At 39.5% G+C, this 288358-nt stretch overlaps 2 protein-coding genes and 2 pseudogenes across 3 annotated transcripts; 3 read left to right on the top strand and 1 right to left on the bottom strand.

Annotated features, from left to right (window-relative positions):
- The first annotated feature begins 25791 nt into the window (after nucleotides 1-25791).
- On the top strand, nucleotides 25792-26644 carry LOC129517467 (60S ribosomal protein L6-like; annotated as a pseudogene).
- A 7163-nt stretch (nucleotides 26645-33807) lies between these two features.
- Nucleotides 33808-34994, top strand: LOC129517985 (interferon-stimulated 20 kDa exonuclease-like 2; annotated as a pseudogene).
- A 9007-nt stretch (nucleotides 34995-44001) lies between these two features.
- Nucleotides 44002-82167, bottom strand: LOC129517984 (tyrosine-protein kinase ABL1-like). The gene is given in 7 exon segments (XM_055338060.1): nucleotides 44002-44996; nucleotides 44999-45053; nucleotides 45055-45305; nucleotides 45308-45795; nucleotides 81073-81175; nucleotides 81548-81687; nucleotides 82157-82167. Coding segments are annotated over 7 exon segments (2043 nt in total).
- Nucleotides 82168-136003: 53836 nt separating this feature from the next.
- PCDH19 (protocadherin 19) lies at nucleotides 136004-265691 on the top strand. 2 transcript variants are annotated; one of them, XM_055338880.1, is made up of 5 exons: nucleotides 136004-139121; nucleotides 143030-143357; nucleotides 209900-209958; nucleotides 219902-220074; nucleotides 263284-265691. In XM_055338880.1, the coding sequence occupies exons 1-5, from the start codon at nucleotides 136975-136977 to the stop codon at nucleotides 263871-263873; spliced, it is 3297 nt and encodes a 1098-aa protein (XP_055194855.1). In that variant the 5' UTR covers nucleotides 136004-136974; the 3' UTR covers nucleotides 263874-265691. The 2 variants fall into 2 exon arrangements, with proteins under 2 accessions (XP_055194855.1, XP_055194854.1); XM_055338879.1 differs by having other exon boundaries at nucleotides 136201-139121; nucleotides 219905-220074.
- The last annotated feature ends 22667 nt before the right edge of the window (nucleotides 265692-288358 follow it).

Genomic DNA, 288358 nt, shown 5'->3' with positions numbered 1-288358 from the left:
AATGACAGAGAAACTGAAAAGAATATAGAACAGATTGATGAAACTAGGAGCTGCTTCTTTGAAAAAAATGAATACAATTGATAAACCTCTAGTCAGACATATCAAGAAAAAAAGAAAAAGAACTCAAAATCACAAATGAGAGAGGATAAATAACAATCAACACCTCAGAAATACAAATAATTTTAAGACACTATTATGAAAAGCTATATGCTAACAAATTGGACAACCTAGAAATGGATAAATTCCTAGGAACATATAAACGACCAAAACTAAAACAGGAAGAAATAGAAAATTGATAACTAGTAAGGAAATTGAATCAGTAATCAAAAACTCCCAACAAACAAAAGTCCAGAACCAGATGGCTTCACAGCAAATTCTACCAAATATTTTAAGAGTTGATATCTATTCTTCTTAAACTATTCCAAAAAATAGAAAAGGAAGGAAAACTTCTAAATTCATTCTAGGAGGGCAGCCAGCATCACTGATAGCAAAACTGGACGAAGACACCACTAAAACACAGAACCTCAAGCCAATATCCCTGATGAACACAGATGCAAAAATCCTCAACAAAATACTAGCAAATCAAATGCAACAATACATTAAAAAATCATTCATCATGATCAAGTGGGATTTATTTCTGGGATGCAAGTTGGTTCAGTATTCACAAATCAATCCATGTGATAGATCTCATCAATCAGAGAAAAGATAAGAACCAAATGATCATTTCAATAGATGAAGAAAAAGCACTTGACAAAATACAACATCTCTTCATGATAAAAAACCTCAACAAAGAAGGTTTAGAGGGAACATACCTCAACATAATAAAGGCCACCTATGAAAACTCTCCAGCTAACATCATCCTCAATGGGGAATAACTGAGAGCTTTTCCCTTACAGTCAGGAACAAGACAGAGTTGTCCACTCTCATCACTTTTATTCAGCACAGTACTAGAAGTCCTAGCCACAGCAGTCAGATCACAGAAAGAAATAAAAGGCATCTAAATCAGTAAGGAAGAAGTAAAACATCCACTATTTGCAGATAACATGATACATCTATAGAAAATCCTAGAGACTTCACAAAAAAATTGCTGGAACTGATAAAAGAATTCAGTAAAGTTGCAGGATACAAAATCAATGTAAAGAAATCTATTGCATTTTTGTACACCAATCATGAAGCAGCAGAGAAATAAAAAAAAAAACCCATCCCATTTACAATTCCACCCAAAATAATAAGGTACCTAAGCATAAATCTCATCGAAGAGGTAAAAGACTTGTACTCTGAAAACTATGAAACATTGATGAAAGAAATCAAAGATGATACAAAGAAATGGAAAGATATTCCGTGTTCATGAATTGGAAGAATAAATATTGTTAAAATGTCTACACCACCCAAAGCACTCTACACAGTTATGGAATCCCTACCAAAAATACCAACATTTTTTTTTCAGAACTAGAATAATTCTTGTTTCCGTACAAATTCTAAAAATACAAATTTTAAAATTCTAAAATCTCAAATAGCCAAAGCAATTGTGAAAAGGAAAAGCATAGCTGGAGGCATCACAATTCCAGAGTCCTAGTTATATTACAAAGCTGTAGTAATCAAAACAGTATGATATCGGCACAAAAATAGACACACAGATCAACATTACAGAATAGAAAACCGAGAAATAAACCTACGATTGTATGGTCAATTAATCTTCTACAATGCAGGACAGACTATCCGATGGGAAAAAAACAGTCTCTTCAACTAATGGTGGTTGGAAAAACTGGACACCAAAATGCAGAAGAATGAAACTGGACTGCTTTATTACACTATACACAAAAATAAATTAAAAATTGATTAAAGACCTAAATATGAGACCTAAAACTATAAATCCTAGAAGGGAACACAGGCAGTAACATCTTTGACATCAGCCTTAGCAACTTTTTTTTAGATATGTCTCCTGAGGCAAGGGAGGCAAAGGCAAAAAAACTGTTGGGACTACATCAAAATAAAAAACTTCTTTTTTTAAAAAAAATGAAAAACTTCTGCATATACAGGTAACAATAAAAAACTGAAAGGTAACCTACAGAATGGGAGAAGATATTTGCAAATGACATATCTGATAAAGTGTTAATATCCAAAATATATAAAGAAATTACAAAACTCAAGACCCAAAAAACAAATCCAATTAAAAAATGGGCAGAAGGCATAATTAGACATTTCTCCAAGAAGCCGTACAGATGGCCAACAGACACATGAAAAGATGCTCAACATCACTTATCATCAGGGAAATGTAAATCAAGACTACAGTGAAATAATCACCTCATACCTGTCAAAATGGTTAAAATAAAAAATACAATAAACAACAGGCATTGGTAAGGATGTAGAGAAAAAGGTACTCTCTTGCCCTGTTGGTGGGAATGCAAACTGGTGCAGCTGCTATGGAAAACAGTATGGAGGTTCTTCAAAAGGTTAAAAATAGAACTATCTTATGAACCAGTAATTACACTACTGGGTATTTACCAAAAGAATACAAAACACGAATTCAAAGGGATACATGCACCTCTGTGTTTATATCAGCATTATTTACAATAGCCAGATTATGGAAGCAGCCCAAGTGTGTATCAACTGATGAATGGATAAAGATATATATTAGATATATATATATGTATCAGAATATCATTCAGCAATACAAAAGAATGAAATTCTGCTGTTTGCAGTGATATGGATGGAGCTGGAAAGTATAATCCGAAGTGAAATAAGTCAGTCAGAGGAAGCCAAATGCCATATGATTTCACGCATACGTGGACTTTAAGAAACAAAACAAATCAGCAAAGGGAAAAAAAGAGAGAGAAAAACCAAGAAACAGACTCTAAATTATAGAGAACAAGTAATGGTTGCCAGAGAGGAGGTGGGTGGGGGAATGTGTGAAATAGGTGATAAGCACTGGCTGATGTATGGTATTGTTGAATAATTTTATTTTACACCTGAAACTAATATAACACTGTATGTTAACTAACTGGAATTAAAACGTTAAAAATAAGAAGTATATCATAGATATCCTTCTCTGTCAGTGCAAGAATTCATTCTTAATAGCTGAATGACATACCACATACATTGGAATGTACTGTAATTTATTTACAGATTATGTATTGACAGACATTTAAGTTACCTCTATTTTTTGAGATTATACAGAATGTTGCAATGAGCTCACTACTACGTTATAAGTTATCTTTGCCCACTTTCAGAAGCATTTCCATAGGATAGATTCTTAGTAGAGTATATTAGTTTCCTGGGACTGCCATAAATAACCAACAAACTTGGTAGTTTAAAAACAAGAAATTATTCTCTCACATGTCTTTTTTTTTTTTTTGGCCTGTTCCCAGGTTCTCATGGCTTTGGGCAATCCTTGGGTTATAGATGCATCACTGAAATCTTTGCTTCTGCCTTCAAATGGACTTCTTCCCTCTGTGTGGGGATCTGTATATCTCCAAATCTCCCTTTCCTCATGAAGGTGGCAGCCACTGTATTTAGGCTGAAAAATTACATATTTTAACTGTAGTACCATTAGTATTTCTTCTGTGAATTGTTAATGCCCATAAAAAATGCACCATTTATAGTTGTACAATTCAGTGGTTTTTAATATATTCAAGAGTTGTGGAACCATCATCACTATCTAATTCCAGAACATCTTCATCACTCCCAAAAGAAGCCCTGTACCCATTACTATCACTTACCATGTCTCCCTTCCTCCAGCATCTGACAACCACTAATCAACTTTTTGTCTCTATGGATTTGCCTATTCTGGACATTTCATATAAATGGGATTGCATGTTATATGAACTTTTGTATTTGATTTCTTTCATTTAGAATAATCTTTTCAAGGTTCATTCATATTGTAGCATGTACAAGCATTTCATTCTTCTTTATTGCCTAACAATATTCCATTGTGTCAATATACTATATTTTATTTATTCATTCATTAGTAGATGGACATTTGGTTTGTTTCCACTTTTTGGTTATTATGAATAATATTGTTATGTACATTTATGTACAAATTTTGGTGTGATCATATGTTTTTAAATTCTCCTGGGTAATACCTAGGAGTAGAATTGCTGAGTCATCTAGTATCTCTCAATATAGATATTTAACTTTTTGAGGAATGCCAAACTGCTTTCCACAATGGCTGCACCATTTGCATTCCCACCAGCAATGTATGAGTGGTCCCATTTATCCACATCCTTGCCAGAAATTGTTATTGTCCTTTTTAAAAGTGATAGCCATCCAAATAGATGTGAAATGGTATTTCACTGTGGTTTTGATTTACATTTTCCTAATCATTACTGATGTTGAGCGCTTTTTAATGTGCTTATTAGCCATTGTGTCTATTCAAATTCTTCATTCATTTTTAAATTTAGGTCATTTGTATTGTATTGTATCTTCTTTAATGTCTTTCAATTATGTTTTCTAATTTCTAGTGTATAATTCTTACACTACTTTGGTTAAATGTATTCCTATCCTAAACTTCTTTCTTTTTGATATTCTTATATGTTGAAACATAAGGAATTGTTTTCTTAATTTTATCTTTGGATTGTTAATTGCCAGTGTATAGAAATACATATAGTTTTTGTATATTTATTTGTATCCTAAAACCTTGCTGAACTTGCTTATTAGCTCCAATAGTTTTTTAGTGGATTCTTTAGGTTTTTCCCATTATAGGATCATGTTAGCTGCAAATAAAGATAGTTTTAATTATTCTTTCCCATATCTGATGGTTTTTATTTATTTATTTATTTAGCCTAATTTTCCTGGCTAGATTTTCCAATAGATCTGTTGAGTTTTGCAAATTCAGTTTTAGACATTCTGAGGTAGAGATGCTCAGGTACCATTTAAGAGGCAAAGTCAAGTAGATAGTTAGCTATTTATATTAAGAGAAAAATCTGCTCTGGAGATTCAGACTTAGTAGATGTCAACAAAAAGATATTTATTGAATCCCTTGAGAAGATAACCTTGCCCAAGAAGAGTGTTTAGAATGAGGAGAGGGCCTAGAACAAGGTCAGTATCCCATAAATAATGGGGATTGGAAGGCAATCACAAAGGAATTGAGTAGTCCATGTCAGAAAGTTAAGTTAAATCTTGAGAGCATGTTGTTACAAAAGTCAAGGGAAGAAAGAGTTCCAAAAGAGTGAGAGCAGTCATTAGTCTGGGGGACATGAAATGTTCTAAATGCTGCTGAAAAGTTTAGTAAAATAATGTCTGGGGATAGATTAGGCCATGCTAAAATGCTTAAGGAATAAAACCAGTAAAGGTGACAGTGAAGATGCTAAAGACAGGGATCCCTGGGTGGCGCAGCGGTTTGGCGCTTGCCTTTGGCCCAGGGCGTGATCCTGGAGACCCGGAATCGAATCCCACGTCAGGCTCCCGGTGCATGGAACCTGCTTCTCCCTCTGCCTATGTCTCTGCCTCTCTCTATCTCTCTGTGACTATCATAAATAAAAAAAAAAGATGCTAAAGACAGAGAAGATAATAAGCAACCTATATTTATTTCAGTCAGTAAATCCTATCTTTGGATATGAATTTTTCCTGAATTTTCTGTGTATTGCTTATGCTTTCTGAGATAGTAGAAAACTCACTATAGGAAACTCTTTGCTTGGAAGACCTTGTTTTAATGGATCATCTATAAATAGGTTCCAGGTAGAAGAAGTCTGATCTATTCTTTTATGCCAGAGTTTCTCAAAATATGCTTTGACTTGCATTAGAGTCACCAGGAATATTTCTAAAGATATACATTGGTTGGTTTCATTACAGAACTACTGAATCACAATCTCAGGAGTGGTACCCTGGAATCAGCATCTTAACAACTTCCCTGAGATAATTTTTATGCACACCTAAATTTGAGAATCATGGTCCTGGAAGAAGAGCTTTCTAAAAGTTAGTTAAGCTGACTCATTTATTACAACGCAAAACAGAAGAGACATACTTAAAAGAGATACTGATTATAGCAACATGAGTTTAGTTGGCTATCTTTGGGTCCAAGGGTACAGAGCTTCATAAAATGTTTGCCAAATGTCAAACATTCTGTTATATTTCCAATGATGTCATTAGTGTTTGGTTAAAATAATGATGCCCATCTTGTGCGGGTTAATAAGTAGTGCTAAGATCTTTTATTGGTCAGGTTCCATCTTTCTATATTCTTTGTCTCTTAAGGTCAAGACTCCTTGCTTTTGGCCTATCCCTTTTGATCGATAACTATATCAACCTACAAAAAATTAACAATTTTGGGAGGATTGACCATCTAATCCAAGTCTTCAAGTTTTCTATAAAAGGACTGATTTATATCAAACAATATCTAAATCTATTCCTAGGTTGCTAATAGCATCTCATACTTTGCTTCATGCCTCTTTGAGTTTTTCTTTATGCATTATCTTCTGTTCTATTCTCTTTTCTTAATTTTCTATTTACTTCATGTGCTTATTCAAAGAGTGTTTTTTTTTAATTGATCATAGCATCAAGGAAATTTGGGACTAAAATGAACTTAGAGATTTTCTGCTGCAACTATTATTCTTACAGAGGAAAACTGAAGGCGAGAGTCATGAGACAGCTTGCCTACAGTAACACAACTTGTTTAGTGACCCAGCTAGTACCAGCACCTGGGTCTTCTGATTCTTTTTCCATCGTTTGTACCACTAGAGCAGGGATAGTTATCCCCAGAGAAGACAAACTAATGATTTTTCATATGTTCTTCAAGTAGGACCAAGTCTGGTGTGCAAAAGGAAGAACTGAAGGAAAATAGTGAATTTCTTTTTGAGTCTGTTAAAAAGATTTAACTTTCAACCACTATATTAGTTTTCATTTTCCTCCCTCTTCTCTGCCAGAAACAATAAAATGACTGCTATGGCACTGAGACCAAGGCAAGGTATTATACTTAAATCTGAGTTTAAATGATTTACATTTGAGTGGGAAGACTGTCTGGAGTCCTGGGTTTACCAGGCTACTTCTGAATGCCACAGACCAGCCATGTGGCCCTCATCAAATCATGATGAGACTGTCTCTCAGTTTCTTCATTTTACAGGGAGGATTCTACTCAGAGTGCTTAGACAGAGACCAATGAGAAAGCAGTTGCTTAAAAAAAAGAAGTTACTTATATTAAAGTGGCATTCCCTCTGGGCAACTTAGTGACTGCCTTTTACAAATGATAAGAAAGGTTAATGGACTCTTCACTGTCTCATACTGTGGCTTGTTTAATATTCACTTTTGAAAACTTAAAAACATCTCCAAGGTAAATAAAATATCACATTTTAAAATGGAAGAAAAATCTGGAGTAAAAGAAGATGTTTTTATTCCTATTGATTTTTCCCTGTAAAAAGCCTATTGGATTTTACTGAAAGATTCATTAGAAAGTGAACATGAAAGAGAGAGACAGGAAAACAAAGAGATCATTCAAAGAGAATTTGACCAAAAAGCAACAACTGTAGGGAGGAAGAAAAACCCAGAGAGCCATGGTAAAGTCCAGCAATTTGGGTGAAAAGAACATGTGGTGCTGTGTAGTAGCAGTTGCCAAAGAGGATGGGTGGGAAATAGCTTGTGCCTGACCAAAAAGTTCAAAAAAAATTTTTTTCTGAGAACAGTAGGAGATAAACGGGCAGTCTCCAAGGTGCTTTGGAAAATCAATCACAAACATCATTTAGAAGCAGCTGACTTAATTAATTCTATTCCTATTACAATAAATCTGACTGGCATATAAAATTCATGTGCCTGGAAATGCTAGCCTGAAAAATTACTTTTGGGCTTTTGCTTGAATTTTTATGTTAACAAAGAAAACTAGGAATCCACCAAAAAAACACACAGAATCCAACAATTTCCTTCTCCAGAGAATATTTCAAAGTCCAGATCTAGCCTACTCTGTAGATAGTAATTAACTACAAAAATAATTTATAAATTTTGGTTTTCCAAAATGAGGAGGCTGCCTTTTTTATACAAAGATACAGAACTTCCACTAGGACAGATATTTGGAGTATTTTTTCTCATACTGGGGTTGGTTTTGCACCCACCCATCTGTACTTTCTAAATCTGCCTTCCTCATGTTCAGTGCTTAAAGGCCGGCCAAGGAACAGAATAGATTGAATGGCCCACCCAGGGGTTGGGCCTGTGACTGGGGCCTTATTAGTACCTTGGCTCAGACAATTGATTCTAATGAAAACCCCACTGAAGTGGCTATAATGGATTCCCAAGGCTTAAATTAGAGCTACTGAAAAAGAGCAGTATCTTTCATGACATAAGCTTACTACAGACCAGTTCCCATTGATAATAAGCAAATTGAGCGGTTAGTCTCTTTTTATTCATTTTACTGGGCATTTCGTGGACTCACTAAGTACGCTAGAGACTTGTATCCCTCAGTTCTGGAAAATTTTCTTGCACTATATATTTGATAATTTCATCCTTATGTTTTGTTCTGAACTCTGATTAGGTGGATATTAGACCCCCCAGATCAATGCTCAAATTTTATTATCTTTTCTCTCTCATTTTTTAGATCTTTACTTTTTGGCTTAGCTTTTTTAAAAAAGAAAAACTTTATTTTTTAGAACAGTTATAAATTTACAGCAAAAGAGAGGGAAGGTACAATGATTCCCTGTCCTCATATATCCATAACCACCTCTACTCTCAAAATCCTACACCAAAGCAGTACATTTATTACAATTGACGAGCCTACGTGGACAAAAATAATCATCCAAAGTCCATAGTTTACATTAAGATTCATGCTTGATGTTGTACATACCATGGGTTTTTACAAATATACAGTGACATGTATGCACTGTTATAGTATCATACAGAATACTTTCACTGCCCTAAAAATCCTCCCTGCTGCACCTATTCATCCCTCCCTCTCTGTTAACTGTGGACAATCACTGATCCTTTTACTATCTTCATAGTTTTGCCTTTCCCAGAATGTCATAGAGTTGGAATCATATAATATGTAGCATTTTCAGATCGGCTTCTTTCACTTAATAATATGCATTTAAAATTCCTCCATGTCTTTTTATGAATAAAGCTGCTATAAACATCTGTGTACAGAGATCTCTGGGTGGCGCAGTGGTTTAGCGCCTGCTTTTGGCCCAGGGCGCGATCCTGAAGACTCGGGATCGAATCCCACGTCGGGCTCCCGGTGCATGGAGCCTACTTCTCCCTCTGCCTATGTCTCTGCCTCTCTCTGCCTCTCTCTCTCTCTCTGTGACTATCATAAATAAATAAAAATTTTAAAAAATCTGTGTATAGATTTTTGTGTGGACATAAGTTTTCAATTCTGCTGGGTAAGTATCTAAAAGTGCAATTGTCAGATTATATGTAAGAGCATATTTAGTTTTGCAAAACAAACAAACAAACAAAAAAAAACCACAAACTGCCAAACTGTCATCAAAAGTTGCTGTACCATTTTGCATCCCCACCAGTAATGAATAAGTGTTCCTGTTGCTCCATATCCTGGTCAGAATTTCCTGTTATTTGTGTTCTGGATTTTCATCATTCTATTAGGTGTGTAGTTATATCTCATTATTGTTTCTAATTTGTATTACTTAAGTGACATGTGATGTGGAACATCTTTTCATATGCTTATTTGCCATTTGTATATCTTCTTTGGTGAGGTCTGTTAAGGTCTTTGGCCCATTTTTAGGTTGAGTTGTTTTCTTATCATTGAATTTTAGAAGTTCTTTGTGTATTTTGGATAATCGTCTTTTATCAGATATATATTTTGCAAATATTTTGTCCCAGTTTGTGGTTTGTCTCTTTGTTTTTCTGACAATGTCTTTCACATAGCAGATTTCCATTTTAATAAAATCCAGATTTTCAATTATTTCTTTCATGGATCATGCTTCAGAGTTGTATCTAAAAAGGCATTACCATATCCGAGGTCATCTAAGTTTCTTCCTATGTTATCTTTCAGGATTTTTATAGTTTTTCATTTTACATTTAGGTCTATGATCTATTTTAAGTTAAATTTTGTGAAGTTTGTGAGGTCTGTATCTAGATTCTTCTTATTTCTTCTCCTCCTCCTCCTTCTTTTTGGTATATGGATGCCCAGTTATTCCAGTGCCATCTATTGAAGACATTATCTTTGCTCCATTGCATTTTGCTCCTTTGTCAAAGATCAGTTGACTATATTTATCTGAGTCCATTCATGTCCACTCTGTTCCACAGATCTATTTGTCTATTCTTTCACCAAACCACATTGTCTTAATTACTGTAGCTTTATTAGTAAGTCTTGAAGTTGGAGAGTGTTAGTCCTTCAACTTTGTTCTCCTTCAATAGTGTGTTAGCCATTCTGAGTCTTTTGTTTCTCTGTATAAACTTTAGAATCAGTTTTTTAATATCCACAAAACAGTGTCCTAGGATTTTTATTGGAATTACACTGTATCTATAGATAAAGGTGGGAAAAACGTATATCTTGATACTATTGAGTCTTCTTATACATACACATGGATTATCCCTCCATTTATTTAGTTCTTTACTGATTTCTTTCATCAGAGTTTTGTAGTTTTCCTCATGGAGATCTTTTGCATATTTTATTAGATTTATACTATTTCATTTTTGTATGCTTGTGTAAATGGTATTATGTTTTTAATTTCAAATCCACTTGTTCATCGATGATATATAGGAAAGTGATTGACATTTGTATATTAACCTTATATCTTGCATCCTTGCAATCATTGCTTATTAATTCTAGGAATTTTTGGGTCAATTTTTTTGGATTTCTTACATAGTCATGTCATCTGTAAACAATGGCAGTTTTATTTCTTCCTTCCCAATCAATATACCTTTTATATCCCCTTCTTGTCTTATTGGTAAATAGACCTTCCAGTACAATGTTGAAAAGGAGTCGTAAGGATAATATCCTTGTCTTGTTCCTGATCTTAGTGGAAAAGCTTCTAGTTTCTCACCATTAAATATGATGTTAGCTATGGGCCTTTTATAGATATTTTCATTGAATTGCCCTCTATTCCTAGTTTCCATCATGAATGGCTGTTGGATATGGTCAAATGTTCTTCTGCATTTATTGATATAATTTGATTTTTCTTTTTTAGCCTGTTGATGTGATGGATTACATGAATTGCTTTTGGATGTTGAACTAGCCTTGTATACCTGGGATAAATCCCACTTGGCCACTGTGTAAAAATCCTATGTATACATTGTTTGGATTTAACTTGCTAATATTTTGCTGAGGGGTTGTACATTTGTGTTCATGAGAGATATTGGTCTCTATTTTTCTTTTCTTGGAATGTCTTTGGTTTTTGCAGTAGGGTGTTGCAGACCTCTAGAATGGGTTAAGACATATTCCTTCTGTTTCTATCTTCTGGAATACATCATAGAGAATTAGTATGATTTCTTCCTTTAAGGTTTGATGGAATTCATCTGGGCCTGGTGCCCTCTAATTTGGAATGTTATGAATTATTAATTCGGTTCAATAGATATATGGTGATTCAAATTGGCCATTTTTTCTTGTGTAGCTTTTGGCTATTTTGCTTTTTAAGAAGATTCTACTTTATCTCCCAGTATTTTGATTAAATTGCCTATTTTTTAAAGCAATTTAAAAGTATATTTTTTTATTTGTTATTTTTCCATATAATCCCACTCTTACTCTATGGATTCAATAATTTCTTAATTCTCTGAGGATATTAATTTTTGCTTAAAAAACTTTTTTCTAAAGGGAAAGAATCACTTGGTAAACCTCTCTCCCTCCCTCCCTTCTTCTCTCCTCCCTCTCTCCCTCCTCCTCTTTTCTCTCTCTCTGTTTCTCTGCAGTCACACACACACACACACACACACACACACAGAATGAGAGAGACATAAAGAGACAGAGTGAGAATTCAATAGAATGGTAGAATATAAAGTTAATTTACAGGAATCAATCAATCAATATCTTTACTACATACAAGCAATTCATTAGAAGATACATTGGAATAGATCCTTTTTGCAATAGAAACAAAAAAGACAAAATGCTTAGCAAAAAATGTACAAAACATATGAGGAAAACACAAATGAAGGACAAAAGTATATATCTGAACAAGTGGGAAGATATACTCTGTGAGTAGGGAAAATTCACATTGTAAAGATATTCTGTTTAAGTTAATTTATAAATGCAATGCAATCCTAACAAAATGTCAATAATATTTTTTGAAGGGAATTTTAGAGTTCATATGGAAAATAAGCAGGTCAAAATAACTGGAAATTTTTGAAAATAAAAATAAAAAATTGAAACATATTATAAAGCCTCAGAAGTTAAAAAAAGTGTAGTATTGGTACAGAAATAGCCCAGAAATAGACTAAAATAGACACAGGAATTTAGTATATAGTATATAGTATATAGTATCTCAAATCAATGTGCTATAGATGGAATTTTTTATAAATGATGCTGGAAAAAGATAAAGTTGGATTCATATACCATGCTACATAGTAGACTAAACTCCAAATGTATCAATGATTTAAATTTAAAGAGAAATGAAACCACAGAAGTACCAAAAGAAAACATGGGCAAATTCCTTTATAATCTTGAAGTGGAAGAAGGCCTTTAAGCTATGACTCAAAATTCAGAAGACATTTTTTAAAAAGATTGAGAAATTTAACTACATTAAAAATACTTTTTTATTGGAAAAAACATAAGCAAATTAAAAAGATAAGAAAAACTAAGAAAATATTTGCAACTCATATCACAGAAAAAGAACCACTCTTTCATAAAATTGAAAAGGAAAAGACAGACAACTATAAAAAATCAGCATAGGACCTGAATAGACATTTCAAAGAAATGCATATATCCCTTAAAAATATAAAAATATGCCCAAGCAGAGAAATTAAAATAAAATCTCTTCTGAAATACCAATCCTTGACTATTTTGGGGGTCTCTTGAAATACCATATAAATTTTTAAATGCATATTTCTAGTTCTAAAAAAATTTTCATTGATATTTTTATAGGGATTGCATAGAATCTATAGATCAGTTGGAGTAATCTTGCCATGTTAACAATATTAAGTCTTCCAAATCATGAACACAGATATCTGTCAATTAATTTGTATTTCTTTAATTTCTTTCTGCATCATTTTGTAATTGTCAGTTGTAGAAGTCTTTCACTTCTTTGGTTAAGTTTATTCTTAGATATTTTATTCTTTTCCATGCCATTGTAAAGGAGATTGATTTCATATATTCCTTTTCAGATTATTGTTAGTCTTTAGAAAAACAACTGATTTTTTGTGTGTTGATTTTATATCCTACAACTTTGCTGAATTTTTTCATCCTTAAAGATTTCTAGCTATGTGGCTTTTAGCATGTTAATCTTCTGTGTCTCAGTTTCCTCCTCTGTAAAATGAGAATAGGGTAGTATTTAATTCATAGGCTTAATGTGAGTCTTATATGAGGTAATCCATATAAGCACTTAGCACAGCATCTGGTTCACATAGTACTTATTCAGTAAATGTTGCATATTACACATTTTAAGTTGTATAGAAAAAATGTAACTAGGACATAAAACCATAATTTGACAAGTGTCATTGCTTAAGATAAGGCAAGGTAAAGAAAATTAATTGACTTAAAGAAAAATCTTAAGTAAACTAGAGTATAGGTTGTAATAGGACATGGCAAAAACTGGGAATGTGGTAGATGACTGAAGTTTGGAAAACCATAGTCCATTCCAAAGATCCCTACCTCTTGAAAGCAGTAAATTGTGAAGCTTTAAAGTTGGGTTTCCTCTCTTCCTTACTAATGTTTCAACTACCTTAATGCTAAATTTTTAACAGAGTTTCCTTCTACTCCATCATTTAATATAAGAGCTAGCTTACTAGAAAATGTGTTTGAAATGGGAATAAAGATAGAAACCCATGAGTATAACTGCCTAACTGCCTCCACTACCTCCCACAATGCAAAAGTCACAACTGCAGCTCATGAATGACTCAGTTTAGAAGCATTACACACATACACGCACACAGAGAAGTTGAGAGAGAGAGAGATGTCTACACTGAGAGGAAGAAGCATTTTGCTTCCCTGATGTTTGATGTGGTCAATGTTGAGGCTTTTAAAGAAATCCAAGACTCCAGACTGGATTAGTATAAGTAGGAATAGGGCCAAAGCTTCAGGTAAAAATGGTAAGAATGATGCAGGGGTAAGGAGTATGATGTTCAGAAAGTAGATAGAGATGAGTAACATACAGAAAAGGGAGGTGGGGGATTAAAGAAATAAAACACCCTATCCTTTATTACTTTTAACTATTTGTTCTTGGAGAGTTTTAAGTGTGTCTGAATAGTTAGGACCTGTTCTACAATTGTGATGTGAAAAGGTCTATCTCATCATTTCTGTGAGGCTTTGCTATCCAGCTCAGCATACTCTTAACTGCTGGATGTCATCATTTGAAAGTGCCTGAGTTTTATGCCTGGTAACTTTATGCTAGTGTAATGCTTCTAAAAAGAAGAGAGAGAAGACTCAAATTAATAAAATCATGAATGAGAAAGGAGAGATCACTACCAACACCAAGGAAATACAAACGATTTTAAAAACATATTATGAACAGCTCTACGCCAATAAATTAGGCAATCTAGAAGAAATGGACGCATTCCTGGAAAGCCAAAAACTACCAAAACTGGAACAGGAAGAAATAGAAAACCTGACCAGGCCAATAACCAGGGAGGAAATTGAAGAAGTCATCAAAAACCTCCCAAGACACAAGAGTCCAGGGCCAGATGGCTTCCCAGGGGAATTCTATCAAACGTTTAAAGAAAATCATACCTATTCTACTAAAGCTGTTTGGAAAGATAGAAAGAGATGGAGTACTTCCAAATTCATTCTATGAGGCCAGCATCACCTTAATTCCAAAATCAGACAAAGACCCCACCAAAAAGGAGAATTACAGACCAATATCCCTGATGAACATGGATGCAAAAATTCTCAACAAGATACTAGCCAATTGGATCCAACAACACATTAAGAAAATTATTCACCATGACCAAGTAGGATTTATCCCCGGGACACAAGGCTGGTTCAACACTCGTAAAACAATCAATGTGATTCATCATATCAGCAAGAGAAAAACCAAGAACCATATGATCCTCCCATTACATGCAGAGAAAGCATTTGACAGAATACAGCATCCATTCCTGATCAAAACTCTTCAGAGGGTAGGGATAGAGGGAACTTTCCTTGACATCTTAAAAGCCATCTACGAAAAGCTCACAGCAAATATCATTCTCAATGGGGAAACACTGGGAGCCTTTCCCCTAAGATCTAGTGTAATGCTTCTTTTTTTTTTTTTTTTTTTTTTTTTTTACTTTTCAGGATTCTTTTTTTTTTTTTTTTTTTTTTTTTTATAAATTAATTTTTATTGGTGTTCAATTTACCAACATACAGAATAACACCCAGTGCTCCTCCCGTCAAGTGTCCCCCTCCGTGCCCGTCACCCATTCACCCCCACCCCCCGCCCTCCTCCCCTTCCACCACCCCTAGTTCATTTCCCAGAGTTAGAAGTCTTTATGTTCTGTCTCCCTTTCTGATATCTCCCACACATTTCTTCTTCTCCCTTCCCTTATATTCCCCTTCACTATTATTCATATTCCCCAAATAAGTGAGAACATACACTGTTTGTCCTTCTCCGATTGACTATGTATACAATGGAATATTACTCAGCCATTAGAAACAACAAATACCCACCATTTGCTTCAACGTGGATGGAACTGGAGGGTATTATGCTGAGTGAAGTAAGTCAATAGTGTAATGCTTCTAAACTGAGTCATTCATGAGCTGCAGTTGGAACTTTTGCCATATATGCCTACCATCTACACAAAAATAACATTTCCTTTAACTTACTTTTAAATCAATTCACCTTTAAAAATTTAGCTTTGAGGGCACCTGGGCAGCTCAGTGGTTGAGCCTCTGCCTTTGGCTCAGGTCAGAATCCCGGGTTCCTGGGATGGAATCTGAGTCCCGCATTGGGCTCCCCACAGGGAGCCTGCTTCTCCCTCTGCCTATGTCTCTGCCTCTCTCTCTCTCTCTCTGTGTGTGTCTCTCATGAATTAATAAATAAAATCTTAAAAATAAAAGTTTAGTTTTGTCTTAAGCCACAATAGTCTATGAAAACTTGGGCTTAATCAATTGGTTATATAGTTTTTTCTAATGAATATTAAAATAAATGAGTAAGCATCATTCACAAATCATCTATTACCATCTAGTATACTATCAGTGGTGTGAATGGCAGCTTAGGAAATACTGTGCTAGTGGAATATATACTAGGGAATCAAAGGAAGTCTGATTTATGGTTTGCTAACTAATCACAGGGAGTTCTGATTATCTAGGAGAAACTGATATCAGAAAAGGCACTTTAAGTAAATGTACATGAAATAAGGGACATTTCATGATGAATAGTGGAAAAATAAAAGGTTTTATTGGGATTTTAATTCAAAAGTGAAACAAATGATTATGAAAGAAGGTTTATCTTACATTTAACTTAATTCAGATTCAAGTTCAACTATTTTCTAATTCTTTTTTTTTTATATATTTTTTTAATTTTTATTTATTTATGATAGTCACACAGAATGAGAGAGAGAGAGAGGCAGAGACACAGGCAGAAGGAGAAGCAGGCTCCATGCACCGGGAGCCCGACGTGGGATTCGATCCCGGGTCTCCAGGATCGCGCCCTGGGCCAAAGACAGGCGCTAAACCGCTGCGCCACCCAGGGATCCCCTATTTTCTAATTCTTAAAATGAAGAACAAATGTTTACTTTCTGGGGTATAATTTTCTGAAAAACTTATGTGATAGCATTATCATAATAACCTTCACTTCACATTTGACTTTCGTAAAAGGGTCATTTTTGCAAAAACTGCGGTTTGAGAACTGTGTCCTTTTTTCCAGGGAACTCTCTTAAGCTTTTATTATTCAAATAATTCTTTTTTGAAATGTCAGTGCTTTCATCATCCTTGTCCATTTTCTCCTCTTCAATTGTTAACTGATTTAACTTTACCACATCATCATTTGCCAGTGACTTTGTGAGTTATTTTGTGACTTATTTGAGTAGCTCACCAGCGTCTTTTATCTATTTCATATTTCTACGTCTTTTGCAAATTTTTCAATTTCACTTTGAAATTTGCACTGTGCATTGTTGGATGTTTACAGTAAATAAGCACCATTGCTACAATGGTCAGGGATAGACACTAAAACTAGTCAAGAAGGACGTTTAAATGGAGCCTAATTTTAATACAGTTAGTTCACTCGTGAATTTTTTTGTGTTATGGGAACTTTAGTCCCTACTGTGTAGATCTGATAATGAATACTTGGATAACAATAAGATCTCTGTATGTCCCAATAATTTCCATCTTTAATCAGGACTCTTTTACTGTGGGCAACAGTCAATGATTTCAGTGCCTCAGTGGTATCAATGACATTTTTCAACCAGTAGAAATCAATATTGTGGTTTTAATAATATATAAGAAAGAAAACTTGTAATATCAATGAACCAGATTGACCAAAGTTTTTAACTGGAACTGAACCAGACTATGTGCCACTTAGAACCATTGCAAACTGGGCTTGCACTGATTGATTAATAAAGAAAAGACACTCAGGAAAACAGTGTAAGGTAGCTGTATTGAGCTGTACAATGTGTCAAGAACTATGAATTATCTGAGACTTTGCTTGCATGCTATTTTCATGGATACTTGCAGAAGATAGGAAATTCCTGGGTCAGACACAGAGAACACCACTACTCATTGCACAGCTGGCAATATGAGCTTCATGTTCATATCAGATCCCTCTTGCCATGCCTCCCCCTCTCTTCCAACTGAGTGATGTAGAGGCGACTGGATTGAAGCTGTGTACACAGTGGGTTTGCATCATAACTGAGGAATCCTGCACTTAGGGAGCTTGAAACTTTTATATTGCGCTATACATTAACCTGTTCAACTTTTGCTTTAGATGGAAACATTATTTTTATTATACTAGAGGTTTTAATCACCTTTTCTTCACCCCTATTGATGAGTAAAGGAGTCCTACTCTAGGGATATGGGATGGCCAAACACATGACACATGACACTAGATAGATGTGATCCATAGCAGTTTATTAGTCACATATACTCACAACCCAGAGAAAGAGGATACCACATGCTTTGCAGGGCACACAGAGTTGCACACAGGAACTAAGTTAACAACCAGGGCTGTGGAAGGCAAGTTTTGTAGTATCTGCACGGTGAAGTGCCCCTTGGTTCCTGTGGGAAGATGTGATTGGTTTGTTTGAATAATTCTTTGGGATGACAGGGCACTAAAACCCACTATTCAAGGATAAGCAGGAACTCCGTTTTTTCCCCTTGATAAGGAAGGTTGTATGCCTACAGGAGCTTATCTATGAGAGCAGAGTGGGAGAAAAACTTACACTATACCAGGCAATAAACAAATCCATCCTTTACTTCAGAAGAAGACACTATTTCTATCTTTCATGAATGTGTGCTTCATGAACATTCTTGAAAATATAGTCAGAGCCTCTGCTTGCAAGACATGCAGAAATGAATAATTGTCTACCAATACAATGTTGATAGGACTGAATTACAGGTATATTTTGATTATGATAGTAATAAGACTAGGGTCAAAAAAATTAAAAACATCTGATCAAAGTCAATAATTTTGACGGCTCCTGATATGGTGGACGAAGTCAAACTATACAAATAAACGTTTTCCATTGTATAAAAAGCTATAGTTGAATTGCTGTGGAAGGCATATCAAAGTCTCTTTATTCTCACTATTTGACAGTCAACAGGTGTCTTTAACCATTCCAGATCTGATACAGTAGCCCTAACTTTATAGTTAGTTGAATAAAATTTTAACTCTGGGGAAAAATAATAAGAAAAACAAATCAGAAGCAGACTCAGAAATAGAAAAGACATAAGAAACATCTCTACAAAATTGTTATCTTCTCAGTTAAGAATGAGAATACAACATGATAACCCCTATCAATTTTTTATTCCTACTCAAATACTACATCTTTTGAGAAGTCTTCCTTGTTTCCCCATGTAAAATTAATCTCATCATCTTGTGGGAATAAAAGGATTTTGTTTATAACATCTATTGTAACAGCTACTATCATTCCCTTGTACTATAAGTTTTCTTATTTTCTTTACCAGATATGGTTTCTGCTCCAGTCTGGTTAATAAATTTCCATTTCCAAAATGGATTTTTTTTCATTTTTGTGTCTCTCATAGTTCTCTATAGGAAGTAGGTGTTCAATAAATGCTTGTTGAATATATTTGGACAAAATAAACGAAAATATCAGTACCCTATGTGTCTGTAGCATTTCTAAAACTTGTTAAAGCCCTGTTGTACTGAAGATTTCATTTGATTCTCACAGCATCTTTGTTAACAAAGGAGAGCTAGCTTTGCTAACCTTGTTTGACAGATGAGAAACCTGATGCACAGAGAAGATAATTGAGTTGCTCTAAGTAACAAGATATGTTATCTTGTTGGGAGTATAAATCAGTGCAGCCTTTTTGTAATTTCAGCATGTTTATTTCCTTTCTTTCTTCCTTCTTTTTTTCCTTCCTTCCTTCTTGGCTATTTAGAACCTTAAAAATATTCTTACATTTGACTGAGTCCATTGATAGGAATCTACCTTAAGGAAGTAATCTGAAATAGAGTAGTGTTTGTGGAGGGATACTCATCACAATGCTACTTATAATAGTGAAAATGTGGAAACAGCTTAAAATACCCAACAAGAAAAGAGTAGTTAAGTACATATCATACATTTATACAATAGAATATTTCATTTTTAATAATTTGAAATATTTATTTTTAGATTGTTTCTCTCTTTATATGTATATATGGTTAAAAATAGAAACTCAGTGTTTTGCTGGCATAGGATGGAGATATAAATCAATGGAATAGAATTGAGAGTCCATAAAAGTACCCTAATATTTATGATGAACTGATGTTTGACAAGGGAGCCATGACATTTTTCTGGGTAAAGAACACACTTTTCAACCAATAGTGCTAAGCAACTGGATATCCACCTACAAAAGAATGAACTTGGATCTCCTACATTACACCATTCATAAAAACTAACTCATAATGAATCATAGACCTACATATAAGAGCTTAAAGTTTAAAACTCTTAGAGGAAGACATAGGGGTAAATGTTTGTGACCTTTGGTTAGGCATTGTTTTTTTAGATATGACACCAAAAGCACTGGTCATAAAAGGAAAAGACAATCCACAGACTGGAAGAAAATACTTGTGGAGTCATATATATTACAAGGAACTTATATGTAGAACATATAAAGAACTCTTAAAATTCAGTGATAAAAAAACAACACATATACAAATGGCAAATAAACACATGAAAAGATGTTCAACATCTTTAGTAAAAAAAAAAAGAAATGCAAATCAAAGCTGCAAAGTGGCTTCATACACAGTAGAATGGCTATAATAAAAAATATAGATAACAAGTATTGGTGAAGATGTGAAAATTGGACCCTTATACATTGCTGTTATGTATGTAGAATGGTGCAGCCTTTATGGAAAACACTTTGACAGTTTTTCAAAATGTTACACACAGTTTAACCACAGGATTGAGCAATTTTCCTTCTAGTTATCTACTCAAGAGAGATAAAAACATATGTCCACACAAAATCTTGCACATAACAGTGTTATTTACAAGTGATAAGAATTGGAAAGAAGTCAAATGTCTGTCAACTGATGAAAGGATAAAACAAATGTGGTATATCCATGCAATGGAATATTATTCAGTCATAAAAGGAATAAACTACTGATGATGAAAGTGTTCTAAAATTAGAATATGGTGATAGTGGCGCAACTCTGAAAATATCCCAAAACCTATGGAATTATAATTTATTTTAAAAAAGATTTAATTAATTAATTAATTAATTTGAAAGAGAGAGAGAGAAAGAATAGGCATAAGTGAGCGGAAGGGCAGAGGGAGAGGAAGAAGTAGACTCCTCACTGAGCAGGGAGCCTGATGCCACTCAATGTGGGGCTCGATCCCAGACCCTGATATGACCTGGGCTGAAGGCAGACACTTATCTGACTGAGCCATCTAAGCACCCCATGGATTTATACTTTAAATGGGTGAATTTTATGGTATGTAAATTTCATCTTATCAAAGCTATTAATGATAGCATCATATATGTTTTCTATAAATGACTATTAAATTATCAGTTCATTGTTAATATACTTCATGCTAATACATAAATTTCTACAACATTTAAAAAATCTTTGTTCCTTACTTATTACAGAAGTAATGCATATTCTTTGGGAAAAAATCTCAAAGAATACAGAGATGTCAAACACAGAAAATGAAATTTTTCACATAGTCTTATTATTTCCTCAGAATTCTATTAATATTTATTACAACAATATACTTAATGGCTGCTTAGTATTCTGCCATATGACTGTACCATAATTTACTGAGTTAATTCCATGTTATATTTATTTAGCAATAAATTGGAAACAATCTCTAATAAATCATCCTGCTATGAACATATTTGTGCATATATGGTGGTGCAATTGCCAAATTATCTTGTTAGAATAAGTTCCTACAAGTGTATTTGCTGGTTAAAGTGTATATGTAAAGTTTACCCCCCAAAATTATACTAATCTGTACTTTAACCAGTAATGTTTGTGGAGTATCTGTTTTCTCTTATCTTTTTCCAGCCTTGGTTATTATTATTTTTCTTAAAACATTTGTGTTAGTTTGGTAGGTGAAAATGGTGTGTTATTTAATTTGAAACTATTTTTGGGGCAGCCCCGGTGGCGCAGCGGTTTAGTGCCGCCTGCAGCCCGGGGTGTGATCCTGGAGACCCTGGATCGAGTCCCACATCAGGCTCCCTGCATGGAGCCTGCTTCTCCCTCTGCCTGTGTCTCTCTCTGCCTCTCTGTCTCTCTCTCTCTGAATAAATAAATAAAAAAATCTTTAAAAACAACAACAAACCTTTAAAAAAAAGAAACTATTTTTGATTACTAGTTAATTTGAACACTTTTTAAATTGAAACTTCGGCTATTTGTATCCTTTTATGAATTGTCTGTTTAACCCTTTGCTCACTTAAGAAATGGAAGCATTACCTTTTCTTTAAGATTATACTGGAGGGTATAATCCTGAGTGAAATAAGTCAATCGGAGAAGGACAAACATTATATGGTCTCATTCATTTGGGGAATATAAATAATAGTGAAACAGAGTAGAAGGGAAGGGAGAAGAAATGGGTGGGAAATATCAGAGAGGGAGACAGAACATCGAAGACTCCTAACTGGGAAATGAACTAGGGGTTTGTGGAAGGGGAGGAGGGCGCGGGTGGGGGTGACTGGGTGGCGGGCACTGAGGGGGGCACTTGACGGGATGAGCACTGGGTGTTATTCTGTATGTTGGCAAATTGAACACCAATAAAAAATAAATTTATTATTAAAAAAAGATTATATCCAATAAAATAATATACATCCAATAAAAATGATTTATGAAGAATTTTAATCCTTCTTTTCAAAGTTAAATCAAAAACAGGATAAAGTGTTGTATCTATTTCATCAGCTCAATTATATAAAATATATTATGCATTGGGACATACTAAAAAAATGAAATCTCTAGATGGTAGGTTTAGATGCTTTTTATTTTCTTTAAACCTTGTATTTTCCCTATTTTCTACAATGAGCATATATTACTTTGATAATTAAAGGAAATGTTTCCTTTTTCTTTAAAAGCACAGAGCAGGTTTGTAGCAGAACCAGGACCAGACTCTTTATGTCCTCCTGCCCTCTGCTTTGTGCTTCTAGAAAAGTGTGGTCAGAGGTTAGAAGGAGAACCAAGGGAGGGCAAAGAGAGCTAAGAGTTTCATGGAGAGTGTCAAAGAAAGATCATTTTATTTTAGAACAGGCAGGTTGAAAAACCTAGGGTTCAAGTGTAATGATATCTGCAACTTGGAAAATGTATGCTGAAGTATTTAGAGTGTCATGATGTCTGGAGAGAAACATAGGAGTGGGGAGAAGGTGATAAGGTGAGAAAGAAGGAGGGAGAGGGAAAGAGGGATGGTGAAAATGTAGTGAAATGTTAATCTGTGAAACTAAACAAAAGCTACGTGGCTGCTTTCAACTTAATATATTTTATATTTTGAAATTTTTCAAAATAAAGGATTTGGGAAAATTGTGAGGAGAAAAAAGAGGTAATCACCTTGTAAATGTTTCAGGGAAATAAATTAGGATGAACCCTGAGAAGAGGCATTTGAATCTAGGGACCAGGAGACTGCAGGAGATCTTAAAGAAATAATGATTTCAGGAGGTTTAATTGGGGGAGGAGGTAAAGTCAGATTGCTAAGTTTGGCATATTGAGTGAGAGGTAGAGTCTATGGTTGGGACTGCAATTCTGAAATTTGGGCAATGGAGAAAAGAGAGATGTGAAACTGGCTTGAGAAACACTAGAATTTTGGAAACGTTTAACATTGTTATTAATTTTCACCTGTATGGATACCTATTAATATATGACCTTAAACTCCCCTTCACACATAGGCCTTTCCTGATGAATAAAATTAGGGAACCAGGGATCCCTGGGTGGCGCAGCGGTTTGGCGCCTGCCTTTGGCCCAGGGCGCGATCCTGGAGACCCCGGATCGAATCCCACGTCGGGCTCCCGGTGCATGGGGCCTGCTTCTCCCTCTGCCTGTGTCTCTGCCTCTCTCTCTCTCTCTCTCTCTGTGACTATCGTAAATAAATAAAAAACCTTTAAAAAAAAAAAAATTTAAAAAAAAAAAAAAATTAGGGAACCAATAAAAAGAAGTGAAAGAATAATATGCACAATGCTACCATCTAGAGTATACACTGAAAATTACACCCAGTTTGCTATTAATTCAGGTGACCTGCTCAAGAAACTAGTTTAGGGGTCTGGGTTCATGCATGTGTTTGTGTATTGCTCTGTGTAAGACATGTAGGAGGGTGAGAAGTATTCTCAGTGCAGTCCACTGTTTGTGGACTTATAGTTTGATCCATGAGTGAAACATTAAAATTCTACAATCTTAAAATTTGATTTCAAACTAGGAGAGACATTTTGGCACTGGTTTACCTCAACAGTGTTTTGGAAATGAAATAAAAACATTTAGAGGGAGAAAAGGAGGGCAAAGGCAACTCTAAGTACAAGAATTAAGGGGGTTATTGTGTTTAGCTGGGAGAAAGATGAAATCATGCTTGAAGTTTCTTTTATGCTTCAGAAAACTTCATTAATCTTTACAGCTAGTCTGAAGCCAAGTGTTACTGGATAATGGTGAAGGTGCGCATATGGGAATGCACACTTGGGGAATGTTAGACAGAGTAATTTAGGGTAGACAGGCACTGACTTTTGATGGGCGTGTAGGATTTCAACAGCCAAAGTTGTGGGTGGACAGCAAAAGTTCCAGGCAGAAAAAGCATTGACAATGAAGGCACAAAAGCCCAGGGCACTTTTAGAAAAGAGGGATCAGTCCTAAAATAGAACTATACTCTAGCCTGGAGTAAAGATCAAGCTAGAGTATGAAATGCATTAGGGAAAAGAGTGGAAGAGAAAGTGGGAAAGAAGTGAATTGGCATTTATGTGCCTCTATTCTCTTCCTCCAACCAGAGGATTCACTCCTAAGAATATGGGCTGGGGGGTGTCATTGTCTTTTGTTCCTCTCTAAGGGCCTGGTACTTGGCTGGGTACACAGTAGGGGTGCACTTATATCTCCTAGGAGTTTGGCTGTCAGAAGTAGGAATGAGGGTGGATGCTGAGATTTAGATACTAGAAATATGATTCTGGTGTTTGAAATCAGCAACTCAGACTCCCAGCTAACAACCAGAGCAGTACTTCTCAGGCTTTAATATGAATTACCTAAGAATTGTGTACGTGCAGATCCTGGCAGATTCCACTCAGCTGGCTGAGGTGGGGCCTGTGACCTTGCTTTTCTGATTATACCCCAGTGATGTCTATGTCGCTAGTCTGAGGACCCAACATTAATAGCAAGGATTTGAAGTCTCCCTACCACAATTCCTTGACCTTTGAGACTCCAGACTCCTAAATGGAACTAAGCGTTCTTCATTTAATTTAGTTGATGGAAAAGCTACAATTTAAAGTACCTTGTGAAGATTTTCTGCCACTAGAATTGTTGAAGTATATTTATACTGATGGTATCTACTCCATGCCATTTAAAACATTTTTTTTAGATGATTATGGTTCTGGGGTGCCTGGGTGGCTCAGTTCAGTTAAGCATCTGACTCTTGGTTTTGGCTCAGGTTATGATACTGCAGGGTCATGAGATTGAGCACTGTGTCAGGCTCCATACTTATTGGGGAGTCTGCTGGAGATTCTCTCTCTTCTCCCTCTACCCCTCCCCTCTGCTTGCATGTGTAGGTGCTCTATCTATCATCTATCTATCAAATCTATCTATCTATCTATCTATCTATCTATCATCTACCTTTTAAAAATCGATGAGTATGGTTCTACCTTGTTGGACTCAAGACGTAATCTAGTCAATTTTTGAAAAGGGTAAGTCTTTCCTCTTCAAATACAAACTTATCTATTGATTGATCATCCCTTCTGTCTATATTCCATGCCTGTTTCCTTCTTAATAATTACAAGCCTATGTTTCTCAGGCTAATAGCTCACATGGGGAGAGTCAAACTCTAGTCACTGTTATTTTGAAAATGATTATTTTATATAAGGAAATATGGCTGCAACGACATAAGTTGTGCTTTTTCTGGGTGCTTATTATTTTTATTTTATTTCTCTCATTCTTTGAGCAGGCTCAGCTGTATGAGCTTAATATTGACTCCTGTCAAGTTTTCTTTCCCATTTTGCACATGGAGGGTGAAAAAGCTGAGAAGCTGGGTACTAAAGAGAAGAAACCTGAAGCCAAGAAGGCTGATGCTGGTGGCAAAGTTAAGGAAGGTAATCTGAAGGCCAAACGCTAAAGAAGGAGAAGCCCCATTGCAGCAGAAACTCTGTTTAGTCAGAGGAATTGGCAGATAATCCTTATCAGCTATGTATTTCAGAAAGATCATGTATAAGAGGAAGTGTTCAACAGCTAAATCCAGGGTTGAAAATAAGGAGAAGGTTCTTACTACTGTCACAAAACCAGCTGGTTGTGGCAAGAATGGCCATATTGGAGTAGTTAAACTTCGCAAAATACCTGTGTATCACCCTACTAAAAATGTGCCTTGAAAACTGTTGAGCCACGGCAAAAAAACTTTCAGTCTGCATGTGAAAAAACTGTGGATTAGACTCACTCCTGGCCATCTGGATCATCCTCACTGGGTGCCACAAAGGCAACCTGGTGGTTTTCCTGAAGCAACTGAGCAGTGTCTTGCTACTTGTGACTGGATGTCTGGCTGGCCCTCAGTCGAGTTCCTCTATATAGAACACACAAAAAATTTGTCATTGCCTCCTCCACTAAAATTGATACCAGCAGTGTTAAAAATCCCAAAATATCTTACTGATGCTTACTTCAAGAGGAAGAAGCTGCATTAATCCAGGAAAGTGAGATCTTCAACACTGAGAAGTAGAAATATGAAATTACAGAGCAACACAAAGTTGGTCAGAAATCTGTGGACTCACACATTCTGTCAAAAATCAAAGGTGTTCCTCAGCTTCAGGGCTACTTTCACTCTATTTTATCTCATAAATGGAGTTCATTCTCACAAATTGATGTTCTAAATTTCTTACAAGGAACCAAAATTTGTATGGAACCATGAAAGGTCCCAAATAGCCAAAGCAATACTGAAAAAGAAACAGAACTGAAGGAATCACAATTCTGGATTTCAAACTATATGATAAAGCTGTAGTCGTCAAGACAGTATGGTACTGGCACAAAAACAGACACATAGATCAATGGAACAGAATAAAGAACCTAGAAATGGTCCCACAACTATATGCAAACTAATATTCAACAATGCAGGAAAGAATATCCAATGGTAAAAAAAGTCTCTTCAACAAATGGTGTTGGGAAAATTGGAGAACAACATGCAGAAGAATGAAACTGGACCACTTTTCTACACCATACATAAAAAGAAATTCAAAGTGGGTGAAAGATGTAAATATGAGACAGGAAACCATCAAAATCCTGGAGAACACAGGCAGAAACCTTTTTGACCTCGGCCTTAGCAACTTCTTACTAGAACATCTTCAGAGGCAAGGGAAACAAAAACAAAAATGAACTATTGGGACTTCATCAAGATAAAAAGCTTCTGCACAGTGAAGAAACAATCGACAAAAGTAAAGGCAGCCTATGGAATAAAAGAAGATTTTTGTAAATGACATGTCTAACAAAGGGTTGTATCCAAAATCTATATAGAATTTATCAAATTCAACACCCAAGAAACAAATAATCCTGTTAAGAAATGGGCAGAAGACATAGACACTTTTCTAAAGAAGATATCCAATGTCTAACAGACACGTGAAAAATGCTCAACATCACTCGTCATCAGGGAAGTACAAATCAAAACCATGGTGAGGGACACTTGGGTGGCTCAGTGGTTGAGCATCTGCCTTTGGCTCAGGGTGTGATCCTGGGGACCCGGGATTGGGTCCCACATCGGGGTCCCTGCATGGAGCCTGCTTCTCCCTCTGCCTATGTCTCTGCCTCTCTTCCTCTGTGTCTCTCATGCATAAAATAAAAATCTTTTTAAAAATCATGGTGAGATACCACCTCACATCTGTCAGAGTGGTTAAAAATAACAATACAAGAAACAACAGGTGTTGGTGAAGATGTGGAGAACGGGGAACCCTCTTGCATATTTGGTAGGAATGAAAACTGTTGTAGCCACTCTGGAGAACAGTATGGAGGTTCCTTAAAAATTTAAAAACAGAACTACTGTATGACCCACCAATTGTACTACTAGGAATTTACCCAAAGGATACAAAAATACAGATTCAATAGGTACATGCATCCTAATGTTTATAGCAGCATTATCAACAATAGCCTAACTGGAGAGAGACCAAATGTCCATAAACTGATGAATGGTTAATGAAGATGTGGTATATTTATACAATGGAATATTACTCACCTAACAAAAAATTAACATTGCAATGACATGGATGGAGCTAGAGTGTATTATGTTGAGTGAAATACATCATTTAGAGAAAGACAAATACCATATGATCTCACTCATATGTGGAATTTAAGAAATAAAATAGATGAACATATGGGAAGAGGGAAAAGAAAAAAATAAGAAAGGGAAACAAACCATAAGAGACCCTGAATAATGGAGAACAAACAGGATTGATGGAGGGAGGTAGGTAGAGAATGGGAGATGGGTGTTACTGAGGGCACTTGTTGAGAAGAGCATTGGGTCTTGTATGTAAGTGATGAATCACTGAATTTTACTCCAGAAACTATTGCACTGTATGTTAACTAACTAAAATTTAAATTAAAATAAATAATTTTTTCATAGAACCTAATTAAATAACTGATCCATTGAAAGTATTGATTCCTAAATAAAATAAAATAAAATAAAATAAAATAAAAAATATTGATTCCTATCATTATGAATGTCAGGATTGGTAGGAACGTTCTCCATGATGAAAATGAAAGTGATAGTAAATTGTTGCATATATTAATTGACTTCCAGTTAATTACACAATACCACCTAGCCATATTTCAGCTGCACTGCAGGGATAAAGGCCTGAGTACATGGTTACAATCTTGTCGGAAAAGATGCCAGTCTTTAGGGTAATATTAGAATTTTTCTCTCCAAAAAAATGTATTTATAGGAAACTTAGGCCTAACAGTGAGATATTTACACAGGCTGGATACTGGAAGCAAAGAAAGGCCATCTATTTGACCCCTCACCTGAACCCTTGCCTTTTCTCTTCTCTCAGTGTTTGAGACAGATGGATATCTGTTGAGATATTCAGTATGACTTTATAAGGTCCTCATCCACCTAAATTTAATCTCTGAGAATAGCAAGATCTGTTCAGCAACCTTTGACCATCTGGGAGTTCATTTTCATGTGTAGTTGAGGGAAGAGGTTTTCTGTTGATATATACATATATGTAGATGTATATATTAAAATAAAAACCATAGGAGGAATTGAGAAAATTTTGCTTTTGTATTTATTTATTTTTTTTATTTATTTATTTTTTTTTATTTACGATAGTCATACAGAGAGAGAGAGAGAGAGGCAGAGACACAGGCAGAGGGAGAAGCAGGCTCCATGCACCGGGAGCCCGACGTGGGATTCGATCCTGGGTCTCCAGGATCGTGCCCTGGGCCAAAGGCAGGCGCCAAACCGCTGCGCCACCCAGGGATCCCTGCTTTTGTATTTAAATAAATTTTTCATTCAAGGGGTAGAGCAACTCTCACACTTTCTATTCTACCTAAAGTGTGTAGACTGCCCTAATCTTTTAGGTTGCACAGCAACCTAAAAATACACCAGTTTTCTGTGAGGAGGGACTGAGTTCTTCACAAGAAGCTTCCGAGAGTGTCCTAGTGTGCTTTCCCTATAAGCTCAAGCCTAGAGGAAGTCAAATAAAACAAGGGCCTTCTTATTCCTGGCTATTTTTCAAATACAATCCCATTTCATTTGAGTGAGGATTTCAAGTAAATGTTAACCCTCTTTCCTTCCTCTTGGTCTTCCTTCCATTTTTCCTTTTTTGATTCCACATGTACATATTTTAAAATTATGAAAGAGCTTCTATGTTGAAAAAATTCAAATATTCCAGAAGTAAAGGTTCACCATCCCCCCTGTTTCTGACTACCACAATAAGTTTAGTTAATATCCATTGCCTCACAAAGTTACATTTTTTTCTTGTGATGAGAACTTTTAAGATGTACTCTCTTAGCAACTTTCAAATACAGTGTTAACTATAGTTGCCATGTTATACATGACATTCCTAAAACTTATTTATCTTATATTTGGAAGTATGTACCCTTTGACCCTCTTCATACATTTCCCCCACCCGTTGCCTCTGGCAACCACCAATATGTTCTCTGTTTAATCCCACTCTTCAGAGGTAACAATTGTTAGCAGATTGGTATAAATTTAGGATCTTAATATGCATATATAAACATATATAACCAGATATATGTTATTTTGGTTTATAAAAATTGGATGATATTTTATATACTTTTCTATATTTTCTCATTTATCAATATATCTTGAATACTTTCCCACATAAATACATATAGATTTCTCTCATTGCATAATTCTAGAGTATCCCATTGTCAATCTATTTAACCATCAGAAATTTCATTTATCCCAGTTTTTTTCTATATGAATTATGCTACAACGGATATGATTGTACAACACAAGGTTTAGTTGGTAACATAAATTATTAGAAATGGAAATCTGGGGTCAAAATGTCTACATATTTAAATGTTGATAGATTTTTGCTAAATTTTCCTTTAGAAGCGCTAGTTCAATTTAAACTTTCACTACCAATATATAAGAGGGCTTGTTTCCTAGAACTCTTACCAATACTGTGTATTTTAATGCTTTAATTTTTTGCAGGTTTGCAAAAATTTTTTGCCAGTTCAGTGTTGTTTTAATGTGTATTTCATTCATAGTTGGTGAGGCAGAGCATCTTCCCATGTTTCATGGCCATTTATATTCTTTCTTTTGCAAGACCTATTTTCACCAGAAATTACAGAGGGAAAACAAGACAGCTTTTGTGACAGAGCTCTGGTAACAAGAAAGGTACATCACCTATACTTATGCAGAAAAATAAGAAGATAAGTGTTTCTCTTTATTAGAAATATAAATATGCTTTTTTAAATAATAAAGGCTAAAAGGAAAGTAGACTGCATCACTCTGTAAAAGACACACAGATAGGCTTCATAGTCTATTTCAGAAACACTAAAACAATCGAACAGAGGAAAACAGAGGAAATAAGACTGCTGAGGAAGCTGGCAGTATACTTCTAACCATCCATTCCATTTGTTTATTATTTTAAAAACATTCAATAAATATTTTCAAGCACCTACAATATGCTAATCACTGGGTATCTGAGGGTAAACAAAGATCCTAGTCTCTGAAGTAAGATTGACTGGGTTTGAATTTTGGTTCTATCTCTTACACTGTGATCATGTAGGGAGTTTCTTAATGTACTTGTGCTGCAGTTTCCTCATCTGTAAAATGGGTATAATAATAGTATGTACCACATAGGGATGTTGAGAGGATTAAATGAGATTAATGCAAGTAAAGCTCTGTGCACAGAATAAGCACCTAACAAGAGTTATATTTACAGTTTTCGACAAATGAATCTTTGCTTCTTACCCAAAATCAACCCTGGAGATAGAGGCCAAAGAAAAGCATAGATTCCCAGAAAAATAGAAACCACTACAACAATACCACTGTGAGAAGTCCTGGAGATATTGAAAGTTGCCTTCAACTGATGTGTGTAAAAGGTAAATGGTTGTAGCTTGGTGCAAGGGATGGCCAGAGGCACTGGTGATGATATAGATCAGAATAAAACTTCTAGAGCTCTATTTCTTCCACTCCCCTTTGTAACCTTAGTATAATTACTACTTACCTTGTTTATTGCAGAAATCAGGGGCAATAGCCCAAACTGCCGGTGTCAACAGGCTATGAGTAGATGGGCAATGCAAGTCTTACTGGAGTGAGTTGATGAGCATAGGGATGGACTAACCAGTTGTCCTCTGACATTCTCTCCAATTCTGCCCCTCCAAACTCTTAGATCTGATAGTTTGCAACTCAAGGTAACTGACCAGAAGAGTTGCCTCATAAGGTGGCAAGATATAGGAATAACAGTAGTTCTATGGTATCTGGGACTCTTCGTGAGGACTAGATTAGGGCCTGGCTTTTGGCCCTTTTTCAATATACATTTATTAGATGAAGTAGCTAATACCCCCAGGAAATAGGAATAAGTATACCTAGACTTCTGAGAAGGATGAATGACTACCATAGAAAAGAACAACAAATTGAAAATATATACCATTCAAAAAAAATAAAACATATACCATTCAATGCAGAATAATTGGAACAGATGAGCTAATAATTTAAAATATGTAAGGTAAATTTAAAGATTTTAGGTAATAAATTAGTGATATGAAATAAAATAATTTTAAATGATCAAATGAAAAATATTAGCCATTAAAATGTATATTTATCTATATAGTTACCATTTTTTTATAGTTACCGTTTTTGACACTCGTTCATTCCTTTGTGCAGATCTCAGTTTCCACTTAATAACATTTTACTTCAGCCTGAAAATATTCCCTTATCACTTCTTTTTAAATATATTTTTATTTTAGAATAGATTTGGATTTATGAAAAGTTGCAAAGATAGAATGGAGAGTTTAAACATATCCTGTATTCTGTTTCCCCTGCTGTTAACGTCTTACATTAGTATGGTGCATTTGTCACAACTAATGAACCAATATTGATACATTATTGTTAACTAAAGTCCATACTTCTTTTTATTTCCTTAGTTTTTAATCTAATGTCTTTTTTCATTCCCAGAAACACATTGAAGACACCACATTACACTTAGTTATCATGTCTCTTTAGGCCCCCTTTGGCTGTGATGGTTTCTCAGACTTTGTTTTTGATGACTTTGACAGTTTTGAGGAAGACTGGTCAGGTATTTTGTGGATTGTCCTTCATTTGGATTTGTATGATGTTTTTCTCATGATTAGACTGGGTTATGTTTTTGAGAGGAAGTCACAAAGTGCCCTTTTCATCACATCATATCATGGGTACATGCTATCAGCATGATTTATCGCCGATGATATTAAATTGATCATCTGTCTGAGGCAGTGTTTGTCAGGTTTCTCCACTATAAAGTTACTCTTTCTCCTCTTTTTCTATTTTGTTCTCTTTGGAAGGGAGTTATTTTGTGCAGCCCACATTTGAGGAGTGGGAAATTATGCTCCACCTCCTTGGTGGTAGACTATCATCTACATAAATTATTTGGAATTCTTTTATATGGGAAGTTTATTATGGGTATATTATCCTCTATTTATTTGTTTACTAAATCATTTATTTATACCAATATGAACTTATGGATATTTATTTTATACTTTGGGTTATAATCAAATACTACTTTATTTCTTTTTCACATCACTCCAACTTTGGCCACTGGGAGCTCTTTCAATTGATTGCTGTATCTCTTTGACATGACCCCATCATGCTTTTTAACACTTCCTTACTTTTTGGTATTACAAGATGATCCAGGCTCATCCCGTCTATTTTCATCTTCAGCCTTAGAGTTTGCCATTTCTCCAAGGAGCCCTGGTTCCTTTTGTTACAGAATGATATTAGAAACCAAGATTTGTGCACTGGGTGTAGTGCTTCTTTTTTGCAGGTTTGTGGTGACAAATTCTCAGCTTCTGTTTGCTTGACAAAGTATTTACTTGGTCTTTATTTTTGAAGTATCCCCCCCCCTTGGATATAGAATTGTTTTCCAGCTTATATTATTTCTGACATGAAGTCAGTACTTATTCTTATTTTTATTCCTGTATATATAAGGTATTCTTTTTGTTCCTTTGGCTGCATTTGGAACAGAAAGCTCAAGTGTTATTGTGTACAAGTAGCACTGTTTGACTTATTGTATAGACCATAAAGTTGAAACCCATTAAAGTCATTCCATGGGGGACACCTGGGTGGCTCACAGGCTGAGTGTCTACTTTGGCTCAGGTCATGGTCCTGGGGTCCTGGGATCAAGTTCCGCATTGGGCTCCCTGCAGGAGCCTATTTCTCCCTCTGCCTATGTTTCTGCCTTTCTCTCTGTGTCTCTTATGAATAAATAAATAAAATCCTAAAAAAAAGGCATGCCATGGTTTGCTCACAGAGCCAAACATAGACCCCTACATCTCTAAGTCCTACATTTCTGCTATTTCTTCAGGATAGTGAAGGAGCATGAAATCTCAGGTGAGTTGGGTGGATTGTGAACTGATTTGTCAAATGGACCTTGCTTGGAAAGGCCTTTTGGGAAGGATTGGGCATTCTCAAATGAATTAATTCTACAGCCTCAACACCTCTTAATTAGGAGGGGAATGGAATCATGAATGCAGCAGTGTGTCAACCCTATAGCTAGTCTCCTCTTTGGTAGGGTGATGAGCTTCAGAGTGCCTCCCGCATCAATGTAGAATGTGGTCTCCTGCTTTGTAACTATGTTTATGTACATTGAAAGATGTATTCAGTGAGAATTTGGAAACCCCTGTCTCCACTAGACACACATACACATACTCCCTCTCTAGCTGAACCTTCATGCTATGAAAGCACAACCCTTGCATAAACCATTGAAAATTAAAATAGAAATACAGACAGATGGGGCCTGATCTGTATGTTAGGAAATTTCAGAGTCCTATGTATCAAAATTGTAAACCCAACAAATACAAAATCTGATCTAATAGTGAAGTCCAAAATGGGAGTTCCAGAATGCCCTTCCAAAGATTAGGAGCCGACTTCCCCCTAGAAGAAGGGCCCCCTAGAAGAACCCTACTAAGAAGAATGACCCCACAGAACTCCACCCAATCTTATTTGGTGAATAAATCCTCCAGAGCATCCCAGAAGATGCCAAAAAAGATGGTGGCAATTGTGAGATGGTGGGTACAGGACCCAAGGGGCATGTCAGTTTCTTGGCTGGATGTAGCACTGTCAACTACCACGGAGATGTACTTTATGATGAGTACATCCTTCCACCCTGCTACATAGTTGACTACTGGACCAGATGGAGTAGTATCTGGAAGCATCACATGTTGAATGCTACACCCTTCAAGATCGCTCAGAGCCAGATTTTGAAGATACAGGAAAGACAGAGGGGGCATACCATCCACAACTTCAAAGCTCTTCAGTACTTTCATTCTAAGTCCCTCACTCACGACACCTCCCATACCCCTTTCTTCCCCAACCAGAAGTCCAACTGCCTGAAGAATGCCACCATGTCTCTGAAGTGTCTCAACAAGAAGCTTCTGAACCAGGGCATCTAGATTGGGCAAAGTGGACATTCCTCTGTGGAACATGCTCAGGCCACTATGGAGCTGTACAAGTTGGTTGAAGTCGAGTGGGAACAGCACCTGGCCCACAATCCCCCAAAAGACTAGCAGCAGTGGGGACACTGGTAATGTGGGGAGGCAGAGGGAGCACTGCACCCAGAAGAAACAGGGCTGTGGACCAGTTGGACAGCTTTACTAGCTCCACCTCTTTGCAAGCTTGAGGTGTGAGGGAGAGAGAGGCTCCACCCTAGACTTAATATCTATTAAAATTTCACCTCACTATTGTGTTCTGTGTCTGGTTAAGTTTCTTGTGGAAGGAGGCAAGCCTCTATGTCAAACTCAGCCCTATACTGTTTGCCTCTTAATTGGTGCTAAACACATATCCCAGCATGCTTTGCTCTAGTTCAGCCTTTTGCTTTCAAGGGTCAGGGCATACAGGAAAATGTAGTCTCTCGGACTGCCTTATCACTGATGTGACCCCATGTCTCATTTTATGCGTTTTGTTCTGAAGTAATTAGCAGCACCCTTTCACTCCCAAAAGTACCCTGGTTGGTTGATCACACTCTGTATCACAGACTCTGCTTTTGGCTTGGAGTCTCCACCTAGTCTGTTTTGGGATATTACTTATTTTTCTCACTTTGACTTACAGAGAAACCATCCTGGTGAGGTTCAGTTCTCTTTCAGTTTACAAGGCAGTAGAGGTAGAGAGCATGACTTGGAAATCAACTTTTCTGACTTAGAAAAGCAGTCTTTTCCTAAAGTAATAGAGGATTTATTTAATTTACATCCTACTTGGTAGGTTAAAAAAGAATTTAAAGTGTTTTCATGGTTTTTAGTCTTTTACTTTGCTAAACCAAACCTCTAAAAACTCGAATTATTCCCCTGATAAAGTTTTATAATGGAAAATAAAATAAAATAATAAAATAAAATGGAGCTCCAAATGTAAAAAGGTAATTCAAGTGTCCCCCCCCCCAAAAAAATGAGCCATATGCACAGGTGAGTCTGAAAATCTTTTAGGAATAGCTAATTTATATGTTAATACCCTTTGCCATGTTAAGATTTCAATTTTATCCTGCTTTCCACTTGAAGCAGCATTTTTTATTTCAATCAGGACCCTTTAGGTATATAATTTATTACTGGGTTTAGAAGAAAATGTAAAACTCTTGCAGAGTCTGGCTAACACCACCTGAATTTTGTATTTTCCCTTTTAAGCTTTTTTTTTTTAAAAAAAAGATTTGTAGTTTATTTATTCATGAGAGACACACAGAGAGGCAGAGACATAGGCAGAGGGAGAAGCAGGCTCCATGCAGGGAGCCTGATGTGGAACTCGATTCCCGGGATCACACCGTGAGCCAAAGGCAGGCATTCATCTGGTGAGCCACCCAGGTGCCCCTTGCATCTTCCCTTTTAAACCTCAGAATTGCTTACTTGAGTTATAGTCTGGATTGCCTTTGGTAAGACAGTTTTTGGACGAACCCCTCCTCCAGCTTCCTTACTGTCTCCAACTTTCTCTTTGTGTTATCTGCCCTCCTCCACCCCTCCTATGCATCTAGTACTGCCTGCTCTCTATCTTCCTTCCTTCCTATTGCAATTTGACCTGAGGTATCACTCTAATATCAATCATTTATGACTTAGTAATCAACTTTCTTCCATCTTATATGGAGCATTCGTCTACGCTTATCTCTAATTATGGAATTAAAGACTTTGTCTCTTATTAAGGAGAATTCAGGCCTGATTCGGCTTATGGGGAAGGTAGATTTTGGCACCAGACCATAGGCATTTCAGAAATTGATGGATGATTGTGCCATTCCGAATACTTAAGAATGGCTAGTATACCTAATAGCAGTTCAAGGAGAATTTGCTAATTTGATGAATGGTTATCTACCCCTCCTACCAATAATGCTTTGGCTATTAGGCCTTTTCTTTGGCTTTTCAATGTGCCCAGATTGATATTGTGGAGTTTGGGCAAATTTTGGATCCTGATATTATACTTGAGTTAGATAATGAAGAAGGTTGTAATATTTGAGAAGATTGAATCTTGAAGGATAATTCAATGAGCAGTCACAGGACAGAATTGGGAAGTTAAACAGACATATGTGAATCTTCCAGAATTGAAAACTGTTGAAATTGCTGGAAGATTAGAACATATTAGTTATTTGTTGTAAACCTGCTCCGGCTGTACCTTCAAAGAACGGTTTATTTCCTGACTGTCAGTCAACGGGTGGCCTGATTAGAGGGAGCAGGATCTGAGGAGGTCAGAATCTGGGCTCTGGAGTCATTTCTGACGAATTTTCTTTTGCCTAAAACACAGCAGGAAAAGCAAATGCAAGGTGGAGAAGAGATTTACATGTTTTTTCCTTATTGCTCACATGAAGCTTATATTTCCATCTAAAATCTTTTCATGGAAAGCTCTGGGAAAAATTGACCCCTGAAGCAAGCATTATTTAGAGTTTGGGATGTGGCTTTCTGGCAAGGTGTAGGTTTGAATATGATTAGCAGACAAGCCCTGCGCTGGGCCCCTCGGCTTCTGCTGGCTGGCATTCATCCATACACCAGCCAGGCTTCTCTGTTTCTGCTACTGCTAGAAATGTCCCTGTTACTGTTCAGACATTCTCTAGTACATTCTCAAACCTTCCTTAATTGTCATCTGAGAGTGGCCACCTCCTATGCATACAAATCAATCATTATAATTTTCCTCAAGAAATTTTGGGAAGAGGAAGTGGTGGTTGGGCTGGATGAGAATATTTCTGCTCTAATCAGCAAGCCTCTCTTATTGATGATGTAAGGACAATTTCTACCAGCTTTGGGGGAGGCAATAAGAAGAAAAAAAGGGATACTTTGCTCTCCCCTTGACAGAGGTAATTGCCTTAACTGCTACACAATGTTTCACTCTCAACCTCTTACACTCTCATTCCTAAGAAACCCTTGAGTTGCTCTCTTTTTTGGGCTCATATTGTTTTTCAATAGGTTAAGGTTACAACTGTTAATAAGCTAGGGCTCCGAGGCTGTCAAACTAGCCCTTTTCAAGTCTGTAAAATTTGTTTAGCAATTAAGAGATTTGAAATCTCATATATTCATGTAAGTAGCTCTTCATGTTTTTGCCTGGCTATAACTGGAGATGCTTTTAAACTACAAGCTTTTTATTAAGTAGAAAATATGCTTATTGAGAGGAAGGGCAAGATGCTCCTAGTGACCTGTCTAAAGAACCCCTTTAACTAATGACAGCTTCTATTAAATGAGAGCAAGAATTGTACTGATTCTGAACAATATAGGGGCAGGACCATAAAATTAGGACATTTTTATAAATTGCCTTTTTTTAAGGATCTTATTTATTCATGAGAGACAGAGAGAGAGAGAGAGAGAGAGAGAGAGAGAGAGAGACGCAGAGACATAGGTAGAGGGAGAAGCAGGCTCCCTGCAGGGAGCCTGAGGTGGGACTCGATCCCAGGATTCCAGGATCATGACTTGAGCCAAAGGCAGATGCTCAACCACTGAGCCACCCAGGTGCCCCCAAATCAGGAAAAATTTAAGAATAACATCACTGCCCTAATAAATAGTTCTCTGCTGTGAAACTTGTAAGTACTTTATATAAAGCTTATTTGGAAATATAAAAGCCATTGCATTCTAGACTCAGTAAGGCAAAATGATAATGGTGAACAATCTTAAAGATCCTTCAGTAAGAAGAAGGCTTACTGGAATGTCTAAGAATTTTACAGCATCATTTGAAATAAAATTTCATTTGATGTAGTTAAAAATCTCATTTCAGTGAGCCTCAAATAAGTATCCAAGTGACTAATACAACTTTCTTTTTTTAAAAAAAAGACTTTATTTCTTTATTCACGAGAGACACACACAGAGAGAGAGAGGCAGAGACACAGGCAGAAGGAGAAGCAGGCTCCATGCTGGGAGCCCAATGTGGGACACAATCCCAGGACTCTAGGATCGTACCCTGAGCTGAAGGCAGGCGCTTAACCACTGAGCCATCCAGGCGTCCTACAGCTTTCTTTAACCAGCACCATTAACCAAATCTTTTTCTAAAGTATATTTTCACAGAATGAGGTGTAACAAAATATAAGCATGTTCTAGTCTTTTAAAAAAAATAGCATTTCTAGTATATTGTGGGTCCACTATGGGTTAAACACAATCTCTTAAGTCTTTTACAGCTCCTCACTAGTCTGGGCTAATGCCATTGATGACTGGGAAGATGACTCCGAGACCCAGCAATATCTTCAATCTTCAAATATTAAATTTTGTTCATTAATGTAACTTACTATACTGCACTCATTAAGGCAGGAAATTGGATTCACGGGGATCCCTCGGTGGCTCCGCGGTTTAGCTCCGCCGTCGGCCCAGGGCCTGATCCTGGAGTCCCAGGATTGAGTCCCATATCCGGCTCCCTGTGTGGAGCCTGCTTCTCCCTCTGCCTGTGTCTCTGCCCCTCTCTGTATCTACCATGAATAAATAAATAAAATCTTTTTTTAAAAAAAAGGAAATTGGACTCATAGGATTTCCAGCCATAAATTTTGAAAAATAATACGGTTTTTATTTTTCAGGTACCCAGACAAAAAACAGTCACAATACACTATACTCAAACCCAGTGAAAAAAGGATTGGGCATGATGATGTGTTATTGCATTGAAAGTAGCCAAAAATGATTGCCCATGGTTTGGAAATGGTTTTGTTTTATAGTAAATTTGTGATACTAGAAACTGATGTAGAGTGTTTGTTGTTATTCAGTATATTCAGCCACCCAGACCAGTGGGTGACCTTAACATGGTAAGTGCTTAAAAATTTTTTTTTGTCTAAATACAAGAATGAATGTATATCCTATATATTTTAAATATATTAAACCTATTTTATTACCAATTGCTCCTGATAATCTGTTTCCTTTTTGTCTTGTGCTCCTACTCATTGAATCATTTGAACTTATTGCTTCAGGGGAAGACAGATATGGCCTAGAACAAACGTATCATTGGTCATCCCTGAATTTCAAACTGTAATTTTTTTAGTGTATTGTGAGAGGATAGTTTCCAAAGCTGGGTTTTGATGAAGGTAAAGGTTCCCTTTACATACCAAGATAAAAATGTGTTGGTGTGAAAATAGAAGTTTACCATCAGCCATTGTGTAGAGAGGATGGGAGATCCTAACATAAGGGGGATTTCTGCCACTCAAGAAACCAAAACCGTTGTGGTGCTTGGAGGAGATTGGAAATATATTTGGGGAGGATGTACTTATGCTTGAGATGATGATCCCACATCTGGGCCACAGAAGGGGCTGGTATTGCTTTTCCTGTTTATAATTCTTGGAGGGGATTACATGGTGCCCTGTATCAACACAAAGTAGCCACAGTTGAGTAGAGATGGCACCATGGCATGATAAAGCAGAGGTCTGGGGATAGTGTACCTGGTCCTGAAGGGCTGTAAAGAAGATCTTAAGTTCTCATGTGCCCTGATCAGGGATGAAAGAGTAAAGAAAGTATAAGTGGCTCAAAAGAGGCCTGGATTTAGAAGAAATGGATGCTGAGTGCAGGAATCTTACCATCAGAGTAATGCAAGTTTTATGGTCATGAGCAGTAGCTTCCAACATGATTCCTCAAAAGCCAGGTGGCTCTGAGACATTATGTAGTGGTCACTTATACAAAACTCACAATGATCAGGTATGGTTAGAGGCAAACTCAGCAGAAGTCACAAAGGAACCAGAGACCAACATGCAATACAGAGATTCCTTCTCCAGTGCAGTGAGGTTTATATAAACTTTCCTCTGTACCCCAATGCCATCTTGAGGAAGGAGAGGAGAAGCTATTTTGAGAAAATAGAGGCAGCCTTATTAGGAAGTTTGAACTTTAAATTGATTAAATATTAACCTGACAGATACTGGGAGAATTAGGGCTTCCAAACAAGATGAAGTCAGATATAGAACATTAGGTTGATTTTTTTGGTTACTGAGTCAATTTGTAAGTTTGTACTTCCTCTAACAAATGCACTCTCTGATTCTTTCTAAACTAAGGCAAGACTCATCTGCCTTTCCAACTCAGTACTAAGTTTTACTTTTTATTTATTTTCCAAGTCTTCCTTTATATTTATTTTTCCAGTTATATTGAGGTATACATGGCAAATAAAAATATGTACATTTAAGGAATTCAGTGTAATGATTTTATATATATATATATATAGTGAAATGATTACCACAATCAAACTAACACATCCATCACTTCACATAATTACTTTTTTGTGTTAAAACACTTAAGATATACTTTCTTAGCAAATTTGAGGTATACAATATTGTTAACCATGCTGTGTATATACAGTCATCATCCTGTATATTAGATGTCCAGAACTTATTAATCTTATAACTGAAATTTTTACCCTTTAACCGACATCTCCTATTTACCACACTCTCCCTAGTCCTTGGAAACACCATTCCTCTGTGCTTCTCTGAGCTCAAAAGTCTTCCTTTTTATATAATTACTCTGGGAAAAGTATGAAGGGTAATGAAATGACAAGAGACAGGTTCTTTATTAAAATGCAGATTCCTTTGGAAGTAGTCACACCTTAAAATTGTATCAATTAATACTAAATTATGAGTTAACAAAATAGTTGTCCACTAACATCTCAGTAGAGGTTTGGGAGGATAATAAAGACTAGGCAGTTTGAAGAAGGTGGTTAAGAAGGAATTAAGAAATGGACCATCTGGGTGGCTCAGTTGGTTAAGCATCTGCCTTTGCTCAGGCTGTGATCCCAGAGTTCTGGGATATATCCTGCCTCAGGCTCCCTGCTCAGCGTGGACCCTACTTCTCCCTCTGCCCCTCTCCCTACTCATGCTCTCTCTTGTGCTCTCTCTCTCTCTCAAATAAATAAACAAAATGTTTAAAAATGAAGGAATTGTGAAGTGGGTATAGTTTTCATTATGTATCTGAGGTTGCTTAGATAATATTTATCACTCAGTTCTTCATTCACAGGAGAGGACTTGTTATCAAGGCAATACTATGAAGTAGGTAAGAACACAGACTTTGGAGTCAGACAAGCCTGGATTCAAATACTAGCTATATCACTTTGAACTAGTGACCTAGCCCATTTTAGCTTCAATTTTCTTATCTGTAAAATGGGGGAAATACTATGTATGGCAAAGTATTGGTGTAGGGAATAAGTGCAATCTGAAAACTTCTAAGAATAATATTTGAAATACACAGAGGAACACATAGACATGGCCAACAAACACATAAGAAAATGCTCTGCATCATTTGCCATCAGGGAAATACAAATCAAAACCACCATGAGATACCACCTCACACCAGTGAGAATGGGGAAAATTAACAAGGCAGGAAACCACAGATGTTGGAGAAGATGTGGAGAAAGGGGAACCCTCCTGCACTGTTGGTGGGAATGCGAACTGGTACAGCCACTCTGGAAAACTGCGTGGAGGTTCCTCCAAGAGTTAAAAATAGATCTGCCCTACGACCCAGCAATTGCATTGCTGGGGATTCACACCAGAGATACAGATGCAGTGAAACGCTGGGACACCTAAACCCCGATGTTTCTAGCAGCAATGTCCACAATAGCCAAACTGTGGAAGGAGCCTCAGTGTCCATCGAAAGATGAATGGATAAAGAAGATGTGGTTTATGTATACAATGGAATATTACTCAGCCATTAGAAATAACAAATACCCACCATTTGCTTCGAGGTGGATGTAACTGGAGGGTATTATGCTGAATGAAATAAGTCAATCGGAGAAGGACAAACATTATATGGTCTCATTCATTTGGGGAATATAAAAAGTAGTGAAAGGGAATAAAGGGCAAAGGGGAGAAAGTGAGTGGGAATTATCAGTGAGGGTGACTGAACATGAGAGACTCCCAACTCTGGGAAACAAACAAGGGGTGGTGGAAAGGGAGGTGGGCGGGAGAATGGGGTGACTGGGTGACGGGCACTGAGGGGGGCACTTGACAGGATGAGCACTGGGTGTTATGCTATATGTTGGCAAATTGAACTCCAACAAAAAATTTTTTTTAAAGACCGAGGGTGGCTGGGCTGAGGGCAGAGCCATGAAATGCTTCAAGAACTCCAGAAAACTAAGGACTGGCTTGTCACACAGGAAAGAGTTTTGCATCAATCTACTCTGTCTCAGAGGAATGCAAGGGAGGAGGAGGAGGTCGGTCAGAAATCAAGACCAAGTGGCTTTTCTGAGTACCTGGAAATCTGAAAGGAAGGTGACCTGGGCCTGTGGCAGACCTGCCCTAGGCCCAGCCCTAGGCCACCAGCTGTTCACCCAATGAGCACCCCCCCTCCAACTCCCCTGTTCCTTGACTACAACCCCTTCTACCCTTAAGACTCAAGCTTTCTATCCAGGATGAGCAGTGCATGTCACAAGACAGCAAGGAGCAGAAAGAACAGATAACAAGGACAATCTCCCACCCCAAAGGCCTCTTCAGCTCCCTCACCTGTCCTAGGACCCAAAGGCTGGTTGGTTTTAGCACCCTGTTTTAACCCCCAAATCAAGAGCTGTCCTTCATATGAGGAAGTGTGAGGGCACCAGCCCCCGGCAGCAGTGGAAGGCAGAGTGACAGCATTTCCCAGGATATAGTTCTGGAAACATGTCTTCAGTGCAGGAGGCACCAGAAGAGGAGTGCAGGCTGCCTCCATGCGGTAAGTGGAAGGGATAGTTCCCAGGCCTTGATGACAAGGCTCCTGTGCAGGGCACTCGCTCTTGGGGGGAAGTGGAGGAGATGGCATGGCCAGAAGAAGGTGTCTGGAAACAAGAGAGAAAAGGAAATGCTCATCCGCTTTCCCACCTGGCCTGAAGAGCTCAGTTCTGGAGCACGGCATGGGGAAGAGGCTGGCGGACCAACTGGAGTCCACAGAGCAGGAACCCCACAGGTAGAACTCAGGACAGAGGTGGTTCAGGGAGCCTGGGCTGAGGACAGGAAAAGTGCAGGAAAACAGCTGGCGCAAAATGTTAGGTAGTAGGGCTGTGCTCCACAGTGACCCTCTCAGCTCCGTTCACATGGAGCTCCCCGGCCAACGTCCCAGCTCTCTGGTCTGTGTCAGCCACTGTGGCAGGCATGGGGCAGCCTCACACACTGTAGGCGGCTCCAGCTGGCCTGATGCCTGGCTTCTGCTACCTCTGCATGATGTCACTGATCTCCTTCACGGAGCTGAGGAGTTTGCTGAAGTCCTGAGTGGCCGCTGGGCCACTCCCTGCTGTCGCCGGGCAGATCTGAAGTTCCCGGAGATTATTCTCCAGTTTGTTGATGGCCTCACGGAAGGCGAACTTGTTCCTCATTTGCTGGATAGAATCCACGTAGCTCACACAGAATGTGTAGAGATTCTTGCCGGCTTCAGGTACAGCGCTGTGGCTGGCCATCTGCTCGGAGTTCTTAGAGATGGCGAGGCACAGAGCCTCTGTGCCATCCAGGACCACACCTTTGGTGATGGTGCCACTGGCGATCCGCTCAGGAGGCTGCCGGGTTTTCCGAAGAGACACACGGGTTGATATGAGAGGGATGAAGGCAGTGGAGGCTGGCTGGTCCACAGCCAGGGCAGAGGATGCGGATGACAGCGTGGAAGGGGCGGAAGCCGGGCTGGCTGGGGTCCCCGCCGGCTTGCCGGACGACTGCGGCTTTGGCATGGATGGGAGCACGGGCTTTTTGACGCCTTCTCCCAGCAGACCGGGCTTGACGGTGTCACTGTTCACAGCATCCACAACCACTGCTGCGGCTTTGGCTTTCCCGGCAGTGCTGGCCTCCCCAGCTGCTTCCTGGCTCAGGCTCTGAGAAGGCTTCCCGGCTTTCCCAATGGAAGCTGGTAGTGGAGGCGGTGGGACAGGTTTGAGCTTGGACAGTTTCCCCTTGTCTCTCCCTGGGGACTCGGAGGAGGGTTTGTGCCTCCTGGCTCTGGGCTCCTCTGCGGGGGCTTTGCTGGCCCCTCCGGACATGTCTGGCCCTCCTCTGGTGGCAGGGGTCCCCAGCTCAGCTGTGGTAGGGGCCCCCAAGGCACTGGACTTCCCGGCCTCGTCTTTGTGGGGAACGCTGGAGGAAGGAGCCCCCGACACCTGCTTGCGGAGGAGTTTTGGAGTCAGACTGGGAGGGCTGGAGCCTGGACTGGACTCCCCATGTCTCGAAAGACCTCATCTGCTGCGTCCTCAGTCTTTTTCACCAGCTGGGGTGGGGGGGGTCACTGTGCCTCTGGTCACCTGGTCAGACCTATTCTCACTCGCCCGTTTCCGAGGCAGAGCTGGCTTCTCGCTCTTGTGCTCTCCAAATGTGGACGAGTCGAACTGCCTCCCTGTGGACTGCAAATCCCGAGGCAGCGTGACAGACCTCCACTCTGTGTCCTTGGCCCCGTGGGGCACACATGAGGCCGAGCAGGACCTCAGGAAGCGCTTGCTGGAGCTGCCGCCACTCTCCTCCTCATTGGCGGCAGCGTACTGGTCAGTGTACTGGACTTTTTCCACAGGTGGGGAGACCGGAAGCCTGGTCCCCCCGACTCCCGGAAGGCTCCATTCGGGACACCCGCCCCGCTGCTGGGCTTTGGGGACTTGGCTGGCTCGGCTGCGTCCAGGGTGGTGAGGGCTGGCACCCCATTGCTGGTTTCTCGGCCCTCCTCCTCAACGGCTGCCTTGCGCTCGGGCTGGCCGTCCATCTCCCGGAAGGAGCTGCTGCGTTTTGGGGCTGTTGGGACCATTTTCTTCTTCTTTTTGATCAAGGCACTGAACAAGTTGGTTTTTTTGTCTTTGGGGAGAAGGCGCTCATCTTCATTTAGGCTGCTGTCTTGGGGACCCTGTTCTTTTCGAGGGAGCAGTGGAGACACAGGAGGCTCGTGATCCAGATGATCGGTCTCTCCTGGGCCCTTGGTGTGGGGCGTCTCAGGCACATCAGTGGGGTCTTTATGTTTTGCAGCTCTCCTGGATGACCTACAGAGGAGCCATATCACTTGCCTAAGCTCAAAGAGTTATGGCAGAAGCAGAGCAAAACTCTGTCTTCTGACCCATTTGTTTTATGTTCTTTTCACTAGATGAAACTTTCCCCTCATTAGAGCTCAACATCTCAAAGGAAGGACTGGGGCAGCTAATTCAGGCGTTTATAGACAGATTGAGTACATTTGTCTTCCTTCTATTTGTCATGGATATTTAGAAATTGTAAGAGAATGTACCAATCAGGGTCTCAGCAAGAAATAGGAAGGCATGCTCAAACTAAATAATATGAGGAGAATTTATAAAGGGGCTATTTACAAAGGTGTGGTAAACCACAGAAAGAGATAACAAAGTATTATCATCTCAGCCTGAAAGAACAACGAAGAAAAGAGAGTGTTCCAATGAGTGGTCTTCCTAACTGTAATTGTGACCCTTCCTTGAGGAATTTAATCAGTCTATGGGCCTATGGCATCCTGCAGGATAGAATAAAGGAATAGATATCCCAACTTCACTTTCTTCCCTCTGACCTCCTACTATGCTCTCCATTGTTCTAACTCAACAGGAAGCCAGAGAACAAGGAAACCCAGTGATGGAATCTATAAAAGTCAGTCTTCCAGAACACAGAGTAGGATAGAAAAGGATAGAGAGGCAAAGGGAAGATGTCCAACACAATTTGACAGGGGATAGGGAACAAACACTTATGGAGCAACTGTTACATTGTTACATTTCAGATATTATTCTTTAAAAAAATTTTTTTTGTTGGAGTTCAATTTGCCAACATACAGAATAACACCTAGTGCTCATCCCATCAAGTGCCCGCCTCAGTGCCCGTCATCCAGTCACCCCCACCCCCCGCCTTCCTCCCCTTTCACTACCCCTAGTTCGTTTCCCAGAGTTAGGAGTCTTCCATGTTCTGTCTCCCTTTCTGATATTTCCTATCCATTTCTTCTCCCTTCCCCTCTATTCCCTTTCACTACTATTTATATTCCCCAAATGAATTAGACCATATAATGCTTGCTTTTAAGGAATTTTTTATTTATTAGAGAGAGAAAGTGAGCAAGCAGGAGTGGGAGGAAGTGTAGAGGGAGAGGGAATAGCAGGCTCCCCACTGAGCAGGGAGCCCAACAGGGCTCTATCTCAGGACCCTGGAAAGGAGACTGATGCATCTCCAATCTTCCTTAAGAAAGAAAATAAGAAAAACAAAATAAACAAAACTAAACTAAAATTAAAAAGAAGGAGAAGGAGGAGGAGGGATGAGTGGAGGAAGGAGAAAGAACAAACTTTTACAAATGATAAGTGAAGCTTTTAAGCCTTCTAATCAATCTTTCTACCCTCAGATTGGCAGATTAGGACTCTTGACATCTGAATGATTTATTATGACTTAAAGTCCATACTTATAGCAATTCAGCTTGATTTCTTTACAACAGGAGGCAGTGGAAGGAGACAGATAATAGGCAGGAAACAAGACCAGTCACTGTAGAAATGAGAACTTAAATGGTGATTCTTCTATATGGTCTTGGCAGACATCAGAATTTTTTGTTGTTTCTATAGTTGTTTGCTTTGGAGAGTTTGTGAGACTGGGAAGAATAAAGAAGGAGCAGAATACACACTTAGACAAAAAGAATAATCAAGGCATATGAAGAGGCATATAATAGCAAGGCATGGTTTGGGATAAAGCAGTGAGACTGTGCATTGAGATCTATCATGTTCTAGGCCACTGTGTTGTGGACTTTATATATGTTACAAAACTTGGTCGTCGCAACAGCTATGTGAGGTAGAGATTATGATAATTTTATTTTTTTATTTTTTAAAGATTTTATTTATTTATTCATGAGAGACACACACACACACACACACAGACACAGACACAGGCAGAGGGAGAAGCAGGCCCCATGCAGGGAGCCTGACGTGGGACTCAATCCCAGGGCCCCAGGATCACGCCCTGGGCTGAAGGTGGCGCTAAACCGCTGAGCCACCTGGGCTGCCAGAGATTATAATTTTAAAGAAGAGGAAACAGGCTCAGAGGGGCTAAGAAACTTTGTCCAAGTTCACTCAGGTTTATCAGTAAAGGGAAAAAAACAGCATGCGAATCTAGGTTTAGTTAGTTTCAAAGTCTATACTTTCCAGAGACTGCTAAAGAATAATGTCATGAATTACCTCTGGTGATTTCATGGCATACAGATAGTTTAAAACAATTCATTCATGTACTCACTCAAGAAATATTATCTACCATGTTCCAAGCAATGTTCTATATACTGGGATACAGTTGTGAACAAGTCAGAAGAAATATCTACTTTTACATCCTAGAAACCTGCCTCCTAGTGAGGGGGTCAGATAATTAAAAAGTATGCAAATATAATTTTCTGGTAGCCATAAGTGTTTTGAAGAAAATTAAATAGGGAGAAATTGGGAGGTGGTCATAGGTGGTTTCTCTGAGAAAGTGCTGTTGAAGCTGACTCTAGAAAAACTCAGGAACTTGCCTGCAAAGATAGGAAAAAAGGAAATTTCTGACAGGAGTACAGCAAGAAATAGGAGGGGAGCCAGCTTAACTGGAGAGGAGAGAAAGAGAGAAGGTGATATAGATAACTGTAGATCATAATGAAGGATTTAGCTTTTATTCTAAGAATGATGGTGAGTCACTAGTATCCTCAACTACTTTTTCCACCCAGGTCTTCTTTTAAAAAGGATTTTATTTATTTGAGAGAGAGAGAGAGAGAGAGAGAGAGAGAGAGAGAGAGAGAAGCACAGGAAGCAGCAGAAGGAGAGGGAGAAGCAGGCTCTCTGCTGAGCAGGGAGCCCTATGTGGGGCTCAATCCCAGGACCCTGGTATCATGACCTTAGCTGAAGGCAGACACGTAACAGACTGTCACCCAGGTACCCCCACCCAGGTTTTAATGGAAGGATTTTCTGAGAATAAACTTGGTGATTACAGATTCTGAATGTAAATCTTAGCTACCTCTCAGAATTAATCAATATCCTTCATGACAAAAAAAACTTATTAAATGCCAATTTGTATATAGCACAAGGTTTCAGTTCAGTAGTTGCTACCCTATCTGTGTGTGTGTGTGTGTGTGTGTGTGTGTGTGTGTAGAATGTAGAGATAAGTGTGGTATGCATGACTACAAGACCTGGAAGGTCAGGAGGTGGGTGGGAATACCCACAGACCTCAGCAGTCCTCAGCCTGTCTCATCTCCAGCTTAAGGAACCATAAGCACTTTTCCTTGGTGCCTGTGGTTATTTCTTGGTCTACCTCCCTGCGTCCCTCCTGAGTGAAATGATGTCTTCCAGTGAAAAAGAAGGGAAGATGTTTGCATGGCTTTGAATCTTGCATTGGCAATTTCAGTGAATGCACAGGATATATTTACATGATGCTGGAAGCATTTACATGGTGCTCGAATTACATAGCTTGTGGAGAGGAGATTGTTTATTCAAACAAAGATTGAGAGGACTGATTTGATTTCTTAAATCAACCCAAGACTATGCGATTGTAGGGATATGTAAATTTTTTGCTCAATGGTGGAAGACTTCATCTTCCTATTAGAAAAATAGAAGGAAATAAGGTGCTTATACCTAGAAAGTGCAGTGAGAGGCTATGGTAGTTATTGATCTGCATGCTGGTTACACGAATATGCTCAATTTGTGAAAATTCAGTGAGCTGTCCAATTATGATTTGTGTTCTTTTATGTATATATTATACCTCAATAAAATTTTACAAAATGTGAACTAAACGAGATGGAACCTTGAAGGCATTTTCAATATAATAAATCCAGGATAGTTAATAGGCACTGCAGTAGGAGTTTAGAGACTTCGGTCCAGTATAAGCTCTTCCACTAACTCACATGAATGAATAATAATAATGCAGGGGTTTGAAGTAGCCCAACAAATTACATCTTTTCTTTTCTTCCTTCAGTTCTGAGGTGATAGAGACAAAGAAGTAAAGCAGGCGATCAAAATAGCTTTATTTCTGGTGGAAGTGCTAGAGAAAGTGATTTAGATATGTTTACCAAGTAGGCTTCTTAATTCTGAACTTCAGAATTAGGCAGAGATACCCACCCAGAATAAAGAAATTCAAGAAAGCTGTAGGTCTTGCCCAGAAAGGGGATTTTATGGCAGCAAATAGAACTGTGCTCATTCCCTCTAAAAACAGATACATCCCTACTGGCTACACTGTTCCTGCTCCCAAATCTACCAATCAGAATTCCTTCCTCCTGAGAGAGAAAAAATGAGAGGGTGTTGAGAGGTCAACAGTGTTATGCTAATTGATATTTCTCCACTTGGGAACATGGAAGTCAAGAGAAAGGGTGTCCCCAGCCTTCTTTAACTAACAACAAACAAATTCAGCCATGATGATAGCAACTGCCATTTATTAAGCACTTACTATGGTGAGGCACGGAGCAAAGTGTCTACACGTGTATTTTTACATATATTCTCTAATTGCATTCTCACAATAATCTCAGGAAATAAGCATCATTATTATCTCCATTTTATGTATGGAGTAACCTACCCAAGGTCATATAGCTAGGAAATGGTGGAGCTAGGACTTGAACATTGACTCCAAAAGCCATACCCTTAGAGATAGCATTTTTTATAATAAATTTATTTTTCATTGGTGTTCAATTTACCAACATACAGAATAATACCCAGTGCTCATCCCGTCAAGTGCCCCTCTCAGTGCCCGTCACCCATTCACCCCCACTCCCCGCCCTCCTTCCCTTCCACCACCCCTAGTTCGTTTCCCAGAGTTAGGAGTCTTTATGTTCTGTCTCCCTTTCTGATAGATATAGCATTAGCATAGTGAAAGGTTGGGACTAGCATTGGGCTGCCAGATTTTTTTAAAGATTTTATTCATTCATTCATTCATTCATTCATTCATGACACACACACACACACACAGAGAGAGAGAGAGAGAGAGAGAGAGAGAGGCAGAGACACAGGCAGAGGGAGAGGCAGGCTCCATGCAGGGAGCCCAAAGTGGGACTCGAGCCCAGGACTCCAGGATCACGCCCTGGGCCGAAGGCAGGCACTAAACCGCTGAGCTACCCAGGCATCCCAGACTGCCACATTTTAAGTCAGTACTACTTACTAGTTGTGTATCCTTGGGCAAGTAACTAAATTGCTCATTAGTTTTCACATCATCAAAGTGAAGATGTTATTTCTCTCTGGGACTCAATGTCCTTATCTAAAATGTATAGAGAAGATTAACACAGTACTCAAAGTGTTATTTCTGGACTAGAAGCATCAACATCATTAGGAAACTTGTTTAAAATAATTATGCTGAATCTGAAACTCTAGGATGGGGTTCCAGAAATTTGTGTTTTAGTGAGTCTTCCAGATGATTCTGATACATGCCAAAGTTTAAGATCTGCTGATCTAGGTGATCTCAAAATTTTCTTCTAGCTCTGCCATTCTGATCTCTAACATCAATTTTACTTGTTACCCTTTTTCTTGTTATGTGTCTACCCACTAGAGGAGACACTGCTTTACCCTCAAGAAGCTTCCACTATCAGACTGGTGTTGGTGGTGTTGAGGAAGGGGCATAGAAATGTCTTGAGGAATGTACTTTATGATGTGGCAAACACACTATTTTAGTGTCTTGGGAAAGCCTGGAGGTAGGGCTTTAGTTAGGTCTACCTCTTTAGACCAGACTCTGTAGTGGCAGTCGAAGGGATAGAGATTAAAGCCAAGCCCCTAGCCTGAGGTGGTAGTTGGTTTGGGCTGCAGCATCTGCCAGGAGTGGCTGGGCTAGAGATATGGTCTGAGGTTAGATCCCTATAGAATTAAACTGTAGGACATGATTAGGAGACCATGTTTTTAGCATTTCTCCTGACTTTCCTGGCCTTCTTACTGCATTTGCTCTCCCCATCAGCCCCTAGGTGGCCTGGGCATTCTGACTTCCTGAGTCAGTGAGGCAAGGTTTGTCAGAACAGGGCCAGGACCTCAGAAGAAACAGCAGGTCATTCAGAATAGTTAAAAGGTACCTTAAAACATATGGAAGTGGATAAAGTCCTCATTAACACCTTAACACAGACTAAGGGATAATATTTGGTAATTATGTGAAAGGGCTTTTACAAGCTGTAGAAATAGAAGATATTATTATTATGAAGAGTACTGAATTGGACTCTTGGGCAAGTCAGTGTTTTCCAATAAGGCCAATACAGTGGTTTAGAGATGTCTACATAGTGTGCTTTGAGGGGTGTCATTTAACGTCTTAGCACAGATTTATTTGTCAGATAAGTATCTGTTACCTTGGCAATTCAAGCAATGCCCTGACAGCATGGGACATGGGATAGGAAAATCTTGCCTGGATGCTGAGGGTGAAGGCAGGAGTCCTAGAGGGAATTTCAGGGTTTAAGTGATGCACCATGTACAAAGTACCTGGCATGGAAAAAGTACTTAATAAAAAAAATTAAGGTAGGAATGTTTGGAAAAGTTGGGAACATGAGGTACTGGTTAGGGAGAGCAGTTTGGAGGTTTGGAGGAAGGTGGGGGCACTCAGCAAGTGGTGGCCTGGGGAATGTTGGAAAGGAGGGGAAATTAAAAGGGGGTCCAAAGTGGTGGAGGATACAAGTCAATTAGGCTGACTTGTTGAGGAGTGTAAGGGCTATTCAAAAGCCCTTGGCATCCTCAGGCTGAAAGTCCTAGGAAGCAACTTTTAAAAGGGATGGGTCCCCCCCCTGCAGTTGAGAGGGTTATTTTAAATCTTTTGAATTTTACTCTAAGCCACCTTTGAAATGTCTATGCCACACAGAAGTCATGTAAGTCAGTAACCTGTTGGCATGAAAAGCTACATTCTTTTTTCTGGTGCCTCCTGACAGAGCAATAATATATTGCAGCAAAATCAAGAGGATTTACATGAATCATGCAGCTTCCTTTATAAAGTTGTGCTTAGCTGTATTAATGAAACAACATTTAGGCTAATGCTTCCCTCAGGTTGAAAGAAACACTGGTTGAAACCGGATCAGGGTTCTGTCACCAACTGTGTAACTGGGAAATCACATGCCCATTCTATATGTGTCTTCCTTCCACAAAGAGTAAATAGCTTCTAAGATACTGTTTTGGATTTTCAAGTCTGGTTCTCAGTAAGCTTGCATGCTTCCTCCTTCCTCCCTACCATGGCTTACAGCAACTGCAGCTGCTTTCAGAAGGTGAGGGAAATGCTATAAAGTTTGCATACAGACTGTAATCATGAATGCATAAAAAGCAAAGCAGACCCCAAACACCAGTTATCATCATCATCAAACCCTTCCACGTCCCAGGGAAATAGAGCAAGGACTCCAGAAAGGAATTATGTCCTGATTCTAGATACCAGAATGTCACATTGTGTTGGCCAATTCCTGCAGATGTTGTCAAGCAAGAGGCATCATGAGACATTAAAAATTCTCTTTGTGAGCTTAGACTGCCAAACATCAGACTTGCCTCACTTCAGTTACAAACTGGGTTGTAGGCTGGTCCCTTCCTTTTCCCCCTCAACTCTAATGTGGACTGAGGCCAAGGGCAGGGATCTTTGGCCTGACTGGTAGTCTTTCATCTGGCCCATTCACAAGACTCTTCCAGAAATGTCTCTACAGAAGTTACAACCACAACACAGTGACTTATTCTCAGCAGGCTGCCTGCATGGCAAATGTGATTTAAAGGCACTCTTTAAGTGATTCCTAGGACTTTGTCTGGGAAACTGCATAAAGCTGGTATAATTGGGAGTCTATACTTTGAAGAGTTTTAAATTCACTTTATATTTGTTCTGCTTCTACTTCTTTTCATCTTTTTTCCATCAGCTCCAACTGTCTTAACTTAGTAGTAGTTCCCTCCCTTGAGACCCTGGTTTCCTCTCTGGCTCTCTCCCTGTCCTCCTCAGCCACCTTCCCAGCTGCAAGGCACTTGGATATAGACAAATGTGTATGGGATATACTTCTTTATGTCCTGTCTTTTTTCCATGCCCACCTGCCTGTCCAGAGCTCCCACAACTTCTGCCTCTCTCTTCAGTCTCATTTTATATATCTTTGGGTTTCTGGGAACATCACTGGAACCATGTGATTTACATGAAAGCCATTTTAGCTTAAAGAAAGAACAGAGTTAACAGTGTCAAGTTTTTGAATAAATTGTGATTGAGCTGATAAACCTGACATAGGATGGCAGGAAAAGAGCCTTTGAATGTGTTTTCCTCTACCAGGAGTGAGGAAACCTCAGCCTTTTAAACCTAGCTGACCACTATATCTAGTATTTCTGCAAAGCTTAGACCAGACATCTTTACCTTTTCTGGGAAGCTTTCAGTGAACACTGCTTTAATGGTCTTCTCCCTCCTCCTATACACCTCTAACAACAGCTAACATTTGTTGAGTACTTCTTATGTGCCAGGCATATACATGTATTAACTCATCTGATCCTCACAATTACTTTTTAAGATAGGTACTCTATTATTATTCCCATCTTACTGATAAACTGAGGCATTGGTTTAAGGCACAGGTTAAACAACTTGTCAAAAGTAACAAAAAAGTGGCAGAACTGGAAATCAAATCCAGGCATTTGGACTCCAGAGCCTATACTTTACTCTCACTTCCCTAGTATAGCTAATGTAGCATTTATTGCCACTAGTATAACTACCTGGTTACTTGTCTGTATCCACAACTAGACTGAAAATTCTGTGCAAGGCAGGGGTGGTGTTTTATTTACTTCTGTATCCCCAGAACCTGGCACACTGTTTGGTGCAAATTAGATGTTCAGTAACTATTGAACCAATGAACGAATGAATGAATGAATAAATAAATAAATGTATTTTTGCTTAAATTGAAAGCACATAGTTTTTAGAATTAGGAAACTAGGATTTGTATCCTGACAAAGTTATATGATTTTTTTTGAGTCTCAGTTTCTTCTTTTGTGCAGTAAGAATAAAAGATATTTCAGTCTTATCCTGATCATTAAGTAAGATCATGCTTTTAAAGCACCTAGAACAGTAAAGGTGCTCAGTACACGGTTTCATTCATTCATTCATTCATCTATCCATCCATTCATTCACTCAGTGAATAATCGTTGTACAACTGATATGTGGCAGGTCCTACAATATTTGTTGGATATGCACAGTGAACAAAATGGAGTTCTCACCTTGGAAGTTATATTCTAGTGTGGAAGAGCAATGAAATAAGTGAATAAACAATTTAAAAATAAATAAATAACATTTATACAGTAAATAGAGTAACTAGAGGGTTGTTCGATATAGAAATAGTCAAGAAAGGCATCTGAGGATTGCTGCTGACGTTGAGGCTTGAAGGATGAGGAGGAACTAGCCCTGTGAAGAGCAAGGATGACTATTCCAGGAAGAAGGAAAAGTCAATATAAGTGCCTTGAGTTTGGAAAGAGATGAAATTGTCCCAAGAAGAGAAAGGTGGGCAAGATGATTGGCATCTAGAGAGAGAGGAGCAGAGAGGTAGAAAATGAGGTTGGACAGGGCAGCCCCAGTGGCTCAGCGGTTTAGTGCCACCTTCAGCCCAGGGCCTGATCCTAGAGACCCGGGATCGAGTCCCACGTCGGGCTCCCTGCATGGGGCCTACTTCTCCCTCTGCCTGTGTCTCTGCCTCTCTCTCTCTGTCATGAATGAATGAATAAAATCTTAAAAAAAAGAAAATGAGGTTGGACAGACAGGCACAGACAGATCATTAAAGGTCTTGCAGTCCCTGATTTTGGAGGATTTTGGATTAATGCAAATGCAATGGGAAGCTATAACTATATTGTAAGTGATGGAGTGGCATTGTGTTATTTATATTTTTAGCAGCCCACTTTGTCTGTTGTTTGGTGTGTGGATTTTAAGGGGGCAAGAATGGAATAAGAGAGACTAGTTAGCAGCCTATTGAAGTAGTCTAGGCTAAAAGTTACAGTACTGGAATTAGGTTGGTAGTAGTGGAAATGGAGAGGAGTGGTCATATTTGAGATATCTTCTAGAGGTAGGACCATTGTAACTGGATAATGGATTAGGTATTGGGGACAATGAAAATGGAGGAATCAAGGATGATTCCTAGCTTTGGATTTGAACAACTGGGTGGATGGTGAAACAAGAATGTCTGGGAAAGGAGCACGTTTGGGAGGTAAAACAAGAGTTATACTTATGACATGTTATGAACTGACTGAATGTTTGTGTCCCCTCAAATTCATATGTTGAAATACTAACCCCAAAATGGTGGTATTTGGAGGTAGGGTCTTTGGGAGGTGACTAAGTTTAGCTGAGGGCAGGGCCTGAGAAGAGAAAGGGAGACCAGAGCTCTCCTGTGTGTTCTCTTTCTCTGCCATGTGAGAACACAGTGAGGCGGCAGCCATCTGCAAGCTAGGAAGAAGGCCTTTGCCAGGAGCAGAATCTGCTGGCATCTTGATCTTAAACTTTCCAGCTTGTGGATTTCTCCAAAACTGTGAGAAATAAATGTTGTTTAAACCATCAGTCTATAGTATTTTGTTATAGCAGCCTGAACCAAGACATGTTAAGTTTGTAATGCCTATTAGATATCAGAAGAAATGTCAAATACGTAGTTAGACTTATGAATTTGGATGTCATAGGAGAACTCAAAGTTGGGTGATATGAATTTGTCATTTCACTATGGGTACTTTTTAAGATTATGAGAGTGGATGAGATTACCAAAGGAAGAGTATAGATAGAGAAGAGAGTAATAATAGTAATGGTGATTATGATAATAACAAACATGTATATAGTGTATAATATATGTTAGACAGTGTTCTAAGTGTTTTATATATATTAACTTATTTGATCTTTACAATAATACCATGAGATATATGCTATTATTATCCCTACTTTACAGATGAAGATGGATTAGGCAAACTACAATTTCACACTAAGTAATAACAAAAAGAATTCAAAACCAGAAAGTTAGCATCCAAGTCCATTGTCTTAACTATTATGTTATGCTATTATTGCCTCTCAAGAGAAAAGAACCAGAATTCAGCCCCAGGGCTCTATCACATTTAGAGAGTAGGGAAAGGAGTACTCAGGGAAGGAGACTGATGAGGAGTTACTGGAAGAGTGTGGTGTCATGGGAGCGAAGAGAAAGAAGATGATCAATAGGGAGGAAGTGTTAAGACATGTTGAATATTTTTGAACAGTTCAGGAGAGAATAGAAGTTTTCCACTGGATTTGTCAATATGGAGGTCACTGGTGACCTGAAAAGAGCAGGCCCTTCCTTATTTTATTTTCCATTTTCTGAAAGAGTCTCTTTTTCAGTTACTACTTTCTTTTGTCAACCTTGATGATACTCTTTAATACAGTTAGTGACCACTTCAGCCATGAATTTTATCTGTCAATGTGCAATCAGAACACTTCATTTCCTATGAGATGTTTCTCTGTCTCTTTTTTAAAAGATTTTATTTATTTATTCATGAGAGACAGAGAGAGAGAGAGAGAGAGAGAGAGAGAGAGAGAGAGAGAGAGAGGCAGAGACACAGGCAGAGGGAGAAGCAGCTCCATGCAGGGAATCCGATGTAGGACTCCATCCCAGGACCCTAGGATCATGCCCTGGGCCAAAGGCAGGCATTAAACTGCTGAGCCATGTAGGGATCCCCTGAGATGATTCTAAGTAGTGTTTTACATTCAGATTTTTATCCCACTGTCTTCTTTGGGGTGAAATGGTCTAATTTCCTTGATTTTTTTGTTTAATTGTTTTCTGGAGATATTTTCCTATGTCATCAAAAGAATTACAGAAGAAGCTCTCTCCTAAGTCCCAGTGTTCTCACTTGCTCAGCTGGTTCACTCAGAGTGAAAAAGGGGACAACATTCCTAGCTGTTTCTGAATGGCAAACTCAAGAGCTGTGTCACTAGGCAATTCTGATGTACAGCACTCCCTCCCTACTGTTCCTAGGCTTGAGTAATCAAGGGATAGTATCTAAAGGCTAAATCTCCCTCCAGCAAGGATAATGATTCCTGCTAGGCAGTTTAGAGTGAGGACAGGTCACATGGCCAGTGCCTCTAATTAGCCTCTTGGCAAGCTCTAGTCTGGATTTCTTATTTAGGGCACAGTGGTACTTACATAGGGTGTGATTCATTTCTGCCAGTGTGTCTGAACACATCTCAATACATCAAAAGGAAACATTTCCAGATGGAGTCCTCTTGAACATTGCTGCCTGGGGAGGGTGAGCAATGCCACACCTCAGCCTCAACAGGACAAAGCACTTGGAGAGGGAGCTTCCCCTTGCTCTCTGATGAGAAAAAGCAATGCTCTAAATAGGATGTCATAAACCCATGATTTCTCCCTCAAGCTCAGGAGAGCAGATGGCAGGAGCACAGCAGGGGATTGACAAATGCTTATCACTACTTTGCACTAACTTTCTCAAAACATGTCAACATTGGCCTTCCCTGGAGATCTCAGTCAAGGCATTGCTTTAAAAGGAAACATTCATGGAGCTGAGCTCCTCAGTGAGCAAGTACCCCACTTCCATTTGTCCCTTCACACAGATTTGGAGCTCTTAGGGGTCAAGTCAGGCCCTTACTTTTCCCTCACAAAAGTATCTTTTTTTTGTAGAAATGATTCATACTAAATAGATACCTCCAAAACATTGAGGTAATTTTCTTTGTACTTTAATTTTCTTTGTACTTCTTTGATCCTTCAGAATCACAGAAACCCCAGGCATAGATAGAGGAAGGGTTATCATTGGTGTTAAAGACAGCAGAAAAAAAGAATAAGTTCTAGGAAAGCCTATAATCCTAAAAGAGTAGAATTGACCTGCAGACTGGTGGAGGGGGATGTCAAGAGAATTCGAAAGGACAGATTATAAGGGTAACTAAAAAAAGGGAAATTGAAATGGTGAGAGGAGATATGGGGCAAAAGTACTTTCTAGGAATAGAGATGAGGCAGGGGAAGATGGCCTACAGATGACAAAGGCCCACATAATTAAGAACAAGTAAGATTGTTCTTGCTCTCTCTGCCACCATCCCTCCTATGGATCTAGATGGATGAGGAGAGATTCTCTGTAATTTTATTCCATCCACAACTAAAAGCAAAAGAGTGCATGAAGGGAACAGAAAGGAAGGCGGAGGAGCCTTGCCATTATTTCAGAAATAGGAACATCTGAAACTTTCCACTGGAAAAACTTGGCAGGTCAGCCCCTCGGGGGACCTTAAAGGAATCTCAGTTTAACTCTTATTGGCCTGCATAGTGCAAGGGTGTTGCGTGCTTGGAAGATCTTGCAGTCCCAGGAGAGAAACGTGACCATGAAAAGTTTCCTATGTGGGAGTTGAGGATGGAATATTCCTCTTTTTGTAAACTACTTCAGAGTGGCTGGAAACTTATGATCACAATGAAACCTGTCTCGAGGTCTGTTCTTCACGTCTACCAAGTCCCACCCTGTCAATGATGACTTTACCTTCTTTTGAATTTCCAGGGAGAATATCTTTTTAATGCCAAGCAATCAATTTTTATGGGTATCTGCCTGGAATTTAAGTTTAGAGTTAGATTCTTTACAATAAGGACAGTTTATTGGCCGTTAGACCCAACTCATAACCAACAGATTAGTCAATGTAACAGTTTCAGACTGATAAACACCAGGAGTAATCGACCATGATTTTCCAGATCTCCATCAGTGGGTCTGAGCCTTACCCAAAAAGAAGTAGGATATGAAATACTCTGGAAAATTTTGTCTGGGCCCTGGAGGCCTTGTGCCTGCAAAATTAGCTAATGCCTCAAAATTTTCCCTAGGCAGAAAAGTAGAAACCCAAGGAGTAGGATTTCAGGAGTCACATTCCTAAAAATATATCACTTCTCCCACCTACTGGCAGATGAGTAAAATTATTTTAGAAGGTGACAGGCCTTTCATTCCATAATCCATTTTTGACTCTCCCAATCTTCGTAACAGGGGCCATGGCCACAGTTACACAGAAGTGTTAGATCCTTTTTCGGAGCAGATTTTCTTAGCAGAAAGGACAGAGTCCAAGAGTATTGTCTGCTTGAAAGTGGGAGTGGTGGGCACTGGGAGGGTGAGAAAGGAAAGATTGGAAAGGTGGAAGCCAAATTACAGACTTTACAGTTTTGCTAAGGTGACTAGCCCTTTTCAAGTAGGAATTTTAGGAAAATTCACCCCCAAGGAAATGGCAAGATTCTTCTTCAAGTAGCTATTGCTCTCAGTTATTTGGCATGTCAGCACTGTGCCTTTGGAAAGTACTAGAAGGACCTCAGATATTTTGCATGCAACTTATAATCTTTCTGGCTTACCAGTTCTTTTGACCTTCCCTGCAAGCTTGATGACCCCTAGAATATTCTTCTTCTTTCAATAATGCCAATTTCTGAGCAGCCTGTTTTAATCAGATGCTCCTTTTCCCAAATTATTGGATTATGTCAAATAATTCATAGTTAATTCCCCAAAACCCAGTCTAAGTTATTTTGTGCCTCATGGAGACATTGCTAGGGCTGTACATAAAAACACTTTCTAATTAAAGAGACACCTTTGCCTTTTCTTTGAAGGGGGGAAGGATTATAGCAAAGGACAGCTGATCTTCAGCTCCAGGGTCTAGCACATGCTAGATCTCTTGGGCTGCCATCCATCTGAGCTACTCCCTAGCCTCAACAGAGAGGATTTAATGCTGCAGCTAGGCAGTGTCCTTACTTTGCAGCAGAGCAGTAGTCACACAATGAAAATGCAAGCAAGAAAGATGTCTGAATTTCCTCTTTCTTGTTCAAGTAGACACCACAGACACCTCTGTCATTATCTTTCCAGCTTGTTTCACATAAGAAGGTTTTGTCAATTTTCATTTCAGCCGAGCTGGGATGTAACAATACCAGAGGTAGAGGAATAGCAGATGGCTAGTCAGAGTTCAAATGGGTGCAGGGAAAGTTAGGGTGTGTTTGCAGCATTTTACATTGTATGGAGTACTTGTGTGGAGGAACATATGCTGAAAGGAGTAAGACTTATATATTCCTTTCCAAGTAAAATACTCTCAGTCTATTGCACATCCTGCTAATAGGCTTTAAGTGGCCAGCATTGCAGAAGAATGTGTCAATGACAAAAACCCATCACCAGCTCCCTGAGAACACCCAACAATCCTGCATCATCTCTTTTATTAACTTGTAAACAGCCCTGAACTATTATCTGAACTGGAGTAACAAGAAGAAAAGGAGATGGAGGCAAATAGCCAGGAGAATATTAGATTAAATACTGTAAAACATCACCAGCAATGTTTCTTCCTGTTCTTTGAATAACCATTCCTTTAACCTGGTAGATATATTGGTTCAAGAATAAACTGAGTTAAGGAATAAGCTCAAAACATTTTATATTGTAGCCCGTGAAGTATCTGATCCAGAAAAATCTCAAACACAGCTGAGGCTCATATTGCTGTTTAATAAACACTAAAAAGTATAAATATTTGAGGATAAGGAACTAGGTTAAAAACTTCATGTTTTTATTGGAATAAAACAGTATTATGATTACATTGAAGAAAAGTTTTAAAATAAACAAATCATCCACAAGCCCTCTAACACGCAGCTGTTTTCATCTTTGCATTTCCCTTCCTAGTCCGCATCCAATTTAATTATTTTTTAAATTTATATTTTAAATAAAATTACACATATTTAAGGTGCACATTATGATTTGATATGCATAGTAAAGTGATTACTACAGTCAAACTTATCTATATTATCCCTTCACATAGTTACCATATTTTTGTGATGAGAACACCTGAAATCTGCTCTCTTAGCAAATGTCCGGTATTCAATTTGGTATTATTAACAATAGTCATCATACTGTATATTAGATCTTTAGACTTATTTTTCCTACATACTGAAACTTGCATACACATTTTTTAAGTAGTTGCAATCCAAATGAACATAATTTTGTATTCTACTCTTTTTTTCATTAACATCATATCCTAAACATTTTAAATGTCTCCACCTAATCTTCACAGTCTTTTTTCAAGTTTTCACTCAAATTTTTATGATTATAAGAGTAATGCATGATGATTATAGAAAATCTGGAAAGTATAACAAAGAATAAATTGGGAAAAAAAGCACAATTTCAGTATGAAAAGCTGGAACTGCTAAAAACATATTAGCCTATTTTCTTCTAGTTTTTTTATAATTGATATATTTTCTTTATGTAATTGAAATTATAATATACATATTACTTTCTTTTATTAATATTTTGTAACAAGTATTTCCCTATGCCCTTATGAGTTATTATATACATACTTTATGAGGAACGTATGATTTTCGATTGTTTGGAAGTTCCCTAATTTTATATCATTTTTGATATTTCCCTAATATCAGTGATACTGCAATGAGCATTGTATTAAGATAATTCCAACTGCTATAATAAATAGACTGCCTAGCATGTAATGGCTTATATCAGAGAGAAATTTATTTCTTTATGTTGCTTACATAATTAATTCTGAGTCAGGTCATGGTTCTACTTAATGCAATCATTCAAGAATTCAGAGTTCTTCTGTTTTGTTTTTTTTTTCATTCTACCTGTCCTGTTGAAAACTGTGTCACTTGAATACCTATGCTCAGATTCACAGGAAAAGGAAAAAGAGCAGGGCAGAGGTATGCCTACTTTTTAAGAGCTCTGATCCAGAAGTAGCACACAGTTTTGCTTATTTCTTAGTCATACAGCCACACACAACCAAATGAAGCTAGAATATGTAGCATAGCTGGGCTATCACATGCTTGGCATATCTATTACTACCGAGGAAAGAGAAAAGAGATTTTGGGAGACAGCACTCTCTGCTATAGACATATTTGTGCACAAATATTTATTTGCATTTCAGAATTTTTTTCTTAGGATATATTCTTAGAAATAAAGATGAAATATTCCTTTAAAGTCACAACTACTTTAGTCTTGCTCTCTTATTTTTAACTCATTTTTTGACCAACCCAAATGTCATCATTTCTTTTAAGAAGGATCTATGACCGATGTATCTCCTGAACCCCTGCATATATCAATTTTTTTATGTTTTCAAATATGAAAGACAGCTTTCCCAAATACAAAATTCCTGGGTTACAAACTTTTCCCCATAATATTTCATAGTTATGGTTCCAATGTCTTTCAGCATTCATTCATTCAAAATATTAAAAATTTCCCCCAGTTTTATTGAGATATAATTGACATATAACATTGTCTATGTTTAGGATGATTCGATATATGTATATATTGTGAAATAATGATTCAACGTATGCATATATTGTAAAATAATTACAAGTTTAGTTAGCATTCATCACCTCACAGTTACAAAGATTTTTTTTCCCGTGATGAGAAATTTTAAGTTCTAATCTCTTAGCAATTTGCAAATATACGATAGAGTATTATTAACTATAGTCACTGTGGTGTACATTACATCTCTATTACTCATTTATTTTATAACTGAAAGTTCATACTTTTTTAACACCTTCACTCATTTCTTCCACCCCTGCCCCATCCTTGTCCCACAAACCCTGCTTCTGACAATCACAAACCTGGTCTCTTGTTCTATGAGTTTTTTTAGACTCCACATATGGCAGGAGATTGGAGGGTAGAAGGACAGAGAAGCTGAGGCATTTATTATCTGGTTCTTTCCTGCCTCTGCATCTTATTTTTGTCAACAGCCTCATCCCTTTAAAAAGACAGTTCTTTTCAGGAGACCTCTCTTTCACAGTTTACTTTTCTCATTGAAATAATCTCAACCTATTTCTGATCTTTTCCATGATCCTTCCATTGATGTGATGATCAGAGTCACAGCAGGAAAGAGATGGAATCCTCAAATGGTTCAACTAGGGATAGTTTAATGAGACTATTTACATAATTGTAGGTGGAGATAAGGAACCCACAAAGGGTAGTGAGACACCCAAGTGTAGCAACAGCAAGAAGCTGTTACTATTGGTAGGCCTGAAAGCACAGTTTAGAAAGAGTGGTTACTACACCAAGCTAAGACCAGTAACTATGAGAGAGTACTTCCAGATAAGATCATCACAGGTAGAGAAACAAACATTATTAAATCTATAGAATGGCTGGGTTGAAGAGAGAGTTGGAGGGAGTAAGTACCTTGACTTCACTCTTCTACTCTCAGATGTCCTGCCATTTTCTCTCATTTTCCAAATCCAACTGTAAACTGGAAATCGAAGAAGCTCAGGTGATACAATCTATATAGGTTATCCTCCCACAATACTGCTGGGAAGGCAGGAGATACATCTGGGGGGACAAATGGAGATTATCAAGCCAAATGGGTTAATATATACATTTATTCCTTTCAAATTAACTCATTTTTCTGCTTTGATGCTTACGGGATTTCTTTTTCTTGAAATTAAAAACTTTGTTAAGGCTTTGCTAAGTTTAGAAGTGAGGATTCCTCAAATGCAGCAAACTTTTTACAGTACCTGACTTTATTTGTTTTTAGTTCAGCCTAATGGGCTGTTAGATAGGCATATCAACACAGTTTCAGAGTATTTTTTAGAATTTGAGCATAAACCGGAGGTGGTGGCCAGAGATCCAGGAGCTGGATTGTCTGTAGCAGCAAAATGTCTTTCTACTATCTGGTATTGATGATAGCAATTGTGAACATATTTGAACTCTTAAGGGCCAAGGATTTGAGTAACTGTTTTTATATGTATTGGCTTTAATGCTCATAAAACCTTCAAGAACTAGACTATTATTTTTCTTACTTCACAGATTGAACAACTGGTTTTCAGGGAATTTAAGTAATTTATTCAAGGCCCAACAGTTAGGAAGTGATTATCATCAAGTTGCTGATCTCAGAGTAGTACTTCTACTACTCAAAGGTGGCCTCAATCTACAGCAATTACTATTCCCAAGCAAAATAATTTAATTTGGCTGGATTCAGCTTTGAGAAGAAGTTGTAAGCATGGAAATAAACTATGTTGTGTGTGTCTCTGTTTCAGGATAGCCCTCATTGTGTTATTGGAGGGCAATATAGTGGTTAATAGCATAGGCTTTTAAAATCAGACTGTACTAATTCAGAAATTTGGCTTGGCTACTTACTAGTTCTATAATCTTGTGAAATTTACTTAATCTCTTTGCCCCTGAATTTTCTTATCTATAAAATTGTGTTTTTACATAGAGTTGCTTGAAGATTAAAGGAGTGCCTCATATGTAGTAAGTATTCAAAAATTTTTGTTGTTAGTTCCGTACGGCTATGATGAGCTAGGAAAAGTTACTGTGGGAGTAGAATAGAAATATTTAATGTTTGGAATGTTGCTGCAATACCAAGGAACCAGATACATTTTTTTTCCCTAAGGAGGATGACTACTAGAATAGTTCAGAAGGAAAAACTAGATGTAATTTACTGGGATCCTTCTGGTTCAGAACAACTGTTGAGTTTTTTAATGTCATGAGAATCCATTAGATGGACAAAATATGACTCAGACATTTCAGCTCTGGGTTCAGAAAACACATTTCTCAAGGTTGGCCCAATAAACTACTTGGAATACGTATTTATTTAAAGAATTTTTTATATGGTATGATTTTTATTTGATATGCAGAACTTACCCAAGTGAAGAGTGATGACATAGAGGTCAATCTTACTTATTACCATAGATACAAAAATCCCAAATGAAGTATTAGCAAACCAAATGCAGTACTAAAATAAGAAAGTATTGTTATTAGTGGATTTCACTCTGGGAAGGGAAGAATGGTTCAACATTGCAACAGCTATAAATGTAATTCACAATGTTAATTGTTAAAGGAGAGAAAACATGTTAATTGAAATAGGTGTTAAAACAAAGCCTTATATAGAATTCAATACTCATTCTAGATTTAAAAAAATAACAGATGATGGAAAGAAGGAAATTTCCTTAACTTTCAAATAGGGTTTCTACTAGAAATATATAGTACATATGATACTTAATCATAAATATTAAACATGTTCTCATTAAAGTCAGGAAGAGGGACGCCTGAGTGGCTCAGCTGGGATGACTGGGTGGCTCAGTGGTTGAGCGTCTGCCTTTGGCTCAGGGCGTGATCCCAGAGTTCTGGGATCCAGTCCCACATCTGGCCCCCTGCAGGGAGCCTGCTTCTCCCTCTCCCTATGTCACTGCCTTCTCTCTATGTCTGTCATGAATAAATAAATAAAATCTTTTTTAAAAAAGTCAGGACAAGCCATAGATGCTTGCTTTCACTTCTATTCAATGTTACTCTGGAGTACCTAGCCAATACAATTTGGAGAAGAAAGAGAAGGAGAAAGTGGAGGAGAGGAGAACAAAAGATAATTAGGAAGTACTAATATTAGAAAGGATAAAACAGTCATTAATTGCTGATAATAAGATTACATATTTAGAAAAATCCATGAAAATCCACTGGCAAACCCTAAGAATTAATAGAGTTTAGCAGAGTGGCTAGATATAATATCAACATACAAATGTCATTATCTTTCCAGTAAAAAACAATTAGAAAATGTCATGAATAAAAGGTGTAATGCACATTAGTAACAAGACTAAAATAAGACAGAATAAACATAATAAAACATGCAATAATTTTACATAGTGATATTTATTAAAGGCTATTGAATGACATAATAGCATATAAATAAATGCGGAAGAATGCCATTGGATTGGATGGCACAGAGTTTTAAAGATGTAAATATTCTCCAAATTAATACAATTCAAACAAAATTTCAAGAGGATACCATAAGAAATTTAAATGAAATTCTTTTGTAAAAGAAAATGTCAAGGATATTTGAAAAAGAAAAAAAATGAGTAATGACTCTACCCTCCTACTTGATATCAAAATATCATGCAAACTTATAATAAAACAGTGTGGATATAATTTAGGAATACAATAACAGAGTAATAGAATTCCAAAATAGACCATTTTATTCTAAGATTGGAATTTAGCATGTGATAAATATAACATTTAAATTAAGTGGAACATGATAGACTCTTTAGTAAAAGATTTTTAGGATAAAAATAATGATTTAATACAGTTATTTCTTTACCATAATCTAAATTCCAGTTGGATTAAAGAAATGAACATAAAAATATCTATAATAGTCTTAGAATAAAATACAAGAAAATAAGGCCTTCATAAGGAAGATACTAAAGTTAACCTAGAAGCCACAATGGAAAACACTGACAAATTCAACAATATAAAATAAATTAAAAAGAAAAAAGTAAAAAGAAAAAACAAAAACCTCTGAACATCACAGCAACAACAATAACAAAAACTCACTGAAATCTAGGTCTCAACCTCATGGCCCATGCATGCAAGGTATTTTCCTGCACAGAACTTTAAATGTTTTTTTTTAATGTTGCTTTAAATATTTTTTTGTAGAATGTCGATACCACGAAGTGGTCATTATTTGCTTTATCCCTCGATGTCTTACACCTGGTAAGCATCATACACCCACACTACCTTCCTGGCTTTGTAATTGTTTGAATTTGTGACCTGCGAAACAGAATGAAAAGAGAAAAAAAAAACACACTGGAAAACATATTGACAACACATGTAAAAGACAATTGATTAATATCTATAATACCAACTGCTCTACAAATCAATAAGAAAACAACTCATTAAAAAAATTAGCAAAGCTATGAATAGGCAAATCATTGAAGATATACTAATGACCAATAAGCATATGAAAAGATGCTCTTTCTCACTAGTAATCAGGAGAATGAGAAATGAAACAAAAATCAGATTATCTTTGTCCAAGGGAAAAAGAAAGATTTTCTTTGTCCATTGTTTTGGCAAAAAATTAAAAAGATTGATAATATATAGTGTTGATTAGGGTGTGGGAAACTGATATTCTCACTAGTGGTGGGATCCATATGGTCATTCTGTTAAATAATTTGGTACTATCATATCAAATTTTAAAATGCAAATATACTTTGATGCAGCAAATTCATTTATAAAAATACTTGCAAAAAAGAGAAAATAAAAAATAAAAAAAATACTTGCACATCTGTAAGAGGAGACTTATATAAGGATGTTTATAGTTTTAAAAGACTGTAAACTACCTAATGGTCCATCTGTAGTAGAAAGATTAAATAAATTACTGTACCTCCTTGCTATAAAATACTACTGTGCAGCTATAAACAAAATGGAACAGACCTATTTGTATTGACATAGAGAAATCTCCAAGGCATATTTTTAGATGAAAGGAGTAGGTAGCATAAAAGTGTTTACAGAATGATCCAATTTTCTGAAGAAGAAAACCCGAATTCTATGCATGTATTTGCACATACATAGGAAATATTCTGGGAGGATATACACAAAACTGCTAGCATTGAGGTTATCTCCAGGGAGTGATATAGAATGGAGAATGATAGTAAAGAGAAGGTTTTATTTTTACTTTATATATTTCTATATGTTTAACATTTTGAAAATTATTTAGACATAACTTGTAGACATTTTATGATGAGAATACATTCTATTTTTGTATTACCTGAGTAATTAAAAAACTTTTACAAAAAGAGTAAAGGTAAAGGAATGGATTTAAAAGCTTTTCATATTCTTCCCCATTGGGAGATGAGAAAATGCAGATGGAAGATTCAGGAAGGATAGGAAGTGAAAATAAGGCAAGGTAAGATCATTCTAATTTTACCTTGGCACCATATAGTTTTTAAAAGCCAATGATACTTCAATTCAGTGGTTTGTTTAGGATCTTGTATCAGTCAGAGTTCAATCAGGAAGGCAGTTCTGTAGTAGAGTAAATTTATGATAAGAATTACACATCTTACAGAAAAAAAAGAATTAGACTGCTTATAGTGTGAGGAACACATTGCAGAAGAGAAATAAAGATGTGAAAAAAAATAGTTCAAAAATCACCATAAAGGCTACGAATCAACTCCAGAGTGGTTGCAAGATTTGGTCTTCAGAGGGAAATTTAAAAGGTAGACCTGTTAGGCTGTGAGGGTTGGCTGTGAAAGGGGATGATGCAAAAGACTATGGAAGGTTGTTGGTTTTGTTTAGTTATATTGTCTCTGTAAGGTTGCAGTGAAGCATCTGCTGGTGAGCCTTAGGAAGGGAAGAAAAGCTGGAGATGGAGCAGAAAAACATGGGAGCAAATTGGAATCTATCCACACCTCTGTCTCTTACTGCTTCTAACCAAAGATGACATTTTTAGTGTAATGGCTATTGCTTTACTTCTGTTTCTGAAATCTCTCACAATCGCACTTTTTGCCAACTCTAAGCAAATACTATCCAAGAAAAGGATTTGAGGAAATATAGTTCCCAGTGTACTCAGGTTGACAAGAGAAAAAACTAGCATGGATCCTATTCAATAATCATTAAAAGAGGGCAGCCCCAGTGGCGCAGCGGTTTAGCGCCGCCTGCAGCCTGGGGTGTGATCCTGGAGACCAGGGACGAGTCCTACATCACGCTCCCTGCATGGAGCCTGCTTCTCCCTCTGCCTGTGTCTCTGCCTCTCTCTCTGTGTGTGTCTCTATGAATAAATAAATAACATATTTTTAAAAGTTTGTTAGAAAATAATAATAATCATTAAAAGATGATGGGGCATTACATAAACTGAAAGAAGGACTGTGTATTCATACTGAGGTTGAATTGAAAAGAAGTCTGAATTGAAAAGAAGTCACTATTTTGTAGCCCTCTTTGAATTGGGCCATGCTATAAACCCTTTTGGTTTTGCTTTGTGAGTTTTTGGGCTGCAGAATTGTTTCCAGAGGTCAAAGATTAACAGGAAGTGATCCATACTAATAATTCATTCATGTCATTCAACCAGTGATTATTGGTGCTGTGCTGGTGCTGGGGATATAGAGTGAACAAAACTAGATATGATCTGCCCTTGTAAGTTCCCATTCATGTGGTTGAATCACAAACATGTGGATGTACAAGTCCAAGAATATAAAAATTGTAAATTCAGTAATTGTTATGAATAATTGTATTATGATGGGGTATAGAGGAGACTTAAGTGATCAAGGAAGATTTGATTGAAGGACAAGTAAGAATTAACTAGGTGATAGACAATGCCAGTGGTCATAGTGGGAAATAAAGTACAGAGTGTATGTAATTTTCTATTGAAGAGTGAAGGCGTGAATCTTCACTAGACAGAAGCTGAAAATGAGGAGAAACTGGCAGATTTTATTCTTTTTTCTTTCTTCTTTTTTAAGTAAGTGCCATGCTCAACACGGAGCCCAATGCAGGGCTTGAACTCATGACCCTGAGATCAAGACCTGAGATCAAGAGTTGAGGCACTTAACTGACTGAGCCACCCAGGCACCTCATGAGGGGAAACTAGAAGATTTTGATGGCCAATGACTATAGTTCTGTGGGAGCTGGTACTCAATGGGTTTCTAGGCTTCCCATTCACAAGTCAGCTAGTTTTGATTGGATTGGCAACTGACATTTTTGGAACAGGAATAAACTGGAGGTTAGAGCCATCCTCCCTACAGTTCCATGAGAACTTGGAAGGTCTCCCTCTCCTGTAATTGAGGTTGAGATGTAGGACATATCCCAATCATTTCTACAATTTCGAGCAGACCAAGCAAATTCAGTGGGTATGCTATGTAGCTGCCTCCCTGGTGGGACACATTCAAAGTGTATGCTAACAAAGTTTCTCCTTTAATATTAATTTGAGGAGGTGTCAGGATGTAAGTAGAGAAGGATTCCCACCTGCATCCTTAACTTGACACAAAAATCTGCAGGCCCTTGATTCTGTGAGAATGTGGTCACAGAAACCATGGGCTCAGTGCCCATCACCCAGTAACTCCATCCCTCCACACACCTCCCCTTCCACTACCCCTTGTTCATTTCTCAGAGTTAGGAGCTTCTCATGTTCTGTCACCCTCTCTGATATTTCCCACTCATTTTCTCTCCTTTCCCCTATTATCCCTTTCACTATTTTTTATATTCCCCATATGAATGAAACCATATAGTATTTGTCCTTCTCCGATTGACTTACTTCACTCACCATAATACCCTTCAGTACCATCCACATCAAAGCAAATGGTGGGTATTTGTCGTTTCTAATGGCTGAGTAATATTCCATTGTATACATATACCACATCTTCTTTATCCATTCATCTTTCGATGGACACCGAGGCTCCTTCCACAGTTTGGCTATTGTGGACATTGCTGCTATAAACATTGGGGTGCAAGTGTCGTGGCTTTTCACTTCATCTGTATCTTTGGGATATATCTTCAGCAGTGCAATTGCTGGGTCGTAGGGTAGCTCTATTTTTAACATTTTGAGTAACCTCCACACAGTTTTCCAGAGTGGCTGTACCAGTTTGCATTCCCACCAACAGTGCAAGAGGGTTCCCCTTTCTCCACATCCTCTCCAACGTTTGTTGTTTCCTGCCTTGTTAATTTTCCCCATTCTCACTGGTGTGAGGTGGTATCTCATTGTGGTTTTGATTTGTATTTCCCTGATGGTAAGAGATGCAGATCATTTTCTTATGTGCTTGTTGGCCATGTGTATGTCTTCTTTGGTGACATTTCTGTCTGTTCATGTCTCTTGCCCATTTCAAGATTGGATTGCATGTTTCTTTGATGTTGAGTTTCATAAGTTCCTTATAGACTTGGATACTAGCCCTTTATCTGATAGGTCATTTGCACATATCTTCTCCCATTCTGTAGGTTGTCTTTTAGTTTTCTTGACAGTTTCCTTTGCTGTGCAAAAGCTTCTTATCTTGATGAAGTCCTAATAGTTCATTTTTGCTTTTGTTTCCCTTGCCTTCATAGATGTATCTTGCAAGAGGTTGCTGTGGCCAAGTTCCAAAAGGGGTGTTGCCTGTGTTCTCCTCTAGGATTTTGATGAATTCTTGTCTCACATTTAGATCTTTCATCCATTTTGAGTTTCTCTTCGTGTATGGTGTAAGAGAATGGTCCAGTTTCATTCTTCTATGTGTGGCTGTCCAATAGTCCCAGCACCATTTATTGAAGAGACTATCCTTTTTCCAGTGGATAGTCTTTCCTGCTTTGTCAAATAATAGTCGACCATAGAGTTGAGGGCCCATTTCTGAATTCTCTATTCTGTTCCATTTATCTATGTGTCTGTTTTTGTGCCAGTACCGCACTGTCTTAATGATCACAGCTTTGTAGTACAACTTGAAATCTGGCCTAGTGATGCCCTTGGCTCTGGTTTTCTTTTTCAATATTCCCCTGGCTATTCTGGGAATTTTCTGATTCCACACAAATCTTATTTGTTCCAACTCTCTGAAGAAAGTCCATGGTATTTTAATAGGGATTACATTGAATATGTAAATTGCCCTGAGTAACATTGACATTGTCACGATATTAATTCTTCCAATCCATGAGTATGGAATATTTTTTCAACTCTTTGTATCTTCCTCAATTTCTTTCAAAAGTGTTCTGTAGTTCTTAGGGTATTGATCCTTTACCTCTTTGGTTAGGTTTATTCCTAGGTATCTTATGCTTTTGGGTACAATTGTAAATGGGACTGACTCCTTAATTTCTCTTTCTTCAGTCTCATTGTGAGTGTATAGAAATGCCACTGACTTCTGGGCATTGATTTTGTATCCTGCCACACTGTCGAATTGCTGTATGAGTTCTAGCAATCTTGGGTTGGAGTCTTTTGGGTTTTCTAGGTACAGTATCATGTCCTCTGTGAAGAGGGAGAGTTTGACTTCTTCTTTGCCCATTTGAATGCCCTTTATTTCTTTTTGTTGCCTGTTTGCTGAGGCTAGGACTTCTAATACTATGTTGAATCGCAGTGGTGAGAGTGGACATACCTGTCGTGTTCCTGATCTTAGGGGAAAGGCTCTCAGTGTGCCCCCATTGAGAATGATATTTGTTGCGGGCCTTTCGTAGATGGCTTTTAAGATGCTGAGGAATGTTGCCTCTATCCCTACACTTTGAAGAGTTTTGATCAGGAATGGATGCTGTATTTTGTCCAATGTTTTCTCTGCACCTATTGAGAGGATCATATGGTTCTTGTTTTTTCTCTTGTTGATGTGACCTATCATGTTGATTGTTTTACAAGTATTGAACCAACCTTGCATCCCAGGGATAAATCCCACGTGGTCATGGTGAATGATCTTCTTAATGTACTCTAGGATCCTACTGGCTTGTATCTTGTTGAGAATTTTTGCAAATGTGTTCATCAGGAATATTGGTCTATAATTTTCTTTTTGGTGGGGTCTTTGTCTTGTTTTGGAAATAAGGTGATGTTGGCCTCATAAAACGAGTTTGGAAGTATGTCATCCCTTTCTATCCTTTAGAACAGCTTTAGTAGAATAGATATTATTTCTTCTTTAAACATTTGATAGAATTTTACTGGAAAGCCCTCTGGCCCTGGACTTTTGTGTCTTTGGAGGTTTTTGATGACTGCTTCAATTTCCTTACTGGTTATTGGTCTTTTCATGTTTTCTATTTCTTCCTGTTCCAGTTTTGGTAATTTGTGGTTTTACAGAAATTCATACATTTCTTCTAGATTGCCTAATTTATTGGCGTGTAGCTGCTCATAATACGTTTTTAAAATAATTTGTATTTCCTTGGTATTGGTTGTGATCTCTCCTCTTTCATTCATAATTTTATTAATTAGAGTATTTTCTCTTTTGTTTTTAATAAGGCTGGCTAATGGTTTATCTCTCTTATTAATTCTTTCGAAGGACCAACTCCTGGTTTTGTCGATCTGTTCTACAGTTCTTCTGGTCTCTATTTCATTGAGTTCTGCTCAAATCTTTATTATCTCTCTTCTTCTGCTTGGTGTAGGTTTTATTTGCTGTTTGTTATCCAGTTCCTTTAGGTGCGAGGTTAGCTTGTGTATTTAAGTTTTTCCCAAGTTTTTGAGGGATCTTTGTATTGTGACATATTTCCCTCTTAGGACTGCTTTTGCTGTATTCCAAAGTTTTTGAAAGCTTGTATCTCCTTTTTCTTTAGTTTCCATGAATCTTTTTAAATTCTTCTTGAATTTCCTGGTTGACCCATTCATATTTTAGCAGGATGCTCTTTAACCTCCACATGTTTGAGTTTCTTCCAAATTTCTTCTTGTGATTGAGTTCTAGTTTCAAAGCATTGTCATCTGAATATATGCAGGGGACAATTCCAATCTTTTGGCATCAGTTGAGACCTGATTTGTGACGCAGTTTGTGGTCTATTCTGGAGAAAGTTCCATGTGCACTTGAGAAGAATGTGTATTCAGTTGTGTTAGATGCAAAGTTCTGTATATATATGTGAAATCCATCTGGTCCAGTGTATCATTTAAAACCCTTGTTTCTTTGGTGATGTGCTTAGAAGATCTGTCATTTGCAGAAAATGCCATGTTGATGTCACCTACTATCAGTATGGTATTATTTAAGTATGTCTTTACTTTGGTTATTAATTGATTGATGTACTTGGCAGCTCCCACATTAGGGGAATAAATTTCATGATTGTTAGGTGTTCTTGTTGGATAGACCCTTTAAGTATGATATAATGTCCCTCTCCATCTCTTATTACAGTCTTTGGTATAATCTCTAATTTATCTGATATGAGGATTGCTACGCCGGCTTTCTTTTGAGGATCATTGGAGTGGTCAATGGTTCTCCAACCTTTCATTTTCAGGCTGGAGGTGTCCTTAGGTCTAAAATGAGTCTCTTGTAGACAGCAAATAGATGGGTCTTGCTTTTTTATCCAGTCTGAAACCCTGCATCTTTTGATGGGATCATTAAGGCCATTCACGTTCAGAGTTACTATTAAAAGATATGAATTTAGTGTCTTCGTAACACCTATTCAGTCCCTGTTTTTGTGGATTATTTCTTTGGGCTTCCTCTTTCTTTTACAGGGTCCCCCTTAATATTTCTTGCAGAGCCGGCTTGGTGGTCACATATTCTTTCAGTCTCTGTCTATATTGGAAGCTCTTTATCTCTCCTTCTATTCTGAATGAGAGCCTTTTTGGATAGAGTATTCTTGGCTGCATTTCTTTTCATTTATTATCCTGAATATATCATGCCAGCCCTTTCTGGCCTGACAGGTCTCTGTGGAGATGTCTGCTGTTAATCTAATATTTCTCCCTGTATAAGTTAAGGATCTCTTGTCTCTTGTTGCTTTAAGGATTTTCTTTTTATCTTTGGAATTTGCAAGTAGCACTATTAAATGTCAAGGTGTTGAATGTTTTTTATTGATTTTTTTGGGGGGGACCTCTCAATCTCCTGTTTCTGAATGTCTGTTTCCCTCCCCAAATTAGGGAAGTTCTCAGCTATAATTTGTTTAAATATGCTTTCTGTCCTTCTGTCCCTTTCAGTGCTTTCTGGAATCCTAATTATACATAGAGTCTTTCTTCTGAGGCTATCATTTATTTACCTTAACCTTTCCTCATGGTCTTTTAATTGCTTTTCTCTTTTTGCCTCAGCTTCCTTCCTTGCCATCAACTTGTCTTCTATGTCGCTCACTCTTTCTTCCACCTCATTAACCCTCATCGTTAGGACTCCCAGTTTGGATTGCATCTCATTTAATTGATTTTTTAAAAAGATTTTTATTTATTTATTCATGAGAGATACAGAGAGAGAATGAGAGAGAGAGAGAGAGAGAGAGAGAGAGAGAGGCAGGCACAGACACAGGCAGAGTGAAAAGCAGGCTCCATCCAGGGAGCCTGATATGGGATTTGATCCTGGGTCTCCGGGATCATGCCCTGGGCTGAAGGTGATGCTAAACCGCTGAGCCACCCTGGCTACCTCATTTAATTGACTTTAATTTTGGCCTGATTAGATCTAAATTCTGCAGTCATGAAGTCTCTTGAATCCTTTATGCTTTTTTCCAGAGCCACCAGTAGATTTATAATTGTGCTTCTGAATTGGCTTTCTGACTTCGAATTGTAATCCATATTCTGTAACTGTGGCAGACAGTACTGCTTCTGCTTCTTTCTATTGTGGTGAATTAGTCCTTCTCGTCATTTTGATCAGTGCAAAGTGGCTGTATGAGTGGGCTGAGTCAAGAATATCAGCCACAACCTAAGTAAATTTCACCCTAGATGATTCTGACGAGGTTACAGACCAGAAAATGAAAACGAAGATAAGAACAAAATAAAACAAAAGGAATGCTAAAGTGAAAAACAAATTTTAAAACAAAGTAGTAAAAAATGAAAGGACAAGAGTCCCAAAGAAGAAGAAATAAAAGAAAAAAGAAAGATGAGAAAAAAAAAACAAAAACAAAAGTCAAGTGGAAAAAAAGGAAAAGGAAAAGAAAAAAGAAGAAAAAAGAAAAAATGGAGGCAGACTTGGGGGTGGTGGTGGTGAAGAAGTTGTGAAGGGAGAATATAGTCTATGTTAGTGGTCCTAGAGTGTGATCCTCTTGGTTCTGAGTGTATTACATTCTGTATGTTAGAAAATGCTCAGTCCCAAATTTATATAAACCAGCAATACTTGTAGAAACCCCCACCATTGACAATCAAAACATAAATGATATAAAAAAGGGGGGGCAGAATGGGAATGAAGAGAGAATATAATCACAGAATGAACCAACACGGTAAAACACTTGGTTCTGGGTGCATGCTGGTCATGTTTTAGAAGGTTTTAACTTCCGCCATCATACAAGAAAATGAGGCAGAGAAAACAAAAAACACAAAACAAAAAAACATATATTGTATATTTCCCAAAATTAAATTGAGTATGTTGAAGGGAATCCAGAAGTGGAAAATATATCTAAGACATGTAATTGTAGAAATATGAAAGTCAAAAAGGAAGAAACTTAAAAATGAAGAGGTGGTAAAATACTGTAATTAAGGTGGGAAAAGAGAAAAAATATTGGAAATCTTTATAAAAAATTGGATATAAAAACAAGTTGTACTGGAAAGAGGGGGAAAGGGGGGTACCCCCTAGTTCTTTATACTATAAATCCCTCGACTTCCCCTGGAGCTTTCCACCACTGCTTGGTCAAGAACTCCCTCTTTCGGGGATCCCTGGGTGGCACAGCGGTTTAGCGCCTGCCTTTGGCCCAGGGCGCGATCCTGGCAACCCGGGATCGAATCCCACGTCGGGCTCCCGATGCATGGAGCCTGCTTCTCCCTCTGCCTGTGTCTCTGCCTCTCTCTCTCTCTCTCTCTGTGACTATCATAAAAAAAAAAGAACTCCCTTTTTCCGTGTCCTTCCAGCTGGTTTTCTGGGGGAGGGGCGTGCTGTGCTCTCAGGTGTCTGTGCCTGGACGGAGCTGCCCAACTCTCCGCTGGGTGCACTGCTCAGTGGGAGCTGTTTACCCCGTGAGGCCTTTGTCCCATGGCGGCCCGGCCACTTCCAGGCACAGGGCAACACTAGGAGGAACAACCACACTGATGGCGGCCAGCTCTCCAGCTCTGGAGTGCGCTCCCGCAGTAACTACCACAGTCTCCCAGTCTGCAGGGGCCTGGATGCTCCAGGGTTGGGGAGCGCTGATCTGCACAGCTGGGGGCGCCCAGTGGCAGGAGCGTCCTTGCTGTCTTGTGTCCTCCCGGCCTCCGCCTGTCCCGGGGGTGGGGGAAGCACAGGGCTGTGTCCCCGGCGCCCTGGGCTCCGGGGCCTGTGCTACTGGAATCGCGCTCCCACCCGGCAGCCCCCTCCGCGTGGAGCCGCTGCCTGAGCTTTTCCCGAGGCCCCGCCAGCATGCGCTCCAGCCCTTGACTGAGATGAGCCCACGGTGTTTGGCGCGCTCTCCCCCGGGGCAGCACTTCCTCTATTAGTGACTCCGGGAGACTGGAGACTCCCCTGCCCCTCCTGCAATTCTGCCCGGTTTCCCTGCTAAGCGCCTTTCCATCAGAGAAGAATCTGGTGCGGATTTTTAAAATTCCTGCTTCTCCGGGACTGGGCTTTTCCGACCCGGAGGCTTTCGCGGTGGGGCCTTAGCCCGGCTCATAGCGGGGCCCCTCCCCCACTGGATTCTTTTTTATTTTATTTTTTCCACCTTCCTACCTTGCTAGAAGCGGAAACCCTTCTCTTTGTAGTGTTCAGGCTGTTGTCTCTTTAAATCTCAGGTCAAATTTTAGGTGTTTAGGATGATTTGAAAGTTATCTAGGTAAGTTGGTGGGACCAGGTGACTTGGGGACACTTCTCTTTGTTGTGCCCAAGATTGCGAATCCGAGAAACCACCAAGGAGCCGACACCGATGCAAACACACGAGGGTTTATTAACAAGCTCGAGCTTGGGTCCAAGTATACCCGACACAGCAGAGCAGGGACTTGGACCTCAAAGTGGGTTCCAGCTTAGTTTTATGGGCTGTTCTAGGGGACTTCTAGAAGGGGTGGAGGAATTTCTCAAGTTCTGTTTACATTCTGATATGGGGCTTTCCCTGCCGAGGACATTCTGCAGTTTTTCCTGTAAAGTTCAGCTCTTATTCACAGGGGCCTAAGATGGCTGTACTTGTGCTAATGCTAAATTTGAGGTGGAATGGTCTTAATTTTTCTCGGCCTCCACATTATCCCCCTCTCAGAGGAACCTAAGGAAGGACCCAATCATGGGTCCAGGTTGGTCTCAGAGTGAGCCACTGGGAATGATTAAACCAGGATTCAAACCAACCCTGTTGCTGTTCTCGCTCCCGTTTACGTCTAGCCAAACCTTTTCAGACTTCTGCCATAGATTCCCGGACTATTCCTGAGTGGTCAGTAAAGAAGCAACACTCCTTCTTTGGGGCAGCACACAACCCCCCCTTGCTTGCAAAAGCCTCTCTACAGTTAAGATGGTCCCATCTTTTTAAACCATAAATTGATGGGATGAGCACTGGGTGTTATTATATATGTTGGCAAATTGAACACCAATAAAAAATAAATTAAAAAAAAGCAAGGCTGAATTGGGTGCACATTTTTAAATGGCTAATGGGGATTGGTTCTGGCACGAAGAGGACAGAGCATAAGCAACACTAGTGGGGTAAGTGAGAACGGCGCAGTCTTAGCTTTAGGGAATTGTCCTTGTCTGGTTGGCCTTTCCATTCTGGAACAAAGTCCTTGAGAATGGCGTGTGGGTCAACTGGCTGGACGTGGGTGTAGTGGACCCAGGGAGTAATCCCATCGACCTTGAGAGCGGTGGGAGTGGTCAGGATCACGATGTAGGGTCCCTTCCAGCGAGGTTGAAGTGTCTGGTGTTGGTATCTCCGCATGTACACCCAGTCACCTGGCCGATATCGATGGGGGCCCGGGGGTGACCCAGTCTCGTAGAGGGCCCTCAGCTTAGGCCACACCTGCTCATGGGTTCGTTGTGACATTTGGAGGAAGAAAAGGAGTTGGTGATCATCAACTTCAGCCAGCACCTCAGGTTTTAAATTGGGGATAATAGGTGGAGGAAGACCGATCATGATCTAGTAGGGAGTCAGTCCCATCTTATATGGGAAGTTCCTCACCCTATATAAGGTGAAGGGGAGGAGAGTCACCCAGTCCCCGCCAGTCTCCAGGGCTAATTTAGTTAAGGTCTCCTTTAATGTTCTGTTCATCCTCTCTACCTGTCCTGAGCTCTGGGGCCTATATGCACAATGTAATTTCCAATCTGCCCCAAGTACTAGTGCCACTCCCTGTGTTACCTTAGAGACGAATCCTGGGCCGTTATCTGATCCAATCTTAACAGGAAAACCATACCTCGGGATCCCCGGGTGGCGCAGCGGTTTGGCGCCTGCCTTTGGCCCAGGGCGTGATCCTGGAGACCCAGGATCAAATCCCACGTCGGGCTCCCGGTGCATGGAGCCTGCTTCTCCCTCTGCCTATGTCTCTGCCTCTCTCTCTCTCTGTGTGTGTGTGACTATCATAAATAAATAAAAAAAATTAAAAAAAAAAAAAAAAAAAAAGGAAAACCATACCTCAGTAAAATGTGTTCCAGCAGTTTCTTGGTCACGGTCTGTGCTGTTTCATGTTTGGTGGGAAATGACTCTGTCCATCCTGAAAAAGTATCTACAAACGCTTGTAAATACCTGTATCCATATTTTCCAGGTTTTACCTCAGTGAAGTCCACTTCCCAGTAGGGTCCTGGGCGTCCCCCCGGAGCCGGGTGCCCGAGTTAGATCCATGGGCAGAAGCATTAGTTAACTGGCATGCATGGCAGCTCGCCACAATCTGTTCGGTCTTTGCTCGAGAGTCTTTAATAGTAATCTTTGCATGTCGTATGAGGTCTTCCACCTTCTTGTTCCCATGTGAGTACTCCGATGCATTCTGATAGGACTCACCGTCCTAGTTCCTCTGGCAGGATGATGCTGGAGTCTGCGGCCCTCCACCAGCCATGCAAGCACTGGGTCACAGGCAAACGTTTGATCCAGTGTAAATCAGCACCAGTATAGTTGGGAGTGTCTGGCAGGGTCCGTGCCCCCAGATCGGGTCTCCATTTCCATGGTTACAGCTGCCCCCGTGTATCTGATTCCTTCTCAGACGAAACTGCTGCCGTCCGTGTACCAGGTGGCATCCGCATTTGGCAGTGGCTGGTCCTGGAGATCAGCTCTGATTCCGTGCACCTGTGCCAAAATTTCTTGACAGTCATGCAAACAGGGGTCCCAGTCTGGGTTAGGGAGACGAGAGGCATGGGGTATTGGCGGCCCCTGACAGGGTCTGTCTCCGGCTTTAGTTCTTTGTATATGGCCGGTCAGTGCCAGGCCAGCCCAGTTCCCCCAGCTTCTGCCCACACTTGGGGAAATTCCTGCAGGCAATGGTCAGTGTCAGTCATTGGGGCTGAGGGCATTTGGTGGAGATGATATTTGTCTTCTAAACTCAGGAAAAGCACCTGAATCGGGTGCCCCTCTTTGTTTAGGATTTTTGCCTCTTTGGGATGGAAGTGAATTTGTGCCCCCATATTGGTGAGCAAATCCTGACCTATCAATGGGTAGGGACACTTAGGGGTGACCATGAAGGAATGGGATACCCTGCCCATGCCGAGATCCACAGTTCTTCGGGTAGTCCATGAGTACTGTTGGCGCCCGTGGCCCCTTGCACCCATGAAGTCTTGTTTGCCAATTTCCCTTGGGGTTGTAATAAAACCGAATGTTGTGCCCCAGTGTCCACTAGGAATTCAGTGTGTTGCCCCTCCACTCTGAGAGTTACCCTGGGCTTGGGCAGGGGTGCTGAACCCCGACTCCCCTAGTCATCCAGGTCCTCCATCTCCAAGATCTTGGCAGGGGACTTAGGTCTTTTGTTAAGACAGTCTTTCACCCAGTGGCCCTCTTCTTGTAATAAGCACATTGGTTTTTGTTCAGTTTAGGGCTCTCCCGACAGGGACCAGGGCCATCCTCCTTACCTGTCCCTGAAGCCAGCTTCTTGAGGTGCCTCTGTCTTTCCCGTGGGTCGTCCATGGTTGTGGCCAGCAGGATATTGGCCAGGCTTCAGGTCTGCTGGTCACTTAGATAGTTTTGTTGCCCTTCTGGACTTTCTCTATTATTATAGACTCTTTCTGCTACTATTACTAGTCCTGCAAGCTCTTCTCTCCTAGTATTCTCTCTAAGAAGGCTGCTGGACTCTCGTCCTTACCCTGTCTTACAGAACCATACCTCGGCCAGATTGTTAGGTTTGCGCGCAGCAGCCTGGAGACCTGCCACTGGAGAGTCTGGCGGTGGACCCAGAGTCTCTCCTTACCTTCAGCCGAGTTGTGCGCTTTGGGGGGTAAAAATGGTTTTAGCCAAGGAGGGGAATTCTTGCTCATGTCCTGCCAGACTAGGATGTAGGACACCTGGTCAGGGTGGCCGTCCGGATTGTCCCTGAAGATCACGGCCTTAACCTGTAAGATAATAGGTAGGTGGAAAGTTCCTTCTCGGGGCCATCCCACGCCAAAGGTTGGCCATTCTGACATGCAGGAAGTTTGAAATTTCCCTCTCCTTATGTGAACAGTTATGACAGTTAACAAAGACACAGTAACACAGAGAAATGCACAGTTGGCAAGGACATAGTAACACAGACAAACGTTCCAGTGCGGCCGCGGAGACAAAACAGAAAGTAACCTGAAGGGCTGCAGCCGGCCCTCCTTACAGATGAGGACCCCGTCCAGGCGGGGGCAAGGGGACGTCTCCTCAAGACCCTCGGTCAACGGCCCGCCAGCGCGTCTGCCTAAGCCAATGTCGACCCAATACAGATTGGAATTCTTACAGGTAAAAGTACAGTGTAGAGTTCTCAGAAAATATGCGCACAAAAAGTGGAAACAGTTGAGTGCACTCACCACGCATGAAACCCTCCGGATGGGGTCTTGGGGGTCTCTCGGATCCCGGATGAGCCCCCAAATGTTGTGCCCAAGATTGTGAATCCGAGAAACCACCAAGGAGCCGACACCGATGCAAACACATGAGGATTTATTAACAAGCTTGAGCTTGGGTCCAAGTATACCCGACACAGTGGAGCAGGGACTTGGACCCCAAGGTGGGTTCCAGCTTAGTTTTATGGGCTGGTCTAGGGGACTTCCAGAAGGGGTGGAGGAATTTCTCAAGTTCTGTTTACATTCTGATATGGGGCTTTCCCTGCCGAGGACATTCTGCAGTTTTTCCTGTAAAGTTCAGCTCTTATTCACAGGGGCCTAAGATGGCTGTACTTGTGCTAATGCTAAACTTGAGGTGGAATGGCCTTAATTTTTCTCGGCCTCCATACTCTTCCGCCATCTTGCCCCACCCACTCAAGACTTCAGATTTTATTTATTTTATTCATGAGAGACACACCGAGAGAGGAGCAGAGACTTAGGCAGAGGGAGAAGCAGGCTCCATGCAGGGAGTCCGATGGTGGGACTTGATCCTGGGACTCTGAGATTACACCCTGAGCCAAAGAGAGATGCTCACCATTGAGCAACCCAGGCGTCCCGGATATCAACAATTTTTATAGGTCATTTATTGAGCATTCACTCTACTCAGCACTCTACATGCATTATCTCATGCAATCTTTCTGATAACCCTAGAATGTAAGTATGATTATTCCCATTTAATATAGAACCAAATCAAGGCTTATGGTTACTAATATTCTGAACCCAGTTTCAATGTATGTGGGTTTTTCCACACTACCAAGCAATTCTGTAACACCAGCTGAGTGTCCTACAACTCGGTTCAATTCTGACCCTATCTACTTGAAGATAGTATCAGATCCCACATGTTATGGGCTCAGTCCCACAAGACTCCCCCCTTGCCTCTTTTGAAAGTTCAGGTTGTCCCCTGTGCTTTTGACCCTCTGACTGTAGGTTGGAGACTCCAATGGCCCCCTCATTGGGCTTGCTTAATTTGCTAGGGCAGCTCACAGAATACACAGAAATATTTTACTTACTAGATTATTACCAATTTGTTACAAAAGTATATAACTCAGGAACAGCCAGATGGAAGAATTGCATAGGACAAGGTATGGGAAGGGGCAGGGAGCTTCCATATCCTCTCCCAGCCCACTGCTCTTCCAGTACTTCCACATGTCCATCAACCCAGAAGCTCTCTGAACCTGTCCTTTTGGGGCTTTTCTATGGAGATTTCATTACAGAGGCATGATTGATGAAATCATTGTCCATTGGTGGTGATTGATTCAACCTCCAACCCTACCCCTCCCCAGAGCTCAGAGGGGTGGGACTGAAAGTCCCAAACCTCTAACTACATGATTGGTTCTCCTGGCAACCAGCCCCCAACCTTAGGTGTGGTCCAACATTCACCTCATTAATGTAGCAAATGACACCTTCATTGGTCTTATCACTTAGAAAATTCTGAGAGTTTTAGGAGCTCTGTGTCAGAAACAGAACACATACCGAGTCTGTAATTCTTATTTTAAATCACAATATCACAGCTACATAGCCAGGAAGTGGCAGGACTGGGAATCAAACCCAATCTCTCTGATTCCAGAACATACACCCCTATTTGCTAAGATCTATCAGGGAGCTGGCTGGAAGGAGAGACCTATGAATAAAGGACACCTCATTTAGAATGGAGCTGGTAAGCCAGAAGTGAAAACTCTCATGCTCTACTGAGACAGGGAAACTAAAGGGACCCCACAAAAAAGTGTTTTTTGCTCCTTTTCCTGCTTCTGGCCCTAGTACCTACACCCACACCTCACATACGCCTTATAGAACAGATAATATATGTCCTTTTTGTAAAAGTCACGGACTTAATGATCTCTTCGGAGTCTTCCAGCACAGCAGTTAACATCTAAGGAGTGACCAGGTGGGATTATCATGAATATTTTCCAAGATCACTGATTCAGCAAGACCCCTGGCCCAAGAACATAAGTGACTTATGGAAAACATGTAAACACTCACTTTTGTTCCTGGATTCCTGAGAAATGTGCACTGACCATTGTCCTCAATAAAAACTCCATACCCCAAGCAGAGAAGGAGACTCTTCTTTCCTGAGTCTCCCAAATGCTCTGTCCATACCTACACTATATCTTCAATAAATTCTGCTCTCACTTCCTCTCAGCTCATGTTTATTTCTATTCTGCATGAAACCAAGGACACTCTTGGCTGGTCCTTTGGGACCCCCTCTGGGGTCCTTAGACCCAGCCAGCCTCTATCAATACCACTCATCTTCAATTGCAGACCCCAACAGGAAGGAGACTGCTTTTCTCCAGCAGGAGAAAGGAAGAATTTCTTCTTGAGCAGCAACAAGCTCAGCCCAGTAAGAAAATATCACAACTCAGCTGATGAGAAATCATTACCACTCTAGCTTTCCTCCAATGGACAAATGAAAGAGACCTACAACTGCCTCCATTTTGAGCTCAGTCTGTACTTTCTAATTAAGTTCTTCTTTCCAGCTTTTCTTCTAACTCGGGGAAAAGACCAAGTGGGGCAGAACATACTGTAATTGGAACCAAAACTACTCTCTCAAGCCATAGTGTCCGTCCCAACATCAGCAAGACCCTACATGATTGATTCCAAAACTGTGATTGACCTGACATTTACTGCCTAGCTGCATATGCCCACTGACCTTTGTCCCATTTTTCCTTATATAAAATCTAGAAGTAGTTTCAGCACTTTGGAGACAGTCTTTGAGACATTAGTCCACTGTCTTCCTGGCATTGGCCTCACTGAACCAAATTCCTTTCTTGTTTCACCATCACTCATCTCTATGCTTTTGGATTTTGTCATTGGCAAGTGGCCAAGCCTGGTCTGTTTGGAACCTCCAGAGCCAAGTGCTCTTGCATTCCTGTGCTCTGATTACACGATCATTCAGAAGACAACCTCCCAGAATCTTCTTTTTCTCCTTAAAGTAATGTTCCTTCTCATTTGATCTCTGGACTTGCCTCTGGTTTGCTATAGCTACTGTATCCTGAATTGCAATTCCTCTGCTATTCCTGAATAAACCCATTTTGCTGGAAAAATAGCTGGCTGCTTTACTTTTAAGTTTGGCATTATGGTGCATGGTGCCTGGCAGAGCTCCCTGGCTTAAAGGGCCAGAAGTGGAACAGATGGTTATTAGATGCTGGAAATATTTTTATCATGTCAGACTGGCGAGGTTGGAATGTGGTGAGATCATCCACTTGTGGCAGGGCCAGGAAGAGAGCTTCTAGGACCCAGGAAGAGCTGAGAACCTGAGCTAGGAAAGACCTGAGCATTCTCCAGCTTCAGAGTATATTGTAATATTTGTTCTATAAATGGACTGAGAAACATTTGGGTCCTATGAAATAGGAATAAGTGGGCAGGCTCCTCAGGAGCTTGGGCTTCTGAAAGTGAATAAGCTACATCTTTTGGCTATCTCAGTAGGCAAGAGGGAATGAGATGAGGAAAAAGCTGTCACAGAAGCCATGTGCCTTCCTATAAGCCAGAACAATAGGCAGCAAACCTGACTTTCTTCAAAGAGGATAAACTACCTTAATTTGCAACTAGTGACTGGTTCAGACAAAGTGGATAAAACTCATCTTTATTTTCTTTAAACATGTAAAACTACATGATGCTATATGATATATTGATTCATTTTCTCTCACCACTCTTTACCTACTGTGCTCCACTAGATACTTTATGGTGGCAGATCTCTTTCATTGCTATAGCATTATGCCTTGAATACTGCCTAGCATGTTGTAGGTCTTCAATAAGTATCTGTTGAATGAATGAAGAAACAGAAGAATGGATCTTGGAGGAGGGAGGACAGGGTCCCATAGTCATAGAAATACTTATAAGGAACAAAGAATAGTTAGGAACGTAGACTGGCACTAAACTATTTTGCTTCAAATCCCATCTCTGCCACTTATTAACTATGTGACCTCGGGTAAGTTGTTTAACTTGTACCTTAAATTCCTAATCTGGAAATGGGGTAATTAGTATCTATTTCATAGGGTTTTTGACAGTATTGAATGGGCTAATAGGTGTAAAACACTTAGAATAGTGCCTGGCACATAATAAAAGCAATATAAATGTTTGCTATAATAACTATTATTATTTTCAAAAGGTTAGTGCAGGAAAATAAGTACATGGAAGCAGGCAGGTTAACATTCTCCAAGTAGTTGCTATATTCCAGAAACTCTTTTCTATGAATTACTTCACTACTTTGTTGAATCCTCACTATAAGGTTATGAGATAGGTGGAATTATTATTCAATGTTATAGATGAGAACACTGCATCCCAAGTCATGCAAAGCTGAAACCGAAACCTTGTACTGTGCCCAGGCGCTTCTCATTTTAGAGTACTAACTGCAAGCTCCAGATCATAAGAAGGGGCTGTATCTGTTTTTATTTATAATTTTATTCTCAGCTGCTAGTAAACAGTGGGTACTCAAAAATGGTTCATGGATTTAAATGAATGATAAAAAATAAATGCTTTTAAGAGCAGTAGAAAGGGAAATTCCAACTAAAAGCTAGGGAAGAGCCTAGGCAAGCTATGGAGGCTGCCGGTCTGAAGTAGAACCAGAGCAGACCAGACCAGAGTGGGCAAACTGAGCCTGCCCACACTGCAATGCAGACAGCCCCTGGTTGTTACAGTGCCCCGAGGAAGCCACTTTGGGTTCCTGGTCTGTGGCTAGAGATTACAATTATTTTTCTTTTTTTTTTTAATTTTTATTTATTTATGATAGTCACACAGAGAGAAAGAGAGAGGCAGAGACACAGGCAGAGGGAGAAGCAGGCTCCATGCACCGGGAGCCCGATGTGGGATTCGATCCTGGGTCTCCAGGATCGCGCCCTGGGCCAAAGGCAGGCACTAAACCGCTGCGCCACCTAGGGATCCCACAATTATTTTTCTTAATTAAAAAGAAAATATAAGTATATGAAATACATTCTCATTTTAAAAATGCACACAATAAGATTCAGGGAAAAAATGGTAGAGTAGGAGGACCCTATGCTCACCTCATCTCATGGACATAACTATATAATGCCCACATCAACAAAATTAAAAGGCAACCTATGGAATGGGAGAATATATTTGCAAATTACATATCAGATAAAAGACTAGTATCCAAGATCTATAAATAAATTACCAAACTCAACACCCAAGAAACAATCCAGTCCAGAAACAGGCAGAAGACATAAACAGGTGTTTCTCCAAAGAAGACATACACATGACCAACAGAAACATGAAAAAATGCTCCATATCACTTGTTCATCAGAAAAATACAAATCAAAATCATAATGAAGTACTACTTTATACCAGTTAGGATGGCTACAATTAACAAGACAGGAAACAATAAATGTTGGCAAGGATGTGGAGAAAAGGGAACCCTCTTATACTGTTAGTGGGACTGCAAGCTGGTACAGCCACTCTGGAAAATAGTAATGGAGTTGCTTCAAGAAGTTAAAACTAGAGCTACCCTATGACCCAGCAACTGCACTACTGTATATTTTACCCCAAGGATACAGATATAGTGAAATAATGGGGCACTTACACCCCAATGTTTATAGCAGCAATGTCCATGATAGCCAAACTGTGGAAGGAGCTGAGATGTCCTTTGATAGATGAATGGATAAAGAAGGTGTGTGTACACACACACACACACACACACACACACACACACACACATATATACACATACACATACACACACAGTGGAATATTGATCAACCATTAGAAAGGATGAATATGTACCATTTACATTCACATGGATGGAACTGGAGGGTATTATACTAAGTGAAAGAAGTTAATTGGAGAAAGACAATTATCATATGGTTTCACTCATATGTGGAATAAAAATATACTGCAGAGGATCATAAGGGAAGGGAGGGAAAATTGAGTGGAAAGAAATCAGAGAGGGAGACAAACCAGGAGAGACTCTTAGCTCTGGGAAACAGACTGGGGGTAGCTGAAGGGGAGGCGGGTGGGGAGTGGGGTGACTGGGTAATAGGCATTAAGGAGGGCACATGATGTGGTGAGTACTGGATGTTATATGCCTGTATATATAATTCACTGATGAATTATTGAACACTATATCTGAAACCTATGATGTACTATATGTTGATTAATTGAATTTAAATAAAAAAGGGGGGACTCCTGTGTGGCTTAGTGGTTGAGCATCTGCCTTTGGCTCAGGTAGTGATCCCGCGTTCCTGGGATCTAGTTCCACATCAGACTCCCCGCCGGAAGCCTGCTTCTCCCTCTGCCTATATCTCTGCCTCTCTCTGTGTGTCTCTCATGAATAAATAAATAAAATCTTTAAAAAAATAAGAAATCAAAGAAAAAATAAAAGATTACATGGAGACAAATGAAAATGAAAACACAACGGTCCAAAACCTTTGGGATACCATAAATGTGGGTCTAAGATGGAAATTCATAGCAATACAGGCTAACCTCAAGAGGGAAAAATCTCAAATGGACAACCTAATCTTATACTTAATACTTAAACTAGAAAAAGGACAAACAAGACCCCAAGCCAGCAGAAAGAAGGGAATAATATAGAATAGAGCAGAAATACACGATATAGAAACTAAAAAATGATAGAAGAGATCAAAGAAACCAGGAGCTGGTTCTTTGGAAAGATACAACAAAATTGATAAACTTCTAACCAGATTCACTAAAAAAAGTAAGAGAAGTTAAATAAACCAAATCACTGAGAGGGGAGAAATAACAACGAATACCCCAGAAATGAAAAGGATTCTAAGAGAATATTATGAAAAATTATATCCCAACAAATTGAACAACCTAGAAGAAATTGATAAATTCCTAGAAACATATAAATTACCAAAACTGAAGCTGGAAGAAATCGAAAATTTGAACAGACTGATTACCAGCAATGAAACGAAATAAAAAATCAAAACACTCTCAACAAAGAAAAGTCCAGAACCAGAATGCTTCACAAGTGAATTGTATCAAACATTTAAAGAAGAGTTAATACCTATACTTCTCAAGCTATTCCAAAAAATTGAAAAGGAAAGAAAACTTCCAAACTCATTTTTGGAGACCAGTATTACCATAATAACAAAACCAGAGAAAGACACCACAAAAAAGAGAACTATATGCCAATATCTCTGATGAACATAAATGCAAAAACTGCAACAAAATACTAGCAAATTGAATTCCACAATACATTAAAAACTCATTCACCACAATCAAATTGGATTTATTCCTGGATTGCAAGGGTGGTATAATATTTGCAAGTCAATCATGTGATACAGTAGGTAGCCTACTTCTCTCTCTCCCTCTGCCACTGCCCCTGCTTGTGCTGTCTCACTCTGTCTCTCTCTCACACACAAATAAATAAATAAAATCTTTAAAATATTTTTAAAAATATTTGGACAAAGTTGGATGTTTAATCAACTGAGCCACCCAGACATCCCTCCAGACTTCAAGTTATATTGCAAAGCTATAGTAATCAAAACAGTATGGTACTGGCACAAAAATAGATACATAGTTCAATGGAACAGAATAGGAATCCCGGAAATAAACCCACAGCTGTATGATCAATTAATGTTCAACAAAGGAAGCAAGAATATGAAATGGGAAAAAGTCTCTTTAACAAATGGTTTTGGGAAAACTGGACAGCTGTATGAAAAGAAAGAAACTGGACCACTTTCTTATACCACACACAAAAATAAGTTCAAAATGGATTGAAGACCTAAATATGTGACCTGGAACTATAAAAATCCTAGAAGGGAGCACAAGCAGTAATTTTTCTGATATTGGCCATAAATACATTTTTCTAGAATGTCTCCTGAGACAAAGAAACTAAAAGCAAGAAGAAAAAAAAGACTACTGGGACTACATCAAAATAAAAACCTTCTGCACAGTGAAGGAAACAGTTATGAAAACCAGAAGGAAAAAAAAAAGAAAACCAGAAGGTAGCCAATGGAATGGGAGAAGATATTTGCAAATGACATATCGATAAAGGGTTAGTATCAAAAATGTGTAAAGAACTGATACAACTCTACACCCAAAAAACAAATAATCCAATTTAAAAATGGGCTGAAGACATGAGCGGATTTTCTCCAAGGAAGATATCCACTTGGCAAATAGAGACCTGAAATGTATTCAATAGCACTAATAATCAGGGAAATGCAAATCAAAACTACAATGAGATATCACCTCACATCTGTCAGAATGGCTACAATAAAAGACACAAGAAATTACAAGCTGTTGGTGAGGATGTGAAGATAAAGGAATATTTGTGCACCGGTGGTGGGAATGCAAACTGATCCAGCCACTGTGGAAAACAGTAGGGAGGTTCCTCAAAAGTTAAAAATAGAACCACCCTAGGAACCAGTAATTGCACTACTGGGTATTTATCCAAAAAATAAAAAAAAAACCCACAAAAACTAATTCATAGAGGTACATGTAGCCCTATGTTTACATATAGCCCTATGTTTATTACACTATTATTTACAATATCCAAATTATGGAAATAGCCCAAGTGTCCCACCAATAGATGAATGGATAAAGAAGAAGTGGAGTATATATACAATGGAATTTTTTCATCCATAAAAAGGAATGAAATCTTGCCAATTGCAATGACATGGACAGAGCTAGGGAGTATAAATGCTAAGTGAAATAAGTCAGGTAGAGAAAGACAAATACCATATGATGTCACTCATATGTGGAATTTAAGAAACAAAGAGAATGAGCAAAGGAAAAAAGAGACAAACCAAGAAACAGATTCTTAACTATAGAGACTAATCTGATGGTTATCAGAGTGGAGATGAGGGGAATGGGTGAAACAGATGATGGGGGTTAAACAGTACACTTATCATGATGAACACTGAGTAATGTATAGAATTGCTAAATCACTATATTGTACACCTAAAACTAATATAACATTGTGTGTGAGCATAATAGAAGTAAAATTAAAAACTTAATAGAAACTCACACAGTAAAGACAAAGCAAAAATTCTCTTTAACCTTCCTTTAACCATCAGGTTGATGTGCATCTCTTAGAAGTTTTTCTATGAATTTGACTACATATGCAGAAATAGAAATATGTTTGACTTTGTGTTTTTTTCCACATAAATAAAATCCTACTGTATGTGTTACTGTATAGTTTGCTTCTTTTTCATTCAACAATTCATTAACATTGTTTTTCAGTGTTGGATCTATCTCCTTTTATTTTTTTTTTTTTGGATCTATCTCCTTTTAAATGGTTGCTAAGTATTCTATGTTGTTTGAATAAACCATAGTTGATATGTTTCTCTTTTTTTCCTTCTTTTCCTTTCTTTTTCTCTTTCTTTCTTTCTTTCTTTTTTCTTTTTCTCCCTAACTCCATCTTTCTCTCCCTCTTTCTTCTCTTCCTCCTTTCCTCTCCCTCACCCCTCTTTTCTTTCTTCATTACAAGCAGTTCTATACTGAACATCCTTGCAAATTCCTGTTTCTGCTCATATGCAAGAATTTCTCTGAAGAGACTTGAAAGTAAAATTGTTTGGCTGAAGAATAGTTTCCATTCAAATTTAGTAGATAACTGCCAAGTTATGTAATTAGAGTTTATGCAAATAGATATAAGAAATTAGTGCTCTCTGAACTCATTGGTCTCTCTGCTCTTGAATTATTTTTTGCCTATTTCTGTATTGTTTTTCCTTAGTTTCTCTGTGAAGTCACTTTTCAGAATTTTACACTATCTCAGCAAAGGTAGGAAGAAAAATTGTTCTGGTTACTAATAATTTCCAGGAAATTGGAGGCACCGAGAGTGCCCCTAGTGATTGTATGATAGTAATGCAGTCCTGACTGCCTGGGCTCTGCTTGGGAAACCTAACAATGGGATTTGTCAGGGGAGAATCAGGGTGTCTGCAGTATTTATCCTTTCCAGCTTAGAATGTGCCTACATATGCTTTTCTTTTCTTTGGGAGTCTTGAAGAACGCTTCACCACGGGTTATCCTTTATCATCACCACCCCCAAATCAAAAAAAGGGAAACCATGTATTTTACAGAGAATTGAGACATTTTGAAGAGCTAGTGTCATCTAGCCCTAAAACATACCTACAAGGTTTCTTCAAAATTTCGCCATAGATCTCTATTTATTCCTTCTTTTGCTTCAAATTATACCTGTATTTTCTAGAAGTTTGGCAGTCAAAATGATAGAAATAATAAATAAATAATACGTAATGTATAATTCATTTGTGGTTCTTTTTATGTTAGAATTTTTAACCAGTCTTAGAGCAATTTTTTATTTTTAGTATTTTTATTTGCATATGCCTGACTACATTAGCATACATACTATTCATATATCCTTTAGTGTTTGCAAAGCACTTTCACATCTAACATTTCATTTACTATTTGCAGCAACCACTACTGTCCTTCATCTTATAGAAAATGAGGCTTAGGAGAGGTAGGTTACTTGCCTAAGGTCACATAGCATGTAAGTTACAGAGCCATGTTTAAACTCAGATCTACCTAGATCTATTTTCCTTGGCAATAATATTATCATATGTTGTCCTCTGAGTTTATAAGTTAATTAGATTTTTTTGGCCTGGAAATATAAATGTGATTTTGGTTATCTTTTTTTTTTGATCCTCTAAAGATGAGGAACCTGGGGTTCCATCTTGAGTTGCCTTGGCCTGATAAGCAATTTCCGGTGAGTAAGAGAAACAAATGGAAGATGAAGAGTGTCTGGTAGCTTGGTACCTGGATTTTGAAAGGAAGATTCCTCAGGTGTGACTGAGAAGACTGAGCTACTGTCTAGGAGTACATTCTGCCATTTACCATTGCCGTCAGCATACAAATGGTGCTGTTGGGCAATGCTGCAGCTGTTGAGGTTGGCTTTGTAGGTGACTGCTGTCTGCCTCTCCTGCTCAGAAGAAGGCCTTCCTCTTGAATGGTGGCACACATGGTGGAACTACTACCTGTGTATTTTTCTTGCCACTCAGAATAATGTCAAACTGAGGCTAAATGCTAGAGTGTCCCTAGAATTTTCTTTTCCATCTCTATAATATGTATAAGTAATATTTACTGAGTACTTACTACATTCTAGGTATTGTAGTAAAATTTTTACACATATGAACTCATGTAATCTTCATGATGAGGTCAGGATTATTATTATCAAATCCATTTTACAGATGAAAGAACTGATGCTCAGAGATGTGAAATAATGTTGAAAATCACAGAGCTAAAAAAAAAAAGAAAAAGAAAATCACAGAGCTATTGTGTGGCAGAATTGGGACAAAATTCCAAGTCTATCTAATTTTAAGGCTTTTATTCCTAACTACCACTACAAGCTTCTTAAAATGCTTCCCCCTCATTTAAATAACTCCTAAAAGGACACCCAAACTATAACACAAAAGCTAAAATGGAATAGTAACAATGACTCTTTGGCATGAGTGCTATCTTTTTGGCAATGTATAAATGACTTCCAATTATGGATTAAAATATTGACTTTGGATTCTCCCACATTTGTGTCCAAATCTCAGTTCTGCCTTTTCTCTCTCTCTTGGTTCCCTTAACTGCAAAATAAAGATAATAATAATAGCTACCTTGATAGTGTAGTTGTGAAATAGAAATGAGTTAATATGTGTAAAGCATTTAGAACTGTCCCTGGCCCATAGGCAGAGCTATGTGCTATGTGACAAAGCTTTGTTATGAAAATATAAGAGAAATCTAGATACTTTGTTGCTTCCTTGGGTGAAGATGAGTCTTATCTAAATCAAAGGGAGCAGTGGAAATGGCAAAACTGTTTGTCTACAGGAAAAACAACTTTTACTCACTTGTGCCAGTTGAACCAATATGGGGTGTATTTGCAGCTACGCCTTGTCAGTTATGGCTTGGGGCAGATTTATGGACCAATTATGCTTGTCCTCAGGCACTCTGTACATCATACTTTCTTTTTCTCCCCATGGCTCATCCACACCTGTGCCTGTGGAGGGAACCAAATACCCCTCACTTTCACTGAGGAGCCTAACTAGAAAACTTCCTCTGTGCAGTTGCTAACATTTGAACTGAGCCGTAGATATTTAGTCTAAACTCATGGTGGTATTTCAGGCATTGGTCCCTGGGCACAAAAGGATTATTTAAACCTCAAGGCCTCCAGGTACCTCTCAAACCATAGCAAATGGTTAAGTAAGCTGATTCCTTCTTTACTTCAGGCCTATACAGGGTTCAGAGTATACATATTGTATGAGGCCCCCAAAGTTGCTTTCCTCTTGAATAGTAAAAAGAGATTTTTCCCTTTGCTCGTAGATGTGGTTCACAGAAGTCAGGATTTGGAAACACAGTCTAATCCATATTATGAGACGTCAAGGGAATGAGATTACATTTGGCTTTGTAATTGTTTTCTTTATTAATTTTTAGTGAAATTTTTCCCTTCATTGTAATTAGACCTAATGATTAGAATCTCTAGAGTTTGCCCTTTAAGTACTAGCAAGTGTAAAAGTGTCTAGGATTGTGAAGAAAGCTGCAGTTTGAGTTGGTGGAAAGGGCAAGTTTAGGCAGGCCCTCACCCTCTAGGGCTGTTGATTTAGAACAGGCATTAGGTGCCCAGAGAGACTTGGGATAAAAGGTGCTTATAGGGGCCATTAATGAATCCATAGGGGAGACTTAATTATTTTTCTAATAATGTGGTCCATTTATTTTTAAGATCATTTGTGGGTTCCTTATATCTTCTACTTTGTGGTAGAAAGAAAGGAAAAGGAATATTTTTGTCCTTTCTCCTCCTTGGACTTTGGAAAACTTTGTCTTGATGACATAAAGCCTCCAAAGTACAATAGCACTATAAGTATGGAAATGACCTTTAAAGACAAATAACTTGATATTATTAATATGTAAGGAGCTCTTAGAAATTCATAAGAAAAATATGAACATTACAATAGACAAAAAGACAAAGGAAATGAACAATTTATACACACACAAAGACATAAAACAATGAAAGAAAAATGGCCAATAGTCATAATTTGAAGAACAATGAACTCCCATACTCTAATAATACCTAACACATTGACAGCAATTAAACAATTAAAAACAAATTATCATGGCCAGTGTGGGACAGTTTAAGGGAGAAACAGTTCTAGAGGAGTTATAAATTAGTCTGACCTTTCTAAAGGGCTGTTTTAGCATATAATACCAAAAGTTTTAATATGTGCATATCTTTTGACCTAGCATTTTCACTGTTAGGTATTTATCTTATGGAAATAATTAAGAATATGCAAAAAAGATTTAGCTACAGAAACACAGAAGCAAAAACTGAAAGCAACTAAATATCTAAAAATTGGAAACTGGTTAAATAAATTATGGTATAGGCATAGAATAGAGTAAGATACAAAGCTATATATACAAAGTGTGATCCCAATTTCATAAACATATATTAAAAGACAAGAAAAAATACACTTATATGATTATCTCTGGGTGGTGGAATGACAGATAATCTTTACTTTCTTCTTTTCAGGTTTTTATGTCTTTTCCACATTTCATACAGTGAGTATGTGCTTTTATTTTTTTCTAAGATTTTATTTATTTATTCATGAAAGATACAGAGAAAGGCAGAGAGATAGGCAGAGGGAGAAGCAGGCTTCATGCAGGAAGCCCGATGTGGGACTCCATCCTGGGACTCCGGAATCATGCCCTGAGCCAAAGGCTGACGCTCAATCACTGGGCCTCCCAGGCATCCCTGTGCAACTTTTATAATTAGAAAAAAAAACAAGAACAACACAGAAACAGTATTTTAAAAAAGACATTTAAACGTATCTCTGAAAGCTAATCTTTAACTTTTTTCTCTTCGAATTTAAACAATCATTTCCTTTAGGAAATAAGGAAAAACATTTTAACTGTCTGATGGGAGAATTATATAAAGGCAAATGTTTTTTCTGGGGTATGTGGGGAATATCCCAAGATAAAAGTATTCCAGTGGAGAGTATATATTCCAGACTGACCCTTCTTTGAAAGGTTTTATGTTACTTTTTAAAACTGTTTTATTGAGATATAATTCACATACCATAAAATTTACCCACTTAAAGTGTACAACTCAATGTTTTCCTGAGATATTGACAGGATTGTATAGCCATCACCATCTAATTCCAAATCATTTTTATCACCCTAAAAAGAAAACTCACACCTATTAACACTCTCCATTCCTTCCTCTCCCCACCAATGGGCAATCACTAATCTACTTTCCGTCTCTACAAATTTGCCTAATGTGGATATTTTGTATAGATGGAATCACATAATATGTGGGCTTTTGTGAGCTCTCATTTTGTATAAGAATTTCAAGGTTCATTCATGTTTTAGCATGCATTAGTACTTCATTCCTTTTATGGCTGAATACTACGTAATTTTATGGATATACCTGTAGCTTTTGTTTATCCATTCATCAGTTAATAAACATTTGTTTTCAGTTTTTGGCTCTTATGAGTATGCTGCTGTGAACTCTAGAGTACAAGATTTTGCATAAAAATATACTTCTATTTCTCTTGGATATACAACGAGGGGTAAAATTGCTACTACACCTTATGGTATGATGTAGTATACCATACTATACTGTAGTATAATATTATGGTATAATCTTATCTATGATTAACCTTCTGAGGAACTACCAAAATGTTTTCCAAAGCAGCTGTGCCACGTTATATTCCCACGTTACCTTCCATCCAACAATTCTTACATATGCCCTAAAGAATATGTACAAAGATGATCATGAGTGATAGCATGAACTAGAAACAATAAAATATCCATAAATGAGGGACCAGTTAAGTCAATTATGGTACATTTAGATTATGGAATACTATGTAGCCACTAAAAAGGATAAGGTACTATATATATTCTTACTAGAAAAGATACCCAAGATATATTAAGTTGAAAAAAAGTTGTAATTCAGTATATATAGTATTATTTAATTGTGTAAAATTCAATTATGACACATACTTATATATGTATAGGAAATTTCTGGAAGTATACCCAGAAATTTCTTAACAGTAGTTATTGCTGGAGAGTGGAACTGGGGTATGTTGGTGATGATCTAAAGTGTGGTGTGTGAAAGAAACTTGTTTTTAAACTTAAGGCATTCTGTACATTAAAATTTCAAGTACTGTGTAGTATTTTATAATCATAAGTATTTTATAAAGTCTGCATTAGTAAAATTTAGTGTTTTCATTGGAGTAGATAGTTCATGCACGTTTACTAGGGAGGAAGCACATGTTTAGTAGTCTTGATAGCACTTGATTATAGTGCAGAACCTCCTCTACATCAGTAGCCCAGAGTTATTTAATTTCTTATAGGATACTAGGCCAATATTTCGGAACTCCTTTTGTTTTTTCAATTACATCCAGATGTATAAATTTATGTTATCATAAAACACACTTCTAGGCAAAATTTATGTCTTATAAACATTTCAGTAAAAGCAGAGCCCTCAAGATTAAAAAGTAGGAATGATTCAGGAGACAACATTGTGATATATTTGTTGGTGACCAATTTTTGGTAAATGGCATTTTCTAAAAAAGAGTTAGGCAGAACAATTTGTTATATGACAAAGACTTAGAAATTTCTAAAGTCATTTCTAGGTTAGAAAAAGAATTACTTGAACAATGTTAGACCATGTGACTACACACAGAATTTGATCATTTAAAATGAGCCAGCTGTTGACAGAAAACACAGATTTCTGCTTTCTAAAAGATGCTGCATTAAAATCCCCTTGAGAATATGAATAATAGTGAAAGGGAATATAAGGGAAGGGAGAAGAAATGTGTGGGAAATATCAGAAAGGGAGACAGAAGATAAAGACTCCTAACTCTGGGAAATGAACTAGGGGTGGTGGAAAGGGAGGAGGGCGGGGGGTGGGGGTGAATGGGTGACGGGCACTGAGAGGGGCACTTGACGGGATGAGCACTGGGTGTTATTCTGTATGTTGGTAAATTGAACACCAATAAAAATTAATTTATTAAAAAAATAAAATTAAATTAAAAAAAAGAAAAAAAAATAAAATCCCCTTGATATGAACCCCTGTGATGGGAGATGGTAGGCACTAGTGATCAGAGTAGTTGCCCTTTCTTTTAATCAGAAAAAGTGGGTGGCCTTGGCTCTCAAATTTAGAGAGCCACATGAGCTCATCCTCACTCTACTTGGGACAGGTATAGAAACTTGCTCTGTCAAATATCTTTACAATGATTGCCTTCACTAATTCCTTTCAATTGGTTTAAACACCCTTTTCAATGTAATTATAAGAAACTCAATCGAGTACCTATGGCTGTGTCAGGTATTATGTTAATATCTGTGGTGGATACAATTATGAAAAAGACTAGGTTCCCATTCCAAAGGAACTCATTTTGACAGTAGTTACAGCTAATTTATGCCCTTTTAATTTTAATGCATATCTTATATTCACATAATTGTTATGTGGTTGTTGAGCTTCTGAAGGCCTAAGATGGATAAAGAAGATGTGGTATATGTATACAATGGAATATTACTCAGCCATTAGAAATGACAAATACCCACCATTTGCTTCAACATGGATAGAACTGTAGGGTTTATGCTGAGTGAAGTAAGTCAACGGAGAAGGACAAACATAATATGGTCTCATTCATTTGGGGAATATAAAAAATAGTGAAAGGAAATAAAGGGGAAAGGAGAGAAAATAAGTGAAAATATCAGTGAGGATGACAAAACATGAGAGAGTCCTAACTCTGGGAAATGAACAAGGGGTGGTAGAAAGGGAGGTGGGCAGGCGGTTGGGGTGACTGGGTGACGGGCACTGAGGGGGGGCACTTGACGGGATGAGCACTGGGTGATATGCTATATGTTGGCAAATTGAACTCCAATAAAAAAATAAAAAATAAAGCCCTAAGATGCAAATGGAACACTAAATATGTGGTCTAATGCATCTCAGGTAAACTGTTGAATTCACCTGGGGAATGGTTCAATATGGAGCTGAAGCATGTTTTATTATGTTGTAGGCAAGAGAATTTAAGGCTATGTTCCTCTGTCTCTGGCTTTCCTATCATAAGACCTGGAAACCCTAATACTTTAGAAGAGCTGTGTTTCAACAAAGTGTTCTAAATGTTAAGTTTTATTATGAGAATCCTATACTCCATTGACCTCTTGTAGAAGAAAGAAAGAAGAAAGAAAGAAAGAAAGAAAGAAAGAAAGAAAGAAAGAAAGAAAAAGATGTGCATTTTGACTGAAAAAATGACCTTCATCTCTAATATTATAAAAATTTTTTAAATTTATGTCAAGGATTACTACTCCTCCCACACCATGTTAATGCTTCCACTAGCTGTACCTAAAATCGATTTTATTTTATAAACAACAACAGCAATAGCAACAATGACAAACCCACTGACAAAGGTAATTTACAGCCAAGAAGGGCTTTAGTGCTCTTCTACCCTCCTTTGCTTCATACACTATTCCTGCTGTAGAGTATCAATCCTTAAAACTTTAATACACATGCTGTTTTTCACCAGCCTTCAACATCCTCAGCATTTCTAAATATATACCCAAGATGATTCTATTATTTCTGGTACTTTTCACATCACTTGAATTTACATGCCTCTTTACAGATATTTTCTGGTGACACCTATACAGTTAATTAAATTACAGTATTCTTGATTGAGAGAAACTAATAGCATCCGCAGGGAGGGACTCCAATATCCCTTCCTTATTTGGCAGTAGTTGCTCAGTTGCAGTTTCTGCTGGGAGGGGGTTACTCATTCTGTAGCTAACACTGTTAACTAGCTACCTTATGAGAGGCTGCAAATGTAGTACCTCCAGGCCATGATTTTTAAATGGCATAGTTAAAGAGATTTAAAGATGGATTTGGCCATTATACCAGGAACTTTGTTTGCTGGGAGACAGCCAGCTTAAGTAAAAATGGAAGAATTACTCTAGGTGAGCACATTTGACTTATAACTCTGAAAAAGTAACAATGGCAGCAATTCTCTGGATCTTGTGTATCTTACAGAAGTAATTTTGCGTTAAGAGTCTTGGCCAATAGCAACATGATTTCTGGCAATCAAATCTGCATGAAAGTTGACTGTGATGGGAATGGTGAATGGAAAAACAATTTGCCTGTTAAGAATTGCTTACAGGCAGCCCCAGTGGCTCAGCAGTTTAGTGCCACCTTCAGCCCAGAGCCTGATCCTGGAGACCTGGGATCCAGTCCCAGGTCAGGCTCCCTGCATGGAGCCTGCTTCTCCCTCTTCCTGTGTCTCTGCCTCTCTCTCTCTCTCTCTCTCTCTCTCTCTCATAAATAAATAAATAAATAAAATCTTTAAAAATAAAAAACGAATCACTTTCTCTAGGCGTGACCCTTCCCAGGTATATAAACATGGGTAAGTTACCCAATCGTCTCTAAGCCCCAGTTTCCATAGAGTGAAGATAATAATCCCTATATTCTAGATGAGACAGGGAAACTGAAAGGACCTCATGAAAGACTGGTTTTTTGCTGCCCCTATTCTTGCTAGTACCTACACTCCCCACCTTATGCATACATACCTTATAGAACAGATAAGGTAGGTCCTCCTTGTAAAGGTCAAAGAGTTAATGTTTTCTTTGGAGTCTTCCAGACAACATTTAAAGAGTGACCAGGTGGGATCATCATGAATGTTTTCCCAGATCACTGACTCCAGATACCGTGATTTCAAGATCCCTGGCTTAAGTGACTTGTGGAGGACGCCTAAACACTTGTCTTTGCTTTAACTAGTTCCTCGATGTCTGAGAAGACGTGTACACCAGGACACTGTCCTCAATAAGACCGCAGGCCCCAAGTAAAGACAAGGCTCACTCTTCTTTTTTGAGTCTTTCAAATGCTCTGTCTATATCTGCACTTATTCTATATGTTCAATAAGCTCTTCTCTCAATTTCTCTTGGCTTGTGTTAGGTTTCTGTACTGCACAAAGCCAAGGATCCTCCTGGCAGGTCCTGTGGAACCTCTTCTGGGTCCTCAGACCCAGTCAGTTTTGCATCAATTTCACTTTCACTGATAGCTGTTCAACCTTCTCTATGTATTTTTCCTTACAAACACTTTGTAGTGAGAAATCATATTCTAAGCAAGTAAAGGAGGTTTGAAGCCTTAATATTCGCTGTTCCCTTTGCCTGACATGCAATCCTCCCCTACCTGTCATAATCATGAAGAAAATAAAACTATAGTCTTTCTCTTTTAATCCTTATTTCGCTTTCTTTTTCTAAATATCATTTTCAGGAAAAGCCTCTTTAAATGCCAAGCTTCTTATCTTTCCACTCAATAATCTCTATAATCTGCCCACAATTTACCTTTGTACATTTCCAACCTCTGTATCCCACTAACCTCCTGCAGACTGAGCTCACTTCTGTTCCTGGGACAAAGCATATTCATTCCTACATTCACCCTTTCCTGATGCCATCCATCCTGCCCTCCTGGCTTCCTTTTCCTCATTCAAATGCTCACTATTCCTCAAGGAGAAGCTCAAGTGCATGCCCAGCTGATATTTTACTGGTCTATCCTAGCACAGAGTAATTGTTCTAACTTTTGAATTTCTGGTTCTTATGCTCATATCTATTCATATTATAAAGCCTTGTAATGTTTCTTGTTTCATTGCCATGCACTGTTATTATATTTATTATGCAGATATGTTTTGAGCATATTCTATGTTCCTGACCCTGTTCAAGGAACAGAGGATACATAAATGAACAAAGAGAGACAAATTGCTGCTCTCGAGGGGAATATATTCCAGTAAGTGGAGATTGACAGATAATTATAAAAGAATAAATGAGATAATTTTAGGTAGTGATTAGTACCATAAAAAAGAAAACAATGAAATAAGGGATCTCCATGGTTATTATTGTAAGCATGGGGGGACTTGGAAAGAGCATTTCAGGCAGAGGAAATAGCCAGTGTTAAGGCCCCAAGCCTCCTGTTTTTGATTAGAATATGGGGTCTTACTAGTAAAGCGGTTAAAAAGAAAAATATACAGAGAAGGCCACCTAGGTATCTGGCTGTTGGAATGGCTAAACTTTATTTGCAGTGATTACTGCACACCTTCCTTCTTTTATTTGCTTTATAAACTGCAAAATACTATGTAACAGGTTTCCAAAACACGTCACTTGCTTATTACAATCATCCTTCAAGTTTTCTAAGCTAGGTATTATTACCCCCATTTTTTGTGAAAAAACTGAGGAGTTAGATGACTTGCCTTCAATTGTATATTTAACATGTTTGTTGGATGTGTTTCATTTTCGCCGCCACAATGGAAACACCTGAAGTCAGAGACCTTGAAGTGAGGGTAGTGAAAAGAGCTCTGAAGGAAGGCAGCCAGATGAGAGTTCCAGTCCTGACTCTTACTAGCCATGGAGGCCTGAGCAAGTTATTTTACAGTTTGTGGCTCAGTTTCCTTCTTTGTAAAATAAGGATAAGAAATCTTATGGGGAAAAAAAAAAGAAATCTTATGGGGTTGCTGTGCAGAATGAAAAAGGTAATGCAGGAAAAGCCACTGGCACAGCATTTGGCATGTTAATAAATGGTCCCACCTAATATTATCATTACAATGAAAATAATAAACAACGGTAAAATAATAGTGTTTCCTAAGATCATAGTTCTCAGGGAGCTCTTTGTTCCACTTATGTTACATGTATGGTACCATTAACTATTGACTGATATTTTTCCCTGAACCTAACACAACCTCTATACATTATTACATGCGAACCTGTAAAAACATTTACCACAGAGCTTGGTATATAGTTCTTTCACTAGTGGTTGCCATTATTATATAGACCATTATTTTTATATTCCTAGGTTGCCTAGCACTGTGCTGAGTGCACAGGTGTTCAAGTAATAATCAAGTGAGTGAATTAATAAATGACTTTAAAGTAGAAAATGGCTTTGTTTAGTTGCAGCCAAAACAGACAATGATTTAAAACTGGACTTTGTCTATTGTTTCCTTGTATTCCCACTGTTGTTTTGACTAAACTGAGAGGACAAAACATGCCTCCCTTTCCTTTCTATCCCACTCCCACTCTCATTCCCATTAGTCACTGTGCTTAATTTTTTTTGTACAAAGTGAGCAATCTATAACTACATGTTGAATGCATTATCAGTTCACATTGTCTAGAAGCTAATTTCTGTTTCTTAAACTTCCTTCCTTCCTTTTTTCTTTCTTTCTTTCTTTCTTTCTTTCTTTCTTTCTTTCTTTCTTTCTTCTTTCTTTCCTTCTATTTATTTATTTTAGAGAGAGAGCACAAGTGGAGGGAGGAACAGATAGAGAGGGATAAGCAGAATGTGCTGAGTGTGGAGAAGCTCATAACTAACTGATCAAATTCTACAACATCTCAATGACTCACACCTGCATTACTGTCATTGAAGGGAAAGTGAGTCCAAGGGTTGTGGAAATTTGTTGATGGGACTTCATGATTCTGGTTTAAATGCAATACCTTGCATAAAGCAGGTACTCAATACAAAGTTGTGGGAAAACATGAGTGAATATTGAATTAATGCATCTTTTACTCTTGCCACTAGATGCTTCTTTTATCACCATTATGTCATAGCAGGGAAGTCCAAGCTTTTTGTTTCTTTGTTTTTCCAGTGCTTTTTGTCAAAGGCATTGCTTAGGGGCTCCCTTAGGCAATGGCATCCTAGTTGAATGCCATTAGGCAAGTCTCTCAGCAGAAGCAATTTGGCCTTTGGGTCAATCTGATGCCTTATTTTCCAATGACTGTTCTGCCCCAGGCAGTAAGAAACTATCTGCTCAGCCTTGGCTGAGTAGGCTTTTGTGACTGTGATGCAGCTTACTAGAGATCCAGCGGAGTGGGGCTACACTTCCACCTCCAGAGACAGTAGGCTCTGAAAGTGTGCTGAGATTGAAGTTGAGTTCTTTCTTGAAGCAGCAGTGGAACCTGGTTAACCCCATTAGGACTGCAGCTTGAGAACTATAAAATAGAATTTGAGACCCTCCATCTAAAGAAACCAACCATTTGTTGTCAGAATAACTATGTGTTAGTAGCCTGAGTGAGGAGGAGGCAATTCTGTTTAAAGATGTTAGGCATGATTTAAAGGGGTTTATATTGCTTATAATAGGTTTTCATTTTTTTTCTGATTAGATTTATTTACTTTTGAAGCTGGTGTATTAGTTCCTGGTTGGGAGGGTGTGTGTGTGTGTGTGTGTGTGTGTGTGTGTGTGTGTGACCTTTTTAACTTCATACTATTTTAATGCAAATGAAATTTTGAGGGTGGGGGAGCAAGCAAAACCAACCTAACGACAATGAAATCATTTTCTAAATATGTTTACAATCAAATATCTCTCTCAATAATTTGATTTGTAGGAAATGGCAGAGTGCAGCATTTTATACAGAAGCTTTTCAATAATTCATCCTCATCTCATTGATGTGCAGGACTTTGGCTAGGTTAGTGAGTGCAGTAGGTACTCTGGAATCAGGATAATTTCATTTGAGCCCTGAAATCAACGTACCCCCTGTCTGACCCACCCATCTAATGCTGCTTTGTCCCTGGAACTAGAGGCTTTTCAATCTTACGATGTTCCTGCTGTTCCCCTTTCCAAGGTACTGGGAACATTTGAAAATTGTGTTTTTTCCTCATTTAATTATTTTTTTTTTAGAATTTATATTTCTATAATCATTATCAAGCTAAACATTATACTTCTCTGTAGAAACTCCTGGTGAATTAACACTCTCAAGTGTTAGCTTTTGGGAGCCTGAGAAAATAAGAAAGAGTGGGAGGTAGCAATTCAGGGTCTCGTACTAGTTGAAAAGATAAGCCTCTCACAAGGTCCAATGAACTTTAATACATAGGGAGTGAAGAGTCCAAGAGGCATTTGAAACCTCCAAGCTTGAGCTACCTTCAAAAGTAGCCTTTTCCTTTGGAGCTTACCTTCCTGTGGTGTGAGTCCTCACAGGGTGTCTGTAAGACAGACTCTCTGGTTCTTGTGTGGGAGAGGGGAAATCTATATCAAGCTAGTTCCTGGGTTTTTTTCCCTGGAGAATGGAGCAGGAGGAGGTAGGATAGAGGGAGAAAGTAGATAAGAAAATGGTATGGCACATCCAGTTGTCTCAATTAGAGTCCCAGAGTCTTCAGGCAGTAGTTTGCTGCAGCTTTGGCACTGAAAGAAGCCAGATGGTAACTACCTCCTTTGTAATAATAAACAGGAGACATGAAATTTGCAATTGTGCTGCTGCTGCTGTGCTGCTCTGAAACTTTGTGAAAACATTGATCTGACTTCACTGAACCATAATACTATTGATTTGGTGTCCGATCACTGGTAGGCACTTGAGTGACAGCTTGAGTGGATGTGATGTTATGTTTAAATTGTCCTTTTGTTTTCTTTCTAGTTGTCAAAATCTTTTGATGGAATGTGTGCTCCCAAGTGCCTGCACAGTCCTTATTAGAGCTCAAGTGCCAAGAGCATGTGCTGAATAATTAAACAAAATGGTGGCTCTTGGCCAAGTTCTGTTGGTCAAAAATACATAATATTTGGTTAGCCTGGTTTTCTCTGGCTAGTCTAGAAGGGCACAGGGTTGTACCCTCTTAAGTTGGAGAGGGTAGAAGCAAATCATCCTTCACACCTCCCTACTTCCAATCTTATTTGTAGCTGGGATTCATGCCATCTCAGCCACATTCCTGGCTGTGCCAGGACTGAGAAAAGGTTTTGGTAGACATGAAAATCCAGCAGGTTTTAAGTATCTTGGGCCATCACAAAGGAAGTGGGGAAAGAATCAGTGGAATTACTTTTGACGCATTTTCTGCAGGTTATAATGCCAAACCAGGCCTCACACAGGCACAATATATAAAGTAGTACCCCAGTGGGAATATGAGATGGGAAAAATAGAGATGTGTGAATTTGTGGAGAACATTCCTTGGTCAATTTCAATCAGTCATTATTCTTATTTAGTGATTACATATTGAGCACCTGCTAGATGCCAGGCATGGTGCTTAGTACTAGAGATACATTAGTGAACCAGAATGACAAAACACAATTTAGGATGGAGAGAAGGACCAAATAAGTCTAACGAAGAATCCTAGATTCAATGATAGAAAAAGGGAGGCAGTGTGGTGGGAAGGACATGGGCTTTGAGTCTAATAGCTCTGCCATTGAATTTAAAGGAGCTGTTTGTTGTTGAACAAATTACTTCTTTTCTTTGAGCCTTAGTTTTCTTCACTGTAAAAAATAAGGTGCAAATAATAGTGTATACCTCAAAGAATTTGTTGCCAGAATTAAATGGGAATATGCATGTAGAGTTCTGGCCCAGGGTCTGACACTACTAGTTTACTTAATTGCAGTGTGAAGGAGGAATGGAAAATGGTGGTGGAGGAATACACAGTGAAAAGCATATGAAGATTCATGGACAAAGATGAAGGTTCATAGCCAGTAAAGAAACTATTGCAGTGGGGCACCTGGATGGCTCAGTCAGTTAAGCGTCTGACTCTTGATTTTGGCTTGGGTCATGATCCCAGGGTCCTGGGATTGAGCACCGAGTCAAGCTCTATGCTCATCAAGGAATCTGCTTATCCCTCTCTCTGCTCCTCCCTATCTTACTGTCTCTCTCTTCCTGAAATGAGTAAAATCTTTAAAAGAGAGAGAGAGATTGTTGCAGTAATACAAGTGAGAAATAATGATATCCAAGTCTAGAACGGTGGCAATGGGGATGGAGATGAAGGGACAAATGCTTAAGGTATAGAGGTAGAATGGATGAAGATAAGAGTAAGGAAGATGCTAATCTCCAAGTTTCTAGCAATGATAATTGGGTCGATAATGTTTCTCTTTATGGAATAGAGTATAAAAGAAAAGGGGACTTGGGATAAATCAAATATGAAGTATCTGTGGTACATCCAGGTGTGTATGAGATGCCAGTAAATATGCAATTAAATACATAAGTGCAGAGCTTAGTGGAGCGGTCAGGCCCAGAGATCCATATTTGGAAATTGTCTGCAGAGATTGAAGTTTTAGCTATGAGATATTTCATGAAAAGAGTATGGAGTGAGAAGGGAAGAGAATCAGGGACAGATTCATGGAGAACAATTTGGCAGCCTCTTCCTCCTATGTTTTATACTCTTCCCACTTTTCCAGAAAGGGATTTATGGGGTTTTTATGCCTTTTGAGAATTTTTCTTTTGTGTAATTGATTTAGGAGTCTTCCATAAAAGGAATAGGTAGCTGGCATTTAAATTATATCTGTGTTGTTGTTGTTGTTGTTGTTGTTGTTGTTTTAGCAGATGGGAACACAGAAGTGTAGGGAACTATCATGAAATTGTCAAGGTCATCAAGCTAGCACCAGACTCAGGACTCCTTCTTGCCCATCTGCCCATGTCAATTCTTTCTTTTCAGTCCTTTGTAATGAATCTGTCCACTCCTCTAAGTCTAGGTATGGCATTGTGAATTACTCATGCCTTGAGCTCCTTCTCTATAATGACATGTTATAAGATTGTTTGTGTTGGGATGAGAGCAAAAGGTAGGGAATGGGAAGCTCTATTTTGAACACAAATTGCCACTGTAGACAGAAGAAGCAAAAAGAAGTCTGCGGGAGATGATGACACTATGCAGTTGGGAAACAAAGAAAGAGGAACTGAACAAAGTAGAGTTAAGAGAAGTAGACATGTAGAAAAAGAAGGAAAATACTGTTTAAAGCACTCAGCATGAAGTAAGAATCCCAGGAGTCAAGAGATGAAAGTGGTGGAGGTTATGAGTACATGTATGTATGGCAAGAAGCTTGTTTATTTCCCCTTCAGTTTATTCAGTTTGTTTTTTTTTAAGATTTTATTTATTTATTCATGAGAGACACAGAGAGAGGGAGAGGCAGAGACACAGGCAGAGGGAGAAGCAGGCTCCATGCAGGAAGCCTGATGTGGGACTTGATCCTGGGTCTCCAGGATCACGCCCTGGGCTGAAGGCAGCGCTAAACAGGGGCTGCCCTATTCAGTTTGTTAATGGAGGCCCACCAGCAGGAGATGGGCAGTCCATTTAGGAATGACAAGGACCACTAATCTAGGATTTACCTATGCTTGCTGGAGGTGAAAGCCCTTGCTACTAAATTATTTCAAGTGAATGCACCAGCTTAAGCAGCGATCTAGATCTAGTCATCTGGCTGGGCCAAGTGTTTGAATTAATGCTTCAGCCCATGACAGTGAAAGTAAAATCCTGAACTGGATTTCCATATTTGTTTAATATGGACTCAGGGAAGAGCCCAGGATGAAGGTTGAAGCCTCTGTTTGTTTAAAGAGGCATGCAGAATTTCAAGAAGCTTCATTTCCATGAATCAGTGGCCAAAATGTGACCCCCTAATCACACTGTGAGGTTGAGTATGTTTTGTACTGACTAGTTTCAGAGGGGAAACTTTAACTTCTTTGGCATTAGCCTATAGAGAAATCATGCCTTACTGCTCCAGTACTTTTTTCATCATCCCCGGTCTATCAAGAACAGCGACAGGAGGTTAAGTACTGGTTGATGGGATTGTTTGTTTGCTTGGTTTCTCTCCTAATCTCAATGCTGGGAGCAGGTGCCTGTTTGGCAGCTCTGGAGCCCTGGACCATCTCACAACAGCTTCAGTCATGAGTCCCCAACCCACAGCCTCTCCACAGGGTCTTTTTGCTTGGCAGACCTGATATGGCCTGGTAAACAAGGCTCAACAGCTAGCATCTACTCTCTGGAAACTAGTTTAAGAGTCTCCCCCTCAGTACCCCAACTGACCTGCTGCAGACAGATAGGAGGCTTCTGGTAGGATCTATGGTCTTTGTTTGTAGAAAGAATCATTCAGCTTCAGACCCCTAGATTCTGAAGCTCGTACCCTCTTCCTTAAATCTCTTTACCAAAACTCCCATTGTTAACATGGTAAACACTTTCTTTACCAAGTACTTCAATCCTGGCCAGATTAACACCTAGGAGCTCTAAATGCTGAAAAGCTCTTGGTTTTCCCCCATATGTAATTCAAATGTGAAAATACTAACTATAAAATAAATGTAGAAAGTCCAAAAATCTTCTGATTTTGACATAATGACTATCTTGCTTTCTAAATAACAAACATAATAATAATTTTAAAATTTTGGGTAAATTTAGATAATCTGGCAGTGGCTCCAGACTGACTCTAACAGAATCAGGGGAGAGAGTCTACTTCTGCAGAGAGACCACTTGAAGTCTATATGTAGATGATGTGGAAACGTTGGGGTACAGAGTCAATGGCCAAGAAATAATTCTTAAAAATTCTTTGGTGCAAAAAAGATGGTTGTATTAAAGCATGGGGACAGGACCTGTGGGCAAAAGGGACTGCACTGGGGTTGTGAGGAATGGCTGATTCTATACCTTGGAGTTGGGGGAGGTAAAGACAAAAGGAAATTTCCAAAAGGACTTTCATATACTAAAGAAACTCACAGGATCCTGGAGGCCTAGCTATTGTCAAGCTAAGGTTGTTTTTCCCTCTAGAAAGGCATTAACACTAAGGCAATTGGGAGTTCCTGGAGGAATGTTTTACTCTGCCTGCCTCAGGTATTTGTCAGTGGGTTGCAGGTTATAAGAAAATTTAATTTTATCTACATTTCCTATTGCCTTTGTTCCTCACATCTTTCTCCCCTGAACAATTTTGACCCTTAAATCTTTGAGGTTACTGAGGGTGGAAGGTTTCTCTTCTGTAACTTCTTTTTGCTGAATAGGGGCACAGAGATGTCCCTATGATGTGGGAAACAAAGGCAGAAGAAAAATTACTAAACTTCCTTACTAATTACAGCCCATTGACAAGTCCTTGAAACAGGCAGAGTGACATTCTCCTAGAGACTCAACTGCCTGGATATTGACACTTTGCTAAGGGCAAAAAGCAATCTTATCCTGACCCCCAAGATCCTATATGTCTACTTTAACACATAAAAATTCCTTTCAAAACTTCTTTATCTCTAACACCCCCACCAAGATATATATTGGCAATCATCCCCCAAAATATGAGCCATCAATATATATCCAAAGGGTCTGAGTGAGTAAGGGACAGGCAGGGCTAGATAGTAGGGGATTACATGATCAGACACACATAAATCTCAGAAATGCTGAGGTATAACAAAACCAGAGATAAGGGAACAAACCAGACCACCCTGCCCTGGGCTTCAGAGATGGGGGTCTTTTTATGGCAGTCACATTGTGACCAACAAAGAATAACCAGACCCCAAAAAAGAAGTAAGCCATTAAAGATGTCCTTACTCAAACTAAGATGTCATAAGAATGTTAAGGCCACAAGCTCCCTGATTAGTTCTAAATAAAAGACTTGTCAGTGGAGGCCCATGTTAGTAACCCTATCGGGATCCCTTTCACTCCTGAGAGCTTTTTCTGCATCCTTACTTAATAAAACTCTATCGCTTTACTCACTCTCCTTTGTCTGTAAGATTCATTCTTAGACTCCATAAGACAAGAACTTCACTCTCCTACTTCACCTACCTATGGGTTAACAATTGTCAGTTGGGGAACTTAATATATAGGAGTTACCAAAGGAGGAGGCAGCCAATCCAACATATATAAACCTCCTTGAGTAGAAAGTATCGTCTGTCAGTTGGAAGTGTGGCAGTGAAGGAGTCTTGGCATTAGGCAGGGAGACACCAGAGAAGACAACAAAATAAGGTTAATATAATAAGAAAGAGAAGCCCAATAAAAACAGCCTTTGACAGTTGACTAAAATCTTTCTCCAGTCCAGGAGTTTAACCAATCACTAAAGGAGAGAGAGAGTTCATTTAAAATGCCAATTTGAGTATAACTTTTCACAATTCTGTTACATTTTTGTGATATCTGGAATATATACACAGCAACTTGTGTTTATGCTAGCACATGTTCCACCTTGTGCAGTTAAAATATCTAATGTCATTTTGAGAGTCATTTAAGGTGTTAATGATATAGCAAGTGGTGTTAGCTATCACAAGTCTCTGTTTTTTTTTTTTAGTGACTTTAAGTCAAGAAAGTGGAATAAGATTAGAAACCTTAGTTGGAGAGCCATAGCCAAGTATTTGAGGAAACCAGAAAAATCAGGATCTAGTCTGGTTTATAATAAATAGTACTAAAATTTAATTTCTACAAGGATGTGTTATTGAAACATTTTCTCTCTATAATAGCCCTCATTTTAAATCAGAGATAGCCAAATCAAGACTAATTCATTTGGAAAACAAGTCCAGTTTTAACAAACTTGGCCTAATTATTTATGTAAACTCAGCAAGAATAGTGATTGATCATACAGATCTTTTATTTTGTCTTGTTTTTTTTTATGATAGGCACACAGTGAGAGAGAGAGGCAGAGCCATAGGCAGAGGGAGAAGCTCCATGCACTGGGAGCCCGACATAGGATTCGATCCTGGGTCCCCAGGATAGCGCCCTGGGCCAAAGGCAGGCGCCAAACCTCTGCGCCACCCAGGGATCCCCATACAGTCTTTTAAAATCTGCTTTGCTGGAACTTTTTATAAAGAATTTCAATTGACCTTTTAGTACTCTCTTTAGGCCAGAAACCAAGCCAAGTGCTTGCCATCAGACATTGCCTGCAATACCTGTAGATTTAGGTGAATTCTTCTTCTTGAGGCCCCCAAAATATCCTGAGGTTCCTGCACCTGTCAGGAAGTGACATTATTTACCTGGTAAGGCTGCTAGGAACTCTGTAAGCAAGGTATCAGGTCAACATTTCCAAGGGGCTTTAAGGCTCCGTGTTTTATAAACTTAGCCTCAATTCCTTAAAGCTCTTTGGTCATATCTGAGTCTATGCATGCCTCTCGAATATGACATTCCAGTCAAAGCTTTGGTAAAACAACAAATGTTTTCAAATGGTGCCCTGTTATAAGAACAGATTCTTATTGAATTTATGGAAATAACTACGATTGCCTCGAAAGAGTGTTCACTGAGAGTTTTTTGAATTTCAGAGGGTTTAGGTAGAGAGAAAAGTTAAACACTTCAATTTGTTCACAGAGGAATATTTTATCCTATTTCTGTATATCTTGGATATATTAATAGAAAATTTTCTTAATCTCGAAGAGCAAACATTAGAGAACCAGCGATGGTTCACACAAGAGTCACAAAAATAAAACCTTTCTCTGTTTGGTTACTTTTGGAAATTCTTACCAATTTTAAATATACCAAAGGCCTGTATTTGCCAAAAGTCCTTTTTATAAATCTCCTTGAAGATGAAACATGTTTCACAAGACAATAAAAACAAGAACTATAAATGATGAAAGACTCAAAAATGGACATGGTCAAAGATCTGATGAAAGGTTACAATATGGCTAGCAAGGAAATCTGGACACAACACTTTTTTTAAAAAATAAATTAATTTTTATTGGTGTTCAATTTACCAACATACAGAATAACACCCAGTGCTCATCCCGTCAAGTGTCCCCCTCAGTGCCCGTCACCCATTCACCCCCACCCCCCGTCCTCCTCCCCCTCCACCACCCCTAGTTCATTTCCCAGAGTTAGAAGTCTTTATGTTCTGTCTCCCTTTCTGATATTTCCCACACATTTCATGTTGGTCCGAGGGTCGTGGGTTATTGTTAAACTGGACACAACACTTTAACAGAGTTTGTTTGACAGTGCTTTCCAAGTAACTTAACATACCAAATAAAAAGGCGTAATTAGCCAAAGGGACTTCATTTACAATTTAAATCTTGGGAAGTTTGTTTAAAAACCTCCGAAAGTTATAAAGCACATGCCTAAATAGGTTTACAGATCATTACAAAACTTAATTATTTAACTAGAGTGGCAATAAGAGATTCCGAAGGCAAATATGCAGAGTCATATAGTTGTTAGAAAACTTAGGTCCTTTAACATTGAGATTCACATATTCAAAGACCTGATAAAGGAAAAACCTAAGTTTTGGTTTTCTGGGAAGACAAAAAGAGAAAAAAACCCATTTGTTTATATTTTCTTATCAACAGCAGATCAGTAATCCAAGTAAACTTTGTCTTCTAAACAGAAAGAAAAGCAGAATTTCAATCTTACCAATGTACTTTTAAAATCCATTCACTTCAACTTGGTCCTGACCACATATAAAATTCCTTTCCAAAGATTTCCCTTCATAAACATTCTACAACTTTCTTTGCATTCAGATTTTATCCCAAGCCTTTTCTTTCTAAACAACCAATCTCATTTAGGATAAAATTACCTTCAACAAAAATATATTCCCCTTCCTTATACTTTTCTTACATATCTCCTTTTCTTCATGCAGAGTTGCTTCTCTTATTTTCATCAGTCTTAATTACATTTAGTAGGATTTTAACTCTTAGAAAATTTAGTCTCCAGTGAAGACTAGTAACCAATTGTGAACTGTTATACCAGAATTCTTTAGATGGTTAATTTATTAATACATTTCATAATTTTAAAAACATAATTTTCCATAGTACAATCTTATAATTAAGCACAAATTGTATTTACCAACAGACCCAAGTATCCTTAGTTTTCTTCAATAAAAAACCAAAACCAAAAACCTAAGTTCAGTAATCAATGCTATATCTCATTTGGAAAAGGCCTAGATGTCCCATGTATTCAATCTCATTTATTATCCAAGCAAAACTTTAAAGTTTCAGGTTACCAAAGATTTTGAAAGCTATCTTAACAATCACCCATGGAAATTCTTAGACAAACAAAATTAACCACAATCTTAAGTCTTTTTTTTTTTGCTGACAAATTGCCACAGAGATAACATGAGCTTATTTGACCTTCAGCAAATTTTGATAGAATAAAAGCTTCATATTTAATGTTGATAACTCTAAAGACATGTCTATCTTAATTAAACCAACAGACTTAAATTAGTTTAAATACCAAATTATGTTCCCTTTGGGTCCACTTAAAAGACAATGAATTTGTTCCCCATTGTCAATTTTTACCTGGAGCACCCATGGGGGAAATCTGAAGTGGGCAGTGTAGTCCAAGGGGAATGCTCTTTGCTCCTTGAGAGCAAGGGTAGAAGGAGGAACCAATGCTGCTAGAGGCACCAAGGATGGTACAGTAGCCACTTATACAGGCTGCACCCAAGATTATGCATAAACAGGAAGACAGGGAGGGGAAAGCAGAAGAAATGAGGTGCTGCCAGGAAGGCTAGAGGCAGATAAAAGCTGGCAGAGGAAGAGATCTCTCAGTCCTAGAGCTCTTCACCTTGGAAGATGAAAAGATAGGCACTCCATGTCAGGTGGGAGAATCAGGGAACTCCTCTGAAACAAAAGGAGTCTCAATAGCTGCTTGGGAATGTTCCTTAAAGTCTCTGTCCTGAGGTAGATTAACCAGAGACAGTTGGCTCTAATTTTAGCCTTTAACCAGGGAAATGAATGAGGGAGGAGCCCCCACATACAGCTAGAGTAACCTGAGTCTATTAGGAGGAACAGTGAGACAGAGTCAGCATCACCTTCATTAAGGATGGCCTGTGTTTCCTCCAGCAACCTGGATTTTGTCAGGAGGAGGCATATTTAGATAATTATTGTCCAATATATGAGGAGGGAGTTTACTGGCCTGGTTAGTGGCTGGACACATTCTGCAAGAGGCCCTTAGGTTGGGGGTCCTGATTTAGGGCCATGAAGGCCTGGACCTAAGGTACTTCCATCCATTTTCCCTGTTTTCTACAGAAGAGATCTAATTGATCAATCACCAGTCCTTTCTTAAATTTTCCAATCTGAATTGTTTCTAGTGGATTAAAATGCATCCCAAGAGAGAGTCCTTGGGAACTGTAGAAGAGAGAAGGTCCATTATGAAAAAGCCCCTCCAACTCCCATGTGGTATCCCATGCAGTATATATCAGAGGTTCTGGGTATTAAAAGCTACTGGAGGCATTCCTTGAAATCAATTGTTATTGATCACCATCCTGCCATAAAAGCTCTATTAGGAGGGATACTAGTATCCCCCCACTTTCCCATTGCATACCAGGCTACAAATGGGCGCTGATGAATATTCCAAAATACTGTGCTCTGCCTTTGCTGTAAAGGTTGTACTGTGAAGGCTAGAAAAACCTGACATTTTTAATCCATGGAAAACATAAGAAAAGTTTTACAAGGAGAAGTTACTCAATTTTGTAATTGAAGTAGTCAGTAGAGGGCATTGATGGAAAATAGTAAAGATAGAAATCCATCATAGGGGGAGGAATTAAGATGGTAGGGTAGTAGGGGGATCCTGAACTTGCCTCAACCTTTGAATAGAGCTAGATTGACATTCAGCTATTTTGAACAACAGAAGATGATCTGATGAGTAAGGAAACAATCTGCACAGATGGAGGGAGAGAACATGGCAGTTGCAAGGCTTATCTTGACAAATAAATCAAAGCACACCTACTTAAAAGCCCAAACACTCCCCACTATAAGCAAGGAGGAACTCTGTAGAGGAAGGACCAGTGGGAAAGAGCAGCCCAAAGACAATAGCAGAGTGTGCACAGCACACATCAGAAACACTTCCTCAAGTTTTTTTTTGTTTGTTGTTGTTGTTATTGCTGTTTTGATTTTTCTTTTTCTTTCCTCCATTCTCTTTGGACAAAATGACCAGACAGAGAAATTCACCCCAAAAGAAAGAACAGTAGGTAAGACTACCAGGGATTTAATCAATACAGTCATAAGTAAAATACCTGGACTAGAATTTTAAAACAATGATTATAGAGATACTAGCAGGGCTTGAAAAAAAGCATAGAAGACACTAGACAATCCCTTATTGTAGAAATAAAAGAATTAAAATCTAATCAGGCCAAAATTAAAAATGCTTTTACTGATATGCAGTCACAAATGGAGGCTATAATAGCAAGAATAAATGAAGCAGAAGAGCAAATCAGTGATCTAGAAGACAAACAATGGAGAATAAGGAAGTTGAAAAGAAGAGAGGAAGACAACTCCTGTATCACAAAGGGAGACTTCAAGAACTCAGCGATTCCATAAAGCAAAATAATATCTGGAATATAGGGGTCTTAGAAGATGAAGAGTGGGATAGAGAGACAGAAGGTTTATTAGAACAAATTAAAGCTGAGAACTTCCCTAATCTGGGGAAGGCAATATGCGTTCAATCCCAGGAGGCACAGAGAACCCCCACAAAATCAATAAAAATAGATCACCTTGACATATAGTAGTGAAACTTGCAAGTGTCAAAGATGAAGACAAAATCCTGAAAGCAGCTCAGAACAAGAGGTCCTTAGCCTACAAAGGTAGAAACATAAGGCTGGCAGCAGACCTGTTGTCCACAGAAACCTGGCAGGCCAGAAAGGACTGGCAGGATATATTCAATATGCTAAATGGTAAAAATATGCAGCCAAGAATACTTTACACAGCAAAGTTGTCATTTGGAACAGAAGGAGAGATAAAGAGCTTCCAGGACAAACAAAAGCTAAAGGAACTTGTGAACACTAAACCAATCCTGAAAGAAAAATTAAAGGGATTCCTTTGAGTGAAGAGAGACCCCCCAAACTAACAAAGACCAGAAAGGATCAGAGACAATCTATGCGAACAGAGACTTTATAGGCAATACAATGAAACCAATTAATAACAAGATTAAAGAAACACATTGATGATAATACAATAACAGTAGGGGACTTTAACACCCCACCTTACAGCAATGGACAAATCATCTAAGCAGAAGATTATTCACCACAATGAAGTGGTATTTATTCCTGAGCTGCAAGGGTGGTTCAGCATCTGCAAATCAATCAATGTAATATACCAGATTGATAAAAGAAAGAACAAGAACCATATGATCCTCTCTATAGATGCAGAAAAAGCATTTGATAAAATACAGCATCAGTTCTTGATAAAAATTCTCTGCTGCGTAGGTTTAGAAGGAACATACCTCAATAACATGAAAGCCATATATGAAAAACCCACAGCGGATATCATCCTCAATGGGGAAAAACTGAGAACTTTTCCCCTAAGGTCAGGAATGCAACTGGGATGTCCACTATCACCACTGTTGTACAACATAGTACTAGAAGTCCTAGCCTCAGCAATCAGGCAACAAAAAGAAATTAAAGAAGTAAAAGAAGACATAAAAGACAGCAAAGAAGTCAAACTTTCACTCTTCACAGACAACATGATACTCTATGAGGAAAACCCAAAAGACGCCAGCAAAAAATTGCTAGAACTGATACAGGAATTCAGCAAAGGTTAGAGGATTGCAGCCTGAGCAATCAACATAAAAGTGTTCCAATAAGTCCATACTCCTTGAAAAGCCCCTGAAATGAAAGTAAAGGAAGAGAAGAGGAATTACTCACCAAGTTTGCACTGAGGCTCAGAGTCCAGATGAAAAGACAAAGCCTCATGAAAGTATGCCAAAATGATGTGGAAATGTTGAGGTTCAGAGCCGATGGCCAAGTAGGATTTCTTGAGTTATCTTGGTGTAAAAAAGATAGTTTTATTAAAGCATGGGGACAGGACCTTTGGGCAGAAAGGACTTCACTGGAGTTGTGAGGAATGGCTGATTATATACTCTGGAATTGGGGAAGGTAAAGACAAAGGGAAGTTTCCAAAAGGACTTTCATATACTAAAGAAGACTCACAGGATCCTGGAGGCCTAGCTATTGTCAAGCTAAGGTTGTTTTTCCCTCTAGAAAAGCCTTAACACTAAGGCAATTGGGAGTTCCTGGAGGAATGTTTTACTCTGCCTGCCTCAGGTATTTGTCAGTGGGTTGCAGGTTATAAGAAAATTTAATTTTATCTACATTTCCTATTGCCTTTATTCCCCACCTCACAGAGATTCCATATCCCAAAGCTCACAACCTCCTTCCCCAACTCATTTTACAGACTGTTCCACACAAATATGTCCTTGTAAGGTACTCTGGACTGATCCTAGTGAGCCTATGTCATCATTCAAATGGACTGTGCTTCTCTTTGGGAAAGTACCAAAGAGATCCCAATTGCACAGACTGGTCCAACTCGTCTGAGCCACCTGATTCTCTCTTAATGCTTGATTAGAAAAATCAATCTGGTTAATTAAAGAGGATCATTCTGGCAACCCCCCAAATCTTCAAATTCACATCTTTCCTTGAATGCATGGCTTGACACCAGCTGTTGTTTGTGGGAACTTCTACCAGAATTTTTGCTTGGCTGCCCAATTTTCATATGAAAGAATTATTCCTTTCCTTTGAGCAAAGCTATTACTGAGGTGTAGGTGGTTTGGGCTGAAAGAGAGGATGGATTTTCTCAGTTCTGTAGTGTGGCAGAACAATCCATCATTAAGTACACAGATGGCTCAAGGGAAACAACTCAAAGATTAGCCCAAAGGGTTATTCCTTGATTTGTTCTCTGTGCTGTTTTTCCTTTCTTTCCTTTTTACGAAGACAAAATTATTGCTGATGGGAGATACACCTTTTTTCACATGAGCACATGGAACACTGACAACCAACTTCGCTGACCCAAGTAGAGAGGTATAAAAGCCTCTAGCACAAGGAAGTTATAACCAAGAACATTGTTTATTCAACTGAACCTTAAAGCTTATTGTTGATTAGATTTAAATAATTATAAACCTATTGGTATACTTCCACCTCTATAGGATTCAGAGAAATTGAACAGGAATCACTGTACTATGTGTTCAGTTGTTAAACAAGTCTTGAATACATAGAGAGCTACTTGAAGTAGCCAGACTTATGTCCTTACTCTAGCCTTGGGTTTATGTCTATGCCAGGGAGACCTAGGGCTGGTGTTTGGATGAATTCTTATTCTGAAAAACACTTCAAAGTCTCTGTTTTACTCATTGTGGCTCAATAAGCTTATTTCTATTTAAAGGATAGCATATTTTATTTTTCAAAGGTAATTACATCTGAAGAATCTTTTATATTAAATAATGCAATGTCTATGTTGGATTGGTTTATAGAAACATGCAGCATTTTGCTTCCTTATAACTGTTCTTCTTGCAGCAAGCAAGCAACCAGAAATATTAGTGAACTTGACTTGCATTTGGAATGGGAAAAAAAAACCTACTTATACATCTTCCAAAGTGGTTCTGGAATCACAAAAGTGGATCTGTAATTCCATAAGTACATACTATTTCCCCCAAACAAAGGAATATCTTAAAATTGTGTGATAGATATGGTCAGAGAAAAGATCACTAATTTACTGATAAGAAAACTGAGCTATGGCCTGGTTAAGTGACATTCCTAGGTGTAGTGGGTTGAATAGTGCTCCCCAATTAATTTCCACCTAAAACCTGTGAATATGACCTTATTTAGAAATAGGTCCTTTTCAAAAGTAATCAAGTTAAGATGAAGTCATACTAGATTAGGGTGTGCCCAAAACCAATGCCTGGTGTCTTTATAAGGAGAGGGAGGGTTGGTGTCAGAGACATAGAGACCATAGGGAAAAAGACCATGTGATGGCAGGCAGAGCTTGGAGTCATGAAGCTACAATTCAGAGAACTCACGGGGTTGCAAACAACCACCAGAAGACAGAAGCAAAGCATGGAAGAGATTCTTCCATACATACATACAGCCTTCAAAGAGAGAGAGAGAATGGTTCTGCCAACACCTTGATTTCAGACATCTAGCCTCCTGAACTGTGAAAGAATAAATTTCCTTTGTACTCAGGCCCCAGTCTGTGGTAATTTGTTACAATACCCTAGGAAACTAATACATCAGGGTTGCATAGGTAGTAAGTAGTAGGTCCATGGATGGAGTTTGTTTTTTCTGAACTCTAGTGAAGTATTTGTTTTTTGCAAGACACCTCAGTGCCTCCCTGTCAGTGCCTCTTCTCCATCTACTCTCACTGTCCTCAGTAAAAATAAGTTAGGGAAATCATTATCTTTGGGATTTATGGCATTTTGTATTTTAGGGTGTTCTAATTATAAGAAGGTAGGTGACAGATTTGAGTTTTAAGAAGACAGTAGTGTAAAAATCCCATAGATGCTGTCCAAAGGCAAAACTTGCTATAGTAAGCAATTCATGGCATGTGGAGAACGTATTTCTCCTTTCTGGTTTCTCCCACTAAGACTATCTCAAAACAGAGCTGTAATGAGCACAATCTATCTCTGTTGCTAACCTATGATAAAAATTATGATAATGATGAACACTTATTAAGTACCCATAGTGCAAGGTGTTACTTGTTCAAAATGCATAAATGACCTGGTCCCCACTATCATAGTGTTTACCATAGTATTGGCACCGTGTAGGGGTTGATTAATGCTTTGAGCTGATCTGCTTATAAAACACCACAATCGTTTATACTTCTGAATGTCTTTTGTGAGTTCTTCTGCTGACTCATGTTCTTTCAAGTATACTGTGGTTGGAGACCATAAAAATTATAGACTGGAAAATCTGGAATTTCCATAATCATCAAAATACTTTTGAGTCTACTTTTCTCACCAATTAGGAAACAGTGTAGACAGATGGAGTGACATTCCCAGTAGTGGATTGAGTAGTGCCTCTTCCCTCAAATTCATGTCTACTTGGAACCTGTGAATGTGACCTTATTTGGACATAAGATCTTTGCAGATGTAATCAAGTTGAGATTATTAGTTATGTTGCTTTGTTTTTTGTTCTGAATAAATGGAATTTTCATAGGTTTCTCTGCTTCTAGATATCCTTGCTATGGCACCTTTAAGCTAGCAGTAGTTCTGTTATAGGGAAGACCTGGTGATGGTCTCAGAACCACGTATCTTAAAGCTGGAAGGGAACTCAAGATATCATGGTGAGTCACCTGCTTTAGGGTGACTTTCCATTTTACAGATGAAATAATCAAAGAATTTCAATGACTTGATACAGATAATACATTTGATTAGTAATAGATAAAATCCAACATTTTTGAGTAATTCCTATTGGTCAGACATTGTGCTAAGAATTTTATGTGCATAATCTTATTTAATTTCTATAACAACCTTATGAGGTAGATATTGTTATCCTATTTTAAGGAAGAGAAAACTTAGGCACAGAATGATTAAGTAGTTTTCCCAAGGCAGTAGTGTTAGTATCAAAATCATGTGTCAGCATCTATGTAGCATAGATACCATTGTGACCCAAGAAAGTCTGATTCCAGAACCTGAGCATTGAATCACCACATTATACTGTTTAATGGTTAGAGTAAGAATCAAGTTATCTTGCTCTAGAGATTTAGTGAAGTGATTCCCAACCATTGTACAGGATCTATGAATCTATATATATTTCAAACATTATCTGTAGACTAAAAAACAATGTGACCAACTAAATTTTAAAATAAATGCTGGTTTTGTTTGGGTTAGCTGTGAATTCATTTAAAAGCATTATTGAATTAAGACTGGCTTCTTGCCACGATTCATTTGATTAAATCAATGACTACTAAAAGAACACCTTCTTTTTGGGGAGTCTAAAACACTTGATCTGGAAAGGAGCCCTTGTATTCATGAAGGGTATTATGACCCACAGGGAGAATGGAAAGAGAGCTCAATTTGGAATCAGACAGATCTGGGTTTGAGTCTTGGTTTCTGTTTACTTCCTAGCTGAGTGACCTTGGGCAAGTCCCTTTATTATCTTGGCTTCATTTTCCTCATTTGTAAGATGATATTCTATAAATTATCTCTTTTTTTAATATTATAGTGTTGATTGATTTTTTTATTGGAGTTCAATTTGCCAACACAGAGCATAACACCCAGTGCTCATCCCACCAAGTGCCCCCCTCTGTGCCCATCACCCAGTCACCCCAACCCCCCTCCCACCTCCCCTTCCACTACCCCATGTTCATTTCCCAGAGTTAGGTGTCCCTCATGTTTTGTCACCCTCACTGATATTTTCACTCATTTTCTCTCCTTTCCCTTATTCCCTTTCACTAATTTTTATATTCCCAAAATGAATGAGACCAAATAATGTTTGTCTTTTTCCGCTTCACTTATTTCACTCAGCATAATACCCTCCAGGTCCCTCCATGTCGAAGCAAATGGTGGGTATTTGTCGTTTCTAATGGCTGAGTAATATTCCATTGTATACATAAACCACATCTTCTTTATCCATTCATCTTTCGATGGACACTGAGGCTCCTTCCACAGTTTGGCTATTGTGGACATTGCTGCTATAAACATCGGGGAATGTTTTTGGCAATCTCAGATGCAACACTTTACATGAAAGCATTTTATATTAAAAATAGCACTCTGTAGGAATATAGGAACATAAGGTGAGCATTATTATTCCTCTGTGATACTCAAGGAATCAGGTTTGGTCCTGAATACTGCCTTATGTCAATTTTACCCACAGTTGTTCTGTATACTTTGTTTTTAAATCTTTGTCACTAACATGAAGATAACCTAGGGAACAGGTCTATTTCCCAGAAAATAATATTCATTCCTAGTATGAGCTCTCTTCACATTCTAGTCATGTTTAGGATAGTACATCTTTCGTGAGATGAGGATTTGAGGTGGTGAAGAGGAAAATACGGCATGCCAGCTCTTCTGTGGGTCACTCACTATGAGTAGGTCACAGCCATTCTGGGAGACCCTATATCACTTTTTCTGGGCTGAGAACTAGAACTAGTTCTCTATTCTATTCAACTAGGAATGGAGTCCAGCCAAAGAGAGGAAGAACTGTTTCTGTCTCTCTCTGTTTCTCTCATGTCTCTCCTTTCCCAGCTTTCTAATCTCTTCCAGTGGCATTGTTTATTGAAGCAGAAATACAAAAGAACAAATTAGATCTATCTCTAGCCTTTTGAATAACATGAAAACACTGTTAGACCCTTGGGGTTGGGTCTGGTGATAGCAGAGCTTGAAGGAACCTCATTTATAGCCCTGCATATATCTTAGTCTGATTTGGTCACTGCTGTGACTTTTCATTTCCTCTTTGATCTTAGTCATTTATAACTGCTGAGATGCTCCAAGGTTTTGCATGAAAAGTTTAGCCCAAGCTTCTGGAGCTGGAGCTGTGCTGCCACCACCTGGAATTGTGGGGGAGTTCAACAGCAATTGTCCTTAACCTTCCTCCTAACAGCCAGTCATCCACAGACAGAACTTTGAATTAATTCTGAGAAAAGTCCTTTTCTCTGGAAGGTTTCTAATTCTTTGGGACTTGAGTATGGAAGGGAGTTTGGTTTCTGAACTGTCGAATGAAATTTACAAGGTTGGAAATAATGAATTCTTAAACAAACTTCTTATATGCTTTACCAGCCACAGCTATCAATTATTATTAATAAAATAGTGCATTAGTAACCTAGGTCTGACCAGTGCTGAGGCACGATTAATCTTGTGGCCCAACTGTTCTGCAACTCTTTTTGTTAACCTCTTGCCTGAAAACACATAGGTCTCGAGAGAACCTTGGGCCTTCTTGTCAATTATATTTGGAGCCCACAGTTAGTGCTTTATAAGACCTGGGAAGTATAGGAAAACCAGTTGGCTGTTCCATCCTCCTATTATCAACCTATGCAGAGAGTCTTGCCACTTATGTCCTTGGTTCCATCTACATTGCTGTTTGTGTGCCATCATAGTCTATCTTCAGCTGACTTCAGTTATGAGTCTTGACAGAAGATAAAAATGAGCTTAAGTGCTTGATCTGCTGCATTCTTTGGGGGTCAAGGAAAGAGTAGGGGTTATCTTTTTACAGATAAGTGAAACCTAATGTAAGATGGATAGGTCTTATAGAAAGGAATGGTCCTCTGAACTTTGGAGATGGTCCACATATTAGGCCTAAAGCAATCATATGGATAGCATCAATAGAGCTATGATTTGCTGGGTTCACTCTCAGTGAGACTTGCTTTATGTTCACTTAGAAGAAGTTAGTTATTTGTATTGGTCATCTGATTGCTCTTAGACACATTTAATTTTCATTATGCCAAGGCAAGTCCTAAAGAGAAATGTCATAGGCTTGGAACACACCACAGTTCTGGTGCGGTCATGAGTTCTGACAGAGGTGGAAATTGTGGAAGTACACAGGAGAGTTCCAGTTCTTTCTGTCCATGAGAGTATGCAAACCATAGCAATACATGGTTTTACAGATATACTGCCAGTGTTGCCAGAATTAATAATTTCCATTTCCACCACTAAGTTTTATACTAGCCTCTACCTCCTGATCTTTTCCTTACATTTTGTGATCTTTTGACAAAGCTCTTACTGCTTTTACTAAAACTTTCCTGGTCTAATTGCTAGCAAATATCTTTAAAAATTTTTTTTAATTGGAGTTCAATTTGCCAACATATATCATATCACCCAGTGGCTAGCAAATATCTTGAAGAAAATCAAGTTTGCTCAACAGACCATCTCTTGGCGACTGCCAAGTGTCATCAATGTAGACTGCCTTAGGTGGTCTTTAGATCTCAAATTAAATGTTACTTCCCTAGGCCTTTTCTGATCATCTGTTCTTTTTTTTTTTTTTGTATCAACTGTTCTAAAGTCAGTTTATCCAGCTTCTTCTTTGGTACAATAGCTAGGAAAACATGCTCTAGAGTCAGACAAATCCATTCCTGGCTTTGCCTACCACTATCTATGTTACCCAAGTTATTTAGCCTCTCTGCATCTCAGTTTCATAGTAAAACAGGCATAATAATAGTACATACTTCAGAAGGTTGCTGTAAGGATTAGTTATGATGCATAAAGCATTTACAACAGTGCCTGGCTATCATCATCATTATTTCAGCCCATGTTTGAGTCTTAAACATCATTTACTTTAACTTGAAATTGTTGTAGGTGTCCGTTTGTCTTTTTTTTCCAGTTTCTCCCTCCCTGTTTTAAAAGTTTCATGAAGGCAGAAACCATGTTTGTATTTTTCTTGTTCATTTGCCTTTCCCTAGTACTTAGCACACAGTAGAAACTCAATAAATACTTGTCAAGTATGCGAATGATAATTTAAGAAAAGTTTCCTAAACTCAAATATCTATTTCCTCCAAGTTCCTATTACAACAAAATCTCTTTATAACAAAAAGATACCTAGATCTCAATCAATAGAGTATTTTATTTCAAGGAACATTTATGACAAACAAAATGCCAGGGCATGATATTCCAAACAGTCTTTAGTGTCAGTCTTTTTCTTTTCACTATTGCCTTTGTTTTCTCCAGTTACTTATGACTAGATCTACTAATGGGACTCACCTCTAGGTCCAGGCCCAGAGCCTAGGGATATCATTCCAGACATAAGTAAGGTAAAGCGATTGAGGATTTACTATAGGGTATGAAAATTATAAAGGTACAAACACATTAAATTACTTAAATGTGTTGTGTAAATAGTGAAGTTCCTTACCCTGACATGAAAATGAAATGTGTTAGAGATGTATTCAGGGTAACTGTGTCCAAGCCACAGGTTCTATTCACTCTACCCTCTGTCACAGACAGATCTCTAACAGAACTCTATCTGTGCTTATTACCTGGAATCTTCTGCTGATATATCCTGCCCTCTTTTTCCTTGAAACATTTTGGAACTTCATGAATTCCTTGGATACAATCCAAGGAAGACATCCAGCTGCCATTACTGATACCAGCCTTCTCCGATTTCCATTACTTCAGGTGTTAGTGTTACTCCCCATTCTTAGCAGCCCTAACTCCTGAACTCACTCTATTCATATGGTTTTGGTATATGTTGTACTGGAATCACATTTGTGTAAAAATTAGCAGAAGGTAGAAGAAGCCATCCTAATTTGTTATTTCCAAGTAAGCCACAAATCATAAAAATGTTATTCATTATTAACCAGTTCCAAAGCCTTTGATGACACCACTGACCTCCACTATAAGGTTCTAAATATGTGTTCTAGCAATCAAGGCTCTGCACAATAAATAGTCTCTACCTACCTTTTCAACATCAACTCCCATTACTCCACTATATGAAGTTTCTGTGAGATCCAGGGGTAGAGGCTTTCTCTTTGTTAGTAGCAGCCTGGCACTTTCAATTGTATCTGGCACATTGTGGTGCTCAGTACATATAAGAGGTCAATATCCCTAAGTTCTTTGTGCTATGTTCATGTAAAACATAAAGTACTTTAAGATAGCATCTCACTTTACAGGTGTCATCTCATGTAATTCCCCAGCTTTATGAAAGGGATATTATATTAATTTGTCTATGTTCACTCAACAAGGGTAATGGTAAAATCAGGACTTGAACTCATATCTATTTATCCTTAGAGCTTGTGCCATTAAAAACTATACCACATCACTTTAATAGTGTTTGTAGAATAAATACGTGAGCCAAACTACTCTTCATTATTTCCCTAAAGCAATGAAATTACTGCAGCTTATGTGCCTTTACAAAGACCCTTTTCCTCCCCTGAAAGACTTTCCCACGGCTTCTAGGTGCTCAGTCATTCTTTGGACTTAGGCTATATCAATGATGAACACTGCTTCTCTGACACCTGATAAATGCTTCCTTGTATTTGTATTTTTCCTTTTATGATACCCACAACTAGACTGTAAGACCTTGGAGGGCAAAATTCACATCTAACACTGCTATTTAGTCTCAGTCTTAAGCATCAAGTATACGCACTTAGAACCATGAAGTTACATTTCCTATGGGTGATGTCTTAAGTGAGGACAAAAAATAAACTGAAGCTAGGTCCATTTTTAATTACAATTGGTAAGAAACCTATATTACATAAGGATGTATTAAAACATAACATCCTTTCATGTGTAAATATTAGTTACTGGGATGAGAAATTGAAGGAGCAAGGAAGAAATAGTCCTCACCATAACCATCATCTTTACAAGTAAATTTGCTTCAGAGGTTGAATTATCTTGTTATGTATACCATCTATTTTAGACCGATCTTTTGGGAAATTCCAGAAATCAGAAATTAGTTGCCTAGACTGGACATAGTTATTTTGCATCTATGGAGTAATTTACATTTAAAAAACTGCTTTATGGTAATTATAATGTTCACTGGAGATCAAACAAGACTGAACAGGAAACCTGGGAGGGTCTTCAAAAGCTTCCTGATGACCAGGACTGCCTCTGGTAGGAAATCTTTGGTTAAATTCTATGTAGATCTCTTTTTCTCAAGAGAGGATCAGATTTCATTGATCTCCATGTTCCAAAGCGGTTCATGAACCCTGCTGTTCTGGATCTGTGACAGCTATTTATTTCTTGTGGGAAAAGGAACTAAATTAAGCATCTTTATTTTACTCTCCTTGGCTAGAAAAATCTAAAGCTATATTGAAACAGGTTAATGGTCCACTAAGTAATATTAAGAGCCCTAAGTTATAAAGGAAAGGAGTCCTATACGTGAATCTCCTGTAATGTACAAGTGAAGATGTAAAATTCAGAGTTGTGAATTCTCTTCTGACTCTTGTAGGTGATTACCTTTGCTGGGGTTTTAATCTGGTGGTTTCACAGACCATGAGATCAAGTATGACGCTCTATTTAAAAAACATATAAATATATGATATTGTATTGTCATGTATGTATGTTGATATGTGTGCTATGATGATGTAACTTTCTATTCCCTTTACATTGGGAAGAAGGGTCTGTGGAAGATGTTTTCATATACATTGACATTGAAGAGAGACTATATAATTTTCCCCCCAGATAGCCCTGATCTCTGCTATGGAGCATGCAATTTGATTACCTTGCTAGGGTTTACTTATATCGCATGACTAACAAGATTATTAATAGCTATCAAATTATTCAGTTCCTTAAAGATGCAGTCACTGTGCTTCTCTCAATGGTTTCTCACAGCAGCAAATTCTAGGCTGATTAGAAATTGGCCACCAATTTTAATTTTAAGTATATTTCACTTAATTAAATTAAGCCCACTCTTGCTTTCCTGAAATGGCATCGAACATCAGAAGAGCTTTCCTGTCTCTCTCATCATGTCCTCCATGGTTGGAAGAAATAAGGCCCAGCTTTTCTCACTTCTCATCTTTGGGATGAGTCTGTCTTTTTCACTTTACCTTTTATTTCTGAATGAGATCAGAAATGACCCTGCTCTTGACCCTGAGCATGCAATCTGAGAGCTGGTTGGGGGTGGAGTGTGGAGAGGATGTTCTGGAGCTCAGCAGATGGATCCCAAGAGCACAATGGTTTACCAGCCCTCCTGTGATTGTTGCCAAACCGCCTTCCTGTTTTCAAAAGTGTCTCGTCCCCTGCTCCTTTGTTTTACTTTGCTAGGAGACTGCAGTTCTGATTTTGCTAGGAACCAAATCTCGTGTTTCAAGGAAATGCAGCTGCTTGTTTTGGTTGGTGGCTCGAAATAGAGAATTTTTCTACCCTCCCTCCCCAACCTCCCACCCACCCGCCTGTGAACCCCGTAGGCTGGCTCATCATCTCCTAAAGTATTGATTTCAGAAGCTGACTATTTGCTTTTGATTGTTTGGCTGGGGCTACAACGAAGTCATTGATGGATCTCATTTTGAGCTATCATCCTGTCTACTCTTTTCAGCCAGCCTTCCAGAACTTATTGCCTGTTCCCCCAAATGCAACTGCACAGCTAGACAGCAAGGTTTTCTCAAGTTCCACCTTTTCCCAGGGTAGAGAACACACAGAGCTCCGTGGGCCTCAAGCTGGGCCCACTCCTCTCTAAGACTGCTAGTTGTCCTACCAACCCGTCATTAGGAATGAGATTTAATTTGATCACTGCTGCCTAGGCTGTTAGCCCTAAGTAGATACCGCCTGGTACTGATGTCGCTGCATTTTGTGATCTTTGCTAACGGAGACCAGCCAAGCTTAGCCCAGCTGGTGTCTCCTGTGACACAGGCGCTCTCACTTCCTACTCTTCCTAATTCCCAGCTTTGGGGAGAAAGGTCATTGGTTCTCTATGGCTGTTTTGGCCCCAGCTGCAGGCAACAGACACAAATTAATAAGCTTTCCCTCCCCAAGTCCAGTGTACCAATATGCAAATCATTGGACTCCAAATCAGGATGCGTTCTCAGCTGGCAAGTCATTGTTTTCTTCTCATTCAGAAAAGGTACATAACTTCTTGGCTGCTAAAATGATTTTTCTGTCACTTCTGCTCTGTCTGTCCCCTTTGTGGTGCTCTCTTTGCCTCCTTCTGGGATCTCCCTCTTTCACTTTACTCTCCACTGCCCCAGGGCCTGTCAACCTGAATAAATATTATGCATTATGCTGTTAGTGGCACACGTGACATGCCTTTGGTACTAACATTGCCAGCCCAGGTAACATAACTACATCTGTTAAATTGGCAGCTCATCATGTTTATTAGTTTCCTTTGTTTCTTTTTTTAAATTGGCATTACCCAACTCATAAGTTTCCTAGTTCTGTGCAAAATCAAGTCAGTGGAGCAGCTGGAACTCCCAGGGAGCTACATAAGGCCTCACCTGAGTTATGGAAGAAGCTTTAAAGGAGCCAAGAGTAAACTTAGGCCTACCCTGGGTACCTAGAACTAAAGAGTATACAACAGGTCTGGTGTCCTCACTGATATTGTCTTGGGCCCAAGATACCTACAGAAGCCCAGGAAGTTGGGTCATCAGACTGACTTTTGTGTTCCTCTGCTTACCAGTTCCTTTGGCCATTATTGTCTATTTGAACCCAATGCAGAAGAGTGTTAAGGCACTAAGTTCATACACTCACTCCAGCTCCATCACCATATATCTCTAAGTCTTACAAGATCTGGTTTGTTTTTTCCAGTCCTGTGGACATCTCCAAAAAGAACTCAGCCTCCAGTAAGACCAGACAACTAGATAGATTTTTTTTTTTTAATTTGGAAAGCTGATCTTCAAGACCTATCCTGTAGGGCTGATATTCTGGTCAGAGGTCCTTCAGCACCCTCAACCATTCCTTCTAGTGATATTTCTGCCTCTTTTTCTACCTTTTTTGCTTCAACCTCTCCAGAAATAGCAGAAGAGACTGTGAGAGAAGTCTAGGATGAGAGTCAAAAGCCAAGCCCTTGTCTGGAGCTCTAATCTGAGGGAGTTACACATGGTACAGAGGTTTCTAGGACCTACCTACTAGGTGGCAGCTAGAGTTTGGGGGAAGCAGTGCAAAAAAATTGGCTTGCTGTAAATGAGGGCACCCCTAGTCTGTATATTTCCAATCATCTCTCTCTACCTTTATTTTTAGAATTCAATTTGTATTTCAACTGGTTTTAAGGTCCTTTATTTCGTCATAGTTTTTTTCCGAAAGTTGTCAAGAAGGCATTTACTCTAGGAGTATGTGTGGAATATCACTCTTACCCTCCTCCTTGGGATGAGAGAAGCAGCAGTGTGGGAAGGCTGGGCATGATCTGATCAGAGTTCCTTTGAAGGGAGAGCTTTCTGTTTTCAAAGTTAGTGGTGGGGAACAATAACAGTTGGTATAAGTTTGCACCTAGAAAGTTAGCATTTGAGATCCACTGGGAGAGAATTCACATGAAAAGGTTGAGGCAATAATGCTGTGAGCCCAAATGGTGCTGTCAAAACATCACAGGTAGTCACTGCAGGGTAGTGCAGAAGGTGTTAGAGAGTGGTGTCATTTATTGAAATGTATCTGCTGATTTAGCCTTTGCTAATTAAATGGTCCCCATGATGTGTGTTTATTTAGGGACAGTTATGAGTTTTGCATCAGCAGGGGTTTGGCCCTGTGGGAAGTGCCATTTCTAAAGAGAGGAGATAAGCATGGTGGTGACTTGGGCATAATTTGTTCAGGGATGCTGGCCTTGTCAAACTGGGAAGACTGGAAGTGATTCGTAGGTTTCTGTCCCTTTTCCACCACTGTTCCCCATGTCTCTTGTATTTATTGGAAAGGGCAAGAGACAGGGCCATGGTGGACCATTGTAGCACTTAAGGAGTATTTTTCTCTTTGTTTCTCTGCTACAGCTCCCTGGGTGTCACTGTTCTCCTTTGTCACAGGGTGGGAAGGGGGGTGGGGCTTAGGAGGAAGAGGGAGGGAAAAGTGCAGGAGACCTCAAAGACTTTTCTTAGCTCCCTTCCCTAGTTTTCCTGGTATTTTAGAATGGTCAGAAACAGCATCCAGGATGGTGGAAAATGCTTCCCATTCCTGCCCAGCAAGTCTACATCACTGGATGCTGGTTTTAATGGCTTTCCTTGTGATGCCTGGGACAGTGTGTGTGTGTGTGTGTGTGTGTGTGTGTGTGTGTGTGTGTAGCAGGGTGAAGGGACTAACTAGAAATTGGGCAATCACTTTGGGCAGAAGGGAACAGAATTTTAGGAAGCCATCAACAAGATGCACCTCATTCTAGTTCCTCTTCTAGAAAAATCCATAGTACATAGAATTGTGTGCTGCTATTAATCAACTGAATTTAAAACTTTATAAGGGCAAGGACCATTTTTTAAAAAGAAATTTTTTCAGTCCCTAACACAATGCTGGGCACACTGCCAGAATTTGTTGATTTCACAAGGGAAGTGGTTAAGTTTTGTGTAGTGAGGTCATCTTGGCAAATCATTGAACTGCTCTGCAACTTTGCTCCCACATATGAAAAGTCTCTTTACCTCCTAGAGATATTGTAAAAATTAAATAAGATGATGACTTTAATAATGACACTTTCCAGTATTGTGCTGTGTCCTCTATTTTCATTTTTCATTTTTGCTACTCTAGGCGTCGTAATCTAAGTAAGGAGACCAGATATGCAGGCTGGCAAAAGTTGGACTTTGGCTATTTTAAAATTTTTAAAATTTTTTATTGTATTCTATTATTTTTAAAATATTTTCTTTTAAAAAATGTTTTATTTATTTATTCATGAGAAACACACAGAGAGAGGCAGAGGCAGAGGGAGAAGCAGGCTCCATGCAGGGAGCCCGATGTGGGACTCGATCCAGGGGCCTTCAGGATCATGCCCTGAGCCAAAAGCAGATGCTCAGCTGCTGAACTACCCAGGCATCCCAAGATTTTATTCTTTATTCATGAAAGACACACACAGAGAGAGAGAGACAGAGGGAGAAGCAGGCTCCATGCAGGGAGCCTGAAGTTGGACTCGATCCCAGGTCTCTAGGATCATGCCCTGGACTGAAGGTAGCGCTAAACTGCTGAGCCACCCAGGCTGCCCTTGGCTATTTTTTTAAATAAAGCTTTTCTTCCAAAGAGAAGAAGCTTCATCAGACAGCTGGTCAAATTGGTTGGGTAGAATGGGATGCCCATGAGATGCAACAAATGGTGAACTAGAAGATAATCCACATTTTTGCAGCAAAGGCAGAGGGATGTGTGAGGGGGTTGGAGGAAACAGAGAAAATGGAGTTATTTGAAATCTAATCTCTTTGGAGCTTGAAGCAAACATTTTAAAAGTGCATCTCAGAAAGCTCCCTTAAACTTGTCACTGCTATAGTCTTCATATCTTTATATCTTAGTAATTACCATAAATTCTTACCTTTTTGAACAAAACCTTTTACCCTATCCTTATCAATCTCAGGACAATAAGAATCATCCTCACACATTGGGTCAATTTAAATGTAAGGATATCCCCATTTTGGTCTTCTTCTGCTGCCCTTCAGCATTGTTTCAGTGGTGAGGCTGAAGTTTTAAACATCAAAAGAATCTTACCGATTTTGACTCTGGCTTTAGTGACTCAAAGGGCTGCCTTGGCCCAGAGAACTGGCCCAGGGTGCCCAGCCCTGTAATTGGTATCCAGGGCCTAGTGTTTCTCAGCAAAAGTTGGATCAAAAATACTGAGGACTGTCACTAGATGTCCCTCTTGTGTCTCTAAAGAGGCTGAGGAGGCGGGGCTCCCTTCAGGATTGAAAGGAAGCTAAAACTGAGAGAACTTTCTTTTTTATTGTCCTCATCCAGAACGTTTTTATTAAGTTAATTAATAAATTCCTGATCAGGAAGATACTTTTTGCCACTTATTTAGCCAATAGCATTATTGGAGTATAATGATCAAGTGTGCCTATTAAAAAAAAAATCCTCACACATATACTGGGAGCAAGTGGTGTTAGGATTATCTGTAGCAATAGATTGGGAGGATGGAAGAGCTTTATTTTGGAGGGGAGGTGTAACTATTACTTCAAGCTTGAGAGTGATGTGAAAGAAAGAAAGTAAAGGCACAGTCTTCTGCTTGCCTCAGAGCCTGGCTTCCATAAAAGTGGTTTGGTATAGCTGGAAGTACTTGGGGTGCTCTGCTTGGAAAGGAGAGGCACCTGGAGTGTGAACAGTGAGCTGGATGCAGGGAACTCGATGCCATCTCCTTAGTGAAGAGCACGTTTGTCTCTGCAAATGCAGAACATGTCTTTACAATGTGATTTGCAATTACAAAGGTAATGACATTGTACGTGAATTGAATTCTCCTATTTATCTTTAAAAGACAGCAGAATATAGACATTCTATTAGCACTCCCCAAAGTAAGAGGTCCGCAGCCTTCTTATCTTGTGTGCATCTTCACGGATGCCACGGCAACGTTAATCATTTTACCTGAGTAATTCTTCCATTTCTCATTACCTGGGGGATTGTTAATGGCTGAGACTACTTCTCAGACTCTTTGCTCCCGCTCAATCAAGCCGTGGAGGCGCCAGTTTACTTTTATTGATCAGTGGGTTCCTGACAACCTCCCCCCCCAAGGAAGCAGCATCATCCTTTTTTAACTTAAAGGGGAACAGATCGCCTTAAAGTTTACAGCTAAAAGCTTCTAAGCATAGCATGCAAAAATTTTAGCATGCTGCTAATTGTTCTGTTTAAATAGTCCAAGCAATATTTCAGAAAGCTGCCAAACTCCGAACTCACATCCCGTGATCAGATAGCAAACCCATTTCAAATGCCTTTTTAGGCCTTTTTAATTAGACTAAGATGCACTTCATTCCCACTCCACTCGCTGACCTCAAAGGTAAATAACTGTGATAAATCAAATGAAGCCCTTTCTTTGCGGAGCTCTGAGGTGCGCCCACGCTGTCTGCCATATTGTGCTCTCCCCTACTACTCTCCCATTTCTACAACCGGGTCTGCAGAAAACTGGGAGGACCACTGGGTTCCCTTGAGCCACACCTCTGCTGTCCATGCATCTAAAAGACCAAAATCAAATGATACTCATTGGAGATGCTTCGACTTTTCGTCCTTTTGTTTTGGGCTCAATTGCATCATAATGTGAAAGAGTGAAAGGATCCCCACACAGAAAGCAAATCAGCTTCCCCCCCCCCCCCCGCCCGCACCCTCCTCTTGGTTTCTGATGCATGTTTAGGGGGTTGTAACCTCACTCCTGAAATAATTCCTTTTTGTAGGAGGAAGCTGTCTTCTCCGCACCGCCCCCTCCCTGCCCCCCACCGTAAAGGCTGCTAAACTAGTTCTTCTTGGAAGGAGAAATATTATTTTAAAAGAAGCTGGGTTGCTTTCTGCAAGAAGATGGCATTTTTGAGAAAACCTATTATGTTTCCAAATGCCATTTCCCCTTTTCTTGTTTAATGTTTTTAAAGGGCAACAGTGAATCTCATTTTAGGCCCGCAAGCTTGGGCCAATGTCGCTGGGGCTAATTATGAGTTTGCTCACCCAAGACTCCCAAATATCCGAGGCGACTCACTCAGAAGGTAGGTGTACTCTTCCAAATATTGTGAATTCAGGAGCCAGTCCCCGCCACTCCCAATCTGTGATAAAAACAAAACAAAAACAAACAAACAAAAAACCCAACTTGTTCAGCAGGGTGATTTTGATTCTTCCTGCTGGTGACCTTAAGTAAGAGCCACAGAACGGAGCGCGGAGGAGTCCCCCTCTGTCCTCCTGGCATCTTAGTCTGGAAGCTGAATTTAATGTCAGCCCCAGCCAGGCCGGCCTCCCGCTTCCCGGCACTGTCACAGGCCGTTGCCACCACTGCCCGAGAGTAGCTGGCAGTCCCCTGGGGCTGAGACCCCGCGAGAAGGCCAGGGTGCCCCGCACACCCGCGCAGGCTCCAGCTGCTGGCCACCCCTATGGGGACTGCGCGCCCCCTCACAGCTCCCGCAGGGCTGGGGGCTCTCCTGGCATGGCGCTGCTCCACGGCGTCCGTTCCACCCTCTCTTCTCCAGCATAGTTTATTTATAGGGAGCTAAATTCTCCAACAGCATGGAGTGAGGGGTGACCAAATTCGTCCAGCCCTCTCCCCGGTTCATTCCCTGCGACACAGACCCCATTTGATAAACAAGCATCAGACAAGAGCGAACCGAACCGGGCCAGGGGGCCTGCTCTGGGAGAATATGTGCTGCGTTTGCCGGGGAAGGAGGGATGGAGGTGACGGTCCGGGAGGATGGCCGCCGCGGTTCTCAGCTGAGGTGAAGACTCACCGGCCAAGAGCCGGATGAATGACCACCTCCGGGGCGCCATCTCCTTTCCTTTTTCTTTCCAACATCCGAGGAAAGGAGAGGAAGACAGAGAAGCAGACAAAACCCAGGGTGAAGAGACAAAGAGGGAGGGGGAGGGGCGTGAAGAGAGAGAATATGAATATTATAGTCAAGCTATGAGCATATATGAAGGAGATGAACACGCCGAGAGACACAAATCCTCATCTTTCCTGCAATCTACAAACATGAGAGGTGCACAGCTCCCAGGGATGCTCGGCCGCAACGCCAGCACATCCGCCTCTCCACTCCACTCAGTCCTCTAGCCCCCGCCTGCCCTGCCCGCCTGGCCTCCTCAGACTCCCGCCCCGGCTCCGCCGGCTGGGGTACCACTGGGTCCCGCCCTTGTGTAAGTTTCCGGCTGGCCCCGCCCCGTCCCGCCCCGCCCCCCGCGCCTTGGCCCCGCCCCAAGCCCAGAGCCCGCTGGGCGGCGAGCTGATTGGCCAGCGCCTGGCGTAGCCCGGCTCGGCAGCTCGGGCTCTCTCTGGCTCTCTCCAGACTCCACCGCCAGTAGTTTGCGGCATCGGGAGCAGCAGCAGCAGCAGCAGCAGCAGTATCGGCAGTGACGGGCGCAGGGGGAGACCGACAAGCGGGCGCGGACGACAGCACAGCTCCAGCACACCATGCCGGACTTGCCCAGAGGGCAGTGGCACTCGCGTCTCTAGCCTGGCGCAGGCCCTTGGTGCGTTGAGCTCGGCGACGTTGCGGCCGAGCGCATTCATCGGAGATCCAAAACCTCCCACCTCTGCTTGCTCACAGTCAACACTCACAGTCCCTGCACCACACACTCACTCTTCCTCTCTCACACATTCACACACAGCCAGACAGCAAGATAAACCTTCCGAGTGCGACAGCGTCCAGGAGGGAGGGAATCCAAACGCAGCGCGGCCAGCTCCTCTCTGGGAGGATGGAATCAAGACGCTCCCGCAAGTAAACTTTGGCGGCGACATAACCGTCGACCGTGGCAGCTGCTGAGGCGGACCTTAGCGACATTCGACTGAGCTAGGAGGATTTCCTTCCATAGCCGCGGCGGCGGCGGCGGCGGCGGCGGCGGCGACGGTGGCGGCGGCGGCGGCCCTCAGAACGACACCCTAGCCTAGACCAAGGAAGAAGGTGAAGCCCCGGGTATTCACAGCAGCAGCCCCGCCTCTCCTGGCCGGTACTGTCGTCGCTTTCCTTCCTCTCTTCCCCATTCCCTGCCCCCCACCCCCCACCCCCGACCCCCGGCCCTTTGGAAAGAACTGGACTTTGATTTTCTTGGATAAATCACCATCGCCTCGTTTTCACAAACTTGACGTGGAGGCTCGGGCTGCGTTGTTAACTTTGATTTCCGAGACGCAGATGCCCGCAGTCTAACTGCTCTGTGGAGGGGACTCCGAGCCCACCTCCAATCTTGGACGGGCGCCCCCCCCCAGCCATCTGAAGCCAACCTCAGCGCGAGGGAGCGCTCTCTTGTCTCAGCAGCCCCCCCCTCTCCCTTCCCCCTTCTTTTGCTGGCCACAGGACCGCCATCCGGCTCAGCTGGATACCCAGGCGCCTGCGGCGCTTGACAGCAACTCAAAGTCCCACCTTTGATAATCCTTTCTCCCTAACAGACCTTGAAAAGGTCAGCGTGCCCCCCCCCCCCGACCTCGGAGGGCGCGTTCCAGGCGGGTTCTCTCTCCGCAGCGAGCCAGGAGAGCTGGAGGGAGGTCTTTGCGCATGCCAGGTGAACAGAGAGCGCGTTCGCCAGCGCCTGTGCGGGTGCGCCGCGGCGGGCCAGGCAGTGCCTGAGAGGCTGCACCCCCACAGTCCTTCAAGTCTTCGCCCCAAGTGCGATCCAGACTCATCCTCCCGTCTACCAGGCAGCTCAGACGGCGTCCGACCCGCAGCCCTGCGCCGCTGCGGCCAGTCGAGCCTGGCTAACTTTGAAGGGGGAAGACTGAGGAGCCGGGCTGGAGGGAGGGGCCTCGGGGCCGCGCGGCGCTCCTTTGGTCCCCCGGAGCCTCCAGGGCCCCCGACAGTCCCCTCCGAGTCTGCTGCAACTTCAGCATTGGAGCCGGCGCGGGTGTCTCCCCCGCGCCGCCGGGCCGCCCTGGGCGGGACTCCTCCCGCGGCCTCAGGGGCCCCGGGGCGCGCGCAACAGGCGGCCCGAGTCGGCGGGAAGCTGGAGCGCCGGCGGCGTCGGCCTCGGAGGGGAGTGGAGAGGCGAGGCCAGGCAGAGCCCCGCGCAGCCATGGAGTCGCTCCTGCTGCCGGTGCTGCTGCTGTTGGCTGTACTGTGGACGCAGGCAGCCGCCCTCATTAACCTCAAGTACTCGGTAGAAGAGGAGCAGCGCGCCGGGACGGTGATCGCCAACGTGGCCAAGGACGCGCGCGAGGCAGGCTTCGCTCTGGATCCACGGCAGGCCTCTGCCTTCCGTGTGGTGTCCAACTCAGCTCCGCACCTGGTGGACATTAACCCCAGTTCAGGCCTGCTTGTCACCAAGCAGAAGATTGACCGCGACCTGCTGTGCCGCCAGAGCCCCAAGTGCATCATCTCGCTTGAGGTCATGTCCAGCTCAATGGAGATATGCGTGATTAAGGTGGAGATCAAGGACCTGAACGACAATGCTCCCAGCTTTCCAGCAGCACAGATTGAGCTGGAGATCTCAGAGGCGGCTAGTCCTGGCACGCGCATCCCGCTGGACAGCGCCTATGACCCGGACTCGGGCAGCTTCGGCGTGCAGACGTACGAACTCACGCCTAATGAGCTGTTTGGCCTGGAAATCAAGACGCGTGGCGATGGCTCACGCTTTGCAGAACTTGTGGTGGAGAAGAGTCTGGATCGCGAGACACAGTCGCACTACAGCTTTCACATCACTGCACTCGACGGCGGCGACCCACCGCACCTGGGCACTGTTGGCCTCAGCATCAAGGTGACAGATTCTAATGACAACAACCCGGTGTTTGGCGAGTCCACCTATGCAGTGAGCGTGCCAGAGAACTCACCTCCCAACACACCAGTCATCCGCCTCAATGCCAGTGACCCAGACGAGGGCACCAATGGCCAGGTGGTCTACTCCTTCTATGGCTATGTCAATGACCTCACGCGCGAGCTCTTCCAGATCGACCCACACAGTGGCCTTGTCACAGTCACCGGTGCCTTAGACTACGAAGAGGGCCACGTGTACGAACTGGACGTGCAGGCCAAGGACCTGGGGCCCAACTCCATCCCGGCACACTGCAAGGTGACCGTCAGCGTTCTGGACACCAATGACAACCCACCAGTCATCAACCTGCTGTCAGTTAACAGTGAGATGGTGGAGGTAAGCGAGAGCGCCCCCCCGGGCTATGTGATTGCGCTGGTGCGGGTGTCTGATCGAGACTCCGGCCTCAATGCGCGCGTGCAGTGCCGTTTGCTGGGTAACGTGCCCTTTCGGCTGCAGGAGTATGAGAGCTTCTCCACTATCCTGGTGGACGGTCGGCTGGACCGCGAGCAGCATGACCAGTATAACCTCACAATCCAGGCACGCGACGGCGGTGTGCCCATGCTGCAGAGCGCCAAATCCTTTACGGTTCGCATAACCGATGAGAATGACAACCACCCGCATTTTTCCAAACCTTACTACCAGGTCATTGTGCAGGAGAACAACACGCCTGGCGCCTACCTGCTTTCGGTGTCAGCGCGAGACCCCGACCTGGGTCTCAATGGCAGTGTCTCCTACCAGATTGTGCCGTCCCAGGTGCGGGACATGCCTGTCTTCACCTATGTCTCCATCAACCCCAATTCCGGCGACATATATGCGCTTCGATCCTTCAACCACGAACAGACCAAGGCGTTCGAATTTAAGGTTCTGGCCAAGGATGGAGGACTGCCTTCGCTGCAGAGCAACGCCACAGTTCGGGTCATCATCCTCGATGTCAACGATAATACCCCGGTCATCACGGCCCCACCCTTGATCAATGGCACAGCCGAGGTCTACATTCCCCGCAACTCCGGCATAGGCTACCTCGTGACCGTTGTCAAAGCAGACGACTATGATGAGGGTGAGAATGGCCGGGTCACCTACGACATGACCGAGGGCGACCGCGGCTTCTTTGAAATGGATCCGGTCAATGGGGAAGTCAGAACCACTCGCACCTTTGATGAGAGCTCAAAGGCTTCTTATGAGCTTATTGTGGTGGCCCATGACCATGGCAAGACGTCTCTCTCCGCCTCTGCACTAGTCCTAATCTACCTGTCCCCTGCTCTCGATGCCCAAGAGTCTATGGGCTCGGTGAACTTGTCCCTGATTTTCATTATCGCGCTGGGCTCCATTGCCGGCATCCTCTTTGTCACTATGATCTTCGTGGCAATCAAGTGCAAGCGAGATAACAAAGAGATCCGAACCTACAACTGCAGGTAGAGCCAACTTTTTTTCTTTCCTTTGTCTTAGATGAAAAAGGTGTATCTGTGTCTGTGTGAAAATCCCAGTGCTTTTGTTTACTACTTAAGTGCATGCTCTGTACATACTGTGCTTCTTGGAGGGGGAAAGTTTGTGGCAGTCCAAGTTGATCGATTCTTTTGATCTGACAATGTGCTGGAAGACAATCATTTACTGTTCCAGTGGTGGATTCTGTCACATAATGATGATGAGCAGTAAAGCAATGATCATTTTAAAATTTGCGCAGCTGTCTCCATGAAGTTATGTCAGGAAAAAAAATGAGAGAGGGAGAGAAGGAGAGAGAGAGAGAGAGAGAGAGAGAGAGAGAGAGAGAGAGAGAGACTATTTTCAGCAAAACCAAGTCCCATAACTTGATCTGAGGGGCACAGTGTTTTGAGGACAGATACTGAAAGGAGAGGGAGTGCTGCTGGTTGCCTGGTCCTGTTGTAGGGATAAGCTGAAGAGACCTGTAATTGGGTCTCTAAGGTAGGAAACAGAGAGTTGAGGGAAGAGAAAACAGGAATGTGTGGTGAAGCAGGTGACTAGTGTTTTTACAAAGTGTGTTCTTGGCTTGTTTTGTATCCATTCCCCAGACATCTGGCTATGTAAGGTGAAATTCTACCAGTCGCATATCTTTTCAAATATCTGGTTGGTTGGTGGGGGTAGAGACCAAACATCTCAATGAGGGATAGGACTTTGCTTCCAGATGTTGCAGTAAAAATAGCAATCTTCTGGAGCTGATGGTGCTTTTCTGTATTTTGGTTTATGCTGTGGCATTAAGATCTGGTCCCTACCAGTGGATGTCACTATGCGTTATTGTGTTACACTTTTTCTTGAAGTGTATGCAGGGTGTGTGTGTGTGTGTGTGTGTGTGTGTGTGTGTGTGAGAGAGAGAGAGAGAGAGAGAGAGAGAGAGAGAGAGAGGGAGGGAGGGAGAGAGAGAATGAGAATAGAAATGCAGAAATCAGAATGACAAGTAGTATTTTAAAAACAAGATTTTCTGATAAACACATTAGAAGGTCTTGTTGAAGCCCTTCCTTACAGCTGGATAGAACAAATTAATCTAAGTATTTCTGGAGTCCAATTTAGGATAATACATGTAATTTTTTTCCAGCAGTATCTCATCGAAATGGTTGAAAAAAAGAAGTTGTTTCTTTAGTTTGCTGAAATCGAATGATGGTGCTGTTTCCAACCAAGGTGTGCATGTGCTTCCAACACACCTACACATCCAATGTGTCTTTTGTGCCATCTGTGCTTGCACGTTTATCAGTCAAAATATGTTCCTGTAGGTCCAATTTGTATTTGACACCATCTGAAATGCACACTGCTGTGAATTAGAGCCCCCTGAATATGTAACAGCCATGCAATTATTGTTTCCCTTTTACTATTCTCTGCATTACACAAGTTAGTAGACAAATGCTAACCACACATGAATATCAATCAGGTGCCATAAAAGAGCAGCTGCAATGCCTCATAAATGCTTTAATCCTGTTACTAGTGAAATGGCCGTGACTTTTCTTTCCTTCAGATCTGAGTGATTTCAGATGGGAGAAATGGAAATTAATATTTCTCTTACCTTTGAAACCTGTGACTGCCAGTGGCAATTTTTACAGGAGATAAAATGCAGGGTCTGTAAAATTTTATTTATATGGAGATAATGATAGAGTAGACTCTTTTTAAGCCATTTTCTTACTGTAAAGTAACTGTATAAGACCCTTTTCTTGATGAAAAACAAATCATCCTGAAATAAAGATAGTGAAGGCTTTGCCACTTCTTGGTGATGTATGACTAGAAGTGAGAGCTCTTTCAGAGAGCTTGTCAGGGAGATCATTAAACAGGGAAGAAAGCATTTGAAATTAGAGAAGGAAAGAGAGAGAGAGAGAGAGAAAGAAAAAGAAAATCTCAGTACTCTCCAACTTCACTTACATGTGTATTTTGTAAAGAGCTCTGTTCCCTATGATGGTTTGGGATTAATGGAGTACAGTTTAATTAAATAATTGGTCAATACAGAAAGGGCTGCTCAGTGAATGCCTCAGCTAAGTAATTGGACGGGGCGTTGCCAAACTTAACCATCATGGGTAAACAAAATCATTAAAACTTCCCATTGCTTCTGTAAATAGATTAGAAAAGCAAATAAACCCTAGTCCTGAGGTCTTTGGGATTTTATCTGCTCCCAAACTCCAGTAGCATCAGCTTGCCATCACTGCAAGTCTGCCGGAACATAGAGTGAAAGGACGAGGGGAACATAACTGCTCAGCTCTAGGAACATCCCGGGGACAGAGTAAGAATTTGCCTCTAGAAATAGGCAATCTCCCTGTATACTCAGATGTTTTAGAAACCTAAAATTCAAGAGCCTGTCTTTCCCTGTATTAGGCAAGAGGTTTCCTTTTCTCAGCCTCTCCGGAACCTCTTCCTCAAATGCATTCATTTATGAGACTTGCGAGGTGATCTGCAATTGCTGCTGAATTGGGCTCCGTTTTTTTTTTTAATTTTTATTTATTTATGATAGTCACAGAGAGAGAGAGAGAGGCAGAGACACAAGCAGAGGGAGAAGCAGGCTCCATGCACCGGGAGCCCGATGTGGGATTCGATTCCGGGTCTCCAGGATCGCGCCCTGGGCCAAAGGCAGGCGCCAAACCGCTGCGCCACCCAGGGATCCCCTGGGCTCCGTTTTTGTATTCAGACAATTAGCTTTGTTGAGCGAGAATACAGTCACAGTCTTTCCCTTGTAAAGATCAACCCATATAATTTATTAACCCTATTGTTTTGCTGATTATTGCCCAGAAGTTGAATTTTCAAACAACAAGGTGAATCATTATGTACAAAGTAATAAATGACTTTGAGACTCTGTCTACATTTTAATGTATTTCTTTTGACACGTCTCTTAAGGCTTGATGTCTTTGGTGCACATTGCTGGGTCCGTGTCAGTGTTAATTAAATTGAGCTCTTTATGTTCCAGTTGCAGCACAGCTGCTTGTAGGTACACCTGAATGGAGGAAGGATGCTGAATGCACTAACCTTTAAATTCCTTTGCAGTAATTGTTTAACCATCACTTGTCTCCTCTGCTGTTTTATAAAAGGACAGAACAGCAAGTGTCTGCATTGCATCTGGGTTTCTCCCATTAGCAAGAAGCAAGACAAAAGGCAGAGGAGAAAGTTAGCCTAAGGGGAAAGAGGTAAAAAGCATTTCCCCTCATTCAAATGGGTCTGGCTATCAGATTTCTCCAGGAGAGGAGGGGGCAGGGTGGAGAATAGAAGGGAGCAGGGCTACGGCAAAGGGAAGGAGGGAGTGGAGGAGAGAAGCTGAGGATCCCTCAGATGATGGCGTCTGATCTCCTGCCCTAGTCCAAAACTGATGAGGCCAATCAAAGGGGAATCTGACTGAAAGTGTTCATTCGCCACATGGCAAATACCTGGAGGAACTGGAGAGGAGGTTTTTGTTTTGTTTTGTTTATTTCCTTCCATCATTTCCTCTTCTGGTAAATTAATACTTGCTTTGGATTTCACTCAAGGGTTCTTTTGGGTTCCAGGGGAGCTCCACATTTGAGCATTCTCATGCTCTCTCTCCCATAGGCTCAATTTTCCATGTCCTCCCCACCCTTTCGAAATAGACACTCACGATGAGAAATTCCACATCCAAAGTATAGAGACATTTTTGGGGGATGGAGGAATAGGAGGTTTGTATGTTTAATGTGAAAACTGTATGGCCCTTAGCTTGTTTTCACATGTAAACAGCGCAGGGAGAAATCCAATGATGTAATGCACCAGAATAAGAAAGAAGCTGGAGCAGAGGTGGGGTGCAACCCTCTAGGGTGCTTAAGATTTATTAATCAATGCATGGTTTGGGAGGGCCTTAGCAATACATGTTGCCTTTTTTGTCACATAGAATCGCTGAGTACTCCTATGGGCATCAAAAGAAATCAAGCAAGAAGAAAAAAATCAGTAAGAATGACATCCGTCTGGTACCCCGGGATGTGGAGGAGACAGACAAGATGAACGTTGTCAGTTGTTCCTCCCTGACCTCCTCCCTCAACTATTTTGACTACCACCAGCAGACACTGCCCCTGGGCTGCCGCCGCTCTGAGAGCACTTTCCTGAATGTGGAGAACCAGAATACCCGCAATACCAGCGCCAACCACATCTATCATCACTCTTTCAACAGCCAGGGCCCCCAGCAGCCAGACTTGATTATCAACGGTGTGCCTCTGCCTGAGGTGAGTGCCAGTGTGGGACTCTATGAGGTCCTCCCAGACCCCTTCTTCATGCTACTCCCTGGACCACTTTGGTCTCTTTGCTGGAGAATTCTCTGGCAGGGATAGGGAGAACTTCTCTGCCTAAGCCCATTTCTGTAGTCTGGGTTTGCTACTGGAGTCTCTTGGGGGCAGAGGGTAACCCAACATATTGGGCCTTTGCAGGAGTGGATGTTGGGAGTGGGAGCTCAAGGGGTCTGTGCCTTTGAAATCTCTGTAGTCTTCTGGCATAACGTGAATTTGCTCCACCTGTTGCAAATGTGGTGCGTTTGCCAGCCATTGGTACCTACACTCCAGTATAAGTGGCAGAGAGATCAACATGTAGTGTTAAAGATGGGTAAACCCTAGAATGCTCAGGGACCAGTTTCCCAGTGTGAGAGTGATTCCGCTCCAGGAAGCCCCTTTTTGCTTTTTTCTCTGGCCATGTATATGCTTTGCCAAGAATATGGATGGGTTGGTTAAAGGGAGGCAAATGAAAAAATTAAAAAGCCACTTGGCCATTTCTTGGTAGTTCTTATGGTGACATCTGACAAATGAGGAGGTGGAAACTGTCACTTATTAATGAACATTTCAGAAATTAACTATGATTTGAGTTAGCTTTGTTTCTCTTTAGCAGGTATGAATGTTTAACATGAAGCATTTTTTTTTAACATTGTGTGGTCCGATGTTTGCTGGCTCTTAAAATACTTCAGGGTAGTAGGGTGATAACACAAATGATGGTGGATGGGTGGGTGAGTGGAAGGCTATAAGTAACAGTTCTTAAGTTGATTTCCTTTTTCCACGAATTGCTTCAGCTCCTCTTTGGTTGGAAATTTGATGCACTAGAAGGCAGATGCCCTCTTCCAGGCCACTAATGAAAGGAATACTGTATATTTGAAAGGCACTTCCACATTTTTTGAAGCACCTGCACAACCCTTGTCTCTTTTGATATTTGCAATACTAATCTTGATAGATTGCCCTTCAGTAGATGATGAAACAGAGGTCCAGAAATGGTAAAGGAGTTGTTCAGACTCACAAATTAAGGCATAGAGAGACAGAGAGAGAGGAGGGGAGTAGGGAGGGAGAAGCAAAGGGAGAGGCAAAGAGAGAGAGATGACAGACAGACTAGATCTCAGGGCTCTGTAACTCTCTGGCAAGTGTTGCTTTGGTGACACCTTCCTGTCTCAGAAATAATTCAGCCTGACATACTTAGTATATGATGCATATAAAATGGTCTCATAGTATTTGTATCAATTTCACAGGGCAAAGGGTTTTAGGACTACCTGAACCAATCGCTTTTCTTAGTTTCCTGGAAAATAATTCTCATCAGAAGTAATTGGACCAAACGGCAGTGCTTTTAACGAGAAACTGATGATATTCTGCCAGCAACAAAAGCACCAATATTTTCAGTCTATAGCTCTATAAATAAGGATTTATTGAAAATCCAATATCATGCTACATAGACACAGTTATAATCATGGATATCAATATATACTACTAGGAACTAGATCATAGACTTTTTGGAGGACTACTTATGGACTACTAAGAGTTCTGCAATGGAGAGGAAGAGATAATGCTATGTAGTGGAATCAGGTAGACCATGATTTTGAATCTGGGAAAACCTTTTGGTATGGAATCCCTCCGAGTCTCTCTTTCCTTATCTACAAAGTTGGCACCCCTATTGTTGTGCAAGGTTGGTCCAAGGAATAATATGACTGTGTAATGTAAAAGGTATGACACGTATGTGTTCTCTGAATCATAGATCTCTTCACTAGACAATAATTGGAGAATCCTTTATAATGGCCTGCACATCAGAGTGTGTCCCTGTAGACACTGTAACTTAAGAGGATTTTAAGTTGGTTTTATATAGATAACACCTACGAAGTGGTGTGGTTGGTATATTCATTTTGGACATTAAACAATGGAGGTGAAAGATAGCAAGGTTATTGGTTCAGGTGCTGTCCTCTATTGCTTATGGAGATAGACCAGAATAATCATCTGAGTGCTTGGTGATTATTTATGTAATCAATTCAAGGCACTAGAGAAATGTGAACCCTGGTGCTTATGAGATATTTGGAGGAGACGGGAGACATATGACTGTCTGCATGGTTTACCTAAGATCTTGGTGTTCTTTTTGATTTTCCTATAGGCAGAATGAAATGAAATATTGCTTGAATCATTTAGAAAAGCCATTGAAAGTCTGAATTCTGATCCTATCCCCAACTTACAAAGCCACATGCTCTCCTTATGTAACAAGATCATGGAGATATAGTGTCTAGGACTAGTCAAAGGCCAAGGCAGTGTGTACTAGACATAGTGAGGTTAAGTGTGTATTTCCAGTGTGCAGTCCTGTAGAGTTCAATGGACAAACCCATTCAGAAAGAGGAGAGACCCTCTCACAACTGAGCACAAATCAGGCCATTTAACCTGAATCTGTCACAAAGTTATGCATGGGGAGAATGACACTTCTTTTCTTTCCATACCAGAAGCGCTTGAACGTGGACTAGATAGAATACTTAGGTATAGTGAAATCTACAGAAGAGCAAGAATGGTTGATTCATACATCTATACATTCAACATTTAAAATTTGTTAAAGGTCTACTTTTTTCTGCTCTAGGCTCTGGTGTTCTAGAAATGAAAAAGATGTTCTCTAGTCTCAAGGAATGCACGTTTTAACAGGGGAGACAAGCAAACAAGTGATTTTCAGTATGGAATGATTTATGCTACTTTGCGTTCAATAAGATGTTTTCCATTCATAGGATAGTGATATCCTGATATATTTTCTACCTTCTCTTTATATTTTCCTGTTAATTAATTAATCTATCCAAGAAACCGCCATTAATTAAGAAGTTATAACAGAGTGGTAAGAGCTATGATGTGGTAAATATGAGATTCTTTGGTCATTTCTGTATTCAATCTTATGCTGCTTACATGTTTCTTTATATCATTTCATTATACCATTCTTTTATTTGTTCATGAATTAAACCCAATAGCCTTTGTCGCACACTTAGAATGTACTAGACACTGTACTGCTTGCCCAGTATCCAAAAATAAAACACTTGATCCTTGACCCTAGGGAGTTTACAAGGAGACAGACAAGTAAACAGGTCAATTCAATTCAGGATAACATTTCTTTTCTGAACATATGTTACATTATTGCTCTCCAGATTGGGACCAAAGTACTTACACATTAGGCTTTTCTGCTGGGCTACCTTGTGACAAACCCACCCTTTTTGTTTGCTGCAGTCAGTTACAAGGCTTACAATGACATTGTAAAGGAGTCATATTTTCTTCCCTTGTAGCACTCCATCACACTTTGTCACCATGGCATTAGATATCAGTAAGCATTATTAGAGGATCCAGTGTGCTCAGCTGTGTGTCAGGTACCATGGGGATCCCAAATAAATATGAGATGCAGCATCTGCCCATGGAGAGTTCAGTCTGGTTGGGGAGCTAAGATCATCCAGTGATTTCCCTGCAAGCAATATAAGAAAGTCTCTAACTATATGTTACTTTGTAGACTTCTTAGTACTCCCCTTCTCTTTCTTCCTTGGCAACCCTGCTATCATTTATATGTAGACTTACCATTCAGGTTCAGTGCTGCCTTGTGGGTAACTTTTGCATCAGTGTGCAAACTTAGCCACATCTGAACATTGTTGGCTCTAGAAACCAGAGGAATGTAATGTTAAATGCAGTTAAGTGGATAAGGTAAAGGGAATGGAGCACTAGGCTAGGAACTCAGCCTTTTAGTATCACAGAGACTGTCTTGCCTTGAATAAAGTATCATTATTCACTGGTCTTCTGATGTTGGCCAGGAAATCAGCTATGTGGATTTTGTGGTTTTGTATACAGATTTGAAGTGGGAAAGTGGAGGATCTCTTTGCTGTTTACAGAAGAATTTTGTAGAATTAGTGATGTCAGGTATCCCTTAAATATTTTAAATCAAAGGGTGAGATTTGCGTTTCTTGGCATACTGGTATACTTTGTCCATGGATTTAGTATATGCATAAGTGAATGTATGTGTGGTGGGAGGAGAGTGAGAAGAGGGGAAAAGAGATTGAAAAAGAAAGAATGGATGAGAGGGAACAATAATAGGTTTGCCAGTTTGCTATGATTTTTCTGAAAATATTCCACCGTTTTTAGAGTCTCCTTATTATGGCAAATACTTTTCCTTCCAGTGTTATGAAATGGAGACATGCCTACTGGGCACCCCTGGTTGCTGGAAAGTGTTACTCCTTTGTTCATCAGCATCCCTACATTACCCTTTTTGTCACCCAAGCTGAGATCATAGCTGGAGGAAGAAAATGCAATTCATTTCTTCTACTGCTAATGGAGACTTGGGTGAAACCTCTTCCTGCCGTTAGGAGGGGTGAAATGGCCGAGACAGTCTCTTTGGTGAGGCATTTTAAAATTTTAGTTCTCTAATGTTGAATGCTTCTGAGCTGACACTCTGAGAGTGTCATAGTGGGTAGAACCATGCTGAATTCTAGCCATATGTGTATGGGGATTTATAAATTCATTTTTTTATTGTTGTTCAATTTGCCAACATATAGAATAACACCCAGTGCCCATCCCGTCAAGTGCCCACTTCAGTGCCCGTCACCCAGTCACCCCAACCCCCCGCTCACCTCCCCTTCCACCACCCCTAGTTCATCTCCCAGAGTTAGGAGTCTTTCATGTTCTGTGTCCCTTTCTGATATTTCCCACTCATTTTTTCTCCTTTCCCCTTTATTCCCTTTCACTATTTTTTATATTCCCCAAGTGAATGAGACCATATAATGTTTGTCCTCCGATTGACTTATTTCACTCAGCATAATACCCTCCAGTTCCATCCACGTCGAAGCAAATGATGGGTATTTGTCGTTTCTAATGGCTGAGTAATATTCCATTGTATACATAAACCACATCTTCTTTATCCATTCATCTTTCGATGGACACTGAGGCTCCTTCCACAGTTTGGCTATTGTGGACATTGCTGCTAGAAACATCAGGGTGCAGGTGTCCCAGGGTTTCATTGCATCTGTATCTTTGGGGTAAATCCCCAGCAGTGCAATTGCTGGGTCGTAGGGCAGATCTATTTTTAGCTCTTTGAGGAACCTCCACACAGTTTTCCAGAGTGGCTGCACCAGTTCACATTTGTATGGGGATTTAGATTTTGGTTTCAAACTCTATCTTGAGTTCTCTCTGTTGCTCTACCTTTTACTAACAAATGGTAGCATCTTCAACATGAGACATTCTGAGGGTGTATGTGTGTTCTGCTATTGACACTGAGCAATTTCATGAGTAGCCGTGGAAGAGTTTGTGGACTAAGGAGGTATGTGGCAGACCAAATTGAACACTTCAAATTATCTAATAGGAAGTCTCAATGTGTGTTATCTCAGTGTAGATAATGAAACTAAAACATCAGTTAGGCTTTGAAGAAAAATAAACAGAAAGAAATAGCTCAGCATACTTTGGTCCCTAAAACAGTTTTAAAGTTAGGGATATGCAAGGATTTGAGTGAAACTGGGTTAAGGAACTAGAAAAGCAGCCACAAACCTATTAGATGTCAGATTCAGAAATCACTGGGAAATTAATAGGTTTGATGAGGCTGGTTTAGATAGCGAGGAAATGACACTGCCTCCAATTAAACCAGCAAACAGTGAGGGTTTTTTTTTTTTTAATTTTACTTTTCTTGTTTCAACAGCATCTTGGAACCATCTAAGTCTTATCCCTAAGGGTCAAAATAACCCTCAGGCTGCAGAAGGAAGCAATGGAAAACAGTGCAGCCCACATCTTTTCAAGTGTAGTCACTCCAGTTTTCTTTAAAAATCAAAGGCTCCAAAAAAAAAAAAAAATCAAAGGCTCCACTACTAGGAGACATTCTAGGGCCACCCATTGCCTACATTGTATCTTATTGGGCCATTCACCTCTACCAGAGGCTGTGTTTCCCAGTGGTGATCTGCTTGCAAGATGTGTTCCAGAATAAACCATTGCATGTCGTCTCCATGCAACTGCCGCAGAACTGAGTTAGTTTACATTAGTATTTGCTAATTTATTATTATCATTCCTTATTGGCAATTAGCTGGTTACCTTAGAGATCACTTCTCTCCCCATACACCTTCACTAAAGTTGAGCTCAGACAGAGTGCTTGCTAATGATCCTGAGATTTCTCTCCTTGGGGGACAGGAGGCAGGACATTTTCCATAGAGGGCTCTGAGGCTTTGGAATTCCTCTTATCAGAGGACCCCTTGTTTTGGGTCCTGGTGGCCCTACCTGGTTGTCAATCAGACTTATAAGGTGGGAGTTGCTGCCTCTCCTTGCTTATTCTGGCCCCAGTCTTTGCTGTGGTTTTGGTATGCTGTGCCCAGAGGCTGAAGGTAGGGGCGTGGGGGATTGCTTGTTAGGAATTAGAGGGCTCCAAAAGGATGTAGTCACCTCCTGACAAAGCTGGAGTCTTTGAATTGTGGCGCTGCAGTGGATCTGAGGCGGCTGCTTGGAGTTTGAGATATTAATCCCTCTGCTTGTGTATCTCAGTTTTCAGGGCTTTGGGAAGACCAAGCTTGGCTGGATCGAGTGTCTCAGATGTGGGTAAATGAAGCCATTTGTACAAGAGGCTGCGTGTGAGAGGCAGGAGGCTGGCTCTGGAGCGGCCATTTTCTCCTACTGAGAGGAGGCTTAATTTCTTGATATGTGACTGGCTGGCCTTTAATGTGAGCCTCATTTACTTCGAACAATTGAGATGCTTGAAGTGAAAGTCCCAGAGGATCAGTTGTTTGTAGAGGGAAATGTTCTTCAAGTTACATTTCCTTTTTGGCTGTTGTGGAATGACTAGTGGTTTTTGTGTGGGCTGTATGGTGAGGGTCGCTCTGCTTCCAGTTGGTGTGCCCATGCTGTGAGCGCCTCCCTGTGTCACCCCAGGGAATGGTGTGGAAAGGACCACAGCTGCCTGGAGAACTGCTCTCTCTGCCAGCTTGAGGAACTTGGGCTCCCATGCCTGAAATCTCATTTGCTATATCATTCAGCATTTTGCTTAGAAATATTGGCTAGGACCACATGGCTCCACAGCATCCCTGGAAGAGATGTGAGAAGGATCCAGGGTTTCTACTCTATAATCATGAAAATGGATTTGCAGAGAGGACACATGGCTCAATCCCGTACACAGCATTTGGGGCCAAACTGGACTCCATTCTGCTTGACTGTTGTTCCTCTGGTACAACTTCGAAGTGCCGTCTGTCACAGAATAGAAAACCTGACTGGGTGTCACAAGAGAGCCTGTGGATGTACCTTTGAAGGGTAGTTGTGTTCCTGAAAAGCTGTACAGCAGGTAAGCATTTTGTAAATTAGACCCTGTGTTAATCACAGTGATTGCATTCCATATTAATAAAACCCGGTGGTGGATTCTTTCATAAAAGAAAGAGCCCCATGTAATGTGAATAAACAACTCCTGCCTGGTTTCCTTTGTCAAGTCTGGATTTTTTGCATATCTTGTTTGCTGAAAGTGAGATTCCTCACATTGGCAAGATTTACAAAACCTTTGAAAGATAGGCCAATTCCTTCATCTCTTAAATTCTCACGGTTTGGCTTTCCTGGTTGAATTTCAACTTAATTAAAATATGTAAGTACATGATATTTAAAATACATAGAGTCCAGAGAAGACAGGTATATATCACCTAGATTTACCAAATATTATGTTTCATATTTGTTCCAGATTTTATTTTTTTAAAGATTTTATTTATTTATTCATGAGAGGGATCCCTGGGTGGCGCAGCGGTTTGGCGCCTGCCTTTGGCCCAGGGCGCGATCCTGGAGACCCAGGATCGAATCCCACATCAGGCTCCCGGTGCATGGAGCCTGCTTCTCCTATGCCTATGTCTCTGCGCCTCTCTCTCTCTCTCTCTGTGCCTATCATAAATAAAAAAAAAAATTAAAAAAAAACATTCTTTATTTATTCATGAGAGACATACAGAGAGAGAGGCAGAGACACAGGCAGAGAGAGAAGTAGGCTCCATGCAGGAAGCCAGATGTGAGACTCAATCCCGGGACTCTGGGATCACACCCTGAGCTGAAGGCAGACGCTCAACCGCTGAGCCACCCAGGCATCCCTTGTTTCAGATTTTAAAAAAATTAAAGGTCACAGCTACCCCCTTCCTGTTCTATTCTTCTCCCTCCATTCTTTGTAAGTCTGTGGCTGGAAGAACATCCCCTCAGGAATGTTCTCCGTGCTTCTTGTTTTAGCCTCCTGAGCTCACTCCTGAAAGATATGACTCTCACTTTGTTGCTCCAGGTTCTGAAAGCTCTCCCAAGTCAATAAGTGTTTCTCGGGTTGAGTAGACCCTGGGAATTACTTTGGAAAATGAAAAGGCTCTCTTATAGTGCCTTTAAATTTCAGCTTTTGGGGAAGTAATATTCTACTTTTCGGAAAGAAAAAAAAATGAGAGAGTTAGATTGACAGGTGTTAGGGTTAGCTATCTTGAGTTTCGTGTAGACCATTTGTGATTGAAGCAGGCAAGAAGCTTGATGTGAAGTCTTCATTCTCCTTGAGCTCAGTGTTCATGGATTAGCACCAGGACTTCTTCATGTCAGATGCTTAAGCACTGCCTTGATGTGCATAGTCTTTGGATGCTCCATTAAATCTCTGAGTGCCAGGGTGGCCAGTTTTCAGCTTCTCCCACTGGGCCCCATCTGGCTGCTGTTCTGTGGCAAGCTGCTCTGTTCTGTGCCCTCACTGCTACCAGCTCTGGCCTTGGTGGTCTCTGCTTTCTGGATTATTTTTGTTTCTAAATCTGATTTCCAGAGCATGAAGGGCACCTTTTCTCAGATCGTGTAGTTTAGTCTTCTCAACAAAATGAATTCTCTGTGTAAACTGGTGGGAAGATAAATTCAATCCAAAGACCAGACTCTCCTTTTAGGGGAGTGTGTGTGAGTGTGTGTGCATGTGCCTCTGTGTGTGTGTGTGTGTGTGTGTGTGTGTGAGAGAGAGAGAGAGAGAGAGAGAGAGAGAGAGAGAGAGAGAGAATGATCTACTCTTACCCACTTATTCTGCCTCTGTGGTGATTGAGCCTTTATGGGCTGGGCTGGCCTGATTATATACATGTCTATGAGTTTAGGCCCTCAGAGTCCCCCTCCCCGCCCTATGACAGTCTGCTGATTGTCCTCCTGAGGAAAAGCTCAGTAGCTCAGTAACAGCAGGGTGTTTTTCCCCCACATGTGAAGGCAGGGCACCCCAATTTGATATAGCCCAGGAATAGATCTCCTGGGAACTATTTTTAATTGAGAGATCTACTTAGGGAGCAGCCAAATAATCATTGCTGTGTGTACAATCCAGCTTAGGAAAGCTTCATAGGGAATTTCAACTCCGTGGAAATTATTTTCTAAGGCTCTGTTTCTCTTTTTGTGCCTTTTGGACATAATGCCATTTCAAACCCTCCTCTAACCTTTTCATTCACTTGGCTTGAGGAAACCTTATTTGGGCTGCCTATGTGTACAGGTACTTAGCCATAAAACCATACCTTTTCTTCTTTTAAAGATTTTATTTATTTATTTATTTATTTATTTATTTATTTATTTATTTATAGATTTTATTTATTTATTCACTAGAGACACAGAGAGAGGCAGAGACATAGGCAGAGGGAGAAGCAGGCTCCCCTCAGGGAACCTGATGTGGACTCGATCCCGGGACCCTGGGATCACGACCTGAGCCAAAGGCAGACACTCAACCACTGAGCCACCCAGGTGCCCCAGCCACATCTTTTCTAAGCAAAATGTATGAGCAGGGATCAGTCTGCATTCAGAAGGATTGGCTTGACCTTTGAACAATTTTTTTTACAACTAAAGATATCTGTAATCTAGCATACATATTTGAAACTTGACATGTTTGAGGCATGCAGGACTTTGAAAATATAGGTCTGAGCAGAGACATCTGGCTATAGGTAATGGTGAATGGCTTGCTGGAAGACTGATTTCCTCCTCTGTGCTGCCAGGTGCAGAGGCCCATGGTAAGGACACAGGTACACTGCATTCAGAAGACTGGCATTGACTATGATCTTGCCATATTGGTCATTTCTTTAACTGGTGCATTTCCATTTTCTCAAGTATAGACTCTTGAGCAGTGGAGCATGCTAATGATAACGTTTGTTCCTAAGAGCATAGGGGAAAGAATATATGGCATTAGCATTAAATAATGGCTTTTTCATGGGACTTTGTTTGATTTTTTAAATTATAAGACAATTTGTGATAGCTATGGCTCTTTAGAAACACATCTCATTATGCTGAGTGAAGTAAGTCAATCGGAGAAGGACAAACAGTGTATGTTCTCATTCATTTGGGGAATATGAATAATAGTGAAAGGGAATATAAGAGAAGGGAGAAGAAATGTGTGGGAAATATCAGAAAGGGTGACAGAACATAAAGACTCCTAACTCTGGGAAATGAACTAGGGGTGGTGGAAGGGGAGGAGGGCGGGGGGTGGGGGTGAATGGGTGACGGGCACTGAGGGGGACACTTGACGGGATGAGCACTGGGTGTTATTCTGTATGTTGGTAAATTAAACACCAATAAAAATTAATTTATTAAAAAAAAGAAACATCTCAACTGCTGCATAAGAAACACCAATTTTTTATGTGGCCTGTGAGCTTGCTAATGGGATGTATATCCTTACACCTCTAGGTCATTCTTTTAATTTTGCCTCTACTGGGTAATTTTTTAGAGGTGGAAAAAGGCATATGCCTTGTTGCAGTAAGAAATAGAATAAGAAAATGTTTGAAATGTAAAGAAAGTGAAACTGTCTTTACACAAACTATACTTTGTAGAGTGACCTGATAGAGCAAAACTTTATAAAACTAGTAAGCCATAATACCACGGCACTGGACACTGTTGGAATGGCCTCAGGGGACTCAGTCTTTGCCCATCTGATCACCTGGTATCCTCAAGAAGAGATCATGGAAGGTAGAAAAAACTCAGCAACCGCAAAGGTTTGTGGCTATTCACGGTGCGATATTTGGAGGTATGAGCATCAAAGAATGTGTGACATTTGCATTACCTTGCTCTCCTCACTCTCTGAGCCTAGCATACTCCATCAGGACAGTTCTCTCTAATGTGTGAGTCACCCCAAGTCACTGTATTCCCAAAGATAACAATCTGTAACTGTAATTCTGGGATAGATGAGGAGGTCACTAGCAAAACCAATGAAACCGAGTTAAAAATCTGTAAAAGAAGAGCTTTAGTTCATGGAAATCCATTATTACTAAAGAAACCACTCCAAGACACGGAGAATTCTGAAAAATCTGGATAGATGCCAAACTGCATCAATCCTGGAACAATTATGTGAGGAGATTCGATCAGGATATCTCCAAATTCTTTTGCAGCTCTGACTGTAATTCCATGAATTTTATAGCATTGGTTTGAAGGGCTTCATATAGCTGACTGCATTAAGATTTGAGTCCATGTGATTACAACAGCTGCTCTGTAGGTGATATTGAGGGTAAAGGACCTAGCTATGACAGGTGACACAATAGGTATAAGCCTTTAGCTTTTAAATGAGGGCAGCATATTCTGTGTCTAATGTGGGTTGTGTGTCAGATAAGTAGCTTCTCCATTCAAATAGGTTTTCCTGTCCAATGTAAGTTCTGGCATAAAGGTAGCAGTGAGCATACTAACCTTGCTTCAATTGGTCTGTACTTGTTCTAGGGATGTGTAGCAGAGACACTCCTCTTGCCTGGTAATAAGAACACAAATTCACTTAAATATAAATTATGTTGATTATCATGCTACCTAAACTTTCACAGATCTGGAATCACCAAGATCTCCTTTTTAAGATAGGTATTCTTGAGAACTATTTTTTATATCATGATAAATTATCTAACCTTTCATACGGTGGAAGGCCAACATTATGGAAATAAGCAGCTTTTTATTCCATTCTGAGGTCAGTCTAACCAAATTATGCAACTTCTAATGCAATTGCTTGAAGCTTCCACTTTGAAAGTTTTCTCATTTTAATAACTCATGAGAGATAAACGTTTTAGCTACTATTCATGCTTAACAATATTTTTCACTGATTATCATTCTCTTTGTGACATTTGTTGGCATGAGGGGCAGTTAGTTCACTGTGGCTTTGCTCATTTTGTTGTTTGTTATAGATAATCAGCAAAGAGCCAAAATTCAGTAAAACATGTAGTTTTGTTGTTATTTTTAATTTCAGGCCATAGGAGGCTCACTGAGCCCTACAGAATCAATATATATGGAGCACTTAGGGGTTTTGCTTGAGAGCCAAAAATGAGGTAGATTTTCTTTTAGAGTAGATTTGATTCTAGGATTATTAAGCCATTAAACTCACTGCATGTTGGAGACTGGTGTTCCAGAATTTGGGCCACTGTCTGTAACAAAGCAATCTATTTCTTGCAAAGAGTGAACTACTATTTCAGGGGAAGGGAAGGTCAGTTGGGGAGCCCTTGGGAAGCTCTCTTTTACTTTTAAGCCCCCTAAAGAATATTTTTCAGGGGCTCCTTGAAGGCAGGGCCAATCCTAATATTCCGTTTGTATGGTGTTAGGTGTTATTAAGTTTTGTTACTTAAGAGTTTCTACAGTGGTTGTTATGCCCTGATCTTATTCTAGGTGAATCCTGCCCCTCCGTGATGATTTGCCTCCAGACTTTAGTGAATGGACTTTCTGTTCAAAAAAAATATTTTGGCTTGAAAACATTCACTCATTCGACCATCTACCAAATATTTGTAGATCATCCTTTACTGACCAGCTCTGTACTCAGCTCTGAGGGTTAGAGAAAGTATAAGGTACCTACCCTCATAGTTTATGTATTACTGAGGAGACAAGAGGAGAGGTTAAATACATTAAAAAAAAACAATGGGGAAAGTAAGGATGATTTACTAAATGGTGCTATGTGATTATATTATTGGAAAAAATGTTTTTATTCCCTACTATATAACAAAATAAACTCTACATAGATTAAAGAGTTAAAATTTTAAGATGAAAATGCAAATAATTAAAATCAATTGAAAAGGACTTCAGAGGATAAAAGCAATGGAAATGAACACAAAGAAATAGACCAGCAGCTCTATTAAAATTTCGAAAGGTCTATATGTCTAAAAGATAATAAGCTAAATTAAAAATAAACTATAAGCTGGGGAAATGTTTTAAATTTGTATAGCAAAGAATCTGTATTTATTAATTCTATAAACATTTATATAGTGCTTACTATATGCTAGTCAGTATTCCCGGTGCTGGAGATATAAGGGTGAACAAAACAAAGTTCCTGTCTTCAATGAGTTTATAATTTTATGCATACAAACAATAAACAGATAAATATATAATATGTTAGGTGATGATATGGAGAAAAATAAGGAAAGGTAAAGGTAACTTGTTCTGTAAGGAATGAGGGTTCTCTAGAAAGATCAGGGAAGACATACATCTTGGATAAGGAGACATTTAAGCAATGCCTTTATATATAAAGAGCTCTTTCAAATCAATAAATAAGACAAATACCACCATATAAAACTTATGCAAAAGGCATAAATAGATATTCATAAAGAGGCTGTACAAATGGCCAGTAGATACAAAAATATTTCAAGCTTAATAACTTAATAATAGCAATGGAATGCCATCATTAACTTTTAACTACAAACACTATACGTACTTATGAAAAAGTCTAACAAATATAGGAGCATATAAAATAGGAGCTAGTCTCCACAGCTCTTTCCTTATTCATCCATTACCTCAGGGGAACCACAGATAACAATTTGATGTGCGAGGTGTCTTATTTTTACTTATAGAATTAGGAAAAATTAAAAAAATTATATTCAGCATTGGCAAGGGTATGGTTATCATATACTGCTACATGGAAAATAGTTGATAGAATTTAAATTGATATAATCTTTCCTGGGGGCAATTTATCAATACACATTGAAAGCCCTAAAATATCTAGCTTCTTCTTCTGGAAGTTACCATAAGGAAATGATTTTAAATTTGCCTAGAAATTCATGTTAAGGGCTGTTAAATTTTTTACAATTTATAGAACTAAAATATTGAAAATATTCTCAATATCATCAGTATATGAATGAGTATATATTATGATATGTACATTGCTAGAGTACTGTGAAGATATTAAAGTAATATTTTGAGGAATATTTAATGATGCAAGAAAACACTCTGTGTTACGTACATTAATTGAAAAAAATAAAAAAATGAAACAACATGTATAGATTGATTCTAATTTTTTAAAAATATATATGCATAGAAAAAAATACTGGAAGGAAAATTAGCAAAGCATTAATAGTTACCACAAGTTTCAGGAAATCAGGCAATTTTTACTTTTGAAATATACTTTTCTAATTTCCCAAATTTTCTATATTGAACATGCATTATTTTTGAGATCAGAAAAGCAATTACTGGGCACCTGAGTGGCTCACTGTTGAGCATCTGCCTTTGGCCCAGGGCATGATCCTGGAGTCCCGGGATGGAGTCCTGGGATCGAGTCCTGCATTGAGTCCCCCATCGGGCTCCCACCAGGGAGCCTGCTTCTCCCTCTGCCTTTATTTCTCGGTGTCTCTCATGAATAAATAAATAAAATCTTAAAAAAAAAGAAAAGCAATTACTTAAAAGAGGTAACTACTATACAGTAAATATTAAGGACCAAAGAGGTGGCATAAAATTATAAATTATTCTGAGGCAGGAGATATCATGTATGTGTTTATTTTCCTTTTCAATGGAGGTCTCTGTCAGATATAGTTTCACATTTAAAAATAGCCCTTTTCTTTACAATTTACCTTTTAAATATGAGAAATAAAATTATGAAAAATAGTTTTTCCTTCTTCACTTTTCTTGCCCATATGTACACTCTTGTAAAAGTAGATATATCTCATCAGTGTTAGACATCTGGTTCACAAATTTTAGTTTTAGAATGAGAGATTTTAAAATAGTAACAATTAACTGTACAGACTTTTAATACTATGAAAATGAAATAAGCTTTGATCTAAGGGTCACTTTTGGCAAAATATAATTATCAGTGTCCTTTTCAGGACCAAATAACCAGTTTGAGGGAGGACCTTTTAAATATTCTTCAGTATTTGATTTCATATTTGGGCTTCTCGAATCTGAGGCATACAATAGTCTCCAAGAATTTGGAACAAAGGAAAGAGAGAGTTAATGAGTTGATTGTTACTGAGATGCTCAAAATTTCAAATCAAGCCTTGGCGAAATGCACAATTTTTTCCAATAAAATGAAATGAATTCAGTCTTTCTTTCTTTCTTTCTTTCTTTCTTTCTTTCTTCTTTCTTTGTTTGTTCCTTTTTTTTTGCTTTTTAATATTTTATTGAAGTCAACCCTTTTAAGAAAGGTACATTTATTTGTTTGAGCCCCCATTTAGTAGCTTAACTTTGTACAGCATAAATAAAAAACCCCAGCATCCTTTGGAACACCTCTTTAATTGATGGCTGTATAAACTTCTCATATAGTAAATATTGCACTTAAATACAAAATTGTTTATTCAGTGGCCCTGTGTAGATACCAGAACTATTTAGATATTGCAAAGAAGATATGTATTAAAAAACAAACAGATGCTTCACCCCCACTCCATAGCTAATCGAAGAGAATGTCATCTGTACAATGTCATCTTGATTGTAGAAGTGTTTGTCTGCTATAGGAAAACATCTGTGGCCTAATTCTGTAGTTCATCCCTTGGATAAATAAATGGAGATCATGGCCTTTGGTTGGATTGTATTTCTTATATGTGTAATCATTTAACTAAATGAGTTTCAGTTCAAAGGATATGTTTTTCTTTTCTTTTTTTTTTTTAAAGAAAGGTTTTTTTTTAATTTTTTTTATTTATTTATGATAGTCACACAGAGAGAGGCAGAGACACAGGCAGAGGGAGAAGCAGGCTCCATGCACCGGGAGCCCGATGTGGGATTCGATCCCGGGTCTCCAGGATCGCGCCCTGGGCCAAAGGCAGGCGCCAAACCGCTGCGCCACCCAGGGATCCCAAAGGATATGTTTTTCATGTTATAATGTGGAGTATTTGATAAAAATAAATATCTGCTGCTTTTGTGTGTGGGAGCACAAGAAGAAGGGGCTCACAATTAAGGGAAATTAAGGAAAACACCACTACCTTCTTCCCAAATTCTCTATTTTCTATCTTAGTTCTTTATTGTAAAATTCCTCATTTAAAGATATACTGAAAATGCTTACAACCTGGTTATGAAGCAACTTAAGATTCACATTGTTCCTTTGTATGTAGCTTAAAGAGGGCATTGTTTGGAATAGAAAAAGAATTTTCAGGAAAATAAAATATTTAATTGATTTTAAGCCAGAATTTGAAAGAAGTTAGTGTGACAAAGCAGAGTGTTTGGGCTGAAGAAAATAAATTGTAATGCTATGCAAATTCGTATCACCACTTAAATGAGGATAAAACTGCAGAAGGTGATAAGAAGATTAAAAACAAGGAATTTTGTTTATTGAATTCTGATCCTATTGGCAGTTGACAGTCAAGGCTCCGAGGAAGGCCCTACTAAACACATCGTGTTGTGTAGGATGTATGCAAAGGTCTGATTATGAACTTGTTTATGGGCCCTGAATCGGCCTAAAGACCTTGGTGTTCTCCCTACCTCCACTTTCCATGACTGCTGTTGCTTAGGATCCAAGAACAGAATTGATGTTGTGGCTGAGATGTTCTTGTTTACTAGTGCTATCATGAGGGAGACTGAGCCACCTAGGGAGATACAGGTACCCAAAAGCCCCTTGCAACAAGTGATGATCATCTTTGAAGACATGTCTGTAAATGTCCTGATTGTTTGAATGCAGTATACTATTGACTTTTACTTTAGAATTATTAAGAAACCTGTTGCTCTATGGAGGAAAAGTAGGCTGGGTTTATTATCTTTTATTATTGTTTTCATTGGTTACTTATTATAAAAATCAGTTTGTTTCCACTGTGAAAAAATGGAAAAAGGCAGAAATATTTCAAGAAGTTGGAAAGTCATCCATGATTCTCCCACTCAAGGACAACCATCATTAACTTTTTTTATGTGCCTGACACAACAAAAATGCCAATAAAAGTTATTGAATTAATGAAAAAGCATTCATATTTTTGCTGTTTTAAGGATCACTTTATTTGGGATAATTGTTTCTTTTCCCATCTTTATTTTGCATCATAAGAGTTTTTTTTTTTGTATCATTAGAAAATCTCCCTAAGCCATCTGTTTTTTGGTGATTGAATTGTATTCTGTTCTATGGATAAAATTTATTTTACTCAATATCTAATGTTCACCTTTTAAGTTCTTTAAATTTTGTCGTATTATAATATCCTGTGATATCCTTATACATAAATCTCATTGTGATCTCTGATTGTTACGTTAGAAAAAATTCTCTAGAAGTTTAATTGTTTTATCTGAAGGTTTACATGTTTTAAGACGTCTGATATATATTTTCCTTAAAAAAGTACCAATGTGCAGTTCTACCAACAGTGTATAACAGCCCATTTCACTGTATTCACAAAGCATTATTATAATTTTAAGTATAGTCTGGTGAAGCCATAGGGAAACGAGCAGTCTCATATATTGTTTGTGGGTATATAAATTGGTACCGGCCCCATGGAGGGAAATTGAATAATGTCCTTCAAAACTGTGGATGCATATGCGATTTGACACAGCAATTCCATTTTTAGGGTATTCATCCTATAGATATGTTTGACCATGTACAGAATGATGTAAATACAAGGTTATCCACTGATGTATTATCTGATATGACAAAAGTGAAAACAATGTGTATGTCATTTTTAAAAATGAATATAATATTTAAAAAATGAATGTTTCATATCTTAATATGGAATAATCTCTAAATATATTGGTAACTAAACAAGGAGAAGATTCAGAAAAATATGTAGGCATAGTATCATTCAGATGAAAAAGGGGAGAAGAGAGAATACATATTTTATTGGTTTATATATTGCATGAAATTGTATGAAAGAATAAACAAAATAATTGGAATGTATACCTGTTGGGAAAGTGGCCAATGAGAGGATAGGGAACAAGAGTGGGAGGGAGAATTATTAGTTCCATAGATGAAAATGGGTTATCTAACTTTAGTTTAAACCTGTTTTGAAAAAAAATCTCCTTTTGTTGAAAAGAATTTTTTCAGTGTGTTGTATGACTTTTAATTCAGTTTATGCTTATTTTTTACAGAGTGTTGTGGAAGGAATCATTATATACAAAAATTTAAAAATTATTTATATGTATATATACATATTTATGTATTTCACATTTTTCCAGTATCCTTATGAATCTTTTTTAGGGTTGTAAAAATATCTTTATTATTCAAAGTACTGAAAAAAATTGCTTTTGTGAGTTTAATACTTTATAATCCATGAATGCTTTCTCCCTATGAATTTTTTATTATGTTTTTAATTCCTTAAGAATTTATTTTGACATATTATTAGAAGTGACAATGTAAAAAATATTTTTCTAGATGGTTAGTTGGCTGATTTAGTATCATTTATTCTTTATTTCTCTTCTTTCCTCACTGCTTTCTAGTGCCTTTTTTAAAAGATCTTTATTTATTTAGAGAGACAGCACATGCATGTGCACATGAGTTGGGGGAGGGGCATAGAGAGACACCATGCTGAGCCTGGAGCCTGACCTGGGCCAAAATGAAGAGTCAGTTGCTCAAACAACTGAGCCACCCAGGTGCTCCCTCCTTTTTTTAAAGTAGGCTCCGTGCCCAGCGTGGAGCCCAATGTGGGGCTTGAACTCATGGCCCTGAGGATCAAGACCTTGAGCTGAGCTCAAGAGTCAGATGCTTAACTGACCGAGCCACCCAGGCACCCTTCTGGTGCTTCTTAAAAACATCATACATGTCTCCTAACTCTGGGAAACGAACTAGGGGTGGTGGAAAGGGAGGAGGGCGGGGGGTGGGGGTGAATGGGTGACGGGCACTGAGGGGGACACTTGACGGGATGAGTACTGGGTGTTATTCTGTATGTTGGTAAATTGAACACCAATAAAAATTAATTTATTAAAAAATCATACATGAAGTTTTTATATACACTAGGATATACTCTTTCCCAAGCTATTCTTTTTAATTTTCATTTTTTATTTAAATTCAATTTAGTTAACATCATTAATTTCAGATGTAGAGTTCAGTGATTCATCAGTTGCATATAACATGACATTTCAAATAGCAGAATACCTTCTAGCTCCCACCCACATCATTGCAAATGGCAAGATTTCATTCTTTTTCATGACCAAACTATTTTTTCCCACTGATCTGTTTGTCTACTTCTGTACCAATACCACACTGATTTAATCATTACTGGTTTATAATAGATTTTAATAGATGGTAGGGTTAGTTTCTCTTTATCCTTTGTCTTTTCACAAAAAGTTTTTCTGTATTCTTTTAGATAAGCTTTGGGATCATGTTAAGGTTTAAAAATGTTGGGATTTATTTTTTTATTTTTTAAAAGTAGGCTCCACACCCAGCATGGAGCCTAATGCAGAGCTTAAACTCACGACTCTGAGATCAAGACCTGAGCTGAGATCAACAGTCAAATGCTACCCAAGCACCCCCCATCCCCGAAATGTTGGGATTTTAACTGGAAATCTGCCAAACCGATAAAAAAATTTAGGAAGGATTAACATGTATATAATATTTCGCCTTTTTATCTAGGAATGTGGCATCTTTCCATTTTAGTCACTTTCATTCTAATGTCATTAGTAAATTCATATAGTTCTCCTTACATTTTTTGTTAACCTTATTCCCAGCTATTTCATAGTTTTGCTATTATTTTATTTATTTTTATTTTTTTCATTGAAGTTTGATTTGCCAACATATAGTATAACACCCAGTGCTCATTCCATCAAGTGCCCTCCTCAGTGCCCATCACCCGGTTACCCCAACTCCCTCCCACCTCCCCTTCCTTTGTTCATTTCCCAGAGTTAGGAGTCTCTCATGGTTTGTCTCCTTCTCTAATTTTTCCCACTCAGTTCCCCTCCTTTCCCTTATAATCCTTTTCACTATTTCTTATATTCCCCATATGAGTGAAACCATATGATGATTGTCCTTCTCTGATTGACTTACTTCACTTAGCATAATGCCCTCCAGTTCCGTCTATGTTGAAGCAAATAGTGGTTATTCATCTCTTCTGATGGCTAATATTTCATTGTATATATAGGCCACATCTTCTTTGTCCATTCATCTGTTGAAGGACATTGTGGCCCCTTCCACAGTTTGGTTGTTGTGGACATTGCTGCTATGAACATTCGGGTACAGGTGTCCCAGTGTTTCACTGCATCTGTATCTTTGGGGTAAATACCCATTAGTGCAGTTGCTGGGTCATAGTTCTATTTTTAACTTTTTGAGGAACCTCCACACAGTTTTCCAGAGTGGCTGTGCCAGTTTGCATTTCCACCAACAGAGCAAGGGGGTTCCCCCTTCTCCACATCCTCTCCGGCATTTGTTGTTTCCTGTCTTTTTTTTTTGTTTGTTTCCTGTCTTGTTAATTTTCACCATTCTCACTGGTGTGAGGTGGTATCTCATTGTGGTTTTGATTTGTATTTCCCTGATGGCAAGTGATGCGGAGCATTTTCTCATGTGCTTGTTGGCCATGTGTAGGTCTTCTTTGGTGAAATTTCTGTTCGTGTCTTTTGCCCATTTCATGATTGGATTTTTTTGTTTCTTGGGTGTTGAGTTTAATAAACTCTTTATAGATCTTGGATACTAGTGCTTTATCTGATATGCCATTTGCACATATCTTCTCCCATTCTGTAGGTTGTCTTTTAGTTATGTTGACTGTTTCTTTTGCTGTGCAGAAGCTTTTTATCTTGATTAAGTCCCAATAGTTCATTTTTGCTTTTTTTTTTTTTTTTGCCTTCATAGATGTATCTTTCAAGAAGTTGCCGTTATTTTAACTGGGCTCTTTTTCCATTACATTTTCTAAATGGATGATGCTGGTCGAGTATGTAGGAGATCTCTTAACATCTGCAGCTATATTTTGAATGTCATCCCTTCTTGTTTCCTTAGACAATGCTTTTCACTTGGGTGCTCTGGGAAAAGAAAAGGAAGGACTTGGAGTTATCCAACTGGGAATAGAAAGGACACACTGGTAAGACCTTGGATTCTGGATGCAGACTGTCTTTTAGAATTCTGAGTACCCTAGTCTTTAGCAGAGTGATTTAGGGAAGTTTTTCTCTGTGCTTCAGCTTCGACATTTAAAAATGAAAGTAATAGTACCCACCTCATAGAGTTTTGTGAAGATTCAATGTGAGTATTAAAGCACCTGACACAAAATAAGCCTTCAACAAATATTAAGTAGGGATACCTGGGTGGCTTAGTGGTTGAACTCTCCCTTCAGCTCAGGGCGTGATCCCCAGGTCCTGGGCTCAAGTGCTGAATTGAGCTCCCCGCAGAGATCCTGCTTCTCCCCCTGCCTATGTCTCTGCCTCTCTCTCAGTGTCTCTCATGAGTAAATAAGTAAATAAAATCTTTTAAAAAACAAATATTAAGTAGCTGTTTATTATCATCTCTTTATGCCAAGGAAGACATAGAAACTGTACTCCTAATTTGGAAGAAAACAGATTCTCTTCTCCCTTAACAGAGTACGGGGGGGGGGGCAACACAATCCAAGTTTTTAAAAAATATTTCATTTATTCATGAGAGACATAGAGAGAGAGAGAGACATAAGCAGAGGGAGAAGCAGGCTCCTCATGGGGATCTCAATGCGGGACTCAATCCGGGGACCCCCAGATCCTGCTCTGAGCCAAAGACAGAGGCTCAATGGCTGAGCCATCCAGGCATCGCAAGCAATTTTGAAATGAAGGAAAACTGCCATTTGCCTCTATTTAATTGTTACAAGTAAATTCCACCCCAGCATATTTTTTTGCTTTTAGTTTACGAATTCCTTTTTATTTATTTATGTAATTTATTATTTTTTAAAGATTTTGTATATTTATTTATGATAGACACACACAGAGAGAGAGAGAGAGAGAGAGAGAGAGAGAGAGGCAGAGATACAGACAGAGGGAGAAGCAGGCTCCCAGCAAGGAGCTCGATATGGGACTCGATTCTAGGACCCCAGGATCATGCCCAGCAGATGCTCAACTGCTGAGCCACCCAGGCATCCCACAACCTAAACAAGTTTAAACACACAGGTAATTTACTGGCTCACATATCTGAGAAGTCAAGCTGTAAGGCTTGAAGCAGGGCCTCAAATGAGATCATCAGTATCTGATTTTCCTCCATTTCCACAAGTTTCATATACAGGCAGGCTATCCCATCGTCCTCCAGAATGGCTCCAGAATACATAGCCTTTTTCATTCAAACACATAGGAATCTATCAAAGGATTCATCGGGTCTCATTTTTTTAACATATTTTTTTAATTGGAATTCGATTTCCCAACATATAACACCCAGTGCTCATCCCGTCAAATGCCCCCCTCAGTGCCCATCACCCAGTCACCCCATCTCCCCACCCACTGCCCCTTCCACTACCCCTTGTCTGTTTTCCAGAGTTAGGAGTGTCTCTTGTTTTGTCACCCTCTCTAATTTTTCCCACTCATTTTCTCTCCTTTCCCTTAAAATCCCCTTCACTATTTTTCATATTCCACATATGAGTGAAAGCATATAATGATTGTCTTTCTCCGATTGACTTACTTCACTCAGCATAATACCCTCCAGTTCCATCCACGTCAAAGCAAATGGTGGGTATTCATCATTTCTAATGCCTGAGTAATATTCCATTGTATATATAGACCACATCATCTTTATCTATTCATCTTCCGGTGGACACTGAGGCTCCTTCCACAGTTTGGCTATTGTGGACATTGCTGCTATAAACATTGGGGTGCAGGTGTCTTGGCTTTTCACTGCATCTGTATCTTTGGGGTAAGTCCCTAGCAGTGCAATTGCTGGGTCGTAGGGCAGATCTATTTTTAACTCTTTGAGGAACCTCCACACAGTTTTCCAGAGTGGCTGTGCCAGTTCACATTCCCACCAACAGTGCAAGAGCGTTGCCTCTTCTCCACACACTTTCCTACATTTGTTGTTTCCGGTCTTGTAAATTTTCCCCATTCTCACTGGTGTGAGGTGGGTCTCATTGTGGTTTTGATTTGTATTTCCCTGATGGCCAGTGATGTGGAGCATTTTCTCATGTGCTTGTGGGTCATGTGTATGTCTTCTTTGGTGACATTTCTGTCTGTTCATGTCTTTTGCCCATTTCATGATTGGATTGTTTGTTTCTTTGCTGTTGAGTTTAATAAGTTCATTATAGATCTTGGATACTAGCCCTTTATCTGATATGTCATTTGCACATATCTTCTCCCATTCTGTAGGTTGTCTTTTAGTTTTGTTGACTATTTCCTTTGCTGCGCAGAAGCTTTTTATCTTGATTAAGTCCCAATACTTCATTTTTGCTTTTGTTTCTCTTGCCTTCATAGATGTATCTTGCAAGAAGTTGCTGTGGCCAAGTTCCAAAAGGGGTGTTGCCTGCATTTTCCTCTAGGATTTTGATTGATTCTTGTCTCACATTTAGATCTTTTATCCATTTTGAGTTTATCTTTGTGTATGGTGTAAGAGAATGGTCTAGTTGCATTCTTCTACACATCACTGCCCAATTGTCCCAGCACCATTTATTGAAGAGACTGTCCTTTTTCCAGTGGATAGTCTTTCCTGCTTTGTTGAATATCAGTTGACCACAGAGTTGAGGGGCCATTTCTGGGTTCTCTATTCTGTTCCATTTATCTATGTGTCTGTTTTTGTGCCAGTACCGCACTGTCTTGATCACAGCTTTGTAGTACAACTTGAAATCTGGCCTTGTGATGCCCCCGGCTCTGGTTTTCTTTTTCAATATTCCCCTGGCTAATCATGGTCTCTTCTGATTCCACACAAATCTTAAGATAATTTGTTCCAACTCTCTGAAGAAAGTCCATGGTATTTTGATAGGGATTGCACTGAACGTGTAAATTGCCCTGGGTAGCATAGACATTGTCACAATATTAATTTTTCCAGTCTATGAGCATGGAATATTTTTCCATCTCTTTGTGTCTTCCTCAATTTCTTTCAGAAGTGTTCTGTAGTTTTTAGGGTATAGATCCTTTACCTCTTTGGTTAGGTTTATTCCTAAGTATCTTCTGCTTTTGGGTGCAATTGTAAATGAGATTGACTCCTTAATTTCTCTTTCTTCAGTCTCATTGTTAGTATATAGAAATGCCACTGATTCCTGGGCATTGATTTTGTATACTGCCACATTGCATGAAGGCCTTTTTATAGGACAACATTTATTCTTTTTATTAGTGGTTCCTCCTAGGTTGCTCATTGTCCTTTACTATGATACTCATCCATAGTTCAGTTGTGAAATGGGATGAGGTCCTACATAAATCCGAGTTGGCTAGATGTGCCAGCAAGAGAGCAGAAAGTCCTTCTCTGATGTTATCCTTTGTGTTTTCTTTCTAGAGTCAGTGGATATCAATTTAGGCCTTAACTGACATTTTCAACCTTTCTCTGTCATGACTCTGTGCTGGGCATCTCCATTAGCTAGGAAGCTCTGGAGATGGCAATTTCATGGACCACTGGCTTAGGGTTGTGACCTACACTTTAATAAATACTGCCCCAAGCCTTTCTTCTCCTATGACCTGTTGGTTCCACAGACCTGGGCTCTGTTTCAGGGCCACTGCTTTTTCTCCTTTCTTTAATGCAAGTGACTTACAAATGAATTTTAAATAGCCAGTTCATGGTGAGGAATTTTGAGCTCAGTTTCCTAGGACAGTGCTCTGTCCCATACATGCCTTCCTTCTACCCAGGAAACCTGTTGTTGGTGTCTTTTATTTAGGGATTCTTTCTTTCTTTCTTTCTTTCTTTCTTTCTTTCTTTCTTTCTTTCTTTCTTTCTTTCTTTCTGGATTTTATTTATTTATTCATGAGAGACACAGATAGAGAGGCAGAGGGAGAAGCAGGCTTGATGCAGGATTTGATCCCAGGACCCCAGGATCCCGACCTGAGCCAAAGGCAGAGGCTCAACCACTGAGCCACCCAGGTGCCCCTACACTCTTTTCTGTTTTCTTTTTTTTCCAATTTTGGGATGGAATGTAATGGCCTAGGGCAAAGGCTCCAATTCCACTTTTGCCACTTGGGGACCAATTTATACTTTGGGGGATTTTAAGGAAGTGCCACGAGGCTGGTGAGAGGTAGGAAGGGAGAACAAAAACTTGATTCTCTATTATGATATTTAACCTGAATGAAATGCATGAATCGTGGCAAGTGTGGTCTCACTGTGAGTCATTGCTGCCAACAAAATAATATGTATCTGGGTGCCACTATTTCCTAATCAGGTTTTTTTTTTAATGACTAGATATTGTTCCCTATAGAGTTAGCAGTTGAGTACCAATCACTCTGTGTTCATTTAAGTACAAGCTGATCCCCCCCACCCCTGCTTTTAGCTTATACAGTTATAATCCACACACGTACAATTAAAATGATACCCAAATGCAGCTCAGGGTTTTCTTTGAATTTGTAGCAGCTTTTGTGCTTTTGTGAGCAGGGAAGGTTGTTGCTTTGCTATAAACCCCAGACCCAGAGTAAACCTCAGCTGTGCTGTAGCTATTTTGGACGACAAGTTTCGAGTTGCTTGTGTGTAATTGCCCATATTACATCATCTTAACCATGGTGAAATGTGCAAAATACAAAGCTTATTTAATGACTCGTTTCAGGTGGACAGTTCCTCTGAAAGCAATTTTATAAGGGTTCCGTGCATGAAACAGATTCTCCCCTTTGTTCTAGCTTTCTTGTTCAGGTTGAAGGTAATTCAGTGATTGATAACAATGTAGCAGAGAGAAGTGTATCATAATAAATTGAGCCCCATAACCTTGACAGTCTACCTAAAACCTTCCATGGGATGTAGTTTCCCTTGGTGCAAGTAAAGAACCAAGGGAAGAAAATTTCCCTTCATGTGAAATCAAATGAGCACTAACCCCTAGTGAAATTTAATTTCTCTATCACTGAGCAGCAGGATTAAAAAAGTCTATTTTCAATGACCACAAGAAGCTTGGATACATATCACTCACTGATCTTAGCTGGTTTCATTTTGTCAGGTTTTGCTGTCCTTTGTCATGGCATATGTATGCCATACCGAAGATTTTAAAATGTCTCTGTTGGTGGATTGCATTAACTCATCTTTAATTCACATATGTGAAATTTCGCTAAGCTAAGACCTTTTGGCATTTTCCTACCAATGTTAAAAATTTGCAGACTAGGTAGTAGGTCATGTCTACTCACCTATTAGTAGGAAGAGGAATTTTAAAATAACATCTATCTTTGGCCATGGACCTTATATATTGCACACAGAATGCAGTTTGGTAAAAGGCCTTATAGATAATATTTCAAAGTGAGAAAAAAAGATTGCTTAGAATCTGAAAAGTCAGACATGGATCAAATAATTCTGGGCCTTTTTATTGCTGAATAATGGACTTTGTAAATACTGTATGTCATTATTAGATCAAATGAGAATGCATAGAGTGCAATACTAATTGGTTCAGTATCAGGTCATGGCCTGTTTGCAGAATACAATGAAATTATGTTATCAATATAATGTTTTATCGACTCCTGGGTTTACAAAATTAACATAATAATAAACATAGCATAAGCACTTGCTGTGTAAGTTGTGGCAGGGAATAGGGTTTTGATTTGGAATTTGAAAACAGAATTAAAGGTGATTGAAGCAGAAAGCAGGCTGTGGCATAAAATTTTTGCCAGCGTTTCTTGAAATAACTAAGTATATCTGGGTGTTTGGGAGAAATAAAATCTAAAGAACAGAGACTTTGGGGATGTGTTCCATAATGCTTTCTTCAGGCTTCTGCCAATATTAGCAAACTCTTTTGTTGAATATTTTAACTTGTTTTGGTATGGATATTCACTTATTTCATTATATACTTTTTCTTCCCCGTGTCTTGGTATTCTAGATACTGGTTAAATAATGGTGAACAAAAGGGACAAAGTCCCTACCTCCATGGAGTGGGGAGACAAAACCCTAATATAAAATTACAGTCTTGTGAAATAAGACTGTTATACAAGACACAAAAGGGGCAACGTGATCTAGTCTAGGGAATTGTGGAAGTCTTACTTGGGTTGACGCTTGAAGGGCGAGCCAGAGTCAGTGATGCAAAAAGCTGTGGGATGGGGTCATGGTTGAGAGCTGAGGAGTAGCATGTGTGAAGACCCTAAGTAGGAAGGAACTTGGTGGAGCCATAGTGAGAGTACCAGTGGCATCAGAGCAGGTGGGCAAGTGGAAAAACCTCACATGCTGTGTGGCTGGCAAGGTATGGATCTGAAGTTAAACCATTGGCCTAATCTCAGGGAGACCTTCCTCCCTCCCCCCAGGTGGTTAGAAGCTGAGCACTGAAGTTCTGAACCCAGGCATTGGTTAGGAAAGTGGAAGGGGCTGAGGTAGGAGGGTAGTGGCGGTAGTTCAGAGTCTACTGTGAATTCAGCAGAGAGCAAATTCATTTCAGAAAAGCAGCCATGAGGGACACCTGGGTGGCTCAGCTGTTAAGCCCGTCTGCCTTCAGCTCAAGGCGTGATCCTGGAGTCCCAGGATTGAGTCCAAACATCCGGCTTCCTGCATGGAGACTGCTTCACCCTCTGCCTGTGTCTCTGACGCTCTCTCTGTGTCTCTCATGAATAAATAAAAAAATCTTTTAAAAAAAGAAAAGCAGCCATGAAAAGAACTGATTTCAAAGTAAAGAAAGAAGCAGCCTGCAGTCGGCTTCAGATGGATGGTTTATGACTTAAGTGCATTCTTACAGTGTCTGCTCGAGGGCCTTTTGTGGCCACGCAGCACCCACACATGATAGTGGGTGGTATGCAGATGAGCTCTGTAAGATGGTGTTTATGGCACATGCAAGGCATACTAGTCACATTCACGATGTGGGCAAATCAGTAGTTTCAAGGCAATATTTATGATTTTTATCTTCTTTCTTGGCTGCTTTTGATAGAGAAGAAGACAAGAATTTTTTCCTCTTCCTCGTTCCTCTAGATAAACAGACAGCAGGCCTCAGAGAAGAAAGGACTCATTCCTTCCCTATTTCCTGTTTGCAATCTCAGCTTCTTTTTCCCTCTTCCCTTTCTGCTCCATTTTTTTCCCTGTGAAGTTCTGGCTGATAGTCAGCAGAGGGCGCACGAACGCACCAAAATCCAGCCTTTATTCCTCTGGCCAGAGAAATTTCATTGTCTTTCTCTCTTCATCTTTACATTTCCCAGAGACAGAGGTGCATCTTGGCCTTTACTCTTTGTAATATTTCTATCAAGGGAAACCATTCCCCACCTATTTTTAAAAGGTGGGCAAAAGCTACCGTCTAGATGAAAAATAGAAATGGATTGTGTTCTTGAGATCTGGGAGGAAAGTGTGTGTGTGTGTGTGTGTGTGTAAGAGAGAAAGAGAGAGAGAGGCTGTGATAGATCACAGAGTTGCTAGTACCGTGCGTGACTCATTTGGAAAGGACTCATTTTGCCAATAGCAAGATAGACTCTCTGGGCTCTTCTTTTTTGCTTTCCCTGGGCCGTTGTCCTCATAGCAGCTGCCCTGCTTCTTGACATGTCCTGATAACGAGGATGATGTGGCCAGGGGGAGATTCATCTTCCCCAATTTGACTTCTTTATTGAATTTGCTCCTTGCTGAAGTCCAAAGAGGATTGTCTCCTCTTAACTGTGTGCTCTGTTCACTCTGCCCAAGGTCAGAGAATCCAGCTGTGGCCTGTCTGCCTACAACATCACTGGCCTTACAGAGCAATCTGCATATGTCTGTGACAGTTCTGTGCCTGATGTGTGAGAGGCAGAGGAAAGCTAGTATAAGCTCTTGGCATGGCAGTGCTGATGCAAGTGGAGACTTGTTTGTGTTAATGACATAATCAGAAAAGATGACCAGGACCCAGCTGCAGGGAGTGAGGAGGTGTGCAGTTTAGTATGGTCTTCTGACAAACCCCACCAACTTCACATTTGTCTGCCCTTAGTGCCAATCTCCTGATATCTTTTTTTTAAACTTTATTTTTTTTAATTTTTATTTATGATAGTCACAGAGAGAGAGAGAGAGAGAGGGAGGCAGAGACACAGGCAGAGGGAGAAGCGGGCTCCATGCACCGGGAGCCCGACGTGGGACTCAATCCCGGGTCTCCAGGATTGCGCCCTGGGCCAAAGGCAGGCGCTAAACCGCTGCGCCCCCCAGGGTTCCCCAATCTCCTGATATCTTAACCTGACTTTTGTTCTGGTTTGCTCAAACAATTCTGGTGCCACAGAGAATTGCTCAGCTGGTGGTAGTTATACTGCTAGCACGTTAATATAAATGCAGGGCACTTTATAACCAACTAGTCATAATGATAACTACACATGAGGAACAGGCAAGGTTTAGCATATTCTGCCTGTTGTAAAGCATCAGCCACAGTTAACATTCCTCATAAATAATAGTGATGGCTCCAGAAGGCCATTTTTCATGAAAATTTCCTTACTGCTAGCAAGTATGGAAAAAAGCTGTACCAAAGAACAGGTTATTTAGAAAGTAGAGTGATTTCCCAATAAAATGCTTTCCAGCTTTTCCCTTTGGGGCTCAAGGAAGCCCCCCCCCATTTCAGAGATCCACATGAGTAGATTGCATGTTAATTGGTGAACCTAGTAGCAGTGTTCTTACTTCCCATGCCAGCAAAGTGCTAATACTATAAACACAAAGGACATTTAACACAGTAATTGTTTCTGATGGAGCAAGTGGCACTGTCAGCTTGCTGTCTTATGGATGGCTTCTGTACGATGGGAACAAGATTGGGAGTCAGGTCCAGGCTCCTCCTTGGTTTTGTGTGGTACAAACGAACAACTTAAAAAATAAGTGTTTGTATAGCCAAGGTCATTTCTGCCCTTTCTCAACAGACTTGCAATCCTGGACTGAATACTTATCTGGGTTAGTTTTGTGTCTTTGGAACAAACGAAACTTCCAGTGACCAGTCTGGTTAATCACCAGTGCTTATTCCCTCTTCCCTACTATTTTGTATTAGGTTTCCTTTTACTCCAGTATATTGGATTTCTAATCACATCAAACCCTATTAAGCTGCTTTCCATTCATAGAAGATTAGATTCCCTTATACCTCACTGCCTAGCAGGATTTTCTTCACCATGTGTAGTGTATTAGGTTCCCTTACATGGGTTGATGCTTGTTAAGTTGTGTTCCGTGCTGTGTAGTATTGAATTCTCTTTCTCATCTGCAGTCATTGGGTTGTTAATTACATACTTGCAGATTTGCTTCTTCTTAACATGTACAGCTCTCCACAAGCTCTGACTGAACACTTCAGTCCCCCAGCCAGCCATGTTTGCTCACAGGTTCAGTTCCATTCAGCTGTGTGATATGGGGCACCTCCACCTCCCTGTACGCCAGAGTCGGTGCTAGATCCTGCAGGGTTTATAGATGTGAGTGTGGGATACTCCTCGTCTTCAAGGAGTTTACAGTCTGCTGGGGTGGGGGTAGGGAAGGGCAGTGTATAAGATGAACTATGTGCATGAAGGCTAAGTGTTGGTTATACTACTTTCCTAGTAACAGTTTATTGTTTGGCATACTTAAAACACCTTAGACGGCAACTTGTTACTTAAAATGCCATTATTATCATCTCTCTGTTCCAAAATGAAAAAAAAATAAGGAAAGACAATTGTGTGGAAAATGGACATTTTACCAGGTTCCACTGCAGGTTATTGGAAGAATTATGATAAAACTCTGGTGTCTTTTTTTAAAAGATTTTATTTATTTATCAGTGAGGGGGGGGTTCAGAGACACAGGCAGAGGGAGAAGCAGGCTCCATGCAGGGAGCCCGATGTGGGACTTGATCCCAGGACTCCAGGATCATGCCCTGGGCTGAAGGCAGGCGCTAAACCGCTGAGCCACCCAGGGATCCCCATCTCTGGTGTCTTTTAACACAGTCCTGCTTTCATATGATTTCTAATATGCGATTCTAAGAGATACCCATTAAACATGGATAAAGTCATTAAAATTCATATGTAGATTATTCTATTACATGCATGGACATTACATGCAGACAAGGATCTACCTCAATTTTTTTTTCTTTTCACATCAAAATATTTTGCAATTTTATTCATCCCTGGAAAGGAGGGAACCAAAAGTCATTCAAAGGAGTGTGAGTCATGGCTTCCCATAAGCAACAGAAGGGGCATTACTAATTGTGATCTTAATGTTCCAGAATCTCAACTTGGTGGCAAATCACAATCTTGTGTCTCACATTAATGTAAATATTGCCTAATTTCTTCTTCACATAGCTTCTCATCCCTTGAACACTTACCATGTGCCAGGCAGCATTCCAAGGGCTTTATTGTAGCATCTCAGTGATTGCTCACCATAAATGAACCTTCTATATATTTGCTGTCATAAAAAAAAAAGATCCAAGTTTACTGGCAACAAAGGGATGTGTTTTGTATCTCTTTCTGCCAGCTCAACCAGAACGCTTCACTAATGCCAAATTTCTAATTGGCTGTGAACAGTACTTATAGCATAGTCTGAAGCTTAGAATGACATATAGTCATCTGAAAAGACTTGTAGTTTAGAAAAAAAGACCTTGATAATAAATAAAATTATTTGATATTGGAATGGAATAAGAACCAAGAATTTGGTTCTTTTTTTCTTCAATACCAAAACATTGTGCCTGCCTATATCTATCTATCTATCTATCTATCTATCTATCTACCTACCTACCTACCTACCTACCTACCTACCTATATCTAGATATATATATCTATCTGGAAGGGAGAGAATCAGACATTTTTTTAAAGATATTATTTTTTTCATTCATGAGAGACACAGAGAGAGGCAGAGACACACAGGCAGAGGGAGAAGCAAGCTCCATGCAGGAAGCCTGATGTGGGACTCCTCCCAGGACCCAGGGATCATGCCCTGAGCTGAAGGCAGATGCACAACCACTGAGCCACACCAGGTACCATGGAAGAGAACCAAAGTTAAGGCAAAATGGAAAGAGGTGAGAGGACCAGTACTTTTGCAATGTACTCAGCCTTTTCAAACTAGTCAAATACATAGTGTTTCAAAAACCCAGAGTAATGATATCTGTATTTCCTATTCTTTTTTAAAAAGATTTTATTTATTTATTCATGTGAGGCACACAGAGAGAGGCAGACATAGGAGAGGGAGAAGCAGGCTCCCTGCGGGGAACCTGATATGGGACTCGATCCCGGGACCTCGGGATCATGCCCTGAGCTGAAGGCAGATGCTCAACCACTGAGCCACCCAGGGATCCCTGTATTTCCTATTCTAATTGTGTAATGTAGAGAGATTTTACTGGCCTGCAACTGTGGCAGCAATATTCAGAATTCATTTTTCAAAAGTATGTTACTATACCAACATATGGACTGTAACACTGTTGCATTAGAATAATGAAACATTGATCTTTCAACTGAAATGCCCTGCCTATTTACTTGACCAAGGTCATCACCAGTTGTCAGGGGGCCCTTTCTTTTCTTTTCTGAGGCTTGTCCTTATTGCATAGGGCTTAACATGCACATCTGGATATAGACGTTATTATTCTCTAACATTGTCCCCTGCTATATGTAATGCAGCATCCTCCTACCCTCACAAACACTTACCAGAGTATATTACCTTCATAATTCAACTAGTCCATATTTCATCTTCCTTTGAATCCAAGACTTGTGATCCTAACTTACAGTTTCAGAGACATAGTCAGTTACAATGTACTCTATTATTCCTTACACGTCTAAGGTTTCCACTTTCCCCTGTTGCTGACTATAGTCTATAAAGACTAGAGTCAGTCACTGCCTCAAATCTAGCTACTCTTTTTTCACATGAATAGCATAATGGTGAACATTCTGTACAATGCCTGTGACTCACATAATCACCATGCAAAATGCATCATTCATAAATTGTTTAGTGTGACCTTTTGTACAGTAGCACTAATTATTATTATCACGGAAGCCCAGTAAACCAGACTGGTAATTATCAGGGATTTATTTGAATGGACAGCTAAGCTATTCTTGGCAAGTTAGTCAAAGCAGTTGTCATGACAGCCATACAAATATGTCTTATGAATTGGGTTAATTAGAGTAATTAATAACTGTTATTTTGGCCCCCTTTCCCCAGGGTATTGCCTCAGCATTCTCAAAAGGGGAGAGGTAAAGTTTAAAACAAAGTTTGCCTCCCTCTTCTAAGAAAGCTACTTTTGAAGTCAGTGAGAGCTACCTAGCCTCCAAAGGTGGCTCCCCTAGAGAAACCCTGACTTTTGCAGGGTTCTTCTCCCCTAGAGAAACTCCTACTTTTGAGGGTTTCACAGTCAGCAAGCACAAGCCATACTGACAAAAATGTAGTTAAAAAGAGGAGCTAAATAGTTTCTGAAGGCTGCTGCTTTCTTTTTAGTCACCTATGAGAGCTCCCAAGGGACCATCCCCCCAGCTTCTACTTTCCGCAGAGCCCTGCTTTGTTTTTGCTCAGCTACAACTTTCTTGCCCTGCTCTCCAGCCTGCTCATTGTATCGATTTTCTTTTCTTATTTTTCCCTCACAAGGAAGTTGTGAGTTTTCCTCACCCAGGTTTCTGCTCCTCTGAGGTTTTCCAAGTTTTAATTCTGTTGGAGGACCTTTTTAAAAAATGCCTTGGGGACCAAGTAACATTGCTTGGTGGTGTTTTTGCTCTTTTTTCAAAGAAAGAAAAAAGGGGCTGGCTTTGAAGAGCTCTTTGTCTTTATTTTCCCTTTAAAAAAAAAAAAGAAGGCAAAGGTTAAAAGTCCAAGTTTCTTCTTTTTTTCTTTTTTAGATTTTTTATTTATTTCAGAGAGAGAGCAGAAGCACAAGTGGGGTGGGGGTAGGAAGCAGACTGCCCTCTGAGCAGAGAGCCTGATATGTGGCTCCATCCTAGGACCCTGGGATCATGACCTGAGCTGAAGGCAGATGCTTAACCAATTGAGCCACCCAGGTGCCCTACCAAGTTTCTTTTCTGTGCATTTATGTGTATTAATATGTTTTCTTTACTATAGTGCAAAGAAAGGGAGAGGTTAAAAATGAAACTGTTTGTTTTTTTCAATGAGATTATCCTTTCAGAGGATACTGTCGTTTGCAAAAAGAATTCAAGCCTTTTCATAATGATTTTGAATAGCAAATTGATTTTTCCCTGTGTCTTCCATAAAATAGGGGAAGTCAATACAAGGAGGGAAGGGGACTGAGGACATTAGTCGGACGCCAACTGTATGCCAGTTCCTGGGCTCAGTCAGTGCTTTTCATATATTAGCTAACTTAATCCTCACAACAGCCCAGTGATAATGGAAATGTAGAACTATTATCCTAGTTCTACAGATGAAGAAACTAAAGTATGTAAAGGCTAAGTAATTTTTCTGAGCTCACACATAATCAGGACATGTACCTAAGTCTCTCTGACCCAGAGTCTTTCTTCCATACCCCCTAGCACAGAGTTCCCCAGGACAGTGATAGGCTACTAGGCTTCTAGTACTTTACTAATTCCAGATACCTTGTCTACACCCAAAAGGTCCATTGACTAGAAATGCCCATTCTTTCTTGCTTCTCTGCCTCTTTGGCAACTGAAAATTGTCAGGGACTAGTAGTAATATGACTTACCCATAAAATTTCAGTTTGGGGACAATTCTGGTAAAAAGCATTTAGTAGAGGGGAGTAGGCTAATACCTTAGAAGTGTACATAGAACTTTCCTCCCATGTCACAGGGAGGTGTCATGATCAGGAAAAGGCAGCTTCCTGGGAACGCCTGGGTGGCTCAGTGGTTGAGTGTCTGCCTTTGGCTCAGGGTGTGATGCTGGGGTCCCGGGATCGAGTCCTGAGTTGGGCTCACTGCACGGAACCTGCTTCTCCCTCTGTGTATGTCTCTGCCTCTCTCTCTGTGTGTGTCTTTCATGAATAAATAAATAAAATCTTAAAAAAAGGAAAAGGTAGATTCCTTCTCTGTTTTACATGAAGTTGCCCTGTTAGGGAAGAAAGGCTTTGTGTTGTGTGAAGTGGCTTGGTGACAATTGGAGGCTACACAGGACACATGGGAGACGAAGGTGGTTGGGGTCCACTGAGTAACCCTGCCCTAGTGAAACAGGACCAAGTCCTAATATCTTAGGGCTATGCCAGGCCCATTTTTTTTTCTGGTGTGCCCTTATACAATTTAGAATTAGTACTGTATTTGTAGTATTTAATATTTTATGTAGCTTTGTCTGGTCCATAAAAAACATTCATTCAACAAATAGTGATTGAATAACTACCTCATGTCAGGTATTGTTTCCATGGTTCCAGGAAGAGCAGTGAACAAGACAGACAGAAATGTTTACCATCATGGAGTTAACACCCTAGTAGGGGGAGAGAAATAATGAAAAGAATTAGTGAGGGACGTCTGGGTGGTTTAGTGGTTGAGCATCTGCCTTTGGCTCCAGCGTGATCCTGGGGTCCCAGGATTGAGTCCCGCAGTGGGCTCCCAGCAGGGAACCTGCTTCACCCTCTGCCTGTGTCCCTGTCTCTCTCTCTATGTCTCTAATGAATAAATAAAGTATTTTTTAAGAAAATAATTAGTGAAACATGGTATTTTGGAAGATAAGTGCTATAGAGAAAAATAAAGCAGAAAAGGGGGATTGTGAATATTGGAGACATTGTGCAAATTTAAGTAGGATGGTTAGGTAAGGCTTCAGTGGGATCTAATTATGTTCCTTATCACATCACACACAGACTCTTCTTCAGCCAGGCTGATAGTTCATTCATTCATTAGTGCCTACCCTCCCTACCTTTGTATCCTACCAGGCACAGGATACACACATTTAAGAACAAAACAGACATTATTCCTATTTTTATGGAGCTCAGAATATAGTGCAGGGGACAGGCAGTAAAAAAATATTACACAGATAATGACTTGCAATCATGATCAATGTGATGAAAAGCAGTACAAGGTCCTAACATGTACCGTGCATGGAGGACAGGGTACACATACTCATTCTGTTAGGATAAAAGCCACAGAGAGACCACAGACAGCATTTAGTCTCATTGGATTATAAGGGGAAGGGCCATGGCAACATGATTACAAAATAAATCTCACTTGGCTGAGGTTGTGTCTTAGGGATCCATGAATTTGTGATTTCAACTGTCTGCCATAATTGCATATAGGTACCTTTAGCTTCGAACCCAGCAGATTACTGGCAGTTGATTTTAAATGCACAAACATACATGGATATATGTTTCTGGAAAACAAATAAATGACTGATGTGGTGAATTGTGGGCCTGCTAGAAAACTGACTTAAAAGGAGGGAAAGCATTAATGAAGATAATAGCTGATTTTTAGAGCAGAGTGTCTATTTGTTCTTCTCCTTTCATTGTGCCTCCAAAGCTTCAAAACCCCCTAAAATGAAAGATTGTAGGATAAAATGCATCCCTTTAATTTTTAAACCATGGAGAGCAAAGTATTTTAATGAGGAAATATATTATATTATTCTCCTATAAACCAAGGGCTAATAGCCTGGAACTGGTACTTTGGCTCCCTAAAAAGTCCAACAAGACAAGCCAATTACAGACTCTGGAACATTTTTATTTTTAGTTTCTCATAATAGCTATTCATTCTTTGCTATGGTACATTAACTGGGAAACAAGTTCAAATGAGAGTTTTGGCATCTTTAGAATAATTGACTATATTTGCCAAACTCTTAATAATGCAGAGAGGTTCGTGCAGGGAGGGATAGAAGAACAAAAGATTAGGTGGGGGAAAAGTGATCCAAGAAGGCATGACTTTCAAATTGACATCTGTGGAATACGGTTTAGCTTCGCCTTTTTTTTTCCTTTCAGTTTATTCTTCAAGTATACAATAGTTTGGTTATTTATGCTGATTTCTGCCTTTATGTATAATATGGTGTTACTTTGGTGAGCAGGAATAATTAGTTGTTTACAAAGAGTGCAATAGGCACAGCTGTGATATTCTTCTCCATAGCACCATCTCTAGCAGTCCCCAACTGTCCTCTGTATCTGGGTGCATTGGTAACACTGTTAGCTGGCTTGTTCCCTTTCCTTTTCTTTTTTAAAGATTTTATTTGTTTATTCATGAGACACACACACACAGAGGCAGAGACATAGGCAGAGGGAGAAGCAGGCTCCCTGTGGGGAGCCCAATGCCAGATTTGGTCCCAAGACTCTGGGATCAGGACCTGAGCTGAAGGCAGATGCTCAACCACTGAGCCACCCAGATGCCCCTGTTCCCTTTCCTTTGAAGTGGACTTCCTTTTGTTTTGGAGACCTGTTTTTTTTTTTTTTTTATCAACTCTTCCTGCACTGGCTCTCCTTGCCTATCTGGTGGTCTTTTTGGAAGTTGCAAACCAATGTCAATCTGAAGTGGAGCTGATAAGGCCAAATGGAAGGAATCTTTGGGAAGGATAGAAATGTAGTGAGGGAAGAAGTTAAAGTTAAATGAACTGCTGAAACAAATATAATCTTAGGCCTCATTAATGAAGTAGAGTTTCCTGATTATGAGATGAATTAATCCCTCTGAACTTTATGCTGCTTGGATACATCTGGAGTATTATATTCAATTCTGAATGCCTTATTTCAAGTAGCACGCTGACAGTAAGCTTCAAAGAAGGTTAAGAAACTGGTAAAGGAAAAAAAAAAAAAGAAACTGGTAAAGGGCCTGGAGAGCATATCACTTGTGGGACAACATTTGTATTGGTTAAATATGAGGGAGGCAAAAAGTCAGTAGCATGAAGCCAGCATTATCTATCATTGGGCTGCACTGGGCAAATGTGGTGAACTGAAGAGGCTAAAACTAAAACATCATCAAAGCATAAAACCTTCTTTTTTCATGTTTGGACTGTGATTAGTTTGAGTAAAAATATGCAGACATGCCTCAGAGATATTGCAGGTTAGGTTGCAGACCATCAAAATAAAGCAAATATTGCAAGAAAGGGAGTCAAATCAATTTTTTTGTTTTCAAATTTTTTTTTTGTTTTCCTAGTGCATATGAAAGTTATGTTTTCCATTATACTGTAATCTATTAAGTGTATAAGAGTGTTATGTATAAAAACATACATATGTTAATTAGAAATAGTTTATTATTTTATTATTTTTTAAAGATTTTATTTGTTTATTCATGAGAGACAGAGAGAGAGAGAAAGAGAGAGAGAGAGAGAGAGAGAGAGAGAGAGAGAGTCAGAGACACAGGCAGAGGGAAAAGCAGGCTCCATGCAGGGAGCCTGATGTGGGACTCAATCCCGGGCATCCAGGATCACACGCTGAGCCGAAGGCAGTCGTTTAGCTGCTGAGCCATCCAGGCGTCCCAATTAGAAATACTTTATTCCTAAAAAATGCTAACCATCGTCTGACCTTTTTTTTCTCTGCTGGTGGTGGGTCTTGTCTGCATAATGATGGTTGTTGACTGATCAGGGTGGTGACTGCTAAAGGTGAGGGTGGCTATGGCAATTTCTTAAAATAAGACAACAGTGAAGTTTGCCACATCAATTGACTTATCCTTTCACAAATGGTTTCTCTGTAGCATGCAATGCTGTTTGATAGCATTTTACCCAGTGTAGAACCCCTTTCAAAATCAGATCACATCTCTCGGACTCTGCTGCTGCTTTATCAACTAAGTTTATGTCATATTCTAAATCTTTTGTTGTCCTTTCAACAATCTTCATAGTGCCTTTACCAGGAGTAGAGTCCATCTCAAGAAAACAATTTCTTTGCTTATCCATCAGAGGCAACTCTAATCCATTAAAACCAAGTTTTATCATGATATTGCAGCAATTCAGTCCCATCTTCAGACTCTAATTCTAGTTCTTTTGCTATTGCTACCACATCTGCAGTTACTTCCTTCACTGAAATGGATCTTTGATCCATGGGCTGCAGAGCATATGTTGTGTTAGCAGGTATGAATACATCATGAACCTCATTATACATCTCCATCAGAGCTCTTGGGTGACGAGGTGCATTGTCAATGAGCAGTAATATTTTGGAAGGAATCTCTTTTTCTGAGAGGTAGGTCTAAAAATAGGCTTCACATATTCAGTAAACCATACTGTAAACAAGTATGCTGTCGTCCAGGCTTTGTTGTTGCATTGATAAGAGCACAAACAGAGCAGATTTAGCATATTTCATAAGGGCCTTAGGATTTTCAGAATGGTAAATGAGCATTGGCTTAAATTTAAAGTCACCAGCTGTATTGATTGCTTACAAGAGAGTCAGCCTAAGCTTGAAGTTTTGAAGCCAGGCCTTGGCTTCTCCTCTTTAGCTATGAAGGTCCTAGATGGCATCTTCTTCCAATAGAAGGCTGTTTCATCTACATTGAAAATCTTTTGTTTAGTGTAGCCATTGTCATTAACGATCTTACCTAGATCTTCTGGATAACTTGCTACAGCTTCTGCATCACAACTTGCTGCTTCACCATGCACTTTTATGTCAAGGAGACAGCTTCTTTCCTTAAACCTCATGAGGCGACCTCTGCTAGCTTCAAACTTTCTTCTGCAGCTTCTTCACCTCTCAGTCTTCATAGAATTGAAGAGATTTAGGGTCTTGCATTGGATTAGGCTTTGGCTTAAGGAAATGCTATGGCTGGGTTGAGCTCTCTAGACCACTAAAATTTTCTCCGTATCAGCAATAAGGCTCTTTTACTTTCTTTTTTTTTTTTAAATTTTATTTATTTATTTATTTATGACAGTCACAGAGAGAGAGAGAGAGAGAGAGAGAGAGAGAGAGAGAGAGAGAGGCAGAGACACAGGCAGGGGGAGAAGCAAGCTCCATGCACCGGGAGCCCGACGTGGGATTCGATCCCGGGTCTCCAGGATCGCGCCCTGGGCCAAAGGCAGGCGCTAAACCGCTGCGCCACCCAGGGATCCCGCTCTTTTACTTTCTTATTATGTGTTTGTTCAGTGGAGTGTGTTCACTGGAGTAGCACTTTCAATTTCCTTGGCTAACTGACACAAGAGGCCTAGCTTTCAGCCTATCTCACATTTCTATATGTCTTCCTCACTAAGCTTAATCATTTCTAGGGTTTTGATTTTAAGTGAGAGATGTGTGACTCTTCCTTTTGCTTGAACACTTAAAGGCCATCGTAGAGTTATTAATTGGTCTAATTTCAGTACTGCTGTGTCTCAGGAGGCCTGAGAAGAGGGAGAGAGATGGGGGAATGGCAAGTTGGTGGAGCAGTCAGAACACACACATTTATCAATTAAGTTTGCTATCTTATATAGGTGCAGTCCGTGGTGTCCCAAAACCATTACAATAGTAGTATCAGAGATTAGTGAACAGCCAGAACAAAGACAACAATAATGAAAAGGTTTGAAATACTGTGAGAACTTATCAAAATGTGACACAGACATTCAGTGACCAAATGCTGTGGGGAAGGTGGCACTGAGAAATAGCTTGATACAGGTTTGCCAGGAGCCTTCAATTTGCAAAAACTGCAATGTCTCTGAAGGGCAATACAGTGAAGCACAATTCTTTTCTTTAAGATTTTATTTATTTATTTTTTTCATGAGAGACACAGAGACACAGGCAGACGGAGAAGCAGGCTCCCTGAGGGAAGCCCGATGCCGGACTCAATCCCAGGACCCCAGGATCATGACCTGAGCCAAAGGCAGCTGCTCAACCACTGAGCCATCCAGGTGCCCCGATGAAGCACAACTAAAAGGGGTAATGCCTGTGTACATTTTGAACCCAGGGCCAGCTAATTATTTGACTAGCACAAGAGCTTTCACATACACAGTGTGGAAAATCAGTTCGCAGTTGTAAGACTGAAACCTGATGGATCATTGGGTGATTGTGGACATTTCACTTCCCCTTGTAGAATGCTCTGTATTTAATCTTCTCATTAGTAATGAACAGATAATCACTACTGCCAGAGGCAGGGTTGTGGAAAGGAAGGACTGCTGGCTAGTAGGCTGTCTTCCATTCTTCTTGACCTGCCTTGCGGCTTTGTGGTGGTGCACTTTCAGTGGAGTTAGGAAGGAGTTAATATCTTCCAGAATCCTTCAATGTGCCTTGTTTTCTTACTAGGAATATTGAAAAGATGAACATGTGGTAGGAGATTTTGAGATTTTTCTGGCATTACAGACTCTTTTCCCAAAACGCACTTCTAGTAATAATAAGTCCAAATGATAGAAGAAATATTAACTTATAAAAATAAAAATTCAATAGGCAAATTTTATGAAATGGTTGACTGCCATTGTATCCTCATTATTATTAGAACACACAGAGAGGTCATTCATACCTTTATTCTCTGTCTTCTCATGCCTTATTTATTTTTTAAAGCAGAGCAGAGAAAACTTTGTGAGGCAAGAGATAAAAATTGTCTTTGTTTACAAAGAAACACGGTATGTACATTGTTGGCTCAAGGCCTGTAGTAGACAGTTAAGAGTCTGGCTTCAGAGTGATCCATACCTGTTATGCAGGAAAAGAAGACATCAGAAACATTGCTTTCAGAGTAGAGACGATGTTTCTGAAAGAGTCAAGATATCCTTGTTTCTTCTTGCGACCTTCCCTCGCCTTGGGCTCTGTATAGGGTCAGGCTTCCAGGGATGGCACACATTTAGCTGATAAGTGATGTGGAGGGACTAGGGCCCAGGCAGCACCTGAAAGGCAAGAGGGTTGCCCCAGAACTTCCAGCTTCTGGAAAAAAGGCACAGTGTCAGGTGATCAGAAGAAGAATGGAACAAGCATCAAATATATGTCTTCAGACCCCATGAAAGGTGAAAAAGTACTTCCTTTGCTCCCTACCAAGTGTGTAAATTTTATGGTAATCTTTTTGTACTGCTTGAGAGTGAGTGAATCTGAGGAGCTTAGGAAAATGAAGGTCTCCACCTACAGGCTGCTATCCAAAAGAGCTCTTTCTTTCTTTCTTTCTTTCTTTCTTTCTTTCTTTCTTTCTTTCTTTCTTTCTTTCTTTCTTTTCTTCTTTCTTTCTTACTTTCTTTTTTTTTCCCTCTAACAAGTGGACTAGGGGAAGTTTTAAGAGGCTAGCCAAGCTAGGGTCAAGTTGCTCAGGGTTCATCTTTATGCAAAGTCTGCAAAAAGAATTTGGAAGTCATGAACATCTGACCACTGGAGAAAACCTTTACTGGCTCAAAAATCAGTCTCTGTGGTTTAATTAGCTACTCACTTGGACATTGATTTTTCTAGCACTTGTACTAATGTAACTTGTCTTCCAAACTTTACAGAAGAGCCAACCCAAATCCAGCTGGATTTGTGGCTGCAGGGAAGTTGCTTGATTTTCTTAAGCATGGCTTATACTCTTTCCCCTGACACTCATTTATAACTTGTAAAATCAAGAATTAGAACTAGAGAGAAGCAAATTCTTCCCCCCTTAGATATCATGTGTCTGAAGACAATTCTTCTTTTTAAAAGATTTTTTTATTTATTCACGAGAGACACAGAGAAAGCGGCAGAAACAGGCAAAGAGAGAAGCAGGCTTCCTGCAGGGAGCCCAATGTGGTACTCAATCCCCAGACTCCAGGATCACACCGGGGGCCAAAGGCAGACGCTCAACCACTGAGCCACCCGGGTATCCTGATTAAAGACAATTCTGATGGTGTTACCTAGAGGTGCCTTCTTGGTTGCTCTCTCCTCCATGCTCCACATGTATATACCATTATAGCATTACAGTGCTACATTATATTTGTGTCTTCACTTGTCCCCAATGCTAAAATGTGAGCTCCAGAACTCCTGGTATCTCAGTGATTGAGCATCTGCCTTTGGCTCAGGGTGTGATCCTGGGGGTCCTGGGATCGAGTCCTGCATTGGGCTCCCCGCAGGGAGCCTGTTGCTCCCTCTACCTATGTCTCTGCCTCTCTCTGAGTGTCTCTCATGAATAAATAAATAAATAAATCTTAAAAAAATAAATTTAGAAATGTGATCTCCTTGAGGGCAGTACTAGAAATCTAATTCATCTCCATATCCCTAGCATCTACCATGGGGCCTGGCACATAGTCTTAACAGTATTTGTTGACAATGAATTAAAGTATTTCTGCCCTTAGCTGTGCTAGCTGCCATTTGTTCTGCAACAGGTGGTCATGGACAACCAGGGAGCATGAGGCAAATCTTCAGTTGTAAGGAGGGCTCTGAATGATCTCTTTTCACTTTTTATTCCTGTCCTTTCTCATTGCTCCCATCTACCAATTTTCACTACTGGTTAGATGTCTACAGGTTGTGCAAAGAAAGGTCTTAAACACAGCGTAGGGTTTTCTGTGACTTTTATGCCTTTTCACCAGGAACTGATGGCTTTGCCATTGCACTCAGCCTTTATATAGTATGGTCAAATCTGATTAATTGAGACTAATTTGGGGGCAGGCCATTTGGAGTTATAGGTAGAAAAGAAATGCAGTTTTATCACTTGGAAGTTCATAGAGTAATAAGAAGTAGACTAACAAAGCCCTTGCCAGGAAGTTTTACCAAATAGAAGTCCTTGGACCTGCTTTAATGAATAAATAAGAATGGTGTGCAATTAACATATTTATTGATTGTAAATTGCTTCTAAAGTGCTTAAAACGATGTATTCTCTTAAGTAAACACTTCCCTTGTAATCTTGTTTACACCATAATTTGCCCAATAAACTTTTAAAAAAATAGTTATGCAGCCTAGCTCTATGTGAATGATCACCAAATAGGAATCAGTGATCTCTGAACTACAAGCATGAAAAAGCAAGTAAACTTAAGAATGATGCTTTGAGAAAGTGGGCAGAGCAGATTCCTCCTTTATTTAGATGTTGGTGATAGAGATAAGAGCTTGGATTTAGTTCTTCATTCTTATTTAGAGAAGAGAAAGCTCCCTCCCTCAGAAAGAAGCAATACTTGCTATCATTCTAGCCCCCCTCAGTGGTCTAATGCCAATTTCCACTGAGGCAGTGAAATGAGCAAATTTACCTTTTAGATAATTTCTCTATGATCAAACAATCCTCAGTGGGCAAAATTATAGAAGATACTGTATTTTGATTGTAGTTTATTTCTAGCAATTATAGATGAGCAATTTAAGTGGCAACAAAGCAAGTTATTTGCTAGAATGAGGCTGTATTTCACAAAGCTTTATCATTCTACTTTCTCTGGATCACTCAGCTAGAGACAGTCTGTTTCCTTGGGTGTATCATGCATTCTCTTTCTACAGTATCCTGAGGAGAAGTTGCTCTTCTTAATGATAGGATATTTGTAAGAAATGATTTACACATCATTTGCACTAAGTTTCACTTTTTCTTCCCATGATAAATCTAGCTGACAGAACATAAAATATTTAGCCCCACTCTTTGGGGACTTCTTAAAGGAGAAATAGCTGGGCAAGTGGAAAAAGATGAGACCTGGCTTGGGTATCAGAAGATGATTTCTAAACCCATGCCTGTGTTTCTATTAACCAGCAGTGTTGCTTGGGGGTAGTTTTGAGGTTCCCTGGGCTCATTTCCTGGTCTTCAAAAAAAAGTGTGTGTGTGTGTGTGTGTGTGTGTGTGAGAGAGAGAGAGAGAGAGAGAGAGAGAGAGAGAGAGAGAGAGATAGAGAGAGATATAGAGATATTGATAGATAGATAGAGATGGGGGAGAGAGACTCCCAAAGGTCTTTTTTTTTTAAATGTTCTCTGGGTATATGGTTTTGTGATGGTCATGAGTTCAAAAGGAAATTTTTCAAAGCCTGCAGTGAACAGCATAGCATTGTTAGATTGCACTAATGATGTGAAAAACCTTTGCAAACGACCATTTTGCAGTAAAGCAACTGACAGCTCTATCATGATCTGAAGAAGAAATTAATATTGCATAAAATGATTTTTTTTAATTCATGAAGGCTAAATCTCAGAAGGGACTATAGATTGAAAGAAAAAGCAGTAAGTCAGCCAGTTGGGCTTCTATTTCCTGCTGCCTATAAAGTTAGACTGAGTGGCAGGTCTCCTGGTCCAAGAAGCAGGAGTCTTCATTTCTTGCCCTGACTCTACCAATACTAGGCTATTTGATCTTTAATTCAAAAACTCTGTGCCTCAGTTTTTCCGTCTGTTAAAAAGGGGAAATGATACCCTGTCTATATACTTCTGAAGTCTGCTGTGGTTATTGGAAAAGGGCATAGGTGAAAAACAATTGCCACCTCAATACAAGGTACTGTTTAAGAAAATAACATTTTAAATTGGACCATTGAGATAGGAAGCTCTACAGGTGTTTCTAATTCTGTTAGATTGTAAACATCTCCTTTAAAGGTGTGGATTGCATATGTTTGATATCATGTATATTACATACCGGTTTCTTAATATTAATAAACATGGATTCTAAATCTTTAGGTATATTATAAGTCATGCTTTGGATAAATAAAAGAGATCAGAATAGAAAGATAGGAAGACAGTTTTTTACTTGAGCCAGTTCTCCCTCCTGTCCAAATTTTTGAAAAATATTTAAATAAATACAAGTCCAGGAAGCACAGGAGCCTTTTTTAAAAAGAGCTTTGCAAATCTTACATTTCTGATTCAGTCTATGAAAAAGACAAGTGAGCTCTTCCTATTTCATAGACATGTCTAACATCTGCTATTATTCAATTAACAAACAGTGGGTGAGCACCTGCTGTGTGCCAGGAACAGTGACAGGAACTAAAGATATAGACAGTAAAGATGTGGTCCTTACCCTGAAGGAGTTTCCAGCCTAGTGGTGGTGAGAAATTGGCAATACAATGTGTTACATGATGTGATAGAGATAGTATACTCATTCTATTTTCCTGGTTCACCAAATGCCTCCCATTTCAGAACTGAAGAGTCCTAAGTCACAGGCCACCAGTCTTGCTCTAAGGCAGCATTGCTCAATAGAACTTTATATGATGATGGAAATTGATATATCTGTGCTGTCTGATAGGGTAGCCACTAGCCACATTTACCTATTGAGCTCTTGAAATGTGGCTACTGTGATCGAGGAACTAAATTTTTACTCTTACTTTTGTTAACTGCAATTTAAATAGCTATATGTCTCTATCCTATTGGACAGCACGGCTGTAAGGAATGGTATAGTGGGCCCACAGTCAGTCTCCAAGGCAGTCCTGAGTTGAAATCTCTCTTGTTGTCCTGGATCTTAGAAAGCCCTGGTCAAGCTGTCCCCATCCTTTAATGCTGTTTTTCTATCCACATACTACACTAGTCTTTGAAGATCTCATTTCCAGCTGACAGCTCTGAATTATGCATGCTAATGTGCTTTACTTAACCCTGGGATGAGGTTTTTTTTCTTCCTTCCTCTTCCTCTTTCTTTCTTTCTTTCTTTCTTTCTTTCTTTCTTTCTTTCAAGAAAAGAGATTCTGTGACAGTTAACTCATAACAAAGGAAGAAAATGGGGTGAAGGAAACCAGTTTATAAAGGCTTTTAAAATGTCTCACATCTTGATTTTCACATAATTTCAGATGGTATGAGGTCATTTCAGCTCTCTTTAAGCTGAGTTTTCTCTGTCTCTCTCACACACAGTCACACAGATGCAGACACAGACACACACACACACATACATACACACATTCCAGCTAAGGTGTCTTGTTACAAGATTGGGCTCTTTCTTTTCCTACTGAATCAGCAATTACAAAAAAAGATTTTATTTATTTATTCATGAAAGACACAGCGAGAGAGGCAGAGACCTAGGCAGAGGGAGAAGCAGGCTCCCCATGGAGAGCCTGATGTGGGACTCGATTCCAGGACCCTGGGATCCTGCCAAAGGCAGACACTTAACCACTGAGCCACCCAGGCGCCCCCCCCATATATACTTTTTATCTCTCATGCCAAAGCCAAGAATGATCACTGCATTATTTCTTTTTCTAGTAGAACAGATAGGAGGAAAATGAGCTAAAATGCCCTAGTAGGGAACTCCAGAAAGAAAACTCTTCATAATGTTCAATGGGAATTTAGTTGGAAATAGAAATAAATATGCAAGGTATATCAAGTTTATGATTTGATGATCAGAATACCTGTCTTATATCTAGTAATACAGTCTTAGAAAGTACCTGCACATATTTTATTCGATCCTAAAACCAATTCTGTAAGATAGTTAGAACAGATGTTATTTCTATTTTATAGATTAGGAAATTGAGATGAGGTTCAGTGATTTCTTAAAGGTCACACAGCTGGTAAGAACTTTCTCTATTTTTACTTTGAGGGCTCTGAATTTGGAGGCTTTCTAGAGATTTCCTTTGAATATTCTGTGTTCTTTTCTAAGCTTATAACCATCTGCAAAAACAGTTGCCAAGGTGACTTATGGCCCTAAGGGAAATAGTGTCCACCAGGAACAAGCATTTTGTATATCAAAACACAAAGGTATAATGTTCTTCCCTCACCAAAATTGTATATAATGTGTGTGCGTGCCCACATATATGTGTGTGGATTAATACATGGCTGCCCACACCTCAAACAAAATGTTTGTTATCAAGTAGACAGACACGTTATTGGGCACACCTGGATGAAGAGTGAGTGTGCCAGTTTCCTTTGGCAAAAGGGCATATGTACATATAGGAGTTAATGAAGAAAGAGGTGTCTAAGAGTATTTGAAAGCCCCGCAGGACTGGAGAGGAAGGGACTGAGAACAGGACAGGGAAAAGAAGGTAGAAATCAATTGCACAGGCTAAAGTGGTATTGACTGCCTGACAGAGAGTACAATGTTATGTTTCTTTTTTTTTTCCAGAAGACAGTACCTATTTTATTTTTATTTTTTTTATAAATTTATTTTTTATTGATGTTCAATTTGCCAACATATAGAATAACACCCAGTGCTCATCCCATCAAGTGCCCTCCTCGGTGTCCGTCACCCAGTCACCCCCACCCCTCGCCCATCTCCCTTTCTACCACCCCTAGTTCGTTTCCCAGAGTTAGGAGTCTTTCATGTTCTGTCCCCCTTTCTGATATTTCCCACTCATTTTTTCCTCTTTCCCCTTTATTCACTTTCACTATTTTTTATATTCCCCAAATGAATGAGACCATATAATGTTTGTCCTTCTCCGATTGACTTACTTCACTCAGCATAATACCCTCCAGTTCCATCCACTTCGAAGCATATGGTGGGTATTTGTCATTTCTAATGGCTGAGTAATATTCCATTGTATACATAGACCACATCTTCTTTATCCATTCCTCTTTCGATGGACACCCAGGCTCCTTCCACAGTTTGGCTATTGTGGACATTGCTGCTATAAACATTGGGGTGCAGGTGTCCCGGCATTTCATTGTATCTGTATTTTTGGGGTAAATTCCCAGCAGGGCAATTGCTGGGTCATAGGACAGATCTATTTTTAACTCTTTGAGGAACCTCCACACAGTTTTCCAGAGTGGCTATGCCAGTTCACATTCCCACCAACAGTGTAAGAGGGTTCCCCTTTCTCCACATCCTCTCCAACATTTGTGGTTTCCTGCCTTGTTAATTTTCCCCATTCTCACTGGTGTGAGGTGGTATCTCATTGTGGTTTTGATTTGTATTTCCCTGATGGCCAGTGATGCGGGGCATTTTCTCATGTGCTTGTTGGCCATGTCTATGTCTTCCTCTGTGAGATTTCTGTTCATGTCTTTTGCCCATTTCATGATTGGATTGTTTGTTTCTTTGCTGTTGAGTTGAAAAAGTTCTTTATAGATCTTGGATACTAGCCCTTTATCTGATACGTCATTTGCAAATATCTTCTCCCATTCTGTAGGTTGTCTTTGAGTTTTGTTGACTGTTTCTTTTGCTGTGCAAAGTTTCTTATCTTGATGAAATCCGAAAAGTTCATTTTTGCTTTTGTTTCTCTTGCCTTCATGGATGTATCTTGCAAGAAGTTACTGTGGCCAAGTTCAAAAAGGGTGTTGCTTGTGTTCTCCTCTAGGATTTTGATGGAATCCTGTCTCACATTTAGATCTTTCATCCATTTTGAGTTTATCTTTGTGTATGGTGTAAGAGTGTGGTCTAGTTTCATTCTTCTGCATGTGGATGTCCAATTTTCCCAGCACCATTTATTGAATGGTGATATGTTTCTGACAGGTTTAATTTTTTTTTTATAGGTTAAGTTTGGGATTATTCCTGATCTTTGCTGCTTGGAGTCTGGTGGTAGAGGGAGAGGGAAGTATTCCTTTTCATTTTTTTCTTTTTTAAATTTCCCAGTTTTAATGAGAAATAATTGATATAGGTCACTGTATAAATTTAAGGCACACAGTGTGATGGTTTGATTTACATATATTTTGAAATGATTACCACAGTAGGTTCAGCTAACATCCATCTTCTCATAGATACAATAAAAAGAAAAGAAAGAAATAAAGAAAAAATATTTTCTCCTCATGATGAGAACTCATAGGATTTACTTAACAACTTTCCTATATATCCTATGGCAGCGTTACCTATAGTTATCATATTGTACATCACATCCCTAGTACTTATTTATCTTATACCTGGAAGTTTATACCTTTTGAACATCTTCCACCAATTTCCCCTCCCCCACTCATTGCCTCTGGTAACCTCACATCTGACCTTTATTTCTGTGAATTTGGTATTGTTTTTTTTTAATTCCATATATCAGTGAGATCATACAGTATTTGTTCTTTTCTGACTTATTTCACTAAGCATAATGCTTTCAAGATCCAACCATGTTGGGACACCTGGGTGACTCAGCAGTTAAGCGTCCTGGAGTCCTGGGATCAAGTCCCGCATCAGGCTCCCTGCATGGAGCCTGCTTCTTCCTCTGCCAGTGTCTCTGCCTTTCTCTCTCTGTGTGTCTCTATGAATAAATAAATAAAATCTTAAAAAAAAAGATCCAACAAGGTTGTCAAAATGGTAGGATTTCCTTGGTTTCTTAATGGCTGAAAAATATTCCATTTCTGTGTGTGTCTACATATGTGTGTAGTGTGTGTGTGTGTGTGTGTGTGTGTGTGTGTGTGATTAAAACAACTTCTTGGGCACCTGGGTGGCTCAGTGGTTGAGTGTCTGCCTTTGGCTTAGCTTGTGATCTGGGGCCTGGGGATCGAGTCCCACCCACATCAGGCTCCCTGTGAGGAGCCTGCTTCTCTCTCTGCCTATGTCTCTGCTTCTCTCTCTGTGTGTCTGTCATGAATAAATAAATAAAAATCTTTTTAAAAAATAAAACAACAAGTGTTTATTCACTGATGGATACTTAGATTGTTTCCATGTCTCGGCTATTGTAAATAATGCTGCTGTGAACATGAGGGTGCGGGAATATTTTCAACTTAGTTTTCATTACCTTTGGATATGTTCCCAAAAGTGGAATTGTTGGATCATATGGTAGTTCTATTTTTAATTTTTTGAAGATACTCAATACTGCTTTCCATAGTGGCTATGTATTAATGTACAGTTCCACCCATAGTGCACAAGGGTTTCCTTTTCTCCTCATCCATACCGGCCTTTGCCATCTCTTGCCTGTTTGATGATGGACATTCTAACAGGCATGAGGTTATTATATCTTATTGGGGTCTTAACTTGCATTTTCCTAATGACTAGTGATGTTAAGTATCTTTTCATGCACCTGTTGGTCTTTCATATATTTGCTTTGGAGAAATGTCTATTCAAATCCTTTGCCCATTTTTTAATTGTGTCATTTGTATTTTTGCTATTGAGTTGTGTGAGTTCTGTATATACTTTGGATATTAACCTTTTATCAGATATATGGCTTGCAGATATTTTTCCCACTCCATGGGTACTTTTTTCTCATTTTGTCAATGGTTTTTTTCCCCTTTGCTGTGCAGAAGCTTTTTAGCTTGCTCTAGTCCCACTTTTTAAAAAATTACTTATTTATTTGAGGGAGGGGGTAGAGGGAGAGAAAGAATCTCAAGCAGACTCCCTGCTGAGCATGGGGCCTGACACAGGGCTTGATCTCATGACCCCGAGATCATATCCTGAGCTGAAATGAAGATTTGGAGGCCCAGTTGACTGACCCATCCAAGTGCCCTGAGTCTCACTTGTTTTTTATTTTGTTGCTTATGTTTTAGATGTCATATCCAAAAAATCATTACCAAGACCCATATCAAGGAGCTTTGTTTCTTTGTTTTCTTCTAGGAGTTTCATAGTTTCAAGTCTCATATTTAAGTATTTTATTTATTCATTTTGAGTTAATTTTTGTGAGTGGTGTATGATAGGGGTCCAGTTTCATTTTCTTACATGTGAATATTTAATTATCCCAGCACCATTTATTGAAAACAATGGTCTCTTTTTCCCACTGAGTATTCTTTGCTCCCTTTGTAAAATATTAGTTGACTTTATATACTAGTCTTTGTTTCTGAGCTCTCAGGTTAGTTTCATTGGTCTATTTCTGTTTTTATGCCAATCCATAATATTTTGATGACTATAGTTTCATAGTATACCTTGAAATCAGGAAGTGTGATGCCTCCTGCTTTGTTCTCCTTTTTTAGGACTTCTTTAGCTATTTGGGCCTTTTGTGATTTCACGTAAATTTTAGGAGTCTTCTTCCCCCTGCTTCTGTAAAAAAAAAAAATGCCATTGGAATCTTGGCAGGGATTGCATTGAATCTCCCCGCACTATTTTTTAATCTTCCTGCAGGATGAAATTGCTCTAGCTGTGTTCACCACCTTTGAACTTGTCGTGTTTAAGCAGGCTAGGTTATTTTTTTTCCCTCTCAAATAGTATACCCAGTTATCCAGGCCTTTTTATACTTCTATTTCATTGCATTTTCTAGAATCTTAATGAGATGTGGCCTAGTGGTATGAGTGAAGGATACGGAGTGAAATGTCTTGAATTCTAGTTGCCAATGTGTCACTGCTTCTCGCTAGTAGAGGGCAAATCTCTTAACCTCTTCTATCTGGCCATTAGTGGGGTTAATAATATTTATTTAGCTCCTAATAGTAGCAGGAGAATTAACTAGTTAATGTTGGTTAAAAGGCAAAAAAAGGAAAAAAAAGGGAAGAAATAAGTGGCAAGTTTTTCTGTATGGTGTCCATTTCCAAATGCTAATTCTTTTTTTCAGGATGATATTAACAGGTGGCATCTGCTCCGCTGCAGTCATTAAGGACCTCATGGAAGTCTTGCTGGCTGGATGAGAAGCAAAATTCTTCAGTTCTGTGCCTTGAGCTCTGTACAAAATGCACCTGCCTTCAGCCCCAGTTTCCAACTTGGGTGTCTATTTTCTGCCCACCTAAAAATATTCATTTCCCTTATGGCTTCTCTAAGGTTTAGTAATTTTTCTTTCTCCTGAAACCCTTTTTATTTACTGTTACCAGTGCAAAATGACTTTTTTGTTTCAGCAGTGGGAGAAAATGATCCTTTTTATAAAGGCTTGCTAAACATTCTGGAACTCTTTGTAATATAAAGTTCCATATACATGCAAGATGCTTTAGTGATTGTTGTTCTGTTGGTGCTTTGCATAACCACATTACAGATTTCTAATACTCTGACAATTTCAAGCTGCTAATGGTATTAGCCACTTTGTGAGCTGTAATTATGGCTTTACTGTGCATAGTCGCCAGCACTCTTATGTAAGATGGTAGCCCTTTGATTAGTCTCTGTTTTCAAATTAGGTCAAATTCTAACCTGCCCTTACCTCACATCTTGGATAAAATGAGAAAGTGTATTGGGATTTGGGAGGAAAGGTAGGGGCTTTAGGAGAATGAGTAAACATTTCCATTACTTTCTTGAATTCTCTTCCTATTGCTTCTCAGTTATTGTTCATGAAGTGAAGCTAAGTTTTGAGTGCTTTCTTGCCTCCAACAGTGATTTGCTGAGATGCTTGTTTAAGTTGCTAGAAACTTGAGGCTAGTGTGGATTTCCTTCAGTGTCCAATGCCCTTCATTTAAACTGCAGACATAATTAGAGCGTTGCCACTGTTAAGCAACCATGGAATCTGATTTTGAGAAATATTTATTGTGCCTCATTAAATTTGAAACAAGTGCTTAAAAGATCAGAAAGATCTTTTTTTAATTTTTTTGTGACAGCAAATATAAGTGGATGCTGTGTACGCACATCTTTGACTCTACACATTCTGCCGAACTGAGACATGCCTGTTTGCCATGGCAGTAATCAGAATAGCTACACCAGGGATCCCTGGGTGGCGCAGCGGTTTAGCGCCTGCCTTTGGCCCAGGGCGCGATCCCGGAGACCCGGGATCGAATCCCACGTCGGGCTCCCGGTGCATGGAGCCTGCTTCTCCCTCTGCCTGTGTCTCTGCCTCTCTCTCTCTGTGTGTGACTATCATAAATAAATAAAAATAAAAAAAACATACCAGAATAGCTACACCAAAAAGAGGACTATGGAGAATTTCATTGACCACGAACAAGAAAACAAGCTAATGTATTGTATCTAATTAGAAAACATCAATATTAGAAGGGAACACAGTCACAATTTCTAAGATTGTATATTACCTGACTGGTTTTGGTCAGCATGATCACATATTACAAATTCAAGCAACAAGCTGGTACCAGGGAAATAAATTTAGAATGATGTGCTGAAGCTGTTATTCCTTCAATCTTAAATGAGCCTGTGGAGGCAACTGTGTTTTAAGTGATATATAGTATAAACAGTGAGATTAGGGTTGGAATTGGATTTGGGGGTGATGTTTGGTCCCATAGGCACAGGCACAGGGCTGCACAGTTTTCCCTCCAAATATTTTAAGTCTTGGGACGCCTGGGTAGCTCAGTGGTTGAGCGTCTTCCTTTGGCTCAGGGCATGATCCCGGGTCCAGAGATCGAGTCCTGCATCGGGCTCCCTGTGAGGAACCTGCTTCTCCTTCTGCCTATGTCTCTGCCTCTCTTTGGGTCTCTCATGAATAAATAAATAAAATCTTAAAAAAAGAAAGTCATTCTGAGGAAAATCGGTATGAAGCAGACTAATCACTTCCTTGATGTCATCATCTTGTGTTTGCTTTCTATCTCAGTAGTTGGTAATGCCAAGAACAGTGCTCCTGAGAATTTTTCTGGTTTCTCCTGTTTTTGTGACCTGTTCTAGCTCAGTCAGTATTTAACATGGCTGTAGTACTTAACCTGTGTGTTTGTTTTCTTGGCTGTTTAAGGAGGGAATAATAGTTGGCACCTGCTTGTAAAGTACTTTGATATTTGGGGATGAAAGGCACTCTGTGCCTGAAAAATAACTTTAATATGTTGTAGTTACATATTTGGGGATGGTGATTAGACTTCAGTGTTTGTTCCACTGGCAAATGTGATTGATAGCTTTTTACTTCTCAGGGTGAATTTTGTTTATGTGGGATGAGCTAGCATGGCTCACATGATTGGATTCATTTTATTTACTCTTCAGCTACTTTTTTTAAATAATAAATTTATTTTTTATTGGTGTTCAATTTGCCAACATACAGAATAACACCCAGTGCTCATCCTGTCAAGTGCCCCCCTCAGTGCCCGTCACCCATTCACCCCCACCCCCCGCCCTCCTCCCCTTCCACCACCCCTAGTTCATTTCCCAGAGGTAGGAGTCTTCATATTCTGTCTCCCTTTCTGATATTTCCTATCCATTTCTTCTCCCTTCCCTTCTATTCCCTTTCACTATTATTTATATTCCCCAAATGAATGAGACCATATGTTTGTCCTTCTCCGAATGACTTATTTCACTCAGCATAATACCCTCCAATTCCATCCACGTTGAAGCAAATGGTGGGTATTTGTCATTTCTAATGGCTGAGTAATATTCCATTGTATACATAAACCACATCTTCTTTATCTATTCATCTTCCGGTGGACACCGAGGCTCCTTCCACAGTTTGGCTATTGTGGACATTGATGCTAGAAACATTGGGGTGCAGGTGTCCTGGCGTTTCATTGCATCTGTATCTTTGGGGTAAATCCCCAACAGTGCAATTGCTGGGTCGTAGGGCAGGTCTATTTTTAACTCTTTGAGGAACCACCACACAGTTTTCCAGAGTGGCTGCACCAGTTCACATTCCCACCAACAGTGCAAGAGGGTTCCCTTTTCTCCGCATCCTCTCCAACATTTGTGCTTTCCTGCCTTGTTAATTTTCCCCATTCTCACTGGTGTGAGGTGGTATCTCATTGTGGTTTTGATTTGTATTTCCCTGATGGCCAGTGATGCGGGGCATTTTCTCATGTGCATGTTGGCCATGTCTATGTCTTCCTCTGTGAGATTTCTGTTCATGTCTTTTGCCCATTTCATGATTGGATTGTTTGTTTCTTTGGTGTTGAGTTTATCCAATCTTCAGCTACTTTTACTCACAATGAGGTCTTGTTGATTTTGCATTTGTACATAGAATAGGCATTAACTGGCTTTTGAAAGCTTTTTATAAGCAGATACTACTTAATGGCTCACAATACCCCCACAGAACACTTAGAAAAATATCCCAGAGCCTTATTCAGAAGCCTTTGCTCATCTATTTAATGGTACGGTGCTTAGCCTGGTCTTTCAGCAGGCTTTTGCTTCTGAATTACATGGATTCCTGCAGAAAGCTGATGTGTTTCTCAAGGTCTTTGTAGTAAAATTTGCAACTGGGTTGCTCTTCTAAAGGCAAAACTTTGACCCAGTCAATGATGAAGGCAGAGAAAAGCACTTTCCCTGGGCTGATAGAGGTAGTCTGGCCACATTGATGGTGCTACTGAAATTTTAGGAACGATGATGAAAGGCTACCAAAAGGGGAACTCTTTCAACTTGAGTTGTTGGATGTTAGTTAACCACATGGCCTGTATTTTCCATAGATAGCCCTGTCTTGAAAGCCACTGGAATCCCAGAGTTCTGTTTCACATGTAGAAAAGTAGCTGTGATGCTGTCAATCTGTGACTCAGATAATTGCAATCTGGCAAAGCCTTATCTTCCTCCAGAAATTTTATCTACTTTGGTTTGGTAACACTATCTTGTGTCACTGCTGCCATTTCCAGTGATGTGGTAGGACTGATGGATTTCGATGGGTAGAAAGCACCAAATTGTGTCAGCTTATCCTTGGCAGTTATATCCAGACTACTGTATATTTATAATGTAGTAGTTGGGAGTGAGAACAGAGAACAAATTGTAACTACAGAAGGCAGTGTGTAGAATGGATGCTTTCTGAGGAAATAGGACCACTTGGCCTGATAGAATTGGTCATCTGCTTTAATGTGATAAGTAGCCTCATTATTAATTTCTTCCATGTCTTCTCTGTTCATTCATTGATACATTTTATGAGTACTTGCTAGGTGTCCAGCCTTGTGACATTGAGAGCTCAAAAGGGAGCTTCCAGTCCAGTTGGAAGATGAACTGACATAGTACACATGAAATAATCATAGAACCTAAGGAGATGCATAACTATGCTGCATAGTCTGTACATAGTGCTTGAGAAAATGCTAAGTAGTGTGGCATGACCAGTGATGTGGATATATTAAAAATGAGGGAAATGAAATATGGGAGAAGTAGAGGATTGATCCTGGATGACAACTCAACTAAAGATTTGATTTAGATTTAATGCCAAACCCATTGAGAAACCCCTGTATGTAAATTGTCCCTTACACCCCTAGAAAGAGAAGTGCTATGATGAAAATAGTAGGGGAGGAAGATTATCCACACAGCGTTTTTTGTACATTGGGCTAGAGTAGAAGGCAAATACAGATGAGGAAATGGAGGCACAAGGTGAAGAAGGCTGTGGAAATGGAGCTAAAGGAACGTATAGACACACTATTTCTAAAACCTTTAAGAATCTTATAACCCATTTAATAGGAGAGAGAGGTTGCCTTTTTTTTTTTTATAAATTAATTTTTATTGGTGTTCAATTTACCAACATACAGAATAACACCCAGTGCTCATCCCGTCAAGTGTACCCCTCAGTGCCCGTCACCCATTCACCCCCACCCCCACCCTCCTCCCCCTCCACCACCCCCAGTTCATTTCCCAGAGTTAGGAGTCTCTATGTTCTGTCTCCCTTTCTGATATTTCTCACACATTTCTTCTCCCTTCCCTTATATTCCCTTTCGCTATTATTCATATTCCCCAAATGAATGAGAACATACACTGTTTGTCCTTCTCCGGTTACTGTGGCCAAGTTAAAAAAGGGTGTTGCCTGAGTTCTTCTCTGGGATTTTGATGGAATCTTGTCTCACATTTAGATCTTTCATCTATTTTGAGTTTATCTTTGTGTATGGTGCAAGAGAGTGGTCCAGTTTCATTCTTCTGCATGTGGATGTCCAATTTTCCCAGCACCATTTATTGAAGAGACTGTCTTTCTTCTAGTGGATCGTCTTTCCTCCTTTATCGTATATTAGTTGAGCATAAAGTTCAGGGTCCACTTCTGGGTTCTCTGTTCTGTTCCATTGATCTATATGTCTGTTTTTGTGCCAGTACCACACTGTCTTGTTTTAGACAGAAGGACACCTACAACCTGAAAATAAAAGGTTGGAGAACCATTTACCATTCAAATGGTTCTCAAAATATACCCTAAAAACTACAGAACACTTCTGAAAGAAATTGAGGAAGACACAAAGAGTTGGAAAAATATTCCATGCTCATGGATTGGCAGAATTAATATTGTGAAAATGTCAATGTTACCCAGGGCAATTTACACGTATAATGCAATCCCTATCAAAATACCATGGACTTTCTTCAGAGACTTAGAACAAATTATTTTAAGATTTGTGTGGAATCAGAAAAGACCCCAAACAGCCAGGGGAATTTTAAAAAAAGAAAACCATATCTGGGGGCATCACAATGCCAGATTTCAGGTTGTACTACAAAGCTGTGTTCATCAAGACAGTGTGGTACTGGCACAAAAAGAGGTTGCCTTTATTTATGATGTGAGTTTGTACATATAAGAAATATAAAGGCCAGATCCTCCTATGTGAGTCACCTACCCTCATCAAGCCATTATGGTGCTATTTGGCTCTATGAAGTAGCAGTATAATTCTCAAAGTTGTGCTCTAGCAGCCTATGTATAAATATATACATAAATCTGCAGGAGAATATGTGCCACTCTTTGTGTGTGAGAGTTATGTGTGTGTGTGTGTGTGTGTGTGTGTGTGTGTGTATTTTTCATGTTTTTCTGAATGGTTGACATTTTAACCATCCCTGATAAGAAGTCCATTAGTTTGTGGCCTCCTTGGAGCTGCAACCTATGTCATTTTTTTTTCATCAGCAGGTTTTGGTGCATGTTTATTGAATGGATGGATGAATGAATGAATGAATGAATACAAGCCTTTTGTTTTAGAATCCTAGAATTTTTGGAGCTTAAAAAGAACAGTGACATCATTCAGGTTATTCTCTTCATTTTATAGATAGGTGAATTAAGGCCTGAAGAGGGTTAAGGAGATTTATTCAAGGCCATCAGTGGCAATGACAAACATGGGAAGGAGATCCAGATTGTCTCACTATACTATATTGCTCACTCTAGTATAAGTGGATGTTTGTGACTATGCATTTGGGAGAGAGAGAGAGAGAAAGAAAGAAGAAAGAAAGAAAGAAAGAAAGAAAGAAAGAAAGAAAGAAAGAAAGAAAGAAAAGAAAAGAAAAGAAAAGAAAAAAAGAAAGAAAGAAAGAAAATGAGAATTAGGCATGAGAATATGAGAATTAGGCTTGAGATATATGTAGGCATAGATACTGGGAGCTTACTTACTTGGCTTGTTTTCCAGTTCAGGGTAAATATGAGCTTTCTAGTGATGGCAGCTTTAGGGATGGTGCCTTTTATTCCATCTTCACTAATTCCTGCTTTAGCTGCTGCTGTCTGGATGAATGAGCCTTTGAATATACATTCTAGCTGGAGGCATGTTGGCTTTGTTTTTATATAGAATTTACATTTTTATTTTTATGTGTTGGGGATAGGAAGTAGGAAAAAGCCATTTGTCAATTCATTTCCTAAAAATGCTTTTGTGAAGAGCTGTCATTTGAACATCTAAAACAGCAATTGGTTTTAGAAAAGGTTATGAGTCTTTTCATCATTGATCAATAAATACAATTACCATTATTAGACATCAGCAGTTTAAAAAGGACTAGCATTTTAAAATCAGTTTGCTGTGCATCTGATTTGGGATTCCAGTTTTCCTGTTTGTATTGCTAAAATGATTAAGAGTTAAAAATTAAAATAATTAGATAGCAGATTGCAATTAGGATGCTTTTCAGTTTGATGGGACTTTTAAAGCATTTTAAAAAATGAATAGCCATCTTTATTTTAAGATGAAAACTTTAAGGTTTGAGGAATATCTGTTTTAATCTCAGAAATCTTTTTTAAGCTTTGTGTAGTGAGATGGAGGAGTTGTGCCACTGGGCAAAAGATTCTAGTTCTGGATATTTGCATTTATTAGTTTCTTTCTCAGTCGGGTTGAAGTCTCTCCTGGTGATAAATGTGGTGCTGAGGCAGTCACAGTCACTCTTTCAGAGACTAGGGTAAAATTCAGTGAGCTGTAAGAGTAATGCAAAATGACAATTAAAGTAGGGCATTCCAGTACCTTGGGGGCCTGACAAAATGGAAGAATTTGACTTCTGATGTGCCAAACTTATTAACATAGAGACATAATAGCATACCACCTACCCAAAAGTCTTGCTTGGAAACCTCACATATCCAGAAGGGAGCTCAGAATAGAAAGCAGCAATCAAAAAGAAGCCTCTGAAGCAGGTAAAAAATAAACAAGAACCAAAATATTACACAGAAGTCTCTATATTTATTTTTAAGATTTTATTTATTTATTCATGAGACACACAGAGAGAAGCAGAGACATAGGCAGAGGGAGAAGCAGGCTTCATGCAGGGAGCCCGATGTGGGACTTGATCCTGGATCCCGGGATCAAGCCTTGAGCCAGAGGCAGATGCTTAACTGCTGAGCCAGCCAGGCGTCCCTAAAAGTCTCTATATTAAAGATCATGTAATTTCCCTCTTAGAACAACAGTATTTCAGCTGTCTGCCCAGATCTGAACTCTTATTTTCTAGACAAATGGAGTTTCTTAAGAACATGGTAGAGTAGAAGTATTAAACTCTACTGTAATGGAAGAGGAGTTGTTTTTGATTTTTGATAGCACTGAGAGGTAATAATACTGTGTGTTTGATAGCAAGGTGATGAAGGACATACATTAAAAATTAAAGGCAAGAACTCAAAAAACAGAACACTTTGGGGTCAGTGAATGTACCATCAAAACCTGCATGGTACAGTGATTTATGTTTAGAAGGGTGCTTCTAAGTAACCAATAAACAACTGTACAATACCCTTCAGAAACAACGCAGAATGATTAGGATTTTAAATCAAAGTTTTGGTTCTTGCAGAGGAAAGCCCTAAGGTATCTAAAAAACTCAGCTATCCAGAGGTACTTATTTATGAGGTTTTCAGAAAATCAAGGTTATATTAAACCTAAGCCAAGTGAGAAGTCTGTTCTCAATGAGTTCCTAGGATAAACACTTCTAGATAAAGAAAGGATTTGGGAGACATATATTAAATGGTAGGAAAATGACTCTTATTTTCCATTCCAACTGAGATTGGAAATAAAAGTTTGCTCTAGACTCATTTTTTAATGTCAAAATTAGGTTTTTCAGAAACAAATGTTGTTCTTGTCTCTTTACTGTGTTCCTGTGTTAACTTGGCTGTCTCATTAGAGATGGGGACTTTTCCTAGTGAAATTAATGTGACATTTAGAGAAAATTTCCCCTCTCAAATGTTTCATGTTATTTGCCATTTAGAATACTTAGAGAGGGGATTGGAATAATGTCAAGCAAATTTTGATTAAATAGGGCTAACCAGAAGCCAATAAATTCATGCAAAAAAGAAAAGCTCTTTTATTATTTCTTTAAAAAGTGTATTTTTGCTCTAGTTCTTTAAGCTATGTTGAGATAACCTTGACAGATAATCTGGCAGGAGAGATGCCATCTTCTAAACAACTGGGATTGCATTAGAAAACACAGCACATCATGTCAAAGCCTGTAGTCAGTCCTTTGCTCAGGACAGTTCTCTCCTCTGAATGTACATTTGAAGTACCTGGGAAGCTTTAAAAAATACCAAAGCCTGGGCCCCATTCTAGGCCAATTACTTCAGAATCTCTTGGAGTGGGACCTTGGCAACAGTATTTTTAAAACCCCCGAAGTTTCCTGGTTGATTCCAATGTGCATTAGGGCTGAGAACCACTGGATTAAGATGTTCAAACTATTCATTAAGAAAAGGTTATTTCGGGGACACATGGGTGACACCTGCCTTTGGCTCAGGGTGTGATCCTGGGATCTGGGATTGAGTCCCACATCCGGCTCCCTGTGAGGAGCCTGCTTCTCCCTCTGCCTGTGTCTCTGCCTCTCTCTCTGAGTCTCTCATGAATGGATAAATAAAATCTTTTTTTTTTAAAAAAGACAAGATTATTTTTTTTCCTCAGGCTAGTCTGAGTCTCATTCTTTGCTCCATCTGAAGTGCAGAAAAAGTGTACAATGTCTTTTAATGCACAGAAGTTGGGTTTGAGCACATACCTTGAATCAATATGAATAAGAACACTTGATGTGAATATACACAGACCCATAATAGGCTATTTGTGGCCAATTAGCTCAGTTGTTTGGAATGTAGTATTAATGGGGCCAGAATAGTGTATGCTATCAATTAGAATAATTCTGTTTCATAGTTTGCTCCCATAACTCCAATCAAGTGGCCTCACAAAGAGACCTGAGACGGATTACAAAGACAAAAAGACAGTGGGATGACTCAACATAGCTCCATCCACTCTGGGAAAATTGGTTCTAGAAATCTGCTGCATGCCTAGTGCTTCTAATTTCATGAGGATGCAGCATAGGGTATCTGCCTATTATGGTCTGTACTGGTTTTAGGAATGGAATATTTATTTACATATGGACCCACAAAAAGGGGTGGTTTACTCTTTTAGAGCAAAAAAAAAGGGGGAAAGAAAGATAGGAAGCTGACAAACTTCAGTGATACTCTTTTCTACCTATAGTGGCAGATCATACCTGGCGTGTTTGCCCAGGTTACCCAATCTGGATCTCAGAGTAAGGGAATTTTTAAAAAAGATTTTATTTATTTATTCATGACAGACACACACACACACACACACACACAGAGAGAGAGAGAGAGAGAGAGAGAGAGGCAGAGACACAGGCAGAGGTAGAAGCAGGCTCCATGCAAGGGAGCCGATGCAGGACTCGATCCCGGGTCTCCAGGATCACACCCCCAGGCTGAAGGCGGCGCTAAACCGCTGAGCCACCAGGGCTGCCCGGGAAAGGGAATTATTAAGATCTTCACAAGCAAGCCTTATAGACTTGTTTCTTCTTTTACTCAGTGCCTGCAAGAGGGAATCCACATGGTAGATATATTATTTCATTAGGATCAAGACATAGTATAGTCACTGGGGATAGAATTTGAATGGCTTTGTTTATTTGCCCATACACAGAGTTCTGGCGCTATGACTGGAGGTCAGGTCTTTGTAGAGGTCCATACTGCACACAGTATGGATAGTACACACAGGTTGGATGCCTTTTATGCAAAAATATGCAAAATACTCTATTTGAAAACTGGCTTCTTTCCAGAGTGGCTGCACCATTTCACATTCCCACCAACAGTGTAAGAGGGTTCCCTTTTCTCCGCATCCTCTCCAACATTTGTGCTTTCCTGCCTTGTTAATTTTCCCCATTCTCACTGGTGTGAGGTGGTATCTCATTGTGGTTTTGATTTGTATTTCCCTGATGGCAAGTGATGCAGAGCATTTTCTCATGTGCGTGTTGGCCATGTCTATGTCTTCCTCTGTGATACTTCTCTTCATGTCTTTTGCCCATTTCATGATTGGATTGTTTGTTTCTTTGCTGTTGAGTTTAAGAAGTTCTTTATAGATCTTAGAAACTAGCCCTTTATCTGATACATCATTTGCAAATATCTTCTCCCATTCTGTAGGTTGTCTTTTAGTTCTGTTGACTGTATCCTTTGCTGGGCAAAAGCTTCTTATCTTGATGAAATCCCAATAGTTCATTTTTGCTTTTGTTTCTTTTGCCTTCATGGATGTATCTTGCAAGAAGTTACTGTGGCTGAGTTCAAAAAGGGTGTTGCCTGTGTTCTCCTCTAGGATTTTGATGGAATCTTGTCTCACATTTAGATCTTTCATCCATTTTGAGTTTATCTTTGTGTATGGTGCAAGAGAGTGATCTAGTTTCATTCTTCTGCATGTGGATGTCCAATTTCCCTAGCACCATTTATTGAAGAGACTGTCTTTCTTCCAGTGGATAGTCTTTCCTCCTTTATCGAATATTAGTTGACCATAAAGTTCAGGGTCCACTTCTGGGTTCTCTATTCTGTTCCCTTGATCTATGTGTCTGTTTTTGTGCCAGTACCACACTGTCTTGATGACCACAGCTTTGTAGTACAACCTGAAATCTGGCATTGTGATGCCCCCAGCTATGGTTTTCTTTTTTAAAATTCCCCTGGCTATTCGGGGTCTTTTCTGATTCCACACAAATCTTAAAATAATTTGTTCTAACTCTCTGAAAAAAGTCCATGGTATTTTGATAGGGATTGCATTAAATGTGTAAATTGCCCTGGGTAACATTGACATTTTCACAATATTAATTCTGCCAATCCATGAGCATGGAATATTTTTCCATCTCTTTGTGTCTTCCTCAATTTCTTTCAGAAGTGTTCTATAGTTTTTAGGGTATAGATCCTTTACCTCTTTGGTTAGGTTTATTCCTAGGTATCTTATGCTTTTGGGTGCAATTGTAAATAGGATTGACTCCTGTGTGGAGGTTCCTCAAAGAGTTAAAAATAGACCTGCCCTACAACCCAGCAATTGCACTGTTGGGGATTTACCCCAAAGATTCAGATGCAATGAAACGCCAGGACACCTGCACCTCGATGTTTATAGCAGCATTGTCCACAATAGCCAAATTGTGGAAGGAGCCTCGGTGTCCATCGAAAGATGAATGGATAAAGGAGATGTGGTTTATGTATACAATGGAATATTACTCAGCCATTAGAAACGACAAATACCCACCATTTGCTTCAACGTGGATGGAAGTGGAAGGTATTATGCTGAGTGAAGTAAGTCAGTGAAGTAAGTCAATCGGAGAAGGACAAACAGTGTATGTTCTCATTCATTTGGGAAATATAAATAATAGTGAAAGGGAATATAAGGGAAGGGAGAAGAAATGTGTGGGAAATATCAGAAAGGGAGACAGAACATAAAGACTCCTAACTCTGGGAAAGGAACTAGGGGTGGTGGAAGGGGAGGAGGGCGGGGGGGTGGGTGTGAATGGGTGACGGGCACTGAGCGGGGCACTTGACGGGATGAGCACTGGGTGTTATTCTGTATGTTGGTAAATTGAACACCAATAAAAAATAAATTTATTATAAAAAAAAGAAAAGAAAACTGGCTTCTTCAACATGATGGTATCTTGAGTTATTCCTCAATGCTTTTCCTGCAAAGCCAGTGTGCTCACAATTTCCTTTTTTGCTTTTTGTGTCTATTAACTTTCTTGAAAAAATGATTTTTTAAAGATTTTATTTATTTATTCATGAGAGACACACAGAGAGAGGCGCAGACATCAGCAGAGGGAGAAGCAGGCTCTCCACAGGGAGGCCAATACAGGACTTGATCCCAGGACCCCAGGATACAACGAAGGCAGAGACTCAACCACTCAGCCACCCAGGTGCCCCTCTTGAAAAAAATGTTTTAGTACGTTTGGAGGCTGAGATGAAATGTGTTCATGCTATTCTTTTATTCCTTGAATGAGGTCAAATTCTTGATCCTATTTGGGGTTTCAGGTCCCATGGAAAGCGGGGTTAAGTTAACGATTCCCAGCATTTCCACCGTGAGCCATGAAAAATTCAGTGGAACTTTCCCTTTGGATTCATGTCCCTATTCTATATATGAGGAAAGTGAGGCATGCAGAAATTAGGTAATTTACCCAAGGTTGCACTTTGAAACTAGTCATTGAGTACTTAATCCATTTCCTGTTTTAATTAGATAGCATGCTTTCTGACAGGTGGAGACTTCCACTTGTTATATTATATATTGTATTGAATATTATAAAAGAGCACATTTACCCAGGACAAATTTTGCCTATTATGTTGGGATAATAATTTATTCAAGAAATGCTTATTGATCGACTTACAGATGGGTGACTTCTTCTAGCAATACTTCCAGCATTGTATTCCCAATGCCGCTTCAAGTCTACCTCATCTTCCTCTAATTATATTTGCAGCAATTTCACCATCCATTTTCTTTTATTTTCATTATTTTTATTTTTTTCAGCATCCATTTTCTTATGAACAGATTCGAAATGAACTGACCTTTTTGATTTTTTACTCTCCCAATCCATTCCTTATAACAGAACCAAAAATCATTTGTGGTTTACATTAAAGGGGATTTTATCCCCTAGATAAAAGCAGTGTGAGGGGATATTACAGAGGCCATCATCAAATGAGGAGCATGTAGAGGGCATGAGCATGCTGAGTACAAGACAATGGTGGTATGTAGTTACCTTCTCAGCACTCTCTCCTACTTTCTCCCACCTGCTCACTGCTGTCATCCCCAGCTACTCTAGATACTTAGGGTCCCCTCTTCCCCAACTGTTAGCTGTTTGGTACTCACGTGGTAGTTGGGTTTGCTACCATCTATCCTATTTTCTCTTCTACCAATCTCTGAGTTCCTTGAAACCAAAAGCATCTAAGAGCCTAGCACTGTTAATGTCTGAGGGCTAGTCATCTGAAAGCTATCTGCTATTTTGTTAGCTAGATAGCTGTTCTGTTTCCTTTTTCAGGTACTTTTAGTCAGTGATTTCAGAAGGCCCTAAGGCATGGTGAGAATGGTGAGGATTTCTGGTGGAATAGCAGGAGGGTGGAGATGTTATTAGGCATTTTCCAGTAGATACAATGGTTCAGTGAAAGTAGTACTTTAGTGTTGAGGTAAGGTTCACCTTCCTAGGACTTTCAGTTACTTCCGTGTCAACTTTTCTCTTCATTCCCACCTTCTAAGGCTGCCCCCTTTGGGTGCTCATTAACAGTTTCCCATCTCATATGGCAGGTGTTCTGCATTTGCTTTTGTAAAGCTGTTGCTCAGGCAGTCTACTGTAACCAGATTAGGCAGTAGCGTTTTAATGATAGGAGCTGAGACAGGGTTTGCTTGCAAACTTCATGTTTCACACAAAAAGTTTTGGCACCCCCTGTGGACTGCCCTTCACCCAGTTTCAGGCATAATATTTGTTTGCCTTTATATCTGTTAAAAAAAAAAGGGCTTCCTGCATAACCAATGCTGAGCAAAATGCCTTAAAGAGAAGTGCAGAGTTTAAATCCACAGTAGGGGATTACCTTGCCTGCATTTCCCTATCCATGGATTAAATATTTTAACTTGTTAATTATCTACTACTAATAAAAAATACCTTTGAACTTCCGGTCAATTTGATGGGCACAGAATTATATCCGCTGGGAACGGGAAGCAATTAGTTTCTGTAAAGATTGTGCGTCATGCTGTATCTTCCTCCAAGTGGTTGTATGGTCAGTAGTCATGGTATTCTAGGGGATGTTTGTATCAATTTCATCTTGGCCTGCAGTTGAGGGCTGCCTCCACAGAACCCCCATGGCCCTAAGAAAGCGGCAGAAATTCTTGAGGCTGTTTTCCCACTATGGCCTTGGTTTCTGATTAATTCATTGCTTCTCACACAGCAGAAAAACTCCCCCCTAAGTAGAACAGTTTGGCTCTCTTCATGAATCATCTATGTAACCTTTTTAATCTTTTGTTTCCCCTTTGCAGACTGAAAACTATTCCTTTGATTCCAACTATGTGAACAGCCGAGCCCATTTAATCAAAAGGTATGTTGATTTGCTTGTCTATTTCTATGACTAAGCTTCACTTAATAGAAAAAGCAAAACAGATTAAGCTTTTTAAATGATGCCTTTGTTTTTATGTCAAGATTTATTTATTTATTTTAGAGAATGTGCACGAGTTGGGGGGGTAGGGTGAGGAGCAGAGAGAGAGACTCTCAAGCAGATTTCCTGCTGAGCGGGGTGTCTGACTTGGGGCTGGATCTCATGACCCTGAGATCATGACTGGATCCAAAATCAAGAGGTGAGTGCTTAACCAACTGAACCACCCAGGTGCCCCATGATGCCTTTGTTGTTGGATTTTATTTTTTTTTTAATTTTTATTTATTTATGATAGTCACAGAGAGAGAGAGAGAGAGAGAGAGAGAGAGAGAGAGAGAGGCAGAGACACAGGCAGAGGTAGAAGCAGGCTCCATGCACTGGGAGCCCGATGTGGGATTCGATCCCAGGTCTCCAGGATCGCGCCCTGGGCCAAAGGCAGGCGCCAAACCGCTGCGCCACCCAGGGATCCCTGTTGTTGGATTTTAAAATGAATGTCTGTTTTTGGATTTTAAAATGAACGCCTGTCTGCTTATTGTAAGAGATTTGAAAAATTTAGAAAAACATAGAAAAATAAAAATCGCGGTAATTCCACTACCTGAAAATAATCACCGTTGGCATTTTACCATTCTCCTTTACATCAAAATGTATCCATAGACACAAATTTTAAAAAAACTGGGATCATATTAAAATAGTTTTATATGATGATTTTGATATCTGATATTAGAAAACAGATATTTTCAAAATCACGTTGATATCAAAATTCTTGTTGCTCTTCGCTTTCAATGGAGAGAGGCCTTAAACAATTTCTCATGTGGAACTTTCAGTGAATTTCAAGATTGCTATGCTTTTGTTTACTTTGGAATCATTTTAAAGATATGTTAATGGCAGTAAACTAATTTCTAATCTTTTAAAAATGTTATAGGTGAGACTGGAAAACAAAAAAATCTTTTTTTAAAGATTGATTGATTGATTGATTGATTTATGAGAGACACAGAGAGGCAGAGACATAGAAAGACGGAGAAGCAGGCTTCTCACAGGGAGCCCTATGTGGAATTTGATCCCCCTACCCTGAATCATGCCCTGAGCCTAAGGCAGATGCTCAACCGCTGAGCTACCCTGGCGTCTCAGAAAAAAAAAATCTTTGCATGATTCAACATTTCTTAAGATATTTGGAAGTGTTTCAAATGTAGCATTCAAAGTTAGGATTTGTGGGGTACCTGGGTGGCTCAATCAGTTAAGTATCTGCCTTCAGCTCAGGTCATGATCCGAGGGTCCTGGGATAAAGCCTGGGATGAAACCTGATGTCAAGTCCCACAGTGGGCTTTCTGCTTGGCAGGATGCCTGCTTTTTCCTCTCCCTCTGCCATTCCCCCGACTTGTGCTCTCTGGTTCTCTTTGTCTCTCTGTCAAATAAATAATATTTTCAAAAAACAAAAATACAAAAAACCCAAAGAGGATTTGTGTGATTGGTTAGTCATAACTCTGTTATCCATAGAGCCACAGAATACCGAGCTGAATTCTGCCAAGGAAGATTCCATCTGAGGCAGTGGGTACCAAGGTTCAGGGAGCCCTCTAAGGAGGGAGCACTAAACAAAGTGGAGAACTTACTGGGCTGAAAAACCAGTACTGACTATTCACATGATGCCTTCATTACTCTTCATGCAAATATCCTCTTGAATGGTCCAGTGGTTATTCTGCAGCTAAAATGGAATTGGAGTGTGTTTGTTAAAATAATATAAATAAAATAAAGAGAGAAGCAGGGTCTATTGGAGCTACAGTAGAGAAGATGTGAAAATTCTATTATTTTGCTGGCTCCAATCCCATAAATCTACCTCACCAGATGAATATGATTTGAAGAATAAACTGGCTTGTTGAACAAGTCACTTTAATTCATATTTAATTTAAATCATGATGCTGCAGTAACCCCTGAAATCATGCTAGGTTTATCTGTATTGGTCTGGAATTGCTTGTGAACTTAAGTGATGACCATTAATTATTATTAATTAAAATGAATAGCCCAGCATTACTGGTCATAGCAGTTTGGAATTTTCTTGAGAGGTTGGGAGAAATCTACTTTGAATATTTTCTTAGCTCACAGAATAAACTCAAAATGTAAGGAATTCAAAATTACCTGACTCATTTGTTTTAGGAGGAAAAAGGCCCCTCTTTATGTGTGCTATTTAGAGTAACTTTGTAGCAGAAATCTACTTTATTTTTATTTATACTTTATTTTCTGCTTTAGGACTGTTATTTCAAAGCTTCTGATAAAAATTCTGGTAAAAGCAGATTTTTTTTTATCTTCACCAGTTCCTTGGGCTAGCTCTGGGTCCCTGGGAATTCTATGACCAGGTTAAACTTTTGCCATAAGCCTGATTTTCAGAGCAAGGCAGAAAGCCTTCTCCTAGGGACCCTCGCTGTCTTAGGTCAGCCCCGAATATACAGTGCCCAGGCTGAATGATGAGATTAAAACTTAACATTTAAACATTTAGTTTTCAGGATACATGTATTTCCACAGCAGCTTTGGGACTCCCTAGAAACCTCTGATTTTGGTTAATTACTTTATATGTTTTGGTTTACACACAAAATGCACAACCTGGACTTAACACAGGCTTTCAGTGGAAAAGTCTCCTGATGTTGCCTGAAACCTAAAATAGTGACTTTTTACCAGGGACCACTTTGATTAAGAGGAAACATCTGAAAACTCAGGGACACATGCATTTTTGCCAGATTCTGTTTTTGGAACATTGACGGCTTTGGAAAACCACAAAGGCCTTGGAATTTACCGGATCCATTGAGTTTAGACAAAGCACAATACCTGGAAAGATACAGGAAATCTCGTGTGCTATGCTTTTTTGGGGACTAACCATTTTAAATGTAAAATGTGTGGAAAATATTAAGAGAGAGTTATAACACCAGGTGATAAAAACCATGCAAACTATGTTCGAATAGCTCACAGTGATGTTTGAAAGGGGTTTCACTGTATGTGGTTTCTTGAGGATCCATTTATATGCATGGAAAAATCTCCCAGCCAGGAAATTCTGAATCTTGTTTTAATTTTACCATCAAGTCCTGTTTCTTTGAATCCAATTTCAGGAGAATTTTGAGAACTTCTTTTCCTATCCATTTTCTTTCCCTCTGTTTAGTTTCTACTTACCCAAGGATGCTTCTTGGACCCTTCTCTTCGGCATTCTCCAGCAGTTGTTAACTGTCTCATCCAGACAGTTTACACACAGGCTGCTTTTCCACTCTCACATCTGTTTACCTTGGGTAAACCAATGGAAAGACAGGGAGCAAGGGAGTTCCCTTAAGCACAAATCAAGGTTGAAAAGGGTAGAGAGTGGATCTGGAACAGAAAGGGAAGATAAATGTCACATCATCTTTGCACCCCAGAATCTGGTGTCATATTTATGTAGTTTTGTTGTTTTCAGAACATCACCTGCAACCTGCAGGTGTACCCACGGCTTATGTCAGAATTCCAGATTAACTAGCCAAGATGGTTTAGAAACTTTTTTGGATGTGCTTCCTTCCTGCTGTGTTTGTTTCCCTGGTATCTTCTCAGAACAAGGCAAGCCAGCAGTTGCACTTTGCCCCTGCTGCAACACTCTCTTTCTTCATGCTTGGTTTCTCTGCTGCTATCTAATGTCTACTCCCACAGTGCTTTTGGAGCAATATCAAGCGGGGCATGAGGCTGTAGCTCAAAGAAAATGAAGCAGGAAATGAACAAGATAGTGAAGCAGGGTGGAAGGGAAAATGACCATTGGCTCCTAAAGCATACATAGTGCTTTCCTTTTCCACCCGACGTGTTCTGGAGTTTTGCTGCACCTGGTATAATGTCTTGTCTATAACAAGTGCTGGTACATGTTTATTGAATGAATGGATGAAAGAAGTTGAAGAAAATCTCAGCATTTTATCAATGGAAATTGGCACGAAATATCCCTCTAAACCAGTAATTTCTGACCTTTGATATGCATTAGAATCACCTCGGAGGGGATGCCTGGGTGGCTCAGGGATTGAGCATCTGCCTTTGGCTCAGGGCATGATCCCCGGTTGGGGGTTCGAGTCCCGCATCGGGTTCCCTGTGAGGAGCCTGCTTCTCCCTCTGTCTATGTCTCTGCCTCTCTTGCTGTGTCTCTCATGAATAAATAAATACAATCTTTTTTAAAAAAAAAAAAAAGAATCGCCTGGGAGGTTTGTTAAATGCAAAGTCTTTTAGCTCCATCCCTAGAGAATCTCCAGTTTTCATAGGTTCCAGACGTGATTATGATGCAGGTAGGAGGTCCAGGAACCACTGTAGAATCATCCTTATATTCTCTAAATATAGTTACAATACTCTTGACTTTTCCTTTCTTCTCATTCTTACTCTTACGTGGCATTCCTTGGGTATGTGGTCTCACCTGCTAGGAAGATATGACCTGTTTTCTTTCAGATTATTCTGTCTCTGGGAAAGATTTCCAATATTTTAAAGGGTAAATATGGGTCAGAATTGGAATAATGTTTATTCATTAAGCATTTTCTATGTAACTCTCATGTTCAGAGTCTTGCTGTAGGTGTTTTCACACAAATCTGTTCCTTTGTTGGCACCAGCGTAGTAATAGAAACATTTGCATTTACAATACCATTGCAAATGGGTACTCCTAATTTATTGTCCTACAAAAGTTGGTTTACAAGTCTTTCATTTCCCAAGAGGTACACAGGTAATAAAACAAGTGAAATCAGCATTTTTTATGCCTGGCATAAATTGTTATTTGTTTTGGGTGAGTAGCCATTTACCAGGCTGTTTTACAATTTGCAGCATCTTGCTCCCGGGGCCTTAAACTACCTTACCCAGATCCATTCATTAAGCCACTAAATGTCCTGACAAGATTAAAGTAAGTGGTACTTAGTTCGGCAGATGGGAAAACTGATCTTTTAGTGGGTTCCAGGGTTTGGGGGAGGGGAGTTACACCCCTTGCATTTTTTTTAAAACATCCTATTATTTATTTTTTAAAGATTTATTTATTTATTCATGAGAGACACACAGAGAGAGGCAGAGACATAGGCAGAGAAAGAAGCAGGCTCCCTGCGGGGAGCCCGATGCAGGACTCCATCGAGGATCTGGGATCATGCCCTGAGCCCAAGACAGATGCTCAACCGCTAGCCACCCAGGCATCCCATCCCTTGCATTTTTTTTTTCAGAGAATACATGACTATCTTTTTTGGAGTCTTTTAAACAATTTTTATTGAGTTTAAAATTTTAATTCCAGTAGAATTACCATACAATGTTATACTAGTTTCAGATGTACAATATAGTGATTCAACAATTCTTTTTTTTAAAAGATTTTTATTTATTTATTTATGAGAGATAGAGAGAGAGAGGCAGAGACACAGGCAGAAGGAGAAGCAGGCTCCATGCAGGGAGCCCAATGTGGGACTCGATCCCAGGTCTGCAGGATTATGCCCTGGGCCGAAGGCAGGTGCCAAACCGCTGAGCCACCCAGGTATCCCAGTGATTCAACAATTTTATACCTTACTCAGTGTTCATCAGGATACGTGTACTCCAAATCCCCATCACCTCTTTCACCCATTCCCCCACCTACCTCCCCTCTGGTAACTATCAGGTTGTTCTCTATAGTTAGAGGTTTTTTCCTTGGTTTGCCCCTCTCTCTCCCTCTCTCTCATTTTGTTTTGTTTCTTAAATTCCACATGTGAGTGAAATCATATGGTATTCATCTTTCTCTGATCTATTTCACTTAGCATTATACTCTCTAGCTCCATCCATGTTGTTGAAGATGGCAGGATTTCATTTTTTTGTGGTTGAATAATATTCCATTTTATATATAAATATGTATATTTACATATATTATCTTATATATCTTATATATATCTATTATATATTATATTATACATATTTTGTTATCACCAAATGTATGTATAAATGTCATATATATATATATATATATATATATATAACCTCTTCTTTATCCATTTATGTATCAGCAGACACTTGAGCTGCTTCCATAATTTGGCTACTGTACGTAAATAATGCTGCAATAAACATAGGGGTGTATATAGCCTTTTGAATTAGTGTTTTTGTATTATGGGGATAAATGCTTAGGGATGGGATTACTGTATTGTAGGATAGTTATATTTTTATTTTTTTGAGAAACCTCCATACTATTTTCCACAGTGGCTGCACTAGTTTGCATTCCTACCAACAGTGCATGAAGGTTCCTTTTTATCCACATCCTCACCAATACTTGCTGTTTCTCATGTTTTTTATTTTAGCAAAGAATACCTGACTTTTTATACTCGCACTACCAGTCCCAAATAGCCAATTCTTAACTATTTTATTATTTCTCTCATTTCTATAAAAAAAACCAAAATCTCTGAGATGGTTTGTAATATTTAGATACATTTAAAAAAAGGTGATCAAACTTTAAAAAGGTGATCAAGCTTTAAAAAGATAGACAATCCTTAACTATTTTATTATTTCTCTCATTTCTATCAAAAACAAAAAACAAAATCTGTGAGGTGGTTTGTAATATTCAGATACATATAAAAAAGATGATCAAACATTAAAAAGGCATACTTCCAATTGGGTGAACCTAAATAGTGATCCTTGGCATCCAAATCACTGCAATTAAACATTATATTTATCATGAAGCTTTTGAGAAGCCAATACAAAATGGTAAGTAAACCACGGCATATAGTTCTCATTTTTCAATAAACAAAGGACACACATTTGACAGGAGACTTTCTTTTCCTGTTCCTGAATTCTAGGAGAAATTAATATAGCATACAGTGTTTGACTATAGTTTATGGAAGATATAGAGACATTATTTAAATACCCATTTCCTATATCAGTTAGAAAGAAAGACCACAGAAAGACCACAGGTGTAATATTTAACTATAACTCAATGAAGACATTACCATATGGAATAATGATCATATTAAACAATTACCATTTATTGAGCATTTGTGTGTACCCAGTACTTCATGTACAGTATCTCACTGAGTCATCCAAATGACCTTGTGAAGAAGGTTTTAGAAAATGCATTTTATAGACAAGGAAATTGAGGCTCAAAGACATTAGATAACAGGCCCAGTCTCCCATAGATGAAGTGGGATAGTATGATTGTCACTTATTCTAATGACAGTGCTCTTTCCGCTTTAGTCTGAAAATCTGGTAGAAAAGAGTTTGAAAGAACCTAAAGCAGTGATTTTCAGCTGAGTGTGATTTGGCAATGTATGGAGACCTTTTTGGTGTAACTTCTGGAAGAGGCCCTACTAGCATCTAATGGGTAGAGGCCAGGGATGCTGATGAACATTCTACAATGTGCATAAAAAATTATGCAGCTTAAAATGTCAGTAATGCCAAGGTTGAGAAACCGTGGTCTAAGGGATGGTTAATTACATTGTCCTTATACTCCTTAATGTATGTCTCCAGCATATTTTGTCAACTGCTGAAATGCACCCAATTCAGGGTTGAAGTCTCTGGCTTAAAGCAACAATTTTGTGTTCTAGATTAAAGAAATTTTCATGTGCTGCAGATACCAGAAATGCAGGTCAAAAATTAATATTTGGTATAAAAATATATGAACAAGGCAGGTCATTTCCCTTCTGAGATACAGGAGTCCATATGGACAGGACCAATTTTTTTTTCTAAAAGACAAACTTTGAATCTGTTCAAGCTATGGGATTAGTATTTACAGGACGCCCCAACATCTGTGCCATAAAGCTAGAAATTGTTACACACTCTAAAGCCTGTACTTCCAATTGGTCTTCTTGACCATAAAATAATTTTAGGATGATTGTTTTTTTTTTTATGATAGTCACACAGAGGGGGGGGGCGGGGCAGAGGGAGAAGCCGGCTCCATGCACCGGGAGCCCGACGTGGGATTCAATCCCGGGTCTCCAGGATCACGCCCTGGGCCAAAGGCAGGCGCCAAACCACTGCGCCACCCAGGGATCCCAGATGATTGGTTTTTTGTTTTTTGTTTTTTGTTTTTTTAATGGAACTGCATACTGGTGGGTCCACAGGGCTGAGTAGCTGCATGACATAATTTTGGAGGAGCTGAGTGAATTGGCTTATTGAATGATTTTAGTTTTAATACAGGTGATGCTCAGTGATCCTTCCTGAAAGTAATTAGCAAACAGGTCAATGTTTTACTCTCTCCTGCTCTTCATTTTCTTATAATTATGGCTTTCCAGTTACTGCCCTTTTGATCTTTTCCTTTTCATATTCATGGAAGCAAGCATTCTACATCTAGATTGGTCATATGTTAAAAATCTGCTGTGATTCCTTTTGACCAATGTAGAGAATGACAATGTATCTATTGTGTCCATGGCGTAGCTCTTCATCATATATACCGAATGTTCTTATCAAAGCCTCAGAGAGCCAGCCCTGTGGATATTCAAGGTTGAGCACATCAAATGAGTTTACACTATCATCTCCACAGGCTCTCTTTTCAAAGGTACAGTAGGTCTGTTGAGACTTCTAATTCACAAGCATGACACTCTGTTATTAAGATGACAACACATTATCTTGATACTTCCTCACTGATTGGGGAATGGATTCACCATTCCACTAGGTATTTCAGATGCATAATTTATGGTCCTTAGTGTTGCACATCCGCAGATTCTGTCAGGACATACAAAGTGTTAGAAAAAACAGGTGGGGCCTCTATGGATGTACCTTATGTATTATTCTCTATTTTTGTGTGAGGTTCTTGGATGGTATGTTTAGTGCACTGTATGGTGGACTGATTTAACAAATGCAAGAAAAATTGGCCCATAAACTCCTCAGCTGAAAGTTTTCATATTTTTAGCTTAACTACACTCACAGTTTTATTAGAGCTCAACTCTCTGCTTCTCACTTATATCTTACTGTGCATGCACCAAGGCTCTCCTCTTCTCAGCTCCTGCCTCTCTTCTTTTCCTTTGAATCTATCTCTCTGAATTTCTCAGCTAAAACTGACCTGAGTTCTCTGGTCCTGATAATCCTTTCTATTTTAATTGCATTACCTTAATTTCTGCCACTTCAATTTTTGCAGTTGATTAGTAGACCTCTTTGGAGAAGCAATTTACATAGTATTTAAGGGCCCAGGCTCTGGAGCTAGACTGACTGGATTTGGCCTTAGATCTGTTACATTTCCTCAGCTGTATGACTTGGGCAGGTTATTTAACTTCCTTGTGCTTCTGTTCTTTCATCTATAAATGGCAATATTAATGGTACCTTTCTCTTATATAGTTGTGATGATTAAAAAAGTTAATTCATGTCAAGCACTTAGAACAGAGTCTTATGTGTAGTAATTGCTCAGGAAACAGTAGCTATTATTTTACTTTGATTACATAAGAAGAGAGAAAACCTTCTGAAATGGTAATATTCTTTGCAGGTGGTTGTTTCAAATTTCTATCTTCTTCCACCTTGCCTGTAGTAATGCATTGAAGATAAGTGAATGAAAGTATTAGCTACATCAGCATTCAATACTCAGAACCTCTCTGCAGTGTTAAGTTCCATTATCTTTGTTTGTAAACAAAATTATTTATATGTTTGTTTGTTTATTTATTTGAGAGAGAGAGAGCACAGAATCCTGTGAGAGGGGCAGAAGGAGAGGGAGGGAGAGAATCCCAAGCACACTCCCCTCTGAGCACGGAGCCCAACACAGTGCTCGATATCACAACCCATGAGATCAGGACCTGAGCCAAAATCACAATTTGGATACTCATCCAACTGAGCCACCCTGGTGCCCCAACTTCCATTATCTTTAAACAGAAATTTCTTTTTTTCTACTCTTTTTGACAGTCCAGTCACTGTTGGCCTCACCACAGAGCTGATATCATCCTGGCTCTGAAAGACTTTAAAGATCAGATTATCACAGTTGTAAATTATCATTCTTTCTTCAACCCAGCAGCTCTACCTTCAAGGACTTAGAGGGCAACAGCCTGAAGGATAGTGGTCATGAAGAGAGTGACCAGACTGACAGTGAGCATGATGTCCAGCGGAGCCTGTATTGTGATACTGCTGTCAATGATGTGCTGAACACCAGTGTGACCTCCATGGGATCTCAGATGCCTGACCATGGTAAGGGCTGATTGGATGTAAGTTGCAGCTATGATCCCAAAAAATCCAAATATTTGTAGGTACATTGTACTACTTTACTGTAGTAAGTGTCATAAAGGTGTGTACTGTGCTTATGCCTGAATAGCATCTACAGAGTTTTGAGATGTTCTGACACTTGACCAGGTTCTTCTTCATCCTCCCTGAGTGGATCTCCTAGGTTTGTATAAGGTTGCAGGCAGTTTAAAAGCTAACTACTTATTCATATTGTGTACATTCTCTTTAATAATAACTGCACTGAGCACATAGAAAATGAGCAGATACTTTCTCACCAGGAATAAATGCCTCATTTTACTTTAGTACATGAAATTTAACTGATCAGTTGAGTTGCACAGAACATAGCACTAATGAGACCAAAGGGGTGGATTTTATTTCTATATCAGGCTGGTTAACATTACCCAGAGAGAGACTCTGTTCTCTGACCACAGATTGTATACCCTTTACTGAAGAGAGAAAGTACCAAACTTCCCATTTTGTTTATGGGGTGGGTATGCCAACTCCCTCTAGCTACCACACACATGCATGCCATTCATCATAGGAGAGACTAGTGTAAGAAAACATGGCTCATCAAAGTAATATTCTGTGCATATGAAAAACATCTCAAAGCAAATCTCAGGAATAGCATTCTCATGTATGAAAAAGAGTCTATTTTTGTGAATGCAGCCACACATGCTTTAGCAAGAGGAGCTATTTAAAGCTGTGGTGGGCATAAACCAGGGTATAAAAACATTAGCAGAGTTCAGCAAAGGCAGAATATTCGAATGGACTTGGGCACAAATGTCATTTTCAATGTTTTACGGATGCAAACATGCTAGGAAAACAGCCTGTCTTTTTCAATTAAGAACTATGAATTCAGCTTGGTGTTTAGGCTCAGTGAAGCTTCAGAATGCTTGGCTATGTCTTGAGAGAAGCTAGACGCAAGCTCAGCTGGAAGCCCTACTGCTAAAAGACTTAAAGATGAGAAAACAAAATATGGTGATTATGTGCTGGTCTTCAGCTGTTTCATTTCACTGTAAACATCATTAAATGCTTTTTGTTTTGGTCTTATAAATGAATCCAAAGGAGAATATTACACAATTCAAAAAAGGAAATGTTTTTCATAGAAAAAAGTTTGTCACTGTAGATTCTGTTAAATTGTCTAATCCATCCCCTCCCCAGCAGACCCAAGTGTCAATGTCTGTAATATATAGAGGTCACAACTGATTGTGCACTGCTGTTTTCCCTAATTGGCAAGTGGTGACATCCGCAGAGATAATATACTTTCTGGGCAACCTTTCTAAGACTAAAGATGAAAAACTAAACATTTATATAACTGAAACAGAGACTGTTTAATTCTCAGAAGATTAATAGTGTGTCATAGGATACAGACGAGTATTATCATTTACTAGTCTTGTATCTCAAAAAAGTGATTTTTCACTATATCAGAAAGGGTTTTAGTTAGACACTTTTAAAAATGAAGTGAATCCAGAAAAGGAAAAGGTCATAATTGATTCTCACTTTATACCTGGATAGAATAACTCTGTTTAAATTTTTGTCACATTTTTCTAGGAAAACAGTATTGGTGGAGTATGCTTAATTTTTCTGAGGGACTCTTCCAAATGGGATGTATTATATGTGTATATATATAATACATTATACATTATATATATATACAATGTATTATACATATACATGTATTTTATATATGTTATATACTAATGAGAGTATTCTAAAGCAAATGTGTGGCATTATTCCAAGACTTTCCTACATAAAAGATGATTACATACACACATACACACACACGTGTACCCAGACACCTTTTGCTGTTTCATTTTGGCAACACTTTCATATTTTTTTCTCAGTATTCAGGTTGCTTGTATATATCTTAATTTTTTCCCCATCATTCAAGCAGTGGCTAAATCTTAAGCCAACCCTTGAATTTGCTTTTTTCAATTTGGTTGAGTCATTAAGCTTTAGGTACAGATGGAATTCTGGTCTTGCTTACCTCTCAGGCTCTACCTTATGATATCCCCATACTTAGCTTTCCATAATAATACTTAATTGTTATATCCCAAATCAACTCTAAGCTAAACACATAAATTGTGTCACTTCAGTTATTGCTACCTCAAACAACAGCAACAATCTCAACAATTAACATTTTTTAAAGATAGAGCACAAGAGAGAGCACATAAGCAGGGGGAGCAGGAGAGGGAGAAGTAGACTCCCCACTGAGCAGGGAGCCCAAAGTAGGGATGGATCCCAGGACTCAAGGATCATGGCCTGAGCCAAAGGCAGATGCTTAACTGACTGTGCCACCCAGGTGCCCAACAATTAACAGTTTATAGCATTTTACTATCTCTAATAGTAAAATGGATGCACATAATATTTCTCATTTTATCCTGAAGCAGAATAGTTGAAAGACAATCATGGAGCAAATTTACCACGTATGCCTGATCTTGTAACCATTCTAACTAGAACAGTTCTAGATATATTCATTCCAGGGCAATATGGTATTGTTGCTTCTGGGGACTACCAATTTAGAAAGATCATGAGGGAAAATGGAATTTCCTCTGGACTCAGACCTGCACTGAAAGTCTCAAGGATTCCTTGAGGAAAAAAAAATACCAACAAAATAAAACAAAACAAAAAAACAGACCCAAGTCTCTTTGATTCATTGATATTGTAATAGACATTTCAAACCCAACTGCCCTAAAATCCTGGTGGTTCCAGAGCTGGACAGTTCTTGAGGTTTTAGTAAATGACTCTCGAGATAAATAAAGGTTATAAAGACCTTGTCAGACTAACTCTGATCCTGACAATATTTCTTCTGGTCCTGTCAGAACCATTCAAAGTTGGGCCAAATATATCCAATAGAGTGTATCTTACACCTTTGTTTTGGCTTACCTTGGATTTCATGTCTGTAGTCTTCTGTGTTTTCTGAATTGAATATTAGCACAGCATTTTTCTTTGCACATATATGGACACATGATTGATAGGCAGTGTCAGGATTTTCAAAATAAAGATAATTTTATGCATCTGCTAATTTTTTCCTTGAGCAGGAATGGGTTGTTCAGTGAGCTATTATTCTTTTGCCAACATTTGAGGAAAATGTACAAGTTATATTTGCTCCCCACTTTCCCAGACACCTGGACCCCATGCTTCTTCACACTGCGAACGTTTCTTTGATTTTTATTCTTATAACTGTTATAGCAGAAGGACGCTTGGTCTGAGTGTCAAAGGTGCTTCATGACTTTCAGAGTAAAGGCCTAAATCCCTTAATTTTCAGCAAACCATCTTGAGAACATTCCTAGGGATGGAACCCAGAACCAGTATATTCAACCAAAGAAGGAGAATATCTGGAAGGCTTTTGCGCCCAAAGGGCAAAGCCAGGGAGGGGTTTAGCCACTTGAATTTGACTTGTGTTTTGACTACCCACCCTAATACATTTGTGAGCTGGGTCAGGGTGGAGATAAGAAGGAAGGACAGGAATCTCTGCTTTCTGGATTATTATCAATCCTGGTATCCCTCTCAACATGCCTAAGACCAGGTCACTTGGTTGATGAACTGGCTGAGCTGAATTTCCTTGTTACCAGGTGATTGAATTACAAATTCATTTATCATTTTGGTGCCCTTAAATTAATATGTCTCAGCGTCTCCCAGTACTTCAGCTCTTATTGTTATGGCTTCCCAGAAAAGAAGGTGATGGAGAATTGTTTATCCTGTACCCATAACTCTTTATGATTTTAGAAATTGTTATAAGAATAGATCCTGGTACTATTAAAAACTTTATTAATATTGTGTCAGCAAAGCAAGAGAAATAATGAAAGGAGACTTACAATCAAGACCATATTTTTAATAAGAATATCATGAAAGACTCTTCCTTGATGTCCTAATTTGAACAATGTCACAATGATAAACATTTTCTTTTTAAATCCATCTGCTATGAGGCTGAACTACTTGCTTACTTTTAGTTAACTTCATTATAAAACGATAGGTTTAGGGATCCCTGGGTGGCGCAGCGGTTTGGCGCCTGCCTTTGGCCCAGGGCGCGATCCTGGAGACCCGGGATCGAATCCCACGTCGGGCTTCCGGTGCATGGAGCCTGCTTCTCCCTCTGCCTGTGTCTTTGCCTCTCTCTATATATGTCTCTCATGCATAAGTAAATAAAATATAAAAAAAAATAAAACGATAGGTTTAATCTCTAACATGCCCAGTTACCTTGCTGGTTTAGAGGCACTCAGTGGTACTCAATGCCCAGTCTGCCTTTTTTTCTGATGTTCAGGAACTTTTCTTCATTCTCAGTCTCAGCAGTGGCTGGGCAGGTGGGAATAGAGGGACAGATGGATACTTTTGTTTATTTCAACTACATTGCTGCACCAGATAATTGGCTCCTTTCAAAGCATTATTTACATTTTATTGGCAAGACAGTTGCTGGAATAAAAAGTTGTCTTTAACAAATGGAAACATGCATGCTGTTAGCAGTTGTTTGCTAGCATTATTTTGGCATGGACCTTTTGGTCAGAGAATTTTTCTAGGGCAGTTCTCTTCATCTGCTTTGAAGTAGAAACAATGTGCTCCCCTGTTTTTTTTTTTAAATAAAAATGTTTTCCTCATCCACTTGGAACTTTTAGTTGTCTCATATTCAATGTCTATTTTAAAATTTATTATTAATAATTACCTGTGGAAAGGGATTCATAATTCATCAAGAGAATAAACGTCAGGGTCTTTCTTGACTGGTAGACACTAAAATTTTCTATATTTTTAAGTACTTATAAAGCATTGGAGGATGGAAATTATACAAAGGAAGCATATTGGACAATTAAGACTTATATTCTCTAGGAATTTATGGCCCAGTAGCACAAATAGGCCAGAATGGAATAGACTGCATAGGATCAGTGAAGAAATTAATTATTTGAGCTGGAAAGCAATATACATTTCAAAGGACACTTTGGTGTAATGGGATCCCTTTGGAGGAATAGTGGAAGTGAGGCCCAATATAGTAGGCTAGATAAAATTATGTTCTATTTGGGTAATTTGCTAGGTGAATGTTTTCCAATTGCTTTATGATAAAGCAAGTTCTGTAGGCCATGATAAATAGGGACTCTGCCAATGGGATAATAGATGAGAAGCAAAGTAAGTTGTTTTATAGGGCTGGATCATATGGGTTGCTTCGCATACTCAAAAAAGTCCATTGAAATGTCAAGATCATCATCTACTTTGGGTCTTTCTATTTAACGACATTTTTGTCCTCTCATAAGATGGTTAAGAACCAAAAACTCCATCAGGATGGGAAAACATAAATCTAAACTTGTCATTTAAATATTTATGAACTTGTTTTTCTGTTTGTTTTCCCTTAACCAGTTGATTATGAAATAAATATGGGGAACCAAGTCCAACCATAATTTAAAAGGCAATTTTAAGAATACCAAAACCATGTGTTATTTCTTTATTGTATGGCAATATACGTGTGAGATGGTTTTCCTCTTTTATAAATACTTTTTGTCATCCAGAATTATGTCTTAGCCCTAGGTATCTTTGATCTCCGTCTTTACCAAATGGATGATTGCCTGTTTACTTTGGGCCAAGGAAAGGTAATCTCACACATCTACTTTGAAATTGTGGCTTTTTGAAAGAAAGTCTTTTCCATTTCTTTTCCTCCATGACTTATCCCCAATAAATCCCCAAACATGGAAAAATCAATAATCTCCAGACTGGAAAATGTTTGAGTGGCGCTTAGAGCCATCATTAAAATTGCTTTTTTGAGACTTACAGCTCAAGGTGGGCAGACAAAGCTGATTCTTTTGCAACTGGGCAGAATGGAGTCCTATAAACCAATTATTCTGCCACATAGAGAGAATACAAAGCAGTTATCCATAGCTTGGTCTAAAGAGATTATCAGTGAGATACCAGTCTCTAGAGTTGTTTTGGAGCAAATCATTAGGGGTGGACATTTGTGTGCAGGTGACAAAGTCAGAAGGGTGTTGTGGGATTTTAGGTTTTATGGTGAACCTTGAAATTCACTCGGTCTAAATTCTACTCCATCATTGGAGGATTTTGCAAGATGGTGTGTGACAGAGGTAATATGAAAGGCACTGAATACAGAAATGGCAAAAGTAGTTTATCAGAAAACAAGCTCTTGTGGCTGAATTCGTTCATGAGAGGCATTTTGTATTTTGAGGGATCCTGGTAATCAGAAATAATAGTTCTACTCCATTATTCTTTGTAATAGTACAGACAACAAACTTGCAAGCTGTTAAATCTGAAATAATAGATGATATCATTTTATCATAACTTAGTTTTTTATTATTTTTGTTTATTTGAGAAAGAGAGAGCACACATGTGAGTGGGGGGAGGGACACAGGGTGAGAGAGGAGAGAATCTCAAGCAGGCTTCCTACTGAGTGTGGAGCCAGATGCAGAACTCAGTGTGGGGTTTGATGCAAGGCTTGATCCCATGACCTTGAGATTATGACCAGAGCCAAAATCAAGAATTGGTCATTTAACTTACTAAGCCAACAAGGTGCCCCATCAGTTAGTTCTTTGAAACCTTAGTAATATCCATGTTAGTGGCAAATGGGACACTTTAGGTTCACAATTTAGTTTAACAGAAAGATTTTCAGTTTGGTATAAGTTAGAAACTTAAGAACACATTCATCCTCTTCTATCCCAGTTAGCTAAGCCCTAAGTTCTTGCTAATTCATGGTCTAGACTCCAGGTGATGCAGGAGGGTAACTGTTATCTGCCTTAAATAAAAGCATAACTCATTACATTGACATTTTAAATACATACCTCTGTAAACACTGCTGTAATCACCTGGAGAAATTTGGTAGCCTTAGTTGATTGCAGCAAGGCAGCTTTCCAGTTATGAGTTTGCAAATTTGAAGCCACTGGGAAAGATATGTTTTCCAATTTGTATGAGGCCACTTTCTTCACCTTTAAACTCATATAGTTTCTCCTGGATAAGAGGAATACTACAGATTCCAAGATATTTAGACTGGTCAAACTGCACCAAGGCATCAGTTAGTAGTACAATTCCTGGATCATATGATAGTTTTGTTTTTAACTTTTTGAGGAACCTCCATATTCTTTTCCAGAATGGCTGCATCAGTTTGCATTCCCACCAACAGTGCAAGAAGGTTCCTTTTGCTCCACATCCTTGCCAACACCTGTTGTTTCTTGTGTTTTTTATTTTAGCCATCCTGACAGGTATGAGATGATATTGCATTTTAGTTTTGATTTGCACTTCTCTGATGATAAGTGATGATGAGCATCTCTTCATGTATCTGTTGTCCATCTGGATGTCTTCTTTGGAGAAATGTCTGTTCATATCTTCTGCCCATTTTTAACTGAGTTGTTTTTGGGGTGTTGGAATTTATAAGTTCTTTATATATTTTGGGATACTAACCCTTTATTAGTTATATCATTTGCAAATATCTTCTCCCATTATGTAGGTTGCCTTCTAATTTTGTTGATTATTTCATTTGCCATACAGAATCTTTTTATTTTGATGAGTCCCAATAGTTTATTTTTGCTTTTGTTTCCTTTGCATCAGGAGATGTATTTAGAAAAAAGTTGCCCTATTGTTGATGTCAAAAAAAAATACTGCCTGGAGCAGTATTTTCAGTATCTCTTTTCAGATTTTTATGGTTTCTGGGGTGCCTGGGTGGCTCATTGGTTGAGCATCTGCCTTTGGCTCAGGGCATGATCCTGGGGTCCTGGGATTGAGTACCACATGGGACTCCCTGCAGGGAGCCTGCTTCTCCTTCTGCCTGTGTCTCTGCCTCTCTCTCTCTGTGTGTGTCTCTCATGAATAAATAAATAAAAATTTTCAGAAAAAAAATATTTATCTGGTTTCAGGTCTCCCATTTAGGTCTTTTAAAAAAAAGATTTATTTGTTTATTTTAGAGTGAGAGAGTGGGGGAGGGGCAGTCAAAGAGGGAGAGAGGATCTTAAGCAGACTTTGCCTGAGCATGGAGCCCAACTTTGGGCTCAATCTCATGACCTTAAGACCTGAGTGGAAACCAAGTGTCTGAGGCTGAACCAACTGCACCATGCAGGTTCCCCTCACATTTATGTCTTTAATCCATTTTGAATTTATTTTTGTGTATGGTGTAAGAAGGTGGTCCAGTTTTCTCAACACCATTTGTTGAAGAGACTGGCTTTTTCCCATTGGGTATTCTTTCCTGCTTTGTTGAAGATTTATTGACCATATAATTGTGGAATTATTTCTGGATTTTCTATTCTTTTTTTAAAATTTAAATTCAATTAGCCAACATATCATTAGTTTCAGATGTAGAGTTCAGTAATTCAGTTGCATATAACATCCAGTGCTCATCACATCATGTGCTCTCCTTAATGCCCATCACCCAGTTATCCCATCCCCCCCTCCCCATTCCCCTCTAGCTACCCCTAGTTTGTTTCCTATTGTTAAGCATCTTCTAGATTTTCTATCCTGGTTTATTGATCTATGTGTCTGTTTTTGCACAAGTACCATACTGTTTTGATTCTCTCAGCTTAGTAATAAAACTTTAGGTATGGAATTGTGACACCTCCAGCCTTGTTTTTCATTCTCAAGATTGTTTTGGCTATGCAGGATCTTTTGTGGTTCCAAACAAATTTTAGGATTTTTCTAGTTCTGTGAAAAATGCTGTTGATATTTTTGGTAGGATTGCATTAAATGTGTAGATTGCTTTGGGCAGTATAGATATTTTAAAAATATTTGTTTTTCCAATCCATTAGCATGGAATATCTTTTCATTTCTTTGTGTTGTCTTCAACTTCTTTCATTAGGTTTTTTTTCCATTAGTTTCATTAGTTTTTTATAGTCAGTATAAAAACTAACCTCTTTGGTTAGGTTTATTCTTAGGTGTCTTATTATTTTGGTGTAATTGTTTTCTTAATTTCTCTTTCCGCTGCTTCATTATTTGTATGTAGAAATGCTATAGATTTCTGTACATTGATTTTGTATCCTATGACTTTGTCTATCAGTTCTAGCAGTTTTTGGTGGTTTTTTGGGTTTTCTTTTTTTTTAGATTTTATTTATTTATTTATTCATGAGAGACACATCTGTGTCATCTGTAAATAGTGAAAATTTTATTTCTTCGTTGCTGATTTGGATGCCTTTTATTTTTTGTTGTTGTGTTTGTTGTCTGAGTGCTGTGGCTAGGACTTCTAGTACTATGTTGAATAAAAGTGATGAGTGGACATCCTTATCTTGTTCCTGATCTTAGGGGAAAAGCTCTCGTTTTTTTCCCATTAAGGATGATGTTAGCTGTGGGTTTTTAATATAAGGCCTTTAATATGTTGAGGTGTGAAAAAAATATGTTGAGGTGTGTTCCCTCTAAATCTATTTTGTTGAGGGTTTTTTATCATGAATCGATGTGCTTTGTCAGATGTTTCTTCTGCTTCTATTGAAATGATCTTATGGTTCTTATCCTTTCTCTTATTGTTGTGATGTATCACATGGATTGATTTGCAAATACTGAACCACCTTGCAATCCAGGAATAAATACCATTTGATCACGGTGTAGGATTTTGTTAACATATTGTTGAATTCGGTTTGCTCATATTTTGTTGAGGATTTTTGCATCTATGTTCTTCAGAGATATTGGCCTGCAGTTTTCTTTTTTTAGTGGTGTCTTTACCTGGTTTTGTTATCAGGGTAATGCTGGCCTTTTAGAATGAATTTGGAAGTTTTCCTTCCTTTTCTTTTTTTGGGAATAGTTTGAGAAGAATAGGTGTTAACTCTTCTTTAAATGTTGGGTAGATTTCACCTGTGAAGGCATCGGGTTTTTGTTTGTGGGGAGATTTTTTATTACTGACTCAGTGTCTTTGCTGGTTATTAGTCTTTTATGATTTTTTATTTCCTCCTATTTCAGTTTTGGTAGTTTTTATGTTTCTAGGAATTTATCCATTTCTTCTAGGTTGTCCAACTTCTTGGCATTTGGTTTTTCATAATATTCTCTTATGATTGTAGTTCTGTGGTGTTCATTGTTATTTCTTCCTTCTCATTTGTGATTTTATTTATTTGAGTCTGTTTTTTTCTGGATAGAGGTTTATAAATTTTATTTATGTTTTCAAAGATCCATCTCCTGGTTTTGCTGATCTGTTTTATTGTTTTTTTTTAATTTTAAAAAAATATTTATTTATTTTTGAGAGGGTTGGGGAGGGAGGAACAGAGAGAAAGGGAGACAGAGACCATCTCAAGCAGACTCCCCACTGAGCACAGAGCCCAATGCAGGGCTCGATATCATGACCATAAGATTCTGATCTGAGCTGTAAACAAGAGTTGGATGCTTACCCAACTGAGCCACCCAAGTGCCCCATGTTTTTTTAGATTCTATATCACTTATTTCTGCTCTAATCCTTATTGTTTCTTTCCTTCTGCTTGTTTTAGGTTTTATTTATTGTTCTTTTTCTAGCTTCTTTAGGTGCAAGGTTAGGTTGTTTATTTGAAATTTTTCTTGCTTCTTGAGGTAAGCCTGTATTGACATAAATTTCCCCCCTTAGAGCTGCTTTTGCTGCATCCCAGAGGTTTTGGGCTGTTGTGTTTTCATTTGTTCCACGAGTTTTTAAATTTATTTTTTTATTTCCTGCTTGACCCGGTAATTGTTTAATAGCATGTTGTTTAACCTCCATGTATTTGTGGTATTTACATATTTTTTTCTTGTGTTGACGTGTGTCATAGCATTGTGGTCAGGAAGTATGCATGGTATGATTTTGACTTTTTGAATGTATTGAGGGTTTTTTTGTGGGCTAATATGTGATCTATTCAAGATAATGTTCCATGTGCACTGAAAAGAATGTGTATTCTGCTGTTTTAGGCTGGCATGTTTTGAATATATATGTTAAATCCATGTGTTCCAGTGTATCATTCAAAGCCGTTGTTTTCTTGTTGATGTTCTGTTTAGATAATTTGTCCACTGAATTTAGTGGGGTGTTAAAGTGCCCTAGTATTATTGTGTTATTATTAATTAGTTCTTTTATGTTTGTTATTAACTGTTTTATGTATTTGGGTGCTCCTATGTTGGGTGCATAACTATTTACAATTGTTAGATCTACTTGTTGGATCGTTCCCTTTGTTATTATGTAGTGTTCTTCTTTTCTCTTATTACAGTCTTTGTTTCAAGTCTATTTTGTCAGTTACACGTATTGCTTTTCCAGCTTTCTTTTCACATGCATTTGCATGTTAAATATTCCTCCATCCCATTACTTTTAATCTGCAAGTGTCTTTAGATCTAAAATGGGTTCCTTATAAGCAACATATAGAGGGTCTTGATTTTTTTTATTCATTCTGACACTCTGTGTCTTTTTTCTTTCTCCAAATTTTTTTTTTTAGTCACAGAGAGACAGAGAGAGAGAGAGAGGCAGAGACACAGGCAGATGGAGAAGCAGGCTCCATGCACCGGGAGCCTGACGTGGGATTCCATCCTGGGTCTCCAGGATCGCGCCCTGGGCCAAAGGCAGGCGCCAAACCGCTGCGCCACCCAGGGATCCCTCTTTCTCCAAATTTTTATTTAAATTCCAGTTAGTTAACATAGAATGTAATATTAATTTCACATGTAGAATTTACTGGTTCATCACTTACATACAATACCCAGTACACATCACAACAAATGCCCTATTTAATTCTCATCACCAATTTAACCCATCCCCTTGCTCCCCTCCCCTCCAGTAACCATTAGTTCATTCTCCATAGTTAAGAGTCTGTTTCTTGGTTTGCCTTTCTTTTCCCCCTCATGCTCATTTGTTTTTTTTCTTAAATTCCACATATGAATGAAGTGGCATGGTATCTTTCTCTGACTGACTTCTTTTGCTTAGCATAATACTCTCTAGCTCCATCTATGTTCCTGCAAATGGCGAGATTTCATTCTTTTTTTATGGGTGAATAAGATTCCATTGTCTTTTGATTGAAGCAGTTAGTCCATTTACATTCAAAATAATCATTGATAGATATGTATTTATTGCTATTTTATTGCTGTTTTATTACTTGTTTTGTGGTTGTTTCTAAAGATTTTCTCTGATTCTTTCCTCTTTCTTCTTTCATGTTTTGCTGACTTTTTTAGTTATATATTTGGATTTCTTTCTCTTTATTTTTTGAATACTTATTATTGGTTTTTGATATATGGTTACCATAAGGTTTGTTCATAACCTCTTCTCATATAGCAGTCTTTATTAAGCTGATGGTCATTTAAGTTTGAACCCATTCTTTTCCCCTTTCCTCCTTAAATTTTAGGTGCATGTTACCATATTTTATATCCTTTATTTGTGACTTATTTGACAATTTTTTTTACAGGATTATTCATTTTCACTATGTGCTTCCTATCTGTATACTGTCACTTTTGGTCTTTCCTTTCCACTTCACATGTTCCTTTTTAATGTTTCCTGCAGATCTGGTTTAGTGGTCATGAATTCCTTTAGTTTTTGTTTGTCTGGGAAACTGTTTATCTCTATCTAACTCTAAACTGTTTATCTCCTTCTATTCTGAATGATAGCCTTGTTGGGTGAAGTATTCTTGGCTGCAGATTTTTTCCCATTCAGCACTTGGAATATATTATGCCACTTCCTTCTGTCTTACAAAGTTTCTATTGAAAAATCTCCTACTGGCTTTATGGGTTTTCCCTTGTAAGTTAATGACTTTTTTTTAAATTTTGATGCTGTTAGAATTTTTTCTTTATCACTGTATTTTGCAAATTTATTTACATTATGACTTGGTGTCAGTCTTCTTTTATTGAATTTGATGGTGGTACTGTGTGCCTCCTGGATCTGGATATCTGTTTCCTTCCCTAGATTAAGGATGTTTTCAGCTATTATTTTTTTCATATTAATTTTCTGTCCCCCTTTCTCTCTCTTCTTCTTCTGGGACTTCTATAATATGAACATTGTTATGTTTGATGGAGTCACTGAGTTCCCTAATAGTATTCTTGTTTTGCATAATTCTTTTTTCTCTCTTTTGTTCAGCTTGATTACTTTCCATGGCTCTGTCTTCTAGGTCACTAATTCATTCCTCTGCTTCTTCTATCCTGCTGGTCATTCCATCAAGTGTGTTTCTCCTTTCATTTATTGTACCCTTTATCTCTACTATGTTATTCCTTATCGCTGTGTTAAGGGTCTTATTCATGTCTTCCACTCTTTTCTGAAGTCCAGTGAGTATCCTTATTGTCATTGCTTTAAATTCTCTATCATGCATGTTACTTACATTTGTTTCACTTAGATCTCTGGCTGTGGGCTTGTCCTCTTCTTTCATTTGGGATAAATTTCTCTGTCTTCTCATTTTCTCTGCCTCTCTCTATTTCTCTGTATTAAGAAAGTCAGCTGGGTCTTCTGCTCTTGAAAGTAGTGACTTAAAAAAAAAAGAAAGTAGTGACTTTATGAAGAAGAGGTCCTGGAGTGCCTGGAGTGCAGTGTCCCTTGTTCCCCAGAGCCTTATACTTCAGGAGAGTATCTTATGTGTGTTGATTATGCTATGCTATTGTGCCTGAGTCACTTTTCGTTTCCATGTAGTCATCTGCACTGACTCTCTGCCTTTTGTGGTGCGAGCTTGCTCTCTGTGGTTTTAGTAGGACCCAAGTAGTCCAGCTCTGGTGGGACCTGCCTGCTGGAGAAGTTGGGAGCGGGGTAGTGGTGTCAGCAAAATGTGTGCTGGGCTTGTAGTCCAATGCCAGGTCCTCTGAAGTGCTGTAGTGCCTGAGAGCTAGGTGTCAGGGAAGCCAGGGGCATGAGGCTAGGTGCAGTGTGCAATGCTGGCTGGGGGCATGCTGCTGAGCACAGTGTGGTTTGGCTTGGTGTGATGGCTGGGGTGGGTGTGGTGGCTATGCCCGATGTGCAAAAAAGGCCTAGGATGTGTGGCTTGGCATAGTGCAAGACAGTATCTATAGATACCCAGCTGGGAATGGCATGAGGCAGCTTCTGGGGATATGTGACTGGGTGATACACACAAAGGTGTCTTGGGTGCACAGCCAAGTGTGGCACTGCGGATGTGCATGGCACTTGGTGGCAGCTGTGCACCAGGCAGCTGGTAGGGGGCATGTTCAGCTTTAACAAAATTTGCCCTGAGCCCAGGGCTGAGGCCAGCAGGCTTGGGGTGTACAAATCTTCAGGAGAACTTGTGCATGTGGTGCACTGCTAGGTGGTTAGGTAGCAAGTGTCTGTGCAGCCCTACCTCCGGCATGTGTCCCTGTGCTTATGTTATGGGATGGGGAGGAAAAAGACTCCTTCTAGCTCCCTTGTTTTCAAAGTCCCCCAAGGTATTCAGAAGTCAGCACGAACAGATCTGTCTCTCATTTGCCCCGGTGTCTTATAAACTGGTTTTTGTGTTGCCCCTCTGTACAGGCTGCTGTATCTTTAAGGGCAGTGACTGGCTATCACTGGTTCTCTGGGCTCTACCCCAGTGTTGAGTTTGCTGACCTCTAAAGCTCCAGGTTAGAAGCCCCACTGGTTTTACAAGTTCATGTTTTCAGCCCTTCTGGTTTTAGAGCCAAACTCTATGGGGATTAGTCTTCTCTTTGTGAACTCTGTGGTGGAAGGGCTGGTTTTTAGGCTCTCTCTGAGCACACAGCTTTTACCTCCAGTGGGTGGTCTCCCTCTGCCTTTCTGTCCTTACTAACCTTCTAGATGTAGCTTCTTCTCAATATTTAGTCATAGAGTTTGTTCTTCTGCCAGTCTTCAGATTGCTGTCCAGTTTATCAACTTGGATGTGGATGATATCTCTTTGAAAATGGAGCGAGCTCAGGGTCTTCCTACCCCACCATCTTCCCAAAATCTGAGAATTTTGTCCTTTTAATTCAAGGAGCCATTTTATTCTAGATACATGCTTCATATAAATATCTGTTCCATTTCTTTCTGGAAGAAAAATGGATGCACTGAGGGTTTAAAGACTTCATTAACGTCAAAATGCAAATCAATGGCAAAGTCCAGAGTAAAGACCTAAGTGTGAATTCTTTTGCTTGACTCACTGACCATCAAACTGCACGTTTTAGAAGTTGAATGATTATCTGTGAGTAACCTATTAAGTCTGAGTTTCCCTACACTGGATGGTTTTGCTGAATGGCAAAATGAGCATTCATAAATACCATTGTCTATGCACAACGTGGATTGTTAAGACCTGGCGCAAGACCTTTGTACCAACTGTCAACTTAGAAGGTGTTATTAGGCTCTCAGAGCTCACCGAACACTTTAAGATTTATAATTGATATCAACTAAGGTTGAAGGCAAAGATAACCTTCCTCCTTTGACTATAAGAGGGCCCTTGTTAGCTGTAGGGTAGGTATATTGAGTCACACTAGCCTTCTGCTGACATAGCAAGTGAGCACTTCCTGAATTCAGCTGATAATCTATGCAACTAATGAGTCTGCAAACACATTGAGGTGCTGGAGCTGGCACCAGGAAATCACCATTCCAAACTAACCATCTCTTATTAACCTTTTGGTGTTTCCTTTGTGACTCTAATTAGAGACCCCTAAAAGTATCTGCTTTGGATCTTTGGTTTAAAATACAGTTTTCTAAGAGACACAGTCCACTTTAAGGCTTCCATTAGGGGATCCCTGGGTGGCGCAGCGGTTTAGCGCCTGCCTTTGGCCCAGGGCGCGATCCTGGGGACCCGGGATCGAATCTCACGTCGGGCTCCTGGTGCATGGAGCCTGCTTCTCCCTCTGCCTGTGTCTCTGCCTCTCTCTCTTTCTCTCTCTCTCTCTCTCTGTGTGACTATCATAAATTAAAAAATAAAAATAAAAAAAGGCTTCCATTAGTATGGTGTCTCTCCTCATGAAGGAAAATGACTGACTTGTCATTCAAGAAAAGTTTGTGTTTAATCTATAATGTCCAGTAATTTAAAAGCCAGAAAAAGTTGCTTCTGTAGTTGGTATAAGTTATTATGCTCTCCAGGTTCCAGTGGTACTGAAGTGGGTGGCGGATGTTTCTATCAGCATTGTGTGTTGACAGTCTGAAGGTACCCATTCCCAGCTTGTAGCCTTGCCTGTCTGACTGCCTGTCTGCCTTTTGCTTTGGACTTAATGCCTTTAGGGGTTAGGAATGTTTTTTGCTTCCTTTCTGCAAGATGATGATCCAAGGAATGAGCATTGTACTGTTGGATGAAGGGAAGTATTCTATGCTGTATAAGAGCTGTGTAGTTCAAAATGATAGCTTATCAAATGGGCCTACTTAACATTGAAGCTATTACATTTGCATGGCAAAGATGAAGGGGCAAACATTTCTTGCTGCTGTAGTGTCCTATCTCATTCCATCGTTGGTAGTTTTCACACCCAGATGTAAAGTGCATCACTGAGCAAAGGGCGTTGTGACATAAGTGTTCAAAGTATGTTGGACCCATGTCTTCATCTTCTGCTTTTGTTTATCCATCTCCAGCACCTTTAAGTGCCTCATTTCTCTTAAATAAAAATTACCTAAAATAAATGACTTATATGACCTTTGGGGACAGAGTCTCTGGATGAGGAATTGGCTGTTTATTAAATAAGTGAGATTTGTGATGTTAGACATTATTTTATTTGATTTAGAGAAGGGTATTTCTTCCAGAAGCTTAATATTAATCATCTTGGATCTTTTAGAGATTAAAATATCAATACCAGAAATGTAGGCACAGAACTAATACTCTACTTGCAGCATTACTTAGAGCCCCTTTGATATCTTAAGTTTTCACTGTCATCAACATAGTATGTTTAAAGTGCTGAAACATCTCCAAAATAATTGTGTTAGGGAGTTCATGTTGTAATATATTATTTATCCCTTACAGCAACCCTGAGAGGGAGACAAGCATAGAATTCCAAAAAGTTAACAGAGGAATGACAGCCATTTAAGCTTAGACTCAAAGTCAGAATCTTAACTGATTGACAAAGAAGAGGAAATTAAAATGAGGAGTTATGAGAGAAGAAAGATCCAAATATCTACAGTTAAAACTCAGGTTGACAGGGACAGGAGGGGCATAATCCAGACTTCCCTTAATAGGTACTAGCTAATCTTTATATGTACTGAGAATTCTAATTGTCATTAGAATCTTCTGGATAGATGATCTACCATCAATTCAGGCTCTAAATAATATGAGCAAGTCATATTGAGTCAGTGCAACTGCTTCTACTTTATTCTATTCTCAAGATTGACATCACTTGTCTGCCTGTAAATCCAAAGGCAAGCATAGAATCATGGTGACTAGGAGTAGAGATTTTGGAATAAGACAAATCTAAGGTCCACTCATATCTTTGGCACTTAATAGCTATTGACCTTAGTCAAATCACTTATTTTTTTCTTGAATCCTCAATATTCTCATCTGCAAAATGGGGATAAAAAATAAGTTACTTATCAGGGTGGTTGTGAGATGATCCAGGTAGGGTACTTAGTATACTTCCTGGTGCATAGTAAGTGCTCAAAAAATAGAAAGTGCTGTACTATAGAGATTCAGTTAGTAAAATACCCTCTTTGCATGATTTCAGGGACACCACCATCCAAAACCTCTTACCTATTTGCTGCTGTCTATGATCCGTTTAACAGAGGGCCAGGCATTTCATTTTACATTAACGGTTCAAACCTCAAACAACCCTTGGGAAGAGGGAATGAATTTATTCAAATTTACACTAAGTTGTTAAATGACTATTAGATTGTTTCTAAATTTAGAATTTAGCCTATATGGGGAGATGGTTTCTAGAATATTGAACATTAAGAGTCTCAGAGGGGGGAAGCACAGAAAAGAGGTGCTAAGGGTGACAACCTTCTGAGTTTTCCCAGAGCCATCAATGTCTAAAGGAACATTGGGTAACTGTTACTTGATTTAGTCACTGTCAAATGTCTGGATGCTGAAAAGCCGCCTTCACTTTTCTGAATTAGCCCAGATTCTGGTTTGAGGAATTATAGGATATCCACCAAAGGTTTTTATGAAACTTGGAAGAGAGGTTTGTGTTAATGTACATTATACAATGCACATACTCTTGAGCACCTGTGGTGAGGCAAGCAAAGCTATAATTCTTTTCTGGTGGCATTGACTCTGCTTTGCTCTCTCTGTGTAAAAATGTGCATGCTCCAACCCCCAGAGTCTCAGTCCTTCTTTCCTCCTCTCCCTTTCTTGCTTCACTGCTCTTAAATGGCTAATGGGTGGCAGATAACATTTTGATTCATTTTTTTGGTTCCTACCTCATGCCAAGACTTTCATTAAGAAATAAATAAAGAGATATATTTTTCATTTCTAGTGTTCCTTTATAAAAGTTACCTTGCAAAGGATCCTTTCTATTCTTTCTTTTTTTTTCTGCAGGTGGACTGAAAAATGCACAGCTTTTACCTGAAAGGTCTTATCTCCTTGTCATATGAATGAGCTCACAGCAGGTCCATAGTGACAGTGTCATCTAAGTAATGATGGGAATTTATGTGTCTTTGGATTTCTGCCCTTTTTTTGTAGTGGAAAGAATGAATTTGTTAATGATAGAAAAGTCTCAACCAAAGTATCTTATAAGATCCTTTCTATATAAATGCCAGGAGAGAAGCACTCAAATATACAGTTGATAAATGATTTTTTTCACTACTGACTTGTTTAGAGCTGATTGTCTTATATTAAGGTAAGTTACATGGCTCATCTTCTCTGGTTGTAGTGTGTTGAATTTAGCTGGCAGGGTGTGGTGTTGTAGCATAAAATGTTTTGGCTTGTAAAAGACCTTATGACATGTTTGTGTTTGGCAACAAATGGAGGTGGAGAGGGGGAGAAGAAAGAGGGTGAGGGAAAGGAGGTAGGGACAGATAGAGAAAAAGAGAGAGGGACGGAGAAAGTGAGGGAGAGGAAGAAGAAAGGGGGCACAAATACACAGAGAACTGTGTGGGAATTAGGGATATTAAAAAAGAATTTATAGGGACAAGCACTGTGTTTTTGAACAAAATTTTGAAAAACTTTCATAGCTTGAACATAACATTCCATGATCAATGTAACTAAGACTGCATAATTTTTGTATTCCTAAAAATCCAAATCTATGTGCTATATGCAAAATGCTAAAAAGATAATTACAGCCTTAAAATAATGCCATATTTCCCAGAGGAAACTGAGAATTATAGTTTTCACTCTATTATTTATTCATCACAGAGCCCCAGATAAGTCACTAACCTCTCAAAATCTCAATTCATGTATTTATAGATGGGCTGATGAGCAGTGTCGCAATAATGTTGCTAAGACTAATAACCAAAATGATATTTCTATTTGTATAATACCTTTTGTTAGTACAATATATATGTGAATCGGATAGCTAGTTTCTTTTTTTCTTCTGTGTCATTCTCCTCCCTGGCCTGTTGACCTGAGCACTTTACTTTCAGCACAATCTAGTTTAGCAGAAAGAGAGCACTGACCTGAGAGTCTGGGCCTTTCATTTCTCATCATATTCTGCAAATTAATAGCTGTGTGACTGTATACAAGTGACTTGTCCTGTCTAGTTTTGGGTTTCTCATCTGTAGAATGGAGGAGTCTGGTAGTACTTACGTTATAGAGTGGCTTTAAGGATTAAATGAGATCATACATACAAGGCACTTAGAAAAGTGTTGATTCTATAGTAGACAGTCAAAGAATGATAGTGATAAGGTGAGGCTGATGAAGTCATTCTTCATTTGGCTTATTTTCCTTCTTCACTTGTCCATATCTTTTTTGTATGTTAAAATCTTGGACAAAATTGAAGTCCTAGAAGAAAGAAATCTTTCTTGACTAACACTTTGCCCTGATTTCTCTTCTACTTGGCACCTCTTCCACACCTATATACACAGTTTATATCACATTAATTTACTTTTTACCTATTTTTAATGTAAAAGGAGGGGATTGATAATTGTTAGGAGCCTTCAACTTCTAAGCTCTTTTATCCTACATTTTTGGTTCTGGGCACAATTTTTTTAGATTCCTGAGCACACAGCCATTTGCCAGTGGATCTGTAATGAGTGCCATACTCAAGTTAACAGATGGTATGGTGTGCTTGCTTTGAGGGGTAATTGCTCTTTCATCCTAATTTCATCCCTTTGGCATTCCTTTCTCTTTTTTTTTAAAAAGAAGATTTTATTTATTCATGAGAGACACAGAGATAGAGAGAGAGGCAGAGACACAGGCAGAGGGAGAAGCAGGCTCCATGCAGGGAGCCCAATGTGGGACTCGATCCCGGGTCTCCAGGATCACGTCCTGGGCTGAAGGCAGTGCTAAACCACTGAGCCACCTGGGCTGTCCATTGGCATTCCTTTCTTGAAAGCTGCTCAATGGCAATGTCATGAAACATGGGGTAAAAATCAAAGTGAAGTCTATTTTAGAAAAAAAAATACAGTTAAAAACTAAGGACCAGTGAAGTTCTTCCATGGGAGGGGCGTTTCACCCTAGTATTAGGAGCCAAATAAGTCAAAGGGTAAAATGGACTTAGATGATCTGTTCATTCCTTTTTTCCTAAGCAAAGTGGCTATTTCTAGTTGTTAATTATCTCTATTTTCCATAAATAAAATTTAAGACTTCTCCTCCTCCTTGGCTAACATGTTACAGTTTTGCCTGTTCTTCTTAAAGTCTAACACTCTAAGCCAAATCTTGAGTTCTTTCTTCTTTGGGGTCAGTTGTAAACTGCTAACTTTACTACAGACTTTTCTTCCATCTTTTCTTCTCCCTCCCCCTCTCTCCACACACTTTTCCCCTTGATATATCTTGGAGATATTTTCAATGACATTAAGTAAGAAAATTTTTTTTGGTTGTAGTAGTTCATCATTCCCTTATGGAAAGTTTTTATGGCTTTTTTTCATTTGGTACAGTTTTCTTTATCACTTTTTTCCCTCTTCCCACATAGCTCATAGCACACTAGTATGAGTAGAGAAGACTTTCAGTGAACAAATCTTGATCAGTTCACTACTGAACAACAAATGCCATCCACCAATGTTTGATCCTCGGGGCAGTTCTCATCTACCCCATTTTACAAATGCCAGAGATGAAATGACTTATTCTTAAGACAGGGCAAGATGAAAGAGAGTTTGTGTTTACCAGCTTTGTTAATGTTACTCCAGGGCATTGTTCTATTTTTTCTTTTTTTTTTTGGTATATTTTTTATTGGAGGAAGCATTTTTTATAATACCCAGGTGTATCCACAGTGGTGGCATCTGTATGGATACTGGCCTTTCACTTTGTTTCTTACATTTTACTCTTTGAGTGGGCCTGCTGTGTTATCTGTGTCACTGGCAATTCTGTTGACCACAACACTTCAATTGAATCACAGCTTGAGTGTTCTTAAAGTTTCATTTCCTCTAACCTTGCTGGTTTCTTGTTTGTGTTAGGGTTTAAAACTTTTTATTTCAAAAAATACTTGATGAAATTCAAGTCTTTAGCTTCTGTTCCACTCATCATTTCCTCTAATCTGGGCTGTTTTGTATCGAATGTTTTCACTAAGATAAATGCTATATGTTTTGTCAGATGGACCAGTCATTCTAGATTGTGGTGTGGTATGAGCATTTTGGTGATGGCCATTTCTCAAAGATGATCTAAAAAATATCTTCCATATTGTTAAAACCCCCTGTGATCACTCTTTACTTGCCAATGGCTATTGAAAAATTCTTATTTTCCCCTTTTTATTGGGATTCTTGTGGTATAGGGGGGAAAGCCCTGATTCCGGCATCTGGATTCAAGTCCTGGATCTGTTACTAACTCCATTTGTGATCTCGAGCAACTTACTTTCTCTCTTTGGGCCCCAGATTTCTCACCTGCAAATGAAGAGAGTTTGGACTGGGATGATTTTTATATATAGGGGCTAATTATTGTTGATAGTTTAGGACTCTTTATTTTTCATTTAGTCTGAAAAGATTATTGGGGAACTGGAAGGGATTTTGGCTGGATTTTCCTCTGTATTTCTAAAGACCAAGGGAGGATGGGAAGTCTTAGTCATGGGGTTGTAAAAATCATTCCATTGTAGTGAGGGAAGTCAGTATGAAACACTGGTGAAGCTAGCTTGTGTTAAACATTCTGAATTTCTTTTTCCTCTTTGACTTTTGTTTGCATGTGTTTAGCTTAACTCTGCTTTTAAATGTGTGTGTTTTTGTGGAAATGGTCCTCCTTTCCTTTTACGCCTGCTTCATGTTCTCATCTTCCTTCTCCCTTACTGAATCATTCATTTCTGAATAGTTTGCAATTTTCAACTTAATTAGGTCTTTCCCCTAAGTGAAGAACACAGCTGTTTCTTCCCTGTTTCTTTGGCAGCTGCCTCCTGCCTTTCCCAAGATGGAATCATTAGCTCTTTCCTTTGATTTCTTAGTTGGTCATTAGTTCAGGACTACTATCCCATCTCCTGGTACTAGAACTCCCAAATATCATGGCTAGAGTTGCTCCCATAGCCTTTGGTGCCCTTCAATCTTTTGGGGGTTTAATTCTAAAGAAAAGATATTTAGCAGTCTTTCAAAGTTTCATTTGCCTCATTATCTCCTGTGATTCCATTCTTCAGCCTTTTGAGGTGCTACATCATCTATGAGGAGAATCTAACCTAATGTCCATGATGTGGTTTTGATAGAGAAATAGAGGATAAGAAGATCCTAAATGTACTTTGTCTCTGAATTAAATGGCCCCTGTTTGTCCACTTCACAGATTTTTCACTACAATTCCTAAGAAGCCCTGTTGCCCTTTGGTCTTTTCATTTTGCTTTTATGTACCTGTGTTTCAAAAAGTGATTGATGTTTTTCCCTAGATGCTTTGGCTTTATTTGCCCCTCTGGCCTTTAATTTTGTGTTTACTCACTTTGATGGTTAATTGTTGGGATGTTGCCCTTACATCTAAATATCAAGTTAGTTTCCGTACTCTACTCCAACTCTCTTCTCGCATTATGCTCCCTGTTAATCAACCAAAAGCCTTCTGGATTGTTGGTTTAGCCATGTGGTTCCAGATGTGTTTGGTGAAGGCTGGTTTAGCTTCCTCACCTCAAGTGCCTCATTCAATTGAATTCTTCATACTCAGCATATTAGGTATCTTGTCAATATTTCCTTCTTAGGTCTAGATTTTAAATTTGAATACATTCTCTGTGTGTGGTTATTTTTCTCAAGTGATGAGATCTGTTGCAGCAGAGAGTCAGAATTAGCTCTGTACCTGGGAGAGAAAAAAAGCACAGAGAGAAAGAGCACTGCTCACATTCTCAGAAGGAGTATTCAAGGGTGAACCCTTGTTGAAATTGTGTCAATGGTGTGACCATATCTATTTGCCTGCATCTTCTCCATTTGAGATCCATTATAGGCATCCAATGCTCCCCTTGGGTTTTCTTAGTTTCTGTCACCATTAACCTTTCTGCTAAGGGCCCTGCTTTCTCAGACTTTCTTTGCTTGTCTTCTGCTTCCCACATATAAACTTATCTGTTCCATGTTCCATTTCCCCAAGGTCCTAATTATTTGAAGGGACCTGTTGAACTTTCCCTTTGCAAATAGCATTTAATATCTTTTTTTTAATTTAAGTTTAGTTGACATACAATATTACATTAGTTCCGGGTGTACCACATAGTGAATTGACAATTCTATACATGATGCTATGCTCACAATAGTGAGTGTAGTTACCATCTGTCACCACATGATTTTATTATAATATTTTGACCATATTACTATACTGTATTTTCATCTCCATCATTTATTTTATAAGTGAAAGTCTGTGCCTCTTAATCCTCTTCACGATTTAATGGATGATAATACAAAGAAAAATTAATGGTGGCAAATGGGCCACCAACGCAGCCCTGATGAGGGTGGCATTTGGGTCACCAAGGCAGCACTGATGAGGGTGATGTCTTTAACATGGAGTCTCTCCCAGCATCTCATCCTTGATATCTCACCATCATTGGCTACATGGTCTAAGGATAAGGCCAGCTTGGATGCCGTCTCTCCCAAAGAGTCAGAGTTTCCTGATAAATAACAATACTTAACATGTGGTGAGTTCTTTCTTTGTGCTGGGCATTCTTTAGCTTGGCCTACATACATTTCCACTTTAAACCATCCCATCAAACCCAGAAGGCCAGTGATATTATTCCTATCTTATAGATGGGAAAAAAACCCCCAAGCTGCAGAGAATAACTAAGTAACTTCAATACAATAGGGGTCTTAAGTGGTGGAACTGGGACTTGAACCAGGCAGTGCTGCTCCAGATCCCATAGTCTCAGACCCTATGCTACCCTGCCTCTGGAAGAGAGATGGTGCCCTTTCCAAATGTGCACTTCACTGAGAAGAGCTGGATTCAGATGTGCTGTAGGGTAGTAAGTTTCCCTTTGACAAGGAGCAGATTAGGTCTTGAATTGCTCCAGTAGAGGTGACTTATGTATATGTCATTTTTTCTTGAGAGAAGCTTGCCTTTGGATCCATTGCTGCAGCAGAAAGTTTTGCTTTTGCTTTTCTGTACCCCCCAAATTAGCAGTGTTAAAAATTTTCTTCACCAGTCCCTATGACTTTGAGTCCTCAGTGGGAATGGTTGCCAGATGCCTAGGGTCATGCTTACACTCTATTTCCCCCTACTTTTGGAGCTGATGAAGCTGTGGGGAGGTCTCTCCATGGTGTTGGTGAACAGGAACATGGCAGACTCATGGGGTGGGGGTTCTATGAAGGGGAGAGAAGACTCACCCATGCTATCAAGGGCCAGAATGGCCAGAAACCCTGCCTCACTGAGGTAGTGCCAATCTTTTCATTATAAGTAGCTTTTCCATCTAGTTGTATAATGAATTGTTTTCTGAGGTGGGTGGTTGGGCTCCCTGTTACTACTGCTTTTCCTTCTGGGCTGAGCTTTTATTGGCTGTTGCTTGCTTACTAGCAGACAGAAAGCTTCACCCCGTGGGCTGCTGTAATCATGGTAATGAACACTCTACTCAGGAAGGGAGCTTTCTCTTTCTTTCCCAGTAGCTGTTACCCCAACACTGAGAATGTAATGTATTCGCTTATTCATTTATCAACAGGATTAAATCCAGAATGAAGCAGGGAGCAGTCTTACCCAATCTGTGCTTCGCATGTTTTCAAGGTCTGTACGATTCCAGCTGTGTAAACATGATTGAAGAACTTAGGAATTGCCTAACAGAGGATTGCAGTTTGGGAGAGGCCCATCATGGCTGGGCTGGAGCCAGAAATTCTTCCACCCACTCCATCCACACCCTGTGAGGTTGGCTTGCTCAGCTTCTAGAGTCAGAAGTGAAAATGGGGCGTCTGCCATTAATTATATTGTCTCACTGCTTCTTATCAGTAGGGGATGAGAACTACGTAAGGGCTAGGAAAAACTAAAGCCATATCCTCAAAGATGCTCCAGTTGTGGTGCTAGGAAACAAACCAAGGGAAGGCATTGGACAAAAATAAGAAAGCCCTAGGCAGCCCGAGTGGCTCAGCAGTTTAGCGCCACCTTTGGCCCAGGGCGTGATCCTGGAGACCGGTTCGAGTCCCAGGTCAGGCTCCCAGCATGGAGCCTGCTTCTCCCTCTGCCTGTGTCTCTGCCTCTCTCTCTCTCTCTCAAGAATAAATAAATAAAATCTTTTAAAAAAATAAGAAAGCCCCAAATATTAAATATGACAATAAAAATAAAATATCAAAGTTATAGCTGCATCTATATTTCATTTGATTCTTTCTATGATCACTGGAAGCAAGAGCAGAGAAATACCATGTCCAGAGAAGACCAATTTGTTCTGATATCTGAACTCAGCTTTGTTACTGAGATTTGTTTACATAATGACTAGCTCAGTAATGCTAAATACTTTTAATATATTAGCACTATTATCGTGGAAGGAGTTGTGATTTCTCCATAACAAATACAAATATTACAGATCATCCATCTCATAGAGCCTGAGATCTGTCTCGTAATTATTCTGTTCCTCTAAAGAGGCATATGGGCATGCATATTCCTGAGCTCCAAGGTATGGACTTTCTGATTGGGGAAGGTCAGTGTTAAGTAAAACTAAGGCAGATGGCTTTCCACTGAGTGTGGATGCCAGGAAGAAAATAGAACATTACCTTTTAAATGTAGTGGGATGCTATTGCATTTAGGGATAACCTAATTGGTTATATTCACACGTAATACAACTGACTATTGAAAAACTATCTTCTAAGCAACTTATTTTATTTTATTTTTTAGTCTTTTTATTATTTTTAAATTATTTTTTGCTTTTGTATATTTTTATTAAAGTTCGATTTGCCAACATATAGTATAACACCCAGTGCTCATCCCGTCAAGTGCCCCCCTCAGTGCCCGTCACCCAGTCCAGCCCTCCACCCACCTCCCCTTCCACTACCCCTTGTTCATTTCACAGAGTTAGGAGTCTCTCATGTTCTGTCACCCTCTCTAATATTTCCCATTCATTTTCTCTCCTTTCCCCTAAAATCCCTTTCACTATTTTTTATATTCCCTGTATGAATGAAACCATATGTTTGTCCTTCTCCGGTTGACTTACTTCACTCAGCATAATACCCTCCAGTTCTCTCCACATCGAAGCAAATGGTGGGTGTTCATCATTTCTAATGGCTGAGTAATATTCCATCGTATACATAGACCACATCTTCTTTATCCATTCATTTTTCGATGGATACCGAGGCTCCTTCCACAGTTTGGCTCTTGTGGACATTGCTGCTATAAACATTGGGATGCAGGTGTCTTGGCTTTTCACTGCATCTGTATCTTTGGGGTAAATCCCCAGCAGTGCAATTGCTGGGTTGTAGGGTACTCTATTTTTAATTCTTTGAGGAACCTCCACAGTTTTCCAGAGTGGCTGTGCCAGTTTGCATTCCCACCAACGGTGCAAGAAGGTTCCCCTTTCTCCATATCCTCTCCAACATTTGTTGTTTGTTTCCTGTCTTGCTAATTTTTATCATTCTCACTGGTGTGAGGTGGTATCTCCTTGTGGTTTTGATTTGTATTTCCCTGATGGCAAGTGATGTGAGCATTTTCTCATGTGCTTGTTTGCCATGTCTATGTCTTCTTTGGTGAAATTTCTGTTCATGTCTTCTGCCCATTTCATGATTGGATTGTTTGTTTCTTTGATATTGAGTTTAATAAGCAACTTATTTTAAAGCAGTGTCTCTGAGACACAATATTCTTTTTTTAATGATTTTATTTATTCATGAGAGACAGGGAGAGAGAGAGAGAGAGAGAGAGAGAGAGAGAGAGAGAGAGAGAGAGAGAGAGGCTGATACATAAGCAGAGAGAGAAGCAGGCTTCATGCCAGGAGCCTGATGTGGGACTCAATCCCGGAACTTCAGGTTCACACCCTGGGCCTAAGGGAGGCGCTCAACCGCCGAGCCACTCAGGCGTCCCATGAGACACAATATTCTTTTGCAGAATGGAAAGCCTCTGGTTTGAGAAGAAAAGCCAGTTTGGTAGAGTGCTGAGTTTTTATCATATGGGAAGTGTTCAAGAATAGGATGGGGAAGAAAATTCAATAAATTACCTTTCAATGCAATTTTGGGATGTCAGGGAAACAAGAGACTTCCTGGAAAGTTCTAGGCTATGATGTATACACATACATTCTTTTGTTCACAAGTTGTGAGAATCTGAAGAGGCATAAACAGGCCTCTATATTACCAGCAGGGCATATGGGAATCCTTACATCTTCTGTCATATCTAACCAGAGAGGGGGCCTGTCAATACTGTCCTTGTGGTATGCCTGGAACTTAAGACTAGGATGCCTATTAGTGTTATGCTGAATGCTGTAATTGTAGCATGTGCAGAGTGTCCTGTAACACTGAGATCCTGGATGCTTTTTTGAATCATTAGGTATGAGCACTATGGGTGCTATAATAGCACTAGAATTCTGCAGCTGAAGAGGAAACATATTTGGCTTGTACTTCATCTACAATCACTTACACTTAAGCTATTGATACTTGATTGTGATCTGTAGATTGCTGGGCTTGTGCTATGGGACTTCTAAGCATATTTGATGGATGGAACAGACAGGGAGGCTATAGATTTTGGCAAGCTGTAGTTCCCATTAGTCAGGATGACTGTATCTGACACTAGAGATTCCAGCTCACCAAGATGAAGCTTATTTCTCTAGGCTTTGGCTGATGGCCCAATGATATTAACGTGAAGAACAGGAGAGGATCAGTGTCACATTAGACTATGAATTTCCAATGAGCAAATAGTTGAGTAGTTTACTGAATACCCTGTTGATTTTGGGGGCGGACATAAATTCATGGCAGCTTTTTTAGAATTCAAAGGAACTGTGTTTTACATTTTTATGTTATTATAAATGTTAACCATTTACTCTCCTAATAGGTAAATGTGGTCTCTTTTCTTACAGGGTGTGCAGAGTATGTTTGTAGTTGTGCAGTTAATATTCATCTCCAAGTTTTTCTTGTAAGGGGTGCTAGGAACATAGCTTGATAAGGACATTCCAGACACAGCTGTTTCTAATATTTGGTGGGGCCCCCACAGAGGCATTAAGCTTATTGTGAAGGTTCCTTGGTGGAAAGGAGGAAATGTCCCAGAGAACATTTTTTTTCCATATTGGTGGATTTTCTGTCAGACTTGACCATTGCTATTGCTTCTGATTGCCTCCCTGTAGCTTCCCTGGAGGTGTGAGTTTCTAGGCAGAAAGATTTGATGTGATGAGGAAAGGGCTACAAAGCTGACAGAAAAGTCTGAACAGAATGGTGAAACAAAAGGCTATTTTGGGCATGGCAGAAACAAGTTAAATACTATGAAATGGAGAAAAGGGAGATGAGATGAAAAAAGAGGGAAGAGAATTAATTCATGAGAGCACTTATTTCTAGGTGGGAATAAAAGGTCCATTGAACTCCAGGGGAACTTTCCTTTATGCAATGCCTGTGAATATGTTGAAGTTCTGTAAAGGCAATTCCATCTTAAATGCACTGGGGGAGCTGATAAGCTGCAGTTTGTGGATTACACTATCTAGTGCATAATCAATGTACTATTCCCATGCCCTGGAAAATCTGCAGGGTGTGGTCAGGAGAAAGGAAATAGAACAGATGGAAAATGTCCTCTCAGAGTTTAAGAGCTTCCTTAAACAAAGGCAAGATGTGAGCCTCCCCTTTTACACCTCCAGCAATCTTTCTGAGAACTACCTTTGAAATTGTCTGGCTTCTTCCCAGTTCCTCAGTAATTTCTGAAACATTTTAGGTACTCTGATTAGTTTTGCTTTTAAAAATAAAAGAAAGTTGGTTTGTGTGTGCTAAAAAAGAATCATCTGGACAATCTGTGCCTATTTGGGTGGTGCACAAGAAAGGCGAACTCTTGTATCAATCTTTATTCCCTCTGTAAACACAGATGACCAAAAGCAAAGGCTGTTATTAATGGTAATGCAGACCAGAAAAAAAGGCTATTATTTTCAGTCTGTTGAACAATACAAAAATGCTTCTCAAGCACTGTGTTCAGATGTTTCTTTTTATTAGTCATCACACAAGAAATTAGACTAATTTTAAACAGTTCATTTTCCCACTCTTGTCTCTGTAAAATCATTACTCATGAGTGGTTTCTTTGTTGAAATACCTCTGACCTCCCATATTGGAATGGATAACAGGGTGTTAAACGTATAAACCTTTCAATTTGCATGAACTCTGGAAAAGGTGGGGGAAACAAAGATTTCCCAGGAGAATAAAACCATTTGTTAATGTCCTTGTTTGTTACTGCCTATATAAGCATCTTATCCAGGAATCTATGTCAGCATTGCAATTCTGTGTTGTGTTGTGGTGTGTGTGTGTGTGTGTGTGTGTGTGTGTGTGTGATTAATAACAGGAAAGAGCTCTTTGAATGCCAGCAGGAGGTTTAGAAATATAATTCTGCATCTGCCCCACTCCTCTCCTTTCCAGTCTTTTTCTACCCCCTGCCTCCAATCCAAGACCATTAGGATATTGATAAAGGAGTTGGGCCATGTCTTAATATATGAGCAGATGATGATCCTTAGCTCTTCAGCTAGGCACTGTTTGCATTTTGCCAAAGCTGATTATTTTATCTGCAGTTTTAATAAGAAGCCAGATTATTTTCTGTTCACTAACTGATAGAAGCAAATAAAAAAATATTGCAAAGTAGAATCAAGATAAGAAAGCTCTAGGGCCAAAGAAGGCTTTTTCTTTAATTAATAATTTCAGTTTACTCTTAGAATATTTCTATGCTAGAATCCAACATTTATATTAAACAAGTCTGCACCCTCCCTCTCTGTAACTGCCAGATTGGAATCTCAGAATAGAAATCATGCAGGCTTGAATGAAGCTTCAAATTCTCTACTCTCGGTGCTGTCTTGTTTTCTGAACATAGAACTAGACTCCTCAGGGCTTCTCTAGACACAGCATGGTGTTTCTTCATTAGGTACATGTTTTGCAGATCTAGTCATGAGAGATTGGCATTTTAATCGACAAGGGGCAAAACACAATAAAATGGAGTTCAGGAGATGTAATGTTTTGGAAAAACAGAATATTATTCCAAGGGTGTAAAGATACATGATCTGTACTAAATGGACAGTGCATTTAAATTTCACCAAACTCATTTTAATAACCTTTTTATTTGTTCCATTGATATATTTTGCAGCCTTATTGAGATATAATAGACATATAATGCTCCCTTGTTTTAACTTGTGAATGGAAATGAGTATTCAGAATGATGAGGTGGTGTGTGCACGTGTGTGTATGTCTGTGATATATTTCTGTGGCTACAATCTAGGCTTACTATGCATCAATACTTACATGAATTCTACTAGAATTGTGTCAGAGTGTCTTAACTCAGGTCATCTCCACCAAAAAGCCTTTTGCTACTCTTTTTTTTAAATTTTTATTTATTTATGATAGTCACACACACAGAGAGAGAGAGAGGCAGAGACACAGGCAGAGGGAGAAGCAGGCTCCATGCACTGGGAGCCCGATGTGGGATTCGATCCTGGGTCTCCAGGATCGCGCCCCGGGCCAAAGGCAGGCGCCAAACCGCTGTGCCACCCAGGGATCCCCTTTTGCTACTCTTATATTCAGAGTTTGAGCCAACTGAGAAAAAGCCCTCACAGCTGTGGCCCAAAGACATTCCAAAACTTCTTTGATGCTTCAGCTGGAGCAGCCATACTTTCTATCAAAGAAGAGTTGGACAAGCTATGGGCCAGGGGGTCATACAAGAACTGCCATGTGTTGGGGATCCCTGGGTGGCTCAGCGGTTTGTTTGGTGCCTGCCTTTGGCCCAGGGCATGATCTTGGAGTCCCGGGATCGAGTCCCACATCGGGCTCCCTGCGTGGAGCCTGCTTCTCTCTCTGCCTGTGTCTCTGCCTCTCTCTCTGTGTCTCTCATGAATAAATAAATAAAATCTTTTAAAAAAAGAACTGCCATGTGTTAAAGGTGTAAAGGATTTTTTTCTCCCTAATAAGAGCAGCAGGATAAGCATAGGATGCCTTCAAATGATCAGGCTTCCCCAAAGAATAGATTAATTGGTCTCACTTCTGAATTTGTCTAATTGCTTTTGAGGCAACACCCTGAAAAATGGAGCTTGCTCTTTCCTACTAGTATGATTTTTTAAAAGATTTTATTTATTTATTCATGAAAGACACAGAAGGAGAGAGGCAGAGACACAGGCAGAGGGAGGAGCAGGCTCCATGCAGGGAGCCCGATGTGGGACTCGATCCTGGAACTCCAGGATCACACCCTGAGCCTAAGGCAGTTGCCCAACCACTGAGCCACCCAGGTGTCCCTCCTACTAGTATGATTAAGTAGACACCTGGAAAAAGAATAATTATGAGTATTTCTAAGGAAAAGAGCAAAAGAGTCAAACTGAGCATTGTCCATGAAAGATAATGACAAGTAAACATAGAAGGTGGTGTTTGATCCCTTCAATTTTGATATTCATTATTCATAGTTATTATTCAGAAATCCCAGCACAAATGTTAGTCTGCACCCCAGTGACACATTTGCATTTTATTTTAAGTTGATTTCTACCTGGTTTTGCAAACAAGGATTTAATGGTTTTGCCTATCTCTCTCCCTCTCCTGCTGTAGCTATAGCTCGTCTTTTTCATCGACTGACTTCTATCCCTTTCACACTCTTTATCTCCATCATCTGTCTCATTCCCTTATCCTAGATTCATTCATTCCCCACACCCTTCCATCCTCCTTCCCTCCCTCCCCCTAATGTTCTAGGAGAAATGATTTCTAACACGTAAAAGTGATATTTGAATAGATTCCCCTAAGGCAATCAATTTACTTTTAATTTGTCTGGAACTAAGCTTTTCTTTGTTGCAGTGAGGAAGGATTGAAACTGCTGTAAAATTTATTAGCTTCCAGGAAGATATTTGAAATGATTTTTTTAATGATTATGCTGTTTGCTGTACCCAGAAGCGGTGTCATAGCAATTACAGTATTCCAGATGGTTGCTGAAGTTACACTGCAACATGAAGATAATGCCAGACTTTTCGCTGAGGCTTTTGTTGGTAATGAATAGTCAACCTAGATAGTTAATAGATATTAGTCTTTCTGACATTCCCGTGCGCCTCCAGAGTCTGTTTCTAGTGACTCCTACCTAGCTGATGTCATGACATACACTATCTTTTTGAATCATTGCAAGGGAGAGTTATTGGTTTACTGAACACTTTATTTTCCAAATGTGAAAGAGGTGATTGGAGAATTGCAAATGTTGTTTCTTAGTTTCGTCACTCAGTAACAGGAACATTTTGGCAGTCAGGAATCTTCAAAGAATTTAGACATCACGGTTGCACCATTTTTGACTCATGTATAGTATTGCCTGAATGTCCTGGGACTTGACTGAAGGAAGTGTCAGTTTCTGTGAAGAACACCAGACTTTTTCTCCCTCCAAAATTAAATTTTCTTTTTTTAAAAAATTTATTTTATTTTTTTCAACATTAAATTTTCATTAAAAAAGGGAAGTTTTTTTCCTCCTGGCTAACCTACCTTGTCCCTCCTGCTTTTTTTTAAGATTTTATTTATCCATGAGAGAGAGAGAGAGAGAGGCAGAGACACAGGCAGAGGGATAAGCAGGCTCCATGCAGGGAGCCCGACGTGGGACTCCATCCAGGGTCTCCAGGATCACATCCCCAGCTGCAGGAGGCGCTAAATGGCTGAGCCACCCGGGCTGCCCTCCCTCCTGCTTTTTTACCAGTCTTATTCGTGCCATCCTCACTGTGTGTTCTGTCTAATCCCCTGAAGCTCATGACCAACATAAGAGTGGCTTTTTTTCTCAAGCTAATGATCTGTTAGCAATTTCCTTATTTTCCAGGAAAGAGTAAAACCAAGTTGGCAGCGACTTTAGTTCAGGGCTACTTGTACACATCATATGAAGGCTCTGTCTTGCCAGCAGCAGCAGAACTACCTGTAGGATGTGTGAAACAGTCTGGCTGTTTTTAATCTACACAAAATCAAACAACTGGTTTGAACTCTTCACAGAAGTGACTAGGTGTTGTAGGTGTCCAACGGATATAGGCTAAGAGGCTTAATTCTGTGGATGTTTTAGAATGAAACATTAAAAAAAGGTTCCACTTTGCTCAGAGTTTCAGTATTTCAGTGTTCCTCCTTTTGGGGGAATCGTTCAATGGCCTTCTTTGACACCTCATATTTGACTTGTAAAAATACTTTTTCAAGGCACCAGGGTGGCTGAGTGGTTGAGCATCTGCCTTTGGCTCAGGTCATGATCCCCAGATCCTGGAATCAAGTCCTGCATTGGGCTCCCTCAGGGAGCCTGCTTCTCCCTCTGCCTAGGTCTCTGTCTTTCTGTTTCTCCCATGAATAAATAAATAAAATGTTTTTTTTAAAGATACATTTTCAAATAGTTTCTAAGCACCCAGGTGAAGGCCAGCACTTTGTCACATGATTTTCTTTACCACAGAAGCCAAAATACAAAGATTCCAGTTTAGTCAATTTCTGCTTATCTTGGTCACCATGAATACCTCTTATTTCTTAGTCTCAATTTTCCAGGCAGCCTTCTGCTTCATTTCCTTGTTCCCCATGCATCAGCACAAATGATGTATACTTAACGTGCATCTTGAAATCTCTTTTTTGTGGGTTGAGTGGAATTGAGTCCTAGTAGAAAAATGAAAATTCCACAAACTATTGTGATTGTACCAATTGCAACTTAGAATTGTATGGCTGTACATGCTACACTCTGCCATAAATATTCAATTCTCAAGCACTTCTACTTCATTATGCTTTAACTTTCTCTCTTTGACCAGCTCAACATTGAAGATGATTCAATTGCTTTGAATTCTGGAAGGGGCATCTTTTAATGTATTTTCCAGTTGCACTGGGAGTAAGTGATTTCAGATGCATAAATGGTGAATGAGAAGAGAGGCTTATATGCCATTTGGCATCACAGAGGCCAAGTGATGGGTGGCACTTGCTGATTGATGCTGATCTGTTAAATGGTCTAGGACAAGATTGGGGTCCATCAGTTTTTGGGTTTGCTGGTTTTTTTTTTGCAGCCATCCACTCCATCCAAAGCTAAAACATTACTTTACAGATTCCTGCTATATGACTAGTTAGCCTTCCTGAAAATACCAAGGTCTGCTAATCAGGGCTGCCTTTTTTCTTTGCCTATTGCTGTCTTTTGGCAACATACTTTTGGCGGGCTCAGGAACTTTGTTCCTATACCCTATCCCCACCATGCCTTTCCTAGGTATCTCTCCCTCTAGACATTTGCAGCCTTTTTTTAACCCCACAAAATCTCTCCTATTCTGGGTTCCCTTCACCCATGATTTTGCTAGATGACCAAAGAAAACCCAACGATCTCAGTTTGGCAGTGGATTCCTTTATTTTCACAGGGACCTTAATGCTTGTACCCAACTGAATGAGAGATGTGAGAATTTCTTTCTGTGTCAGAATGGCTGGTCTTTGGATAGCTCTTCTTTGGCATCCATCAAATAATGCCATGTAGGTATTTTGAATACCAATCACAGTTCTGGCGTCTTACCCCTCCTGCCTGTTGCCTGTCAGACTATAGTGCTGTAGGAAGGGCTGCTAACAACGAGTAGAATGCTAGGAACAGGACAATAAAAAGAAAGCATTAGGGAGGAACCAAAATGGCAGAAAATTCTGAAAGAAAAGGAAGAAGGGCGTGAGAAAGAGACAAGCAATTGTTCGTAGCATGATTTGTGATTTACTTATTACACTAGAGTGGCTGCAGAGTAGCTTGGTGTCATTGGTTCATGAATCTCTGGGAATATCTCAGCCTTCACTGATGTGCCCTTGAATATTTTATAGATGGAACTCCCAACTTTTCTTGCCAAAACTTGGGGTCTGTTAGAAAGTGAGTGTAAAGCCCAGATAGTGCTTCCAGCTCCCCTTCCTCCCTCCCTCTCTCCCTTCCTGGCCTTAATTTTGCCATACATATTTTAATTAGTTTTGCCAGAAAGAGTCAGCATCTGCAGTTGGTCTACTAAAAGGTTCACTATAGGGACCAGTTTGGATTTATATTTTATAGTAATTAGCAACAGTTTTGTTTGATGCCAAGAAATAATGCTTGATCTTTGAACAGCACATTCATTTCCTCAATAGATGCTTCTGCTTATTTATTGTTACCTTATCAGAGTACAGGTCCTATTAACTATTGTTAGAATTGAAAACTCCAAGGCATATGACAAATGTGTTTTCAACCGGACATCAAATCATGACACATCTCTTTAAGACCCGCACATAGTGTTTAGGAAACCAGTGAGAGGCTAAGATGATATTTGACTTTAACATTTCTCAAGTGCTATATTTATTTTATTGTTTCTGACACAGCTACCTAGTGTTCTTTGTTAAGTTTTTGTAGTGTTTCTACCAAATAGAATAGTAATTTCCACTTTCAGGAGTTGTATCAGTAGCACAGTATCTGGTGTGTTGACCTAGGTTCTTTGTTTTATTGCTATCACTCATATATCTTTTGTAAAAAAAAATATTTATTTATTCATGAGAGACAGAGAGAATGAGAGAAAGAGAGAGAGAGGCAGAGACACAGGCAGAGTGAGAAGCAGGCTCCATGCAGGGAGCCCGATGTGGGACCCGATTCCGGGACTCCAGGTCACGCCCTGGGCGGAAGGCAGGCGCCAAACCACGGAGCTACCCAGGGATCCCCTCATATACCTTTTTTTAATCCAATTAAATTAAACTGTTACAGAGTACCTGCTCTATGCTGGACACTTTGCCAGCTTCTGTGGGTATGGGAGGGATCAAAATAGATATAATCTTTGCTCGTTTTGAATTTATATGCTAGCATTGGATATAGATATTAGACAACCATAAGGAGTGCTATAAAAAGAGGTGGTATACAACATACCCTAGTCTAAGAGATCAGGGAAGGATTCCCTGAGAAAGTTAAATTTTTTTTTTAATTTTTTTAATTTATTTTATGATAGTCACACACACACACACAGAGAGAGAGAGAGAGAGAGAGAGAGAGAGAGGCAGAGACATAGGCAGAGGGAGAAGCAGGCTCCATGCACCGGGAGCCCGACGTGGGATTCGATCCGGAGTCTCCAGATCGCGCCCTGGGCCAAAGGCAGGCGCCAAACCGCTGTGCCACCCAGGGATCCCAGAAAGTTAAATTTAATTTGAGGTTTCAGGGATAATATATCAATTATAAATAGTGTTCAACTGCTGGTAATAAAGATCCTCCTCTCCCACGAAAGAAAATGAATCAATGGCCTAAGAGGGAGGCTTATTTTTCTGCTTATATGAAAGAACTTCAGGTCTAGTGAGGTGAGTCTACAATATCTTTGATATCTCAGAGCTCTTCTGTCTTTCTGTTCTGCTTTCCATAGCTTCAATCCTCAGAGTTTCCAGTAGTAAGATGGATACTGTAGATCTAGCCATTGTGTCTCCATTCCAGACAGGACAAAGCAGGATGGAATAAGGACAAAAGGGTCCCCCAGCTACATCACCCCCTCCTCCTTTTAAGGAGTTTTTTTTTTACATTCTGCCTTCATAACATCAATCACATGGCCACACCTATCTATAAGGGAGGCCAGGAAATCCAGTTTTTTAGCTGGCATATTGCCAATCCTAAGAAAAGAGTGGTTCTATTCCTAGATGTTAAATGGAGGTATGGATATTTGGTGGGCAGTTCATTATGTGTGCTTCAGATGAGTAAGAGTTAGGTAGGTCAAGAGGGGATATTTCCTAGCAGTTATGTTTTCTTGATTATAGGCATACGTGACAAATTTTGACAACACTTAACCTGTTCATAATTGGCGCTCCCATTCCTTCAACTATATCTTCCAAAACTTGGCCCTGCTTTTGTTGTAGATTATTTTGTTCAGAGAATGATGCAGATTGAGCTAAGTGGATACATATGAGTACAATCTAGGAAGCTTTTCTGATTTACACATCACTTGGCTTGTAGGTTATGTTACCGCTGCTACTTAGAAGGAACTAACTACTTGGCTCTTAGGAACTGGAACTCACTTTTACTTTCCTTTTCTGCCTCATTGACTGCAGATCACTTCTGAGGAGGTGACACATTGCTCTTGTAACTGATACCTTGAACTATTTTAGTGTTAGAGTTTTGTCTCTGATCATTGGGATCTTTGAGTTAAATACATCCAAACTCTGAATCACAAGAAAGGGCTGCAGCATTATTGAACACATCCATTGTGTCTGGACATCTATACAAACCCAACAGAGCCTCTCAGCTCTTCTATTCCATCAGGTCTTTGAAAGTTTTAGCAGAATCTGAGATGATGTTTTCATCATTTTCTTTTTTTACTTTGGGGCCATGTGTAGGCTTTTTCTAGTGAGGAAGCACATTGTTTGCCTCCATCTGAAGAGACAGTGGTTTTATGAGGAGGGTAACAATTGCCCCAAAAAGTTTTCCTAATATTTGCACAAAATAACATATTCTCTTCTTTTGCTATTTGAACTACTTCCTTATCCATCATATCTTAATCATTGCTCTTATGCCTTTTATTTAAGATGTAATTTTTTTTTGCCAGATGTTTAAGGTTACTCTCACCAAGGTCCCTAATGACAGATGACAAATACATATGACCACCTACATTGAGGAAGCTTTATTTTCTCTCTGTATTTTCTTTTTTTTATGAATTTATTTTTTATTGGTGTTCAATTTGACAACATATAGAATAACACCCAGTGCTCATCCTATCAAGTGCCCCCCCTCAGTGCCTATCACCCAGTCACCCCCACCCCCCACCCACCTCCCCTTCCACCATCCCTAGTTCGTTTCCCAGAGTTAGGAGTCTTTATGTTCTGTCTCCCTTTCTTATATTTCCCACTCATTTTTCTACTTTCCCCTTTATCCCCTTTCACTATTTTTTATATACCCCAAATGAATGAGACCATATAATGTTTGTCCTTCTCCAATTGACTTATTTCACTCAGCATAATACCCTCCAGTTCCATCCACGTCGAAGCAAATGGTGGGTATTTGTTGTTTCTAATGGCTGAGGAATATTCCATTGTATACATAAACCACATCTTCTTTATTCTCTCTGTATTTTCAACTTTTTGTCTAAATTTGATTTAAGGACTGGCTTTGAGATGTGTGTCCCACTTCCAAATGTATACATTTTATTCATTCATTCATTCATTCATTCATTCGTTCATTCACTTATTTTTGCAAATCTTAGGGACAAGTTCAGAATTAGAGAAGACCAATTTGCAAATTCCTTACTGACCCCTAATTATACGTACATTTAAATTATAGACACCTGCCGCCATTTATCTGTACCTGGTAATGTCTTTGGATTTCCACAACTATGTGTGGATTTTAGAGGTTTACATTTTGCCTTGCGTAGGCTCAGGTCAAGATGTAACAAGGTATAGAGTCATAAGTAAGCATATACGAGGAATCTTAGCAGGGAACTAGTGAATTGTTAGCTGACCTCTGTTTCAGCTGGAGCCAGGATCTTGACAATTTTTTTTGACAGCTAATTTTTATGATACAAAATGGTTCCTCTCCACTCTCATGCCTCCATCCCTAGCCACAATACTACATGATGGCAGGCAAATAACCTCTACCGGTTCTGTGCAATTCCAGAAGTAGTTTCTTCACATTTTTACATCTGGTCTGTCTTCATTGCTATTCTTAAGGGGCTTTGTATTGTGATTTTCTCACCTTTAATATGCAGTTTCCTTACTAAACTGAAGTTTTGGCTTTTGAAAAAGTAATTTATCTGCAATACATTTATGAATGTAGGTTACCTTTGGCTGGGAACACATTCTTCCTGTCTGTCTATATTCAGCATGTTTTCTTTCCTATTTTACATGGCTATAAACACTAAAGTTAGGTTAGATTTTGTTTTAATTGAATTGATACAAATGTCATCAAGTGTTGTTCAATACTAAAAATGAGAAACAGCAAGTCACTGCCCTTAGTAAGAATTTAAGGAAATAAAGATATCAAATCTAAGCCAGGGGTGAAACATTGTGAGTAAATGAGTCTCTAAGATTCAAGTCTTTGCTCACATTGAGGTAAGAGCAATGAACATATAAGTTCACATAATTAATCCAAAAAAATTCCTATTTTTTAAACCTCATATAGGGCTGACATAGGCTTAGTGAGATTGGTGGGTAGGCTTATTATCACATTCCCGGAGGAGCGGAGTTTACCTTTTCCTCTTCCTGGAGGGTTATTTATCCATGTGGGCAGTGGGTAAGTTGAAATCAAGTACTATCTTTGCAGAGAAGCTTCTAAGACTGAGTTCCCTGCTCTGGTCTTCCTAAATTCATAAGATCTTACAGGTGTCTGTTTCTGGGACCTCTGCTCTTCTTTTGTGTGTGGTGGGGATCCAGGTCTTCCCATGCTATTTATTTGAAGCAGTCTAATATGGGGATGAGCACTGTGCTTGCCTTCAGTGTAACACATGGATGGCGTTCTCCTACTTAATGGTGTTGAAAAAAAAAACTGCATCTCCAAATTGGAAGGCAACTACTTGATACTAAAAACTTAAAAAGAAATGAGAGCTGTATGTTCAGTTCATTGAGATGATCTTGCTAGATTATAATTCACCACTGTTCTACTTGAGGTGTGTGAAAGTGGCCTGTAATATCAACCTGAAGGTCGCCTGAGATTTTTCTCTTAATGCTTTGTCATATGTCCATGGTTCTAGGGTTCAAAGACCAAGTTCTTCATGCTTTTGTGCTGTAAATTAAGGGAAAAAAGAACAGGGATCTCATAGCCTTCTGGACATTTTTTTTCCTTTTTTGCTGACTTCCAGGAAACTCTTACTCAGATTTATAGAAATAAAAGTTAATTATTAAAATGTTCCCCCACTTGCACCCCCTTAATCTTCACCTCAAAACAAATACACTAATTCTTTAGAGTTTTTACCTTGGAAGTTATATGGGTTTCAGAGGAGATGGGGAGGAATAAAACATCTTTTTGGGAGACTCTGAACATGGTAATTCTGTCCTACTGGAGGGATCTTGGGGCTTCCTAGGAAAACACTGCATTTAGATGAAACTGATTATGGGTGGATCATCTGTACACTCTTCCACAAATGTTTGAGTCTATACAAAGTAAACGTTTCTTAAGTAAGTTCCAACATGTTTTCCTTACTTTCGTACTTTCTGTCTAGTAGAAACATACGCATTTTGAATGATGATAGGCTATCAGATGGCAACACTGAGAATTTGCAGGGAAGAGGCAGAGAAAAGGCTTTGAAAACTCTTTATTTTGTAGAGGTGGTCATGCAACCCACATGTGGAACTATGCTGGAGTTTGCAGAAGCATTGCCCTACCTATGGTGGAAGGCACTTATCTTATTGGTGATAATGCTCATTTGTTATTTGGCTTCGTATCTGCAAAATTCTGAGTGTTTTATTCTCCACCACTGAAAAGGAGCATAAAATGGCCATCTTAAAGATAAATTGGCAAATTGTGTCCCAGTACACTGAAAGGGTCTGAACTTTGATTGGCTTTTCAGTAGTTTAAACTAGGTCAAAGGCCATTTTGTGTTGTGTTGAAATCTGGACTCAGCCTGGAGTAGGCCATGATATTTAGCTGCTTCCAATGCCTTTTTTTCCAAATGATAAGGTATACATCCAATTCAACCATTATTTCTTGAGCCTCCCATTGTATGTGCCCATTTACCAAAATAACCTTTGGTAGATGAAACAGAACATTGCCTCTTTACTATCCCATTTACTATTTAAAAATAAGAAACAAACAAAGAAATACAAGTGTATAAAGAAAGGTGTGTTATATATAGACTGTATCAGGCAAGACCCTGAATTTCAGACTTCTTCCCCCAGCAAAAAAGCAATCACAGCAATATCAACTTTATTTTGTCATGCTTTTTTGTTTTCATCTTTACAGTCTCTCCTTATCTCCCTACCTCCTCCAATTCTGCCCCAAGGTTTTCTGTAAATGTTAAACTGCTTGTATCTTGATGCACTATACAATGTGATAAAAATTTTGATTAGGTAATCCTCATACAAGAATGTAATATACATTTTCTTAATGTACTGTTGGATCCTATTGGCTAGTATCTTGTTGAGAATTTTTGCATCCATGTACATCAGGGATATTGGTCTGTAATTCTTTTTGGTGGGGTCTTTGTCTGGTTTTGGAATTAAGGTGATGCTGGCCTCATAGAATGAATTTGGAAGTACTCCATCTCTTTCTATCTTTCCAAACAGCTTTAGTAGAATAGGTATGGTTTCTTCTTTAAACGTTTGATAGAATTCCCCTGGGAAGCCATCTGGCCCTGGACTCTTGTGTCTTGGGAGGTTTTTGATGACTTCTTCAATTTCCTCCCTGGTTATTGGCCTGTTCAGGTTTTCTATATCTTCCTGCTCCAGTTTTGGTAGTTTGTGGCTTTCCAGGAATGCGTCCATTTCTTCTAGATTGCCTAATTTATTGGTGTATAGCTGTTCATAATATGTTTTTAAAATCGTTTATATTTCCTTGGTGTTGGTAGTGATCTCTCCTTTCTCATTCATGATTTTATTAATTTGAGTCTTCTCTCTCTTCTTTTTAATAAGGCTGGCTAATGCTTTATGTATCTTATTAATTCTTTCAAAGAACCAACTCCTGGTTTTGTTGATCTGCTCCACAGTTCTTCTGGTCTCGATTTCGTTGAGTTCTGCTCAAATCTTAATTAACTCTCTTCCTCTGTGTAATATACATAAAAATAGATGTGGAAAACTAGGGCTATAAACCAGACATTGAGATGAACAATTTTCCAATGGATAAGCAGAAATTAACCCTGGGTCCATGCTTTGATGAAACCCATGTAGAAAGCCTCTCCGAGAGTCAAATTAAAGCCTTATCATTAAATGAACCTGATTTGAGAAGAGAAAAAAATGTCTCACCAATAATTATGAATTCTAACTGCTGAGTTCTTCTATGTTAGGGTTAAAGTAATCCAGGAAAGCTATCTTTAAGAAATATGACCGTAATAAAACTGCAGATGAGAATAAGGAGGGATGGCTAGTTGAGTATAATTAAATGATGCTCAGCCTGTGAGTGATATGTGCATAGGGTCATTTGAAACTTATGGGTCAGTTGAAAGGAAAAGATCTCAGTATATTCCTTCTAATGGGAAATCAAGTCATGTAAATAACTTCGTGAAGATATTGGCTGGTAGAATTGATGGTCGAAAAAAAGTAAAGTGATTGGGTTTTTGAAGAACATACCAATCTTTTTTTAAGATTTTATTTATTTATTCATGAGACACACACACACACACACACACACAGAGGCAGAGACATAGGCAAAGGGAGAAGAAGGCTCCCTGTTGGGAGCCTGATGCGGGACTTGATGAGGGACTCAATCCCAGGACCCTGGGATCACGCCCTGAGCCAAAGGCAGATGCTCAACCACTGAGCCACTCAGACATCCTGCGTGATACCAATCTAAAATTAAGTAGGTGGAAGCATAGTCTTCAGTACTGTTGCTCAAAAATATGGCCAAGGCTTCTCAGATATACTGACTGTTGGATTCTCTGCTCTGCCCCCATTCCCTATTCTGTTGGAACCAATTTCAAATGCAGTTGAGTTTTAGCAGGAGTTGTTGATAAAAATGCTGACTCTCAGCATCTTGATACTTCAGGATAACCTTTCTTTAATATACATTTTTTTTTCATCATAACGTGTTTCCCTTTAGGTTAGTTTTGTCAGCAGTAGGAACAACAACAAAAATAATAATAAAAGAGAAGAGTATACAGGGGGAGATCTACAGCCTTTAAAAAATCCAATTCTTCACACTTGTCCCAAAAGGCAATAAAGGACTATCTAAAAGTGTCATTTCCCAAAAGGGCCTGTGGGTACCTAAGAAACCAGAACACTGGGGAGTAACAAAGATTCCTGGGAAAAGCTGATGTAATTGACATTTTATTCTCTCCAAACAGATCAGAATGAAGGCTTTCATTGCCGGGAAGAATGTCGGATTCTTGGCCACTCTGACAGGTGCTGGATGCCCCGGAACCCCATGCCCACCCGCTCCAAGTCCCCTGAGCATGTGAGGAATGTCATCGCGCTGTCCATTGAAGCTACTGCTGCTGATGTTGAGGCTTATGACGACTGCGGCCCCTCCAAGCGGACTTTTGCAACCTTTGGAAAAGATGTCAGTGAACACCTGGCTGAGGAGAGGCCCACCTTGAAAGGCAGGAGAACTGTCGATGTGACCATCTGCAGCCCCAAGGTCAACGGCGCTATCCGAGAGGCTGGCAATGGCTGTGAGGCTATTAGCCCTGTCACCTCCCCCCTGCACCTCAAGAGCCCTCTGCCCACTAAACCCTCCGTGTCCTACACCATTGCTCTGGCGCCCCCGGCCCATGATCTGGAGCAATATATCAACAATGGTCCATCTCGTCCCTCTGAAGCTGAGCCTCGTGGAGCTGACAGTGAGAAAGTCATGCATGAGGTCAACCCCACTCTGAAGGAGGGTCGTGACAAAGAGTCTCCTGGTGTGAAGCGTCTGAAGGATATCATTCTCTAAGGCAGTCTCGGGGAAGAACAGAGAGAAACCATGCTGGTTATCGAAGAAGCAGTGGCTGGTTGTTTTAATTGCTCACCAATGGTTGGTTCTTGAGTGGCTGTTATTTCAGAGCTTTCCCTAAATGTATTGTTTATAAGTGACTATCATTCTGTGACAATCCCTCTCGTTTCAACAGGCAGCAGGGGTGTTCAGTTGGAGCAAATTAGCTTTGGCTTGAGTTGTTCACGGGGCCTTGATGTTGGAGAAACAGAGACAAATTCAGTTGGGAAAAGTATTATGTATTAAGTGTTTGAATTTATATATTTTTCTATGTCAAATTATTATAAATTACCATTGTGGAGGATTACATTTAAAAAAAACAATAACAAAAAGAAAGCTCTGGACACCTTTAATAAGCTTGCCACTGTTTTGTAGTGTAGACAAGTTAATGGTCATTTATAGTGTACTATTCATTGATTCAGCGATGTGAAATTGAGCCCCCAAAAGGTTGTTTCTGAACCTTGAGTACTTTCCAATGCCACTACTTTGCTGTGGACACCCCTGCTTTAAGAACCCTTTTGCTAGCTGTGCTATTGTTGTATTTGATATTGCAAATTGCTATGTATGTGGTGATGGCAAAAGGCTTTTAGAAGTTGGTGTTTTTTTTCTTAGAAAAAATTAAAACTACAGACAAAAACAAAGTGCAACAAACTGAGATGGCAAGTGAATGAGCAACACCACACATATAGATTGAACATTTGGAGGACACTCACTCACGGAGGCTACCCACATAGTGGTTACTTGCCACCTTGCGGAGTATTTCTCCTGCCTTTCAGTCTTCTGCCCAGATCAGTGATAGATCATCACAAAAAGTGATTTTTGGATATTCTGCTATCTACTTTGCAGTTGTCAGAACTACTATGCTGAAAGTTTAATGACATCAGTTTTTAAAATTTTCAGGCCCTAAATGGGAAGTTATCCATTTCCAGGCTTAGAAATTCCCTGTATCCAATCGTCTAAAACTCAAAAAGACTGAATCTATCTTGAGATCTAAATTAGCATCTTTTCAGACACACTCTTCCTGATTCGGTGTTTCCCAATCACAATTAGAATTAGACTGAAAAGCATGTCGGGGGCTGGAATTGAGAACTCCATGTTCTTCTATATTGTAGGATTATAAATAGGAATAGAGTAAGCAGTACAAAGTGTACATTTAGGAAAAGACAGGTAACCAGTAACAGCATCACTAATCCAATTACTGTGCCTTCTAAATGGAGACACTTGGACACTTGAACTCGTCTTTTTATGACTAATACTTTTTTAAAATTAAGAATGTGAACGGGAAACTATTAACATGAAAATCCTTTAGATTTAGCTCTTTGCTGTAGGCTAGGAATACACCTTTTATTAGTAACAAGTTTGTTATGCATTCTTTTTTTTGTTTAACATTTCTCCAAGTCCCCCATTTATTGTCTATAATATTTAGTAGTCAACATAGTATTCTTGCAGCCTAAGAGTTCATTATTTAAAATTAAACAAAATAGGTCACCTTGGCTCTGCCTTGGTCTTTAGAAAGTTGTTTCTAGAGAAACAAGTTTTGTAGTTCTGTTCTCATTTGTTTTATTTTTTTGGAATTCAAGAGTACCCAGGAAAAAGGCTTAGAGGTTAGAGCACTAAAATGCAAACAAGGATTTATTTTCTTAAGTTTAGTTGGATAAGTGAGCTCTTTTAAATGTTTTAATTATTTTTGTCTGAGTTCCTGGCTTTATACATTATAGGAATATTTTCTTTTATGGGAGGGAGGGTTTTGAGGGAGGGTAAGGCAGTAGGGATGGGGTTAGGTAGGAGAGAATATTTCTGAAAAAGAACCTATAATGAAGCTATAAATTCATCCTTATTTCTTATTCAGTGCTGAATACTACCTCATGCAAAATATTGGTGTGGCTACAGATTTCCCTCTGAAACCAATACCATTAGAGATCAATTACAATAACATGTTCATTTCAGCTCATTTCATTGTCTTTCATACACTTTTTTTCTCCCTCTTTGATTCATTTCATCTTAGTAGTTTTGAATTAGGTATTTATCTGTGTTTTCAAGTGACTATTTGATGAACGCATTAAAATTATTTTTTTCCTTTAAGTTATGATGGCTGCCTGTAGAATTTAGACTGTTCTTCACCTGATCCATCCTGATGTTATATTGTTAGCTACCACATCAAGGTCACTTTCAAGTCAGATTTGACAATTTCTGTACAGGTGTATTTCCTGCTATGCTCAGTGGGAATGAGGGAGAACTTGAGAAGATTGTGGCAAGTGGGAATATTAAATGTTATATGGCCACTGTGCCAGAGAGGGCACTGGCTGCCATGTCTCTTACCAGCCAAGTTTAAAATGGTTAGAGTAGCAGTGGCATAGATTTTGCTCCCTCCCACTTTTTTTTTCCAGAATTCAGTTTCAAACTATAGACCAATTATTTTTCCTTATCAAAATACTTTTTTTTCCTCAGTGGGAAGTCAGAGTTTTTTTGGCTCCCAAACCCTTTACTGAGCATGTTTAGAGAAACATTAATGAAAAAGAAACTTTTTCATTAAGAAAGTATCTTATTTTTCCCCTTTACAACTGTCTGATGTATACATACTCCTGGAAGCACAAGGGCATCCTAGGAGGGCTAGTTTTATAGACAGGCTATGCCTGCAAGCAGGAATTTTGTGCAAGGATCCTAGATTTCCCTTTGGCTCATGTTCCACCCTCCTCCTTTTCAGTATGTCTGATGAAAAGCCACATAAGGCCAGAAGGCCAAATATTCTTCCTTTTCCCTCTCTAAACATGTTACACATTTAAATGTGAGGGAGAAATTTCAGTTCCTAAATCCTAGGGAGTTCTATTCCATCTATTCTGATGGCCCTTTTGGGAAGGAGTTGGTGTTGAGGCATGACTTGCTTTTCTAACAGCTACATTGGGCACATCCCTGGGCAGGTAAACTTTTTCATGCAATATATAGGATTTAATTTACATTGATTGCTTTTCCCCAAATAGGGAATATGCTATATACAAGGAATTGGAAGAAGAAGAGAGCCATGCTATGTGGAATCTCTTTTCTCTATACTGACTAATCTTTGAACCTGCCCAGAATGAAACTTACCATATCTTTGATCCTCTTAAAGCCAGGAGAGTAAATTGTGGTCCACCTTATTGCCCAGATAGGTAATGGGCCAAAGGATCCTGCAGTTCCTGAAAGGCGGTTTTTCTCAAACTGTAGTCTTTGAACCGGCGTCAACTACATCACTTGGGAACTTCTCAGAAATGGTTAATTCTCTGTTCTCACCCAAACCAATTGAAGCAGAAGCTCTTGGCAGAGAGGCCTGGTAATTCCTATGTATCAGATGCCCACTAAAGGCTGAGGGCTTGTTAAAGCATGGGTTGATTGGGCCTCACGCTTAGAGTTTCAGTAGATCTGGGATAGGTCCTGAGTCTTTGCCTATTTAAAAATTCCAAGGTGATGCTGATGCTGCTGGTCCGGGGACCACACTTTTGAGTATCACTGCTCCAGAGTAAACCTGCCTAATAGAGCTAATTGCACCTAAGGTGCCCATCTAAACTAATGTGTTGACATGGTGACCTATTGATCATGAATAAGAGATGTTAGAGGGAATATAGTGTAGAACTCTGAAAATTAGCAACACCCAGGGTATCATCTCGATAGCGTTCCTTCAAGAACAGCATACAACTGATCGTAGGATGGGAATTCAGTTGAACTTTTTATGTTACTCTATCATGTCATTAACAAGCAAAGGAAAAGTGGTCAAATTGAGTCACCAAGGACAGAAGGCAGTTTGGGGAGAGGCAGGGGTGTAGGGGAAGCTCAATCAGGCATCCAGGGTGGGAAAATGATTATTATTGTACATAATAGCAATTCTGGCTAGAATTCCAATGCCCTCTGTGGGGTCATTTTGATGTTTGAATGTTCCCCAAAGCATCCTAACAAGTCTGGTCCACTTGGCTCTTTACCCAGGGTAATAAGACCCTAACTAACTTTGAAAACCTGGCATACATGACCTTAAGAAGTCCATTGTATACAGTCCTAGTGTTTGCCTTCTCAGTAAAATTACATTTAAGGATGTCATTTCATGAGTCAAATTGTATCTGCTGACACTGAAGTGTATTGAGATGTTGTTCTTTAGTTTAAGTATGTAACAAAGTAATATTCAAAGGGGATGTGTGGGGGTGGGGCTGGGACCGGGTGGCTTTATATTGATAATGAAATATTCCAGAGCAAAACACATTGTCCTAAAGAAGTTGTTGAAGCTCTCTTTGTTTTCTTGTGAGGCTGGAATTGGCCTGTGGGTCACTTATTGTGCAAAAGTGAATTAATTTCTAATAGAACTCATATTGCTTTTGTAAAACAAAGAAAATCAACCACCTTGTCTGAAATGTATATTGTAAGGCGCTCTTGGTAAAGAATAACCCACGAAAACCTGATCTTGATTGGAAAGCATTGTAGGTCATTAGGGAAAACTGATGATGCTGATTGTTGCTCCAGCTGTGTTGGCAATTAATTGACCTTGTTACTAATTGTAAGTTGCTGTTGACCTTAGCAAACAAACGGGCTAACGCCATTACAGCACTGGTTAAGTAGATTTTTACTGGCACTGGCTGGCGTTCAAATGAGGAAGGCTAGGATACAGACTTTAATGACCAAGAGCCAGACTAGCTCAAGCTAGAAATTAAGCAACAAATACCTCCTTGTGTTATTTGAATGCTAAGGTATTAGTTGCAAAAGGCTTACGCCTTCGCTCCTCTAGTGAGGGGAATGAGCCTGATGACACTATTACTGTTTACCTGTCAAACCAGGGTGGAAATTTAGAGGGATGCAAGTACAGTACGTCTCATTAAGCAGTCTCTGTTGCTGATTATATGAAGATGAAATTGTTGTATATGCTGATTTGTATGTTATGTACATTTTCACAGTGATTGAATCATTGTAAAAACACAGAATCACCACTCTGTTTTATGAAGATGATAAAGCAGCTTTATTAAATTATTACAGTTATGTTTTAAATGGTGTTATCTGCCACATTGTTTCCTTTTATCTGGTGGTTCTCTGTTTCCCCTTTAAATGTGTTTTCTCTGCTTCAAAAATTCAATGCATTTTAGTATTAAAGGCTATTATGGAAAAATTGTTGAGTGTTTGGTGAGATGTGTCTTAGCATTGGTTGGCTGTAGGATGTGGTAATTTTTAGGCCAAGGAAGTAACCAGCCCTTGGTGGGGACACTGGTGTTCAGGCCCAAAGGGTTCCTCTTGCCTTTTCCACTTCACTGGGTTGCCAAGTCTCCAACTAAGGGGGGGCTTCTTCCTTCGACCAGGCTCTAGTCATTTCCCGTGTGCCTCTCCTCCTTCCTATCCTAGTTAATACTATTTTCTGAGGAGAGAGACCCATTCATATCTAGAATGGCAAAGACTTTTCTGGGGGGTACTTAAAAAAAAGATTGATTTATTTATTCATGAGAGACACACAGAGAGAGAAGCAGGCTCCCAGCGGGGAGCCCGATGTGGGACTCGATCCCGGGACCCTGGGATCACGACCTGAGCCAAAGACAGACGCTCAGCCACTGAGCCACTCAGGCGCCCACATTCTGGGTGGTACTTTAAACAAGAACACTAAAACCATTCTTTAAGAATCACCATTTCAGGCCAACTTCACAGTGGGACTTCTCTGAGGAATCAATTTTTTAAAAAGGTGAGAAATAGTAGACGCTGATAGCAGAAGAGAGTTTGAAACAAAGATGACGTGGCTGCCTCCTTGATGCCTTCTGATTTGAAAGTGAAGCAACAGGAGAGGCTCTGACTTTGTACGTAACAGGGCCATGGTATAAGTCCCAATAATCTTGCTTTATCTAAACTGTTATTCTCTGGGGCTTAGCACTTCAGCTGTAGGTATTCATTCTGGCAGAAACGGGCAGAAAAAAAATCCTGGTAGAGTAAAAAAAGGGGCATGGCAGAACATTCCCAAATAATGCTTTTAGTGGTTAAAGGCTAAATTGCTTCAGCATGACCTGGTCTCTCTGGACCATTAAAAAAAAAAATCTCAAGGAAATCCACTGTTTCCCTTGATCTCCAGCTTTCTGCTATCCCCGCCCACCTGTATTAAATTGAGATTGCATCTCATCCCCCCAGAATTAGCTTAAAGCTGTAGCAAGAGCCAGATATTTGATGCTGCAGTTTAACAGATGTTACATCAGAATGCGAATGCAGACATGCTGGGACAAATGAAATAACATATGCAGATGTATATACAGATGTTTACACAGACTCACAGATGTTCCTAAAGGTGTATTGGAAGGAGGCTGATCTGTCACTGTCTTGGAGGCCATTAAGTCATAGGAACCCATTTTGAGTGCTTATGTAATTAGCCCACACCAAAAGTGCAAAGTAGTTTCTCTGACCCTCTTCCATTTACCTTTTTTTTAGGGGGTCCTCAAAAAGGAATGGCAACTCCTCTTTAAAATAAGATCCTTCAGGGCAGCCCAGGTGGCTCAGCGGTTTAGCGCCGCCTTCAGCCCAGGGTGTGATCCTGTAGACCCAGGATCGAGTCCCACGTCGGGCTCCCTGCATGGAGTCTGCTTCTCCCTCTGCCTGTGTCTCTGCCTCTCTCTCTCTCTCTCTCTAATGAATAAATAAATAAAATCTTTAAAAAATAAAATAAGATCCTTCAGGGATACCTGGGTGGCTCAGTGGTTGAGCGTCTGCCTTCAGATCAGGGCGTGATCCCAGGTCCCGGGGATCACGCAGCCTGCATCTCCCTCTGCCTCTCTCTCTGCCTCTCTTTGTGTCTCTCATGAATGAATAAATAAAATCTTAATTAAAATAAGATTCTTCAAAGAATGAGCAAGAGAAAAATAAGTAGTCACAAGATGAAGGGCATTCATGCATGCAACACCAGTACATCCAAGGTCATGGACAACTACTGAACTTCTGCCAAAAGTGGGAGAGTTACTAAATCAGAGACATCATGTCAAAGCTATTAAAGGTTGTAAAACAAAACAGAGCAAATTATTTAAATTGCACACTTCTTCATTTTGGTAACTTGTGACTCACCTCATCTGTCATTGATTTTTGCTGTGTGTGGGGTCAAGAAACCATGGTGGGAAACTGCCCAAGAGGGCAGATTCTGATAAGAAGTGACAGCTGCTTGAGGGACACATAAGACTACCCATTTTCATTATTTTGGTTTTGGGGTATAGATATTCCACCACTTGTAAGGGGATGGGACCCTTAACCTGCAAAACAAAATTCTCCAGGATGGGATCAGAGAGGTTTTCTCTTAGAGTTCTAGGTCCTAACTTTCCTTTTGTTGGCAAATGACCTACTTGTATGTCTCACACTTCCATCATGTGCTGCTTTGGATGTGGAGGAGAATGAGTGACAAGCGACACAAGATTCTCTTGGTTATATGCAATTACTGGCTCACTGGCTATAACCCTACCTCATTCTTTCAATGATCAATGCTCTGGAGGGAGTCCACAGAGCCCTGGTGGGAACCTCTGCTGTTGCTGCCCAAAGGTGAGGGGGAAATTGTGCCAGTGGCCCCAACACTTCCCCGCTTTCCTTCTCCCTGTGTGTCAGTGTCTCGACTTCCCGCCAGGTGCCCAAAGCCTTAATTTTCCTTAGATGTCCAGGTTTCCAGTATGCTCCCCTCTCCCCAACCAGAGTCTTCTCTCTTATGATTGTCTTCCCCACTTCCTTTTCTACTCCAGATTATCTCTAAAATTTAGCTGTATCCCATCCTTTCTAGAGTTCTCTTCTCTGCTAGGGTTTAAGGGAGCCAAACTTTTTAAATTGACCATCTACTATGTGCCATTTTACAAATATCATCTCATTTCCTCCTCATAGTAACCTTATGGATGGATGATGATATCTCCATTTTATATACACATAAATTGAGGCTTAGGGGACTTACCCAAGGTCACATAGCTACCAAGCAGCAGAGATAGGATTCAAAACCATGTCTTTCTACTTAGAAATTATTACTTTTTTAAAATTTTTATTTATTTATGATAGTCACACACACACAGAGAGAGAGAGAGAGAGGCAGAGACACAGGCAGAGGGAGAAGCAGGCTCCATGCACCGGGAGCCCGATGTGGGATTCGATCCTGGGTCTCCAGGATCGCGCCCTGGGCCAAAGGCAGGCGCCAAACCGCTGCGCCACCCAGGGATCCCGAAATTATTAGTCTTTTCAACTACTCTTAAGAGACAGGTAATCAACCTGATATGTTCTTCCTTACTTAAATATTAACCAATGGATGCTAATGTCCCAAGGCATTTATCCACCTTGAAAACATATTGACATTTTAACTGAGATCTTTGAGAACCCAATGTCATGCCCCAAAGAAGTGATTGTAGCAGTGGGATTTTCTAGCCAGAGGGCTTTTGATCAGCCTCATAGGCATCTCACTACTCTCTCTATACCCAGTGCCTGCCTTTCAAGTTGCATTAGTCATGCATGACAGGACTATGGCTTCTTTTAGAGTCTGTGCACTCTAGCTAGTCAACAGCCCTTGAAATGAAGGTCTGGTAACCCCATATTCATCTGTCCCTCTGGGTTTCAAGCAATCTGTCAAGGCTGTATTCATGTGTGTTACAGGTCAGCACAGCTGGAGTCAATCCCAATATATGTTCACAATAGGCCCTGGTGACTTTTTAGATCCAGAAAGTTGGTTGCAAATGAGGGAGGTTGAGGGCTATAAAGCAGGGTGAGAGTGGTGGTGGGGAGGGGAGGCATATTTGAAAACTAAATAGAAGCCCCAGGCTATTGGAGAAGAATATCAAGGAGTTAAAAAAAATTAGCTGGGAAAACTGGCTGAATCAGTTGTGAGCACTTGGCCACCAGAGGCCTAGGAATCGGTAGGCATGCTTGCCTCATAGCTCAGGTGTGATTGAAGAGATGTTGATAGGCCCCCAAGAGACCGTTATCTGGTCCTTCTCAGTCAGGAAGGGCCCTGACACAGAGCTAAGCCTAGAAGTGAGGTCAGACAAGGAAAAAATGGGAAGGGAGGAATGATTTCAATGCTTAAAGTCTTTGGCGATGAATTCATCAACTTCCCCAAAGGAGGCCTTGATATAAAGAATTTAAAGACTAATCTATTTAAAAATTCCTGTTGTTGAATGGTTCTTGTCCAGTTTGCCTTGGTGGTCCAGCACTTTCTCAGTCTGGGATGTAGTTCTCAGGGTTTTGGGAGGCCAGACCTCAGTAACATGCAGTGCTAAGCACTGAGATGCTTTGCCAACACTATTCTAACATTCATTTTTTTTTCTTTAGCAGAAAATTATGGAGTTTCGGGGATTCCTGGGTGTCTCAGTGGTTGGGCATCTGCCTTCGGCTCAGGGCATGATCCTGGGATCCTGGGATTGAGTCCTGCATTGGGCACCCTGCAGGGAATCTGCGTTTCCCTCTGCTTGTGTCTCTGCCTCTCTCTGAGTGCCTCTCATGAATAAATAAAATCTTGACAAAAAGTATGGAGTATCAGAGACCAAGACAAAAGTATTTTATGTCCCAAAATTAACATATAGGAGCTTCTCAGAAAGTTTCTGATAAACTTCCCTCATTCCCACTGCCACCACTATAGTCTGGGCCATAGCATCTCTTACCTGAATGACTTAAGTCATTTCCTAATTTGCCTCCTCTCATCTACCCTTGTCTCTCTTTATCACATCCTTCACTCTGCAGCAGGAAGGATCTTACTAAAATACAGTGCTGGTTAAATCACAATTCTGCTTAAAACCTGTCAATGGCTTCTCTCAAGATAAAGTCAAACCCATTAACATGGACTAAAGTGCTTTTCCATTTTTTGAATTGTTCCCCATAGTAAGGAATGCATTTTGCATCATGACTTGGTAACACACACATATAACTGAAACAAACATTTCACAAACAATACTCATCCTTGTTACTCTGAGTGCACTCTGAGATTTTCTATTCAAAACTGTATGCCGGGGGTAGCAAACTTTTCGTGCAAAGGGCCAGATGGTAAATATTTTAGGTTTTGTGGGCCATACAGTCTCTGTTGCAACTGCTAATCTTTACCATTGCAGTGGTGTACACAAATACTTTCATTTACAATCCCCAGGACTTTGGGGATCTCCTGAAGATTCCCCAGTTTTCAGATGGAAAGCACCCCACTCTCTGTCCCAGGTAGAAAGCATTCTAACTAGAGACATTTCAGTATCACACAGTGCTTTATTCACAGGTCCAGATCTTGAGCACCTCCACACCAATGTCCCCTTTATATGTAATATTTCATATTTTTTTTACTATTTCTTCTCCTTGAAGTATTTATGAATGAAGTATTTATCTGATTTTGATTAGCAGGCAATGAGAAAAAATAATTTCAAAAAAATTATCATTCAAAAAATGATCATTTCAAAAAAATGATCACCAGAGTGGGGAAAAAATTCAGTGAGTCACAAAACAAGGTCTATCCCCTTTCTCTTCTTCTTTCTCAACATATAAAATGCTTATATGTATGTACTTATTTTCATACATAGATATGAGAAGTAAAGCACAGTTAACATAAATTTAATCTCTATCCCAATTTCATAAAATGAATCTTTTCAAAGAATGCAATTTAGAGGGAAAAAGAGGTACCCTTTTTATAGCACATTAGTTTGAGGTTTTAGATCATGTTGCCTACAGACCGTATGCATTTTGAGGGAGAAAGCTGAAGCTCAAATCTTATAGTCAGCTCTAGAGTTGTTTCTTCATACAGTTTCTTTCCTGACTTCTTATTCTAGTGTTTACCATGGTGTTTGAGAAATTGGGCCAATTATTTTCCTCTTTAGCCTGCCTCTTTCTCCTATTTTCTTTTTCTTTTTTTTAAATTTTTTGTTTTATTATTTATTTATGATAGTCACAGAGAGAGAGAGAGAGAGAGAGAGAGAGAGAGAGAGGCAGAGACACAGGCAGAGGGAGAAGCAGGCTCCATGCACCGGGAGCCCAACGTGGGACTCGATCCCAGGTCTCCAGGATTGCGCCCTGGGCCAAAGGCAGGCGCTAAACTGCTGTGCCACCCAGGGATCCCTCTTTCTCCTATTTTCAAGCATTAATCCACGTCTGAACTTCCCAAGAAATCTACCTGTGTCCAACTGCCTTCTACACTGAGCTTCATGTATTATAATTCTACCCCTACAACCTTGAGCCCATTGCACATGGCCTGAGCTTTGAGGGGCCTGGGAAAAGCCTTACTTCTGAATGCTTGCTGAATACCAAACTTTTTGAAGAATGGATTGACAGTGGATTGGACACTGGGGAGACTAAGTAGAAAACCATTACTATAATCTATGTATGAGGTATGAGGACCTTAATTAGGATAGTGATAGTAGCACTAGAAAGAAAACTGGATAGGTCTTATTATGTGATTAGAGGTGAAAGGGCAAGAATGAGAGTAAAGAGTTGGCAAATGGGAGAATTTATAATAGTCTGATTTGAGAAAGATGATCATATAGTACAATTTTCTACCTGATCCCTCAATCTAAACAGTCCTACCGACACACACACACACACACACAGAGAGAGAGAGAGAGAGACTTATATACCTATGTGGTTTCTAATTCATTTGTTCATTCAACAAGCATTAACTGAGCACTTACTACATGATAGGCAGTCTGTTAGGTGTTGGGGATGGAATAGTGAACAAAATAGGCAAAAACCCTTGCTATCATAGAGTTTATATTCTATGGGGAATATAGACAAATGAGTACAATATATATTATGTCAGATTGTGATAAATGCTAAGGAAAGGAAAACAGTGAGGCAGAAAAGGGGGATAGTAAATGTCTAGGGGGCTACTGAAGCTTTTGTTAGGACAGTCATGGAAGCCGTCACCAAGAAAGTAATTTTTGAGTAAAACCTAAAGAAACTGATTTAGTAGCCACATGGGTATCTAGTCCAGAGAGAAGAGGGAAGCCTTTCTGGGTTTTGAGCAGAGCAGTAATCTGACACAAAATTTAACAGTATCACTCTGACCAATGGATTACAGAGGGTCAAAGGCAGAAGCAGGAAGACCAATTGGGAAGCTCCTGCAGTAATGCAGGCTAGAGAAAGTGGTAGTTTGAGCCGGGGTGATGGCCATGAAGAGGCTAAGAAGTGATCCAAGCTGGATACATTCCTTATTGCTTCCTTGTAGCCAAAAGTGGGAATATCATTATCAATAGAGAATCAGCACTAGAGAGTGGAGAGAACAATTGTAAAATGCTAAGGGAGAAATGAGGACCTAGGGGGTAAGATGGAATAGGGCCACATGGGAGAGAAAAAGCAGGCAGTTAGAATGTTTGAAATCAATTTTCAGGATCAGGTGTTTCTGATTCTACAGAGCAGATGATATAGGCATGTTCCATGCCTTTCACAGTGTTTATCTCTCCATAAGGTAACATGATTTGCAGCATTTTGAAATAATAAACTGGCTCTTTCTTATGTGTATAAATTAGGGAGATACTTGTTCTTCTACAAGCTAAATGAGGCAAAAGGAAATTCTAATTGGCCCTGGGAAAAGTAATTAATGGATCAGAACAGCCCTATCCATTTTTTTGAGGAGTACTCCCTGCAAGAGTGGGCTCTAGGCAAATCCTCTATCTTTTCTGCTCCCTGATTAAGTGTGGGATGCTACTTATGGGGTTTGGGACCATCTAAACAACTTAGATGGTAGAAGGCTGGAAGCAGAGTAAGGAGTATCTGCCAATTGTTTTGGCCTTGAGGGTTTTTTATTATGAAAATATGCAAATATATATATATATGGTAGCTGAGAGAATAGTATAATAAATGTGATATCCCCATCATCCAGCTTTGGTAATTATCAGTATACTTGGGCTTTGTATTTCATAGAGAATGAAGGGAAATGTGAATCCTGGGTTAAACCTCGTCTTTTGGAGTTTTGACATTTTGATCTCCCTGTGATCAGAAGATTCAGCATATGATTAGTCTGGTCCAGAAATAGGAAGCATCTCCAGGTTTTGCAGACTGAAGAACAACTGAGGGCAGAGAAAGGGGGAATGCTAACTTTTAAAACTGGAAAAACTCTACAAAGGAAAAGTAGAAAACTCTGAGCTTTTGATGGAACACAACTCTCCAGAGGTTACAGAGTTGGTATCTTATGATTAACTTCTTTATCCCCGAAGTTGTCAGCTTTGTTGATTAATTCTACTTGGGCTTTTCCTCTTTTCCTTTCGATGAAACACTAATTCACTGTTACATTTTAGCATTGAAATCCAGGGAAAAAATAATATGGTTTCCAATAGCTATTTTTGGTCACTATTTTTTATGCAGTACATTGGCTTTTTAAAGTTCTAGGTCTAGGTTTCTTGAAAAACGTAACATCTTTACAGTTTTCCTGTAATATTTTCTCATATAATAAATCTCAAGCTTAACTTTGCACCATCTTCACTACTCTCATCTCTGAATTTTTATTGTGTTGGGGCCAAAAAAGTTGTGTGTGTGTGTGTACTTGTGTGTGTGCATGTACAGGGAAGGGTGCTTAGGAGGATCTGGGTTCAGGTGAGAGAGAAGAGGGAGTATTCACAAATGTTTCCACTCTTTTGGTCAGCGATTTTTGCCAATAAAGGATCAAACTTAAACATGGGTATAATTTTGCTTAGAAAATAGCTATTATGACACAAAGAACTATCTGGTGAGGTTATATCAAGGAAAGTCATTCTCATTTGCCATAGACTGGGGTAGTGGTATAGAGGACTAGGCTGGACTCCAGAACCTCCACCCAGGTGGAGCTTGAGTTGACCACATGGTAGGTTTGTTTTTCACTTGCTTAGTTTCAGATGGCAGGTCAAATATTTGGCCTAGACCAATCCCTTCTGAAGTCTCCAAAGGCAGCTGAAGATGTTTTAAATCCCTCCCAACACTTTGTCAGGGAGCTGCACCTGGCTTTGATAAACCATGGAGTAATGTGCCAAAACAGCAACCTCAGTCAGAAGGCAGTGAACACAAGAGGGCTTTCCTTCCCAGGACCACATAAGAAAGAGAAGTGCACATTGGGAAACTGAAAGTTGTCACTTAGTGGTGGTAATACTTCTGACACAAGTATTCCCTGACTGTCCTAACTGAAGTTTTTGTAACCCTCTAGATATTTACTATCCTCTTTCCCTGCCCGGGTGCTCTGTTTCTCCTTAGCATTTATCACAATCTGACACGATATACAGACACTGACTGCCTAGCAATGTGACACAGGTAAGAAAGCTTTGCTGAGACCGAGGGCTTTCATTTTTCCATCTGACAACTCAGGCCCAACCAAAAGGAGGTGAGATTCAAAGATATTTCAGAAAAATAGAAATGCTATCCAGATTGGCCCTATTTAACATTTATAGATACAGCTGGCCCAATGGGGAGCAACTTCCCACATGGGGCCCTATGAATGGCACATCATAGAGAAATAGAGCTTAAATAATATTAACCACTGTTCAGCATTTAGTAGGTGCCAGGCACCACCAAAATAAAACATATATATTGTTATTTAGTCTACCCAAAATGACAACAAGATAATTCTCTTACCAGTATTCCCATTTTGTAGGTGAGAAAACTGAGACTTGGAAAGCCTTTATGTGATTCAGGTTCAAACATCTAAAAACTACCAGAAATGGGGTTTCTATACAAGTAGCCTTATCTGAAAACCCATAGTTTTAGCCAGCATGTTATTTTTGATTTTTTAAATTTATTCTGTTTAGATAGATGTCTTGAAGTCATTTTCTTTTTTTAAAAAAGATCATTTATTTATTCATGAGAAACATAGAGAAAGAGGCAGAAACATAGACAGAGGGAGAAATAGGCTCCTCACAGGGAGCCCGGTGCGGGACTCTATCTCCAACAGGATCACGCCCTGAGCAGAAAGCAGACAACCACTGAGCCACCCAGGTGTCCCGTTATATATAATTTAGGACCCGGAAGAGACCTTAGTGGTCCATTCAACTCCCTAATTTTACAGATGAGGAAAATAAACCACAGGGGAGGGAAATGACTAGGCTGTAAGATCCACAGATCCATGAAGGCAGAGATCATAACTATTTTGCTTACCATGTGGGTCCCACTACTAATTTCAGGATCAAGCCTATAATATATCATGGATATAGAATAAATTAGCAAAATGGAAGGTGTGAATCATGGATACATGAGATCTTACATGTCCGACATTCTATTTCATTTGAGCCTCAGAAATTTTTCTTTTTAAAAAAATATTTTACTTATTTATTTGAGATAGAATGCAAGTGGGGGTGGGGGGGAGAGCCAGAGAGAGAGAGAGAGAGAGAGAGAGAGAGAGAGAGAGAGAGAGAAGCAGACTCTCCTCTGAGCAGGGAGCCTGACATGGGGCTTGATCCCAGGACCCTGAGATCATGGCCTGAGCCAAAGGTAGATGCTTAAACGACTGAGCCACCCAGGCACCCCAGAAATTTTTCTTAATTACTAAAGGTATGTACACAATATTTGATGCCGATGAGGGAGGCAATGGGCATGAAAGGTCAAACTTCAGTAGCTTTACAGTTTCGCATGATGGAGGGCTGGTACAGACTCAAGGAACAACATTCATTTATTCATTCTACCAACAGTTTTTGAGGTCCTAACCTGTGCTAAGCACTGCACTAGGCCCGGTAGTACAGATGTAAATGATAGCTAATTTTCATATATCTGTAGAGGGTCTGTTCTAAGTGCTTTGTGTATAAGCAGTCAGCACATTTGTATTGAACACTGATTGTATGCCAGGTATGTTCTTGGATGCGTAATTGAACAAAACAGACAAAAATTCATGTCCTCATGGAACTTAAACTGTAATCTTCATGGCACATTTATGAGGTTGATTCTATTTTTAGTCCCATTTTATAGATGAAGAAGCTGAGACAGATAACTAACCTGTTCAAGATCTCACTGGCAGGAAGTGGGACAGCCAGGCTTACACTAAGGTAGTATGGTTCTCAAGACTACTTTTAACTATTGCATTCTATTGCCTTTCCAAGGGGAATAAGAGCCTTTGCACTCGAGTGCCTGAGGAACTATTTGGGTGAGAGTAGGCAAGAAAATGAACAACCGTATAACAAAAATAGCAGTAGCTAACACTTACTGAATGCTTAGTCTGTTCCTGTCTTTGTGTTAAGAGTTTGATGTATTTTCTTCCATTTCATCCTCCTAACAGCCTGAAGGACAGGTAACATTATGGCCTCCATTTTACAGATGCAACCATTGTTGGGCTCCATATTCCCATACCCGTAACTACTGTAATAGAGGGCTCTCCAAATAAGTTTTTAAAATACATTACCCAAGTACATGAGCACAGTCTACCTAATAGAATAACAAAATGGTAACCTCCCCACCCACAGCCTTTGTTTTTACTTACTGTCAAACCACTAATATCATAGTTTGATCTTTGGTAGCTTGTCCATACTGTAGGAGCTATACATGCTTTGCTGTGACAGTCTTCTCTGAAAGGCCACTTAAGTTTGGTTCTCAATTTCTGAGATATTGCTGGCCTGATGTCTCTGGAAGTTCGGCCAGAGTTTACTAGTTCTGCAGACTTCTGTTGTAACAGCATTTTTAGGGAATTTTAAAAAATGGGACTGTGTCCCTTGGTGAAGAAGTAGCTCCATGAAGAAGCAGCATGGTGTAGCGGCTGAACTTCTTATCTTTAGACTCTTATAGCCTAGAATTCAAATCCAGTCTACTACCTCTTTCTAACTTGGCAAGTTACCTAACCTTTCTGTACCTTAGTTTCCTAGCACTTAAGGCAAATTCTAGAAGCTTTAAGAGGAAGACAAAGTGTATATTTAAAAAAGTATTAGAATTACTTATTTTTTCAGTGTTGTGTGTGTTGTGTGTGTGTGTGCACGCCATGAGTGTGAAAGTAAAGACGCAATTTCACTGTCCCCAGTATTCCCAGCCCAACTAACTACAATACAAAGAAGTATTCTTCCCATTCATTCAGCCATCCTCTACGATTTTCTCTTTAGAAAGTGCTATATAATAGAATCACATATAAAACTGTATTTCATATCTATCCTAATAATAAGAGTTCACTCTTGACCACATTTGTTAAAATGAATATTAAATAATGATTTTCCACTTATTGTCAAATGTTAGCCAACTTTCTATCTACCTCTAGTTATCATGTAACAGTTGAACATTAATATTTATTACTAGATGTTAGCAATTTTATAGAGCTTTGCTTCAAATGTTTGGTGCCTCACAATCTGTTGGCACAGAAAGTGTAACAAAGCAAATGACAGAAGAGCAGATTATAATGGGGTCTGATGGTTCATTTTTAAACGGGAAACTTATTTCCAGGGAGAACAGCTGCTCTTAATGTGGAGTGCAGGGCCATCTCTGGAGCTATATACTTTCAGCAGATGGAAGTGCGTGAACTGGAAACTCACAGAGCATGGGAGACTGAAGTTTGTCACCTCACCAGATTTCTTCCTAGATAGTTCCTTGTCTAGTAGCCTTGAACCTGAAAATGCCAAATGAGTACACATTGTCTTCTGAGTAAAAAGATCTTCCTGTGTGTCAATTTCAACATTACTCTTTGTTGAGAACCTCATGGCTCAGATAGTTACATATTTCCTTGTACTGTATACATGGGGAGATCACTGTCCATTTGTTTGTGGATGCATTTGTGAGAATTGAATGATAAAGTCATGGCTGTCACATATGGAAAGAACCTATCAAGTCAGTTAACTTCCCCCTAATCGTGGCAGCACTGTTCCCTCAACAATCAGTCTGGCCTTTGTCCAGTTTCTCTTTAAAGAAAAAGCATTTGCAATATTCTCTTTCACATAAGACCTTTACCCTCCTGAATATAATGCTTTCTTCCCTCTCCCTACCTTTTTTTAATCAATAGTTCTCTTAAGATAATGAAATCTATACCGTGTTAAACTACTCCACAATCTAAAAGTAAAACCTTATTATAACATGGCAGGACAGTGCTAAAAGAATATCGTGTGTTAGTAAATTTCTGTTATGTTAGCTTCCTATTGTGCCGAGAAGTGGAAAACACAGAACCTTTAACAAAACAACTGGCTTTTTAAGAGCCTCACTAAAACGTAGGGTAGCTGCAGTCTGAGGGTTACATTTAACACAATATATTTACATTTTGAGAATGACAGTCAAAATGTGATCAGGAAACTCTAAAACTTTGTGCCAAAGTGTCATTCCTATCTGTAACAGGAAACGACAATATATTTGATATATTTGACTTAGTACCTATGGTTGATGGGCTAATGGACACTAGAAATATGTAGACGGATAGGTTTAGATAAGAGAAGCTAGTAATTTACAGTCACTTATCAAATGACATTTCATTCAGAGTTATGAATAAACCATAATAAACACAGTGCTATGATTTGTAGCTGAGCATCGATAAAAGAAGATGAATAAGAGTAGTGAAAAAAAGCGATAGGTAGAAGAGTTAAAAAAATCACTGTAAGTAAAAGACTTTTCATCACTTACCCTTTTGTGTCTCTGGGAAGAAGAGTTTTTTAACTCTTTAATTTCTGAGCAATAAAAATGAAAACAAAGGCATTGGCAATAATACTACATACACATTGCACCTTAAATATGTGTAAACCCTCCTAGACCTACAGAGCACTTAATACTATTCAACGGCACTATGTCATTCAACAACATCCGAATTGACTACCTACTCCATGGAAAGCCCTGTGCTAGGTGCTATAGGAAGAATAGAAGGGTATATCATTAACTCTTTGACACATAAAATGACAGCTTTCTGAGCCCTGTCCAATATGCTTTCTTCTCCACAACCCCTTTATTATATTTTGTATTTTTAACAATCCATCCACATGTGGCAGTCTGTAGTACCCAGGCTGACTAAAGAGGCTGCTTATCAGCGAGAGGATTGCAATCTAAAGAGACAAGTATCGGTGCATAATTTGTGAAGCCTAAAGGGCATGTTTCAAGGCAGTAGCACTTCCATGAATCTAGCCCATCCTATAGGACTAAGGACTAGAAGACATCAGAAGTGCCACATGTGTGTGAGTTTGCAGATGCCTAATAACCAGTTATTAGATCTGGGTTTGAGGATCAGACAGACTTCTAGAGTGCTATTTGTTGGGTATATATAGTCAGGTGTCCGAATACTCGACCATTTGGATGTTGGGCTCTTTTTTCTTCCATTTGCTGTATGACCTTTTAGTGATGTGTGGCTGCTCAAAACTATTTAGATGTAAAGTTTGGAGCACTGAAGCCTTTGGCATTTTGCATGTGCATGCATTAACATTTTTTAAAATAGAAAGTATCAGATTTCTTCAGAGGGTTCTTTTCACTCATTTTTCAGCATTTCTGATTCTAAGCAAAACAAAAGATCCATCCTGCCTTGTACTGGACCTACTTTAAAACTGGCCCTGGGATTTTCCCTTTCTTCTGTAGAATTTTTTTTGGTAAAGCATCTGGAAGTCAATCAACAATGTCCAGGGAAAAATTCAGTGGGCAAGAGTAGGAGAATAAATCTTAGCGTTCTTATTAGAGGTTAAGAATGGCAGTACTCATCAGCAAAAGTCGTAGCTAACATGAACAGGTACTTCCTGTGAGCCAGGCTTTACTTTAATTACTTTACATGAATTCTCTCACTATAACTCTGTGGTTTAGGTAATATTTTTGCAGTTGAGGCAACTGAGGCCCAGAGATTAAATAACGTGCCCACCAACTCCCAGTCTTAATCAGCAGAGCTGGGTCTCATACTCAAGCAACCTGGCTTTGGAATGCAAGAAGAAGAACCACTAGTGTCCCACCCTGGGACAGACCTGAGAGTGGTGTCCCCTGGTAATTGTCATTAAAAGAAAAATTCTCTGGGGATTCTGATGAGCTTCCAAGGTTTAGAAGTTCTGTTTGAAAGTATGCTGACCTTACTTTGAAAAAGAGCCAGTGCCCAGGTCTGAGAAGAAAAGGGAGACAGACAGTAGAGATACTCATGAGCCATAGGATGATAAATACCCACCATATGGTCGAAATGACTCCCACTGCCTCCCATTGAGGGAAGCAGACACTGCATATGAAATGTACTGTTTATTTTCTTGTGCAGTGGTTTCAGTTGGAATTAAGTGTTTCACATCAGACAAGGAATTAATAACAAATGATCTCCTTCCTCAGTGGTGCAGTAACAAATATGTAGTAATTTGAAGGCTGGAAAGAAAATGATTACTCCCAAAGATGCAATAAATATACGATATGCTTAGAGAGTCCTTGGATGAAATGAACACTGAAGGTGCTGCTAGCAGTACTTTCTGCTTAAAGAAAAAAAAAAGTATAGTAAAAAAAGCGACATTTAAAAATGCTGTCTGATCTGTCAACATTTTGTTAACATGTAATACCTTAAGGACACAACTTAGAAGTAGAATCTTCAGTGAAGCAAAAACTGATTCCTTCTTCACATCACAGGAGAGGAAACTAGAACAGCCAGGCATAAAATGTTGCAGTTTAAAAGCAACTTGGTAGGATAGGCTACTTCTGCCTCTTTTCTTTCTCTGCTTGGTCTCTGGAAAGGGCAATGGCCAAATGCTATGATTTTCTTCAGCAAGGAACCCTGATACCTGCCCTCAAGACCCATTTCCATTCTATTGTCTTAGTGCTTACAGTACTCTGGGAGATCTGCTGTTTTTCCTCCTCCCTCTGCCAAGCTCCTTGTTTTAAGGACTCCAAGGAAACCAGTCTTTATATTCAGTTGACCCTGGCCTTGGCCTAAAAGCATTAGCAGAAGCAAGAAAGAAGTCCAAGGCCAGAACCAGCTGCTGCTGTTGCTGCTTGTATTATATTGTAGCTTGTGTCCAGTCCTTGGGTCTCTTCGAATGGCCCTACCTGCTTAATGCTCGCCACAACCAGCCTTTCTCTTGCTGGATCCTAGTATGCAGAGCGCTACAGTGGGAGGCAGTAGCACCCCATGTTGGAAATGAGCTTTCATCTTCCATTGAAGACATTTTTTGAAATACATGTAGACACATAAGAAGTTGCAAAAGATGTGCAGGGAGGTTCATACACTATTCACCCCTCCTTCCCCAATGTTATTATCTTGCATGACTATAGCTACAGTATCAAAACCATGATTTCAGTGTTGGTATGATCCACAGAGCTTATTAAGATTTCAAACAAGTCAGAGTCACACCTATTTGTATGTGCTGCTGTGTATGTACATATAGTTTTATGTAATCTTATCACGTTTATCTGTCTTGATTGCTGTAGCTATGTAGTATGCCTTAACAGCAGGAAGAGTAATTTCTTCCTCACTTTTTAAAATAAAGATTTATTTATTCATGAGAGAGAGAGAGAGAGAGAGAGAGAGAGAGAGGCAGAGACATAGGTAGAGGGAGAAACAGGTTCCCTGTGGGGAGACTGATGCAAGACTTGATCTCAGGACCCCGGGATCATGCCCTGAGCCAAAGGCAGATGCTCAACTACTGAGCCACCCAGGTGGCCTTCTTCCTCACCTTTTTAAGAAAAAAAAAAACCCTTCCCTTTATTATTGCCTCCTTTCCCTAATTCCATTCAAGAGTGACTCACCAGCAACTTTTCCTACCCCTAAATTGGCTATGGCTAAGAGTTCATGCTATCTAGTCTGAATGGAGCTAGTGCATTCTGGGAATGGACAGAGGAACCAATTTCCTTGGGAGGATTTCCAAGGATTACACAGCTTAGATTTTCCTTGGGGAAGAGAATGAGGAAATTGGAAGATATGTTTGGTTTGTTTTACTACTAACTCTTAAGAAATGCACTCCCAAACATCTTAGCCCAGGGGTATCACCTAAAAGAGGTGTCTGATTATTGCCTCTGTGTTTATTTTCCATTATGGGGAAACTGAAAAACACAGGGGTCAACCCATTGGCCTAACTGAAAAAATAAATCAGAGCAGAACAAAACACCTTTAATTTTCTAATATAGTCAAGTGAAAATTTGAGGAAAAATTATATCCTGGTGATGTGGTATAATTTGGGGTGTACACCAAAGTGTCCTTAATTTTCAGTGTTTCTCCCCAACTGCTGACTACTGATATAGTACTTCATCCCTTTAGCATAAGCTTTTAAATTCCTATACATGCAGGTGTTCATGGGAGGGCTGATGCTTTCAATACTTTTTGATAATTTGCATCTTAGTATGAGCCTGTGTATTTTATCTTTTCTTGAGACAGATTTTTATGGGGTAAAGCCTATGACAATGCTAGTACTGGAAGCTTGAGAAAGCCAGAGAAGGGCCCAGAATAGAGGGGTTGATGGCTCTGAGGACAAATTTTGTGCCGATCATTGTATTTGCTGAAGCAAATTTTGCCTTAGACTCTCAGATTTCTGGGCCAACTGTGCAAATCATCCTTCTCTTTTACTTAGATGGTTATCATTATAAAAACAAAACAAAAACAAAACCCAGATCTATCTTTGTTCTCCCTATTCTCTATGTTCTATTGACCATTTGGTTATTCTCAGATTGTTTGAGGAAGTTTGAAATAAGACACTTAGAATACTGCCATATATGTGAAAGGAGAGACCCCATTTAATACATCCAAATCATTTGAATTCTATTTTAATTCAATTTAATTATATGTGGTTCAGTTCAATTCAACATTTATTGCATGTTAAGCAAATGCCAGGCACCAAGCTCTGGTGATGAATGTGTGTGTTAAGCCAATACAGAATCATTTCTGTGACATGATATTGATACCAAAACTAGTCACTCACTTTCACCAGGACACAAAGTGACATTTTAAAAAATAAAGACAAAAGGCAGCAGCTAGGTTATGAACTGAAGATGAAAAAGGGATTTCTGAATGGAATTCACATCTCTGAGTCAAACTGAGACATGCTCCCTGGAGTATGAGTCCATAACTTCCTGGCTTTACCTGGTCTGACATGTCAGCAGTGGATCAGAGGGCTGCTGAGAGGAAGAGTGGGCTGGGACATAATAGACCAACATAGTATGATACTGATACATTCAGCCACAGAGCTAGCATCTATTATTGGGATTTATTCCTAAAAATGGTTGTGGGTTGATGCCTCCATTAGAAGCCTCATACTCTTGATTTCAGTGAGCTGCATACCAGGATTCACATTATGTTTGAAAAGAGATACAAGCTTGTGCTGACTTCATGTCAAGCTGAGTAAGTGCAAATGGGTTTGAAACTTAAAACACTTTCAGTTGCTCCTCCTGTTATGTTGACCTATTGTGTTGCCTGGCTAACACAACAGTAGCCTTGCTTCAGAAAATGATGCTTAGCTAGTTCTTGGATCCAATTAAACTTTGGAAGCTGAGAAGGGAATCCAGATCAAACAGAAGTGAACTTCTACATCATACACCAAACAGCTTCAAGTTGCTTCTCAGGCTGATTCTCAGAAGTGAATACCTCCAGGTAGAGACTTTTCAGGCAAAGTCATCTTCTTCATGCAGGAAAGTCATGTAGCTAGCTGAGCCTGGATGAATAGCCACTGTAACAATCCTGGCTAGAAGGTGTCTAAAACTTCTTAGGTAACTGCAAGGTATTTCTCATGCTATACAGGCAGAACTGGTGTAGTGTGTGTAGGGTGTCCAGGTCTCTTTCTTGGCCCTCAAAGCACAATCACCTGAGAGAATCACTCATGGGGAAGCTTCACATCTTCCTCCTACCCCCAACTCTTCTGATATACAGTGGTGAGCCAGTAAGGTCAGCCTATAACACTTTGGGACATGCCACTGACAACTGCATGAATGTGAGGGAGGTGAGGTGAGAGGCAGCCATGAGAAATATGTCATATCTTGATGTACAAAGACTTATAGCATGCCCTTCACTTCTTGTAAATTGAGAGGCCTTTTAGTGGTAAGGAAAGTTAAAAGCAGGCGTGATGACTGCTTTAACTGCCTATTAAGCAAGATCTTCTAAGTTGAGGCTTCCAAAGCAGGTTCTTCTTGTTTGTTCTTTAATGATCTGCTTATAGGTAATATTAATGAATTGAAGAGGCAGTGGGAAAGTACTTCACTTTTTGCCTGCCTCAGATGTCGCTCAGTCAGTAACTGGAATCTTTGTGGGGGACAGACTTGGAGACAGGAAACACTGTGGGAGGGAAAACTTCTGGCCAACTATTTGTAAAATCAAATCAAATTATTTAGAAGCCATCTTGAACTTTTGAGGCTTTTCCAGGTCATTGTTTTTGCCTCCTTCTCACTTCTGGGGATTGCTTCCAGGGTAGGAATAAGGGAAGTGTGAATCAGTAAAATCTGTAACATGTCAGCATCACTGGTCAAAAGGTTCAGTGGGAACATGCAAAAAATGTTTAGCTTTCTGATAATCAAAGAAATTATAATTAGAATCTTAAGAATTTTCCCCCATTAAAATAGTAAAGAAGGCGGGACGCCTAGGTGGCTCAGCGGTTGTGTGCCTGCCTTTGGCTCAGGGTGTGATCCTGGAGTCCTGGGATTCAGTCCCGCATCGGGCTTCCAGCATGGAGCCTACTTCTCCCTCTGCCCGTGTCTCTGCCTCTCTCTGTCTCAAATAA

This window comes from Nyctereutes procyonoides, unplaced genomic scaffold (assembly GCF_905146905.1).
Source record: "Nyctereutes procyonoides isolate TBG_1078 unplaced genomic scaffold, NYPRO_anot_genome, whole genome shotgun sequence".
NCBI lineage: Eukaryota > Metazoa > Chordata > Mammalia > Carnivora > Canidae > Nyctereutes > Nyctereutes procyonoides.
The sequence above is the reverse complement of the archived record's forward strand: the minus strand, read 5'-3'. Positions and strand labels throughout refer to the sequence as shown.

Excerpts from the sequence above, each read along its gene's own strand:
- PCDH19 (XM_055338880.1), top strand. The coding sequence starts at position 136,975 with ATGGAGTCGCTCCTGCTGCCGGTGCTGCTGCTGTTGGCTGTACTGTGG. Across the intron at positions 143,358-209,899 it reads ACGGTGTGCCTCTGCCTGAG|ACTGAAAACTATTCCTTTGA; the intron begins GTGAGTGCCAGT and ends TCCCCTTTGCAG. Across the intron at positions 220,075-263,283 it reads ATCTCAGATGCCTGACCATG|ATCAGAATGAAGGCTTTCAT; the intron begins GTAAGGGCTGAT and ends CTCTCCAAACAG.